The 288,358-nt window shown below is 39.0% G+C and overlaps 1 protein-coding gene across 1 annotated transcript; it reads left to right on the forward strand.

Moving 5' to 3' along the window:
- Window positions 1-51,971: 51,971 nt before the first annotated feature.
- LOC131061307 (kinetochore protein NDC80 homolog) lies at window positions 51,972-218,855 on the forward strand. Its single transcript, XM_057994920.2, has 4 exons — window positions 51,972-53,194; window positions 74,645-74,891; window positions 154,753-154,899; window positions 218,381-218,855. The coding sequence occupies exons 1-4, from the start codon at window positions 52,119-52,121 to the stop codon at window positions 218,588-218,590; spliced, it is 1,680 nt and encodes a 559-aa protein (XP_057850903.2). The 5' UTR covers window positions 51,972-52,118; the 3' UTR covers window positions 218,591-218,855.
- The last annotated feature ends 69,503 nt before the right edge of the window (window positions 218,856-288,358 follow it).

Raw genomic sequence — 288,358 nt, forward strand, 5'->3', positions numbered from 1 at the left:
GACTCAATTCTTTATAAAATTTTGATAAATGAGTTGATACAAGAACAACAATTGCAAGAGTTGGTACCGAATATTGCAGGTTTAGACTTTCCTGTAGCCACTGATGTATTGCATACCCTGTTGCCGCAAGAAGTCTATACTTCTCATTTTTTCTGATATGTCCCAGATTGATCTTACTACCAAGATAGAAGTTGATTTGAATAAATGTTTAAATATCAATAAATCTCTTTCAGATACTCAAAAGGGGGCCCTTGTAGACTTGTTGAAACGTCATAAAAACGCTTTTGCATGGGATTACAAGGATATGCATGGAATAGATCCAATAGTTTGCACCCACCGTATCTATATAAAAGAAGAATGTTGCCCACTCAGACAGCCGCAAAGAAGAATCAATCCTACATTAAAAGAAATAGTTAAAAGTTGTTAAAGGTCGGGTTTATCTATCCTATCTCTGATAGCCAATGGGTATCACCTTTGGTAATAGTCCCTAAGAAAGGAGGAAAGTGGAGGGTATGTGTTGATTATAGAGCCTTGAACTTAGCAACAAGAAAAGATCATTTTCTATTACCATTTATGGGTCAGGTATTGGATTCTTTGGCTGGTAAAAGATATTTTTCATTTCTTGATGGATTCAGTGGTTACAATCAGATTCAAATAGCCTCGGAGGATCAAGAAAAGACAACATTTACTTGTCCTTGGGGCACATATGCATATTCTATTCTTCCTTTTGGGTTGTGTAATGGTCTAGCCACTTTTCAAAGGGTAGTGATCAGTATCTTTTCTAGTATTTCTCAAGACATCATGGAAATCTATATGGATGACTTTACAACTTATGGTTTAAAATGTGAACAAGCATTGCAGAACCTGAAAAACGTTTTGCAGCGATGTGAGGACTATAGTTTGTCATTAAATAGTGAGAAATTCTTCATCATGATGCAGGAAGGAATAGTCCTTGGTCATCATATCTCTATAAAAGGAATACAGGTGGACCCAACAAATATTGAAGTCATTCAGCATATCAATGTCCCTGTGAAGCAAAAAGATGTAAGAAGTTTCCTTGGTCATGCTGGATACTATAGAAGGTTTATCAAAGATTTCAGCAAAATTGCAAGTCTCTTATATTCACTTCTTACCAAGGATATGGAATTTAAATGGACCTCTGCATGCAATGAAGCTTTCTTAAAGCTTAAGAATGTCTTGACCCAAGCACCAGTTCTCAAAGGTCCAAATTGGTCTTTACCTTTTCAAATTCATACAGATGCATCTGATTATGCAATACGAGCAGTATTGGGACAGAAGATTGACAAATTGGAAAGTGCAATATATTATATTAGGAAGAACTTACAGGGACTTGAGTTGAATTACACAGTAACTGAAAAGGAAATGTTAGTTGTTATATATGCACTCAACAAATTCAGGCACTATATCACAGGATATCCCATATTTGTGCATACAGATCATACCGCAATCAGATATCTTATGAATAAGCCTTCAATTACTGGTAGATTATCTCACTGGTTATTGTTGATGCAGGAATTTGATATCACAGTTGTTGATAAACCAGGGAAGTCTAATGTGGTTGCAGACTATCTTTCAAGACTTCAGTTACAAGAAGATTCTACAGCAATAGATGATGCTTTCCCAGATGAACATTTATTCCTTATACAAGCTCACATACCTTGGTATGCTGATATTGCCAACTATTTAGCTGTTGCTAAAATGCCAATTCATTTCTCTCCTAAAGAAAGAAGGTTGTTAGTAGAAAAAAGTTTTAACTTCTCATGGATTTCTGATTGTTTGTTTTATACTGGGCCTGACCAAGTCATGAGAAGATGTGGAAGGGAAGATCGAAACATATGATATCCTGCATGCATGTCATGATGAGCCATGTGGAGGACATTTTGCTACCAAAAGAACAACACTTAAAATATTAAATATAGGGTACTATTGGCCCACATTACACAAGGATGCAACACAATATACAAGAAAATGTGACAGATGCTAGCGTATGGGAAGACCTACTAAATTTGATGAGATGCCATTATATCCATAAATATCAGTTGCACCATTTGATAAATGCAGATTAGATTATGTTGGCCCAATTGATCCACCTTCTAATGGCAAATCCTACATTTTGGTATGTATAGATTATGTAACAAAATGGGTGGAAGCTCATGCTATGACACATGCAAGAGATAATAAGGTGGTTGAGTTTCTTTATGAAGATATATTTACAAGATATGGAGTACCAAGAGAAATTATCTCAGATCAGGGCCTACAATTTACTTCAACATTGATTGCAGCTTTGGTCAATGAATACAATATAAGGCACAGGAAATATACTCCATATCATCCACGAGCTAATGGACAGGTAGAGATTACAAATAGAGAGCTTGAGGCTATTCTTACTAAAACAGTATCTGTTCATAAAAAATATTGGTCTCATAGGCTTTCAGAAGCAATTTGGGCATACATAACAACTTGGAAAACACCAATTGGTTTTACACCTTTTGAGATGGTTTATGGAAAAGCATCAATGACGCATATTGAATTTGAGCATAAAACTTCGAGGACAACTTTGCAATTGAATATGACACTATCTGAAGGACAAAAGGAACGTATTCAATAATTGAATGCTCTAGATGAATGGAGGAAAATAGTTGTCCAACAGACAGAACTGATCCAAAATCAGAGAGCAAAGTGGCATGATAAATATATCAAAGAGAAGAAGTTCAAAGCCAGTGACTGGGCACTATTGTATGACTCCAAATATAAAGATACTATGGGAAAGCTGCAAACCGGATGGTTTGGTCCATATGAGAGAGAAGAAGTTTTCAATAATGGAGTTGTTAGTTTGACCACAATTGACCATGTTCAGTTTAAGCTTTTGGTGAATGGTCACCGATTGTGTATGTATCATAAGTCAGCCACTAAAGAGGAGTTCCTGCAGCAATTTGCCCAAAAGGATGAAACACAGGTTCCTGCAGCAACTGATAAGGTTCCTATAGCAACTGATCAGGCTCCTACTGCAATTGAGCAAAGTAATGAAGGTAAAGTTCCTACAGCCACTACAGTGAACATGCTTGTCGCTTCATCATAAATATTTCCATGTCTTATGGGAATATTCTTCTCCATAAATAAAATTTCATCCACGTCATTCCATCCCATTTTCTAATATGTCATTTCACTTCATTTCGCCATCATGTTAGTACGATTGCAGGTATGTACATATTGTATTTTATTTTAATTACGCATTTATGATTTCATTATGATTATACCTTCCTAAATCCACGTACACTCCCCTAAATCTTGTCAGCTTGTGCGGACACGTGCTAGGTTAAGTTGGGGGGGTGTTTTATGGTTCGGTTTTCAAAGTTAGTAATTATTCATCCTTTTCGGTACTTGGAATTGATCGCTTGCCATCATTGTTTTAACAAGATATTCTTTCACGCAAGGAAGTAATAAAATCCTGCCGCCAATTTGGAAATATGTATGGAATTTTCAATTTTGCAAGTCTGTCGGATATTTTGGTTCTCTGTTTCTCAGCTGCAAAGTGTTCTATACTAACATAATAAGAAATGGGTGGAGATTCAATCCGCCATGAGCCAATAGTCCATGATGTGTTGCTACAGGATGCTCTTTGTGAGCATTATTTTACACACCATGGCTGGCTTGATTACTTTTTGAATATCAAAGATTTTAATGAAGAAATTGTTGCAGAGTTTATGCATTCCTTCAATGAAGGAGAAGCTACAGTTAAAGGTTTAAGGGTAATTGCTACGGAGTAGCGGATAGCTGAAGTAACAAGGTTGCCGCAGGAAGGAGAATTGTTTCCAGAATCAAAAGACACAAGGAGTGCCAGGGCAGAGTTTACACTTCCCACAGATGGACCTCTAACGGTGGACAAACAAGGAACTAGGAGGGTTTCCCTACCAACAAAGTGGCCTTAGGTAACTTTATATGTCATGTAATACATTACTTGCGAAGGGAGATATTCAAATCTATATTCACCACATTTTAAATTAATTAGTCATTCACGACATGGTCGGAGGATGAATGTCCCTAATTTTCTATACCACCTCATTTCTACAAGTGCTAAAGAAACGCAGAAGAATGAAAATCGTTCCGTCAGCCATCATGGTTTGGTTAAATTGCTTGTAGAACATTCTCTTAGAGATGTTTCACAAATGAAATGGGGGGTATTTGAGGACATATTGCAATTTAGGGTTGAAGATGATCCTGTTGAAGATGCTCCTATTGCAGAGGATCCACCAGTTGAAGAATAAAATATTGCAGAACCCTCTTCTCCTGTAGTTGTTGCAGAGGATGATTTGCTCGTTGCCGAAGGAGCTGTGGTTATTGTGGAAGAAGAGATGGTTGAGGCAAATGTGGATCAACCCGCCGCTTCTCTTCAAAGAGATTCACCAATTGCTAAGACAAAAGGGAAGAGATTGGAAATAAATGAAACAGATGAAGAACATGTGGTTTAGTCGCATGCAACTCAAATTTCTCCTGTAGCCTAAAGGCGTAGGTCAAAAAGAAAAACTCCTGCAGCAGGACCACAGGTAGAAACCATTCCTATAGCCACTCCAAAGGTTTATGTGAGAAGAACATAGAGTAGAACCGAGAAGGCTCGTCTAGCAGGTGATCCGATAGAGGTTATTGTAGTAGAAACATCAGAAGAGGGGAGCCCTACATAAGTTGAAATCCAGGAAGAAGGTGATGAAGATAGACTGTCAAAACTTGCTTTTGTGACACAACAGCTTGAGGAAACTGTTGGAGAAAATCCACAGCAGCTTGAGGAAACTGTTGGAGAAATTCCACAGCAGCTTGAGGAAACTGTTGGAGAAATTCCACAGCAGCTTGAGGAAACTGTTGGAGAGATTCCACAGAAGCTTGAGGAACTTATTGAAGAAATTCCACGGCCTAAGGTTACACCTATTAGACCTCCATCAACCCTAAGCAGTTTATCTATTGCTTTAATATTTTATAGACAATGAGAAATAGAGAGGGCTAGATTGCAAGGGGTTATTGACAAACAACAAAGAGAAATTGAAAAGAGGGATAACAAAACTGAGGAATTAGAAGTTAAGGTTGAAACAATCGTTAGTATGGTCCCCAAATTGATGCAATGTAGGGCACCTCCAAGGGTTTATGATTTGCATTTAAAGGAGTGGTATTTAAATTTCAAATTGAACCACATTGTCGGGGACCTTAGCCCCTCTTTAGAAACCCCTAATGAATTTTATTATGCTTACTAGACTTCTCCAATAGCTGTGAAGAATTTGTTATGTGAATTTTATCTACATAACTATGTCGTACCTTCAGACAGTGAGTGGAATTCTTTGTTATATATTGGAGATATCCATATAAAAGATTTAACGTCATGGATTCAAAATGAGATCAACATGAGAGCACAAGCCAGAGCATACAAAGACTTTGAATTTGATTGTCCATTGCCATTAAGGAAAGAAGCAAAAGAACCAAAAGCTCTTTATTATGAATGGCAGAGATTACTGGTAAGAGATGATATTAGGAAACTATTGCTTCCAATGAGAGAGGAAATATACTAGACATATGAGCATTTAGTTCAGACTGACAGTGCAACTACAATAGATGGGTTAACTAGGTGCTGGAATAACTTACCAGAAGAATTGAAGTGGGGAGAACCTCATTCACTACAGAATTTTTAGGTAGTTGTGCAAAGAGCCCCCAAATATATACAACTAGGCAGAGAGAAGGCCAATAACTGGTAACCACTGATTTTTCAACCTCCTATTTTTATGTGGCCACTATTGGTATGTAAGCCTACAGATCGGCCCTATAATGCAGTTATAGAAGAATCAGCTAGATGGTCTAGGCTGGAAAAGATGAAAGGATTTTACTAGAATTTAGCTTCAGGAGGAACAGGTCAAGGAACCATTGGTGATATGAGAATTAGTGCAAGAGTCAGAAATTTTCCTTTTGCTATAGGATCAGTGAGCTCTTAAAGTTGGGGGGCATGATGAGTTGAGACATTGTCATATTTCTATCCTCATAACTCTTGAGTTTTTGTCATCTTTTGGTTTGCATAGTAGTAGTGATGTATTGGAAGTTTATATATGTATTCCATATGTTAAGCCTGAACCTATTAAATCATTTTTTATCTTTGCCAGTTTATTCCTACAGCCATGCCATTTATTCTTGCAGCCATGTGATTTATTCTTGTTGCCATGCGGATTATTTAGGGCAATATCATATGTGAAATTAATAGATGTCTTGATTAAATAAAATGCATATGTATGTTCTTGTATGTTATTTATTTTGTAGTGTAGGGAATAAATGATGTTGCGGTGGATGTTCGCCTATTGCGCCTGTTAAAGGGAAGGATACTCAAGAGATGACTGAAGATCAAACTATAAAAATGCTGAGCAAGCATAAGGGATGACATAAGAGGAGCAATCAAGCAATACTACCAATGCCTAACTTAAGTGGACATTGAAGTTGTAAATACCGCCACAATATGTTATGACTATGGTTTGGTTCAGATCCGCGTTTCCTGTAGCATAACTCTAGCTATCTCCTTTCTCGGTCAATCATCTGCGTCCTCTTTTCGGCATGATTTGTGTTGTCTATTGTAGATGATTTATTTTTAATAATAAGCTCTTCTTCTTCTCAGAGGTTAGATAAAAAGAAAGAAGAATAGAGTAGAGGATTTTTCATAAGCATTTTTGAGTTTCTTTTCATATTGAATCATGTAATGACTTTCAAAGAATGATGAATAAAATTATGTTATTCTGATCTTTTAGAGTTGTTTTCGGGAAGCTTGGTATCACTCATCCAAGGGGGCCCAGTTGGTGAGTGTTCCTGTGCATTCGTTAAAATTAGTTTTCTTCCTTAGCCGCAATAGACATTCTTGGATTAACTGTTCCTGTAGTCATTGGAAACAGATCCACTAATTGTTCCTACAGCCAAGCCAGAACAAAGTAATTTATGTTTATTAGCATTGAATTCATCCAATATTGCTTTTATTAGTTTATGTAGAAGTTTTCATGTATCCTTCCTATAGTTTCAATTCTTGATTATCTTTTCCGCATAATGTTAGTTGCTGCAGTAATGCAGAATAGTTGTTGCAGGAACTTAGTGCATATATAGTGCAGACCCATTTCAAGTATTACGTCCCTGGGTTGACAATCAAATGAACACTAGCTATGAAAATAATGACTTTACGAAATGAATGTCCAAACTTCGAGTTGAGACTTCAACTAGAGTTATTATTCTTATTGTTGGGATGAACAGATGCCTAAAGGAATGTTTAGTTGCATCTGGTCAGTTCTCCCTTCCACATTGATATGAGAACTCTGGAAGGAGAGGAACAGAAGGGTCTTCAGGGACCAGGCAATGGCTAGGGAAATTATCGTGTCAAAAATGGAAGCAACAATTGTGGAGTTGGTAAAGGAAGCAGTTAAAAGACATATAAGAATCTCTAATGTATTTACAAATTGACACAATGAGTTGATGAAGAAATATTTAGGCTTGATGGTTCCTATGGATTGTGATTTGGCTCAATCAAATGTTTCAGATAAGTGCAAATCTGTATGTAGGCAAGATCTGGAGAAGGGATGGATAAAGATAAACTTTGACGGAGCTTCCTTGGGTAATCCAAGACATGTAAGTGTTGTCTGTATAGCTAGAGATGACTAAGGTCTCATTGTCGTAAAATTGGCTTAATACATTGGGAAGACAATGAACAACGTAGCAAAATTCAGAGTAGCCTTAAAAGGGGTTGAGCTTGGTAGGAGATTGGGGGCTGGAAAAATCTACCTAGAAGAGGATTCTCTTTTGACAATAAATGCAATCAGGAATCAATGGGTGGTGAGTTGGCAGCTTGAGAGATGGCTTACTCCAATAATGAAAGCACTCAAAAGTTTTGAAGAATTTAAAATATGTCATATTTATTGAGAGGGCAATGGGCTGGCAGATGACCTAGCTAAGCAGGTGGCAGAGCATAAAACCATCATCAATTCTCTCCACTCTGAACAATGATTTGGATATGACAACAGTCGGATGTTGAAAAGATCATGAGTACGGGAGGTAGTTCGATGGGACAATTTCCAAGGAAGTTGGCATGTGTGGATGTGACAAGGGAGGACACAATATACATGTGTCATGTCTGAACCTTTAACCAAGTGACGAACTAATTAATTCAAAAAATCAACTAAATGTTTGGTTTGTATTGGAATCGGTATGACTGCTAGATTGCGACGATTTAAGCCTCCATGTCGTAACTAAGGAATTATGGCAGTAAAGGCCTCTCTTGGGATTTAATTCAAGTATGAGTTGGGGGATGATATCATTATGATAGACAATCACTCTGATTTGCAGACTTTTTTCAGAGGAGGGAGTTATATATTTGGCAATGTCATTTTATAGTTCCCAACTTTTCAGTAATTTGGAAGTCGTAGCCATGGATACCCTCGTTCTTCTGGAATCAACCAAGCAACAAATGGCCTTTCTTGGGGAGATTACAGAGAAGCGTCTCCTAATGGTTTTGGGATCAAAACACCCTCTGATTTTGAATGCAGTTAGGAAGGTTTTGGGCATGAAGTTTTTGAGGGCAACTCACAAGTACAGGGTGAACACGAGCATTCTGACTTTGTTTCTGGTAACATGCATTCAGTTGGGAGTTTGGAAACCCATAACAAAGAAGGTTTTCCAGATGATCTTCCAACATTCCTTTCTGGAGGAAATTGATGCAGTTCTAGATAAAATTGACGACCAGAATCACATTTTGTTGTCTCATCAATACTACATGGCTCGAGATGCTGGGAGGGAGGTGAGGAAGTTTTGCATTATTCAGACTATGGAGTGGGATAAATATAATCAAGGCCACGCTGAGAGGAATAGAAATGTGTCTTTCATTCTATTTGTGACAAGTAGTCGGGCAAGGCCAGAAGGGTATGATTTGGGGAAGTATGTGAGGGAGGAAGGCCTGCAGGGCAGATGAGATATCAGAGTGGACGAAAATGGTGTAGTTGTTGAAGGGAATTTATGGGGGCTTGGAAGAGGGCAACTGTGGATTTTGAATGACATGAGGCTGGTGGAGCAAATGGCGGTCGGGGAGGCTCATGTGGACTACAGGAGAGACTGCCCAATTGTAGCGCAAGACCTTACTGCTCAAATGGTTTATGGGAGTATCTCAAGCCCCTCGAAAAGAGACTAATGGTGTTTCTCTACTTAAGGTTTTTTGTTTTTCTGTCAATATCATGAGTTTTTTATAAGTTTTTGTTTGTAGTTTAGTCAATATAGTAGTAGTATAATATTGTTGGGATGACTATCTCTTTGCCTAGATTTTGTACCCCTGGCCAGAGCAGGTTTTCAGGTAGGTGTCAGTTATTGGCCTTTTTTGTTTACTCTATTTTGGTGTTGGAGCTAACCCAACCTTTTGGACGAAGGAAACAGTATATAGACACCTCTGGAGGATGTAAAAATCTCTTTTATCAATATAGGTGTTGGCCTATCTAGCTATTTACTTACTAAAAAAAATATTTCTCTAAGAAATTCGATGAATTTTACAAGCATGCTAGTATCATAAGACAAAAAATAGATCTGTAACATCATAAAAAAATAGTGTTGTAAAAAGGATGTACCAAAATATTATGATGTTGAGTGATGTGTGGTTAGGAAAAAACTTTTGGGTAGAAGCCACGAGTATCATTTGTTGCTTGAAAAATAAATCTCCTCATAAGGCTCTTGTTTCAACACCTTATGAAGTGTGAATAGGTAAAAGAATATATTGTTTAAATCACATTTAAGAGTTTTGGGCTATGGAACTTTTGTTCATGTGCCTAAAAAAAACCATTCTACTAAAAGCACAAAAATACACTTCATTGGACATGGTGAGAGTGTTAAATAATATAAGCTTTCGGAATCCTTTAACCATAAACTTTTTCTATTCTAGAGATTAATTTTCAGGAAACTTAGAATTATTTTTTATCTTGTATACTCAAAATAAGCAAAAAGAAAAAGGATAGTGCATTTTGATTTACAACATGAATATTCACACAAACATAATAGAATGATGGATTTAAGGATGGAGAAGGAAAATAGGGTTCAAGTAAAAGTTTCAAAGAAGAAGACTTAGAGATTATAGAAGAAGTTGAATACATAGAAGAATGAAAAGAAAAATCACTGCCTATGATTTTGAAATTGAACAAATGGATGCTAAGATTATATTTTTGCATGAAGATCTAAGATAGAAAATTTATATGTAACCACCTAAAGGGTTTTAGTTTAAAAATAAATAAGTTTTGGTTTGTAGGTTATTTAACAAACTCTTTATGGTTTGAAATAATCACCTCCAATGTGGTATCAAAAATTTGATTCTTTTATGTAAAAAATGGGTTTTGTGAGTGTACACATTTAAATTTGATTAATTGATTTAATCAAATTTAATTCCCCTAGTCTCCAACATTAATTAAAATAATCCATATTATTAAATTATATGTAGCATCTTGTCCCCTCTAGGTAATTTTTTTTAATTAATAAAGCCATGTCCTGTAGCCTATTAATTAATTAATCTTCAGTTGGTTAACAGATTTGTCTTTGTAGAAATGATTACATAATGACTAAATGTGCCCAGCATGAAAGACAAACGAGAAACTAATAGTTGGAGAGGTCATTAATTAAGTTGACAATCTTCCTCTGAATTTTAGAGGTACAACTCCCTCCTAAATCTACTCCTAAGTTTGCAGTATGCTTTTTACCAATACACACTTCCCATATGCAGAAAGATGAAATTTAGATTCAAATTATTGAACGAGAATGCAAGAAACACACAGTCTACTCACAACACAAATAGTTGCATGAAAAATATGGAAATGTAATGTAAATAAATTACACAGGGAACATGCAAGACCCGAAGTTGCTACATTATTCACATTTAACCATAGCAAGTAAATGAATACCAAGTGAAATTGCAATAATTCAAAGCTTACTTCCAACATGAAAGAATATAGTGAAAAAAAGTTATGATATATTAATTCACAAACATATATAAAACTCCTTAGAGATGGCTAACTATTCAAAATGTAACAATACTTTTCAAGTATTTTCCTTTCCCCCTTTTTCCATCTACTATCTATCTATTTATAACTAAAAGTTTGTTCCGTTTTCAAGAAATGGTTCTTTTAAAGTAACGGTCTTGAAAATGACCATTTCGAACAAGACTTTTATCAAACAAACAAAATTACTCCATGAACCCCATCACAAAATCTCAAACTATAAAAGATACCACATTTAATCTTCTTCATCGGGCACTAGATTTTGTCCTGTAATTTGACGGTCAATCCTATGCGCTATCATTTCTTCTTCAATCAGCACCAAAAGGACTTCTATAAATTTATCTTCATCAAGTATGGTTGCCTGGATGAGGTCGCTCATGTCGAGAAGAAGACCATCTTGCAAAAAATTGACATCTAGTTGGATCAGGGGACCTTGCCTTTGAGTACCATCTTTGTCGTTGTTGAAAAACTAACTACCATGATTTCTCTCTATAGTGAGGTCTTCTTGTAAGCATTGTTTGTAGTTCTTAACCTGTTCCACCATTTTCCATAGCAAGATGATAGTTTTTCCATATTCATTGAAGTCGGTGTGCTTTTTCCATGCAAAAGACCTTAACTGTCGGATGATATCTTCCTCCTCAATTTCTGGCCATTTCAAATGATACAAATAATAAATCTAATAGTATTTTTTATATCAATGAGCTATGACATAGTAGTTGAAAGGTATAGTATACAATAACTAACATATCTACAAATATAGGTAAATTATGTCGAGAGATATCTTATAATAGAAGGGAATCTGATGATTGCAACAATATTAGTAGTATATAAGAGTTTCAAAAATATGGATAATAATTTTATTGATTGTTCCCTTTTAAATATTATGGCACTCTTCCACTGTCATTTTAATGTAACGGTTTCATATAGTTGGAACTTGGAGACAATTGGCGAGGGTTCTATTTTATTTGGAGTAATAAAATAACACCTCCATAAAAACCAAAAGATTGCGTATTTCATGCATTTACCTGTCATTTGCATGTCAAATTGTTTCAAAATTGAATTTGTGTTTATGGACACTTTGATGTTATTGTAGATGCCTCTCGGCATAACTAGTATACCTATGTTTAAAAAATACATGTAAAATATGTTGAGAGATATCTTATAATAGAAGAGAATCGTATGTAAAATAAATGTTCTAAAATGCTAAACACCAAGAATACAAATCCATTAAAGTCCTACATGCAAAAAGTTGTGAATCTAGTTGGAGACGAGTGGCAAGGGTTCTAATTTATTTGGAGAAATAAAATAACACCTCCACAAAAGCTTAAACATGGCATAAATCATGCATTTACCTGTCATTTGAATGTCAAATTGTTTCAAAAATGGCTTTTTGTTTATGGACATTTTGATGTCATTGTAGATGCCTCTCGACATAATTAGAGTCAAATTGATTATTGAAAGATTGTATTTTTTTCTAAGTGATGTTGGCTTCAATTTTGATTTATAGTAATTACAAGTGCAACTAGTATATTAGATAAAAAAGATCTAAGAAAATTGAACCCTGTTGGTGTAAATAATTATTCATCATGGATATTATTACACTTTACTTAATTTTACTTAGGTACATGAATTTAATAGTAGTTTGGGTATGAGACACTTGGGTGTTTGTGCCACATTGGGATAGTGTGTGTAGGAGAATTTCTACCTTTTATGGTGTTGATCTTATGTTGTTGTTACATTCCACCTCACGTGGAATATTATATTGTTTCTCCTACCTACCACACCGATTTCCTACCTACCCTTTTTTCTTATTGAGCCACATGTCATGTTTGTGTGCTCACATATCCATATAGCCTTGCCTATATAAGCAAGGTCATCTACATTGTTTGTATGGGCATTCATTGAACATCTTGTAATGATCCAGTTGATCATATTTTGCATCTTGATAGAATACAGTTTATTCCTATTATCTATTTTGTTCTCTCTTATTTGTGCTTTCCATTGCCTCTAGATCTTGGCAAATTCTCACAAACCCTAATATTGTTATATCTATTATTCATATTTTAGTTATATATATATATATATATATATATATATATATTTATTTATTTATTTTTATTTATTTATTTTGATCGGTAATTGGCCAAAGCCTGAATAGCTTTTGACTGGAGCTATGAACCAATGGGGACACAGTAGGGGGCCCCATCCCCATTACATATCTTTGAATTATTATTATTATTATTATTATTATTATTATTATTATTATTATGTTTGATTAGATTGACCCCAAGACCTTCCCCATCCTATGGAAGGCCAAGAGTCACAACTTAGAATTCCACTTCAGATGTCCCTATTGGGAATTGAACTTGGGTCTCCACAGTGAGAACCCAGTGTTTTAACCAGTTAAGCTCAAGCCCTTGGACTTTTTAGTAATATTTATTAGTAATGTTTAAATTATTTATTTATTTAAATTTTTTAATAATTCTAAGTATAATCTTACTATATTCCTAATTCTTTTCATAGTTATAATTCTTTTGAGAATATAATAATTAATAATAATTAGGACTAAATTTTCCATTTAATTAATAATTATAAAATTAAAATTTTAAAAATTATTATTTTGTATTTTTTTATTTTTAAACAAGTTCTGCCTAGGGGGCAGTACCCTTTTATTAATAAATAGAGAAAACATTACATAGAAGACTGAAAGATCTCAGTTATACAGGTAAGCAATCCCATTCCCAATCTCTATCACCCTATCAACTATCTCTTATGCCATAACATCAACATTCTCCTTCATGTAATCTGCAAATTTACCCATGTTGCATTCCTTCATTATCCCAACTTTGAACAAACTCTAGGCCTTCCTCATCTTCTTCTTCTTCCCCTCTACATTCAACTAGAAATACCCCATCACACAGCTCGATTCTGGAGACACCTCTATGCAGTCTAGTGCAGTCATAATCTCCTGCATGAGGTCTTCTCTCACCATCCTCCAGACAATCTTGTTGGCAGAGATCAGGTAGCCCAAAACCTACATGATTGGTTCAAATAGTTTTTCCATTACCAGTCTGTCATGCACATAATCTCCGCTCCAAAAATCAGGGTCCCAAATGATAACCACTATCTCTTTTTCTCTGTCATTAGATCTGTTGAACAACCGATTAATATGCTCCTTCGATGACTCGGCCCACCCCTCCTCTTCCTTACATGCACACTTGATTCCAAAAAACTCTACCATTTTCTTTCTATGGAAAGATCGTCGCCAATATCTTGCTATATAGGATCTTCCCACCATCTCGATCTTCCTCCAAAAAATATGGGCCATACACCAATCCATTTCTAGAACCTAGGGATAACCTCTGCCAATTTGCTATAGATAACATCAAATCTTCTGATTAGACTTGTCACTTTTTTGAAGGACGGTTGCAAAAAATTTTAACCCTCACAACTTCAGCTTGAAATGGAGCTCATGTCATCAATCTACGATCATCTTGATCCAACGTTCATCAAATTTTATTCATTTTTCTTATTCAATGTAATTATTAAGTATTTTAAAAATGTGAAAGATTATAAAATAATATATTGATTAAGGTTACGGTTTATAATGTTTTATAAATTATAAAACATTTTCAATCATAGTCTATTTTGATAATTAATTAAAATAAATAATATACACCATTGGACCATGCCCTGGCCATGAAGGCTCTCAGCTCCTCATCTAGCCTAGGAAAAAAATCTTCAAGCCTACCCAATACCTATAGTAGGCTTGAAGAAATTCTTCTCCCAGAATCATCTTGATTGCATGTAGGACAAGATGATGGTTTGTTCTTAGAGTTGAGACTAGCCTCTTGTCTGTAATCATGCCAATGAAAGCCATTTGCCTTTCGTGGCCCTTAGAAGAATGGGCATATCCATTTTCACTTCTACTTTTCCCAACCATCGTATTTGCTAGTCATCATGTATTTCTTTTATGAAATTATTACTCTACTCAACTAACTCTTAATTATTAATCGAGTGCTTGCTACTATATTGTAATTTTATTTTGTTAACGATTCAAAAAATCACACACATACATTTGTTTGGTTCATTTTCAGATTCACAAATTATTAACTCGGTACTACATTGTAATTTTAATTCTGCCAATAAATTATTACACACAGTGACACAATTTTGGCCATTTCACTCACAAACTGGAATCTGCTAAGTGCAAAAGAATGAGATTGAAAGAATTTTTTAAATCCATAAAAGGCAAACTGAAACAAACTCGAAGTTGCAAAAATTTCATTTATATGTTCCGCAAATTTACAATAGTTGACTGTTATAGTCCCTCCAAAACTTTAAAGCCAAAATGAGGGAGGTTACGAGGAACTAGCCAAAAAAAAAAAACTACTAGGGCACTCGTAGTGGACCAGTAGTATGATGGTATCCAAAAAACAAAACAAAAAACTGAAACCCTTCATGGGTAACCCTAAGGATCTTCCCCTCCGTCTAAGTAGAATTCTCCAGAGAGGATAAGCTCTGAGAATTCATCGAGCCATCCGTAGTCTAGAAATTTATCCAAGAGAAACCATTTCTGGAGTAAATCCCTACCAATCTACGTCCATTTCTTATGTTGTGTCAACTGCTCAACATTCAGGTTCAAAATGAAAGGTTGCTTGGCCACATTTCAGCTTGTGTGGAGAAGCTTGTGTAAATCACTTGCCCAAGGTATGCCCACCCCTATTTATGCAAATACGACAACTTGAACTTCGTCCCCCAGGAATTCTTCTTTGAAGATCTTCCTTAATAGCATCAGCATATCCACCTTGTCTCCTTCGAGGTCCAGAAGAGATGTCGAAAACCATGACGTAATGTCTGTGTTAACTTGGTATCTATCAACATTTTGCAAAAACTCTTTGCCCAACACCAGCCTCGCAGCCTCGTTTGTAAAAACCCCAATCTCCTTACAAACTGATGCGAGGGTTATGTCTTTGACCAAGCCTAAAAAGGCCTTCTGGTCCTCCTCAGATGTGCTTCTCAACAGGATAAAGTGTCCATCTTCAGAAATATGAATATCAAATTATACAACATAAAGACCTAAACCAGAGGCAGAATTTCAAAGGCAAATTGAAGAAGAAAGAAGCATAGATCGTCTATAAATAGTGATTCCTTCTCTAACCCTCTTAATTCCTTTGTGTTTTAATGTTCTTTAAATCTTTCGTATCTCTCTATAAATCTTTTCCACAAATGCACGAGTGTGTGAAATTGGTAATATCATTGATGCCACTACCAAATTGGAAGTCGTGCGTGCTAAGTGGATCGCAGTTAGAGAATGTCAATGACAAGACATTAATAAATGTTGATTAGGACTGTGCAACATTATCGATCTGGTCACGCTTATCGATACCATCATGCAATTTCTTCTCTAACCCTTTTAATTCCTTTGTGCTTTAAATTTTTTTAAATCCTTCGTATCTCTCTGTAAGTCTCTCCCATAAATGCATGAGTGTGCGAAATTGGTGATACTGTCGGTGGCATTACCAAATTGGAAGTCGTGCGTGCTGAGTGGATCACAGTTAGAGAATGTCAATGACGAGACATTAATAAATGTCAATTAGGACCATGCAACATTATGGACCATCCACATAACCTACTAACCATTCCAAAGACTTTATGGAGAACTACGTTTCCTTCAAAAATTTGGACCGAAATAAAACTTCATCCATTGATCTACGATCATCTAATGGTCTTAAATAATATATTTAAAATTATAAATTGATGGATGCTACATAAATTTGGCATTGGCCCACATGACGAGTCACAACTCTTGAAAAGTGGCTATTAATAGATAACGAAAATAACAATGAAATCGCCAATGAAATGTATTTTTTAGCATAAATATTGAAAGATTAGCCAATAAAATTAAACAATTTTCAAACGATAGATAAAATTTGCTACTACAATTAAATAATTTTTCATTTGCAGTAAAAAAATTTGCCCATACACTTATATATTTTTTTACTTTAAACGCAAAACATTCACCTCATACATAATATATTTTCCCCCACAGTAATGAATTATTTGCCAAGATTTTATAGATTTTTCATACGTTAAAAAAAATCGTCAATACAAATTAATTTGTTTTCCTAATTTGAAAAAAAAATTCACCATCAATATGAAATTTTCCCCCAAAAAATAATGTTGGATTCACCAGGATTTTAAACTTTTGCACGAGGGGATTTCTTAAAGTTATCACACCTTTGAGTATCATCTTTGTAGTTGCTAAAAAACTAACCACCAGGATTCCTCTCTGCAATGAGCTCTTCTTGTAAGCATTTTTTGTGGTTCTTAGCCTGTTCCACAATCTTCCCTAACATGATGATATTTTTTCTATATTCACTGAAGTCAGTGTGCTTTTTCCATGCAAAAGATCGTAACTGTCGAATGATATCTTCCTGCTCAATTTCTAGCCAATTCAAGTCTAGGTTGTGAAATGGCAGTTCACCATCATAAGGTAAAACCATTTTGACAGGGACAACTCATGATAGCGTACACCCCTTCAACTAGTTTCAAAAGGTGGCGCATTAAATTGGTTATGCAAGAATGATAATATCAAGTGTTACAACGCATGTCGCCACCTTTACGTGTCCTTAATTGCTTAATTTTCCATTAATGACGGTACTTTATGAATATCTTCTTTGATTTGTTTCCTGAGAACTGTACGTGGCATAGCAACAAGAAAGGTTAAAGTCGATAATGACAGGAGGCAACTCTTTTTATCGACTTGACAACCTTATTTGATCCCCGACGATGATTAATTATGACTTATCCTTCATCAACACTCACGTTGCCACCTTAGCCAATCAGTTGCATCAACCTTGGGTCACATCCTCAATAACTACTCCAGCTTGAAAGTTGGAGATGTTCCTTGAAAACTTCATGAAATATTCAATCTGACGACAAAACGAGGATGTCGGGGAGTTGGGCAAGTTCATAACCTTTGCACTACAACTAAAAATATTGAAAAGTCTGATCTTGTTATGAGTCATCGACCTTTGTGAGTCTTTTGAAACCATTTCAGGTGATAAGGCCCTTTCAAAACATTAGAACCTCATGACCAAGTTAGTAAATGTGAGAAGCTGGTGAATAAGTTAGGAAATACACAAAAGTCGCTACAAGGTTTGGGTTGTTAAGGAAAATAAAGTGATTTTTTGCAAAGACTTGTGACTTAATAACGAAAATTGTTTTTTGTGGATAACATGGGCTCTGAATGGGGACAAGGATTAGCATGACACAGAGAACCTCAAAACTTCGGGCAAGAACAATGCATAAAGATTGGGCTACAGAGTCAAAGAAAAGTAGAGGAAAGAGTGATGCTTGGCAGGAGGGAGAAGGGACAACTAGGCACAAACCAAAAACAAACAGACCCAATAAAAGACAAGACACAGGGAAAATAAACTAACCACAAACCAAAACCACCTAAATATATACACAACCATGGGGCCCTATCCTAGAGATGCACAAAAATTTTCAAGCGAAACCATTAACAGGTTGAGAAAAGTATATACCTGTGTGAAACAGGGGGTTGTGACCATATGATATGATGAAAAATGACCCAACACTTGGTGACAGCTCTAGTGCCAAACCTCTGATTAATGATATACAAAAATTTCCAGTACATGCATTCATGTCCGAACATCCATCCTTCCTGATACACTTCTCGAACATAATCAATGATACCTTCACAACTTGCTCAAGCTAATCGAAAGCCATCCTCTTGGAAAAAAATGGCTGGCATGTTTTGATTTAGACAAAATTTCTCCTAACTTGATTCAAAGATGCTATCAGAACAGACATGACCAAGCATAAATCTACTACTTTCATCGAGTAATAGTTGAATGTTTGGATTTTCACCAATTGAGGAGTCGTTGATGATTCCATTAATGAATAAATAGTCATCAGCAAGTGCCTTTGGATTTTGATTCGAGAAATGAACATCACTACTTCCCATTTGCACATGATGGTGTACAAAAGCAAATTCATCATCAGAGCTATCCTCAAAAATACATCTTTCAGGTTCATTTAGATAATATGGAGAAAGAGAAAAATGTTCTTCGATCAGCCGAGGATCACATAATTCAAAAAGAGGATTATCCCTAACTCTTGAACTCTTGCAAAACCGTATGGGCCAGTATAATGGATTAAATGTGCCCTAATCAGTTTTCATTCCCAAGTCTTCTGATTGCCCCTTTTTTGTGGATACCATGGTGGGACCTTCTCCAGGTGCCATATCCCTTATAACTTCAGTCAAACATACTAGAGAGGAATCATAAGTGAAATTTTCTTTCCGCATACCCAAAGCTAGAATAGAATTTGTGCGTGTTGCCCATTGTGACATTTGGGAGTCACACTCTAGCAATATAGAATCAAACCTAGAAATAACTTCTTCCTTTCTTGCACAAAGAAAATTGTCTTGGGAAACACAAATAGATTGAGGGCACAATATATTTACATCAACAGATTCAACTAAATCATTTTCACATGTCCGAATTTAATTTTTTGATAAATCTTTCCCTTCGAAAGACTCAGATGATTGGAAATACATACCTTTTTTAGTGGTATCGGGGTTGTTGATGAATGCTTCTAATCCAAATTTTGTTATGTGACCCTTATCATCTACAATGCCACACCAAAAATCTCCATCAAAACCTTCCAGGAACCAACTTGGAATGAAAACCCTCCTACATCCATCTGATGACCTCTCTTCTTCAGGGGAGTCGAATGCTAGTTCCTTTAGCTCACTTGGCATGCATGTTGAAAAAGATCTGGATTTTTCGCTTCTGTTTGGATGCACAACTTCTCTTTGAGACTGATGATAACTCCACAACGCTGATGATTCCTTAGAATGTTGTCCTCTAAAAGTGGAGAAGTTGCATGAGGTTGGTCCTTTTAATCTTTCGACTGCAGCTTGATATGCTTCCTCTTCAAAATGGCTCAATTGACAATATCTCCTTGTTGGTGTAATTATTTATTCATGTTGGATATTATTACACCTTACTTAAGTTTACTTAGGATAATGCATTTCATAGTAGTTTGGGTATGAGACACTTGGGTGTTTGTGTCACATTAGGATAGTGTGTGTAGGAGAATTTCCACCTTTTATGATGTGATCTTGTTACTACTTTATCATATCCACTTATTGTGGAGTGATAATTTCACCTTCGATGGGTGATCCACCTCATGTGGAATATTTTATTGTTTCTCCTACCTACCCCTACTTATCCCTACCTACCCTTGTTTCTTATTGAGCCACATGTCATGTTTGTGTGGTCACATATCCATATTGCCTTGCCTATATATGCAGGATCTTATTCATTGTATGAACAACTATTGATCTATTGATCATTTATCTATTGATGAGAATACAGTTTATTTTTGTCCTATATTTTGTCTCTCTATTTTGTACTTTTCATTGAGCTCTTGATCTTGGCAAAATCTCACACTCCTATATGCATTCCTCAATTGTAATGCAAAAGTGTAATCTTTAATAGAACCTCTTTTAGTTTCACTAATGCTTCCCTCGTAAGCATTCCAAGGATAGGAAAGTATTTGATCGGCTTTAGTATTCATTTATTTAAACACCTATCAGTTGTTAAGTTAAACCTAGTCCATGATCATTTTCTAGATTTTCAGACAAACAAAGTAGCTAGCCTTCTTTCCCGAGAAGACACTTTCAAGTGTTTTCCAAAACAAGTATGCGTAGGTTGATAACCAGAATCTTTAGTTTTCACTTTCCCCTTGCAGAGTTGCCAAAAATATATTGGTTAAGATATTTATCTTTCTAGAAATGATTACATAATGACTCAATGTGCCCAACATGAGAGACAAATGAGAAACTAACAGTTGGAGAGATCACCAATTATGTTAATAATCTTCCTCTGAATTTTAGAGGTACAACACCCTCCTAAATCTACTCCTAAGTTTGCAGTATGCTTTTTATCAGATAGCAGGAAAGGAAAAGATACACACTTCCCATACGTAGAAAGATGGAATTTAGATTCAAATTATTGAACGAGAATGTAAGCAACACACAATATGCTCACAACACAATTACTTGTGTGGAAAATATGGAAATGTAATGTAAATAAATTGAACAGGGAACATGCAAGACCTAAAGTTGCTACATTATTCACATTTAACCATAGCAAGTAAATGAATACCAAGTGAAATTGCAATAATTCAAAGCTTACTTCCAACATGAAAGAATATAATGAAAACAAAGTTCTAATATATTAATTCACACACAGATATAAAACTCCTTAGAGATGGCTAACTATTCAAAATTTACAAATGCTTTTCAAGTATTTTCCTTTCCCCTTTTTCCATCTACTATCTATCTATTTATAACTAAAAGTCTATTCCATTTTCAAGAAACGGTTCTTTTAAAGTAACAGTCTTGAAAATGACTATTTCGAATAAGACTTTTATCAAACAAACAAAATTACTCCATGAACCCCATCACAAAATCTCAAACTACAAAAGATGCCACATTTAAGCTTCTTCGTCGGGCACTGGATTTTGTCCTGCAATTTGATGGTCAATCCTATGCGCTATCATTTCTTCTTCAATCAACATCAAAAGGAATTATGCAAATTAATCTTCATCTAGTATGGTTTCCTGGATGAGGTCACTCATGTCGAGAAGAAGACCATCCTGCAAAAATTCGACATCTAGTTGGATCAGGGGACCTTTGCCTTTGAGTACCATCTTTGTCATTGCTGAAAAACTAACTACTAGGATTCCTCTCTGCAATGAGCTCTTCTTGTAAGTGTTGTTCGTGGTTCTTAGCATATTCTGTGATTTTCCCTAAGAGGATGATAGTTTTTCTATATTCACTAAAGTCGGTGCGCTTTTTCCATGCAAAAGACCGTAATTGTCGGATGATATCTTCCTACTCAATTTCTGGCCAATTCAAGTTTGGTTTTTGAAATGGCAGTTTGTCATCATGAGGCAAAACCATCATGATAGGGACAACTCATGATATCATACACCCCTTCAGCTAGTTTCAAAAGGTGGTGCATTAAATTGGTTCTACAAGAATGACAATATCAAGTGTTGCAACACATGTCGCCACCTTTACGTGTCCTTAATTGCTTAATTTTCCATTGATGACGGTACTTTGTGAATATCTTCTTTGATTTGTTCCCTGGGAACTGTGCATGGAATAGCGGCAAGAAAGGTTAAAGTCGACAGGAGGCAGCTATTTTTATCGGCTTGACAACCTTATTTAATCCCCAACGACGATTAATTATGACTTATCCTTCGTCAACACTCATGTTGCCACCTCAACCAGTCTGTTACATCGACCTTGGGTCATATCCTTTATAACTTCTCCAGCTTTGAAGTTGAAGATCTTCCTTGAAAACTTCATGAAATATCCAATCCAGTGACAAAACGAGGATGTCAGGGAGTTGGGTAGGTTCATAACCTTTGCACTATAACGAAAAACATTCAAAAGTTTGATCTTGTTATGAGACATCGACCTTTGTGAGTCTTTTCAAACCATGTTGGTTGCGACCAAGTTAGTAAATGTGAGAGGTTGACAATTAAATTGGGAAATACACAAAAGTCGCGACGAGATTCGAGTTGTTAAGGCAAATAAAGGGAATTTTTACAAAGACTTGTGACTTAATAACGAAAATTAAATTTTGTGGAAGACATCTTCTAATTAACTAATATCCTCCTTTAAACGCTTCTTCTACTAAATAAAATAATATATTTATTTTATGTAGTTCATGTCACCTCTTTCCTCCTTTTATTTGAATTTAATTAATTCAAACAAGTCAACCGAGTCACGTGCCTCCTAACTTAAACTCTCTAACCCAACTCCTAGCCTAAACCATGGGTTCTAACTAACCTTATCCACCTAACCAACCTTATCCCTTCCAACCCCCCCCCCTCACATGTGTGTGCACATTCCTAATTTCCTAATATATAGGAAATTATAACCAATTTTGGGTGCCCATCTCCCAAATTGGACATGTGTCTTCGAGGACACATGTCATGCCTCTTCTTGGCATTTGTCCTCCTTGAGGACACTTTTCCTTCCTCGTTGAGCCGCTTGTCCTCTTTGAGGACAAGTGTGGAATCTCATTCCACATGGCACCTTGAGGCTTGCCACTTGTCCTCTTTGAGGATAAGTGTATCATTTTGAAATCCTCCCGTTTTCATTCCATTTCTATTTAAACCTTCTCATTTCTAAGCAAATCATCCAATTTTTCACACTCATACCATCTTAATGCTGAAATCATCACTCACCTTCGCACATCCATTTTACATTTTATCATTATCTGTATCTTGCATCGAATATCATGGAACAAAACTGAGCATCTGTAACATCATGAGCACACATCAAATGACGGGATAATCAAATCAAGGAATCTGAATGGGGTTTGCATTTTTAATGGTTATTTGATAATTTAGCTTCATTTATTTCCTTTCTAGCATCTCGACCTTGAGGTGTTTGATTTATTTGTGGTTGCTTAGTTGTTAGTACATTTTAGATCATTTTTATTTTGTACCCACATTTTCATCACACTGTGAGAAGTCGAGATCACTATGTATGCATTAGATGTATTCATGGTCAATTATTGGTTGTTACCTTGCATTTGGATGATAAATTATATTTTAGTAATGCAACAATATGATTAATGACCTTAAAGCTCATCTTTTAGGTGTATTTAAGATGAAGGATCTAGGAGCAATAAGGTACATATTAGGAATGAAAATCAAAAGGGATTGAGATAACAAAAATATTTGATTGTAACAAAGTATGTCATCACTGTTTTACACAAATTCTACATGTAATAATACAAAACACTTTTAATTCCTTTACCAACTGACACAAATCTTACTTTATATATGTGTCCCAAATCTGAGGACGATTTAAAGGATATGTCTAACATGTCATATGCTAGTGTTATAGGAAGTTTAATACATGCAATGGTGCATAATAGGTCAGATATCACCCAAGCAATGGGAGTACTGAGCAAGCTTATGTCTAACCTTGATATACAGCATTGAAATTATGCAAAGAGGAAGTTAGGATATTTGAATGGTACTTCTAATTATTGTTTGGTATATTTTAGTATTAGTGGTGTGGATAAGATATTAGACAGACAAGGTTTTGTTGATGCTGATTGGGCAGGAGACTTAGATAGTAAAAAATCCACTAGTGGGTATGTGTTTACTCTATTTTGAGGAGTTGTGAGTTGAATGAGTAAAAGTGACCCATAGTTGTTTTATCCACCATTAAAGAAAAGTATATGATTGTTACCCATTTTTCAATGAGATAATTTGGTTATAAAGATTATATGCAAGTATTCGTTTCAATTGTGAGAAAATTCAGATTGGTTGTGATAGCTAGAGTGTAATTTACTTAGCCTAGAATCTTATGTATCACACTCAAATTAAGCATGTGGATGTTTAATATAACTTTGTTCAAAAAATAGTTGCAAATGGACACATTGATTTAAAAAAGATTGACATTTAGGTTAATGTTGCAGATTATTTTACCAAACTTGTGAGCATAGAAAAGTTGATTTTTTTTATGGAGGCAACAAGTCCTTTTTCTTATGTTTAGTTGATTTTATGATGGTGCAATTTATTTTTCTCTTGTAAGGTATTCAACGGATGGGAGTATGTTAGGAATTAAGGTGTGCCAATCTTGTAATTACTAAGTTATTTATTTATTGCTATTATGCATTTTTCTCATAATCTTTTGACATTTAATTTATTAAATATTTATGCTTCATAAAAAAGGATGTGAATTTTTTATTTGACACTTTTACCACATGTCGACATCTTGAAAAATAGGCCACTAGTTATCAAAAGATCCCAAATTAGTGGTAGAATATGGAAAATCTATTTTTAATAATGTTAGGATGGATTCTATGACAATTGTAAGGGTTGAAAATAAGGGGAGATCATTTTGAATGTGAGAATCATGTTGGATGGATTATTTATCATGCTTATGACACACATGGATCTTTGTATAAGTTATTGATAGCCCACGATGCATGTAAGAGCACCTCATATTTTGTAGGGATTTTATGACATGTAAGAGGGTGTAAGAGCCATGCAAAAGATTATGTTTAGCATGTAAAGTTCATATGTATTTTTATCCTGGTATTTGGAAACCTTGTTTTGACCCACGTTAACATTTTATGGTGGTATTTTGGACCTCCATGAGTCTATATATTGAGGGTTTGAGATGAGACATTATGAGATGTTTTATAGATACACAAATGCTTTTAGATTGGATGTAAAATTGAAGGAGGTTGAATGTATTGTAATCTCTTTATAGATAATATATACTTGTATTTTCTAGTAGAGTTTTTTACGTATTTATTTTTTCTTCTTCTGATTTTTATTGCTGCTAATTCATATCTCCACTGACATGCTACAACACAATACATTTGCGAAATAACTAAAAAATCCTTCAATGGGAATATTAAATATGTCATAAATGGTATTATTTTTCTTACAATCTACCATTCAAATTATTTCAATAGATTATATAATATTATATTATTTTAATTATCAAATCAATAATAATATAAATCATATTATTATCATTGAAAAGCACACAAAAAATGTTGAGAGGGGGTGAATCAGTATTTTAAACTTTTAAATACATGAAACCACATAAAACGTAGAGAGTAAACATCAAGATGCAAACACCAAACTTCACATGGAAAACCCTTTCATGCAAATGCCAAATTTCATGCCAAAAACCATTTTAGTTAAAAAACCATGACACATCAATAGCTTTCGATTAACAAATGACCACCAACTCAGAAATACACAAGTGGACACCAACTCACTAAGATCACCAACTTTGATTACATAAGTGAGCACCAACTCTCCTTGAAGCACCAACTTTGTTCAACTTTTTATACTAGATATCATATTGAAATCAACAACAACAATTGCACAAATTAATCTTCATGCCATGCACTTAATATGTGCAGCCAGGGCTCAGTAAAGTCCATTATTTATCAAGAACAAATAACTCCACAACTTTGATGCAATAGCCATGCTCACTTTTCATCCAAAAAGACTCTTTCAAAATCTTTGACTCTATTATTACCTGCGAATCATTCCACAAACTAAAATAGAGTAGAGTCTTCGATAAAACTCATATCATACCTGCTACATAGTAGCACCTCCATACATTCTCAGCATAAACTCTCCATACATTCTTATCATAAACTCAAAGGTGTGATAAAAAGAATTGTATGTCATCATAGCAATGACAAAATAAATCGTATATTATCAACCAACCAGTTCTTCTCCAAAAAGTCTTCTATATAAAAAATGATAGAAAAAAAATAATCTTATTTTTGCCGCCATAACCTGAAATTATGAATCTCAAATACAAAAACATGTATTCTTTAAATGGAATTTTTGTTTGGTCCAAAAATGTTGAAAGACATTACAAAAATGGCAGAGTAAAGCCACTCCAAATGCAAAAGATGTTACACATCAACTATTTTTAATCTCTTGTCATTGCACAAAGAAAGGAGTAACGAAAAATAAAGAAATTATTTCCAAAAGAATCGCCTATCAATAAATTCTGACATTGTTGAATACATTTAAGTTTTGTTGCCATATGCAAAAACCATCAACCCATTAAAAGGTAAACAAACTAATTTTTATCCACTAATTTGAAGAGTCAACCTTAAAACCTGACTTGGTACAAGAAGGTAGACAGGTAAGCAGGTGAAGTGGACAAGCAACTAGCTCAAGCATACACCCAAGAAGCTCAAGAACATACCCAAGTAGCTCAATTAGGCAGCCATTTAGCTCGAGCATACAACCAAGTAGCTCAAGAACACAACCAAGTAGCTCAATTACGTAGCCAAGTAGGTCAAGCACACAACCAAGTAAATCAACTAAGTAGCCAAGTATCTCAATCACACAACCAAGTAACTGATGAATAATTAATAACTTGACTAGCTTTCATTCCAATTCTATTTACAACAAACCCCCCCTTTGTCGTTGATGGCAACTCCATTTGCAACCAACTCGAAACCAAAACTGTTTATGAAATTATGTTGCTCCCCTTGACTTACTACTCCCCCTTTGACATCAATGACTGATATCAACCTGGATAACTAAAATGGGGCATAGAATATGATAATAAAAACTCCCTCTGAGTCATAACAACAAATCAAAGATGGAGTGAATCACTCCCAACTTCTCCCTTGAGAATTCAAAGTTTCCTTTGGTAGAGGATTAAAGAATAAATCTGAAATCTTCTTTATAGTAGAAATATATTCCAACTTAACTTGCTAATTACTAACATGTTCTCTTAGAAAATGATACTTAATAGGAATATGTTTAGCCCTAGAGTACATAACTGAATTCTTAGAGATAATAATAACACTCGTGTTGTCACAAAAGATAGATATGGGATGGTCATACTCTACCGTAATTTTCTTCAACGTTTTCTTCATCCATAAAACTTGTGTACAACAAGACACTACTGCAATGTACTCCGCTTCAACTATAGATAATGAAGTAGAAGCTTGTTTTTTTCTCAACCAAGATACAAGACAACCACCTAGAAAGAATTCACACCCACTTGCACTTTTTCTATCATCAATAGGAACCACCCTAATCTACATTTGTATAAACTATAAGTATAAAATCATTACCTTTAGGATATCGTAACCCATAATCCACAGTACCATCAAGATACTAGAAGATCCTCTTAACTATGTGAACATGAGTATCCCTAAGAGTAGCTCAAAATCTAGCAACGTAACGAACTGCTTGCATAATGTCAAGTCTAGTAGCTATAACATATAATAAACTTCCTATCATAGACCTATACAAAGTTTGATGAGCATCTAGAGACTCGTCATTTTCACTTAACTTACATCCTATCACCATTTGAGTTCTCACGGGATTGCAATCATCCATTGTAAACCTTTTCAACATCTCTCTGATATACTTTGTTTGAGAAATAAAAATGCCTTTTATCTTATTGATGAATTTTCAAACCATGAAAGAAGGACAACTCACCTAACATGGACATTTCAAACTCCTTTTTCATATTAGTAGCAAAAACTTGACACATCTCTTCACAATAATAAACTACAACAATCTTCTTTAACATATAGATTGTTGTCCTCTATCCATCTTCTGAAACCTTGTTGCTACAAATAATTGTCTAGTCTAGTATACCAAGCACATGAGGCTTTCTTAGGACCATAGAGGGCCTTTTATAACTTGCATATTGTTGCAAGGTGCACCCTTGGTCTCCTTGTGTTGTGTAGTGCAACGCTCGGGTTTGTGGCATGGCTTAACCGCCTCCTACGGATTCTATAAGTCTAGTGGTTGTATCGAGCATTAACAGGTTGATTTGTTAGTGCAACAACAACCACATTTGTAACAAGTGGAAGTGGTATCAAAGCTTGATCATAGGTTCAAACCCCTCGCTTGTGTTTGTGGGGGGGGGGGGGGGGGGTTGTTGCAAGGTGTGCGTCCTTGGTCTCCTTGTACTGTGCAGCGCAACACTCAGGTTTGTGACATGGCTTAACCGTCTCTTGTGGACTCTATAAGTCTAGTGGTTGTATCAGGCATTAACAGGTCGATCTTTTGGTGCAACAACGACCACACTTGTAACATGCATAGTTTTGATTCTCTAATATAACAAATCCATCCGGACTCTCTATATAAACTTCCTCATTCATATTACCATTTAGAAACATCCATTTAAAAAAAATTAAAACCTTTAAAAGCAGCAAATGTGAAGAACATTCTAATAGCTTCTAAATGTGCAACATGAGCAAAAGTTTCTTCATAGTCAATATCGTTAACCTATGCATAACCTCGACACACAAGTCTTACCTTATTGGACTCGCCACTTTACCATCTTCATTTAAATTATTTTTGTACACTCACTTTGTACCAATTGTGTTCTTGTCCTTGGACCTCGGGACAAGTTCCCAAGTTTCACTTTTCTGAATCTAATCAGGCTCTTCTTCCATGGCTGCCACCCAATGTTTATCTTCAGTTGCTTCCTCAAAAAATTTAGTCTCAATCAAGGATAGCAAGGAGATGTCTCCATTTTTTAGAATAATTAACACTTCTTCTTGTAGCTCTTGATCTATCTTTTCGCAAAATTTGATTAGTAGGATGATTTCTTTAAACAAACTTTGACGAAGTGTTGAAAAAGGTCCTAAATGTATTCTTACCTTGGTCATTTGTAGGTGCATTTTTTGTAGTTACATCTATTGTCCTATGTTGAATGCTTCAAGATGCATTTTCAGAATTTGCATCTATTGTTCCATGTTGTACAGTTGAAGGCACGTGTTTCTAGAATTTGCATTTGTTGTCCCATGTTATACATTTCTGGGTGTTTATTGAACAACACTTTCTTCTTGAAATACTTGACAACTACCATCATCATCTTCCACCTTGTCATAAATTTTAGCATCTTCATGAACCTTCAAATTAGCACTTTCAATAATCTTGCAATCTATAAGATTTACTTTTAGAGGAATATCCTAAGAAAATTCCTTCTTCAGTCCTAGGATCAAATTTTCCAAGATTGTCTTCATCCCTCTTAATATAACAAGGACTACCAAAAAAATTAAAATATTCAACTGAAGTAGTCTCGCTTTTCCAAATTTCATATGGAATTTTGTTGTGCTTTTCTCTAATTTGCCCCTATTTTGAATGTAAACAGTAGTACAAACCACATCTCTCCAGAAAAAATCATTCACTTTAGACTCATTCATCATACTACATGCCATTTCTTGGACTGATATGTTCTTCCTCTCCACAACACCATTTTGTTGTGGTGTCATTGCAACTGAGTATTGTCTTTTTATACCATGTTTTTTGTATAAATTTACACTCATTTGATGTGAAATCTCCTCCATTGTCTAAATGTAAGAATTTGATTTTTTAGAACCTTCTCATTCTCCACTAAGGCTTTAAAGGTCTTAAAATTATCAAGTGTCTCTGATTTTTCCTTCAAAAATATAACCCATCATTCTTCAAAAATCATCAATCAAAAGCATAAAATATTTCTCACCACTGACAATCTCTAAAAACAATGTTTGAAGATTTAGTGAACTTCAACATGTCTTTAATAGCTTCCGTTTTGCTGATTTGAACAAGACTATCAAATTTCATGTGTCCCATCCTCCTATGCCACAGCCAAATTTCATTCACTCAACTCAAACAACACTTTTCACTTTTGATATCATCAAGAATGTACAAATTATTAACTGCCCTACTTGCATCAACAACATGTTTACTACCTTTACTAATTTCTCAATAATTTGAATTGAAAACTAAATTGTTTCCTTGATTACACAATTGACTCACAATTAGTACATTGTGTTTTAAACCTTCTATATATAAAACATTCTCAACTTTGGTTTCAACATCATCCAAAATAAGTGTACCTTACCTTTGATTTTTGCAGATGAGTTACCACGAAATCTTACCTTTCCTCCATTAGTTCTTTTGAGAGTGAGAAACTCGCTCTTGTCTCCAGTCACATGTCTAGATGATGCAAGAGCATCCCCGGTCGATGAGCAATCTTGTATCAACCAAAAATATTTCTTTTCAGTTTTTGTTCTTGTTTAGTTCTTTGTGCAGTTTTTTGTGTTCTTACCAGTATGTACCAGTAGTTACTTGTTCTTCATGGCAGATCTTATTTTCAGTTCCCAAATGGTTTCATGTGCTTGATTCTAGATTTTCAGTTCATTTGGGTTCTTTTCCGGTCAGTTATCACTTTCGGTTGACTGTTTATGGGTTCCAGGACAGTTCTTGTTCTTACCGGTTGGTTTCCTTCATTACCGGTGCGATTCTTGGTGTGTAGATCCATTTTGGGTCTTGTCTGATGTTCTTTGGCATGTGGCCAACCTTCCTGCTAAACCACATCACTTGGTTGTTATTTTCTGAAAATATTTCTTAAATCTTAGGGCTGACCTAATTACACGTTTCATTTTCCTGCATTGGTGAATGTAATCTTATGAGATTGACCTACATATGTTCCGGTGGGTATAAATATGATGTTATGCAATCATTTGTCGGGACAGAGAAAGGAGAACCGAGAATAAGGATTGAGATTCACATGTTGTGCTTCGGTTGATTCTTAGAGTCCAGGTTGGATTGTATTTGGCTTGAAGCCTGCATGTAACCAATTAATTACTAGATGTTCTTTGATGATAATATAATGATTGCCAAAAGTTCTATGGATTTAATACGATTTGTTTATGTGAATTTGATATGTTTTCTTGTTGCTTTTGTTGTGTCTCTCTCGCTGCATAAGTCGGTTGACTCTTTTGAGGGTTTTTACCAGTTATGGTTGCATCAAGTGGTATCAGAGGTGGTTATGGACTGGCTGGTGGAAGAATCGTTTGCGAACATTGAGGCACTCCTCGGGTGGACAGACCGTCGATTGGAGGCAGGTTGCGTGTGTGTTCAATAGATCGTCGAGCAGAACAAAACCTCAGAGGGTAGAGCAGATGATGGAAGACTTCAAGAATGAAGTAAGGAGTGAAATCCAGAATGCTTTGGCTAGTTTGCAAAGAAACCCTGATTCCAAGGATGAATACAAGGAAGTCGGTGAAGAGCTTGAGGAAGCTGAAGGACTGGAAGATGAAAGAGAGGAAAGATTCCTGAGAGAAGTGGCACAAGCCAGTAAAGTGCATAAAGTTGAGGTTTCTAACTTTTTTGGAATGCTGAACTTGGAGGATCTAATCGATTGGATCAAAGATTTAGAGGACTGCTTTGAGTTTGAGGATGTCAAGGACCCACTGAGAGTTTGGTTGGCACTGACCAAGTTGAAAGGGCATGCTGCCTTGTGGTGGAAGGAATTGAAGAAAGGCAGAGTGGAGAATGGTGAATTAAAGATCACCTGGTGGAGATAGATGGTTGCAAGATTGAAGGCCAAGTTCATACCGGGAGACTATGAATTGGAACTATTCAAGAAGTTGAAGAACCCGAAATAGAGAAACATGACTGTGAAGGAATATACTGAGAAATTCTACAAGGTGGTGATTAGATTTGGACATAGAGAGATGGACATGGAAAAGGTGGTGAGGTACATTAATGGACTTGCTTTTAACATTCAAGATGAGATGAACATGTTGAAGGTTTCCATAGTTGAAGAAGCTTACTAATATGCTTTGAAGGCTAAGGAGAAGGTGAGAAGAAGACAACTGAACAAGGGAAAGGAGAAATTCAAGATGAATGATAGTATGAAGAAACCAGTTGAAGAAGAGGAGGAAAAACCTAAGTGGACTAAAGAACCAGAACATAAGACACCGAGGAAAGGTAGGATCAGTACCAATAGATAATTTCTTGGCAAATGTTTATAGTGTGGAGAAACCTGACATAGATCCTTTGAATGTAAAAAAGGAATGGCAAGAAGTTGTGTGGCGAGTGAAGAACTGGATCTGACAGTACACCAAAGCAAGGAGAATCCCTTATGTTCAGAAGAAAGGATACAGATCTATTCAGAGGAGGAGTCTTTTCTAGACTGTATGCAAATCAGGTGGTAAGTGTTGCAAGGTCATTGTAGATAGCGCAAGCACTGATAATTTAGTATCTGAGGAGATGGTTGTGAAGCTTGGGTTGAAGAGGCTTAAGCATCCTTGTCCTTATGAGGTGAGTTGGTTACAAGATGATCAAAAGATATATATAAAGGAGCGGTGTTTGGTGTGCTTCAATATTGGGCCTTTTAGAGACGAGGTTTTATGTGATATTGTATCTATGAGTGTTTGTCATGTCTTGTTGTGAAAACCTTGGCAGTATGATAGGGGAGCTATTTATGATTGTAGAAGAAACCTAGTTACTATTGAAAAGGATGGGTAGAAGTTCACATTGATTTATTTGAAGGAGAAAGAGAAGGGGGTGAAGAATCTGAGTCTTAAGAAACTGGTGGCAGAGGTCATACCAGAGGTTTGGAAGAAAGATCTGATAAAACTAGTCGGATAGGTTATACCAGAGGGTGACATGAGCTTGCAGAAGGATCTGACAGATGAGTCTAATGGACAAATGGAACCTGTCGACAAAGAGCTCATGGTGACAAACTGGATGAAGTCTCGTGGCAGAAGAAATTATGAGTTGCAAAAAAAAGAAGGCAGTACACAAACAAAATGTGCAGATCTGAAGCAAAGAAAGAGAAACAAAGGGAGTCAAAAGTTAGAGAAGCTGGTTGAGGCACCAGAGGAGCTAAAGTAGAGGTTGTCAGATAAGGAAGATGTTTGGATTAGAAATGAGCATGAGATCTTCACTCTGAATCCTTTTAGATGCTTATGAGTTGCCTCTCATGGAACATCTTTTTCTACCTAGGTTGTCTGATGCAGGAGCATCCCCGGACGATGAGAAATCTTGAATCAACCAAAAATATTTCCTTTTAGTTTTTGTTCTTGTTTAGTTATTTGTGCAATTTTTTGTGTTCATACCGGTATGTACCAGTAGTTGCTTGTTGTTCATGGCAGATCTTATTTTTGATTCCCAGACGGTTTCATGTGCTTGATTCTAGGTTTTAAGTTCATTTGGGTTCTTTTCCGGTCAGTTATCACTTTCGGTTGATTGTTTCTGGGTTCCGAGACAGTTCTTGTGCTTACCGGTTCGTGTTCCTTCATTATCGATGCGATTCTTGGCGTGTGGATCCATTTCAAGTCTTTTTTGTTGTTCTTTGGCGTGTGGTCGACCTTCCTACTGAACCACATCTCTTGGTTGTTATTTTTAGAAAAATTTTCTTAAATCTTAGGGCCGACCTAATTACACGTTTCATTTTCCTGCATATGATATTATGCAATCATTTGTAGGGGAAGAGGAATTAGAACTGAGAATAAGGATTGATATTCGCATGTTGTGATTCGATTGATTCTCAGAGTCCCTGTTGGATTGTATCTAGCTTGAAGCCTGCACGTAACTGGTTAATTACCAGATGTTCTTTGATGATAATATAATGATTGTCTGAAGATTTCTGGAAGTTCTATGGCTTTCATATGGTTTGCTTATGTGAATTTGTTATGTTTTCTTATTGCTTTTGTTGTGTCTCTCTCGCTGCATAAGGCAGTTGAATCTTTTGAGGGTTTTTTACCGGTTATGGCTGCATCACTAGAATAACCACTGTCAATATACCATTTGTGTTTTTCATTTTGTGCAAGAAAGGTTGTTTGCACAATCAAGGATTCTACTAAAACTTATTTATCCCACTTCCTCAAAACTTTAGTAACCTCCTTTACTTTGTCCTCTTTCTCAACCTTTTCGTTTTGCTTAGAGAAATTTGCCATACCACTTTTACAAACTCTTGTAGTGTGACCAAAGTATAGGCACTTAAAAATGGTCAATGCTTGCAATGTCATACTTTAACATGTACGGTTTACCTTTGTTTAGGTTTTCTCATCATACTAACATTTCTTCTATGTTACACATTTGATCTTTATCATTTGTTAACATTGTGTCATTCTTCTACATTCTTTTCCTATTCAATCCTATTTTCTCGAATTTGAATTAGGTCTGCTTGATGTCAATCTCAATTATCAATCATTATCAATTTCTATCAATATTGATCGATTCATCGTTGATCCCTATCAATTATCAATCATCATTTCTCATTATATCAATATTTGTCAATTTCCATCAATCCTTGTTGATTTTGATCGATTTGTCATTGGTCCCTATCATTATCAATTTAGTTAATTTTCGGTCCTAATTAATCATTTTGTCAATCATGATTATCATCATTATTAATTATGTCAATCCTATCATGGTATCATTTAACCTAATTCATTTATCATTCTACTTAGGTTTAATAATTCTTTAATTATTTCTCCCTTTTATCCCTTTTCTATCTAGGGTTTAATAATTCTTCAATTATTTATCCCTTTATCCTAAACTAATTTGTTTTAGGATTTATGAATCAGTTCATTATCCCAATTCCCTTTTTCCTATTTTGCACTTAAATATTATTTATTTAGTTGCCTAATCATGAAATTTTTGGGAGAAATTAACAAATAAATATTTAATAATTTATCCCCTACTTCTCCTCCTCTTTTTTAGCTTCTCCTCCTCTTTTCTAGCCTTCCACTTTCATCATTTTTGAATAGCAAATTTCCCTCCAAAATTCACTCATTTTATCATAAAATGACATAGCAATTTGTCATATAATTCCTTGCATAGCAATTTATCACAATTTTATCATAATCATGCCAATTTCAAATTCAATTGCCTCTTTCAAATTCCTCATTCTAATTTGACGCCTTAATCAATTTCTCTATAAATTGAGTCCATTTCTTCATCATTTTGGGAACCACATTTTGAGTATCCTTACACTGTCACTTTCAAATACATCTTCCTGCAATCCAACTTTCCTTTAATCACTTGCATTTGTAGGTGACATCCACAAATTTGAAGGAGAAAGAAAAACAATGGAGGCCAATTGAAGGAGATGCTTTCGTTGGTTTGCATTTTTAATTTACATCTTGTCTTCAATTCTTCTATTGAGTGTGATAGGACTTTATTTACATTGCATTGTTAGGTTTGTGGTTCCCTAACTATTGTGCTTTGATGCCAATGCCTATTTCCCACCTCACACAAAGTAATTACATTTATAATGTATATAACATCGTAATTCCTTGGAGGAGCAAAAGAGTTCCTACTCATAAATCTGAAATCATTTCTTGAAAAAACTCTATAATTGATCACCTTGTGTCCAAAATAATTGCAAAATAAACAATAACCATAAAAGATATTTTTTAAACCTGGTCATATGTGCTTGCCCTGAGATAGGATGCTTTTTAAACTTTAGCATTCTTTTTTATTTTTAATGGTGAATCCTTTGTGTTGTCCATGTTGATATTTTGTTGTTCTTCTTTTGTAGACTTGGAACTTTGACCTTCTTCGAGACCAACACCACCTTTATGAATAGATGATTTTTACGAGCCAATGACATTTTCTAGGGAAATGAAACTTTTGCAATTTATCTTCTCATAATTCATTTTTGTCAAAGATTTATCTAACTTTCTCAGTAAAATAATTTCAACTTCAATTCTCTCCCAATTTTCTTCCTCAAGCTTAAGTTGATTTCTAATTTCTTCCTCTCCTTTCTTTGTTTCTTCAATTTGAACCTTCAAATCAACTATCAATTTTTCTGCTTCTTCAAAAGCATGAGATTTATTATTTTTCATCTAATTCCCTTCTTGTAGCAGCAACTTCAAGTTCTGATCTTTCTTTCCAAGTCTCTTGATTTCACTTAGAGCACTTATTGTCTCTTCTTGAAAATCCACCTCTCCTTTTTCTTCATCAACATGATCTTCATCTTCTTGATTTCCAACATGTATTTCTTCTACAACAATGAACAATATTTCTTCACTTAAGGACTCTTCATCACTAAATTCAAATGCACAAATTTCTTCTTTCGAATAGAGACTCTCTTTGAATTTATGAGACTTCTTCTCTTTTCCCTTATACTTCTTATTGTTGAATTTGGGCTTCTTTTCATAGTTGTTGTCCTCACTTTTGCATATAGGCATTTGGCTGCAAAATGTCCTATCTTGCCACAACTAAAGAACTTGAAAGACAATTTGCCATTATATTTACTGAACCCTTTCTTCAACTTCCTCGTGAAATGCAAACATGCTTCTTCAAAATCAAATTCTTCACCAAAACTTTCACTAGAAACATACTCCGTATCTTTTCCTTTATTCGAAGCTTTGAAGGTTGCCTCCCTTTTGGACAAAGAATTAGAGTTTTCTCTCATCTCATAGGCTATTATAATTCCACTAAGCTTATCAACAGTCAACTTATCAAGTTCCATCATCTCTTCAATCACTGAAACCTTTAATTTGCATCAATTCGCAAAGGAAGAGACCTTAAAATTTTATGAACTACAATGGACTCCTCGACTTTTTCCCTTAAACCCTTAATAGAGTTGACAACTTCATCTACTTGCCAAAAGTAAGTAGCAACATTTTTCTCTTCCCGCATCTTGAGACTTTCAAAAATTCTTCTACGAGTTTGAAGTTTTGCTTTCTTAACCTTGTCATCTCCATCGTATGCTTTTTGAAGTTTCTCCCAAATGTCATGAGTTGTAATACAATGCACGAATTTTACAAATTTTGTTTCTGACAAACCACATAAGATTTCATTCTTGGCTTTGACATTATTTTCAAACTACTTCTTCCATTAGCATCCATTGGAGGAATTGAAGGAATTATGTAGTCGGACACCAAACTCTTACAAACATCAAAACCAAGAGACATTAGATAAGTACGCTTTTAAACACTCCATAATGCATAATTGGAGCCATCAAATAAAGGTGCTTTATTCATAACAAGACCTTCAAGAGAACCCATGTGTGCAATCAAGATTAACCTCTATGTGTTTAAGCTCTATTTTCAAAGGAACCCCGCTCTGATATGAATTGAAAAACACACATAAAATACCGAGAGGGGGGGGGGGGGGGGGGTGTGGTGAATAAGTATTTTAAACTTTCAAATACACAAAACCACATAAAACATAGAGAGAGCAAACATCAAGATGTAAACAATGAATTTTACATGGGAAACCCTTTTGCGTAAAAAAACCATGACACATCAATAACTTTCAATTAGCAAATGAGCACCAACTCATGAATACATAAGTGAGCACCAAATCACTGAGAGCACCAACTTCATTTAACATTTTATAATAGATATCAAACATAAATCAATAGTAGCGATTGCACAAATTAATCTTCATGCCATACACTTCAAATCTACAACTAGGGCTCAGTAAAGTCTATTATTTATCAAGAACAAATAACTCCACAACTTCAACTCAATAGTCATGCTCACTTTTCCTTCAAAAAGACTCTTTTAGAATCTTCAACTCTTTATCAGCTCTTGCAAATCATTCCACAAACCAAAACAGAGTAGAGTTTTCGATAAAACTCATATCATACCTCCCGTGTAGTAGCACCTCCATACATTCTTAACATCATAAACTCAAAGATGGGATAAAAAGAAAATGTATGTCATCAAAACAACAACAACAAAAACAATTCGTATATTATCGACCAACTAGTTATTCTCCAAAAAAGTCTCTCTATAAAACATGATATTCAAAAAGATCCTTATATTTGTTGCCATAACCTGAAACCATAAATCTCAAATACAAAAACATGTATTCTCTAAATGGAATTTTTGTTTGGTCCATAAATGTTGAAAGGTGTTACAAAATGACAGAGTAAAGTTGCTCCACATGTAAAAGATGTTAGGAATCAACTATTTTTAACCTCTTGCCATCACACAAATAAAGGAATAAGGAAAATAAAGAAACTGTTTCCAAAAGAACTAACTATCAATAAATTTTGATGTTGTTGAATACATTTAAGTTTTGTTGTCATATGTAGACCACTGCAACCTATTAAAAGGTAAACAAACTCCTTTTAATCCACTAATTTGAAGAGTCAACCCTAAAAAATGATGCGACGGATAATCTGACTTGGCACAAAAAGGTAGACATGCAAGCAGGTGAAGTGGACAAGCAACCAACTCAAGCAGGCATCTAAGCAGCTAAAGTAGACACCCAAGTAGCTCAACTAGACAACCAAGTAGCTCAAGCACACGACTTAGTAGCTCAAGCACATGACTTAGTAGCTCAAGCACACGACTTAGTAGCTCAAGCACATGACTTAGTAGCTCAACCCGATAACCAAGTAACTCAAGCACACAAGCACATGACCACGTAGCTCAATCATGTAGCCAAGTGGCTCAAGCACACAACCAAGTAGTTTAATCAAGTAGAAAAGTAGCTCAAGCACACAACCAAGTAGCTGATGAAAATCTGATCAATAATCAACAACTTGACTAGTATTTCATTATTATTCTCTTTACAACAAACCTTTGACCTCAATGACAAAATAATCAACACTTAATATATTAGTATTTTAATTTATAGTTAACATGTAGTCTATTTATTTATTTTAATAAGTAGTCTGATTATTGTTATCACTAAAGCCTGCACCCTTTGCTAAGCTATCAACTTAGTAACCTTGTGATATATGGGAATATTCTTGGGTTGTGGGTAACCTACTGTGTGGGGGAAAAAGTGACACTAAGCAAACATGCCCTAATCTCACTTTCAATCACACACTTGTGGAATACGAAAGAGCCTAGAGGTATCACACAATTGGCTACTTCTTTTTGTGGAAGAGAGAGCCACGGGCTACCTATTAGGATTTCTATTCCTTTGTTGCAAATGATAGATAAAATGATGCAAGTTCAATTCCCAACCCCAAAGTGCAAGTATGAACTAATAACAAGATTGCAGAATTGAACTTAAACTATGGAAAGCTATAAACACAAGAATAAGACAAGAATGAAAATGCGTACCCGGAGTCAAAATCTGAGTGAAAATGTTCGGGACGGGGGCGTGGGCGCCATTGTCCTGATTCTGCCCCTGAAACTGCTCTGGAAACTGCTGTTTTGCAACCCAGAAAGCTGTCAAAAATGCTGAAAACTGCTGTCTGTCAGGAGGACTAGGGTGCCCAGCGCCCCTGTCCTGGCAGGACCAGGACACCCCACGCCCCTGTCCTGGTCTTTTGCTCTGCAATTTGGTGTGTGGTCCCGTCTCCGTCTGCTTCTTTCGGATCTGCAACTTGCGGCGTCGTCTGAATCCCAAAATCTGCACTTATATCTGAAAAGGTGTTGTGGGCGGCTATATAGGGTTTTGCCTTAGTCAAACCCCCGCTTTGGTGATTTCCACCTCCACGAATAGCCAAGTTGTATTGTAAAAGTAATGTGTGTGCAGACCTTGTGTGTGTGCAAGATCCTAAAATGAAAGTAAGCAAGCTAGAGCAACCTAGAAAGTAAACCCTAATTGCTTGTAAATGATAATGTAAATGCTCCAAATCAAGATGCAAAGTGATCTAAAGCATGAATACATATGATATAATGAGGCTTATGCAAAGACATGAAAACAACATGAAATCATACCCAACCCCAAGGGAGGGGTACAAGCCAATCTTCAGTCGGTGATCCCCTATTGCTCTTCAATGCCTTCAAAGCCCTAAATGGATGAATGAAATTGATGAATGCTTGATGGATGGATGTTGAATGTCGTTGAAGTCTTCAAAGATCTGCTCTTTCGCTGCATAGAAGGTCCTTGAAACCAAAATTCGTATCCTTTCAAATGAAGAAAGAGAGCTCTTATATATGAAACCCTAGGTCTTAATTTCAACTTTAGGCCGACCTAGAGATTGAATATCCCGCCAATTTCTTGGGGTTAAGCTTTATTTTATGATTGGATCGCGCTCCTAAAATTTCGGGAAAAATGTCCAGGACCATGTGCACGCCGGGCGCCATGGTCCTCTCCGGGCGCCATGGTCCCGACAACTTTTCACCAAATTTTCAGGGCCGTCGGATATGATGATTTTAGAGAGAATCCCGAAGTTACAGGTGATTTCGAGATGTTTTGACCCCCGAAATTAAGCCCCCAAGGTCAGAATAGGGCCTAATTAGGGTTTTTGATTAGATGATGTATTGGAGGAATAAAATGAAAAGGGGCACGCTTTAATGAAAGGGGCCCAACTTTATGATATGGGAGATGATAAAATAAGACATTAGACCTAATTAATTTGGTTAATTAAGTGCTAAAGGGGAAATGCAATGCAAAATGCAAAATGCGCCAAGGCAGGTGCTAAACTAGGTGTGAAATTGTACTGCTTTAGCAAGTGCGTACAATTTATGACACTACATTTAGCCCCCACTTTAGCGGTCATATGAGTACTACGTGCATATGCAAGCTAAAGTACAGAAAAGTAAACATTATTTGAAAAAGGATATATCCATAAGTCTGTCGAACGAAGCCCCCAGCGGTATCTGCAGTACACAGTTAGGAACTGCACCCTACAAAACACACGTTAGATCACAAAATCACCTAATGCTTACTAAGGAAGGTGATGAAAATTCGAGGGTAGCTATATGCCCCCCCCCTGTTTCGGCTTGCTAATTTTAGTGAGTTGAAACAGGGTATCATGTTTACCACTTCGAATTGTTAAAGAATATTGATGACAAATGCTCACAAGAAGATTTGATATGAGATCAGAAACTAATGGAGAATCATTTGGTAAGAAAGAGGACTAAATCTCAATTCCAACACAACAAAGAGTGTGAGGATTTGAGAGTTCTCTAACACAATATGAAGGATGTAAATGGAAACAAAATGCAAAGAGAAGAAAAGAAAGGAAAAAAGAATGAATACACACATTGGTGATCCATGAGAAGAATAGTGAGAGAGAAAACATGGACTTCTCACCCCTAGATCTTGTCTAGGTGATCCATGGGAAAAAGGACATGGAAAACTAGCCCCTAGAGTTTGTCTAGGTGATCCATGTAAGGGAGGAGAGTGAGAAAGTCTAGCCTTATGCCGCTAGTTCCACTCCACCTCGTGCATGTGTGCGTAAGTGAGGTTAGAAGCACCTCATAGGAGTCTATGCCTGAGTATGCTACAACCTATATATGTATAGTACAAAAGTGTGACATCTCACTCTAAGAGTCTGTGCTCTGGTTATGAGAATAATCACCTTGCATAAAAGAAAAATGGAGACATCTTGCTCTAAGAGTTTGTGCTCTAGTTCCGAGAATGACCCATTGCTCAAAAAGTGTAATGTTTATGTCATAAGTAAAGTAGAACAAGGATACCTACCTTCATCACAAAAGAAGATACCCCAAAAATGCAACAATGTCATAGATCCAAGCAAGGGAGTTTTTGCACTCTTTAAGCAAGGATAAGATAGTTGAAAAGGGATATCTTGTAGTATGTGTAAAGGAGATCCTTAGAGGAGAAGAGGTCTTTGTACAAAAGACACCTATCCCCGAGAGGAATTGTCTTAGACAAATATAACCCCTTCTAGAATAAGACAAAGAAGAGAATAAGAATGCAATACTTCCTTCTTTTGCGAGGTGAAAGTGATTCTTAATGAAGGATGATGCTCTTTTTAACCCAATTGGGAGAGTGAATTCATTATGGATGTATTTTACCAAGTGCAAAAGAGGTTGTAGTCCAGGACTTACACCTCTTGTAAGAGAGAATCCTTGAACAAACAACAACAAATGCATACAAGGAATAATATCAAGTAATAAAGTTCACACCATCCACGAAATAGGAAAAAGTGGATCCTTAGATAAAAATAAGGAAAGATCATTGCCTCCCAAGGATAAGGACAATGAGAAGGACTTACACAATCTTCCAGGGAGAGATTTAGACATAAGCAAATTGTACTACATACTCACATGAGTTCATGCAAGCAAGACATTAGTGTATGTAAAATACTCCTCACAAGAAGTGGGTAGGATAAGAAAGAGAATACACATCTTCTCCCATATCTAGGAAAAGAGGATTCTAAAGAAAAGATGATCAATATTTCCACATTATTACCCCATAGGAACAAGAGATAACATAGAAAAATAAGGCTATTATGTTGCTTCAAAAATATGATTGCACTTGAAATTGTACCATCATGAATGACAATGAGCCCCCAGTAAATGAGCTACCAATGTCACATAATGATGAGCAACATAATAGCCATTAATGTTATTTAAAGACATGATAGATTGAATGAGGTATTTGAATATGACATGCTGAATGCTCAACTATAAGTGAGATCAAAAACATGTATAAAGTGATAAAAATTGAAGAAGAACAGTTACAAGAAATCTTAGAAGAAAGATGAGTGTAATTTATTAGAGCCTTATCCCTAGAGGAAAGGACTTTATGATGAATAGGAGATAGAGATTCATAAGTGGATTTAGAAATTTGAGGGGAGTCATAAAGAGATTTGTTCATCGCCAAGATTTCCTTATGAGGTGAATGAGAGTTGATAGAAGTAGAAGATGATTTAGATGAAGTGAGATCATCATCACTACTAAATATAGCATTCACATTGAGAGATGGTCTTTTAGATGCTTTGGTGGGCTTAGAAAGATTATATCCAAGTCCAAATGAATATTCATGCATGTTATGTTCTAAAGGAACTTTAATTCCTTGTTCATTTGTGCCACAACCATTTCCACTATAGCCACTCTTAGCCAAAATGTGAAAAACCACGACCATAACGATTAGCCATTTCAGAAAGAAAAGGTGGTTTTTCATAAGACAAAGAATCAAATTCTTCAGAATTAGAGGTGTGAGGAGAAGAAGTTTGAGAAGCGGCCACAAAATTATTGCTCATAGGTTCAGGTAAGACTGATTGATCTCTAGTTTCTTCCTTCTCTTTAACTTTAAGCTCTCTAGGAGGAACCCTATACTCACCTACAAAGGTGGGATTAAAATCAAGAGATCCCCAATTGTCTTCTGCGAAAACCTTCTCAGGATCAAAAGCCTTTTCATGTGTAGATTCAAGTTGAGAAGAATCTTCTTTAGGAACTTTAGACTCATCCAAAGAATTTTGATTATCAGAGGGTGATGATTCATCCATAGGTATCTTGTTTAACGAGTCATCACTAGAAGAGGAAGGCTTAGAAGAACTCCCTTTGGAAGTAGATGTTTGCAAACAAGCTTGAAAATTAGTATCACCTATCAAGGTATATGTCTTATTATTATAAATAAATTTAACTTGTCTATGCAATGTAGAGGGGACAGCTTGCATACTGTGAATCCAAGGTCTCCCTAATAACAAGTTGTACGTTAGATTTCCCGACATAACATGGATAGGAGTAGGCAAAGTAACAGGTCCCACTGTGATGGGTAAGGTGATGATACCTAATGAAGACTTAGCCACATTATCAAAGCCTCGAATGGGATGAGAGTCAGGCTCAATAAGGGATGTATCCACATTCATCTTATGCAATAGATTAATGCTACACACGTTAAGGCCAGAACCATTATCTACTAGTGTTCGTCTTATAGCGGTGTCATTTATGATAACCACAATCATCAAGGGATCATATTGATGTTGAATATCACTAGTAGGCAACTCATCTTGAGTAAACACAATTTGGGCTTTAGGATTCATCACAGAGTTAACCAAAGACACTATATTACTAGATGTATTAGGTGGAGGAACATTCAAATCTTTCAAGGCATCTTGTAACATTCCATGATGAGTGGAAGAAGTTTGGATCAAATCCCAAAGGGATATCTTAGCAGGAGTAGTTTTAAGTTGTTCTATGAGATCATAGTCCTTACTAAGCATTTGTGAAATACGAGGAGCTTGAGGAAGAATAGGTTGGGAAGGAGGAAGTGAAGTTGGGATAACTGGAGGAGGATTAGGTTGCCTATTATTTCTTGTGTTATAGGTACGAGCAACCGCATTATAACTCTCTCTAGTCAATTGCTTAGCATACTCATAAGGGCTCTTAGTAGAATAACCTCCTTACACAGTAATAATAGGTTTTTTAGGAGTGCAAAAAGAATCATTAGCATAACCACCTTGAACCACTAAGATAGGCTTATTTAAAGGTTGAGAATTTTGAGAAGGACAAGCACCTTGGATAGTGAAGAGAGGTTTGTTAGGTGTTTCATTCACATGTATCAAATTGATTGAGGATGGTTTAGGGGAATAAACAAAAGTGTTGGAAGAATTATTGATAGTCTTCTCTTGCACTAAAATCTCATCATGGATTAAATCAATTTTAGGAGAGAGACAAGGGGTAGGCATTGATGTTCTAGTGGGAAGAGTAATACTAGGAAAGGTCATATCATCCTCTATCATCAAAGGATCTACTTGGGGAATAAACTCTCTAGGAGAAGGATCAACATTACTCTCTAAAGTCTCACTTTTGAGAGGGAGATCTTTGAAAGAGATGTTAACCATCTTGTTTTGAACTAGGGTATCCTTATGAGTAGAACCAAGTTGAGGAGAGGGAGATGTTTTATTTTTAGAGGGAGAATAATTGAGATTCAAGGAAGGTGAGAAAATATCAAGGGAGTTTTCAATCTTGATGTCATCCCCTTTGGCTAGGGTTCTCTCATGGGGAAGAGAATAATCTACACCTTCTTCTAATGGTTCATCCCAAATAGTGAAGTTGTTGAAAGGAATGTTTGAAGTATTGTCAATTTCGGGAGAGGAGATAACGTTGTTTATTAATTCCTCATTCTTGGGAGGGAGAGCATCAATAGATGTGTTAAACTCATCCTCTTTCCTCAAAATATATTCAATATGATCTTTAGGGGAGAGAGAATTAAGGAAATTGCTTATTATTTCATCTTCTTTCTCTAAGGGATGCTTATGGGTAAGACAAACTTTAGGAGAAGGGTAAGCATTTATCATTAATTCATCATCTCTAGTGGGAATTTTGTTGGAAAAGGAAATGCCATTACTAGGAAATGTAGGGATAATATCATCTTCCTGCACAAAAGGATCCTCATGAAGGGAGTGTTTTTTAGGAGGAACATGAACGTATTTCTCCAAAGATTCATGCTTAGGAAGAAGATCTTTGAAAGAAGTGTTCATAACCTCTTGTTGCACTAACATGCCCCCATTGGAAGGACCCACTTTAAGAGAAAATAAGTCAATGTCCATTAATATCTTTTCACTTAGAGAGGCATCATGTAGGGAAGGTGAAGTAACATTAAGAAAGGTGTTTATGATATCATTCTCTTCCTCTAGGATAGCTAAATAGGAAGGGCACATTTTAGGAGAATTGTCAAGATCACTCTTAAAGTCTTCATCCTTAGAGCATGGGTGAGTCTCAAAGGGATTGGTAGCAACTCTTTTAGGCACTAAAATGTTGTTATAGATGAGGGGAGGTTCTTTAGGAGAAGGAAAAATTGAAACAAGGGATGCTAACCCATTATCATATCTATGAAATGAATGCATCATGACAACAATTTTCCTTTTTCAAATGATAACACATGCAAAATAGAAGGAAATGTTTAATTTTAACCAATGCAAGCACTTAGAATGTAGATTTAGAAAATGAAATTTACGATTCAAATGAGTTCCTAAATCAGATTTGAAATTATTGATCCCAATTAAGCTATCCACAAGTTCAACTTTGAATTGAAAAATTAGGGTTTTAGCAAAAATTTCCTCTAAATTTTTGAATCTTGAAAGAAATTAGAACTTGTAAATGCAAATTTGAATTTTGAAATAGCATAAACACTCAAATTTAAAAACATAAATCAGAATTAGAGAAGATTGGAGTTCACGTCGGGTTCACCAAAATGTGTGGGGGAAAAAGTGACACTAAGCAAACATGCCCTAATCTCACTTTCAATCACACACTTGTGGAATACGAAAGAGCCTAGAGGTATCACACAATTGGCTACTTCTTTTTGTGGAAGAGAGATCCACGGGCTACCTATTAGGATTTCTATTCCTTTGTTGCAAATGATAGATAAAATGATGCAAGTTCAATTCCCAACCCCAAAGTGCAAGTATGAACTAATAACAAGATTGCAGAATTGAACTTAAACTATGGAAAGCTATAAACACAAGAATAAGACAAGAATGAAAATGCATACCCGGAGTCAAAATCTGAGTGAAAATGTTTGGGATGGGGGCGTGGGCGCCACTGTCCTGATTCTGCCCCTGAAACTGCTCTGGAAACTGCTGTTTTGCAACCCAGAAAGCTGTCAAAAATGCTGAAAACTGCTGTCTGTCAGGAGGACTAGGGTGCCCAGCGCCCCTGTCCTGGCAGGACCAGGACACCCCACGCCCCTGTCCTGGTCTTTTGCTCTGCAATTTGGTGTGTGGTCCCGTCTCCGTCTGCTTCTTTCGGATCTGCAACTTGCGGTGTCGTCTGAATCCCAAAATCTGCACTTATATCTGAAAAGGTGTTGTGGGCGGCTATATAGGGTTTTGCCTTAGTCAAACCCCCGCTTTGGTGATTTCCACCTGCACGAATAGCCAAGTTGTATTGTAAAAGTAATGTGTGTGCAGACCTTGTGTGTGTGCAAGATCCTAAAATGAAAGTAAGCAAGCTAGAGCAACCTAGAAAGTAAACCCTAATTGCTTGTAAATGATAATGTAAATGCTCCAAATCAAGATGCAAAGTGATCTAAAGCATGAATACATATGATATAATGAGGCTTATGCAAAGACATGAAAACAACATGAAATCATACCCAACCCCAAGGGAGGGGTACAAGCCAATCTTCAGTCGGTGATCCCCTATTGCTCTTCAATGCCTTCAAAGCCCTAAATGGATGAATGAAATTGATGAATGCTTGATGGATGGATGTTGAATGTTGTTGAAGTCTTCAAAGATCTTCTCTTTCGCTGCATAGAAGGTCCTTGAAACCAAAATTCGTATCCTTTCAAATGAAGAAAGAGAGCTCTTATATATGAAACCCTAGGTCTTAATTTCAACTTTAGGCCGACCTAGAGATTGAATATCCCGCCAATTTCTTGGGGTTAAGCTTTATTTTATGATTGGATCGCGCTCCTAAAATTTCAGGAAAAATGTCCGAGACCATGTGCACGCCGGGCGCCATGGTCCTCTCCGGGTGCCATGGTCCCGACAACTTTTCACCAAATTTTCAGGGCCGTCGGATATGGTGATTTTAGAGAGAATCCCGAAGTTACAGGTGATTTCGAGATGTTTTGACCCCCGAAATTAAGCCCCCAAGCTCAGAATAGGGCCTAATTAGGGTTTTTGATTAGATGATGTATTGGAGGAATAAAATGAAAAGGGGCACGCTTTAATGAAAGGGGCCCAACTTTATGATATGGGAGATGATAAAATAAGACCTTAGATCTAATTCACTTGGTTAATTAAGTGCTAAAGGGGAAATGCAATGCAAAATGCAAAATGCGCCAAGGCGGGTGCTAAACTAGGTGTGAAATTGTACTGCTTTAGCAAGTGCGTACAATTTACGACGCTACACCTACAATGAGAATGGACCTTCAGAGAAAGTTGGTTCTTATGAATTTTTCACCTAAATCGACTTTTATAGACGAAAAGGAAAAGAGGAAAACATGAAATGAAACTCTACTTCCTAATGTGATACACCAAATTGATAATTTGAAATTTGGACAACTGACTAACACACAAAATAACCAGTAATAAAAAGGATGTTTTCTCACAACGAGAGACTAATTATATCATTGACACAACTTATAACCTGCGAATAAGTATACATTCCTGCATAAAGGTCCTAATAGAGACACAATCACAAGGACACAAATTCATCACATGAAACTATGTCCTTCATCAAACACACAATATCAAGAAATCTGAGTAGGCAAATGCTCTATTACTGTAAAAAAAAAAAGTGTTACAATGTTGTCAAACTTTGAAACTGAGTTACAAGCTCATCAATTTCTACAAAAGAACTTTGAAAAATTACAAGTTGCAAGAAATGAACTAGCAAGAGCTCTCTCCAGTAATGAAAACTCGGAGACATTTATGCTTTCCCAAAGCAATGTATGAAAATAGGACTCTACCTCCTTTGGTCATGCATACTCAAAAAGATTATTTTTAGGTCCTTAAACAACTCTAAAAAAGCACGTGCTTGAGCAAAAAGTCAAGCCTCATCATCCTTTATCATAAAGGCTCTTAAAAACGCATTAAATGGTCCCTAAATTGATTCAAACAAGGCATGTATTCCCTCCACATGTTTGTCCACCTATACAACCACCCCTATATACTTGAGTCTCCCTCATAAATGTAATAATATCTATTGACTTATCAATAAATATAAATAAGAAAAATATTTAATAAAGTGATTTATTAATTACCACTTTAAAAAATATTCATCTTATTTCATTTACACTTACACCCATGTTATTATTTGCTCCATAAATAATACTTATTAAGTGATTTATAATTCTTCACTTAATAAATATTAGTTACATTGATAATATTCATTAATTGATGAATTATAAATCACTTAATGAGTATTAAACATTCATGAAAGAGATGCACAGTAAAAACATATCTTACACCCTAATGTCCATAGAAGTATTAGTAAGGAAAGAGAAATGTTAAAAGAAAGGCAAAAATGCCTAAGTGTAAATGATGAAATAGGGTAAAAGAAACCCTAAATTTACATCGCAGACACCTATTCATTCTTTCATTTTGTTATTTTCACCTTGTTGGGTGCTGCCATGTTCTTTTACATTCGAGGGTTTTCTTGAGGAATTTTTGGACAGAGAGTTTGATGCATCTTCAACTCATCATCTGGCCGCTTCGGGTAAACTTTTCCTTCATACATAGCAACTCAGTTTTGGGATTGCTTCACGACTGCAAAAAACATGAGCACCATTCTCTGTTTCAATGTATACTGTGCATAAAATATCATCCTTTGAACTTCATTCTTATTTTGAAATAGAGATACTATGAGTATCATTCTATGTTTTTTTCTACGTTCGACTTCTGTTTTTCATCAACAATATGAACACTTCCTGTGAATTTTCTTTGCTGCATTTTGAGGATACATTCTCAGGCCATGAGACAGGCCATGGCTTGAAACCCTTACACCTTTATCTCTAATTTTTGAAGTAACTATACAGGCTCGACAGTGGCTTCTCATTATTCTCTCTATCTGTATTGAAGGCACTGTGATAATGTAGGGGTTAAAACCACATGTTTCTTTTCTCACTAAGCATACATTGTGCAGGTTGTGGCTTGATCTAAGTTTCATTGTTGGCTTCACTTTGCATTATTCCTTTTATGCATGGTGAATATCCCTTGCAATTGTTAATTGACACCATGTGACCTCTATCTCTTATTTTCCATCACTGTCATGGATTGGTTTAGTAGGACTATGTTTGGCCCTTCCAAGATAGTCTAAACTTCATCTTCCAATACAAGCTCTATATTTTCATGGTACTGCAAACTCAATGATTTTTGATTCCATCTCTACTGTAGCACTGTTCTTTGATATGAAAATGATTGCCATTGTAATTTGCAGGATAAAATTATTACACCCTTATTTATTGATTCTGCATCTCATGAATGTTTTATGAGATTGTTCAAACATAGCTCTTTGTAAAAACTGCAACACCTTTAGTCTTCTTGTTATTTTGAAGCTTTATGACTCTCTGTAGCTGTCATTCAAACTTGGTAGTGATTGCCTCAAAGGTTATTGTGTTTGCTTTCTTCTCTGTTACCCTGTCAATCTAAAACAATGTCATTGTTTTATTACACTCTTTCTATTGATGCACTGTTCTTTACTATTGCAGTGGCACTTGGATGTCTTATTATTGTGTGTCACTATATTCTTCGAGTGTTCTTCGTATTTGAGGCTTCATGAAGGCTTTAATTTGCCATTTCATGATTTCAACATTCTATGTTTTTCATGAGTGCTCATCACAAAAGCTTTGAGACTATGTTTTGGAGTGTGGTTCTCAATCATTGTCTTCATTTTCACTGGCAACTAATTGCCATTATTTCCATAAGCTGTAACAAGATAGCATACATTAATGATTTTACTCTCCTGATTTGTGCTAAGATATATGAGCTTTTTTGAAATATAATGAGGTTATTATTATGCTTGAAGCTATTTATAAACACTAGTTCACTCATAGCTGTCATGAATTTTAAGGATCGTTTTCAGCTCTTACACTATCACTAAACTGTTACACCAATTTGGAACTGTAAAAGGATGCCTTCATGGGAACTCAATAGTTGTGGGAACTCTATGTCTTTGATCTCATAACTCATGATTTGGCCTTGGATATTCTATTTGCTCATGATCACTGCTTTATCCCTATGATAAAATATCTTTCGGTGAATGACTGTAATACTTCCTTGTTACTCAGAGTCCTTTTTTCTAAACAAGTTGTGCTCATTGTTTAACATTGTCTATATCACTGTCATCTGAGAGTATCATTGTATGGCTTTCCTTATGTTAGTATGGTTCCATTGGGCACAAACTCATTATCTATAACAATGATCTCATTGGCTTACTGTTGTGAATGATGAGTTCCTACTCGATGAAGCCATAGTGACATAAAAGCATGTTGGACTCAACCCTTGCGAGAGCCTCATTTTACTCCACATGCTATGATATCTGACATACCAATGTAGACTGTAAAGTATTCCAATAAGGAATATCATACCTGTACCTGCATAGTGAAGAAACATGTTAGATAAAACAATGAAGTTTCAATTGTAAAGGATGTTGATGATGCTTCCCTACTTTTCTTTGATAAATGAGATGACTACATAACTTATTTGGTGCTTTATGAGAATAATTATTCATTTGCCAATGTTACATATGAGCTAATTAGGTATCTTGAACTCTAACACCAATTTTTCATCTCTCGCAGACACTTCTGGAGCAGTAGAGCGTGAAGACAAGCGATAACCCAACCTCAGGGATTTGTCATTCAAGCAATGATGGATCCTTACTCCTTTTATATGCTTTCTTCTGTAAATGTATAGTTTCTTTTCATAATGCATAGAATCAGTTACTCCCACGACTTGTGTGGGACACTATGCTTTTGATATTTATGAATTAAAAAAACAATTTCTTAATGCAAGGTTGTATACTTTTATTTTCTTGAAAGAACATTTGCATTGAATCTATTGCTTCAGTTGATAGCATTTCTTATATGTATGAACACTTAGCATAATCAGATACGTACTTTCAATTTTTTTCAATGTAGATGCTATTCCAACTCTACCTGATTGAACTAGAAGCAAAATTAGATAACAATTATAATAGTTTCTACTTGTTCTATTGAAATGAGATGATATTAATATCTACTTATTTATTATAAAACATAAAATCATATGAATTAAAAATATATTATTATTTTTAAATAAAATAACATAATTAAATTAGACATTTCAATTTCAATATAATATCTCTTTGCATCTTTTATATAGATTACATTTAATATATATATACTAATATATAAAAACATCCTAATCAAAACAAACTCAAAACACAACTAATGAAAAGCATGGTATCCTATTTTGCCATTACACTCCTACAAATTTGAATTAAATAGACGATGGAGAAATATGTTCGAAAGCAGCTGCCTTTTCACCCGGGAAGTAGAAAAGCGGCGGGAAATATTTAAAACAAGTTTTACGAGAGCAAAGTGAAGAGTTCGGCCATTGATGCTGCAACACCCTTTCTTACACGACGAAGAATCCGTCTTCTAGCATGAAGAAGGCAGTAACACCCTGTTGCATCATCGACACCAATCAACTTCGGAGGGGGAGCTCTCTGGTCGCAGGCTCAACTTCCGGAAGAAGGTCTTCGCTCGCTATTTCAAAGCAGATCAGAACTGACACAAGGCCAATACACGACAGACGTTATCAGGCAGCCATGATCAGATCTGTAAACTCGTACCTTCACTCTCACGGTTCTTCTTCCTCATTGTCGCCAAAAAACCTCCCCTCAGGCAAAGACGTGAAGGACATAATAACCTTTATGGTCCATCAGATGGACCCTGCGTGGGAGCTGGACAAGCTGGAGGATGACGTGCCATTTCTGTTCAGGCAGTACTGCTACCCATTTCAGATCAACAAGAGCGCTTTACATGCCGCGGGAAGCCCGCATTCGTGGCCAGCCCTTCTAGCGGCTCTGTCATGGTTTGTGCAGCTTTTAAATTACAAGGAAAAAGTAGAAGAAGAAGGGGAAAATAATGCAGATAACGTGGCAGATTTCCTGGAAAAGAGCTACGCATACTTTTTGCGAGGGGACGACAATGCCGCAGAAATTTTGGAACAGCAGTATACTGCTCATGTGGAGGAAGAACGCTTGCTTATATCTCAACGAACTACGGCTGCGGAAACTCTAGTTCGCGAGTTGGAGGTCAAGATTAAGGGTTTGAAGACGGGGACGCTGCTAATTGAAGAACTGAACCAAAAAAAGGCTCTAATTGCTGAAGATGTGAATAAGTTTCATTTAATTATCGACAACTTGTCCTCGAAGAAGGATACTCTAGAGAAGCGTTTGGCGGAACAGAGGCAGGAATTGGAGGACAACATTGTGCAGATTGAACAATCTAGGAAAGAAAATGAGGAATTAAAGCAGCAGGTGGGTTCGCAGGATGTAAATATTAGGGATTATCAGAAAATGAAAAGAGAATATCAGATTATTGAAGCTGACATCAGAATCGCGGAGGAATCCAGGAATCATTGGGAAGAAAAGGCCTGGGAACTGGAGGTCTCAGCCAGTAAAAAGTTGAAGGAGCTAGAGTGGGCAATTGATCGGTACAATCAGGACATTGTCAGGTAGGTCACTTCCTTTAAAAAAAAATATAAAAAATTCTATTGTAGGTAACCTTAGTCTTAATATTCTTGATGTCGGTGAGCGCTGGATATTCTACTAGCTTGAGAAGTTGCTGTTGGTCTTAGTAATGACTAATGACTAATATTTAGTGGAGCTTAAAATCTTGCCAGGGTGAGAATTTTAAGGGAAAATTTGTACATCATCGATTCTGAAGCTCTGTTCCGGCATATCTGTGCCACAGATTGGATGCAATTTTACCACTAGACAGCCTAGCCTGTTCTTAATTTTTCCTGCAAAGTATCTCGCCGGTTGTTTACACTGCCTTGGGGATTTGCCTAGGCATTGTCAGGTTGATCATTCTCATTGTTGTTTTACATAAAGATGCCTTGATTGTAGATCTAGGAATGTCAGATAGCTAATTTTTTCGCAGGTTTGAACATGCTGCTATCCTTGGTAATTGATTAATAGGGGAGATTTTAAATTTGAGGTGAAGAAAATGTAGAGGGAAACATCGAACTTATCACAGATTTTGGAGCATGTCTGCAACATCCACCCTAATTTGGTGTAATGTATTTTGCAATGCCATTGATATCAGATACAGAAAACGAATTCCTCAGGCATATTCTTTATAATGCATCGAGTCAAATCCTCTGAACTACATTTCCTTTCCACATTAAGATATAACAGTTAACTTGAGAAGAGGAAGAGGAATTACATGGAGGGCGTATTTGCCATTTTCAATTGCTTCCACTAATAAAAATGTGATTATTCAAGCCATACAGCATGACCGCTGAGGGGAGATTTTTTTAAATTTGTTTTTAGTATTATATCTGATGGTGTGAAAAGGGGCAAGTGCCAGATTGTTGTTCCTCCAGACCTCTCTGCACTCTTAAATGCGCTTGCTGCGATATGATTGAAATTTAAATTACAAACTATCAAGTATGTCTCACAGTGAATGCTATTTGCTTCAAAATTTGTGTTCTTTTCAATTGTTCTCTTGAAGCTAGTCACCTAGCTAGAGATCTGCATTTGCTAAGCTACACAAACCGTGAAGACTCAGGTACCCGTTTCCTTTCATGAAGCCAGATCTACAGTTTTTGTTTCGCTCTTTTTTTTAGCATGAGTGCTTTTTAAGCTTAACGGTCTTTAATGTTTGGGAGGCCAAAGTTAGTCTCAGTTTTCACTTGTTTACTAAGTGAACAATACGTATATTTTAATCCTGTAAATTTTTAAATTGTACAGGCGTTGTGATGCAAACAAAAGGAAAAGGTTATCCTGCAGAAGAAAGAAAAGTAAAATCCTATTCATCAATGCTATGCTATAAAGAGTTAGACTTAGAAAGCCAACATTCATAGTCAGGTAATAATTGCTATATTTAGGATTTTTTTTTTTTTGATAAGTACCATCTTTATGGGGATAGCTCCTTTTATTGATCAAAACACAGATTACATAGTTTATACTTCTAATCCCTTCCACCAAACATTCTAAGGCCACTACTATGCTCTAACCTACAACAACTTTACAAATAGCACTTTATTCCGATTACATGAGGCCGACACAGACACACTACCATATATCCAGACCTGATTACATAAGACCGATACTGACACAATACCTCTCTTACTATCTACAAGTCTGTCACTACACATCATGTGTCCATATGACAGATCTACTTTCCTAGATATGATGTAGGATTGTGCCCAGCCACACACCAAAATTCACCACCCTCGTCGTTGATGCATCAGATAGCCAATTGTTTCCAGATTCTAACATCCTTTGAAATGGTTCCATGTCTCTGTTTATCACTCCAATCCTGAATACCTCCCATGCTTCATGAATGAAATTCTTCTTTCTTTCTTCCGCAGCCTTAGCCTGAACTCTATCCTCATCCTTTGAGTCCGACTCTTCTCCATATTCTGAAGAGATGAAATTTGCTGTGTTGAAATAAAGTCCCAAATTGCTCACCCATTCCTCAGAGTCCAACTCCATTATTGCATTACCCACCGCCTCCCCATCCACCAAAATGTCAACCAAAGGGCAAAGGATAGCTTCATACACCATGCCATCACACCAATGCCTTCCTCCTCCCAAGGATGATACCGCTATTCTCCTAATAGCCTCATAGCCTCCATCTGTAATGTTGAACAGTCTTCTACACTGTTCTGTAGGGTCTCATCCCTGCACATATCCCTATCCGATGCCTTCACGTGAAGCCTCACTTTTGTCTTGCCGAAGTATCTCGAGGCAATCATCATGGAGTTTAGATTCATCATTCATTACTGTATTCAACTGGGCCCAAATACCTTGGTTAGCTAACCAATCCGCCATACGATTACCTTCACGATACGTATGAACCAACTTGTAATCTGGGATTCGATATAGCAATTCTTCTATCCTTTTCAATCCGTATTGTAGTTTCCAACTCTGAAATTTTAATCTGATGACTCCATTAATGATTACTTGGGAGTCTCCTTCCACAATAATCTTTTTCATACCCCAATTCACACACTCATCTAATCCAGCTTCCAACGCTTTTAACTCAGCTTCATTGTTGGACGCTCTCCCCATGTAACTTGAGATCCCATACAACATTCTGCCCTGATCATCCCTTAATATCGCACCATATCCTGCTTTCCCTGGGTTCCCTTTGCTTGCTCCATCGAAATTTAATTTCATCCATCCTTCCGGAGGAGCCTTCCAATGAGCCCCTAGTCTATCTGCCTTCCTTGGTATGATTGTGCAGTTTCCTTTATCTTTCAACTCTCATAAGGTTTCCACTTTTCTATCCCATTTAGTATATGCCAATATCCTTTTGTTCATTGTTTTCCCTGAAACTACCTCTTCTATTGCCCTCTTCAATCCACTTATAATACCTTCTAATGTTCTCTCCTCATCCTTAAATATCCTGTGATTTCGTTCTTTCCAAATATGCCAAACTAGCATAGAGGGGCCCACCAACCATAGATCTCCCCATTTAGATAGCCTCCCAACTGTCGGCCAAGTCAATAAGAATTCCAGTAGATTGATATTTCTGACTGTACTCCACATCAGCATGCCAAACAACCAATCCTAACATTCCTTCACCACTGGACACCAATATAAGAGATGATTGGAGCTCTCCTCATCCATCTTGCACATCGGACACATACTTGCTCCTGCAATCCCGATAGATTTTAACCTATCTCCTGTCAATATCCTACCATGAAGAGCAATCCAAAGAAACACGCCTGCTTTAGGAAGGATCTTTTTGTTCCAACATAATTTCATTGGCCAAGATTTATCCACCATCTTGTGTCTCTGAATGGAATAGCCCAAACTCACTTTGTAACTACCAGATTTGGCCGCGCACCACAAGAGTTCGTCCGGTTCCCTGTGAAAATCACCCTTCTCTGATTTAGAATATCTTTGATTCTATTAGACAATTCCACATTTTCTACCTCTATTGATTTCCATTTGACTCGGCCAAAATCAGGCGCAGACCTATCCATATAGTCTGCAAAATATAATCTCATTTCTCCTTCAATCGTAGCTATATTTAGGATTCATTAAACTGGAAATGATTTCAAAATACAGCAGGCTTGACAATTGTTTTGCCTGCCAATATATTTCTTCTACAACACCTTCATGGTAATCCTTTCCTATGTCTATTTTTTTATCCCAAAGAACTATCTAGAATATCTCTTTCAAGCTTAGGCCCGTTAATGGGCTTCCGAGGGTTAATCCTCCAAGTCAACCAAACCTTAAAGATTACTGGTCCTCGCTAGAAAATGGTTGGATTAAGATTGATTTTGATGGTGCAGCAAGAGGGAATCCGGGCCCCTAGGGTGCGGGCTGCATTGCGAGAGATTGCCACGGAAAAATCATTGCTACTGCATGTCAAAGACTTGAGTAGGTTCTAACAATGAAGTGGAGGTGAAAGCGGCACTCCTAGCAGTGCAATTGGCAAAGAGCTTGAGGGCAAAGAGAATGCACCTTGAGGGAGACTCCCAAATAATCATGCACGCAATCCTTAGGGTTAAGGCAGACAACTGGAAGCTTGATAGAGATATCCTAAGCATCAAGAACGATCTAGGCACCATACGAGAATTCGAAGTCTCTCATGTCAGGAGAGAAGGCAATCAAGAGGCAGATAGGTGTGCTAAGCAAGCTTTTGATCTTGATGAAGGTGAAATCGATTTGAAATTAGTTCAATGATCTGCCATTTTGATTTTCATATTTGAACCCCCACTAGCCGTTAGCTTGGACCTTTAGTGGCAATGGTTGAGGTGACTTTCCCACATGCCAATGTGGAGTGGATGCATGAAAGTAGTGGCGTGGGAGAAGATTGAATGCATGTCAGGTGAGTTAATGTTGAAGGCAGGTGAACGACATTCGAAAGTTTCAAATCTTTCTAGAATGAGTGTAGTGCATTTTACTTCCTATGCCAAGTGTTGTTTAGATGAGGTGGCGGTGGATTTTTCAGCTCTTGTACTAATACAGGACGTACTTGAGGTGGTAAGGAATTTTTTTCCAGCTATCAAAGTGCCAGGATAATTAATGAGTTCAAATTCTTGATGGTTTGAAGCATGCTGGTTTTTGGCATGTGGAGCAAGACATACTATAATTGGAGTTATTGTCTTGGGGTTCTGAACTCACATTGTGGGCATTTATAGAAGGTGTGGTTTGGGTCTCTACGCAGTGTGTGAAGGGAGAAAATACAGTTTGAAAGGAATCTTTTCGCAGTGCACAATGGAAACAAAATTTCTCATTGCGTGCGGCGAGGCCGATGGTGGCATTTTGGGCCCTTGTGTCGAACGAATTTTTAACAAACGTTTGCAAAATTACAAAGAAGACTTTCCTAACGTGGGTAAAAATCGTCTCTGGGGAAGAGTTTTCGGTACAGAATGAATGCAGATATCGCATCCCTATTCCTGGCACGGTGTTTGGAGTTGGAAACTAAAGAGGTGGCGATGTGGATTTTCACCAATTGCGTGTATGAAGAATGGTGTGGGGGGTTGGAAATTATCCTGGGGATGTCAGGAGATGGCAAGGGCTTTGTAAGTCCGGGTGGCAAATGGCTACAGGTGAGTGAGTTCACCCCTCCCCTGCAGCCTTACTTCTTATGGAGCACAAATAGCAATAAAGAAGTAAGAAGAGCCACTACTAGAATAGGTATGGATGGGGTGAAGGCCTTTCTGAAATCCCTGGAAGTGCAGGCCATTCAAGATGAATTGTTGAAGTGGGGGCCCTATGAGAAGCAAAAAATTTCAAAATCTTCTGCCCGTTCCCTGAAGTGAAAGGAGGAAGACCAAGGGGTTTGACGAATAAGAGGCGGGAGTGTACACTGTGTATTGGCGAACCGTCGACCCAAGGTGAAGAAGTTGGTGCCTTGGTAGTTGTAGTAGAATGGGTGCCACTGTCAAATGACAAAGGAAAAGCTATTATGGTCTGAGTTGTCGTAGGTTGTCTGTTTTTTAGGTATGTTAGCAATATGGTTTAACTGTTCCATTGTTTTGGTCTGGGGTTATCTGCACAGTATGCTTTGTATGGGGTTGTCAATGGGTTTATTGGACTGCTAGATAGGAACTATGAATTTTGATGGAGAACATGTACCTGTTTTTTATAATCAATAATATAAAATACTTATAGATCAAAACAAAATTCTCTTTCAAGCTATTCTTTTAAAATTGACATTTTATTTTTAATGCGAAGTACCTGCATTGTGAAGCCAACCTCCAAAATTACTCGAACAAGCCACAATGAGAAATATACATATAATATTTACAAATCTCAATATTTTTTAATTAATAAGAAATTAATTAAGTACTCCCAAATTCCTACAGTATGGTGTACTTGGGTTCCACAAAGAGCAGGCTGCATCATCCTCCCCTGATTAAAAGGGTTCTGAACCTCTTGGTTCAATGATATTATTCTTGCTATGCTGAGTAATTCTTCTTCTATCACCCAATAATTATAAGTCTGGAAGGCCTTTCCATTTCAAAAAATGCATTGGATACTCCTCAGTCCTCTTGCAAGTGAGTTTTGTGTCTGATACTTGTTCAATTTCCTCCCTTTTTTTCTTTTTCTTGGATGGGTATTTTGTGCAATTCTCATGGATAAACAATTGCTGCACTTTCCACACCATCTTAGAATGGATGAATGTCAGCAACATTGAAAATAGAACTGGTGCCAAAGTGTTTAGGTAACTCAATTACATAGGCATCATCACCAAGCTTTTTAAGATTTAACAAGAGCAAATATTCTAGGGCTTAAGTTTTTTGTAGTTGCCTTGAAGGTATCTCTATTTCTATAAATGCACCATAATCAACTCCCTATTTTGAAAATTTCTTTCCCTTCAATATCTTATCAAATGTTGTTTATATTGCTCATTCATGGACCACAATTTTGTCCCCCATCTTTTGACATACCTCATGAATGTGATTAGTCAAAACTCTCAACATCACAACTAATGGAAGTGTTCACAGGTAAATCAAGCAAGTTCACTGCTCCTTTGGATTTTTGTCATAAGCTATATGTATAGTAGATTTACTTGTAGATCTATTACTCATGGAGTTTATGCAAATTTGGCATGTGGTGAAAATTGATCCACTTCTTTGGATTTCTGCCATCAAATTTTGCAACAGAATTCCCAAGCTTCAAGTTACTACTTTTGTTTGCTCACCTTTTTGGGGATAGTGTTGAAAATTAAATTGTAGCCTATTGTACAACTCCCTCCATAGGGTCCTTTAAAAGCGAATTAGAAATCTAGTATGCTAGTCACTGCTAATGATCTTATTGAATCCATGCAAGCACACAATTTCTTTGAAAAACAAATCAGCAATTTTACTTGCATTGCATAGTGTTTATGCAAAAATGAAAATGGGCGATTTTAGAAAATTTGTTGACAACCACAAAGATAAGAGTTATTGCTTCTCTAAGCATGTGGTGGTCCTAGCACAAAATCCATTGAAATATCCATCCATAAACAACAATATCAACCTTGGATCTGATATATCCATGACCAAAACAAACAATCTTTGAAAATCAGCAATGTAGGTGTCCATTAAACCCCATTGTTTTAACTTAGGTAACTCCTTAAAATGTAGTTCAGGATCCTTCTTATCAAATCTGTTTATAAGCCTCTCAATGAACTCTGCATAAGATGGAATCTGAGCGTTCTCCATTGTGATCATCCCATGATGCAACCATCTAAGGGTATAGCAATATATTTTATGGCTTCTTCCTCAGGCATGGGGTTAAACTGGAAGTAAGTATCTACCTCTTGAATCCATACTCTTATCATAATCTTATCGGATCCATCAGAGAAAGGAAGGCTAAGTTTTCCAATCTTCCTCCACAAGTCATTGTTATGATCTCTATTTTCCCTATTAGGAATATGCTTCATTCTGAGATCCAGATAATCTTGAAGAGATATATCATGCTGAAATTTTGGGCCTGTATCCACCCAAGTCTTGTCTGAACTGATCTTTCAAATGAGTTAATGAGGGCTCATTTCCAGCTTGTGGTTGGGTTCTAGGTGGAAAGATTGGCATCAAAGGTCTAGAATTAACTGCTCCAATATGCTGATTTGTTGTCTTGTTATTCATCGAATTGTCATTGTGATCATTATTTCCTCAATTGCTTCCACCATTGCTATTGTTATTGTTGTTGTCGATCATGTTTTGAGCCAACATTTCCAACAACTGGCCCATGCGCTGATTTCCTGTACACTGTTCCATAATGAAGCTATTTAGGTCTGCTGTAGGATCTCCTCTTGTACCTCTGTCACCCATATTCTCTTCTCTCTGTTCACTACCCACTTGTAATAGAATTTGGTCTATTTGTACCACTGCTTGAAGATGAACCTTGGTGAATTCCCAATATACCAGAAACAGTTTCACTTTTTGAAACTTGAGCAGGCTGCCACTATGGTCTCCTTAGTTCTCTGTTATAATATCTCTGTTCTCTTTCACTGATAGATTGTAATGTCCTCTATTTATAGGCTGCCAATTCCCAAAGATAAACATACATTACTACCTACCATGTTATAGTAATTATGAATTAATGACTAGGGTTGCTCATAGTACAGTTAGACATTGTCCTTATTCAGGCCTAACCTTAATCCCCTTCTAACTTCTAATCCTGGATGGGAGACTTGCTTGTCTAGGGTGCGATGATACCATCTCTCTAATGCAGCCCAGATTACCAGAACCTCAGTTCATTCACCCTTGGCCCCTGCAGCCCAGGTTTTAGGATCATGAGTTCTTTCACGCTTGGGGCTCATCTATCATGAGATGGTTTTACTCCGCTTCTCCCTAACAGCATCACACCACTCCTCAGGAAAAAGGAATTAGAACTGGTTAAGAGCTTGGGACTGTAAATATGTCAATATCTTGTTGTACTATGAATGTATATGAAATTAAGTATGACTGTCATACATATTGCAGTCTATATTAATATTACAATTAAATTCTGCATGAGAACATTATCACACTTCATATATTAAACAAAAATATTAAGCACATCCCCATGCATACCACCAAGAACAAGGATGTTACTGCCTGTAACTTAATAATAGTTATAATCTGATCTGATCAATAGTGACATCACTGGATGCTTTTGATTCCTTTGACCTTTCTTTTATATTTCTCAATGTGAGGGAGAGGTCACACCTCTTCATCATGTATGCCCTTTGGCAAGAGACACCTGCTTTCACCATTAGCACCCTTTGAAAGAGTGCAACTCTTCATTATTTCTGCCCTTTGAAAGGGACACAACCTTTCACAATCAGATTTGCACTTCTTATTTAAATCAGATCTGCACTTCTGATTCCCAAATTATCCCCCTTCAAATGAGTTCTTGTAGTAAGCTACCCTATTCACCCCTTAAATTTTTTCCTTTCCCTTTAATGTCTCAATAGTTTAATACTCCTGGACATTGTCTAACACTTGGCACCTTTACTGAATGCAATCTTCAACATGTCATTTTAACAACTACTTCTCAGGTTTTTCCTTGTGAGAAGCATCAGTTTTGCAAGATGTTAATGTTTGTTGTTGGCAAATGTTTTGCAATTAAACATGTCTATCACAATCCTTTGAAAGCTTGACACATTGCCCAAACAAGGAAAAAACTCAACACATACAACTGAAACCAAATATTTCCATAAATCTGGAGAGATTACAGAGCATAGGTAATTTTTTCTAACTTTCTCATAATGCTGAGATAAATAGTAGCATGGTTGCATCAAATCTGAAATATAACAAGGAATCAGAACAGCTGCTCAAGTTCAACTGAAAAAGTGATTCTCTACAAGCATTGAGGGACTCTTTGATGAAGACCAGCAATCACCATGAACCACTCGAGTAGTCCCAACTCTTGGCACAGGTCTGAACGCTGCACAGTCAGCAAACAGAGGTAAATGGTGGTTCAAAATTGGCTTGTATGCTGAGTTCTGCCCCAAAATATTATATTCTGAGCTCCAGCAATAATCTCCAAGTTCCCACGGCTTCTCCAAAGGGATGGTTAACACATAAGACTGAGAATTAGACTACAATTCTAATGCTCTTATTACCAGCTATATATTAACCCAGTCGTCCAGCTTAAAAAGCTTGGCTAAAGGTGGATGTTAGAATGATTCGATTATATATATATATATATATATATATTGATACTTTGTATCACATCTCAAATGCAAATCGAAAAAGATTTGATGGTTATAACTTATGACTAATATAATCTAATAAAAACTTAAACTGTTATAGGAGCTTTCCTTTTTGTACATGAGATGAGCGTGTTAAAAAATGAATAATAACTTGCTTGCAGCTCGAGTGTTATCATATATATATATATATATATATTTTTTTTTGCATATATATATATATATACATATATTTATGTGTGGATTATAACCTAAAAATTATGGTGAGCATAGCTGGTAAAGAATATTGTAGAATAATACCACTCAGAATTGAGGGTATGCATACCAGAAAAACTCTTATTATGGAGAATTTATCTTCTTATTTTAAGCTGTCTCCGAGTTAACCAAAACAGAAAAATTATTACAGCTGTGAGGTTGATTATACTGAGATTAACTACTCATTGTTTGAGATTGAAGCTAAAACTTAGCTTGGGAAAGATAATGGGCAAGAGCAGAACAATAGTACTCCATAATTCAGATAGGATATCAGTTATTAAAAAAAAATGCACTTAAAATTAGCAATGACAGCAGAGACATATCATGCATGAAACTCATATAAAACTTAAAGAGTACAAGAGAAGCTGGTGGGTCTTAAGCCAATTTATCTTTCCTAATCTAAGGGTTAGTTATATTTTCTATACTTTATGCAATGATTTATGAGAAGGATAAAACAAAAATCTCATATGAGAATTAGTGTTAACTAAAATCATGTAGCACTATTGTGTGGCAATGAGTCTCTATGTGAGTACAAATATGGTCAACTATAAGTTAAAACTTACCTGTTTTAAAACCTATGCCCAACCTTAAGTTGCAGCTGAGAAGGGTGGAACTTTGACTTCACACTTAAGTGTGATTGCATCTACTTAAAAACCTTTGGCCAAGGTGGTGCTCATACCAAGAGCGTCAGTCAGTTCAATAGTCCAGATATACACCTGGTTTTTGGCTTTTGTTTTCCTTTCTCTCCGCTCTTAGGATTTTGAGTGAGTGAGTGGTTGTCTATTTGGGCTAGGGCTAAACCTTAAGGGTTCTTTTTTTGGCATCATTCAAGCTAAGTCCAGTCAAATTTTGGAAAATTGTTAAGTGTCTGCTTGAAGGATTGAGATTGTTGGAATGAGGTAAACCTTTCAGGGGAGTCCAATAGGTCCCAGGTTAGGTCTAGATTGAATAGGGGTTTTTAGGGTAAGGTCCAGTTTGTTTCCAAGTCTGAGCCAGTTAAGCATGGTCAGTGAAGATAGGGAGTCTAGTCGGATAAGTTAAATAGGTAAAGAAATAGATCAAGAGCTTGATAATGCCAAATTCACTCCTGACCCTTGCTGAGGGTCTAGGGCGAAATTCCTTGTAGATTGGTTTTCCTTCACAATTTTGACTAAGTGTTAGCATGTTTGAGGATGAACTTGTGTTTTCTTGCCTGGAGAGGTTTTTGATCAATTTTTGGAAAGTAAGATAATGCCAAATTCGCTCCTGACCCTTGCTAAGGGTCCAGGGCGAAATTCCTTGTAGACTTGTTTTCCTTCACAATTTTGACTAAGTGTTAGCATGTTTGAGGATGAACTTGTGTTTTCTTGCCTGGAGAGGTTTTTGATCAATTTTTGGAAAGTAAGATGATGCTTGAAATAGAAAAGTCGCTCCTGACCCTTGCTGAGGGTCTAGGGCGAACTTCATCCTAAACACAATTTCTTGTTTTTTGATGGATTTGCTAAATGGTTCTTGGCCTTGAAAATGACCTGACTCTGCCTTGTGAAGTGGTTTGGGACTTAAATTTTGAACAGTTTAGCCTAAAATGAGGATTTCGCTCCTGACCCTTGCTGAGGGTCCAGGGCGAAAATGTTGTTTAAGCTTATTTGTCACTGATTTTGGCTAACTTGTTTTGTGCAGGGTCTCCCGGAAGGAGGATTGGACGTCTCTTGAGGCAATTGAAGGTTTGAAGACATGAAAAATGATGAATTTTGGGGACTAAGGGCAAATTCGCTCCTGACCCTTGTTGAGGGCCCAAGGCGAAATTTTGATTTTCCTCATTTTGTAGTGAAAAAAGACCAAGTTTTGAACATGAATGGAAAATGAACAACTCCCTCCACCCGCTTGAAAGAGTTTTAACTTGAAATGATGAAGGACTTTGTTGAAAACCTCAAAATCGCTCCTGACCCTTGCTAAGGGTCCAGGGTGAAAATTCTTATTAGAGTCATTTCTAGCCTTGTTTGGTCAAATTGAGATATCAAAGGTATGATGAATGGTGAAATGAGCACGATGCAGCCTCCAAACTTGTTTGAAGATGAAGAGATGAAGGAGTTTTGCCCAGGAAAGGTAATTTCGCTCCTGACCCTTGCTGAGGGTCCAGAGCAAAATTCTTTATAAACACATTTTTTTTGACCTTTCTGGGGCATGAAAACCTATTCATAGCACAATACAAGATGCCATCTTCCTTAGCAAAGAGGTTTTAGGATGAAAAGTGAAGCATTTTGGTCACAACTGCAAAATTCGCTCCTGACCCTCTCTGAAGGCCCAGGGTGAAATTCTCAAAAACACATTTTTCTTGCAAGGTCAAAATGATTTTTATGATTGGAATGGGTGTGAAAAGGCATGTTTTACCCATTGAAGATAATTTGGATGATTAACAAAAGAGCAATCTAGCTAAATGGGGAAAATCGCTCCTGACCTTTGGAGAGGGTCCAGAGCGAATTTCCAAGGTTCTCTCCTTTTTTTTGTAGAATTAAGACAAAATCTTGCTTGGATAGGAGAAGGATGTGATGTGTTACGCCTTAGAGGTGATTTGAAGCCTAAAGAATGAAGGAATATGCCTAAAACCAAAAAGTCGCTCCTGACCCTTGCTGAGGGTCTAGGGCGAAAATCATAAAACCAATGTATTTCCTTCAAAATTGTGCTAAGGCAAGGTTATACTAAGGTAAAAAAGGCCTTCAAAAACATGATGAATAATGATTTGCCTCTAAAACTTGATGATTCTAAGCTAGGAAAGAAAAAATCGCTCCTGACCCTTACTGAGGGCCCAGGGCGAAAATTTGAAAAACTCTTATTTCACCTTGCAGAAACAAAGCAAATTTGGATGGGGTGAAAGAAGAAGACCTTTGCCTAGCCTTGAAGGGTGGATTCAAGAAAAGTTGATGAAGGAGTAAGCACAAATTTGAAAAATCGCTCCTGACCCTTGCTGAGGGTCCAGGGCGAAAAAAGCCTAAATGCACTTTTCTTCCAAAATTCAAGTGAAATCAAACCCAAACTCCAGTAAAGGATGCCATTTAGAATGCCTAGGTGAAGTTTTGGACTTGCAAAAATGGGATATTCAAGGCCTAATTTGGAAAATCGCTCCTGACCCTTGCTGAGGGTCCAGGGCGAAATTATTGTCAATCTTCATTGAGGCCTTAATCAAACATTGATATTCCTCAAATCCCCCAAAATTGCTAACTTCGAAGCCTTTGGAAAGGATAAATTAAAATCGCATTAATTTAAAAGCATTTTGCATTTAATAAATTAATTTTAAGCCTTGAAAAAATCGAAATTTTACCTTGGAGGCATCTAAAATTAATTTTTTTATATTAAAATTTATTAATAAGCGCTCAAGGCATTATTTTGCCTTTATTTTGCAAGTCGGCCACCCTTTTTTAGAGATTTTATTTATTTTTTCACCTCTTTTTTGCCAAGTCGGCCTTGAAGGGAGTAGGGTGAGCACTCTATATATTGGAGGAGTGTTGCTTCACATTTCAAATCATTCAATCATTCCTTCTAAGTGCGAAATTGAAAAGCAAATTGGAGGAGCGAAATATAGCTTGTTTGGAGCGAATTTCTTCTAAGCGTGGATACTAAGGAGGGTGGAATTTATTCTTTTTTGAAGATTAAGGAGGCGTAATTCATCCAAGAGAGGGCTATGATTTAAACCTTGCCTAGCAAAATCCATTTTTCTTGCATCATTTTCAAAGGTCTTAGAGTTTAGTACTCAAGGAAGGTATGGCGAAATTATCCTAATATCCTTGTTTAAGACTTGATTTTTGGACATTTTTTTAGAAAAGTCTAAGTGTTGATTAGTTAATTAGGAAATGATAACTCTAGATTTATCATAAAGTTTCCTAATTAATATCTTGAATCTTCCTTTTGAGTCTTATTTTCTACCCCTTAATGCTTAAGGACTAATTTTGAAATGTTGTGTAGGTGTCAAGATGGTGACTCCAAAGGCAGGAGCATCTACTAGTCGCCCAGCTCTCATCAAGAAAGATTAGAAGAATGACGAATTGGAGACTAGGATTGTGTCCAAATGGAGTAATATCGGAGACACCAACTTGGGAAACTTCAATGTGAAGAAGTTTCGAGAGGTCCCCTACATTGGCAAGCCATCACCTGTTGCGAAGAAGATAATTGAAAGTGGCATCATCAAGGCGGCAGGTTTCCCTCCAATAGTCAAGTGTCATGAGCTGATGATCGAGTGTGCCCGCCACTATGACTCACAATCAAGGTCGATTGTATCCAAGGAAGGGAACACCTTAGCTTACCTTTTAGAGGAAGCTATAAGTAAAGCTCTTCATCTTCTAGAGCATAAAGATATGATTTACAAAAGCTTAGAAGGAGCTAGGTCAATCTATGAAGATGACCCCAATACTTGTCTAAATCTCATCAATAAGAATTGGTTGCTCAAAAGTCGGCCTCGCCTGAACAAGATTCCCAACACACCGCATAGGATTGACTTCCAGGAGGAGTACAAAGATTTGATAACTTTGCTCAATCGAGTTACAGGGGCTCCTCAAGCCTTGTACTTCGAAAAGTGGATGTTCTTCTTCATTCAAGTGATAGTCCAAGGAAAAGGAATGCTTCATTGGGCCAGAATTATTAGCAATAGTCTGGATGTACAGTTGAGAAGGCTAAGACCTACCAAATCATTCCACATGAGCTCATATGTTATAAATGCCTTGATCAGGAGTTTCGAGTATGCAGGGCTACCTCATAGAGGAGTGATCGGAAGAGGACCCGGAGAAGTGAGAGTTTGTGACTCTTATGTTCATCTGCATCATCCGCCTAGAAGTGACTACAAGTTAGTCAATGATACCTTCACAATGAACATCACTAGGATATTGCAAGGTGGGATTCATAATCGACTATCTCTGGATGCACAAGAACTTGTGAAGAAGTATGGTGCATGGTTCATTTAGTTTCAAAAGTTTACATACATCAGAGTTCATGGGTGTCCTTCACCTCCCTACTGTTGCCGAGGTATTCGACAGACAGGATAGTGCTACTTGAGGTAACTAGATAGTTGGCAGCTTATGCAAAGGTATCTAGACACAAGCATGGAAATGGGATTCCCGTGCCCATCATACTAGGGAATTCACTTGAAGTATGTCCTAACACTCAAGCTTCGGAAGATGCAGAGAAGGAATTATCTTTATATTCATTCACATCCTTTGCCTCGCAGGAGAATTTTGATCCTCACAGTTATATGGAGGAGACAGTCGGTAAGAAGTACAAACATGAGTTTCAGGTGGAGGACTTTTGAATGAATCTCTCAAGTGATTTAGAGGTTAAAAGAAAGATGCATTCTAGGCTACCTTTAGATTTCATCAGGAAATGCAAAGTTTATAGAATAGCTGAACAGGCCCAAGATAATGGCAGATACCTCCAGTCGTCCTATGACAAAGAGGATAAAAGAGTGAAGATAGATTGGAATGAGCCTGAGGTTTTAGACTTGAGAGCTTTGATGGCTCCTGTTTTATCATGTACTAGCAGATGGGTGGATGTACAACATCAGAAACTAAGGGAGCAGAGTGTGTCAATAACTTTTACTTTGGAGGCGAGACCAGATGAAGGAGAAGCAAGCGTGAGTGAGAACACTTCTCATCCTAGAGGTGCAAAGAGGAAAGAAAGACCTGAGAAAAGGGAACCTTCCAAGAGGAAGCAAGAAGCCAATTGTGATCACCCATCAAGCACATCTTCTCGACATGAAAAGAAGGCAAGCCAAGGGGAAGGTCAAGAGAAGATGGTACCTGAAGTTGATGAATCTATGGAATCTATGGTACAAAATGACAAGCCAGAGAAGGGACAAACGCCTCAACATTCATCAAGTCAATCTCCCCAAGTTGATGCTAATGAGCTACATGAAGAGAAGAATGATGATGAAGCGACATCTCCTCTCCGAGAAGATGAACCATTGCCTAAAGAAATACAAGTAAGAGAAACAAGATCTGCCATTCCGGATTGGTTGAAAGAGAGACTGACAAGGGTGATTGTGGTTGAAGAAGAAGAAGATGTATTCGATTTAGAAAGCCTTATAGGAAATTCTCAAGAGGTAATGGAAAAGAAGAAGGCCACAAAGATGTCCAAGGTGATAAGGGATGAGACAGGATCCAGGAAATTGCAAATAGCTACACCAGTAGTAGACAAGTATGAAGGTGAGATTCTTGCAGATGAGTATGACTTAGAAACATTTGAGCTTGGTCCACTCACTACCGAACAAGCGATGGAAGAGGCAACTGATTCATTTGAAGCACTTAAGGACAAACTTAAGGAAGAAATGGAAAAGAATAGGAAACTTGAGAGAGAGGTCGGTGCTTGGAGAGGCTATTTTAGTCATCTCAATCAGCCCTTGAGACGTCAGGATCCAACAATATCTCCTTTACAAGCACTTCCTCTGGAATCAGTTGGCGAAGCAAAAAGGGTCAAAAGCTTGGTTTAGCTTATGAGCTCTTGGATTGATAAATCCCACACAGTCGCTGTTGAATTTACAACAAGAATGATGAAGACAATTCACCGAGCTATCCAGGTCCTTGAGATTATCCATAATCTAATGATAACTGTAGCTGCTTTCACTCACACTAGAGATGTTATCATTCCTGTCTTGCAAATAATAAGAGAAACACCAAGACGGATCCTGGCACAAGAAAAGATAATGGATGGAGGAACTCATAACCTACTACAGTGGTCAGCTCTACTCCAGATGAAAGAGGTCCTTTTTGAAGACATCAGCACCAAATGCAGTCAAGTTGAAAGTATCATCCATCCGATTCAAGATAAGGTGTTCGAAGTATTGTGTACCATTCTTGGCAGGCGGATCGAGATTGAGACAGATGTGGACATCCAAGAGTTGGAAGAGAGAGTCAAGGTCATTTTTTGCAAAGAGGAGAATGTCATCACATATGAGCAACGAGATTTGATGTTCACTACCATGCTCCTGATTGAGAAGATCAAAGAACTTGAACCTGGATGGGAAACAACTCTCATCACTGCTTTTGATCAGGTCATTCACTTGGAAGAACGAATGAAGAATCTTCCTAAGATTCCCATTTCTGAGATTGAAGGAATTGTGTCCAGATTCGTTGGATATGCTAAGAAAGAGCATAGGAAAGGGAACAAAATTCTAGATGAAAAGTTGTTATAGGATGATGTGTCAGCTTAATTCCTATTGGTCTATGTTTCCTCGACATTTGTGCCAATTAAATATTGGCTATGCATTTAATAATGTTTATCTAAATGGGGATCTTTTTTGTAACAAACCCTAATTAGGGTTTAGGTGTCAGAATCTCAGCCATTGATCTTCTTTCGATCTGGGCCATTCATTGTATTTGAGGATGCTATATATACCCTCACTCATTTTCATTTTGATAATAGATGATAGATAATAGTTAGAAGTTAGAGAGAGAGAGCTTAGAAAAGAAAGTTATTGTGTAGCAAGATTGAGTAATGAAGAAAGAATTTTGAGCAATTGTTGTCTATTTGGCTTTGAGATCAATAAAATATTGAAGTTATGGTGTTTTGTTGCAATGCTTGTGGCTATCTTCATGATTGTTTATCTTCTTGAATCATTCTCAGTCGAAGTAGTATTTAAGTTTAAGTTCGAAGGACTAAGTGTTGTGCTTGATCTTTGGTGAGATTCACGTTCCAAACCACTAGCTTCTTACTGATTGTAAGGACGCCTTGTGTGGTCAACTGGGGATATTGAGATTGCTTAAACATTCAATCTTTGTTGAAATATTGATATGTATCTTTATGATAATATCTATAATCCTTGATGATTTGAAAATCACTAATCACCTTAGAAGATCGCATCAATTCCAGTAGAGTTGTAATTCCTTGGCAATACTGAAATTGGTAGAATTTTACCAAGTCTAGCCTACATTGAGTCATTCTTAGGATTAGATTAGCATTCATCTCTTGAAACCCTTATCTTTTGATCTTTTTTGAGAATCTGTTAGTATTAGGAAAATCCTGTTCTTGCAGTCAAACGAGAGTAACACGGACCAGCTTTCTCAGAAAGTGCGTAAGACCCCTTGAATAAACAACATTTACAACGACCACTGGTGCTTATCCACACGTAGAGATCCTACAACGAAGAACCTTGAAGTCACCCTGATTGATCCTTTTCGTGATATCTTCAGCATTCAGAGGCTTTAATCAAGAGAGGATAAGGTACCATTTGGGTATTTTATTCTGTGTTTGGTTGTGTACAAAATACACGTCAACAACACCCCAGTCAAAGATCGTACTAGTTAGGGGTATCCTCTGTGTATGACCGATTAGAGAGCTGTGTAGTATTATACACCAAGTCTCAGATGGCATGAGTTCAACTTTACGATACCTCCCTGCAAAGGGTCGAGCCAATCCAGTTTGATATGGCACGGGGGACTAGTAAGTCCGTGGTTGGGTTGAAAAGCGCCTTGATGATACTTTCCCTCCTCATTGGTCTATTGGTAAAGTTATGAAAGTTTAGAGTATTGGCATCTGGAAAAATGTATCTTCTAAACCTCTATTTCATTTAATTTGAAATGTTAAAATTTTTCATTCGTATCTACTATTTTTGCTCATAGCATAGTTCCTTGTTTAATTCAAGAATTCAGTTTAAAGTTCAAGTTTCTTTTGAGTTAATTCATTTTAAAAAATAAAAATAAAAATTGCAGTGTTCCTTTCTTTCTGCTCAAGTTGAAAAGTTGTAATTTCATTTGCTCAGTTAAAATGTTCGTTCAATTTCATGTCTTTTGACCATTCATTAACTTCAATCAAATTTTAATTATATTTAATTATATTCTTTTGTATTTTAATTTGATTTTTATTTATATTCTTTAGTGTTTTAATTTTATTATTATTCATTATTAAATTATATTTCAAAGCGGGGACATTACATAGACATAGGTTGGCAGGAAAATTAGGTCTGATACCAATCTAAAGACCCCTTCCTAGATTCTCTATTTTTCCGTAGGATATTTATTCCTGTTTGCATACAACCTTCTGTTTTAGCTGATTGAAGAGTAATGAATTGGTAGTATTTAGGAGTTTTGAATAGTGTTGTGCAGATTTGATATGAATGATGCACTATAAAGCTATTCCTACATATATATTTCTAGCAACCATTTCAATCATCAAGTATACTGAAATAAATAAACATTGTAGAACAGTAAAAATAACATCAGTCTGACCTCTTACATTGCAGCAGTATAATAATGAAGATTTCATTCAATATAAGCCAGGAGAACAAGTTAATAAGCCTATTTTTAAGGGGCTATGCTTATATGCAAAATGAAATAGACACCAGTCTCTTCGAAGAGCCTGTGACACAAGGATAGAGGTTTATGCCCAAAGAGGGGTGTCCGTACCAAGAAGGAAAGTCTAATGCCCAAGCTTGAGCTACTGTAACATTAAACGAGAAGCAATATAGCATCTGCGATATGAAAGAAGAGGCCACACTCAGTATGGTCTCAACAATACCACTACTTGAATCTCCTAGATATAAGCTCCACATCCTTTAGAAAGACTCAAATATATTGTAAATAGAAGCCACAAACTCAAGAAATGTCCATGCCCAACAATAGGAAATGGCAGCCAAACTTATTGAAAAACCCACACCAAGAATTACCTCAGGATAATGTCCTTCCAGAATCCAAAATGGCGTCCCTAGGCAGCGCGTCCATATTTGATATCTCACACTGAAGTCTGAACTTTTTTTGAATTTGTGTGTACAGAGACTTCACAAATTTGAACAACAAAACTGCAAGTGCATTGTAAAATACCTGAATGAAATCTCCAACTCTGGCTAGGGCAGATTGTCTCACTACCAAAACCAATGAAGCCCTTAGGGTTTTCATCCTAGGGTTTCAAGCTTCAAGAAGGTCTGAAATTCGATAAGAGAAAAATAACCAAGCACATTTCAAATGAGGCCCAAGCTGCTCTTCTATAACTACTGGAGAAGCTTGAATCGAGGCTAATGATTGGAGCGATTGGGATGGTGGGGCTTATCCCTTCTGGCAGTATCACTGCATATTGGATGGCATGAGAGTTTAATTCTTGCTGGGTACATCTCTTGGCTCCTCCTTCAACAACGAACACACCTTATGGTTGTGCAAGTTTACACAGTAAGAAATCGTGGAACTTGTTGCTAGGAAATAGGGTTTGTGACTAGTTGACCTGACTATTTGCTGGCTACCATCCTCTTTACAAAGTCATTCTGAAGTATTGGAGGTTGTCTGGGAGAATTGACTCATTTTATTGAAGAATAGCTGCTGGAGACTATTGTGAGCTGGGGGCTTGGGTTAAGGATTGGACGTGGACATTCTACAGGGAGCAGAACCAATATTCTGTGCTGCTATTTGCCTCACCATTAATAATTGCTGGAAGGAGCACTCAGACCTTTGTGGATTTACTTAGCTTAATTTCTGTGCATTTGGAGCTTGTGCGTGGAGTCTTTTTGTTCTTGGACATGGTTAATTGCTAGGCCAAGTGCCATTGTATTTGCAGTTTATTAATGTCAGTCTGAGGTCAGAAAAAAAACTCATCCGCTATGTATTTCGTGATAATGGATAATATGCAAATCACAGTTGTATTCTGATGTTATCTCAGAAATTAGTTTAAGTTCAGTTTGCATCTCATTGGTATATTGAATGCATGGAAATGAATGTTCCTTTAACTTGGCATTAATTAAATCATGGCATTACTTAAACCTGCAATGAATTGGAATACAAACTTGCAAATAAGAAAGATCAGACCTTGCATACACACATTGAAAACATCATACAGATCAGACAAGCAAACTGTTTGACTCAATTACTCTGGAAAAATCAGTAGGGGATCTTACACTCTTTTTTTTGATGCCATGGATGTTATAATCCTTCAGTTTTTAATAATTAAAACACTTGCCAATATTTATGTTTACAAATTTTGTTTCCTTCAGCCGAAATCTGTTTTTGAAATTCATTTGATTGATGTATACTTGAGTATGAGATTAAGTATATTCTCTTTGATTGGTTTATTAGGTCTTTAAAGTTGATTTAGTGAGAGGTGCATAATGAAAGCTTTAAATCCTCAACAAATCTCTATATTTCTTGGTTTTCTTAATTTGCCAGGTCTGAGTCTTGTAACCATGTGTTTTTGCCCCAAAAGAACTCTCTATAATAGCTTCTTTAAGTTAATCTTTTTAAACTAACATCCTATTTCAGTACAAAGTACCTATATTAGGGAACCATGCCTCCAATATACCAATATGAGAAATGCACTTAATACACATCTCATTATATTTATTTGTAAGAAAATAATTAAGACCTGAATTCTTACGATTTCATCTATGTGGGTCCCACAAAGAGTGGGTTGCATCACTTATTTATTACTACAGTTGCTATTTTCTTTTGTTCTGGAAACTAAACCTAGCACCTTTACCTTTAAGGCTTTAACTTAAAAGACCAATTTAGAAGGTTTAATTTTTGACATTTTGTAAACAAATCTCTAACACTTAATTATATTAGATTGCCTGGCTTTTCTATACTTGTCTTTTGTTTGCTGCTGATTGTTTGTTTGGTCTCAGATTGAAGCTTGGGAGTCAATTTGAGTACAAGCTAAATAAAAGAGGAATGACAGATATGGATATTTTGGGCGTGGATTTTAAAGCTACAATAAGGCCTCAAATTATTTCATCTACTGAGGATTATGAACACAATTATAGGAAGATATGGGAGGAGTCAGTAGCGGTTCAACAAAAGGTACATGACAAATGGTCAGAACAGGAAAGAAAAAGAGAAGTTAATAGTAGTCTTTCAGCACAAATTAAAAAGGTATGGCCATCAATTGAAATTGCCATTATGTAGACTAAAATAAAGTGGTTCTTGAGTTAGTTAGGGAAGAATTGAAGAGCATTATAGAAGCATGATTTTAGACGTACGATTAGATATCAATGTATTCTTGTTATTTTCTTGATTGGCAAACCATGAAAAGAGGATCAACAGTGCTCCAGCTATAAACATAAAAAATTGAAGCATCATCTTTGGGAAAGGAATCCAGTAGCTGAATATTAAAAAAATCATTAGCTGTGCGATTCATAAATGAACCTTTTTCATATGGAAAATTCATAGTACAACATGGAAACTCTTTGAAATTGAGCTACTGCATCCAATTGATTGTCATGTCCCCTCCCTGATCGCTATATGTATCTTAAAAGAAGCAATTATTATTAATAATTAATATAATAATTAAACAACAAATGATTATTTGAGATTTATTTATTTATTAAAAATTATTATTTAATTAATATTTTTCTAATAATATTCTTAAAGTTTTATATTATTATTTGAATCTTGATTAATATTTAATGGTTCTGGAGAATTTCCTCTGTTATCTTTTGGTATTACCGACTATGGGAATTCTACAATAAATGATTCCTCACTGCCGGCAAAGTATCGAGCTATGCTAAATACCAAAACTCCTTCCGTATACCACCACCAAAGATTCATCCGATGAAGACCCGTCACATACATGGCTGGAGAAAACCGGCTAAGCATCGATCGTCATACATATGTGAAGGTCCCGGTACTGAATTAGTATCGATAGGGAACAGTGATTATGGATAAATACATTGTAATCACCAGAAGATCAATTAACGTGGCACGGAGGAAGGTTACTAATAATCCTAGCAACTCGTATAAGCTATCTAATCGATAAATAAACTCATCAATATAATGCAACGTTAGTATTACCAAACATAATATTGTTATGAAGAAACACAATGTTAATGAAGGAAGTGCAATTACGGAAGGAAAATGCCCATTCCAACCAATGGTTGCAACTGTCCGATAACCACAAGTTATATAATGAGAATCGATTGGGGGAGAAATGACTATTTTATTTTATTCTAGCAGATCGCTCAAAAGGAGAATATGGCAGTAACAGGCAGTAACATCCTAATTCTCGGGGATATGCATAGGAGAGGTGTTTAGTATGTATGCTTAATATAAAACTTGATAATATTCTTATGTAGAATTTAGTAGTAATATTAATAATATTAGTATAGACTGCAATATGTATGACAGTCATTCTTAATTCTGTATACAGTGGCAGACCAGATCCGACACGATCTGTCTGCTCTTACAACCACTAAATATAGTTAGTGCTTTTAGGCAATGGTAGAATTAATAATTTATATAATAGGTTATTAGATAACACATAAATTATTGGTAATATTGTTTAACTCGTCTATTTATTTATGTATATATCTACTCAAATCTAAATAAGGAATAATATAAAGATTGTAAATATAGATATTGATAATAATAAATATTAATATAATAATAATTAATACAATATTTTTAGAAATTAGTGATAATCCATATAACTAGTAATTAATTTAAAAATGCTACAGGTTCCTATTCAGTTAGAGAGGGGTACAATTCTTTGGTTCAGGCCCCCTTGCCATCTTGTTGGCCTACTAAGCTTTTTTGGCATCCTGCTTGTCTTCCAAAGGCAGGGGCTTTTGCTTGGATGGCAGTCCAAGATAAAGTCCTTACTGGAATGCGGTTGGATAGACGTGGGATTACAACAGTTTTTCCTTGTGTTTTCTGTGGTTATTGTATGGAATCGATGCATCACCTTTTCTTGCTATGTCCTTTTGCCTTTGAGTGTTGGTATTGGTTGTTTGATATGTTAGGATGGTCTTCTGCTCTCTGTCCAAATCTACTTTCACAATTTATGTCATGGCCCTTGTTGTTTCCCTCTTCGTTCTATTCATCTCTTTGGGTTGTCGCTCCATCTCTGCTGATTTGGAATCTTTGGCTTGAAAGGAATTCAAGAATCTTCAAACATAAATCCTCATCTTTGACAGTCATAATTGGTAAAATTCAAGCTTCCATTAGTGAAGTGGTGCTTGCTTTCATTCATAGAAATTTAGATCATCTCAAGTCCTTTTCTCATTGGGATAATTGGGTCACTTGGCGATGGTCTTTACTTCATTTGATGCCTTCTCATGGGGTTATAACAGATGGAGTTTCTTCGACTCTTAAGTGCAAGATGGCTAAATGGAGTCCTCCTCCTTTTCCTTCATTCAAACTTCAGTTTGATGCGGCCTCTAAGGGTAATCTGGGGAGGTTTGGGGTTGGGGTAATTATTTTTGATCACTCCTCAAAGATCATCAAAGCAGTGGGTAAATATATTGGTCATGGCACTAATAATGTGGCTGAATTTCAGGCCTTATCCTTTGGACTTGATCTTGCTCGTTCTTTAAACATTAAGGACATTGTTATTGAAGGTGATTCAATGCTGGTATTTCAGGCGGTTGCTAGAAAAAAGTCTCTCTCTTGGCACTTGCAGTATTTTTTAGAGCACATTCTCCTTCAACTAAATGGCTTTTCCACTTTCTCTATTTCTCACTGTTTTAGAGAAATTAATGCTTTCGCAGATTTTCTTGCAAACAAGGCTGTTGTTGAGGGTGCTAATCATATAGAACTTGACCCTTTGGATTTTCCCATCTCTTGCATGAAACTTCTCTCTTAACAGACCTTTCATTCAGAAACTTCCTTCATTCCCTATTCTTGGTGTGGTTGTTCTTTCGTAAGTGCCTATAATGAGGGTGTTGGCTTTCGGGGCAATATCCTTGCTATTGACATTTATTGGGAGAATCTCCTCATTAAGGAGAGAGTTTTGTTGTGGTTTCTTTTTCTGGATTTGCCATTTTGTCACTTATAAGAGTGAGATTGTATGGGTTCTTGTGTAATTATTTTCCTTTATGGTCAGATGTGGGATATCTTATGTTCGGTTGGCAGTTTTGGTATTTTTGGGCTTCTTGCTTGGCATTGACCTGTCCCATGAAGCTGTTGGCGGCATTATTGTACACGGGAATAACATTAGTTAATTATGTGTAATTGTTTTGGTTAATTGGCAGCCGAGGGGTGGAAGTTGCAGTGCGACGGTTGGCGCTCGCACCCCCTCGGTACCCTTTTATACTTCATAATGTAACTTGTAAAAGACACTTATTTATGAATAGAACATCTGATATACCTTGTCTGATGTTTACGGCATTATTCTGTGTTATGTTTTTTATGTCTTAAGTTATTCACTCGAGAGGGCAAACATTTGGCGCCATGGCCTAGACGAACTCGAGAACGAAAGACACGGATGGCGCACAGACATAATGGGCCTACCCGTTGGTGAAGTAAACCCGGAGGCCGACAACGCGCGGATAGAACTTTACACAGGAGAAGACACGACAACGCGAGAATTTTCAATTTTGCTCCAGGTAGCCATTCAGACATACGTTCGACGAGAAGCGGCGGAGGCAAAAATCCCACCAAGTGCCGTGTGGACAGCGCTGGAGGTTAGCCCGATAGTAAACCGGTTAATGAACCACCTCCCTTGGCTGCTTGCACAGGCATCGCTGGCACAACAGGCCCACTTGGAGGAGATTGCCCAGGAAGAGCGACGACAACAAATCCTGCAACGCTACGAAGAGAACAGCCGACGGGAAACGGAAAGAGATGGCGCTAGGCCAGGAGGGAATTGAATCGTGAACTTCTTATTTTCAAATAAAAGTGTCATTGACACGAGTTGTACTTGAGTAGATGAATTAATAAACACATGTTTTGATTTAAGAATTGAGAGTTATGGTAATGTGCGACAATTAATGCCAAACCTATTGAATAAAGATAGAAATAAAAAACCAGAAATGAACGAGTGGGAGGCCGTGCAGAGGGCTTTGATTCTGGAGCAGCAAGTAGAACGTAGACGGAGGCTGAGGCAACTTGCCGAAGGACGACCTGCCGAAGGGGGGCCCAAGGGGAACCAAGGAGGTGTCACGGAAGGTGCAGAGGCTGACGGAAATTTCTACGCGTCGCCAGATCATCGTAGGATGCGGAGCCATGAAGAATTTTTGGAAGAAACAAGGTTACGGCGAAATCTAGTCGAGGAGACTCGAGATCAGTTTAGGAACTTATCCCTTACGCCACGGAGTGAAGATCACCAACGGGAAGCAGGAGTAGGAGCGTGTTAGAGCGAAGGGGAGGGCAACAGTACGGGTGTAGGTGCCACTCGCGACAGGCAAAACACCGTACCTCCAGTCGTCCACGCAGGACACACCACCAACGCCACCAGAGGAAGCAGCGTAGGGCCACAGACACAGACACAACCGCCCCTAGGAAGACGACCAGGGATGGCGATTAAACAAAAATTGCCAAAGTTCATAGGGGACGACAAGGAAGACCCCTTACGGCACTGCCGTACATGTGAAACCATTTGGTCTGCCAATGGAGTGACAGACCAGAATGACTGGGTACAACAGTTCCCAACCACGTTACGTGGAGTCGCCATAGATTGGTACTCCGATGTAGATAAGCAAAAAGTGGCCACATGGGCTAACCTACAAAAGGAATTCACAGAGGAGTTTCGGTTGCTCCGTGATGACAACGAAATTGTAACAGAGATATACAGTACCAAGCAAGGTACTAAGGAGACAGTATGGGCATACAACAAGAGACTAAAGGAATTGTTGGGTAAAATGGAGAGCCAGCTGGCTGAGGGCTTAAAAAAATGATGGTTTGTGGAAGGATTGAAATCCTCCCTACGGAAAAAAATGAAGATTGTACCCCCGACGTCATATGACGATGCCTATAACAGGGCGATGAATCTAGAAAGCGAATAAAAAACATCAAGGAAGAAGAAAAGTAATAAATATTCATCTGACGATGATGAAGATTCTGACGGGGAGAGCAGTAGTGGTGGCAAATCGAGTAAAAAGGTACACGCGCTCCAGAAGGACATGGAACGAATGCTGAAAGAATTCAAAGCCATGAAAGGGAGTACAAGTAAGACGGAAGAAAATGAAGTGTGGTGTACAGACTGTAGGAGTGACGGACACACAAAGGGTACTTGCCCGAAGAAGGCATTCTGTGAGATTTGCCAAGTGATGGGACACTCCACCAAGGAGTGCCCATACAACATGAAAACCCGAAGCACGAACCAGGTGTTGTTCACGGAGCAGGCCACAACATCCGCACCAGCGGGTACGGGCCAGCAGAATAACACAACGGCATCATCTGGAGGATACCGGGATAATAGACGCGGCGGCGGAAGAAATAATAACAATAACAACAATAGAAACCGGATCCAGTATGATGCCAAGGGTTGGCCAATGATTCAATGTAGGGCCTGCAATCAGTGGGGACACTTAGCCTGCGATTGCACGAAGGAAGCCAACCCTCAGCACCTCTGCCGATGGTGCAGGCCAGGCGATCATGAGGACGCAAATTGCCCGAAGCCTGGTGTAAACCTTCTAAACATAGAACCTACGAAGGCAGAAGTGTTGGCAATCACAAGGGCGTAGGCTAAAAAGATTGCCTACCCAAATCCCCACACGGAGACCGAGAGAGTGCGAGAGGCCAGAGACAAGATCACAAAGGAAATGGCCGCACAAGGACAAAATAGTCACCAGACAGCAAGTCCACCACGGACGAAGGGAGAAGAGGAAATCTTATGGCAAATATTGCAGGTAGAGGTACCCGTGAAAATTCAAGACCTCCTAGAGACTATGCCGCAGCTAAAAACGGCTATTTTAAACTCTGTACCCCCACAAGTAAAAACGAGGGAGGTCGTGAGCCCCACAACCAACCCCGGGTTTAGGGAGGTCGTGAGCCCCGCGGTTGACCCCATGTTGTTGGTAGTCAACAACGGACGCCACCCGACGGTGGTAGAAATGGGTATACTAGGGACTACCTTAACAGACACTATTGTGGACGGAGGGTCAGGAGTAAATGTACTCCCAGAAGTGGCATGGAAAAAATTGATAAAGCCTACGTTGTGGCCCCCTACGTTCAACCTGCTAGGGGCAGACCAACATGGGATTAAACCCCTTGGTACCCTCATGGGCCAGCAGGTGATGGTTGGCACGCAACCATTCGTGCTAGATTTTGTGGTAATCCCTCTGAAGCAGAAAGGATATAACGCCATCCTGGGGCGGGGGTGGCTCATTGCAGCAAAAGCGAACCATAATTGGAAGCGGAATACCCTTTCTTTGGAAAACGTCGGGAGGAAGTACGTAATCGATCTCCGTACGCAGATGGTGAGCGAGGAGTTAGCCTCTTCCTCCGACTCGGAATCTGAGGGAGACCAGTTAGCGGAGGGTGGAAATGGATGCTGCATAGAGCTTAGTGACGAAGGGGTGTTAGAACTGGAGGCATGCTCAGGGGACGATGGGGACTCCTTGAATGGCCTCTTCCATTGGCAAATGGGAGATTATGAACTATTTACACCCTCGTGCAACGTATTGAGCATCGAAGAAGAACCAGATATATTTCCCCCAGAATATGGCGAGTATAAGGAAGGGGAGGCAGCAGTGAATGAGACGCCGACACACCAATTCTTGAAGGGGAATCCCATTAAGTATTAGGAAGCCAAGTTAAAGGAAATGAATCTCGGGGAGACAAGTGACCCCAAGATCATCCTTGTCGGAGATGATTGGAATCCAGTGTTGAAGGCCGCAGCCTTCAAAATTTTCCTTGAATACAAGGATGTCTTTGCATGGACATACAAGGACTTGAAGGGCGTGCCCCCAGAGCTATGTGTGCACCGAATAACATTGGTACCGGGAGCCCAGCCAGTGAGGAAGCGGCCGTATCGAATGAACAAAAATTATGCTGTACGGGTGAACGACGAAATTGAGCGGATGTTGGAAGCGGGCATAATCTTCAGAGTGCAGACAAGCGAATGGGTGTCCCCCATTGTGATTTCCATCAAGAAAGAGGCCAATCAGATCCGGATCTGTGTAGACTTCCGGTGCCTAAACGCTGTCACTATTAAAGACCCGTTTCCCATACCCTTCACAGGCAGCATCTTGGAGGAAGTAGCTGGACATGAAATCTATTCCTTCATGGATGAGTTCTCTGGTTACAACCAGATATCCATCGCGGAGGAAGATAAGCTGAAAACAACCTTCGTGGTGGAGGACGGTGTGTACGCATACAACCGAATGCCCTTCGGTCTATGCAACGCGCCTGCCACCTTTAAGCGCATCATCTTGCACATCTTCGACAAGATGTCGGTGGGGAACTTCAAAGCATTCCTGGATGATTGGTCTATTTACAGCGAACAGGACATCCACTTAAAAACTCTCGGAGAGTGCCAAGAGAGGTGTCGGAGGGCACGATTGGCCCTCAACCCGAAGAAATGTAGATTCATGGTACCACAGGGAAGATTACTGTGACACATTGTGTGTAAAGAAGGATTGAAAACGGACCCGGACAAGATTCGGGTAATAGTAGAAATGGAACCTCCTACGGACGTCACGGGGGTAAAGTCCTTCCTTGGTCATGTGGGGTACTACAGGAGGTTCATCAAGAACTTCGCTGAGGTGTCCCACCCGTTGGATAAGTTGACAAGGAAAGGGGAACCATACATTTGGGCAGAGCCACAGAGCAAGGCCTTCGAAGAGCTGAAGACAAGGTTGATGGGAGCGCCCATACTGGCATACCCGAATTGTGATAAGGAATTCCACATTCACGTGGATGCCTCAAACTATGCCATCAGGGCTACATTAGCCCAAGTAGGAGGACATGAGCTGGACCACCTCGTTTATTTTGCCAGCAGGTTGCTCTCGAAGGCGGAAAAAAACTATAGTACCACAGAACGTGAAGCACTCGGTATGGTCTATGTCGTACAGAAATTCGGTCATTACCTCCTGTTGTGACCATTTCACACATCGCTCCATTAAAATGGGGACCCCCTCTTTTTGCTTTTGTTTTGCCTGTTCTTCTCTCTGCTTCTAGTATTTTGAGTGAGTGAGAGTTGTCTGGGCTAGGGCTAAGCCTTAGGGGTTTCTTTTGGATATTTTCAAGCCGAGTCCAGTCAAATTTTGAAAGTTATTACGCATCCTCCCGAAGATTGAGATTTTTGAAGTAGGGTGAGTCTGTCACGAAGTCGGATATGTCTCAGGTTAGGTCTAGTCAGGGTTCTTTTGGGAAAATTCAAATTTTGTCTAAGTGTTAGCATTTTGAAGATAAAATTGTACATTTTTGCCTAGGTAAATTTTGATCAAATTTTGGAGGCAAGATGATGCCTGAAATAGAGAAAGTGCTCCTGTCCCTCCCTGAAGGACCATGCCACTTTTTCAAGATAACTGATTCTTGGCCTTGAAGATGACCTAATTATGCCTTGTGAAATGATTGAAGACCTAAATTGTGGATATTTTAGCTTAGAAAGGTGAAATCGCTCCTGTCCCTCTCCCAGGGACCAAGGCGAAAATGTTATTTAGTGCATGTTTGTCTCTGACTTTTTAAAAATTGTTTTGTGCAGGGTCTCCAGGGGAGATAATTGGACGTGACTTGATGATTTTAAGGGTTTTGAAGGTTTGTAAATGATGAAATTTGAAGGATTAAGATAAATTCGCTCCTGTCCCTCCCTGAAGGACCAAGGCGAAAAGGCTTATTTGAGTCATTCTTGGCCTTGATTGGTCAAATTGAAACGTCAAGGGCATGGTGAAAGATGAATTACACATGTTAGAGCATCCAGGCTTAATTAAAGGCAATGAAATGATGGAGCTTTTGTCTAAAAAAGATAAATTCGCTCCTGTCCCTCCCTGAAGGACCAGAGCGATTTTCTTTATAGACACCTTTTAAGACCTTTCTCGGACTTGAACTCTTGTTCATAGCTTGTAACAGGATGATATCTTCCCTAGCAAAGGAATTACGAGATGAAAAGTGAAAAGATTTGGCCTAGAGGGCAAAATTCGCTCCTGTCCCTCACTGAAGGACCAGAGCTTGAATTTCAAAATTTGCATTATCCTTGCAAGATTAAAGTAATTTTACGATTTGTAGAGGTCAAGGGAGGCGTGTTTTATCCGTTGAATATAACTTGAGTGGACCACAAAGGAGGGAATCAACCCAAAAGACAATAATCGCTCCTGTCCCTCTCCAGGGGACCAGGGCGAAAAACCTAAAAGACTATCTCTTTTCTCCAAATTGGGACGAATCCAGGCTAAGGTACAAGTTTGGAATGATACTTAAAGTGCTTCAGGGTGGAATGGAGTTGCAAGGACCACAAATTTCGATGACAATTGGCTAAAGCGCTCCTGTCCCTCACCAAGGGACCAGGGCGAAATCCCCACATATGCCTATTTGCCTAACATTTTGAAATGCTATTTTTTGTTTCCAAGACTCAAGAAGGAGTGGGGAATGATGTTTTATGCTTTGAAGGTAATTGGAGGTTGATGTGATCAAGAGTTTGTACAATGAATTAAAGAACGCTCCTGTCCTTCACCAAAGGACTAGGGCGATTTTTATAAAATCAACAATTTCCCTCCAAAATCACGTCAAGGCAAGGTGGTGCAAGATGAGAAATGCCTTTTAAAAAAATGGTGAACAAGGAATTGCTTCCAAAAATTGACAATCCTAGGCTCAAATGCAAAAATCGCTCCTGTCCTTCACTGGAGGACCAGGGCGAAAATCTTGGGAGAGCCTATTTTGCCTTGAGGAAACGAGTTAAGCATGCATAGAATGAACAATGGGGATCATTGCTTACCCCACAACATGAATTGGCAATTTAAAAGATAAAGATCAAGGACAAAAGTAGAAAATCGCTCCTGTCCCTCACCAAGGGACCAGGGCGAAAATGTCCTAAGGCACACTCCTTCTAAAGATCAAGTGAATTAAACTCAAAGTTCCAAATAACAAGGCCATTTTGGACGCCAAGGATGAGGTTTTGAACGTGAAAGCAAGGAATACAAGGTTTAAAATGCAAGAGCGCTCCTGTCCCTCTCCAAGGGACTAGAGCGAGGTTATTGACATTCGTTATTTTTTACCATGCTTGGGCGTTAATATCCTCCAAATCGCATTAGATGCCAAGTTCGCTAAAAACTTCAAAATATTTTAAACATTTTAGTTAAATTGGCATTTAATAAAGGTGCATGGGTATTTAATAATTAATTTGAGCCTTAGAAAATCGATTTTTTTTATTAATTGAGGCATTTGAAATTAATTATTATTAAATTAAAATTAAAAGATAGAGCGCTTGAGGTATCATTTTAATATTTTGTCAAGTCAGCCTTCTTCTTTTATTAAATTTTGTTTATTTTGGGTTCTATTTTACCAAGTCGGCCTATGGAAAATGAAGTGGTAAGCGCCTATATAGTAGGGGTGTTTTGAGCAATTTTAATCAATCATTCATTCATTACTTCAAGTGCGATTTGGAAGAGCAAGAAAGAAGTGCAAAAATTGGTCTAGTTGGAGCGAATTTTGTTGGAGGCTAGAGGTGGTGGAATTGATGCTTGTGAAGACTAGAGGAAGTACATTTTGCTAAAGGGAGGACTTCGATCTATCTTTCGCCTAGCAAATTCTCCTATTTTTGCATCATTTCTTAGAATTAATTCTCAAGTGGAGGTATGGCGTGATCATCCTTGTCCCAATGTTGAAATTTTGAATTTTGAACTTCAAGTTTTTTTGGAATTGCATAGTTAATTAGGAAATGATAATTCAAAGATTTATCATGAAGTTTCCTAATTAAAAGCTTAAATCTTCCTTTCTACTCTATATTTCTACGCTGGAAAATATATTGCTCATTATGAAATGTTGTGTAGGTGTCAAGATGGCGACCCCAAAGGCAGGAACATCCACTAGTCGTCCAACTCTCATGAAGGAAGATCAGAGGAATGAAGAATTGGAGACCAAGATCGTGTCAGAGTGGAGCAACATTGGAGATACCAACTTGGGAAACTTCAGTGTGAAGAAGTTTTGAGAGGTCCCTTACATTGGAAAACCATCACCTGTCGCAAAAAGAATAATTGAAAGTGGCATCATCAAGGCGGCCGGTTTCCCTCCAGCGGTCCAGTGCCATGAGCTGATGATCGAGTGTGCTCGCCATTATGACCCACAATCAAGATCGATCGTGTCCAAGGAAGGGAACACTTTGGCTTACCTTTCAGAGGAGGCTATAAGTGAGGCTCTCCATCTTCCAGAGCATAAAGATATGATTTACAAGAGCCTAGAAGGAGCCAGGTCCATGTATGAAGATGATCTAGACTCTTGCTTAAACATCATCAATAAGAGTTGGTTACTCAAAAGTCGTCCTCGCCTGAGCAAGATTCCCAACACACCACATAGGATCGACTTTCAGGGGGAGTACAGAGATTTGATAACTTTGCTCAATCGAGTTACAGGGGCTCCTCAGGCCTTCTATTTTGAGAAGTGGATGTTCTACTTCATCCAAGTGATAGTTCAAGGAAAAGGAACGATTCATTGGGCTAGAATTATTAGCCATTGCTTGGACGTGCAGTTAAGGAGACTGAAGGCTACCAAGTCCTTCCACATGAGTTCATATATCATATATGCCTTGATCAGGAGTTTCAAATATGCAGGACTACCTCTCAGAGGAGTGATTGGGAGAGGACCTGGGGAAGTCAGAGTTTGTGAGTCTTATGTTCATTTGCATCATCCACCAGGAAGTGACTACAAGTTAGTCAATGATACCTTCACGATGAACATCACCAGGATATTGCAAGGTGGGATTCACAATCGGCTATCTCAAGATGCACAAGAGCTTGTAAAGAGGTATGGTGCTTGGTTCATCCAATTCCAAAAGTTTACATATATTAGAGTTCATGGGTGTCCTTCACCTCCCTATATGTTGCCGAGATATCCGACAGACAGGATAGCGCTACTTGAGGTGACTAGGCAGTTGGCGGCTTATGCGAAGGCATTCAGACACAGGCATGGAAATGGAATTCCTGTGCCTATCATACTAGGGAATTCAGTTGAGGTATGTCCTAATGCTCTAGCCTTGGATGATGCAGAAAGGGAGTTGGCCTTATATTCATTTTCATTCTTTGCCTTGAGGGAGAATTTTGATCCTTATGGGTATATAGAAGAGACAGTTGGTAGAAAGTACAGGCATGGATGTCAGGTAGAGGACTTTTGGATGAATCTCTCAAGTGATGTAGAAGTAAAAAGAAAGATGCATTCTAGATTGGCTTTAGATTTCATCAGGAGATGCAAAGTTTACAGAGTGGCCGATCAAGCTCAGGACAGTGGTAGACATCTCCAATCATCTTATGATCGAGAAGACAAAGCAGTGAGGATAGATTGGAACGAACCTGAGGTTTTGGACTTAAAAGCTTTGATGGCTCCAGTTTTGTCATGTACTCGCAGATGGGTAGATGTACAACATCAAAAGTTGAGAGAATAGAACATACCAATGACTTTTACTTTGGAGGAAAGGCCAGGAGAAGGAGGAGCAAGCGCAAGTGAAGGCAATCCTCATCCTAGAAGCGCAAGTGAAGGCAATCCTCATCCCAGAAGCGCAAGTGAAGGCAATCCTCATCCCAGAAGCGCAAGTGAAGGCAATCCTCATCCTAGAGGCGCGAAGAGGAAAGAAAGACCTGAGAAAAGGGAACCCTCCAAGAAGAAGCAAGAGGCCAATCGAGATCGCTCATCCGGTACATCTTCTCGACATGAAAAAAGGACGAGTCAAGTTGTAGGACAAGAGAAGAGGGTACCTGAAGTCGAGGAATCTATGGAATCAATGGTACAAAATGATAAACACGAAGAAGGGCAGGCATCTCAACGTTCATCAAGTCAATCTCCCCAAGTCAATGAGCTACATGAAGACAAGAATGATGATGTAGTGACATCTCCTCTCCGAGAAGAAGAACCATTGCCTAAAGAGATACAAGTTAGAGAGACAAGATCTGCCATTCCAGATTGGTTGAAGGAGAGACTAACAAGGGTGATTGTGATCGAGGATGAAGATAATGTGATTGACTTAGAAAGCCTTGTACGAAATTCTCAGGAAGGAACGGAGAAAAAGAAGGCCACTAAGATGACCAAGATGATCAGAGATGAGACAGGATCCAGGAAGTTGCAGATAGCTACACCAGCAGGGGACAAGTATGAAGTTGAGATCCTTGCAGAAGAATATGATGTAGAAACATTTGAGCTTGGTCCACTCACCGTAGAGCAGGCACTGGATGAGGCAACCGATTCATTTGAAGTACTTAAAGACAAGCTTAAGGAAGAAATGGAAAAGAATAGAAAGCTTGAGAGAGAGGTCGGTGCTTGGAGAGGCTACTTTAGCCATCTCAATTAGCCTTTGGGACGTCAGGATCCAGCAGTGTCTCTTGTACAAGCACTTCCCCTTGAATCAGTTGGCGAGGCAGAAAGAGTCAAGAGCTTGGTTCAACTTATGAGCTCTTGGATTGACAAATCCCACACAGTTGCCGTTGAATTTGCAACAAGAATGATGCAGACAATCCATCGAGCTATCCAGGTCCTTAAGATCATCCACAACCTAATGATAACAGTAGCCGCCTTTGCCCACACTAGAGATGTTATCATTCCTGTTCTACAAGTAATCAGGCAAACACCAAGGAAGATCCTAGCACAAGAAAAGATAATGGATGGAGGAGCTCATAATTTACTCCAGTGGTCAACTCTACTCTAGATGAAGGAAGTTCTTTTCGAAGACATCAGCACCAAATGCAATCAAGTTGAAGAAGTCATCCATCCAATTCAGGACAAGGTGTTTGAGGTGTTATGTACTATTCTTGGCAGGAGGATTGAAGTTGAGACAGATGTGGATGTTCAAGAGTTGGAAGAAAAGGTCAAGGTCATCTTTTGCAAAGATTAGAATGTTATCACAGATGAGCAAAGGGATCAAATGTTTGCTACTATGCTCCTGATTGAGAAAATCAAAGAACTCGAACCTGGATGGGATGCGGCTCTTCTCAAGGCCTTTGATCAGGTTATCCACTTAGAGGAACGAATGAGGAATCTTCCTGAGATTCCTATTGCTGAGATTGGAGGAATTGTGTCTAGATTCATTGCATATGCTAAGAAAGAGCATTGGAAAGGGAATAAGGTTCTAGAAGAGAGGTTGTTGTAGATGATGTGGCACCTTAATTATCATTGGTCTATGTTTCCTAGATTTTTGTGCCAATTAAATATTTGGCTATGCATTTAATATTGTTCAATAAAAAGGGGACTTTTTGTAACAAACCCTAATTAGGGTTTAGGTGTCAAAATCTCAGCCGTTGATCTTCTTTTGATCTGGGCCGTTCATTGTAATTGAGGATGCTATATATACCCTCACTCCTTTTTATTTTGATATAGTCGGATAGTTAGAAGTTAGAAGATTAGAGGTTTTGGATATTCAGAAAGTTATTTTGTAGCAAGATTGAGCATTGAAGAGAGAATTTCAAGCAATTGTTGTCTATTTTGGCTTTGAGATCAATAAAATATTGAAGTTATGGTGTTTTATTGGAATTCTTGTGGCTATCTTCATGGTTGTTTACTTTCTTGAATCATTCTCAGTCGAAGTAGTATTTAAGTTTGAAGGACTAAGTGTTGGGCTTGATCTTTGGTGAGATTCACGTTCCAAACCACTAGCTTCTTACTGATTGTAAGGACGCCTTGTGTGGTGAACTGGAGACATTTGGATTGCTTAAACCTTCAATCATTATTGAACTATTGATATGTACCTTCATGGTAGTGTCTATGATTCTTGATGAATTGAAGAAATCATTAGTCACCGTAGAAGATCGCATCAATTTCAGTAGAGTTGTTATTCCTTGGCAATACTGAAATTGGTAGAATCTTACCAAGTCTAGCCTACATTGAGTCATCCTTAGGATGAGATTAGAATCCATCTCTTGCAAACCCCACCTTTTGATCTTTTTGAGAACTTGTTAGTTTTAGGAAATTCTGTTCCTACAATTCGGAAACGTAAGGCCCCCTTGATGAAACAACATTCACAGCGACCACTGGTGCTTATCCACACGTAGAGACCCTACATCGAAGAACCTTGGAGTCATCCTGATTGATCCTTTTTCGCGATATCTTCAGCAATCAGAGGCTTTATTCAAGAGAGGATAAGGTACCCTTGGGTATTTTATTCTGTGTTTGATTGTGTACAAAATACACATCAACAGAATTGGCGCTAGAAGGAGGGCCTGAACCGCCATTAAGGGAACAGTACTATCCGGAAAATTTACCAAAAAAAAAAAGAGAATACATTTCAAGTATAATTATGACTCACGATGGTGTTGCCACATGAAGGATTGAATCAAGTAGTGCAACCTAATTTGAAGATAGGCAACATTCAAGAAGATATCGTTTCAGGATTGAATCACCTAGCGTGGGACATAAGGAGAAGTGAAGCTGAGTATAACAGAGTGAGAATCATCTTGGAACAAGAAGAAGATAGGGCTGAAGAACACCGAAGAGTCGCCGCTAGAGAGCTCCGCAATCAACGGAACCTACAGTAATCTCCGCAAGACAAAACTTCACGCTGGATCGCATTGGTTCTTTCTCGCCCAAGAAACATCAAAGAATATTGAGGTCGACACCAGGCATCAAAAATCTGGGTGAACTTCAGTTTACTTCAAGGTCAAAGCGAGTCAAAAGAGAAGATACTCCCAAGGAATTTGAACTAAGATTAGAGGAATCTCCTGAGTCATCACAAGCTTCGTCTCTTCAAGAACAGGTACAAGCAGCAATTCAAGCGAGTATCCAGGCGACTTCCCAACCAACAAGCCGGGCTAGTTCATCAAGTCTCTTGTCAAGCTTTCAAACTTCGAGAAGCATGATGGCTCACAATGCTCCTCCTCCTCCTGCTCATGTGCTTAACGGCGCTACTTGGCTAATCAACAACCCATCACCATTGGAATTTGCAATCTATCACGATATGCCAAAGAATCTAGAGCACTTTTGTTCCAAATTCAATGTCAGTGATTTCAATCGTACAGCGGAAGATCATATCAAGATGTTCGAAGACCTTCTTCGTAACAGACGAGTTGAATATGGAGATGTAGCATGTAGGCTTTTCCCCTACTCATTAGGAGAAGAGGCATACTTCTGGTTCATTCACTTGCCTACAGGGTCAATCAGAACCTGGGATGCAATGAAAGATGCATTTATTGCAAAATTTGGTATACCAACCATGCCAGCCGAGCTGTATAGACAATTTGTTGAAATCCGAAGGAGAGAACATGAGCCAATCACCTCTTTCAACAACAGGTTCCACTGCGCGTACACGATGTTATGACATCCCTACCTCATTGTTGACCCAAGGGAAATCTATTATGGAGCCCTAGATCATCTCACCGCCATGTTCGTGAGGACACATCCTATTCCGAACGATCTAAATGTAGCATATGCAAAAGCTATTGAAGTAAGCACATGGGACAAAATATTACTGGGCCGCTACTACATATGGGACTTGTTGCAGCACCAAATCAAATGCAAGCAGTTAGTATTGCACTGGCCAACCAAACTCCAGTTATGAATCGCATTCCACAGGCAACATATCCTAGTGTACAGCCGACAAACCAGTTGGTGCTTCATCTCGGAGTTCCACTTTCACAAGCCCCACCAGCACAACCCGTGTACCTGCAAAACGCAACAAACTCCTCAAGAACACAGGAAGAAAAGGATGAAATGAAAGAGTTGATTGAACAAGTCAAGAAGCTGTCGATCGAAGTAAAGAATCAAAATAATCAACTCCAAAGCATGCAAAGGGTCAACCAGGGCCAACATACAAGCAATCAAAATTTCCAAGGAAATAATAATCAAGGTTTCAGGAACAATTATCAGGGAAATAACAACCAAGGCTTTTAGAGGAAACCATGGAATACTGCTCCTAATAATGGAAACGTGGTGACACCGCTGGATAACCCATCAAGTTCTCAGAATCAAGAAAATCATCCTACCAGTAAAGTGTTTCTAGCAGAAGCGGCCTTGTCCAGTTGGTGTAGACTCCACAATACAAACCAGCATTCCGAGTTGCAGTGTCCTGAATTCAAAATTGCAGCTGACATATTCCAGCAGGAGATGCACAACAATGATCCACCTGAAAATCCGCCTACGACAGGATACGAAATGGTCCCAACTACACGGTATGATCAAGCCATGATCGTGGAAAGTTACAAGTACTCACAAGAAGAAGATAATCAGACTCAAAATGGGAGATTCCCACCAGAATCTGCTAATGGACCGATAGTATCTCCAGGTTCTCAGTTCCCACTTGCATCAGCAAATGAACCTGTTGAAGACTCAGAGTATTATTTTCCACCCTTGAATAATAGTGTCCTAGTTGAAGGGATAAAGGAGGTATTCCACCAGTCCTCAGGAGGCGTGAATCAAAGAGAATATCATAGAAATCAGAGAAATCAGGAACCCCTGACTACTTCGATTCCTCCAAACAATTTCTCCACTCCTCCAGATCCACAAGCTAGCAATAATCCAGATTATCCTCAGCATACGCGAGAATATGGGCAGAAGAATAGTACACCTCCCATGGGCGATGAAATGAAAAGATTGGCCACATTGGTGTTGGAAGAACTCAAGAAAGTCAAAGTTAGCCTACCACTCTATGAGCTACTCAAGGTCTCAGAAATTAAAGATGCAGTGATTAAAAGTCTAAATGATTCAAACTCAGTAAGGTCGAATGTTCAGAACTTGTCCAAAGATGCGGTTAACAATGTCCAAGCTACCATCAATGTGACCCAAGAGGAAGCCGATAACAAAGAGCAATCTGAACAAGACGAATGCATGGTCCAGACCATAGCCTTCCCAGCCAAAAAAGAAGATATGTTGGAAGGCAAAGTATTACTCAAAAGAGGCGAGACTAAGAAAGCTCAACCCGCCATCAAAGAAAGCCTCACCACTAGTCAGATTCTTCCAGAAAAGGAGGTTGCCGTTAAGAAAGATGTGGTCAAGAAAGGGAAATCTCCAAACAAGACCGATCACTCAAAAGAAGAGGGCCTAGCAAAGAATGACAATCCGAAGGTCAATGAAGTAAAACATCAAGAACACAGTGGGGATTCCTCAGTCCTTTCCCAAGGAAAAGATGAACCGGCCCCATTCCTGCTATCAGTCAGAATTTTTGGGAAATTACTACACAATTGCCTCTATGATTCAGGAGCTTCTAGTAACGTGATGCCCTTGGCTATCTGTTAGAGACTAGGAATAACTCCTGCTCCTACCAAAAGAAGTGTCACTTAGCTAGACAAGACAGAAGTTCCAGTCATGGGAGAGTTGAACAATATCCACATGCAATTGGCTGCGGACCCAAGGGTTCAAAATTTCATAGACATATCAGTCGTGGATATTCCTGATTCATATGGGATGCTTCTGAGTAGAGATTGGTCACGAAAGTTGAATGGGTATGTGTCAACTGACTTTGCACATATGTGGTTACCATGGAGAGGAGTCCCAAACCAAATCAAAATAGACAGTACTCCAAGATTGAGACTCATGATAACCGAGTATGGGGAAGATAATGAAGTCCTATTCTTAGAATCAGATTTAGGGACATACAAGCCTAAAGTGGGAGATGTCCTGATGATACAAAACCTGCAAGACAATGACGGTCAACAAAAGGTGATGGAATCTACAGAAATTGTCGTGGAAAGTGACCAAGGATTCGACCAAGAAGATGACGGAATGTTTGAAAATTTCAGAAAGTTCGTACATAGAAACGTACAACAAAGTATGCAACTTGGTAACTTGGCATCCGTTCGAGATCTACTCCTCCCCAACTGGTGTAGGATACATAATGCTGTCCATTCAGAACTATCCTGTGCTTTGTGCCAAACTGCATTAGAACAAGTATATAAAAGAGTCCCGCAGACATTTGTTATAGAAGAAATGGAACATTTAGAAGTTAGAAGCTTTTTATAAGATGAAACTCTATCTGATACGTCAAAGGAAAGCCAGGAGGACCAAGGGACGGAAGATTCAGGAAATGCAATATGGACATTAAGGTTCGATGGATCTAAGTCCAAACAAGGATCTGGAGCAGGCTACGAATTAATTAGCTCGACAGGAGAAACTTACCTTGCCGCTCACGGATTACAATTTCCTTGCACCAACAATGTAGCTGAATATGAATCCTTGATTCATGGATTATTGATGGCTATCAAAAAGAAAGCCAAAATACTGCAAGTGTATGGAGATTCAGAAATAGCTATAAGGCAAATCAGGAGATAGTATGTCTGCCATGACAAAAGGTTGACCAGATACCGAAATCGAGTTTGGGACCTCATCGAGAGTTTCGAGGCCTTCAACATCAAATCTATATACAGGCATCAAAATCAAGTGGCTAATTCCCTTGCACAAGCCGCCAGCTCTTTGATACCATTAGCGATGGAAGGATTAAAGAAGTTCACAGTAGAATTAACATCAGTACCTTCAGTCTCGGATAACATTACCAATTTTCAAGTTTTCGAAGATGACAAGCACATACTGGATTTCTTGACCAACACAGATGTTTTCCTAGCTCAAATCATTGATGAAGAAGAAGCCGAGGGAGCAAAATTAGATGCTGAAGGAGTTTTGAATTTGAAGACAAACACTATTCCAAAAGGTATGGTGGAGTTAGAAAGAATCTTTGATCCCGACAAATTGAAGGAGATGAAAAGCCACAGTATGGAAGGAAACATGTGCGACACAATCAACATAGGTGATGATATACAAGTTAAGAATGTGTTCATTGGAAAGTCTTGCACTGCAGCTGAAAGAAATGGAATTTTGAAAAATATGAGAGATTTCCCAGACGTCATCGCATGGAGTTATGAAGACCTCAAGACTTATGACACTGCAATTATCACTCACACAATCCCTTTGTAGCCAGGAAGCAAACCATTTAGGCAGAGATAGAGGCCGGTTAATCCTTTATTGGAACCCCTAATATATCAAGAAGTTAAGAAGCTGCTCTCAGCCAAAATCATCTTCCCAGTGAGACATTCGACGTGGGTCGCCAATTTGGTTCCTGTCAGGAAAAAAAGTGGAGAGATCAGATTGTGTGTTGATTTCAGAAATCTCAACCGAGCTTCAGAAAAGGACAATTATCCTCTGCCATCGCTGGATGAAGTATTGCAGATTGTCAATGGGTCGCAGATGATGTCTTTTCTGGATGGATATTCAGGTTATAATCAAGTTTTGGTTGAGCCTGAAGATCGACTAAAGACCGCTTTCACTACCAAGTGGGGTACATTTGCATATAAAAGAATGCCTTTTGGACTTATCAATGCCAGGGCCACATTCCAGAGAGCCATGGATATCGCTTTCAGAGACTTAATTGGAAAATGCATTATTATATACATGGACGACATCACAGTTTTCTCCAGAAAAAGAGAAGATCATGTGGATGACTTAAGAAGAGTCTTCCAAAGGTGCAAAAGATATGGTGTGTCTCTTAACCCAAAGAAATGCATATTTGGAGTAACAGAAGGAAAGCTATTAGGACTTGTCATTTCAGAAAGAGGAATCTCCATCGATCCTGAAAGAGTAAAAGCTATATCTACTATCAATTTGCCAGCCAGTAAGAAAGAACTCAAATCATTCTTCGGTAGGATCAACTTTGTCAGAAAATTCATCACCGGATTTGCTGAGATAGTTAGACCTTTGAACGAGATGCTGAAGAAGGACGCAAAGATTGAATGGTCGCCCCAAGCCAAGAGGGCATTCGAGGAGATAAAGACGGCAATCGCAGAAGCGCCAGTATTGATCAGTCCTGATTACCTCAAACCCTTCTACCTATATTCCTTCGCTTTTGACTACACTTGTGTCGCTATTTTCACCCAGAGAAGTGAAGAGAGGGACGAGAATCCAATTGCATTCATGAGCACCCCACTGAAAGATGCAGAACTCAGATATCCCAACATTGAAAAATAGGCATACGCATTGGTCAAGGCCATTAAAAAATTCAGACATTACCTCTTAAGGCCAGCCGCACACGACGGTGCCGGTACATTATAGTTGCGACAGAATACTTGACCAAGTGGGTGGAGGCAAGGGCTCTCCAGGATAATTCGGCAGTAAGCGCAGCGAAATTTATTTATGAACAAATCATTACGCGATATGGTATACCTATTCAGTTGACCAGTGATCGGGGAGGCCACTTCGTGAACCATGTCATACGGCGGTTGACATCATACTTCAAGATTCTTCACTCATTATCAAGCCCGTACTACCTATTGACGTGTATTTTGTACACAATCATACACAGAATAAAATACCAAAGGGTACCTTATCCTCTCTTGAATAAAGCCTCTGATTGCTGAAGATGTCGCAAAAAAGGATCAATCAGGGTGACTCCAATGTTCTTTTATGTAGGGTCTCTACGTGTGGATAAGCACCAGTGGTTGTTGTGAATGCTGTTTCATCAAGGGGCCTTACGTCCTCCGATTTGCAGGAACAAGATTTCCTAAAACTAACAAGTTCTTCAAAAAGATCAAAAGGTAGGGTTTGCAAGGGATAAATTCTAATCTAATCCTAAGAATGACCCAATGTAGGCTAGACTTGGCAAGATTCTACCAATTTCAATATTGCCATGAAATAACAACCCAACTGAAATTGATGCGATCTTCTAAGGTAACAAATGATTTTTCAATTCATCAAGGATCATGGACACTACCACAAAGGCACATATCCAAAGCTCAATGACGATTGAAGGTTTAAGTAATTCAAGTCTCTCCAGTTGACCACACAAGGCGTTCCCACAATCAGTAAGAAGCTAGTGGTTTGGAACGTGAATCTCACCAAAATCAAGCCCAACACTTAGTCCTTCAAACTTAAATACTACTTCGACTGAGAATGACTCAAGAAAGTAAACAACCATGAAGATAGCCACAAGAATTGCAATAAAACATCATAACTTCAATATTTTATTGATCTCAAAGCCAAAATAGACAACAATTGCTTGAAATTCCTTCTTCAAAACTCAATCTTGCTACAAAATAACTTTCTTCTCTCCAAAAACTCTAAACTTCTAACTATTTCTTATTGCTCTCTATTTCTAATTATCAAAATGAAAATGAATGAGGGTATATATAGCATCCTCAATTACAATGAACGGCCCAGATCAAAAGAAGATCAACGGCTGAGATTCTGACATGTAAACCCTAATTAGGGTTTTATTACAAAAGTTCCCTTTTTATTGCACAATATTAAATGTATAGCCAAAATATTTAATTTGGCACAAAAATCTAGGAAACATAGACCAATGATAATTAAGGTGCCATGTCATCTATAACAACCTCTCTTCTAGAACCTTATTCCCTTTCCAATGCTCCTTTTTAGCATATGCAATGAATCTAGACACGATTCCCTCAATCTCAGCAATAGGAATCTTGGGAAGATTCCTCATTCGTTCCTCCAAGTGAATAATCTGATCAAAGGCCTTGAGAAGAGCTGCGTCCCATTCAGGTTCGAGTTCCTTGATTTTCTCAATCAGGAGCATAGTAGCAAACATTTGATCTCTTTGCTCATCTGTAATAACATTCTCATCTTTGCAAAAGATGACTTTGACCCTTTCTTCCAACTCTTGGAGATCCACATTTGTCTCAACTTCGATCCTTCTGCCAAGAATAGTACATAAAACCCCAAACACTTTGTCCTGGATTGGATGGATGACCTCCTCCACTTGATTGCATTTGGCGCTGGTATCCTCGAAAAGAACTTCCTTCATCTGGAGTAAAGTAGACCATTGGAGTAAATTATGAGCTCCTCCATCCATTATCTTTTCTTGTGCTAAGATCCTCCTGGGTGTTTGCCTGATTACTTGCAGAATAGGGATGATAACATCCTTAGTATGAGCAAAGGCGGCTACTGTTATCATTAGGTTGTGGATGATCTCAAGGACCTGGATAGCTTGATGGATGGTCTGCATCATTCTTGTTGCAAACTCAACAGCAACGGTATGGGATTTGTCAATCCAAGAGCTCATAAGCTGGACCAAGCTCTTAACTTTCTCTGCCTCACCAACTGATTCAAGGGGAAGTGCTTGCACAGGAGATACTGCTGGATCCTGACGTCCCAAAGGCTGACTGAGGTGGCTAAAGTAGCCTCTCCAAGCACCGACCTCTTTCTCAAGTTTTCTATTCTTTTCCATTTCTCCTCTAAGCTTGTCTTTAAGTGCCTCAAATGAATCAGTTGCCTCATCCAATGCCTGCTCGGTGGTGAGTGGACCAAGCTCAACGGTTTCTACATCATATTCTTCTGCAAGGATTTCACCCTCGTACTTGTCCACTGCCGGTGTAGCTATCTGCAACTTCCTGGACCCTGTCTCATCTCTGATCACCTTGGACATTTTGATGGCCTTCTTCTTTTCTGTTACTTCCTGAGAATTTCCAACAAGGCTATCTAAATCAATCACATTATCTTCTTCGTCTTCGATCACAATCACCCTTGTTAGTCTCTCCTTCAACCAATCTGGAATGGCGGACCTTGTCTCTCTAACTTGTATCTCTTTAGGTAGTGGCTCTTCTTTCTGGAGAGGAGATGTTGCTTCATCATCATTCTTGTCTTCATGTAGCTCATTGACCTGGGGAGATTGACTTGATGAACGTTGAGATGCCTGTCCTTCTTCATGTTTATCATTCTGAACCATTGATTCCATAGATTCCTCCACTTCAAGTGTCCTCTTCTCCTGTCGAGAAGATGTGCCGGATGAGCGATCTCGATTGGCCTTTTGCTTCTTCTTGGAAGATTCTCTTTTCTTAGGTCTTTCTTTCCTCTTCGCACCTCTAGGATGAGGATTGCCTTCACTTACGCTTCTGGGGTGAGGATTGCCTTCGCTTGTGCTTCTAGGATGAGGATGGCCTTCACTTGCGCTTGCTCCTTCTGCCGGCCTTTCCTCCAAAGTAAAAGTCATTGATATATTCTGCTCTCTCAACTTTTGATGTTGCACATCAACCCATCTGCGAGTACAAGACAAAACTGGGGCCATCAAATTTTTTAAGTCCAGAACCTCAGGCTCGTTCCAATCTATCTTCACTGCCTTGTCCTCTCTATCATAAGAGGATTGGAGGTGCCTGCCACTGTCCTGAGCTTGATCGGCCACCCTGTAAAGTTTGCATTTCCTGATGAAATCCAAAGGCAATCTGGAATGCATCTTTCTTTTCACTTCTAAATCATCTGAGAGATTCATCCAAAAGTCCTCTACCTGACATTCATGCTTGTATTTTCTACCAATTGTCTCTTCTATATACCCATAAGGATCAAAATTCTCCCTCAATGAAAAGAATGAAAATGAATATAAGGCCAACTCTCTTTCCGCATCATCTAAAGTTGGAGCATTAGGACATACCTCAACTGAATTCCCTAGTATGATAGGTACAGGAATCCCATTTCCATGCCTGTGTCTGAATGCCTTCGCATAAGCTGCCAACTGCCTAGTCACCTCAAGTAGTACTATCCTGTCTGTTGGATAACTTGGCAACATATATGGAGGTGAAGGACACCCATGAACTCTAATATATGTAAACTTCTGGAATTGGACAAACCAAGCACCATACCTCTTTACAAGTTCTTGTGCCTCCTGAGATAGCCGATTATGAATCCCGCCTTGCAGTGTCCTGGTGATGTTCATTGTGAAAGTATCATTGACTAACTTGTAATTACTCCCAGGTGGATGATTCAAATGAACATAAGAGTCACAAACTCTGACTTCTCCAGGTCCTCTTCCAATCGCTCCTCTGTGAGGTAGTCCTGCATATTCAAAACTCCTGATCAAGGCATACATGATGTACGAGCTCATGTGGAAGGATTTAGTAGCCTTCAGTCTTCTCAACTGTACGTCCAAGCAATGGCTAATAATTCTAGCCCAATGAATTGTTCCTTTTCCTTGAACTATCACTTGGATGAAGAAGAACATCCACTTCTCAAAATAGAAGGCTTGAGGAGCCCCTGTAACTTGATTGAGTAAGGTTATCAAATCTCTGTACTCCTCCTGGAAGTCGATCCTATGTGGTGTGTTGGGAATCTTGCTCAGGCGAGGACGACTTTTAAGTAACCAATTCTTGTTGATGATGCTCAAGCAAGTGTCTGGATTATCTTCATACATGGATCTAGCTCCTTCCAAGCTTTTGTAAATCATATCTTTATGTTCTGGTAGATGAAGAGCTTCACTGATAGCCTCATCTGAAAGATAAGCCAAAGTGTTTCCTTCCTTGGACACGATCGATCTTGACTGTGGGTCATAATGGCGAGCACACTCGATCATCAGCTCATGGCACTGGATTGCTGGAGGGAAGCCGGCCGCCTTGATAATGCCACTTTCAATTATTCTCCTTGCGACAGGTGATGGCTTTCCAATGTAAGCGACCTCTCGAAACTTCTTCACACTGAAGTTTCCCAAGTTGGTATCTCCAATGTTGCTCCATTTTGACACGATCTTGGTCTCCATTTCTTCATTCCTTTGATCTTCCTTCATGAGGGCTGGACGACTGGTGGATGCTCCTGCCTTTGGGGTCGCCATCTTGACACCTACACAACATTTCATAATGAGCAATATACCCTGGAGCGTAGGAATATAGATTAAGTTTAAGTTTTAAATTTAGGAAACTTCATGATAAATCCTTGAATTATCATTTCCTAAATATGACGATTATGCAATTAGAAATTCAAAATTTCAAGATTTAAACAAGGGAGATCTTGCCATACCTCTCTTTGAGAACTAGCTCTAAAAAGCGATGCAAAAATTAAGGAATTTGCTAGGCAAAATGAAGATCGAAGTCTTCTAGCAAAGGCGCCTCCTTCATCAATTTGACCACCTTAGGTCTTCAACGCCTTGAGGGAAACTCGCTCCACCTCTAACCTCTAACAAAGTTCGCACTGCTTCTTGGATTGAAATTCGCACTTCTTCTTGGATCAAAATTCGCACCTCTCCTTGGATGAGATTTCGCTCCTTCTATTGCTTCTCCAAATTGCATTTAAACAATGATTGAATGATGGATCAAAATGTTTCAAAATACCTTTCTTATATAGGCGCTCATGCATTGCAATCCCCATAGGCCGACTTGGAAAATAAGCCTAAAAATAAATAAAAATTAAATAAAGAGGAGGCCGACCTTTATAAAAATATTAAAATAAAACCCCAAGTGCACTCCCTTCATTTAATTTAATAATAATTAATTTAAATGCCTTTGCAATTAAAATTTCGATTTTTTAAAAGGCTAAATTAATTATTAAATGCCTTATGCGAACTCATTAAATGCCCATTTTAATTAAAAATATTTCAAAGTTTTAGCGGACTTAGCATTTAATGCAATTCAAAAAATTTGGCATCTAAGCATGGGAGGAATAAGGGACATCTATCAACATCGCTCTGGTCCCTGGGAGAGGGATAGGAGCGCCCATGCATTTTGGTCCTCCATCTTTCATTTTTTACGTTTGAAACTTCATCCTTGATGTTCGAAATGGCGTTTTCGCTTGGAATCTTGAGTTTGATTCCTGTGATCTTTGGAAGGGGTGTACCTTGGAACATTTTCGGCCTGGTCCCTTGGAGAGGGACAGGAGCGATTTTCTACTTTTGCCCTTGATCTTTATCTTCTAAGTCGCCAATTCATGATGTAGGGCAATCAATGATCTTCCTCGTTTGTTCTATGCATGCTTAATTCGTTTCTGCAATACCAAATGAGCTCTTCCAAGGATATTTGCCTTGGTCCTTCAGTGAAGGACAGGAGTGATTTTTTGCTTTTGAGCTTAAAATTGTTGATTTTGAGGTTAACTCCTTATTCATTGTCTTCCTAAAGACATTTTTGACTTTGCATGACCTCGCCTTGACGTGGCTTTGGAAGGGAATGATTGTTTCTATAGAAATCGCCCTGGTCCTCCAGTGAAGGACAGGAGCGATTTTTGCATTATTGCACATATTCATGATCATATCAATTTCCAACTATCTTCAAGGCGTAAAACGTTGTTCCTTAATCCATCTCGAGTCCTGTAAACGAAAGTAGCACTCCAAAATGTTAGGTAATCAGGCAAATTTGAAGATTTCGCTCTGGTCCCTTGGTGAGGGACAGGAGTGCCTTAGCTCTTATCTTTGGACTTCATTTTCCAAATCGCCAATTCATGATGTGAGGTAGGCAATGATCATCATCTCTCGTTGTATGCACGTTTTGCTTGTTTTCTCAAGGCAAAATTGACCTTCTTAGGATTTTCGCCCTGGTCCTCCAGTGAAGGACAGGAGCGATTTTGCATTTGTGCTTAAGTTAGTCAATTTTTTAGGGTTGGTTCCTTGTTCATTGCCCTTCGAAAGACATTTTTGACTCTGTACAACCTTGCTTTGGCGTGGCTTTGGAAGGGAATGATTGTTTTTATGAAAATCGCCTTGGTCCTTGGGTGAAGGACAAGAGCGCCATTTAGTTCTTGGTACAAACCTTTGATCGTGTCAACTTCCAATTGCCTTCAAGGCGAAAAAACGTCATTGCTTACTCCATCTTGAATGTTGGAAACGAAATTGGCATTTTAAAATCAGGCATACTTGAATATTTCGCTCTAGTCCCTTGGTGAGGGACAGGAGCGCCTTGGCCATTACTCGTCCAGTTTTGCGGTCTTTGCAACTTTGTTTTCCCTTGAAGCTTTTCGAATGTCATCTTCATCTTGTGCCTTGGCTTGGATTCGACCAAATTTGGAAGGGAAGACTTGCTAATGCATTTTTCGCCCTGGTCCGTGGGTGAGGGACATGAGCGCCTTGGCCAAAATAGGCTCCACTTGTGTTTTGCAATCTTTCAAAATTATCTTCAATGGATCGATGATACCTTCCTTTACTCCTCCCAAACGTAAAACTTGCTTCACCTTTGCCAAAAACTTGTCTTTTGAGAAAATCGCTCTGGTCCCTGGGAGAGGGACAGGAGCTACCTTTGAAATTCGCCTTGGTCCCTGAGAGAGGGACAGGAGCGCCTTAGCCAATTTGGATCGATTTTCTCCATTGTGGTCCATTCAAGTTATATTCAATGAGCAAAACGTACTTTCCTTGTCCTTCTCAAATCGCGAAATCATTTAAATCTTGCAAGGATAAGGCAAACTTGGAATTCAAGCTCCGGTCCTTCAATGAGGGACAGGATCGATTTTGTCATTTCAGCATATTTCCTTGCTTGCCAATTACTCAAATTATATTCAATGGACAAAACATGCCCTCCTTGATCTCTTCCAATCAAAAAATTGTCTTCGCCCTGTAAGGACAGTGCAACTTTGAAAAACAAGCTCCGGTCCTTCAGTGAGGGACAGGAGCGATTTTGTTCCTTAGGGTCAAATCTTCATAATTATCATCTCAAATTTCCTTTGCTGGGGAAGATACCATCATTTCGCAAGTTATGAACAAAAGTCCAAATCCAAAAAATGTCCAAGAAGGTGTGTTTGAGGAAAATCACTCTGGTTCCTAGGTGAGGGACAGAAGCGAACTTGTCTTGTTAGGCCCAAAACTCAATCTTTCGTTGCCAACGACGAAGTCTGGATACTCCTTTATGCTCATTTCATCTTTCATTGCGTCCTTGATGCTCCATTTCGATCAAGCAAGGCCCAAAATGACCTAAGAAAACCATTTCGCCCTGGTCCTTTAGTGAAGGACAGGAGCGATTTGGTCTTAAACTTTAAAAACTTGTCATTTTGAGTCTTCAAAATCTTCAAAATCTTCAATTCATGTTCGATCATATCCCCTGGCGATCCTGCACAAAACAATTAAAACAAGTCAATAATCAAAATGCATAAAATATCACTTTCGCTCTGGTGCCTGAGAGAGGGACAAGAGCTATTTTGCCCTTATAAGCCAAAATATCAAAAATTAGGTCTTCAAATCACTTCATCATGCAGGGCTAGGTCGTTTTTAAGTCCAGGAATCGGTTACTTTGCTTCCAAAATTTTGGTTAGAGTTTGCCCAGACAAAATGTATAATTTCATTAAAATGCTAAACCCTGGACCTAACTTGAATTTGCCTTCAAAATCTTGATTGGACCCATCCTGAGACATACTTGACTACCTGGCAGGCTCATCCTATTTCAAAATTGCAATCTCCGTGAGGATAGTTAATAATCTTTCAAAATAGACTGGACTCGGCTTGAAAATGTCAAAAGGCAACTCCTAAGACTTAACCCTAGTCCAGACGACTCACTCACTTACTCAAAATCCTAAAAGCAGAGAGAAGAACAGGCAAAACAAAAGCAAAAAAAAGAGGGGGTCCCCATTTTAATGGGGCGATGTGTGAAATGGTCACAACACTACCCACGTGCCAATGGCCAGGCAGAGGCCACAAATAAAATAATAATGTCGGTGATATATAAGTCTTGCGGAGTGGAGAAGGATGACTGGGAGGAGTGCCTACCGTCAGTACTTTGGGCATACCGAACAACTTACAAGGTAACTACTGGACAGACTCCCTTCCAGCTAATGTATGGACAAGAAGCCGTGGTGCCAGTTGAATTCATGGTGCCGAGTCTACAGATTGCCATCGATAATCGCCTTGGCGGCATGGAAAGCTTGAGGGAGAGGCTGTACGCTTTGAACAAATTGGACGAACGAAGGATGATGGCTCAGTGGGTGACATAAACAACCCAGCAAAGACAGAAGGTGTGGCATGACAAGCATCTCCGGCGAATGAAGTTTACTCCCGGACAGCTGGTGTTAAAATTCAACGGGAAGAACGAAATTAAACCTAGGAAATTCAAAGTCCGCTGGTTAGGGCCCTTCCGGATACGTGAGGTCAATACGAACGGGGCGATAAAGTTGTGGACGCTGGACGGGAAGAAGATACCAGACGCAGTCAACGGGTCGAAATTAAAGATCTATCACGAACAGAGGGAACCAGGACCCTCCAGTCAATCAGTCCGCTAAAAAAAATTAAAAAAATCGTACAAGATGAAAAAAAGAAAAAGAAAAAAAAAGAGGAAAATGGCCACCGTACGGTGGGACCACCAAGGTGACACCACCGTGCGGTGAAACCACCGACGGTGACACCACCGTGCGGTGGGAGCCACCGAAGGTTGTTGCCGCGACATGAACCCACCGCACATCGCATCGAACAAACCCTTTCGCGCCTTGGCAATAAAACCCCTCGCGGAGGAAGAAGACGCCGCACACCGCACAGCCCGACCACCACGCCACCATGCGACGCGAAGGATAAAGGAAGAGGAAGACGCACCGCACAACCCGACCACCGCACAACGCACAACCCGACCACCGCGGAACGCACAACAAGGGAAACACGCCGTAAAAAGACACCACAAAGGCCACGCATAGGAAAAAAAAGAAAAAAAGAAGCAGCCGCACAACAGCAGCCAAAAAAGAGGGCCGTTACGAAGGTGTAGATTTTTTTAAAAACAGGCAATCAGTTACATGGAGATTGATGGATTCAGCAGGGAAAAGGAGTTGGAAGAAACAGCTGCACGCTTCTTTCAGTAGCAGCCAGAGGGATAGGGATAGCAATATCAGGATTTTAGCTTCAGGAGTACGTGTTGCAGGCGGCACCATGGATGCCAGCGCCCGGCAAAAACAAAAACAGAAAGCACCACAGGCTGCCATAAGTGCAAAAAACATAGTGATGCCATAGAATGTTACTTTTGAAGGCCTGAATGGATTGGAATGCCGAAAATGGTGGCAGGACACCCCCGATGATGACTTGGTAAAGCAAAACCTCCGGAAGACACAAGTAGAGTGGGCTATTCGGATGCCCGTGTTCCCTATCCGGGAGTACGAGGGTGCCCTACGCTTCATGGTGGACACCTTCGACAGGCATACATGCACTAGCACGTTTGAATACCTCCGGAGGGATGTGTTGACGTGTATTTTATACACAATCATACACAGAATAAAATACCAATAGGCATCTTATCCTCTCTTGAGAAAATAGTCTCTAACTGCTGAAGATTCGCATAAAGGATCAGTTAGGTAGACTCCAAGGTTCTTTTAGTAGGGTCTCTACGTGTGGACAAGCTTTTTTAGTGGTATGATGTGATTTGCTGTTTCCTCCAAGGGGTCTTACGCATTCTAAAGATCGAAGATTTTACTAAACTAAAAGGAACTTTCAAGAAATAGCAAAAGATAGGGTTTAAAGAGATCTAATCTAGCCTAACCCTATGAACGACTTAGTATGGACGAGATTTGGCAAGACTCAACCAACTTCAATTTTGCCATAAGATAACAACTCAATTGAAATTAGTGCGATCTTCTAAGGTAATATAATGGTATTCAATACATCAAAGATCAAGGATACTACTACGAAGGTACATATCCAAGACACAATGATAATTGAAGATTAAGGACTCAAAGTGTTCTCCAGTCGACCACACAAGGCGTTCCTACAATCAGCAAGAAGCCAGTGGTTTGGATTACGAATCCTACCAAATATCAAATCTCACACTTAGTCTTTCAAATTAACAAACTACTTCGATTGAGCACGATTCAAGTGTATCAAACAACCATGAAGATAACTCAAGAAATTTGCAACAAAACACCATAACTTCAATATTTTATTGATTTCCAAGTCATCATGTACAACAATTGCTTGAATTTCTCTCTTCAAGACTCAATCTTGCTACAACATAAAATTGCTTCTAACTATTGACTATTGCTCTATTCCTCTATTACACTATTATCTATTACTATATTTTCCAATGAAATGGAAAATGAGGGTATAAATAGCATCCCCAGTTACAATGAAAGGTCCAGATTGAAAGTAAATCAACGGACAAGATCATGACACCTAAACCCTAATTAGGGTTTGTTACAAATGACCTCCTTTTTACTGAACAATATTAAATACATAGCCAAATATTAAATTCGGCACAAAAACCTAGGAGGTATCAACCAATGAGAAATAAGATGTCATGTCATCTGTAACAACCTTTCATCTAGAATCTTATTCCCTTTCCAATTCTCTTTCTTAGCATATGCAATGAATTTTGTCACGATTCCTTCGATTTCTGTGATTGGAATCTCGGGAAGATTCTTGATACTCTCTTCTAAGTGGATGACCTGATCGAATGCATCTAGAAGAGCTGCATCCCATGTAGACTCAAGTTCCTTCGTTCTATCAATCAAGAGCATGGTGGCATACATCTGATCATACTGCTCATCTGTAACATCTGCGTCCTTGCAAAAGATGATCTTGATTCTATCCTCAAATTCCTGCATATCCACATCTGTCTCGACCTCGATCCTTCTGCCAAGAATGGTACGAAGTACCTCAAATACTCTGTCCTGGATCGGATTGATCACGTCCTCAACTTGACCACATCTAACACTGATGTCCTCGAAGAGAACACTCTTTATATGGAGTAAGGTTGACCACTGAAATAAACTGTGAGAATCACCTTCCAAGATCCTCTCTTGCGCTAAAATTCTTCTGGATGTATGTCTTATTACTTTCAAGACAGGGATGACAACGTCCTTGGTATGTGCAAATGCAGCTACTGTTGCCATCAATCTGTGGATTATCTCAAGAACTTGGATAGCCTGATGAATAATCTTCGTCATCCTTGTAACAAATTCTATGGCCATTGTATGAGATCTATCCATCCAACTACATGTACGCTGGACCAGGTTCCTGAATCTTTCTGCTTCATTGATCGATTGAAGGGGCAATGCCTGCACTGGTGATCTAACTGGATCCTGACGTCCCAAAGGTTCATTGATGTGACTGAAATATGTCCTCCATGCACCGACCTCTCTCTCAAGCTTTCTATTCTTTTCCACTTCTTCTCTAAGCTTGTCCTTCAATGCTTCAAATGTGTCGGTAGCATCATCCATTGTCTGCTCTGCTGTGGATGGTCCTAACTCAATAGTCTGTATATCATAATCCTTTGCTAGGATCTCACCCTCATATTTATCTGTTGCCGGTGTAGCTATTTGCAATTTCCTAGATCCAGTCTCATCTCGAATCATCTTGGACATCTTTGTAGCCTTCTTATTCTCTGTTATCACATGTGAACGTCCAACAAGGCTCTCTAAATCAATTGCATTGTCCTCGTCCTCAACTACGATCACCCTAGTTAATCTTTCCTTCAACCAATCTGGGATATTCGATCTTGTCTCTTGAACTTGAATTTCTTTATGTACTATTTCTTCTTGTCTGGGAGGGGATGTTATTTCATTATCTTCTTCTAAATCATAGTCTTGGAGAGATCCATCTGAAGAAACATGCTGTGCCTGTCCTTCCTCCTGCCTGTCATTCTGTACCATCGACTCCATGGACTCTTCCACTCGAATTGTTCTATCCTCTGGTCTGGAAGAAGTACCTGATGTTTGATCTTTGTTGGCACCTTGCTTTTTCTTGGAAGGCTCTTTCTTTTCTGATCTTTCCTTTCTCTTCGAACCTCTTGGATGGAGATTACCCTCACTAGCACATTGAAGGTTACCTTCACCTGAATTTCTAGGATTAGGATTGCCTTCACTCACACTAGCTCCACCTTCGGCTGGTTTCTCTTCCAAAGTAAAAGACATAGCTATGCCTTGTTCTCTCAACTTCTGATGCTGAACGTCTACCCATCTGCGAGTACAAGACAAGACTGGTGCCATCAAATCATCTTAATCCACGACCTCGGGCTCATTCCAATCCAACCTTATTGTTTTGCTTTCTCTATCATAGGAAGACTGGATGTGCCTGCCATTGTCCTGAGCTTGGTCGGCCACTCTGTAAATCCTGCATTTCCTGATGAAATCCAAAGGCAATCTAGAATGTATCTTTCGTTTCACTTCAAGATCATCTAGGAGGTTCATCATAAAATCTTCAATTTGGTGCTCATGTTTAAATCTTCTACCGACCGTCTCCTCTAAATGTCCATGTGGATCAAAACTATTTCTCCAAGCAAAAGATGAAAAAGAATACAAGGCTAACTCCTTCTCTGCATCATCCATGGCTAAGACATTAGGACATACCTCAACTGAATTACCCAAAATAATAGGTACCTGAACTCCATTCTGATGTCTGTGTCTGAATGCCTTCACATATGCTGCCAACTGCCTTATTACCTCAAGTAACACAATTCTGTCTGTCGGATACCTCGGCAACATGTATGGAGGTAAAGGACATCCATGCACTCTAATGTAAGTGAACTTGGGAAACTGAATGAACCAAGCACCGTACCTCTTTATGAATTCCTGGGCATCCTGAGATAATCTATTGTGAATCCCTCCTTGCAACGTCCTTGTGATGTTCATCGTGAAAGTATCATTAACTAACTTGTAGTTTTTCCTTGGCGGATGATGCAAGTAGGCATAGGATTCACAAGCTCTGACCTCACCGGGTCCTCTTCCAATCATTCCTCTGTGAGGTAGTCCTGCGTACTCAACACTCCTGATCAAAGCATAGATGACGTATGAACTCATGTGGAAGGACTTAGTAGCCCTGAGTCTCCTCAACTGTACGTCCAAGCAATGGCTAATCATCCTAGCCCAATGTATCGTACCCTTACCCTGATCAATCACCTGGATGAAGTAAAACATCCACTTCTCAAAATAGAAGGCATGAGGTGCTCCTGTAACTCGGTTGAGCATAGTAATCAAATCTCTGTACTCCTCCTGGAAATCAATCCGGTGCGGTGTGTTCGGTTCCTTGCTTAGACGGGGACGACTCTTGAGTAGCCAGTTCTTGTTGATTATGCTTAGGCAAGCATCTGGATCATCATCGTACACTGATCTGGCTCCTTCAATGCTCTTGTACATCATGTCCCTGTGCTCTGGAAGATGGAAAGCTTCACTTATAGCTTCTTCTGAAAGGTACGCCAAAGTGTTTCCCTCATTGGACACAATTGTCCTGGACTGTGGATTGTAGTGACGGGCACACTCGATCATCAACTCGTGGCACTGAATAGCTGGAGGAAAACCGGCCGCCTTGATGATGCCACTCTCTATTATTCTCCGGGCGACAGGTGATGGCTTGCCAATGTAAGGGACCTCTCGAAACTTCTTCGTGCTAAAGTTCCCCAAGTTTGTATCTCCAATGTTGCTCCACTTCGACACGATCTTGGTCTCCACTTCTTCGGTCTTCTGATCTTCTTTCATGAGAGCTGAGCGACTGGTGGATGCTCCCGCCTTTGGGGTCGCCATACCTACACAACATTTCATTATAAGGACTAGATTTTGCAATGAATAACGTTGATTAGAGAGATAAAGTTTTTAGGAAACCTCATGATAAGTCCTTAGAGTTATCATTTCCTAAAAACGAAAGATTGAGCAATGAAATTCAAAATTCAAAATTTCAAAATTTAAAATATGACGAAGAATAAATAAAGCAATAAAAATCAAATCGCCATACCTCAATAGAGAGCTAACTCTAGAATGCAAAAAGACAAAATTTGCCTAGGCAAAATTGGGGTATAAATGATCTTCAACGTTATCTCCTCAAAAATCAACTTTGCCACCTTTGTCTTCAACGTGATCTTCAAGTATCGCGTTTGGCGTGGTCTTCAACTCTTAGGAAATTCGCTCAAATGAAGGTCTTCAAATATCGCACCACCTTTGATTTATTAGCGCCACCTTTGGTTTAAATGGAATTCGCACTCCACACTTCGCACTTCCTTCGTTCTCCTTAATTCGCATGTAGGATAAGCAAAAATGATTATGTGAAAATGATCATTTTCACCCTCCATATATAGCGCTTGCACCCTTTCATGCACTAAGGCCGACTTGGGGATAAAACAATTTTTTTTTAAAATGATTTTTAAATTAAATAGCAAGGCCGACCTCCATATATGAGCGCTCAAATTCGATTTTTTATTAATTAATTGATGATTAATTAAATGCCTTTCGTTTTAATTTATAAATTTCGATTTTCTAATAAAGGCAAAATAATTAATAAATGATCAACGCCATATTAAATGCTAATTTAAATAGGATTTTCAATTTTATCGAACTTAACATTTAAGGGAAATTTGAAATGTTTATTTTGGCGCCAAAATTATGAAAATGAAAGGGACGTACCTCATCGCCCTGGTCCCTTGGGGAGGGACAGGAGCGATCCATGATTTTGTCATGTTTCTTGCAATTTTAACGTTCGTCTCCTTCCTTTCCACGTTCAATATCGATCATTTTGATGGGTCCTTCGAGTTTGATTGCCTTGCATGTGCGCATAAGTGTCTTTGGGTGTTCATCGCCCTAGTCGTTGTCCAAAGGACAGGAGCGATCTCCATATTTTCACGTTCCATATGCATCTTTGACCTTCGATCTTTCATTGTGAAGCGAATAACATCTTTGCTCGTTTCTTCTACGCTCGTTTCATTTGTTTGCATGTGATGTTTGGACATTTAGAGGGATCATCGCCCTTGTCCCTTGGAGAGGGACAGGAGCGATCCATGTCTTTCTCTTTAATCTTAGCAACTTTAAACTTCGATCTTCGTTGTGGTGTCTTCCAAATGCCGTCCTTCACCTTGCCCATCCTCGCCTTGCCTCAACTTTGAAGGAATATGAGTGTTTTTGATGGGATCGCCTTGGTCCTTGTCCAAAGGACAGGAGCGATGTGAGCCTTTTAGCATGTTTGACAATGTTTGGACGTTCAAAACACTTGCATGTCCTCTTCAAACGATGTCTCGAACCTTGTATGACCTTATGAAGTCTTGACTTGGCACGCATTTGAAACAAAATGGAGAGCCCAAGGCAAATCGCCCTGGTCCCTTGGAGAGGGACAGGAGCGATGTAGTCTCTATGTTCATCTTGGTGATTATTTTACGTTTGAAATCTTCGTGTATCACCTTCTTATCATACCATGGACCTTCTGAAATCTTGCAAACCCTTGACCTTACGTAAATCTTGCATGAAATGGCCAATATATCCAACATCGCCCTGGTCCCTTCCTGAGGGACAGGAGCGAACTTCATCATTATGTGCTTGTTCTTATTTTTGCCAACTTGCAATTATCTTCATTACGTGAAATGATGTCCTTTCGACCCTCTTGGTTGCTCAAAACTTGTTTGTCTTTTGAAATTTATGCCATTATAGAGATATCGCTCTGGTCCCTTCCTGAGGGACAGGAGCGATCTGGGTCTTAGAGTGCAAATCTCTTCATTGTGATGACCTTTAAGTGCTTGTGCTCGATGAAGATGCCTAAAGATGCTCTTACCACCCTTCGTCTTGTCTTGGATCGGCTCTAAACTTGAATAAGACGTAACATAACCACTGTATCGCCCTGGTCCCTTGGAGAGGGACAGGAGCGATCCATCCTTTGTGGCCTTCATTTCACCTTGTCAGGCTCCAAATTTATATTCAACGGATTCGTCATGCTCTACTCCATTCATCCATGCCTTGATATCGTCTGCAACTTGGCAAGAAAATTAATTATAACAAAAATCGCTCTGGTCCCTGGGAGAGGGACAGGAGCGAACTGGACATTTTGAGACCCTTGTGGACGTTTCAAAATATTCAACTTGTATTCAATGAGTTCATCTCACGCTCTTCCTTGCCTTTGGACGTAAACTTGTCTTGATTTTTTGCTTGGATTTTGCCCAATGAAGGACATCGCTCTGGTCCCTGGGAGAGGGACAGGAGCGAACTTTGCATTCTGGACCATTCTCCTTTGTGTTAACACTTCAAATTATATTCATTTGGTAAAGCATCTTCCTTTGGACCTCTTCAAATCATCAAGTCAACGAAATCTCGCAAGGATAAGGCAAAATTTGATTTGTAGCTCCGGTCCTTCACTGAGGAACAGGAGCGATTTTCCTCCTGGAGGCGTTTTGGTGCTCATGAAAATCTTCAATTTATATTCAATGGAAAGATCTCGCCGTTCTCCATCACTTCCAATTTGAAATTCGTCTTGACTCTGCAGGAATAGTGAGATATTTGAGAATGAGCTCCCGTCCTTCACTGAGGGACAGGAGCGATTTTGCTCCTACAGGCCAAAATAACATGATTTTTCACATTTTAACACTTCACAAGGCAAAAACAAATCATTTCCAATGCCCAGGATCAAAAATCAAAAAGGTCAAAATTTAGTCAAAATATTCAATCGGACAAAAATTCACACTTCACTCCAACACTTAGACAAATTTAAGCTTTGCATCAACATTCCAATTGAACATTAGACCATTCTGGCGAACTCATTGCATTCAAAATTTGCATCCTAGAAAAGGAAGCTCAAAAAGCTCTCAAAAACGACTGGATTTTGGCCTGAAAAGACAAAAATAAAAACCCTAAGGCTTGACCCTAAATCCAGACAACTAACTGACTAACAAAATCCTAAAGACGAAAGCGAAAACGAACAAAAGACAAGCAAAAAGAGGGGGTCCCCATTTGCGATGGGGCGATGTGTGAAATGGTCACAACAGGATGTCACTATATCCTTCAAAGCAGGGGATTTCACGAGGGTATTCGGCATTCCGGGCAGCTAGGGCAAGAAAATAGACTTGAAGGCCAAAAAGATGACACGAGAGGAGAAGGAGCGGTAGATTAAATTAGTTTCCTGGAACTTGACGACAGCGGAGTTGGACAGCGTGGCTAGAGCCACGAAGAGTCACGGGATCCGTAAGACTTTTGTTGCGGAGGGCCACTGGAGATGCATTATGGATGTCATCAAGAGCAGATTGACAGGGTCGGGTAGGGCGTCGGACATTGCCCTCCCTCAGATTATGCTGATGAATGGGCTGATGAATGGCATCGTATATGACTGGGCCGCGTTATTGGCAGAGCGTATGTATGAGTTTTTGGCACTCCAGCATCGCACATTCTATATGCCCCATTACGCTATAGGGTTATTCTTGGAGGCCATGCGGGAAGCAGTGTCGAAGGACGAGTTGGAGGTACGGCCGTAGGGACCGTTGACAACAGGAGAGCCTCCAATAATGTATTGGAGGCACTTAGACATTGGGCACTCTTCCGCGAAGCAGAAACGGGCAGTAGATAGGGACTCGGCCTCAGGGGAGCCTGACAGCGGGAGGGATTCCAGCAGCACGGAGGATTCGGAGGCCGAAGATGACGAGGACGATAGCAATCAGGCAACAGAGGAGCCTGTGCGAGTCCTGTTTGCCCCACCTTTGTTACCGATGGGCATGCCTGTGCCAGCATCTGGAGTAGGCGGCACCTGTATTCCGGCCTTCGGGCAGAGCCATACGCCTGTTACACTTGGTCCCCCCCAGCATGAGCACCAGGGAGCACCGTCCAGCCCAACGACAGCGACACTTACCGAGGACATGGTAGAGTCAGGGACGGAGGAGTCACCGCATCGGGTAGTGGTCGTTGAGGAGTAGGGGCAGACGGAGGTGGAGGATACCGAGCCTCACGTGCGGTTGGATGTCGTGGGTAGTGACGTTGTGGTGATTGTTTCTGCTTCGTTGTTGGAGGAGTTGACGACAGCGACCCATCCCTCGGTCACGGAGATGCGTGTTGACCTCGAGGCTATGCAGAGCTGGCTCACACAACGGTTTCAGATGACACTGGCACAGCCGGAGGGAGCTGTTGTATTCTCACCGTGTCGAGAGACTAGAGCGGAGGTAGTCGACTTGGATGATTTTTCAGGGGAGGCACATGGACTCACAGTTGGGAACGAGGTGGGGGAGGTCGCCTCTACTGGGCAGGCACCAGGAGATGGTGCACCTTCGGTGGCGGAGGTGGTACCTTCATAGCAGGATACAGCAGTGACCGTTCCACCAGGGACTTCACAGCCTTCGGCACAGATGGGGGAGGATGTTGAGACCTATCTCGCTGACATGGCTGATATGGTGACGAGGGGTAGGCGGGTGGTGGCCGCCGCCCAGACGCAAGCATTGCAGCAGGTGGTGGTGGAGCTAGAGCAGTGTTGACGTGTATTTTGTACACAATCATACACAGAATAAAATACCGACAGGCATCTTATCCTCTCTTGAGAAAATAGTCTCTAACTGCTGAAGATCTGCAAAAAGGATCAGTTAGATGGACTCCAAGGTTCTTTTAGTGGGGTCTCCACGTGTGGACAAGCTTTTTAGTGGTATGATGTGATTTGCTGTTTCCTCCAAGGCGTCTTACGGATTCCAAAGGCTCGAAGATTTTACTAATCTAAAAGGAACTTTCAAAAAATGGAAAAAGGACAGGGTTTAAGGAAGTCTAATCTAGCCTAACCCTATGAACGACTTAGCATGAATGAGATTTGGCAAGATTCAACCAACTTCAATTTTGCCATAAGATAACAACTCAATTGAAATTAGTGCGATCTTCTAAGGTAATAATGGTATTCAATGCATCAAAGACCAAGGACACTACTACGAAGGTACATATCCTAGATACGAAAATGCTTGAAGGTTAAGGACTCAAAATGTTTTCCAGTCGACCACACAAGGCGTTCCTACAATCAGCAAGAAGCTAGTGGTTTGGATTGCGAATCCTACCAAATATCAAATCTCACACTTAGTCTTTCAAATTAACAAACTACTTTGATTGAGCGTGATTCAAGTACATCCAACAACCATGAAGATAACTCAAGAAACTTGCAACAAAACACCATAACTTCAATATTTTATTGATTTCCAAGTCATCATATACAACAATTGCTTGAATTTCTCTCTTCAAGACTCAATCTTGCTACAAAATAAAAATTGCTTCTAACTCTAATCTCTCTATTACATCAACTATTATCTCTCACACTATTCACTATTTTTCTATTATCAAATGAAATGAAAAATGGGGGTATAAATAGCATCCCCAGTTACAATGAAAGGTCTAGATTGAAAGTAAATCAATGGACAAGATCATGACACCTAAACCCTAATTAGGGTTTGTTACAAATGACCTCCTTTTTACTGAACAATATTAAATACATAGCCAAATATTAAATTTGGCACAAAAATCTAGGAGGTATCAACCAATGAGAAATAAGATGTCATGTCATCTGTAACAACCTTTCATCTAGAATCTTATTCCCTTTCCAATTCTCTTTCTTAGCATATGCAATGAATTTTGTCACGATTCCTTCGATTTCTGTGCTTGGAATCTCGGGAAGATTCTTGATACTCTCTTCTAAGTGGATAACCTGATCAAATGCATCTAGAAGAGCTGTGTCCCAAGTAGGTTCAAGTTCCTTTGTTCTATCAATCAGGAGCATGGTGGCATACATCTGATCATACTGCTCATCTGTAACATCTGCGTCCTTGCGAAAGATGATCTTGATTCTATCCTCAAATTCTTGTAAATCCACATCTGTCTCGACCTCGATCCTTCTGCCAAGAATGGTACGAAGTACCTCAAATACTCTGTCCTGGATCGGATTGATCACCTCCTCAACTTGACCACATCTAACACTGATGTCCTCAAAGAGAACACTCTTTATATGGAGTAAGGTTGACCACTGAAACAAACTGTGAGAATCACCTTCTAAGATCTTCTCTTGTGCTAAAATTCTTCTGGATGTGTGTCTTATAACTTTCAAGACAGGGATGACAACGTCCTTGGTATGGGCAAATGCAGCTACTGTTGCCATCAATCTGTGAATAATCTCAAGAACTTGGATAGCCTGGTGGGTGATCTTCGACATCCTTGTAACAAACTCAATGGCCACCGTGTGAGATCTATCCATCCAACCACATGTACGCTGGACCAGGTTCCTGAATCTTTCTGCTTCATTGATTGATTGAAGGGGTAATGCCCGCAATGGTGATCTAACTGGATCCTGACGTCCCAAAGGTTCATTGATGTGACTGAAATATGTCCTCCATGCACCGACCTCTCTCTCAAGCTTTCTATTCTTTTCCACTTCTTCTCTAAGCTTGTCCTTCAATGCCTCAAATGTGTCGGTGGCATCATCTAAAGTCTGCTCTGCTGTGGAAGGTCCTAACTCAATAGTCTGTATATGATAGTCCTCTGCTAGGATCTCACCCTCATATTTGTCTGCTGCCGGTGTAGCTATCTGCAATTTTCTAGATCCAGTCTCATCTCGAATCATCTTGGACATCTTTGTAGCCTTCTTCTTCTCTGTTGTCATATGTGAACGTCCTACGAGGCTCTCTAAATCAATTGCACTGTCCTCGTCCTCAATTACGATCACCTTAGTCAATCTTTCCTTCAACCAATCTGGGATATTTGATCTTGTCTCTTGAACTTGAATCTCTTTATGTACTATTTCTTCTTGTCTGGGAGGAGATGTTACTTCATTATCATTATCTAAATCATAGTCTTGGAGAGATCCATCGGATGAAGCATGCTGTGCCTGTTCTTCCTCCTGTCTGTCATTCTGTACCATCGATTCCATGGACTCTTCTACTCGAACTGTTCTATCCTCTGGCCTGGAAGAAGTACCTGGTGTTTGATCTTTGTTGGCACCTTGCTTTTTCTTGGAAGGCTCTTTCTTTTCTGATCTTTCCTTTCTCTTCGAACCTCTCGAATGGAGATTGCCCTCACTGGCACATCGAAGGTTACCTTCACTTGAATTCCTAGGATTAGGATTGCCTTCACTAACACTGGCTCCACCTTCGGCTGGCTTTTCTTCCAAAGTAAAAGACATGGCTATGCCTTGTTCTCTCAACTTCTGATGCTGAACGTCTACCCATCTGCGAGTACAAGACAAGACTGGTGCCATCAAATCATCTAAATCCACGGCCTCGGGCTCATTCCAATTCAAACTTATTGTCTTGCTTTCTCTATCATATGAAGATTGGATGTGCCTGCCGTTGTCCTGAGCTTGGTCGGCTACTCTGTAAATCTTACATTTCCTGATGAAATCCAAAGGCAATCTAGAATGTATCTTTCGTTTCACTTCGAGATCATCTAGGAGATTCATCATAAAATCTTCAATTTGGTACTCATGTCTAAATCTTCTACCGACCGTCTCCTCTAAATGTCCATGTGGATCAAAACTATTCCTCCAAGCAAAAGATGAAAAAGGATACAAGGCTAACTCCTTCTCTGCGTCATCCATGGCTAAGACATTAGGACATACCTCAACTGAATTACCCAAAATAATAGGTACCTGAACTCCATTCTGATGTCTGTGTCTGAATGCCTTCACATATGCTGCCAATTGCCTTGTTACTTCAAGTAACACAATTCTATCTGTCGGGTACCTCGGCAACATGTATGGAGGTAAAGGACATCCATGCACTCTAATGTAAGTGAACTTGGGAAACTGAATGAACCAAGCACCGTACCTCTTGATGAATTCCTGGGCATCCTGAGATAATCTGTTGTGAATCCCTCCTTGCAACGTCCTTGTGATGTTCATCGTGAAAGTATCATTGACTAACTTGTAGTTCTTCCCTGGTGGATGATGCAAGTAGGTATAGGATTCACAAACTCTGACCTCGCCGGGTCCTCTTCCAATCACTCCTCTGTGAGGTAGTCCTGCGTACTCAACGCTCCTGATTAAGGCATAGATGACGTATGAACTCATGTGGAAGGACTTAGTAGCCCTGAGTCTTCTCAACTGTACGTCCAAGCAATGGCTAATTATCCTAGCCCAATGTATTGTACCCTTTCCTTTAACAATCACCTGGATGAAGTAAAACATCCATTTCTCAAAATAGAAGGCATGAGGTGCTCCTGTAACTCTGTTGAGCATGGTAATCAAATCTCTGTACTCCTCTTGGAAATCAATCCTGTGTGGTGTGTTCGGTACTTTGCTCAGACGGGGACGACTCTTGAGTAGCCAGTTCTTGTTGATTATGCTTAGGCAAGCATCTGGATCATCATCATACACTGATCTGGCTCCTTCAATGCTCTTGTATATCATGTCCCTGTGCTCTGGAAGATGGAAGGCTTCACTTATAGCTTCCTCTGAAAGGTACGCCAAAGTGTTTCCTTCGTTGGACACAATTGTCCTGGACTGTGGATTGTAATGACGGGCACACTCGATCATCAACTCGTGGCACTGAATGGCTGGAGGAAAACCGGCCGCCTTAATGATGCCACTCTCTATTATTCTCCGGGCGACAGGTGATGGCTTGCCGATGTAAGGGACCTCTCGGAACTTCTTCGTGCTAAAGTTCCCCAAGTTTGTATCTCCAATGTTGCTCCATTTGGACACGATCTTGGTCTCCACTTCTTCGGTCTTCTGATCTTCTTTCATGAGAGCCGAGCGACTGGTGGATGCTCCCGCCTTTGGGGTCGCCATACCTACACAACATTTCATTATAAGAAATAGATTTTGCAATAAATAATGTAAATAAGAGAGATAAATTTTAGGAAACCTCATGATAAGTCTCTAGAGTTATCATTTCCTAAAATACAACGATTGAGCTAAGAGATTTCAAAACTCAAAATTTCAAAATTTGAAATATGACGATGAATGAATAAAGCAATAACAATTAAATCGCCATACCTCGATAGAGAGCTAACTCTAGAATGCAAAAACAAAATTTGCCTAGGCAAAATTGAGGTATAAGATAATCTTCAATATGATCTCCTCAAAATTGACTTCGCCACCTCTGGAGAGAATGTGATCTTCAATTATCGCCTTGGACGTGGTTTCAAATGGATCTTCAAATTCGCCTTGGTGTGGTCTTCAAATTCGCACCACCCTTGGTCTTCAACGTAATTCGCACTCTATATTAGCGCCACCTTTGGTTTGAAATCGCACCACCTTTAGATAACTTAGCGCGCCACCCTTGGTTGAATGAAACTCGCACCACCTTTGAAGTGTCTACGCCACCTTGGATAATATTCGCACTATATTCGCCTCTTTCAATTCGCATGAAGGAAGGTAAAATAATGATGTAGAAAATGATAATTCCACTCCCCTTATATAGCGCGTTGATCCTTCACCCCTTAGGCCGACTTGGAGATAAAAAACACTTTTAAAAAATAATTTTAAATGATTTACAATAAAATAAGAAGGCCGACCTCCTTAAATGAGCGCTTGAAATCGATTTTTTTATTAATTAAATAATTAATTATTAATGCCTTGCGTTTTTTTAATTGAGAATTTCGATTTTAAATAAAGGCAAAAAATAATTAATAAGAGATAACGCCATATTAAATGCCAAATAAAAATGGATTTTCAATTTTTAAATCGATTTAGCATTTAAGGAAATTTGAATTGTTTAATTTGGCGCCAAAAATATGAAAATAAAGGGACGTACCTCATCGCTTTGGTCCCTTGGAGAGGGACAGGAGCGATTCATGATTTTGGTCTTGATTCTTGCGTTCTCAACGTTCAACTCCTTCATTTCCACGTTCCAAATCGATCATCTGGAGGTCCTTTGAATTTGAATTTCTTTCTTGTGCGAGCAAGTGCATCTCATGACCATTATCGCCCTGGTCCCTTGGAGAGGGACAGGAGCGATCCTAAGGTTTTTGCTTGAAATTCTCCATTTTGGTACGATCCTTTCCTTGTATCATCTTCCAAATGCCATTTAAAACCCTGTGCGTCCTTGTCTTAACGTGATTTTCAAAGAATATCATGTGTTTTGCCTAACATCGCCCTTGTCCCTTGGAGAGGGACAGGAGCGATCTCCATGTCTTCACGTTCATCTTGTACCTTTGACCTTCGAACTTGCATTGTAGGGCGAACAACACCTATGCTCATTCCTTTCGCGCTTATTCCATTTGTCTTCATTACGTATTTGGACGTATTAAAGGGACCATCGCCCTTGTCCCTTGGAGAGGGACAGGAGCGATCCACGTTTTCTCCTTGATCTTGGCGACTTTAAACTTCGATCTCCTTTGCAATGTCCTTCATTCGTCGTCCTTCGCACTTCCTAACCTCGCTTCGCTTTGATCTTGAAGGAACGTGAGTGTTTTTGATAGTATCGCCTTGGTCCTTGTCCAAAGGACAGGAGCGATATGGGGCTTTTACACTATTTGGCGATGTTTAGACGTTCAAACCCTTGCAAATTATCTTCAAACGATGCCATGGACCTTGCATAACCTTGTGAATCTTTAACTTAGCACGCACTTGGAACAAAACGAGGAATCCAAAGCGAATCGCCCTGGTCCCTTGGAGAGGGACAGGAGCGATCTAGTCTCCATGCTCAAAATGATGATCATTTCATGTTCAAAACTCTTGTTTATCATCTTGTTGTCATACCATGGACCCTCCAAGACGTTGCGAACCCTTGATCTTACGTAAATCTTGCATAAAATGGCCAATATATCCAACATCGCCCTGGTCCCTTCCTGAGGGACAGGAGCGAAGTTCATCATTGCGAGCTTGTTCTTGTTTTTACTAACTTGCAATTATCTTCATTACGTGAAATGACGTCCTTTAAGTCCTCTTGGTAACTTAATATTTGCTTGTCCTTTGAAATCGATGCCTTAATGGAAATATCGCTCTGGTCCCTTGGAGAGGGACAGGAGCGATCTGGGTCTTAGAGTGCACATTCCTTCCATGTGATGACCTTTACAACCTTGCGCTTGATGGAAATGCTCTAAAATGTCTTCGCCACCCTTCGTCTTGACTTGGATCGGCCTTGAACCTTGGAGGAACGACCTTGAACTTGCGTAGAGAGTATTATCATCATCATCGCCCTGGTCCCTTGGAGAGGGACAGGAGCGATCCTTCCCTTGTGGCCACTATCTCACTTTGCCAGGTTCCAAGTTTATATTCAACGGACTCGTCCTTCTTCACTCTATTCGTCCATGCCTTGACATCATTTGTAACTTTGCAAGAAAAGCAATTATATCAAAAATCGCTCTGGTCCCTTCCTGAGGGACAGGAGCGAACTAGGCATTTAACACTGGTATGGACGTCCCAAAAAATCTTCAATTTATATTCAACGCATTTATCTCATGTTCTCCTTTGTTTTTGAACGTAAACTTGCCTTGACCTTTGTCTGGATTTTGCAAAATGAAGGAAATCGCTCTGGTCCCTGGGAGAGGGACGAGAGCTACAAGGTACTTCGCCCTGGTCCCTTGGAGAGGGACAGGAGCGATTTTGTCAATATAGGTCATTTTCCTTCGTTTTTGCATATCAAATTATATTCATTTAGCAAAGCATCCTCCCTTGGACGTCCTCAAATCATTAAGCTCTCGAAATCCTGCAAGGACAAGACGAAATTTGAAATTGAGCTCCCGTCCTTCACTGAGGGACAGGAGCGATTTTCCTCCTGGAGGCATGTCTGTGCTCATGAAAATCTTCAATTTATATTCAATGGAAAGATCTCGTCGTTCTCCATCACTTCAAACGTAAAATTTGTCTGGACTCTGCAAGAATGATGAGATATTTGAAAATGAGCTCCCGTCCTTCACTGAGGGACAGGAGCGATTTTGCTCCTACAGGCCAAAATAACAAGATTTTTCACATTTTAACACTTCACGAGGCGAAAACAAATCAATTCCAATGCCCAGGATCAAAATTCAAAAAAGTCAAAATTTGGTCAAAATATTCAATCAGACAGAAATTCACATTTCACTTTCAACACTTAGACAAATTTAAGCTCTGCATGAACATTCCAATTGAAAATTAGACCATTTTGGCGAAATCATTGCATTCAAAATTTGCATTCTAGAAAAGAAGCTCAAAAGCTCCCAAAAAACAACTGGATTTTGGCTTGAAAAGGCAAAATTTAAAACCCTAAGGCTTGGCCCTAAATCCAGACGACCAACTAACTAACAAAACCCTAAAAACAAAAGCGAAAACGAGCGAAAAACAAGCAAAAAGAGGGGGTCCCCATTTGCGATGGGGCGATGTGTGAAATGGTCACAACAAGCAGGTCTTACAGTTTATGCGGGTGGGCTGCCTGGCAGCCTTTGCTACCTGCTTTGAGTCTTAGGGGTGGCCGACTGCGGAGACAGAGGAGATGCTCCAGGCTTGGAGGCTGCGTCAGCCCGTTGTGGAGAGTCAGGTGACGACAGTTGTTCGCGAGATTGAGCAGGTCTACCGGGATGCCTATTATACATTGAGGCGTACACAACAGGAGTCTGCAGTCAGGGAGGCTGCTCGAGTAGCGTTGGAGAGGGAGGTGGCCAGTCAGCAGGCCTCATGGGCAGCCGAGAGGGCACAGTTGTTGACACAGCTAGAGATGGCCCGCACAGAGATGGCTGAGACTCGGGCAGCGAAGGCCGAGGTAGAGACTTGTCTGGCAGCCGAGCAGACTCAGTTGGTCTGCACGACGGAGGCAGTGGATACAAAAGAGGAGTTGTTGGAAGCCGCAAACATGGTGAAGATAGCTTTAGAGAAGGTACTGGTGGCGGAACGGGATGTGGCTGCACGCACTCAGCAGGTGAATGAGCTCCGCGCCCGCTTGGCGGACCAGACACCGACATCTCACACTTCTGCTTCAGGGATGCTTTCTCAGCCCCCTCCCTAGCCTTTCTGATATGTATATTGTATAGGTTGCATTATCTCCATTTTTGTAAGTCGCCTGGAGAAGACTTTTCTTTTTGGGGGGGATGATGTTGGCGGCATTATTGTACATGGGAATAACGTTAGTTAATTATGTGTAATTTTTTTGGTTAGTTGGCAACCGAGGGGTGGAAGTTGCGGTGCGACGGTTGGCGCTCGCACCCCCTCGGTACCCTTTTATACTTCGGAATGTAACTTGTAAAAGACACTTATTTATGAATAGAACATCTGATATACCTTGTCTAATATTTACGGCATTATTCTGCGTTATGTTCTTTATGTCTTAAGTTATTCACTCGAGAGGGCAAACAGAAGCTTCATGCTGGGCTTACGGGTTTATTATCACGGTAGATGGATACCTTGGTTTCCTTTGGATATTTTGAGGATTGCTTTGGTATCGGATCTTCTATGTCAATCATTTAATTTCGTGGTTGGACTCTATTAAAATACATTGAGTCAATTTTCTGCTTTTTTGGTAATCATTTCTCTTTATGGTTAGATATGGGTGACTTTGCCATTAGCTTTCCTTTCACATTATGTAGAGTTGGTCCTTCTGTGGAATCATTTTCTTCTGCGGGTACCCTATTGGTTAGGCAGTTGCTTTAATGATTGGGTGTGTTGTAAAGATATGAGGGAATTATTTTCATCTTTTTGTATGAGTTCTCTTGCTTGGCAGTTTTTCTCATGACGTTGAGATAATCATACATCGGTTATCCTTTTCTCTGTTATATTCCGGATGAGGGACAGGTTATTTGGTGGTGCAGATGGCTCCTTATCTTGTTGTTGGTGTTGTTGTTATGGCTTTTGCTTTGGATTCTTTTATGGATAGGCCTCTCCCTGATTCCTGAGGGTTTTCTCCATCCTTCTCTGCTTATTATATGGATGGGCATATGTTTGCTAACTATTCTTGTGGTGTCAGGACTACTTTTACTTGGTTCCCTTCTGGTTGTGGATTTGTTCTCTGCAGGGCCTTGGAGTCATGCGGTGCATAGACAGTTTGGTCCCTTTTGGGTGATGACATTGTTTTTGTGGACATGGTGGTCTCATTTTGGGGTGCCATCTTCTTCACTGATTCCTATAAGCTTTTTCCAAGCTTCCTTTATATCTAATGCGATTGATATTGTAATCAGGGGTTGTATTTGGGTTGCCTATGGGCTTTTGTAATGGGTAAATAGGCTTTTGTTTTTTGAGCAATACTGAAGGGTTTTCTTACTGGTTCTTTCCCTTCAGTGTTTGTTGAACCAGACACCATGTAAAAAATATAAAGATTTAATATAATTTCAGTGGTTCATCCACATTTATCAAAAAAAAATAAAAAATACGAAATCATTTATAAATGAATCAGAATAGGATTAATTATTTAGTATGGTAAGTTAGCAAGTACTTGATAGACTAAAGAAAGATAGAACATCACAGATTGGATTCATGTTAAGATAGACTTGACCATTAATCAAGTTAGTATAAGTCATAAGTACTTTGAAAATAGATTAATTATGGTTAAAATCGATCAAACCCTAATAGGGGACATTACATTAATTGCAACAGTTTTGAGTACATAGTGGATGGCATATAAATTTTAAATTTATCTATCTAATGATGCTAATACTAATAGAAAACAAGATTTAGAGAGTGGATCAGATCAACTGCAGCCATGATCCATCCAGCGAATTGCCAATTCAAGGTATCTGATGTCATCAATATTTGCTACAGAGATGTTTGTCCTCTGATTTTTCCTTTTGGTCACGATCTTTGCTGTTTCTGAGCCAAAAACAGAGGCATATAAAACTATCTTGTAGTATTATGCGTTTTGGATCATTCACTCTTGATATGTGTAACATGCAACAACTAGCAGCTAAAAATGTGCAACAATATGTAACACTGAACTGAAAATTAGAAACATGAAAATATAGATAACTCTTTTTTTGAAACAGAAAGAAGGAAATTAAACTAGAAAAGATGTAAAACATTTGCACAAGATTAATTGCATAAACATAATATAGTACAAGATAAGTAAATATTTAAGAGATTCTTAGTGTTTACAGCTTTCTGGAATTCATCCTGAACTTACATGTGTGGACTCGAGTTAAACTTGTTGGTCAAACAAACTCGTGGTGATCCTTCCATTTTACAAATTACTAAGATTATGTAGGATTCATGCCTGTACTTATGAGCTGGTATCTTGCTCACTCATGCCACTCATGCTCACAGGTAGGAAACCCTTCGGTTAATGGTAATGCCGTATTATTTGATACCATATGCCACATATTCCTTATCGGATTTAAACAATCTTTAATCGCAATAGTAAGGTTTTTATAACTCTGCACCAATCTCAATGCTGTTTGTAAATTATATGTAGCCAATAATTGGCCACTATTAACTGATATTTGCAGTTGAATTGCATATAGCTGATTTAACCTTCATTACTGTTCAATCTTCTACCATGAGCCTAAGAATCCAACAGTATTATTTCCGTTTTCTGAGTTTTTCATTTTACAGTGGTACATTTGTCTCTGTTGATGGCTTTCTCTAAAAGCTGTAATGTTCTTTTAGCCTTGGATGATCAAGGCTCTCATCATATTTCACCATTATATCATTCATATTAAGCTAGTGAGATAAATCATGCTCCTAAACTTCTTATAAGTTTCCAGAAGTGTATAAATACGTTTCACTAGTCAAACAGTGACTTATTGTTTATGCTGTAATGGCTAAATTCATGTATCATTTCTTTATTTCAGTCTATCTCATTAAGCTTTCATCTAAGAAAAGATAAAAGCATTTCAATTTAAAGGAAGGTAGACATCTTTCTCTTTTATTCTTCATTGCAATGCTTGACAATAAAATTCCTTTTCCACAGCACAAAAAAATATGTATGTGACCTGGAGAAGTTGTTGGCTGAACAGAATGCAAGAGTTCTTCTTCTCGGTATGATGAGCTACGTCCAACTTCTTTATCAGTTGACTACGGCTATGGCAAAGCTCGCTTAATATGAATGCCTTTGAAGCATAAGCTCCAAGTTATTGTGAAAATTGATATTCTTATCGAAAGTTTGTTTGCCCTCTCGGGTGAATAACTTAAGGCATAAAGAACATAATGCAGAATAATGCCGTAGATATCAGACAAAGTATATCAGATGTTCTATTCATAATCAGTGTATGTTACAAGTTACATTCCGAAGTATAAAGGGTACCAAGGGGGTGCGAGCGCCAACCGTCGCATCGCAACTACCACCCCTTGGTTGCCAACTAACCAAAATAATTACACATAATTAACTAATGTTATTCCTGTGTACAATAATGCCGCCAATATCATCCCCCCCAAAAAGAAAAGTCGTCTCTAGGCGACTTACAAAAATGGAGTTAATGCAACCTATACAATATACATATCAGAAAACCTAGGGAGGGGGCTGAGGAAGCGTCCCTGAAGCAGAAGGGTGAGATGTCGGTGTCTGGGCTGCCAAGCGGGCGCGGAGCTCATACACCTGCTGAGTGCGTGCAGTCACATCCCGCTCCGCCATCAATACTTTCTCCAAAGCTGTCTTCACCATGTGTGCGGCTTCCAGCAACTCCTTCTCTTTTGTATCCACTGCCTCCGTTGCACAGACCAACCGAGTCTGCTCGGCTACCAGACGAGTCTCTACCTCAGCCTTCGTTGCCCGGGTCTCAGCCGTCTCTGTGCGGGCCATCTCTAGCTGTGCCAACAACTGTGCCCTCTCGGCTGCCCATGAGGCCTGCTGGCTAGCCACATCTCTCTCCAACGCGACGTGTGCAGCCTCGTGGGCCGCAGACTCCTGCTGTGTATGCCTCAATGTATAATAGGCATCCCGGTAGACCTGCTCGATCTCGTGGACAACTGTCGTCACCCGACTCTCTACAACGGGCTGACGCAACCTCCAAGCCTGAAACATCCCCTCTGTCTCAGCAGTCGGCCACCCCTGAGACTCAAAGCAGGTAGCAAAGGCTGCCAGGCAGCCCACTCGCATAAACTGTAAGACCCGCTCTAGCTCCACCACCACCTGCTGCAATGCTTGCGTCTGGGCAGCGGCCACCACCCGCCTACCCCTCGTCACCATATCAACCATGTCAGCTAGATAGGTCTCAATATCCTCCCCCGTTTGCGCCGAAGGCTGTGAAGTCCTTGGTAGAATGGGCACAACTGTATCCTGCTGTGAAGGTACCTCCTCCGCCATCGAAGGTGTACCATCTCCTGGTGCTTGCCTAGCAGAGGCAACCTCCCTCGCCTCGTTCCCAACTGTGAGTCCATGTGCCTCCCCTGATGAGTCATCCAAGTCGACTACCTCTGCTCTAGTCTCTCGACACGGTGAGAATACAACAGCTCTCTCCGGTTGTGCCAGTGTCATCTGAAACCGCTGTGTGAGCCAGCTCTGCATAGCCTCGAGGTCGGCACGCATCTCCGTGACCGGGGGATGGTTTGCTGTCGTCGGCTCCTCCAACAAGGAAGCAGAAACAGTCACCACTGCATCACTACCCACGACGTCCAATCGCACGTGAGGCTCGGTGTCCACCACCTCCACCTTCGTCAGCCCCTGCTCCTCAGCGATCACTACTCGATGCGGTGACTCCTCTGTCCCTGACTCTACCATGTCCTCCGTAAGTGCCGCCGTGGTTGGGCTCGGTGATGCTCCTTGGTGCTCGTGCTGGAGGGGACCAAGTGTAACAGGCGTATGGCTCTACCCGAAGGCCGGAATACAGGTGTCACCCATGCCAGATGATGGCACAGGCGTGCCCATGGGCAACAGGGGTGGGGCAAACAGGACTCGTACAGGCTCCTTCGTCGCCTGGCTGCTATCGTCCTCCTCATCTTCTGCCTCTGAATCCTCCGCGTTGCTAGAATCCCTCTCGCTGTCAGGCTCCCCTGAGGCCGAGGCCATATCTATCGCCCGTTCCCGCTTCGCGCAAGAGTGCCCAATGTTTAAGTGCCTCCAATACATTATTGGAGGCTCGCCTGCTCTCAACGGTCCCTGCGGCCATACCTCCAACTCGTCCTCCGGCATTGCTTCCCGCTTGGCCTCCAGGAATAACCCTATAGCGTAGTGAGGCATATAGAATGTGCGATGCTGGAGCGTCAAAAACTCATACATGCGCTTTGCCAGTAACGCGGCCCAATCATACACGATGCCATTCATCAACCTGTTCATCAGCATAATCTGAGGGAGGGCGATGTCTGACGCCCTACTCGACACTGTCAATCTGCTCTTGATGACACCATAATGCATCTCCAGTGGCCCTCCGCGACAAAAGTCTTACGGATTCCGCGACCCTTCGTGGCACTAGCCACGCTGTCCAACTCTGCCGTCGTCAAGTTCTGGGAGATTAATTTAATCCACCGCTCCTTCTCCTCCCGCGTCATCTTTTTGGCCTTCAAGTCTATTTTCTTGCCCTGGCTGCCTGGAATGCCGAATACCCTCGTGAAATCCCTTTCTTTGAAGGATATAGTAACATCCCTCTGGAGGTATTTAAACGTGTTGGTGCATGTGTGCCTGTCGAAGGTGTCCATCATGAAGCGTAGGGCACCCTCGTACTCCCGGATAGGGAACACGAGCATCCGAACAGCCTACTCTACTTGTGCCTTACGGAGGTTTTGCTTCACCAGGTCATTGTCGGGGGTGTCTTGCCACCATTTCTGGCATTCCGATCCATTCAGGCCTTCAAAAGTGATATTCTGTAGCGTCACTGTGTTTTTTGTACTTATGGCAGCTTGTGGTGCCTTGTGTTTTTTGCTTTTGTCGAGTACTGGCATCCATGGTGCCGCCTGCAACACGTACTCCTGACGCTAAAATCCTGATATTGCTATCCCTATCCCTTTGGCTGCTACTGGAAGAAGCGTGTAGCTGTTTTTTCCAACTTCTTTTCCCTGTTGAATCCATTAATTGCTGTATAACTGTTTGCCTCTTAAAAAAAATCGTACACCTTCGTAACGGCCCTCTTCTTTTGTGTATGGCTGCCGCTGTGCGGGCTGCTTTTTCTTTTTCTCCCCTGTGCGTGGCCTGCGTGGTGTCCTTTTACGGCGTGTTTCTCTTTCCTTGCTGTGTGGCGTGCTTTTTTTTCCTTGCTGTGCGTTGCGTGCTTCCTTTTCCTTGCCGTGCGTTGCGCGCTTCTTTTTCCCTGCTGTGCGTTGCGCGAGGGTTTATGTTCCCTTGTTTGCCTCGCGCGGGTGTTTTAAGTGCGGTGCGTGTGCGGACTGAGCTTCCTCTTCCCTTGCGTGTCGCGTGGTGGTCGGGTTGTGCGGCGTGTTCTCTTTTTTTTTTTTTTTTTTCGTTTTAATGTTGTGCGAAGGGGTTTTAATGTCGTGCGGGCGGTGTTTTAATGTTGCGCGGGTGGTGTTTTAATGTTGCACGGGTTGTGTGTGGTGACCACCTTCGGTCCCGGTTCCCTCCGTTCGTGATAGACCTTTAATTTCGACCCTTTGACTGCGTTTGGTATCTCCTTCCCGTCCAACGTCCACAACTTAATCGCCCTGTTCGTATTGACCTCGCGAATCCGGAAGGGCCCCAACCATCGGACTCTGAATTTCCTAGGTTTAATTTCGTTCTTCCCGTTGAATTTCAAAACTAGCTGTCCGGGAGTAAACTTCATTCGCCGGAGGTGCTTGTCGTGCCAAACCTTCCGTCTTTGCTGGGCTGTCTCTTTCGGCCATTGAGCCATCATCCTTCGTTCGTCCAATTTGTTCAAAGCTTACAGTCTCTCCCTCAGGCTTTCCATGTCTCCAAGTTGATTATTTTTGGCGATCCGGAGACTCGGCACCATGAATTCAACTGGCACCACGGCTTCTTGTCCAGACATTAGCTGGAAGGGAGTCTGTCCAGTAGTTACCTTGTAAGTTGTTTGGTATGCCCAAAGTACTGATGGTAGGCGTTCTTCCCAGTCATCCTTCTCCACTCTGCAAGACTTATATATCACCGACATTATTATTTTATTGGTCGCCTTGGCCTGCCCGTTCGCCCGTGGATAGTAGGGGCTTGATAAGGGGTGGAAGATTTTAAACTCCGTTGTCAGCAATCAGATTATGTGATTTACAAAATGGCCTCCTTTGTCACTTGTCAGTTGGATTGGAATCCCATACCGCGTAATGATGTGTTCATAGATGAATTTTGCTGTATTGACCGCCGAATTGTCAGGTAAGGCCCGTGCCTCCACCCACTTGGTCAAGTATTCTGTTGCCACCACAATGTATCTGCATCGTCGGGCTCTACTTGGTTTTAATGGTCCGACGAAATCCAATCCCCATCTCTCAAACAGTTCTTGGGCATTCGATGGGTTGAGGGGCATAAAATCCCTTTTTAATGGCCGTCCGGCCCGTTGGCATGTATCAGAGCTTGTTACCCACTCCCTGGCGTCATTATGTAGTGTCGGCCACCACAGTCCTGCCAACAGAACTTTCCTCGCTGTGGTGTTGGGCCCCATGTGTCCACCTGTGGGCCCTTCATGTGCTTCCTTTAAGACGCCCGAAATTTCCTCTTCTAGGACGCATCGTCGTAGGATCTGATCGGGCCCCATTTTATACAATAGGGCATTAATGAGTTGGAATGTCTTGCTCCTGAGTAGCAGTTTCCTTCTTTCTCCTGGTGGCATCTCCCTCGAGAACTGTGATGTCGACAAATATTCCCCCACGCTTACGTACTAGGCGGAGAGAATCGCGGTGCGAAATAAGTGAGCGTCTGGAAAATCTTCGTTCACTCCTTCGGCTGGTTCTCCTGACTGGATTCTCGACAGCTGGTCAGCTATCACATGGCTCTTCCCAGGTCTTACTATAATGTTGAATGTAAATTCCTGCAGCAATAGTAGCCATCGGCTGATTCGTCCTTGGATAAATTGCTTGTTTACCAGATACATTAAAGCCTGGTGGTCCACGTAAAATGTGAACGGGGTGGCGAGCAAGTATTTCTGGACGGAGTACACCATCCCGATAGCTTCCCTTTCTGTGGTGCTATAATTTTTCTCTGCCTTCGACAGGAGTTTGCTTGCAAAGTAGACTGGGTGATCTAACCCGTGGTCGCCAACCTGTGCCAGGGTGGCCCCTATGGCAAAGTTGGATGCGTCAACGTGTACGTGGAACTCTTTGTCCCAGTCAGGATATGTTAGGATTGGCGCACCCACCAACGGTGACTTCAGTTCTTGGAAGGCCTCCTCCTGAGCCGTCCCCCATATATACCGTTTACCTTTCCTTGTCAGCTTGTCCAAAGGGATCAGTCTTGAGTCCAGCCTTACACACTATGTGTCCTAACAGCTTCCCTTGAGGCACCATGAATCTGCATTTTTTGGGGTTGAGTGCTAGGCGAGCTCGCCTACATCTCTCCATGCATTCGCCAAGTGCGGCCAAATGTGTAACTTGGTTACTGTAGATGGACCAATCGTCCAGGAATGCCCTGAAGTTCCCTACTGACATCTTTTCAAATATGTGAAGGATTATCCGTTGAAAGGTCGTTGGTGCGTTGCATAATCCGAACGACATTCGATTATACACGTACACGCCATCCTCCACTATGAAGGTGGTTTTTAATTTGTCTTCTTCGGCGATGGATATCTGGTTATACCCAGAAAATCCATCCATGAATGAATAAATTACATGACCGGCCACTTCTTCCAAGATGCTATCCGTGAATGGTATTGGAAACGGGTCTTTTATGGTGACCGCCTTAAGACATCTGAAATCCACGCAGATTCGTATCTGGTTTGCCTCTTTTTTAAGGGATATCACTATGGGCGATACCCACTCGCTTGTCTGCACTTTAAAAATAATCTCGGCTTCGAGCATGCGTTCAATTTCATCATTCACTCTTGTCGCATAGTTTTTATTCATTCTGTATGGCCTCTTCTGTACAGGTACAGCCCCAGGTACGAGTGAAATTTTGTGTACGCACAGTTCTGGTGGCACCCCTTTGAGGTCCTTATACGTCCAAGCGAATACATCCTTGTATTCCATGAATATTTTAAACGCAGCGGCTTTCAGGACTGGGTTCCAATCGTCGCCAACCAGGATGTTTCTTGGCTCTGCTTCCATGCCGAGGTTTGTAGGTTTTACGAATTCTTCGTACCAGATTGGTTTTGTCATGTCAAACCTGTGTGCTGGTACTTCGTTGACTGGGGCATCCCCTTCGGTGTATTCCCCTTACGCTGGCGGAAATTCATTCTTGTCTCGATCCTCGTCTACTTGCAACATGTTACACCCATACAGCAACTTGTAGTCCTCCATTTGCCAGTGGAAAAGCCCATTAAGGGAATCGGTCTCGTCCTTAGAACATCCTTGAATTCCGAGAACGCCTTCCTCGTTCGGTTCCCTTCCGTATTTTCCTCCGTCAACTCCGCCTTCGCCGTCTAATTCCGACTCTGACGCAAGTTCTTCGCTCACAAGTTGTGTTTTCAGGTCGATAATAAATTTTCTCCCGGCTTTCTCCATTGACGTGTTACGCTTCCAATTGTGATTCACCCTGGCTGCCACCAACCACCCTCTGCCCAGAATGGTGTCGTATCCTTTCTTGGCTAGCGGAATCACCACGAAGTCGTGGACAAATGGTTGTGTCGCGATGGTCACTTGTTGCGCCATGAACGTTCCAAGGGGTTTGATACCATGTTGATCCGCTCCCAGTAAGTTAAAGGTTGATGGCCATAGTGTTGGTTTGCCAAGCTGCTTCCAGGTTTCTTCTGGAAGCACATTCACTTCGGACTCGACGTCGACAATAGTGTCAGTCAGAATGGTTCCCAGTATTCCCATTTCTACCACTGCTGGGTGCCGGCCACTGTATAGTGTCAGGACCAATGGGTCTGTAGGTGTTCTGCCGGTACCATCCGTATCCCGGGTTGCTTGACTGTGCGGGGTTACTTGGACTGTACGTAGGAGTGCCGTACGTAATTGCGGCATCGTTTCCAGGAGGTCCTTCATTTTTACTGGCACTTCAATCTGCAGCATTTGCTTCAGGATATTCTCCTCCACCTTAGACTGGGAGGTACTTACCGCTTCCTGGGTGCTCCTTTGTGCCAACATTTCCTTCGCCACTTCCGCCTTGGCCTCCAGCACCGGCTGCTTCTCTGTGTGAGGGTCCAGGTATGTGGCCTTCTTTGCCTGCGACCGTGTGATTGCCAATACCCGTTCCTCCGTCCTGTCGATGTTGAGCAGGTTTACTCCAGACTTTGGGCACGTTCCATCATCGTGGTCTCTAGGCCCACACCATTTGCATAATTTTTGTGGAGTTTCTTATGAGGTGCATTCTCTAGCAAAGTGGCCCCATTGATTGTAGGCTCGACACTGGATCATTGGCCGTCCCTTTGCATCATATTGGATTCGGCTCCTATTATTATTATTGGTTCTCCCCCCTCGCCGGTTGTTCCGATATCCGCCAGATGATGCATTATTGTTGGTGGTTTGCGAAGTTCTGGCGGCCGGCTGCTCTTGCATGAAGAGAACTTGTTGGTTCTTGGTTTTCATATTGTAGGGACATTCCTTTGTCAAATGTCCCGCAATCTGGCAAATGTCGCAGAAAGCCTTCTTGGGATAGGACCCCTTGGTGTGTCTGTCACTCCTACAGTCGGTACACCACACTTCATTTTCTTTCGTCTTACTTGTACTCCCTTTCATGGCTTTGAATTCTTTCAGCATTCGTTCCATGTCCTTTTGGAGCACGTGTACCTTTTTACTCGATTCGCCACCGCTACTGCTTTCCTCGTCAGAATCTTCATCATCGTCAGATGAATATTTATTACTTTTCTTCTTCCTTGATGTTTTGTATTCGCTCTCTAGGTCCATCGCCCTGTTATAGGCGTCGTCATATGATGTCAGGGGTACAATCTTCATTTTTTTCCGTAGGGAGGATTTCAATCCTTCCACGAACCATCGTTTTTTCAAGCCCTCAGCTGGTTGGCTCTCCATTTTGCCCAACAATTCCTTCAATCTCCTACTGTATGCCCGTACTGTCTCCTTGGTACCTTGTTTGGTACTGTATATCTTTGTTACAATTTCGTTGTCATCACGGAGCAACCGAAACTCCTCTGTGAATTCCTTCTGTAGGTTGGCCCACGTGGCCACTTTTTGCTTATCTACATCGGAGTACCAATCTATGGCAACTCCACGTAACGTGATTGGGAACTGCTGTACCCAATCATTCTGGTCTGTCACTCCGTTGGCAGACCAAATGGTTTCACATGTACGGCAGTGCCGTAAGGGGTCTTCCTTGCCGTCCCTTGTGAACTTTGGCAATTTTTGTTCTCGCCATCCCTGGTCGTCTTCCTGAGGGCGGTTGTGTCTGTGTCTGTGGCCCTGTGCTGCTTCCTCCGATGGCGTTGGTGGTGTGTCCTGCGTGGATGACTGGAGGTACGGTGTTTTGCCTGTCGTGTGTGGCACCTACACCTGTACGGTTGCCCTCCCCTTTGCCCTCACACGCGCCCACTCCTGCTTCTCGTTGGTGATCTTCACTCCGTGGCGTAAGGGATAAGTTTCTAAACTGATCCCGAGTCTCCTCAACTAGATTTCGCCGTAACCTTGTTTCTTCCAGAAACTCTTCGTGGCTCCGCGTCCCACGATGATCTTGCGATGCGTAGAAATTTCCGTTGGCCTCTGCAACCTCCGTGACACCTCCTTGGTTCCCCTCGGGCCCCCCTTCGGCAGGTCGTCCTTCGGCAAGTTGCCTCAGCCTCCGTCCACGTTCTACTTGCTGCTCCAGAATCAAGGCCCTTTGCGCGGCCTCCCACTCGTTCGTTTCTGGTTTTTTATTTCTGTCTTTATTCAATAGGTTTGGCATTAATTGTCCAACATTCCCATAACTCACAATTCATAAATCAAAATATGTCTTTTATTAATTCATCTGCTCAAATACAACTCGTGTCAATGACACTTTTATTTGAAAATAAGAAGTTCAAGGTTCAATTCCCTCCTGGCCTGGCGCCATCTCGTTCCGTTTCCCGTCAGCTGTTCTCTTCGTAGCGTTGCAGGATTTGTTGTCGTCGCTCTGCTTGGGCAATCTCCTCTAGGCGGGCCTGTTGTGCCAGCGATGCCTATGCAAGCAACCGGGGGAGGTGGTTCATCAACCGGTTTAGTGTCGGGCTAACCTCCAGTGCTGTCCACACGACACTTGGTGGGATTTCTGCCTCCGCCGCCTCTCGTCGGACGTAGGTCTGAATGGCTACCTGTAGCAAAATTGAAAATTCTCGCGTTGCTGTGTCTTCTCCTGTGTAAAGTTCTATTCGCGCGTCGTCAGCCTCTGGGTTTATTTCACCAATGGGTAGGCCCATTGTGTCTGTGCGCCATGTGTGTCTTCCGTTCCTGAGTACGTCTAGGCAACGGCGCCAAATGTTTGCCCTCTTGGGTGAATAACTTAAGGCATACAGAACATAATGCAGAATAATGTCGTAAATATCAGACAAAGTATATCAGATGTTCTATTCATAATTAGTGTATGTTACAAGTTACATTCCGAAGTATAAAAGGGTACCGAGGGGGTGCGAGCGCCAACCGTCGCACCGCAACTACCACCCCTCGGTTGCTAACTAACCAAAATAATTACACATAATTAACTAATGTTATTCCCGTGTACAATAATGCCGCCAACAAAGTTCTTTAAAAAGAAAACCCGTGGTCTTCAAAATAATTCTCTTCTCCGTATATAACTTACGGATTCCTAACTTCTTCCTTATTGATTAAATGAAAACAGAGATATGCATTTCCAAATTGTTTCAAGGTAATTTAGGTTTCATTTCATGGAATTCTAACCATGCCGCTATATTCCCGTTCCTTTATTGGTGAAGGCGGTGATCATAAGCTCAGTAAAAATTTAAGTGTGCAATTAAAATCATCTTCATTGGCTATATGAGCTGATGGCTCCTGTTATTTTTCTCTTATAAAGTTATTCCAAGAGTGGTAAGCCTCGATATTATTCGAACTTAGTTCGTGGAACAAATTCCACTCAATCGTGGCAAGGTTTATAAGGCATGCATGTTGTTTATGTGTGAAAAGATTTAAAGCTTTTACTTACATATATAAGTATATATATATTTTTATATATATATATATATATATATATATATACATACATTTATTTATATATATATATGTATATATATATATACATACATTTATTTATATATATATATGTAAAATAATATTTTAATAATATTCACATGTGTTTATGAAGGTATTTATTTTGTCCTAAGAAACATATAAGGATAAAATAAAAAGGTCTTAATTATTTGTTTGATTGTTTTAAATTAATAATTTTCTTAAAAGGAAAAGTGTAACCTATGACAAAGATAAAACAATCCTATCCACTTAGACTCACCAATAGGGTTTACCTAGATGGACATTGAGTGAAGGTACCAAACCCTACTCATCTCAGCAAGTCTTAAACTTACAATTAAGGTTTCTAGATGGCATTATATTCTTCTTCTATTACCTCTTTTTTTTTATGATACTTTCCCTCTCTTCTTAGAGGTTTCTAGATGGCATTATATCCTTCTTCTATTACCTCTTGATTCTAATGATACTTTCCCCCCCTTTTCAGAGGATGACGACTTCCTGTATTTGCTAAGTCAAAATAATGTAGTTAGTCCAAAATCTTTGCATAACATTGATAAAAAAATAACTCATATGTCATAATGATTAAAACCAAATAATTAACATGTGCATTGTGAATCACCATTCAACAATAGTATAAGATATAAATATTGATTAATTCAACTAACAAGATGTCTATCTAAAGAAATTAATTTTACTCTAAAATTAATTCATTTCATCTATCTTCAACAAAAGAGTTAATTCAGACTCATAATGTTGACATTGGTGTTATATTGAAGTATATCAAATTAGCCACAACACAAATAGTATACTTGACTTTTGGTGTTTTACATCCTTAAGAGTAACAATGAGTCTAAGAATTATATCATCACATATTGCTCTTTAAGCAACTGTAGAAAGCAGTATATCGTAGAGACGCTCCCAGCGATCTAGCTGATGTCCCAAATATTCAATGAACTTTGGGACTTGGATAAGACATCCCTCTTTTTTGGGCTGGACAGCCTGCAACATTTGATGTATTAAAATAAAAAAGGCAACTTTTAAAGAAAAAAATACTGAAAGCAACTAGAAAGAGAAAAGGGAGAGAATTGCCATTGCAGATTTAACACATTGTATCTAGTTTAAATTTTTTTTAAGCTTCTTTTAGTTAAGTTATTTTAATAGCCAATCCCCACCGTACTCAAAATTTTAGAAACCTTTTGAGGTTCCAGAGTTTGTGTTCCTCTTGAAGTATACAGGTCGAAGCAAGAGATAGATGATTATCTGATTTATAATCTTACTTAGAGGAGAGCACACAATAGAGACCTCCTTTCGTACTTGTTGATAGGTGTTTTGTGATCACACTAATACAGAATAAAGTTTCCAAACGACACTCTATCTTCATGAGCAAAATCCTGTGTATGCTAAGATTGTGAAAGATCATACAAGTGACTCCCAGGGTCCTACTGCGAATGTCATATTCCCTCGTGATTGCTCTATCTATCTATCTATGATATTATTAATTAATATAATAATTGTCAACGAATGATTACTTAAAATTATTAAATATTTATTTATCATTATTTAATTGATATTTATTAATTAAGATATATTATTAATAATAATATTCAAATAAAATAAATTAATATTATAACATTTGAAATTATTTTAAATGAATATTACATATTAATAAAATAGTAAATTGTCTTCGGACATGTATATGTATTGTCGCGGTTAAAACACTTCGTTGGTGAAGACACCACCAAACCCTTGCTGGGCCATTGTGCTCGCAGGCCTTGTGTCTTCGTTGGGCCATTGTGCTCACAGGTTTGAACAAGTGAAGTGTGGGGATGAAGTCCCTCGATTGTGGCCTCAATGGTTCATAATCTGGGTCAAAAGCATTTCACGTGGAACCGAAGGGTGTGTCATACCAGCATCGCCGGTCACGTTAAAAAGTTTACCACGCATTAAAAAAATAAAAATAAAAATAAATATAAACAGTAATTATTTAATTAATAATATATTTTTTTTTTTTGATAAAAGTGGATGAGACCACTAAAATTATATTGATTATATATATTTTTACATGTGTCTGGTTCAAAGAGCACTGAAGGGAAAGAACCAGTAAGAAAAGCCTTCGGTATTGCTCAAGAAAACATAAGCCTATCTACCCATTACAAAAAGCCCATAGGCATACCAAAACCCCCCAGATACATTGGAATGCATTGCCATCCACATTAGATATAAAGGAAGCTGTAAGAATCAGTCTAACAGGGAGCATTTGAAGATGGAGTCAAGAATGTCCACCAAAGATCAGAGCCATCACCCCAAATCCAGCCTGTCTAAACACCACAAGAATCCAAAGCTCTGAAGAAAACAAAACTCAGAGCCATGAGAGAACCAAGAATAAGAGGTCCTGCCATCACAAATATGGTGAGAAAACATAGACAGATCCAAATAAGAAGCAGGGAAGGATATTGAAGACCCTCAGGGAGGAGGATGAGACCGAACCAAAGAATAATCCAATGTAGTAACCTAAAGGAATAATATCAAAATAAGAAATCCTCTGCAATACCACATTAACCGCTCTTTCCAATTCCTCAGAAAAAGCCACCATCCGCCGAATTTGGCAAGAATTCTCCATAGAAAACAGAACATGATGTTAGAGTGAAAAGCAAGACAAAGATCGAATGATAGCCATAAGTGCCCACCAAAAATCAATATAACTGAGAACAGGATCACCATGTCATAATTATCACATCATGAAAGAAACCTGCTAATATGAGGATGATCACACAATGATAAAGCTAGCGAATAGCATAATATCCCCAATCATTAGAACAACTACCTGAATCACCAATAGATCATGATACCAAATGAAGCGAAGAGGAAAAAACAAGTGCTTAAGGTACCCCTTCTACCTCCGGACTTTGTTCGAAGAAACTACCAAATATGACTACAACAAGAATGCTGCCATAAGGCCCTATAGCCATATAGGGAAGTAACCATCACATAAAGCAAGGAGACATGAGAAGGTACAAATACATTAGGCATCTCATACCAGTAGAAGAAACCCAACCAATTTCCTACCCCATGAATGAAATCTAACAAAAGGTATCAATAGCACAAAATTGTCACGAAGGCCAACATCTTTACTATATATACTAACGAAGCATAGATAGTGAAGTAGGATTTCAAGAAGGAGGACCACCTATAAAGAAAGCATCTTCATGCAAGATGCAGGAATGTCCGAGGGAGAGACCTCCAGGAAATCGACACCCTCCACAACAGCCTTATTAGCTAAAAAATCCGCAATGATGTTGATCTCCCTAAAACAATGCGAAATAGAAAAAGTGGAAAAGCATTTTAACTGCTGAAGAATGTGATCTAAGAAATATTGAAGATGCCAAGATAGACGTTTCTTGGCTACAACCGCTTGAAACACGATCGTGGAATCGCCTTCAATAACAATGTCTTTAATGTTTAATGAAAGAGTGATATCAAGCCCAAAGGATAAAGCCTAAAACTCAGTTGTGTTGTTGGTACCATGTCCAATTTGTTTACCCACAGCTTTGATGACTTTTGAAGAATGATAAAAAATAACTACTCCAATACCAGACTTTCCCGGATTTCCCTTTGAGGCTCCATCAAACTGAAGTTTGAATGAAGGGAATGGAGGGGGAGTCCATCTAGCCAATTTTCGTTTAACCAAAGAAGATGGACCTCCTGATACAGCCCGATGGGAAGGCATCAGACGAAGTGCGGACCATTTCCAAGTAACCTGATTATCCCAATGAGAGAAAGAACTGAGATGATTTAAGTTTTTATGAATGAACGAAAGAACCACCTCACTAATGGAGGTTTGAATTTTACCAATTACTTCAGAGAAAGTGGCATTTTTATGATTAAAAATTCTAGAATTTCTTTCAAGCCAAATATTCCAAATTACCAGTGATGGGGCCACAACCCAAAGGGATGAATAGTATGATGAGGAAAACAACAAGGGCCAGGCCATGAAATGCGAAAGAAGATTGGGACCTATCGCAGAAGACTAGCCAAGCATGCCAAATAACCAATACCAGCACTTAGAAGCAAATGGACAAAACAAGAAAAGATGATCCATGGATTCCATACAATGACCACAAAAAACACAAGGAAATACAGCCGTAATCCCAAGTCTGTCCAAGCGCATTCCGGTGAGAACCTTATCTTGGACTGCAAACCAAGCAAATGACCCTGCTTTAGGAAGACAAGCCGGGTGCCAAAAAAGCTTAGTAGGCCAACAAGGGGATGGAGAAGTCTGAACTAAAGAATTATAACCTTCTTTAACTGAATAAGAACCAGCAGCACTGTTAATCCAAACCAAGGAGTCCTCTTTATTTTGGAAAACAAGGGGCCTTTTGTGAAGTTCTTCCACAAAAGCTAGAATAAGATTAATATCAACCGACAAGGGAGGGATAATCTTCCAATTCGCAATCACACAAGGACCAGAGGAGACAATGTCAAAATAATCGGCAACAAAAGGCCCCCAAAATTCTAATAGAATACCAGACAAAGGGGACCAGTCTTGGATGACTGAAAGGGTAGAGTGCCCATTCCAGACTTCATCCCAAAACCGAACTTTCTTCCCATTATTGACAACCTAGGAAAGATGTGGTAAAATAACCATCCTACATGAAACCAAAAAATTCCAAAAAGCCGAACCTTTTGGAAGACATGAAGCAGTAAAAATCCTTTCTCTGGAAGCACCCCTTAAATACTTAGCAAACATGATGGTAGCCCATTTACTATGAGGGTCAACATATAACTTCCAAACCAATTTTGCCCCCAAAGCCTTATTCTGAGTAGCTAAATTACAAATGCCCGCACCCCCCAGCTCTTTGGGACGACAAATTTTGTCCCAAGCCAAGAGAGGAATCCTCGGCTTATCACCCAAGTTATCATTCCAAAGAAAGGTCCTAAGGGAGACCCTAATGTTCTTAATAACTTGGCGGGGAGCCTGCAAAACAGACATCAAATATGTGGGGATGGCATTCAAAACTGACTTAATTAAAAGAATTTTACCAGCCATCGTCAGCCACTTATGACTCCAGGTAGAGATTCGAGAGGATATTGAATGAACAATTTTGTTCCAAAAGGAAGCCTTATCTGACCCTAGAAAAAAAGGAATGCCCAGGTATACACATGGAAGGGTCCCAACTTGAAAACTCCAAAAGCGGACGAGTCTTTTTTTAACTAGAGGGGAGACATTCACAAAAAAGATTTTGGATTTATGATTATTAACATTTTGTCCAAAAAAGGCTGCATGATCATAAATAATTTTCTTAATAACACGAGCCTCCCTTAGAGAGGCTGCCCCAAACAGAAGTGTATCATCTGCAAACAAGCAATGAGATTGCGGAGAAGGGAGGCCATCTATTCTAATACTTGACCATAAACCAGAAGCTGTAGCACTAAAGATGGCCCTACTTAATGCTTCTGCCAAAAGGATAAATAGAAAAGGAGACAAAGGATCCCCTTGCCTAAGTCCCCGAGAGGAAGCAGAAAACCCTGATGGGGAACCATTAACCAAAACTGAAAAGCGAGCAGAAGATATACAAGAAAACACCCACTTAACCCAGCAACGCGAAAATCCCAGATGATATAAAACAACCCTAAGAGCCTGCCAATTGACCTGATCATAAGCCTTTAGCATGTCTAGCTTAAGTATCATAGCCGAAACCTTTTGTTGAGAAATGGAGTGTAGAACTTCGTGAGCTACAATCGCACCTTCAGATGTTTCTCGACCAGGAACAAATCCTCCCTGTTCTAGGGAGACAATCCGAGGGAGGAGCCTAGATAGCCTAACCGAAATTGCCTTAGTAAAGATTTTATATAAAGTAGTACACAAGGCAATCGGACGAAAATCCGAGAACGAAGTAGGATTATCCACCTTCAAGAATGATAGCAATAAGAGTAGTATTAAGCTCTCTAAGAATAGACCTATTTCTTCTAGATTCCTCCAAGGCTAGCAATATGTCATTCCCTATAAACTCCCAACACTTTTGAAAGAATAGTGCCGTAAACCCATCCCGACCCGGGGCCTTCTCCGGATGCATGGAGAAGACTATCTCTTTCAGTTCAGCTAGAGTAAAGGGAGCCATAAGCTTCTTATTATCTTCTTGAGAAACTAAAGAGGGGATCGATTGCACAATCTCATTATCTAACGCAATTGGATCCACTGTAAGAAGTGACTTAAAGAACCTAACAGCTTCGGAAGCAATCTCTTCCTCATCTACCAAATTGTTTCCATTAGAGTCAGTAGTGCAGGAAATTCGATTACGCTGCCTCTTGAGCTTGGTCGAGGAATGGAAAAACTTAATATTTCTATCCCCATCGGAAAGCCAAAGATCTCTAGACTTCTGCCTATTAATTTGTTCAATTTCTTCCTGAATCCGAGCCTTTTCCCCGAAAATGTTCTTGAAATTTGATACATTCCACACCTTAATCTTATGTTTTAAGAAACCCATCTTCTTAACAAGCTGAAACATTCGGGATCCAAGAAAGAATGGAGCAGAACACCACCATTGCTTTAATGAAGGTAGGAAAGATTGATCCCGAAACCACATTGGCTCAAACTTAAAAGGTAACTTCCAAGGAGCCTTGTCCTCAAAAATAGTAAACTGAATAGGAAGATGATCAGAGCCAGTAAAGGGGAGAAATGAGGAAACAAAGTCTTGTCCCGAACTGAACCAGTTTTCTGAAACAGTCCAATCTCTCAGCAATTTGGCAAAAGTCCCTACGCATGTTGGTCCATGTAAATGTCCCATTAAGCGGTTTACAATCAACCAAATTTAAAGACTGAATGAAGAAGCAAAAATCTGACATAGAATGCTTGTTAGGGATGATTCCCCCAGCCTTTTCATTCAAACTAGTAATTGCATTAAAATCCCCCCCAAAAATTAGAAAAACGTTACGCAACTGGGCAGCAAGGGAAGCCAAAAATTCCCAAAGGTTTCTTTTTTCTAAAACCCCAGACGGCCCATAAACATTAAAGAGCCAAAATTTTAAGTTAGATATCCTACTTTTGACCAGACCAAGCATCCAGTTGGATGAAGAAGCAATTAATGAGAAATGAACACTAGAATCTTTCCAAAGAAACGCAAGACCCCGAGAAGCACCTGAAGAGGGAGAAGCACAAAAATTCCATACTTTCTAGGAAGAGAATAACCTATCAGCCGAAGAGAGATTTAACTTACTTTCTTGAATCATGAACACATCACACTTCATTAAGTCCAATTGTGACTTAATCAAGCATCGCTTGTTAGGGGCATTTAAGCCCCTAACATTCCAGGATAAAATCCTCATTGGCCTTGAGGGGAGGCATCTGCTCCCCTCGAGATTTCCAAAGAAACCGAAGAAACCTTACTTGCCAAAAAGGTCTTGTGAAGACTACGCTTAGTCGCCAAGCCTCTTGTGATTGGTGGACTAAAGGGTTTTTTGGATCTCTTCTTTCTGGAAGTTTCCAAAGAGGAAAGAAGAGTTGACTGAATTCCCGCATCAATTTCAAGATTAGTTTTAATAGATTTGGGTTTACGACCTCTTTTCCCAGGAGTTGACAATGTGGGAGAAAGAGGGGTTTGTACTACAGGAAGACCAGAATTGCCCAAAGAAGTGTCTGGAGGAAATCTATCCTCTAGAGCCGAAGCCACTCGACCCTCTACCTTCTCCAGAAGAATGTGAGCCGAAGATGGCCTAGGATTTGATGTCACTACGACTTTATCCAAATTAAGAACATCAAAGGAATTTGTAGTGGGAAAAGCAACCAAGTCATTTTTGAGAGTACCCAAATCAACTGAGATTGACGAAATCACTTTATTGGCAAGATCAGAATTGAGAGAGACCTTATTTGTATTAGCAATATCTTGCACCTGAGCAATAAGCTGCTCATCTGGGACAACATCAACATCCCCAAGATGTACTGAGGTATTCAGCCCTTCAGGAAATTGTATCTCAGACCCTAATACTTTCCCAAGCTCAGCAGAAGACTTTCTCGTAAGTAAAGCATCATTAGCAACATTAGAATTATTCAAAAAAGAACCCTTCACACATCCAATCCTCGGGGGAGGAATAGAACGCAGAGAAGCCTCTGCCGAAGCTTTAGGCATGAACGTAGCCTTTTTAGGGGGAGGTAAATTAGCAGCAGATATATCTAAACGGTTCTTACTCCAAACAAACAACTCCGCATTCCTATCAAAAGAGGATTCAATAACACCTGAGCCAAATTGTATGGTTTCCATGTGAAAAAACAAAGGAGAGTCCATAGTCACCGAAGAGCAGCCAAAATTCCCAGAATCTTTTAACAAATTTTGACGCCAATAACCAAAAGGAGACCGAATATTACAAAACTTCGGCGGAGAAAGTTTAGGTGAAATTAAAACACAAATTTTTACCACCACTACCCCATCCTCAAATGCCGAATGAGACAACAGAAATTTGCCAAAAGAATCCCCGATCTTAGTTAAAATATCAGATTCAACAAATTCTGATGGCAACAAAGGAAATTTAAACCAAGTGGGGACCTGTTTTGGACCAACCCTAGAGGAAGCGAGAAAGGGCTTCCAAGTTTCTACAAAGATCAGATTTTTTCCAAGCCAGAAAAATGGAACACACAATGCCTTATCTCTAGCAGATGTAGAATCAAAAATAATAATGAACGAACTTGCAGAGAGAACATGGAAATATAAAGTGCCATACCAATGTGCATGTATTTTATAATGGAGTTGAGACAGAGGAAGAGAGTCACCCCAAACCTGGATAACAACTGCCAAAGCTCGAAGATCATGCGCCTTCTTTCCTAAAGTAACATCCGAGGCATCAATTAACGGAACCGGGGACGAAGCAGGCTGTGAGGGCAAAACAACATTCGGATCTTGACCTTCCAAGCTCTTTTTTAATGGCTGTGAATTAGCAGAGTCTCTTGGTAGACCAAGCCGAGCCTTATTATCAAAAACCCTAGCATGATGAAACTGCTTTTGGCCATTCTTCTGCCAATTTCTCAAATTTTTACCCCGATTTCCATTTTGCCGAAAAAATCCTTTGAAATACACAAAGGAAGGAAAGTCAGATGTGATTCCCCCGCCATCGCAAGTAGGCGAAACTAGGGCATCAACCTATTTTCCTCCGCGAAAAACCCACTGCGGAATGTGTCCTGCGTGCATGCCAAACGGATCTTTGGGAGGAGGCGGATCTGCCACCGCCTCATCTCCCCAACACCTCCGCGACTGCATGGCAAGCGCTCCTCTCAAAAACCCACACCTCCTCTGCAACTTCTATTTGGTTGCTGCTGCCTAGTTGTTGATCTCGAGGATTTAAAGCTCTTGGCTGATTTTTAAAAACCTTAATCGCGCGATTTTGATGTTATTCGCGGACAAGAAATATGGCACAATTGCTATGCGTTTAGCTGTCGTTTTGGTCTCCGATCACGCGACTATGCTAACCTTGCCGCCAGCTACCTTCAATCGTGTGATCCCCTTTTTTTCTACTACTGTCGCCCGAGGCATTTCAAACCCTAGTTATCTCTATCTTTCCGCATGATGCCACTTTACTCGACTATTTCCGATTTGAATCCCAGCTGGCATATAATATTAAGGATGCTGCAAATCGTGCCTAGTAACCACCACGATCTTTGAGCAGCCCTGTGCAAACTGCCCACAACTCCAATCCGCAGGCGTCAAAAAAAAAAATTCGCATTACCAAGCTCCGAAAGATCAGATCTGGATGTGCAGGCTCAGTTTTAGCGCTTCTTACCTACACCTGTCATTTCTATAACATTTAATTAATAATTTTATATTAATTAATTAAAAATAATTATAACTAATATACTTATGATTATAGAATGATCAAGCATTCAATCTGATAACAGTTTGCAGAACTCAGAAAACATATATTACCCAGCAGCTGTCATGACCCGATCCAAATACTAAGCGAAACACCTAAATCGAAATATAAAATTGTCTTACGGGAGTAAGACTTCACAATTCATATAGAGTGAGGACCTGCCACAACTGCGTGTCGACAGCAATCGGATGCCACAGAACAATGGTAATGATTCATAGAAACTAAGGAACCATTACTTGATCGACCCTCTTGAATAATGAATATTTCCCCTAAACATTAGCGATTTCATTTAATAAATAATTAATTAGAAAACATTGTTAAGAGGGGCAAGTTAGCGTGAAGAGGCACCGATTCGTGAAGAGGCACTCTCCCTTCAACCGGTCATTACTTTAAAAGAGAATCACAACTCTCCAGCCAATGGAAGGATTTAAGAAGATCACACCCCGCGGGCAAAAGGGGGGAATATCCATCAGAGAGATATAAGTTTAAAATGGTGGAAAACAGATATAAATTATCACCACCGATCAGATCAGATCAGAACTATGGTTTAGTTACGGGCAGTAACATCCTTGATCAGGGTGGTATGTATGGGAATGTGCTTAATATGTATGATATCAGTATAAACTGAATACGTATGACAGTCATCCTTAATTCCATATACAGTGGCAGACCAGATCTGACACATGTCTGCCCTTACAGCCATAAATATAATTAATGCTTTTTAGGTAGTGTTGGTACTAATAATTTTAGGTTATTAGAAAATACATAAATATTTGATAATATAATTTAATTCATTTATTTATATTTAAATCAGAAAAGAATAATAGATTTATATATGATAATGATGTTAGCAAGATTTACATTGGCTTGATATACACACACACATATATATATATATACTTGACATGATATCAATAAGATATATATAAAGAGAGAAAAATTATAAGAATATATATACACAATATATATACAAGAGAGAATAATTAGTAATCTCTTTCTGAAAATTATAAGTAGAGAGTACTTAACCAGATTTACAGTGATACTAAATGCATCAAACATAAATAAATAAATTGATAATTACTGAAACGTAAACAAAATGTCTTAGAACTATCGTAAACTATAATCAGTTCCGTATTTTTTTATTCCTCAAGGGAGATGGGTGTTGCTAGGGAGAGACAAAGTAAAACCATTCGATAGGAAGCCCGAAGGGTGAAAGACTCCTCCTGAAATCTGGGCTGCAGGCCCCAAGGGTGAATGGATTGAGTTCGGTAATCTGGGCTACCTTAAGAGTTGGTGTCAAGTGCCCTAGATAGCCGAGCCCCCTTCTGGAAAAAGGGTCAAAACAGTTTGAGATTAGGCATAGTTTTAAGAAGTTATGTTACAGGGCATTAGTTAGTTATGTTTAATTAAGGTAGTCATATAGATGTTGCTCTTCGGAATTGATAGTGTATAAATAGGGGACATTATAGCGAACGTGCGACTTTATATTGGATATGAGCTTGTTTGGCTTAATGTAACATGTTGGTAACACCAAGGGACTTACGTTTGGATCGTTCTTTTACTTCTCAATGCTCTGACTAGCTGGAACTTCTTCATCGGATATAGCAATTTTGTGATGCTTCTGCTTCGAACAAATTGAACTGGAATGAACTGAAATTAAAAGGGGAAAGAGTTAGAGAAATCTAATTTTAATTCTAAGGACAATGATATCAATGAATAGTGCTCCAGTGGACGAATTCTACATAAACGAAGTTCTGCTTCGTCAAGCTCAACAACTCCACAGGACTAGTGCAATCTTCCAAGGGTTATGCAAAGAATTTTCATATCATAATGAACACCATCATAACAAACAATGTACATTCAATGATCGAAGTTAGGCATCCATATAGAAATGCTGAGGCTAACTTTACATTGCAAATAGAAATCATCTATGCAAAAATTATGAACCATTGAAATTTATCAAACATTTGTCACATTCTCCATTAACATCAATGCACTTCTAACAATTGAGAAATTGGAAGAACAACATGCAACAAGTTGAAATAAACATGAATCCACCATATCTTCAATGAAATCAAATTTTATTTCTCGAAGTCTTACAACAATGTTTTCTCCTTCTCCTACTCTGCTTCTACTCTAAGGAGCAAGAGCTCTCTGCTTCTAATGAGCTAACTATCTAATGAATTATAAATGAGAAGGCAAGGCCTTTTATAGAGCTCCTCCCACAAATGAATGGGCAAGATTGATTTGAAATCAAGAGTCAAGTTTACACCATGCAAACCCTAATTAGGGTTTGACCAAGAATAACCCTTGAGGTGCAAGGTAGTTGGTTTGGCAATTAATGAGGCATCACGCTCACTAAGCATTTAATAGCTCATTGCCTAAAATAGCACGCTCACTATGCCTCTCTTTGGTGGCAAATGCAATGAATTTTGCCATGATGGTTTGGAAACACATTATTGGTCGATGAAGGTGATGGGTTGCCACCTCAGCCTGTTGGATGCCATGTGGACCTAGTAACTCATCACGAAGAATATTCCATTTTAACTAATTGTGATGGAGATATTCAAAATTGCATCATCTGGACCAAGGTTCTAACTTTGATCAACTCTTTTGAAATTATCCTTCCTTGATCATTTCCTTCTTTCCACCTACTTGGGTTCGAGAATTCACCTTCTTGGAATATCTTTCCTTGTCGATGACTATCATTCCATGAGTCTTTTCCTTCTAACTTTTGATCTTGTATTTCAAGAGGAAATTCAAGATGTTGTAAATTCTTCTTCTCACTTGCAATTGAACTTTGGATCCTTGGGGTCTAGGACTAAATTGCCTTGAAGCCTGAATGTTTGGAGTTTGAATGTCTTCCTCGACATTTGGAATTGGATTTCTTCCTCTATGAACTTCCTGAGATTGGATTTCTTCTTGAACTTGGATGTCATAAACTGGATCTGCTCATCTTGGACCTCCATGCCTCTTGACGTCTTGATGTTGTCTTTAAGTTGGATAGATGAATCCTTGATGTTTTATCATTTTCCAACATTTTGGAGATGGGCGGATTTGGAGCTCGGACAAGGAATTTCTCCATCCGCAGTCGAATTTCCATGCCTTGAGAATGTTTGGGCACATTTGGGATGGCACGGAGGAATTTTCAAACATAGCCAAATTTTCAATTTCCGTGACTTCATGAATGCTTGGGCGCACTTGGAGGGGGAAGGAGGAATTTTTAAACAATTAACCAATTTTTATCATTTCCTCCCTTCATGAGGTTGGGCGCATTCTAGAGGGATAGGAAAAATTTTCAATGCCTTAGTCAAATTTTGAAGTTTTTATGACTGTAGCATCCTAAAATTGCACCCCTGTACAATTTTGATCACATTTGGGTCCCTACCTTAGCGTTTGTGCCCCTAGGCTTGACTGGGACGTGATTCTGCTTGCATCATGCAAATTTGGCCTTATTTTGACTTCACACATCAACTAGGCACCTTGTCCTAGTCCTAAAATGGGGTAGGACCAGGGCGCCACGCCTTGGTCCTTCCTATTTGGGCCCCTCTTTAAACCCCTTTTGCCTTTTCAAATTTGAGGGAAAACCAGCCCTGGGTCACCTCATGTCGGAAAATGAGTAAGTTTTTCGACGGGCAAGTGTAAAAGGAGGCATTCCCCTTTGTTTTGGCTAATCCACACACGAAATACACAAGCATCATACACATATCAAGCGACTACATTCAAGCATTCAAGCAATTGAGAAAGTAATTAGTCTTCCTTCAAGCCTTGGAGCAACAACAAAGTCAAGATCCAAGCATTGAAGTGGACATTCACATCCTATTTTGTTAGACTTCATGAAACCCTAGTATCGTGTGGAGACAAGCAAAACTTCACAAAGAGGTATATCATTTGGTTTTCAGTCATTATTCAGCATCTCCCTCTAAAGGAGAATCTACAATTACAACAATTCAATTATCTTTTATCTCTATTTCATGGTTAATTCCAAATCCAGGGTTTGACTTAGGCAAGCCCTTATTACCAACCTATTTCCCTTTCTTTTTGTGTGTAGAAAACAGGTACAGAGGTGTGATCTTCAGAATCGACATTATTTACAGAGACAAACCAATCCCCCTTTAGTGTGCGAAAATTTCAGAGGAACAAGGTGAATTTCACCATGGTCCCGACATTTTAGGAGCTTCTTGAGGGATCAGATCCGAATCTGCTTATATTTCTGAGATCCAGGTGCATGCTTCAATCCGATGACTGTAGCTTGCTGTTTTTGTGTTTATAGTTTTACCTTCATTTTCAGCACTTTACCCTAATTTCAACAATTCAACTTACAAAAGAGGGCAAATAAATTCATCCCTTGAATCCTATTAGTATTTTCAGTCCTTATTTTTGCTGGTTTGTGACTAAATCTATTGGATACAACTTGTTGACGTGGTTGAAGTCGTGCTTCGACTCTCTACGGTCAACACAAAATAGAATGCTGAGTATCCTATTCTCTCTTGAATAAGGAAATCCCTAATGCTGTTTTAGATGATCAAAGGGGACAACCTCAAGGTTCCAAATGTCAGGTCTTGATTGCGGGATAACTCAACGGTTGGATGTGTTTTGCTGGTAACACAAGGGGGCTTCCGTTTACAATAAACTGGCTTGCATCTGATGATGTTGTGGATCTCAAGATGGAAATAAAAGCAAAAGAGAAGGGTCTAGGGATACTAAGTACAACGGTCGCAATGGGTGGTGCTGTGGGTAGACAGATTTCCATAAACTAACTCATGCTTCGCCAGAGATATACTCATAACTTCACAGGGATAGTGCTGAAGGATTTTCAAACTGGAGGTACTCATTTAGGCACCCAATTCTGGCATAGCCTAAGGTGAATACCTACAGTTGAACTAAGCACACTAGTAAGGTTCAGACTAACCATAGACGGTGACCGACAATTAGCCGACCTCCAATGGTATGAACTTGAAATCATATCAAATACCCCCCCACATTTCACCATTAAAATCACCGAACTTTACTTAACTAGCTGAAAGAAAATCACGAAAATAGGAGAAAACAAAAAATTACAAACACCATACTTCAATGTTCATATATTGATTTCAATTGCCATTACAGCAACTTCTTCCAACAATCCTATTTTACTTCTAACCTGCAAACTGTCTAGCTTCTAAATCTAACTATCTAGAAACTCTAGAATCTAACTACCAAAGTCTAACCTTCAAATTTCTAACCCTTTACAAAAGAGAGGCACTGACCTTTGATAGATTTTTATATTTTGAATCAGTGGCTAGGATTTAAACCATCTAATGGTTGCAATCTGCCTTCTAGAAGTCTGGCAGCTTTAACCCATGCCTAGTAACTTCCATAACTTCCCAACTGCTAGCTTCAACTGCTAGCTTCAACTACTTCCTCAGCTACTGACAATTATTTGTCATCAATTTTGGTCAATCAAGTAGCTGAAGAATAATTGACTTGTGTACCTCTGTTGTTTTAAATGCATTAAACGGGGCCCATAGGTAGCTGTTTTACAATAAGGCAATTCAATTTTATACACAAATTGATTTTCTGGAATTTCCAACTATGCATCTTCTGAGTGTTGTGTTGATGCCTTTCAGAGATTCACAACAGCATCACCTTGGTACCAACTTTATGGTGGCTCTTTAATGCTTTGTGATCACCATTTTGATCTTGCGCGCTGCATCTTCACCTTCCGGCTTGATCGCAATCGCATCTTTAATTTGCACTTTAAGTTCCCCCTTGGTTCTTTGCAGCGACATCGATTTGCACAAGCGAGTTCAACCTGAATTAATCACCTCGAAAAATTTAAGTAAATTTAACAAATATTAAGTGTCGTCAAGGCAACATCGAGCTTTGTTTCGGCGAATAAGAGGGGAAAATAAAAGATATTTACTTTTTAAAACAATTTGTATCCCCTTTACTTTGCTTCATTTTTAACTTAAAATCGTGCCACTTTAAAGGGAAAACTTAGGCATTTTGAAGGCAAAGTGCCAAAAGTTCCCCTTCATTTTAATTTTACACTTTGCCTAATTAAAGGGAAAATTTCGATGATTTTAGGCAAATGTGCAAAATGAACACAACATTTTTTAACGAAACCCCCTTATATTCTTTTGTCTTTTAAACTTGACTCACTGCATTTGAAAGGGGAATCTTCGGCTTTGTGAGCCAAAAGTGCAAACTTTTACCTTTTTGCCTTTTCACTTAAAGTTTCCCTTATTTTCTTTTAACTTAACATTTCACCATTTAGGGGAATAGTTAGGCATTTAGAGGCAAATGTGCCCAAAAAAGTCCCTGAATGCGTATAACCATATCGAAACCCCCTTCCTCCTATTTCATATTTAACTTAACACTTGACACTTAAAAGGATAAAATTCGGCGATTTTAGGATCACTTGCAAAAAGGGCGATAACAATAGCTTCAAAAAATATCAAAATTTGGCCTATTTTTTCTTTTGATTTGGCACCACAAGTTATATTGGGCTTTAGAGGGCGATATGAAAGGCACACGAACTTTATTTTAATTCAACTCGCTAGAATCCCCCTTCGTTTTTACAACATTTGGCATTTCATTGGGTCTTTTTCGACTTTAACAGGCGAAGGAGGGCATGGAGAAAACACGACTTCACCTAAAAAGAAAATCAAATCCTATCTCCGCAATTCACCAATATCACTTAGCAATTCTGGGATTTTGCTGGCGATTTTAGAGTCGGGGAGAACAAAAATTATTGATGCCTCAAGGAAAAATGCTCAAACTTTCATTATCGCACCTTCATCGGTAATTTTATGGACAACTTTTGGGTTATGCATAGAGATAGGAGATGAAAAAGTTCAAACTTCATATTGCACCTGCCCTAGATTTGACTTTCGCACTTGTTCTGACATTTTTCATGGGGATAGCAGATCAATTTGAGAAAAACGACCTTTCCAGGTTGCCGGTAAGGATCAAAAAGGAAGGATTTTGTTTTGAATGCTTTTAGGAAGACTTTCGGTTAATAGAAGGGCACTAGCAGATAAAGAAATGACTTTACCGAACTTCATGCCTTGACCTCGAACTGGTTAGCTTTAGTTCTGTTACTTGTATATTTAACTCTTTACTTGGCTATTGTCTGTTAAGTGCTGCAAGTTTATTTTGTTTATAAGTAGTGTTGCGCTTACATGTTCAATGTATCTATAGCTTGTGAACACTGCCTATTGGAATCCAACATTGGTATTTTGAGTACATGTGATCATAGATGAAAAAATCTTTTAAATCGTGATTTCTCTCGATTCAAAAGTCGGGCTGATTAAATCGCCAAAAATATCGTGGCCGATTTTTTGAAAAAACTCGGCATGATTTTGACATAAAAAATCGTAATAAATTGCGATTAAATTGTTTATAAATCGGCATTAAAAAAGATGAAAATGTTTTATGTGAAAGTATAAAAAAAACACTAAATTTTATTTCGCGATTACGTTGTTTCGACCTGCGAAGACGACCCGGACATTCACGCGGGAGAGAAGCGATGGTGACTGCAGCATTTCAATCCATGCATTTTTCAGTCTAAAATATATTCAGTCAAAATCGTGCCGAATTTGATATTATCGTAAATTCGTAGTATATTCGCAGTCTAATATCTAGGGTCTCTTCCAAAATATTCACAAACTCTCTGCTTCCAAAATATCTAGGGTCTCTTCGACCCTAGAGAGAACGCTTAGACACATCAGTTGCAAGTTTCTTAGCTCGTCTCAGTGAACATAACACTTGGCACAGAAAAAAATTCATGTGTGAAAAAAATTCAATTAAAAAAATGAAGAGTCTATTAAAATTTAAAACCTTCAAGTTTCAAATTGAGAGCTGATGAGTTCTATAAATTTAGTGTATTTGTGTGTTTTTTTAGAATATTTTAAGAAATTATATATTTTCAAATGTTCCATAAATTTGCTGATTTATTGTCGATTTTTTCCCAATTTTTTGCCAAGTCCCAATTTTTTAATAATTTTGGGCCAAAAGATTTATTGCCGAGTAAGAGTTTTTCATCTTTGCTTGTGATATTTTGAAGTTTGAATATCTGGGGTTGATGGGTGAACAGTTCTTACAGCATATAGGTGTTTATATTGTTTTTGAATTTTATAGTTCAAGGCTTAATTGGCGACCAATATTAAGGGCACTCATGGATGGGTTTGCCCATTAGTGTAAATCCTTTAAAATAGTACATTTTTTAATTTTTCATATTCATGTTCGGAAGATCAAATCTCAGATTCTCCTGTTTGGTTGGTTTAAAAAACTTCTTATGCACTTCCTTAAGTAGATTCAATAATTCAATATTAGATTTGATATTCTTTCTGAAGTATAATCCATGCAGATTAGTACACTTACACATAGATCTACCTCCTTAGTGCAGGCTTAATTTACTTGCTTTGTTGAAGGGAATTTGGACATGTGCATGTTTAGATGACATTGGATTGGGGTATTAACATTAGGTTCTTGCTAAGTGCATATACCCTATTGGTCCTGTAAAACGTTCTCAAAATTCAGATAAGTTTGTATTAAGGAACCTTGATAATGAATGATAAAGAAACTTGGAAACTAAAATTACAGGCTAAAAGAAAGAATTTGAAGTTGTCCAAGTTTGCAATACAAGAGAAATGCTAAAGCATATGCTTATGATTTTGCTTAAGCATACTATATTGTTTTTTGAAATTTTGATTGTTGCAACTATTAACTTGACGGCTTGCCATATTTTAAGTATGGTGGATTCATGTTTTACTATTTTTTATTGAAACATCTAAGATTTGAAGCCACCTCTCTTTTTTCCAATTAAAACATCCATTTTAATCCTACTAGTCATTGTGTTTGTGACAGATTGAAGCACGCTACAATACTGTAAAAAATGGTATGGAAGAATATGTAATGTCAAAAGCAATGGAATGTGAAAGGTTGTTAACACATGTAGAAAATAATGAAAATGAGATGAAGAAAAAAGAAGCTGAAGCTGACAACATTTTAAAGGTAATTGCTTGGTTTTGTCAATTCATAAATGGGTGACTATATTTTTGTCCCGATCATAACTTTAAATTTGGTTTAATGGGCAGATATGTTTTTTTTCTAATGTGAGTACTAATATAATAGCCTTGACCCTTGCATTTTTTTTATTGAATCAAAACAAGAGTACAATGAATAATAGCTACAACCAGTAGCTGAAGAGAATTACATTACACTAGACAATACAAGTAGCAGAAGGAGAAATACCTCACAAACTAGTATAGATTACGATGGGCCAGCAAATAGCATCATACAAAAGAAACATGAAGTTGATAGTTATGCTGAAACACTTTTCATAGATCCATATTGCAGGTGCTCTAAAGGTGATTCACTTGGTCTTGAATTTGCTGAAGCTGTTCCATGGCTGAAACGTTTCTCTTGGATAAATTTGGAAGCTTTGACAACAAAAAAGCAACCGGAAAAAATATCTCAGATTGAAGCATTAGAATACTAGTTTTCTGAAAATAGTTGCTTGAGAACACAATAGTACACCTAGCCTTCCAAGTATGTCTTAAACTAACTTGTTTGATAGAATCAAGAACGACATCATTATGCAAACCGGAGCCAAAGAGAGCTTCTTCCTGTTGCAAGGTATTCACACATCGCCCCATTGCAAATGGGGACCCCCACTTTTTGCTTTCTAGGGTTAGCTCTTTTAGTTTTGTTGTTGGTCGTTTTAGTGTATTAGCCTTTGCATTGAAGGGATTGAGTTTCTCAAAGGTCATTAAGTCAGGTGGATCTCCTCAAGGTGGAGCGAAGGAGGTCAGGTCAGTTGAGTGATTAGGGGTTATTTAGATCATTCCTAGGGTTTTTGTGTACTATCCGGTCACGCTTCAAGTTGCTAAATCAAACCTTGGTTGAATGCATAGTGTCCTCCTAGGTCCCGTACCTTGCCTAGGGTCAAGAGCGAACTTTGTCTTTGAGCGAACTTTGTCTTTGAGTCCCATCCTCTCGAAGGTCATTGAGCGAATTCACCTATCTTATCCTTGTCCTTCCAAAGGACGGTGAGCTAAATTCTCACATCTTAACTTCGTCCTTACCTTGGTCCAAGAGCGAACTGCACTTTGGGTCTTGTCCTTACTAAGGACATAGAGAGAAATCCTCCTTAAGGACATGGAGCGATCTGCATGCCTCGACTTTACTGCTGGTAAAACGAACCTAAGTATGAGTCTAAGAGAGAACTTGGTTTACAATCATGCCTGTCTTTGCCATGGTCAAAGAGTGAATTTGGAGCTGTCCTTAGAAAGGTCAGCCAGCAAAGCAACTATAAGTCCTGTCCTCATCAAGGACAGAGAGCGAATTTTCCATATAAATCTTGTCCTTGGAAAGGACGATGAGCGAGTTATGTTTTGAAGACTGTCCTTCCAAAGGACACTGGGCGAAATTGCTTGCAGTCTTCTCCTTGCTGAGGGTTGACCGAACTTAAGTATGTCTCTTGGTTCGCGTTTTGTCATGTCTTTAGAAGAGTCCAAGAGAGAATTGCACTTTGGGTCTTGTCCTTACTAAGGACATTAAGCGAAATTTGTTTTAGGTCCTGTCCCTAGAAGGGACATTGAGCGAATCGTCTTTTGAAGACTGTCCTTCCAAAAAACATTGGGCAAAGATGTTTATAGTCTTGACCTTGTCCTTAGGTTGGCCATTGAGCAAACTTGGAAAGAACATAGACTGAATGCACATTTTGAACCTATCCTTTGGCCGATCACCAAGCGAATTTGACTTTAGGTCCTGTCCTCATGAAGGTCTAAGAATGAATTCATACTTTGAGCCTGTCCTTAGGCTGGTCCAAGAGCAAAAATTTCATTTAGGGCCTGTCCTTTGGCAGGACATAGAGCGAAAATGTGATACAGGGCCTGTCCTTAGGCCGGTCATAGAGCGAACTACTTGTTTCAGACCTTGATCAATCAAATCAAATGATGCAATTTAATTTTGGTCTTAGAGAGGAGCCAGAGGACACAAAGTGAAATTCCTTTTGGGGCCTGTCCTTTGACCGGTCTTAGAGCGAACCATCTTTTGAAGGCTGTCCTTCCAAAGGACATTGAGCGAGCAGTTTTATAGTCTTAACCTTGTCCTTAGGCTGGCTATTGAGCGAACTTTGAAAGAACATAGAACGAGTCCACATTTTGAACATTTGGTAAGAACATTTTGAATTTATCCTAGGCCGATCACCAAGGTGAGTTTGATTTTAGGTCTTGTCCCTAGCAAGGACAGTGAGCGAATTTCCAAATTCATGTACCTTGCAAGAGTTTTAGAACGAATTTCGTATTTCAAATTCCAAGAAGAGAAGTTCAAGGTGAGAAGTCAGCTATCATAAAGAAGCTATTTGTTATTTATTTTACCAAGTCGACCTATTACTCCCAAGGACATGTCTCTTACCCTAAATCGCATATAAAGGGAAGGTCAAATCAATAATTCTAAGCATCAATTCAAACATTTTTCTCTCCATCAGTGGCAGGTCAGCGAATTACTCCAGCAGGACAAAGAATTTAATTAGTATATTTTTTATATTTTAATAGTTCAAAACATATACATCATACTATCAGGTGCCCTGTTTTTTACATATATTTTGCTTTGTTCTTCTTCTATTTCCTGCTTTGTACAATATCTTTTTCACATGTATATCAAGACAGGCCGTAGCCCTATGTCAGATGACTATGTATTACAATATGAACAACATATAAAGAGGATTAATACAAAATGCCTCATAGGCCAGTCTATAGGTAACAAAAAAGAAGCCACCCTGTTCACTGTTCTCCTGTGCCTTTCTCCCTAGTCCTAGGAGAAAGCACATTTGAGTCTTCAAGTTTGAGCTTCTGCATGTACTGAACCAAGGCCTTGATCTCCTTCGCATGCAACATATCCATATGTTTCTTGAAGTACTAGACAAACTGGATATCTTCCTTGTAAATCTGCAGAACAACTTCACGAACCAGAGTCATGAATCTGTCTTTAGAGATCTCCAAGACAACAGAAACTTGTGACATAATATAAAAATGTGTGAGTTTATTATTAAACCCAGTAAGCCTCCTCTTGTTCTGAAAAACCTCTCCATTTCTTTCTTTCCAAAGAAACCATAACACTTCACAAGAAAAGACAGACCAGAACCGGTTCATCTTAAGGTCAAAAGATTCTACAAAACCAGCAAGGACCTCACTCTAGGAAGGACTAGGCCAGTGGTTCCAGACAATAGAGGGGCCAAGGAAAATGGACCACACACCATGGGCAAACTCACACTCAAAAAACAAGTGCTCAAAGGATTCTTAGAAATTGCACACAACACACTTAATAGACATGAGACCCTTAGCAGATAAGAAGGAACCAATAGCTAGCTTTTTTAAAAGAAGGAGCCATCTAAAACAAGACTTCTTAGGGTCAATGGGGGAATGCCAAAAGAAATAAAAAACAAATTGCCACTTGGACTTAGGCGAGTCTAGACCCCAAACTTGATTAACTCTAGAGAAGATTGAGTAATCTGTTGTCGGGTAATTAAGCATTAAGGTAAATTGTGTTAGCATCGGCATTTAACCCGTCGGTTGTCGACAGTTGGCATTGGGTAACTGACCAAACTCCTTTATATTGCATTTGTTTCCAGTCTTTGGACATGCTATTGTGGTCGAACATATTACTATCATTGTATGTACTGACTTATTATGAATCAATAAAGCACTTGTGAGTTCCATATATTCTGTGTACTTCTGTCATTTATGCAATGTCTTAACCTGACACCCTACGGGGGAAACATTTGGCACCGTTGCCTAAGTAAAAACCTGGGAGCAACGGGAAAGGGACGTACTACATGGCACATGGATAATGGGACAACCATTACCAGAAGGAATGAGTGACCCTAACAGAGAACCCGACGAATTGTTCGAGGGGGAAAAGACATTCACGAAGGATTTCTCCTGCATCCTACAAGCGGCAATCTAAACACACGTACGAAGGGAAGCCACCGCCGAAGATGCTGTGTGGAGTTCACTCGGAGTAAGCCCCGCTGTGAATCGGTTGATGAGCCAACTGCCTAACCTTTTGGCACAAGGATTTTTGTCTCTCCAAAACCGAAGGGAAGACATCTACTGAGAGAACCGACGGCAGCAAATTCTATGAGAATTTAGGGAGCGCCAAGAAGAGGAGCGCAATACATGAACTCTTATGGTCAGCGAGAATAAATAAGAACACCCCCATTGTAATGAGTATGTCAGTGACATACATTATGTACGAGGGATGAAGTAATAAAAGTTTTTTTTGTTGGTTGTGTACATGGTATGTGCTTGCTGTGTACGGAAGTGATTTATGTCCAATATACTAAATAAAGACAAAAATAAAAAGATACAAAGTGACGAATGGGAAGTGGCACAAAGAGTGCTGAATCTTAGACAACAGATAGAACGAAGGCGTAGGCTAAGGCAGCTTGTCGACAGACGACCGACCGAGGGGTTGCTCGAAGGGAACCCAGGAGGTGTCACGAAGGTTGCAGCGGCAGAGATAGAGGGAGAGAATTACACTCTCTACACTGTTGTAGGGTTACCCTAAGGGAACCTAGAAGAAGTCACGGAGGGTGCCGAAGGAGAATTCTACAGTTCGCCAGAATACCACCATAGGATAAGAAGTCGCGAAGAGTTGGTGGAACAAATAAGGCGAAATCTAAACCTGATCGACACTACCAGAGACCTACTAAAGAACTTGTCCATTTCGGAGCACAACCAGAGGGAGACAACCAACCGTAGGGAGATGACCGAAGGTGTTGAGGGAACACAAGGGTACCGTACGGGAGGCAATTTGTTCGGTTTGGGGTCACCAACCTTCTCCGGAGGACCCACGAGTGGAGGGTCAGGTGCAGGAGGCGGAGGCGGAGGATCACTAGGTACAAGCACGCAAGGCATCTGAGGAGTGAGACCTATCGGTGGGATGGCAAGTAAACAGAAATTGCCAAAGTTCACAGGGGATGACAAGGAAGACCTCGTACGGCACTGCCGTACATGTGAAACTATTTGGTCCGCCAACAGAGTGACGGACCAGGATGAGTGGGTACAACAGTTCCCAGCCATGTTACGCGGAGTTGCGATAGATTGGTACTCCGATGTTGACAAGCAAAAATTGGCCACATGAGCCAATCTACAAAAGGAATTCAAGGAGTTTCGGTTGCTCCGTGATGACAATGAAATCGTAGTCGAGATATATAGTACCAAACAAGGTCCCAAGGAGACAGTACGGGCATACAACCGGAGGCTAAAAGAATTGCTGGGTAAAATGGAAAGCCAACCCGTAGATGGGTTGAAGAAACGATGGTTCGTGGAAGGGTTGAAATCCTCTCTACGAAAGAAGATGAAAATTTTACCCTCGACGTCATATGACGACGCCTATAATAGGGCAATGGACCTCGAGAGCGAACACAAAACGTCAAAGAAGAAGAAAAGTAATAAATACTCATCCGACGATGATGAAGACTCTGACGGGGAAAGCAGCACTGGTGGCGAATCAAGTAAAAAGGTGCATGCGCTCCAAAAGGATATGGAACGAATGCTGAAAGAATTCAAAGCCATGAAGGGGAGTACGAGTAAGACTGAAGAAAACGACGTGTGGTGTATGGACTATAGGAGTGATAGACACACCAAGGGGTCCTGCCCCAAGAAGGCTTTCTGCGACATTTGTCAAATTGCCGGACATTTGACAAAGGAATGTCCCTACAATATGAAAACCAGGAGCAAACAAGTTCTTTTCACGCAAGAGTAGCCGGTTGCCGGAACTTTGCAAACTGCCAACAATAATGCATCATCTGGCGGATACTAGAACAATCGGCGAGGGGGGAAGACCAATGATAACAATAATAATAGGGGCCGGATCCAATATGATGCGAAGGGACGACAAATGATCCAGTGCCGAGCCTGCAATCAATGGGGCCACTTTGCTAGGGAATGCACCTCAGAAGAAACTCCACAAAAACTATGCAAATGGTGTGGGCCTCAAGACCACGATGATGGAACTTGCCCAAAGTCTGTAGTGAACCTGCTCAACATTGACAGGACAGACGAACGGGTATTGGCAATCACTCGGTTACAGGCAAAGAAGGCCACATCCTCGGACCCTCGCACGGAGAAGCAGCAGGCGTTGGAGGTGAAGGCTGAAGTGGCGAAGGAAATGTTGGCACAAGGGAACACTCAGGGAGCGGCAAGTACTTCCCGCTCTGAGGTTGAGGAAAATATCTTGAATGAAATGTTGCAGATTGAAGTACTTGTGAAGATGAAGGACCTCCTGGAAACGATGCCGCAACTACGTACGACACTCCTACGTACAGTGCAAGTAACTCCATAGAGTCGGATGACCCGGAATATGGATGTTCCTGGTGCAACACCAATAGACCCATTGGTCCTGACACTATACAATGGTCGGCACCTGACAGTGGTAGAAATGGGAATACTTGGCACCATTTTGACTTATACCATTGTCGACGGCGGGTCGGGAGTGAATGTGCTTCTGGAAGAAACCTCGAAGAAGCTTGGCAAGCCGACACTGTGGCCTTCAACCTTCAACTTACTGGGAGCGTATCAACATGGTATCAAACCTCTTGGAATGCTCATGGCGCAACAAGTGACCATCAGGACACAACCATTTGTCCTTGACTTCGTGGTGATTCTGCTCGCCAAGAAAGGATACGACGCCATTCTTGGCAAAGGGTAGTTGGTGGCGGCCAGAGCTAATCACAACTGGAAGCGTAGTACGCTGTCCATGGAGAAAGCCGAGCGAAAATTTATTATCGACCTGAAAACACAACTCGTGAGTGAAGAACTTGTGTTAGAATCGGAATCGGACGGTGAGGGCGGAGTTGACGAAGGAAAGTACGGAAGGGAACCGGATGAGGAAGGCATCCTGGGAATCCAAGGATGTTTGGAAGATGAGACCAATTCCCTTAATGGGCTCTTCTACTGGCAAATGGAAGACTACGAGCTGCTGTATGGGTGCAACATGTTGCAAGTTGACGACGAGCCGGACGAAAATGAATTTTCGCCAGCATACGGGAAATACATGGAAGGGGATGCTGCTGTCAACGAGACACCAACACATAGGTTTGACATGATGAAACCAATTCGGTACGAAGAGTCCGTAAAACCTACAAACCTTGGCACGGAAGCAAAGTCAAGGAACATCCTGGTTGGCGACGATTGGAATCCAGTCTTGAAAGCCGTCGCGTTTAAAATATTCATGGAATACAAGGATGTATTCGCCTGGACGTACAAGGACCTCAAACGGGTGTCGCCAGAATTGTGCGTACACCAAATTTCACTCATACCTAGGGCCGTACATGTACGGAAGAGGCCGTACAGAATGAATAAAAACTATGCTGCGAGAGTGAATGATGAAATCGAACGTATGCTCGAAGTTGGGATTATTTTTAAAGTACAGACCAGCGAGTGGGTGTCGCCCATAGTGATATCCCTTAAAAAGGAGTCAAACTAGATCCGAATCTGTGTGGATTTCAGATGCCTTAACGCGGTCACCATAAAGGATCCGTTTCCAATACCATTTACGGATAGCATCTTGGAGGAAGTGGCCGGTCATGAAATTTATTCATTTATGGATGGATTTTTTGGGTATAACCAGATATCCATTGCCGAAGAGGACAAATTAAAAAACGACCTTCGTAGTGGAAGATGGCGTGTACGCGTATAACCGAATGCCGTTCGGGTTATGCAACGTGCCAACGACATTCCAATGGATAATCCTTCACATATTTGACAAGATGTCGGTAGGGAACTTCAGGGCGTTCCTTGACGATTGGTCCATCTACAGTAACTAGGATGCACATCTGGTCGCACTTGGCGAATGCGTGGAGAGATGCAGGTGAGCTCGCCTAGCACTCAATCCCCAAAAATGCAGATTCATGGTGCCTCAAGGGAAGCTGTTAGGACACATAGTGTGTAAGGCTGGACTCAAAACTGACCCGGACAAGATTCGGGTGATAGTGGAAATTGAGGCACCGACATATGTCACGAGAGTCAAATCCTTCCTAGGACACATAGGGTATTACAGGCGGTTTATCAAAAATTTTGCTCAAGTATCCTGCCCTCTCGACAAGCTGATGAGGAGAGGTGAACGGTATGCATGGGGGACGGCTCAGGAAGAAGCCTTCCAAGAACTAAAGTCACAGTTGGTAGGTGCGCCAATCCTGACATATCTGAATTGGGACAAAGAGTTCCATGTACACGTCGACGCATCAAATTTTGCCATAGGGGCCACACTGGCGCAGGTTGGCGATCACGGGCTAGATCACTTGGTGTACTTCCTCGAGCAGACTCCTGTCAAAGGCGCAAAAAAACTATAGTACGACAGAGAGGGAAGCCTTGGGGATGGTGTACTCCGTCCAGAAGTTTAGACATTACTTACTGGCCATGTTGTTCACATTCTATGTGGACCGCCAGGCGTTAATGTATCTAGTGAATAAGCCATCATTCAGGGGCGAATCAACCGATAGCTGCTGCTGCTGCAGGAGTTTACATTCAACATTATTGTACGACCTGGGAAAAGCCATGTGATAGCCGACCAACTATCTAGAATCAAGTCAAGGGAACCGGTGGAAGGAGTAAATGAAGACTTCCCGGATGCCCACTTATTCCGCATTGCCGTTCTTCTTGCCTGGTACACAAGTATTGGGGAATATCTGTCGACATCACAATTCCCGAGAGAGATGCCACCAGGGGAGCGAAGGAAGCTCGTACTAAGGAGTAAGACGTTTCAACTCATTAATGGCCTTTTGTATAAAATGGGGCCTGACCAGGTCCTATGACGACTTGTCCTGGAGGAAGAAATTCAAGGTGTTTTACGGTAAGCACATGAAGGGCCGGCAGGAGGGCACATGGGGCTTGACACCACAGCCAGGAAATTTCTATTGGCAGGGCTATGGTGGCCGACACTGCACAATGACGCTCAGGAGTGGGTGACTAGTTGTGACACGTGCCAACGGGCGGGGAGCTGAAGAGGGATTTTATGCCCCTCAACCCGTCCAATGCCCAGGAATTGTTTGAATGATAGGGGCTGGATTTCATCTGACCTTTGAAGGCAAGTCGAGCTCGACGGTGCAGATACATCGTGGTGGCCACATAATACTTGACCAAGTGGGTCGAGGCATGGGCTCTGCCAGACAATTCGGCCGTCAGTACGACAAGGTTTATCTACAAGAAAATCATTACACGGTATGGGATTCCAATCCAATTGATGAGTGACCGGGGAGGACATTTTGTCAATCATATAATCCGGTTGCTCACGATGGAGTTTAAGATATTCCACTCCTTATCAAGCCCCTACTATCCTCGGGCGAACGAGCAAGTCGAGGACACAAACAAAATAATCGTCTCTGTGATTTATAAGTCTTGTGGAGTGGAGAAGGAAGATTGGGAGGAACGCTTACCGTTGGTACTGTGGGTGTACTAAACGACGTATAAGGTCACCACAGGACAAACCCCCTTCCAATTAATGTTTGGGCAGGAAGCGGTGGTGTTAGTGGAATTCATGGTGCCGAGTCTTCGGATCGCCATTAACAATAGACTAGGCGACATGGAGAGTTTGCGAGAGCGGTTGTTTGGCTTGAGCAAGCTTGACGAAAAAAGAATGATGGCACAATGGGCCATAGAGGCAGCACAACAAAGACGGAAGGTCTGGCACGACAAGAATCTTCGGCGAATGAAGTTTACTCTGGGGCAATTAGTGTTGAAATTCAATGGGAGGAACGAAATCAAACCCGGAAAATTTAAAGTATGATGGCTAGGCCCCTTCAAGATACGCGAGGTTAATGCCAATGGGGCGATTAAGTTGTGGACGCTCAGCGGGAAGGAGATACTAGACGTCGTCAATGGGTCGAAATTAAAACACTACCACGAACAGAGACGAGCGACTGATCTTGAACCCTTTCGAAGAAATAAAAATTAAAAAAATAAAAATAAAAATTTCCGTACGGTCTTACAAGTTCGTATGGCAGTTGATCGTATGACTCGAAATTTAACAAAAAAAAAAGGTGCACCGTACGGTGGCACTCGCCGTACGGTGGGGGCCACACATCTACCGTGCGGTGGAGCCTGCACGGTGGCACCACGGGGTCACCGTGCATGGCACCGCGTGACACCGTGCGGTGGCACCGCGTGTCTACCATGCGTTGGCACCTCGCACGTTATATATACTTGAAACACCAAAAGCAAAAAAAAGAACAAAAAAATTTGCAAACCCCGCAAACCGTATAGCTTGCAGACCGAGGAAAGAAAGGAATTGGGGAAGGAGGGCAGAACACCGCACGCCACAGCCATACACCTTACGTTGACATTTGGAAGGAAGGGCGCATCAAGTGCAAGAAGGTTAAAAACTCTATAAAAGCAGATTAAGGGAATTAATCGGGAATCAATGTACACAAACAAGAACAAGGCGGATTGGAGAAAACGGTTACAGCCGTTAGAAGACATGTAAGAACCCAACTTGGCTCTCCTCTGCTGACTGTTTCTTTTGAATGCAGTAGATTTGAATTTGTTTTGGTTTTTGAATGTTTATGGATTTTTTTGTGTTTTTTTGGTCATAATGAGCAATGATACAATACTGAAATAAACTCCTATGCTTAAAATAATACTGAAACAATAATATTACTGCTGGAAATAATTTATGAAACTATCAAGGAAATGTTTGTTCTGTTCTATGGCCAATATGCCTGAAAAAACAAATTCATTACAATGTAAGATAAAAACCTGATTTTTGCTGTCCTAGTAGATGAAAAATCTGCAAAACCGCAAATTTTAATTTTTAAAATTTTTTACTGTTCACGCGGTACTGTAGCAGTCCATACGGCGGCATTGTCCACGCGGCATTGTAGCAGTCCGTACGGCGGTACTGTAGCAATCCGTACCGTACTTGTTAATCACCAAAATTTCTTCAATAAATCTGCAATAATTTCTCGTGAATTCATTCTTCAATTTTGCGCAATTAGATGTAAATAAGACCTCTGAATGAAGTCTTCCTGAAACCAAATATCACTGAATATTTCATCAGCTCAGATGGTGAACATTGAAGCAACTACGTCCTCCAATGGTGGCTGAAAACCCTAGTCTCCAAAGCAAAACCCTTTCAATTCCACAATGTCAAAATAAAAATAGCCATCCTCTTCTTTCCAAACTCAACGTTATATATCCTTTTTTTGCAAATCGTACCCTAATCCTCTTAATTACAATTTTGCTTGTAGTTTCATTTAATTTCAGTTTGGGTGTCAAAACGATTTTAATCATTAAATGGGCATTTAATTTTAATATTTCAATAGTCTGGCTCAGATAATTTAATTAAAAACATGGCCCCGTCTAATGATGAGTTGACCCTCAAGTTAAGTGATCATAATATAAAGTCACTTTATAACTTTATTATTAAATCACTTAATAATAAATGCTAAGTTATTCAAACTTGTCTAACTCCATGAATATTTTGAATTTAGCTATGCCATCTGAAACTGGAGCTCACCAATTGACCACCCATCTGACTGTGATGTCTGCTAAAAATAGCAGGGGTCCATCTCCAACTGCTAAAAATAGCCTGGCCAAGCCAAACTCAAAGCAAAACTCATCATAAACAAACTCTGGCAACCCAGAAGTGTACTCTGCTCTGTCCTCGGAAGATCTCCACGCCAAGGTGACCCTCTATCCAATCCTACTAGCCTACGAGGGTCTTTGATAGGCTAATCACAAGCTAGAGTGATGTCTCTAGCTAGAAGGGGACATCACAAGACAAGTTACAGGGAGGGCGAAAAACTTCAGAATCAAGTGCAGACACAGGCAAGCGAGTTTTGCCATCTGGTGTGCATATTGCAGGCAGCTTAGGGATGAGCAGCAGTCAGAAAAGCCGGAAGCATCGTCCAAAAACCCAGTCGACAAAGGACAAGGAAGAGCCAACAACAAACAATATTGTGTTCGAGGGTCCTAATGGAATAGACTGCAGGAATTGGTGGGCGAAGACACCTCACGATGACTTGATAAAGAAATCTTCGCCAGGCTCAGGTACATTGGGCAGTCCAAATGCCAGTTTTTTGCATAAAAGATTTTGGATGGTTTTGCGTGCCATGATTGGCAGCTATGATAGACACCGCCACCAGTTTGTGTTTGACTATCAGCACCAGCGGATAACTATTTCTTTCATGATAGGCGAGTTCAACAAGGTATTTGGCATATCGGGTTGAAAGGAAAAAAAATCGATACTTCACAGAAAATCACTCCAGAAAACCGTGCACCTTGCTACTGTTGATGTTGCGAGATAACCTCATGCAGGGAGAAAAAGATAGCCTCAAAAGTGCAGGCAAGAGTAGGGGGGTCAAGAAAACATTTTTGGCTAAGGGAGTATGGCGATGCCTGTTGTCCGTAGTGAAGAGTCGTCTTACAGGGGCCAGCCGTGCGTCTGACATGGCTATCGCACAAATAGTCTTGATGAATGGGCTGCACAATGGGGTGGTGTATGATTGGGCATCACTGCTGGCAGGTAGGATGGACGAGTTCATGACTCTACAGTATAAGAAATTTTACATGCCGCATCATGCCATCGGGTTATTTCTCGATGCAGTCCGCACACAGATCACCCCAAGCTCACAGCCATTGTGGACACAAGGTCGTGTTGCACCGGATCAACCGCCTATATTCTACTGGTCGCACTTGGACGTCTTCGCACATGGCGCAGAGGCATGTCTAGGCACAAAAAGGAAGAAGCCCGCCATGTCAGAAACGGAGTCCGATACAAAAGAGTCTGACGCAGAGGAGGATGCTGATAGTGGCAGGGAGGAATCCGCAGACACCTCCCAGGTAAGTGGACGGAGCTTTCGGTTGGTAGGTAGAGGGGGTGACTAGTTGCTTGAAGAAGAGGTAGTGGAATCAGCAGGTACAGAAGGGTCCGTTCTAGCATCGCACCAAGCTCGGGTCCACTTTACACCAGCACGCTTATGGGAGACTTGTTAGTTGGCGGTGCCACAGTCATTCGGGACAGTCAGCGTAGTCACCACGGTGCCAGTACCTAGCTTTGGGCAGCCTCGGGTAACGATAGCTATGACTCTGCTGAGGGTCGAGACCACAGCAGGGACTGACTCTGGAGCGGCCTTCGTTCAGCAGGATGGGTCGGGTATCTTGGCGAGTGCAGGGGCTTCCATGGAGCAAGAGGTGCCGGGTGTGCCAGGTTATATGCAGGAGGTAATGATGGAAGCAGGCGTTCTCCATGATGACCTCAACGCTTGGTTGAGCCATTACCAACTCACACTCATGGCACCTATAGGGGAGGGCACTCTATCTCCAGGTAGGGAGATGCATTCCTTGGATATCATTGATCTGGAGGAAGGGAGTTCTCCGAGCAATAGGGCACTTCAAAGGGCTGCGTCACCCCTGACGGATGTAGTAACCAGTCCTTACAGAGAGGAGGGGGTGCTTGTGGGAGTACAATAGGGTACGGGAGAATTTGAGCAGTTCATTGCCGAGATGACTGTAGGAGCCCAGCGGCTTGTGTCATCTGCCAGACTCTAGGAGGATGCCGCCATGGTCGAGGGGATGGAGAGGTTGTTGACCTTTGCCCGCATCGGATGCAAAGAGGTGTTGAGAAGTGTTTTGAGTCTGCCAGGTGGCTTGAGACAAAGAACCTGGGGATGTTGGAGGCTTGGTGCCTCATTGAGGGGGTTGGCGAGACCCAGATGCAGTCCTTGTTGAGAGAGGTAGAGCATGCCTTACACGAAGGCTATCTTGAGCTCCGGAGGACACAGCACATGGCATCCACAGCTGATGCCTTGCGCGTAGCAACAGTGACGGCTTGGGAGGAGCTGACTGCCAGGTTTCGGGAGGTTGAGGCTACCATGGCACAAACTTTGACAACAATGGACATTCTGGTGTCAGATAAGTCTGCCTTGGTTATGTAGCTGGAAGAGGAAAGGGCATCCAGAGAGCAGTTGGAAACTCGATTGGTCAGTGCATTGGTGAGCGTGGACAAGAAGGACAAGGAGGTGTTGGAGGCCGCCTATATGGTAAAGACTGCAATGGAGCGGCAAATGGTGGCAGAACGGGATCTGAAGAGGAGGACGGAGAAAGTGTATGAGCTGCGTGGGCAATTGGTGTCCATCGCTACCTCGCCACCGACGCCTTCTTCATCATGGACGCCCTCTGCACCCCCTTAGTTGTTGTTTTGGGTTTCAGTTTTGCTTGTACATCATTCCCATTTTGGTTGTCTGTCATCCGGAGACGACATTTCTTTTTGGGGGGGATGATATTGTCGGGTAATTAAGCATTAAGGTAAATTGTGTTAGCATCGGCAGTTAACCCGTCGGTTGTTGACAGTTGGCACCGAATAACTGTCCAGACTCCTTTATATTGTATCTGTTTCCAGTCTTTGAACATGCTATTGTGGTCAAACATATTACTATCATTGTATGTACTGACTTATTATGAATCAATAAAGCACTTGTGAGTTCCATATATTCTGTGTACTTCTGTCATTTATGCAATGTCTTAACCTGACACCCTATGGGGGAAACATAATCCTCCTTCAACATCAAATAAATTTGTTTAGTAGAAATTTCCAAGAAGGGAGAACCATCCAGCCATTTAAGTTGTTTCAAGAAGGAGACAGCATCGAAGATCTTACCAGAGAAAAAACAACTAGTAGCCTTACCAATGAGAGAGTATGTTTTCTTTTGTGAAGCAGGGATCTCATAGTTAGATTTAATCTCAACCCAAGAGCCAAGTAGGTTGTCAATCAGTACATTGCTAATTAGAGAGATACCCTTATCATTCCAAATCTTAGCAAAGCATCTTTGCGTCAAAGCAAGGGGTTTATTGTTCAGGTTCACCCCACACCAAATAGATCTATCCACAACAACATATGCTGGAGAAATGCCTATTACATCCTTAGAGGGGAGTAGCCTCCTTACCTGTGGCCATGCCTTCCATAATGAAGCAAATACACTGGAGCCAAACACCTTCATGCTATAGTCATGTTGATGTGTTTTTCATGCACATGCGAACACAGAATAAATACCAAGGTATCTTATGATTCTTATCCTCTCTTGAACTAAGTTTCCCCGATTGTTGAAGATCTCACAGAAGGATCAATCGGAGTAGCTCCAAGGTTCTGATTGTAGGTTCTCTAGGTGTGGATAAGCTCTTGCGGTATGATGTGATTTTGTTGGAATCACAAGGGGACTTACATTCGATGACCCGAGCATCTGATTTGCTTTGGATATCATTGGAACGTGGAATTTCACTGGTCCTTGGTTTTGAAAAAAGGAAAAAAGGATAAGGGTTGGAGAAGGATCTAATTCTAAAACTAAGAATGTAGGAGCAATGGATGACCTTTGATGAAACTTTAACTAAGTCTTGCTTTGACATGCTAGGATCATCTCCACAAGGTTAGTGCGATCTTCTAAGGATGACTTTATGATTTTCAGATCACCGCTACAAGCATAGACACCGTCAGGTTGATGCATATCAATGAAGAAGCAATAATTGAAGTTAAGCTTAAGCTGAATGATTCCAGTTGACTATGCAAGGCAAGTCTGCAATCAACAAGCTGCTAGTAGTATGGATATGCAAATTTCACCATTGATCATACAGATTTCTTCCATTCATCTAGTAAAATGAAATTAAATTTGAGAAGTATAGAGACCATGCAAATTGTAGAATCGATACATAGAATTCACCATTCCTTCAATAAAGTTTACGTGTCTTTTGCAACAAGATCTTGACAACAATCTTTGCCTTCTCTTTCTACTCTACTCTAAAATGCTATCTACTATTGAGCTACTAATTATTGACTATTTCTCTTTTGCTAACTCCTAACTATTCTCTGACTATTATCCTTTAGAAATGAGGAGCCATTGCTTTATATAGAGACCCCTTCACAAATTGATGGCTCTCATTGACTTAGAATCAATGGCTAGGATTAAAGGATAGAAACCCTAATTAGGGTTTGTTATAACAAACTTCCTTAGCCAGTGAGAAAATTACATTCCAAGAGTGAGGACCAATAGGAAGCAGGGGTAGGTACATCGAAGTTTGTGATGTCAACGATGAGTCAGGTACATTGAATCTGGACATGCTGAGGTGGACCAATCCAACTGGAGGAAAAACGATTGGGATGCCACCTTGTCTGACGTTTGTTTCTTGGTTGATCTCTTTTCTGTCTTTTGAGGCGATGAATGATGTACCTCCTTGACTCCCATATGCTTGATGAGGCTTCCTCATTGTCAAGTGTTCTTTCTTTGGTAGCATACCTTGCCTTGAAGTGTCATTCTTCTCTATCATCATGTGGTTTCTTCATGTGGTAGAATGAGGTCTTGAGGCTAGCTTGCAACTCCTCGAACACTTGAAGTCTTCCAATGCTTCAAAACACCTTGAGTCCTCCTTTATGCATCTGGAACGTCCTTGATGGTGATGGGCTTAGAATAGGTTGTCCTTGTCCTGGCTTGATTTTCTTGCACCTGCAAAACAAACCAAAAGATGTTAAGTACACATGATATATTTATCTCACATAGCATTTTCTACCTTAAATCATCAACAAAAAGGCATTAGAATGAAATTCGCTCAAGATCCTCCCAGGGACAGGCCCTATAAGAATTTCGCTCTGGACCCTTTGGAAGGGTCAGGAGCGAAATTTGCATTTTAGCTCAAATTTCATCATCTCCTTGCCTTGAACTTCTCTTGACCTTTGAATCGCTTTCTCCTGAAGACATCATTGATTTGACCTCCAAAAAGACCAAAAAAGAGGATTTCGCTTTGGACCTTGGCCAAGGACAGGACCTATAAGGAATTTCGCTCTGGACCTTTTGGAAGGGTCAAGAGCGAAATTTGCATTTTAGGACAAAATCTTCACATTTTGTGACCACAACTTGCTCAAATGCATGTCTAAGGATGCCTTTAATCTCAATCAACACTAGGTTTGATGCAAAATTGGAGCAAAATAGAGGTTTTAAGAATTTCGCTCTAGACCCTTTGGAAGGGTCAGGAGCGAAATTCACATTCTAGGACAAATTCTATCATTTCTCTACTCCAAAATGCCTTCCAAGACAAGCATACACTAGTCTTCTTTCCATCAAGGCTTGGGAATCCATCTCTTAATCTCAATCATGGGCAAATTAGGTGATTTTGGGAATTTCGCTTTGGACCCTTTGGAAGGGTCAGGAGCGAAATTTGCATTTTGGGTTGATTTCTGACTCCATTTCCCACATTTCTTCATTCAAACAAGTGTCTTCAATAATACCTGGGACATGGATTAGTTCGTAGTTTTGATCAATGTAGAGTGTCCTATAGAGGAATTCGCTCTGGACCCTTTGGAAGGGTCGGAAGCGAACTTCCTATTCTAGACTCAATTCACCTTGGATTCGACTTGACTTTGCCTTAGACTCAACCCTTTGATGCATTTCCTTTCATAACTTTGCATTTTCTCTCAACCACTCACTGACTTAGGTAAAATCTTAGGTCCTTTGTGAAATTTCGCTCTAGACCCTTTGGAAGGGTCAGGAGCGAAATTGAAATTCGCTCGGGACCCTTTGGAAGGGTCAGGAGCGAAATTCTTGATTTTCTTGTTTTCCTTCACCTAGATTCATTCTTCATACCTTGCTTTCCTTTGACTCTCAACTTTGGATCCCCCTCTCACGAAGACAACACTTGTTTGACCTCAAAGTGGCTTGAAAGGAGAATTTCGCTAAAAATCATGGCGAGGGACAGGACCTATTTAGGATTTCGCTCTGGACCCTTCGGAAGTGTCAGGAGCGAAATTCAAGTTCTAGCTTGGAATCTTCATCATTGGTGGCCACAAGTCATTCAAAGGCATGCCTAGGGGCATCTTCAATCTTAATTCACCCTGATCCACACTTGGCTTGACACAAAATCGAGAGGAAAAGGAGAGAATGAGAATTTCGCTCTGGACCCTTTGGAAGGGTCAGGAGCGAAATTCACATTTTGTGCTCATTTCTCATTTTTTTTTAACTCCAATTCACCTCAAAAGGCAAGGACACATCACTCCACTCCCATCCATGCCATAAAAACCAAGGATTTGACCTCCAAGGGGAAAATAGGTGTTTTTCAAGAATTTCGCTCTGGACCCTTTGGAAGGGTCAGGATCAAAATTCATGATTTAGGACAAAATCCTTCATTCCTTCACTTCTAATCACTTCCTAAGGCAAAAACATGTCAATCCACTCCTAAATATGCCCAAGGAACTAAGATGTTGGTCTAGCCAAGGAAGAAAATGAGGTTTATGGAGAATTTCGCTCTGGACCCTTTGGAAGGGTTTGGAGCGAAGTTCTTGATTAGGCTGAAATTCTATCATTTTTCTACTCCAAAATGCTCCCTATGACAATCACATGCTAGCCTTCTCTCCACCAAGGCTTAGGAATTCATACCTTGACCTTCATCATGAGCAAATTAGGTGAAATTGAGAATTTCGCTCTGGATGCTTTGGAAGGGTTAGGAGCGAAATTTGACATTTTAGCCTCTCCCGTCAGGATTCATATAGGGAATATAACATTTAAGTATAAGAAAGAAGAAAGACTTATACTTTAAGTTATATTCCATATATATTGTCAAGATGTTTGAGAGTGGTTTCGGACCTCCAAGAGTTATAATGCAAAATCTAGTTTTTGGAGGATTCTTCAATTTTCCAGACTTAGTCAAATTTCAGGATTAGGATGACATTCTAGACTTAGCCAAATTTCTTGACCTATTCTGTTCATCTCACCAAGTCTGGCCTTGTCCAAGGCGTTCCCAGATCATCTTCACATCAAATCATGCCTAGGACTTCATCTTTCACCTATTGGATCAATCTTAAACCCTCACAGATGATATTGACTCACAAAACTTCACTGACTTCCTCGAACTCAGACTAGTCATCACCTAGCAACACGAATAAAATTTGACCTAAGGAAGACTTTCAAAGAAACCCTAACCCGAAGCATCCATTGACTCACCCTAGCTCAAGCAGAGCCTGCTATCTTAGTGATCCCTTTGACGATACTCAAAATGCAAAGGCTAATAGACAGGACCCTAGAAGACCAAGAAAACTAACCCTAGAAAGAAAAAGGTAGGGGTCCTCATTTGCAATGGGGCGATGTGAGAATACGTCACAACAAGTCCCCTAATACAATATCACATAAAGGGATGTTCCTCCATTTTTTACCTTTCTTAACAAGCGACCTTTCAATATTGTTTCTTATCAGCACCTTCCAAGGTTCATTGCCATATAGGGCTTTTACAATCCATTTGGAATCTAAAGCAATGCCATGAGCCCTGATATCCTTGATACCCAATCCACCCATACATCTAGGTCTGCAATACCAATTCCAGTTCACACAGTGTCTCTTCTTGTGCCCCATCCCATCAGACTATAAAAAGTCCCTCATAATCCTCTCAAGCTTATTGGTTTGATAATTGGCAAACACCCATGCAGAGGCACAATAGATATGATGGGAGGAAAGAACCTTTTGAACAATCTGCACTCTGCCAGCCAAGGAGAGCAGGTGTGTCTGCCATTTAAGATGTTTCTTTTCAATTTTAGAGTATATCCACTGCCACATATCTTGAGTATACGGATTAATAGCAAAGGGGATAACAAGATATCTTACAATAGAGTTCGGTCCTGCCCATTGCCAGCCTTTGCATGGAATCCAATTTGGAGGAGTCTCAGACCATCCAAGCACTGTAGATTTGTGAGGAGCTATCTTAGCACCAGAGGCCAAACAAAAAAACTGAAGTCTCTCCATGGCATTATCAAAGTTATCTGCATTTAGGGCTAAAAATAAAGCAGTAACATCAACAAATTGAGCATTAATCAGATCATCAACATTAGGGAGAGTAAGACCTTTGATAGAGGGCCCAAGTTCGGGGGCCCTTAGAATGTAATAAAGAGCATCAACATCAATGACAAACAGGGTCGGGGCAATGGGGCACCCTTGCCTTATAGACCTCCTTAGGGGGATAGGCTTAGACATATCACCATTAACCTCAACGACTGTGGAGGATTCTTTAAAAAGAATGTCTATCCATTTACAAAAATATGAAGGAAAACCAAAAGCTTGTAACATTCCTCTAACAAACGGCCACTCAATTCTGTCATGTGCTTTCTCAAAGTCCAAAAGGACCATTGCAACATTCTGATTATCAGCTTTAGCCCAGTGCATTGCTTCCCAACTCGTAACGAAGTTTTCCAGAATATATCTACCTTTTATGAATCCAGTCTGTGTGGTAGAGATGAACTTATCTAACAATCCAACAATTCTCCTTGCCAGTACTTTTGCAATAATTTTGTATGAGATATTCAATAAGGTGATAGGTCTCCAATTTTTAACCAGAGTCTTATCCCCACCTTTAGGTAACAACTTGATAACACCTCTATTGATATCTTCTCCAAGGGAACCTTGTGTAAAAACATCTTCATATAATGCAAATAGTTCCAAGCTTATCCAATCCAAGTGCTTCTTATAGAATTCAGTAGGTAAACCATCCATCCCCGGAGACTTGCCATTGGCTAATGAAGTGATTTTCATCAGTATATTTGCGAATTTCATCCAGCATATAGGAAAAATTCATCATTGAGGATGCGGGTCTGATGTCTTGAGAAGGCGAATTTATCATTTAAGTATTGGGGAAAAGCGAATTTGCTCAGCTAGGAGGCCTATCAGCCAGCAAATTCGTCTTTAGACAGCCCAAATTTTCTTTAGGGTATTCAAATTACCCAATGAACTTACTAATTGCAATCATTCAAAATCAAAGATTGCGTCAAAATTAAGAGATTATATAAGCTACATATCATATAAGTTTGATACTATACTTGCTTTGTTTTGCAGGTATAAAAGGGAAGATCATGCAACCACCATAAGGCAAGAGACACAAGCAAGGATGGATGGATGACTCGATCATGACAAACACTTCCTATCATCACTATGCAAGACCAAGGACAAGATACAAGGGGACTACTTCAAGAAGCTTCATCAGCATCAAGAACACCTCAAGTGCATGAAGAAGACTTAGAGTACTAAGCACCTACAAGTAGTAGAGCGGAATATCTTCAAGGTTCTCATTCTATCACAATGACACGGGGAGATCATAAGATGGCAAAAGGGAGATCATATAACCATTCTAAGGCAAGATAGACAAGCAAGGATTGGAGGTTGACCAGGATGAATACTTCCTATCACCACTGCTTTGAGCAGGCTTGTAATGTTGAGTATCAAATCTTCCAAACCTACAAGTGCAAGTTGAGGTGGAATCCTAGTCATCGTCCCAGTCACCACTCACCAATCAGGGAAGGTCTACATCAACATGTCTAGATACAATGTATTTGATTCCTCCATGATGGCACAAACTCCGATGTACCTACCCCTGATATCTATTGGTCCACACTCATGAAATGTAATTTTCTCATTGGCTAAGGAGAGTTTGTTGTATCAAACCCTAATTAGGGTTTTCATTGTAAAATTCTGCACATTGATCTCAAATTGATCTGAGCCATTGAATTGTATTGAGAGCACTATAAAAGGCTCAAGCTCTTCATTTGTAAAGGCTAATAGTTGGAGAATAGCTAATAGCAGTAGTTAATAGTCAATAGATAGTCTAAAGAGAATAGAATAGAAGTTAGAGTAAAGTAGGAGGAGAAGGCATAAATTGTTGCCTAAGTTGTAAATGGACTCTATTTTCATTGAAGTTTTGGTGAAGTGAGTTGTTTCTTTACAATATGCATGGTTTCTTGTTGGATCCTAATGTTAGATGATAAATAAATTAGATTGAATGGAAGAAGTTCTTGAATGTATTCATGTGGAATCCGCTTAGTCCATACCACTAGCCTCTTATTGATTGTGAGCGTGCCTTGTGTGGTCAACTGGAATACCAGGAGCTTAACATCGAATCGTCCTACACTCATTGTTTATGCATTAACTTGAATGGTGATCAATGTTTGATGGTATTGATTCGAACATCTTTGAAACGTCCTTAGAAGATTGCATTGAGCTTGTGTCGAATTGTTCAAGTTGATGATGAGACCTAGCTTGGTAGGATTCCACCTATTCATTTATCTATCTTCTTACATTCTAGGTCTTAGAACAGACTCTCTCAAACCCTACCTCTTTTGCTATTTTTTATCTTCCAATTGAGTAGATAGGACTTAAGTTCCAGCAAATCAAGCATTCAGGCATTCAAATGTAAATCCCCTTGTGATTCTAGCATAATCACATCAAACCAACTAAGCTTATCCACACGTAGTGACCCTACATTCATGAACCTTGGAGTCGTCTCAAATGATCCTTAAGCAAATCTTCAGCTTCCGAGAGATTTTGTTCAAGAGAGGATAAGATACTTATGGTATTTTATTCTGTGTTCGCATGTGCGTAAAAAACACATCAACACTTCCCAATTCCACTAATGATGAAAAATAGCAGACTTTGAAGAAAAATATCATTCCATTGATTTTAACGAAGGAGCAATCCCAAAATATATGAATCTTATTTTCAATACAAATATAGAAGGGGCACTTAACTGGCTGAATCTTAATGCATTTTAGTCTATTTCCAACATGCAGCTTATCATGTAAAACCTTTTAGGCCAGCAATTCAGTCTCATCAATTTTCATTTTTCATATTTATGCACTCATTTTGGTCCAGCTTTTGGCACTAAATCTGCATTTCCATTTATGCGTGAGATGAAAAAGGATCTTCTGATGAGGTTGGGATGAAGATAGATCTTCTTAAGTGGGAGATAATTGAAATGACAAGCAGCAAGCAAGTTCTAGTCTTTGAAAATTCGAATTCCATTGGAGTACATATTTTCATGGATAGCTCAAGTGGAACTAATATTTGCACAAATATTAGAAATACTTTATACCTGATTTTCATTTCATATTGCTCTTTGATTGTCAGACTTGAAGCTCATTCAAAAGGGTTAAATTCGCAGTTGTCTTTAAAATTTCGAACACGTTACTTATAGAAATAATAAGGATGTTTAGGAAAACAAATACCAAACAATTGATTATGGTAATTAACAAGTTTTTTCCTTGATGATGACACAAAGTTGAGACCATGTTGCAAGGAGCAGTCACTCCATTGGAGGAATCGATAAAACATGTTGCCAAGCCTTCATTATGGATTGTAAGTGAAAAGATGCCTTGATTTTAAAAAAGGGAGTCATAATTGTTTTATGAAGCCAGTTGACAAAGTGCCATTTTTTATTTGTTGCAGCTTGAAAAACTCATTTATGAACAAATATTTTACATGGTTAGTCCTGTTGATGTGTTTTTTAGGGTACTTTGAACGTAGAATAAAATACCAAGTATTCTATCCTCTCTTGAACACAAAAACCTCATATGCTAAATAATATGATCAAATGAGACAACCTTAAGGTTTACAATGTGAACAATTGACTTTAAGTTTTGGATAGACTCAGTGTATTGATGTGATATGTTGGTAACCACAAAGGGACTTACACTTATGAACATGACAGGATTGTGGAATCTGATTGACTTAACTCACTTGGAAAATAAAGGACAAAAGAGAAGGATTTAGGAGACCTAATCTAATCCTGAGGACAATGATCACTTTGGATGATGCGTTGATAGATAGATTCCATAATCAAGCCTTGTTTCGCCATGCAAAAACAATTACACAAAACTGATGCAATCTCTAAAGGATAACAAAGGATTTTTCGTATTATGAACATTCATTTAAACACCCAATACTAGCGCAGTTCAAGTGAATATCCACAATAGAACTAGTTTTTAATGAGGTTCAGACTAACTATGCACTACAACTTATAATCAACAAATTACAAATGGAATGAACCGGAGTTCCATCACATATCATTACAGTTTTCCATTATAATCAATAAATTTCATTTATATTTGAGAAGTGACAAGAAACCATGCAACATGTAGAAACAACACACAAAAATCCACCATGCTTCAATGAAAATCATGTATTCATTTCAACAAATCTTGGCAACAACTTCGAGCTTCCTCCTGCTACTTTACTGCTACTTTTATTCACTAACTATTAACCTTACAAATGAGAGGTTTGAGCCTTATATAGAGGTCTTTGTAATAATTTGTCAAATATAGTTAAGATCAAGAGCTCAATGAATAGCACAATAAGAGAGACAAAATATTGATAAGAATAAACTGTATTCTAATCAAGATGCAAAATAAGATCAACTGGATCATTACATACAATGTAAGATGAGCTTGCTTATAAAGGCAAGGCCATATGGATATGTGAGCACACAATCATGACATGTGGCTCAATGAGAAATAGGGTAGGTGAGGGTAGGTAGGAGAAATAATAAATTTTTCCACAAGAGGTGGATCACCCACCTATTGATGTGTTTTTTATGACAGCATCGAACACAGAATAAAGTCACCGACGGTCACCTTACTCTCTCTTGATCAAAATTAGTTCGTATGCTAAGATTGCACAAAAAGTTCAAACGGCTAACTCTAAGGTTCCTTCAATGCGTGGACGTGACTCAGTTGATTGATGGGTTTGCTGTTAACCCAAGGGGCCTTACGTATTCACTTGAAGAGGATAACAAACTTATGCGAGTTCAAGGATTTTTATGTGAATGATTTGCAATGAAAGCCCTATTTTTTGGATTTTTGCATTTAAGATATGCGGAAAAGTAAATGAGGAAAGGCTTAGAGGACTAAGCTAAGGCTGATCTAATCCTATGAACACGAAGAGGAGATTACTAATGCAAAATCCAACCACACTTTGCTTCGCTAGCAATGCACAACTACACGAAGGCGGTGCAATCTTCAAAGGGTGTGTTAAAGATTTTCAAATCATTAGTAGAAGCCATCAAATCGAACAATCTGTACTGATAATCAAAGTTAAACATACACAAATAACGGAGGCTCAGGCTAACTTTGCACAGTAAGCAACAATCAACTGCACACCAAAAGTATGAGCACGAATCTTGCAACAAGCAATCCTATCAAATCCAGTCCATCTAATAACATGAAAACAAATCTAATCTATGAAGAGAGCAAGACCATGCAGATTGCTAAAATAGAACAAGAATACACCATCAAAGTCGAACAATGTATTAAGTTGGCTACTTCAACAATCCTTAGCAACAATCTCAGACAATAATCTCTCCTCCTCTACAAATGAGGGGGTCACCCCTTTATATAGGCTCCTGGTATTGACTATATACAAAAACCCTAATTAGGGTTTCACCCTAGAAGATTCCCCACTCAAGATGCAACAAGGTGGTAATCAGCAATAAATACCCCATAAAGCCCATATACAATTATTGTAAAAGCCCAAAAATGGTGCCCATTAGTGCATTAAATGCACCCCATTACATCAAATGTGCCCAAAATACAATAAACATTCCCATGCAAGAAATAACTGCCCATCATTCCCTATGCGATGGCAACATGCGTAGAGAATCTGTCATAGAATCATTAATAAGGCGGCTCCATGCAAGAAGATTCCTTATGCATTCAACATGCATTGACCAGACCACCACTAAGTCAAAAATATTCCAACAGTAAATATGCAGCCACTATTCAGCCAAAAGATTCTTGTCCAAGAATGGATGACCATTATCACATTCATTTATGGCATATGCATCGAATTTGCTGATGACGGCTTCCAGCTCTCCAATGGAGAAGGTTGACACATTTTCAATATCGAATTCCATCATAGCAATTTCTTCCTCGTTGTTGGAAAAGAAGCTTTCCCATTCCATCATGATTTCTTGTGTCTTTTTCATTATACTGGAAAAGGAAGAAACATTTGCAAAATGTTCCTTAGGAAATGAGCCTACGAAGAAAAACTCGTGTAATTGAGATTTTAGGGAGTTCATTGTTATTCCACTATCATTGAGCTTCCTTGTGAACGGTGCCTCAATTGCATTTATGATTTCTTCTTGCACCCTTCTGATCGAGTCCTTCAAAGTTAAAAACTCCATGTTGAATTTATCAAAGGTGTTCTTTCTTGAGCAAATGACGCAGAACCACCGGGGAAAGTCATAAACCTCGTTCTCCTGAATTACTTTCCCATCAATTAGAATTTGCCTTGGAATATTTGTCAGGGCCTTGAGCTATAGAATGGTTAAGTCCCGGTACACGTGAACATCTTCTTACAATCCTTCCACTGTCTCCAATCTGTCCAGGAGGGCTACGAACTTTGAATGAAGCTGAGCCAAGTCGTCAATGAATTTTCCTGCTTCAGTGTAAACATCTTCTATCCATTTCCTGGAATTTTGTGCCATTGCTCTAATTACTTCCGCATCATCAACAACTTCCTTAGGAAGGGAAGGAGGAATGAATGAAGGACTTGCCTCCCTGAGTGGCCTTTTAAAACTTTTGATCTACTCGCATAGAGCTCTATTTTCTTCCCTCAGCCTCTTACACTTCGCCTTTGACTTCAGCATCTTTTCCTTCATGGCTAAGGAAGTTTCTTCGAAGTCTCCAATTACTTGTCCCGTGGAAGCAGGACCAAGATCAACCTGTCTGATAACATAATCTTCTTGCCTGATTTCGTTCCTGTCCTTATCCACTGCAGGCTTAGCAATGTGTAGGGTTCGGGATCCAGACTCATCCCTTACAACCTTAGAAAATTTTTTGGGGAGCCTTCCTTTCTGTTGGCTGATCCATCTTTTTCAACAATTCTTCTAATTCTTGAGCTGGATCAATTTCCTTTTATGGTTGCTTCCTCAGCCTTCCTATCAACCAATTTGGAGCGGGAATGGAGTGACCATGGACTTCCATGTGGTCCTGCTCCTGTGATTCTTCTTCCATTTCGCTAAGGATGACTTCCACGAAGCTATCCTGACGAGTCTCTTCCTGGTGTGGAGAACTTTCTTGTGTTTGACTTCTTGGCTGATTGGGTCCGTGTGAAGCATTAACGTTGAGTATACCTGGTGCTGGAGTATTTTTTGGAGGTGGACCTGTTGGATGTGCAAACACCTCTACCTCATGTACACTGGAAGAACTTGTCGGAGACTGCACCCTTTCTACCCTTGCTCTCTTTTGCGGAAGTTCTTCCTGTTGCACCTCTTGTTGAACTTCCTGCTGGATATATTTCTTCCTTGCCATTCTTGGTCTCTTTGGGGCACTTGTCCCTTTATCAATCTGGATTTCTCCTTCTGCTTGGGCCGGTGAAGATCCTTCTGTTTCTTCACTATAGGAATCTAGACTTCCCATTAGTTGATATGTCAAATGAACATTTCCTTCCGCCAACTTCCTTGTCTGCCTATCAACCCAGTGCTTAGTGAATTTCAACACCGGTCTAGCCAAGACATTCAAATCATCAATTTCAGGCTCCAACCAGTCTGACAATTGAATGGACTGATCTTTCACTTTCTCAAATTTAGGTTGCATGTAATCTGAATCCTCTTTCACTTGATCGAACACCTGGTAAATTTCACTTATCCTGATGGTGTCATGGGGCAGTTTGGAATACATTTTCCTCCGGACTTCAAGGTCATCCTTGACACCTGCCCAATAATCTTCTAAGTGAAATTTGTGTATGAATTTCACGCCAGCAACCTTCCTGATGTGGCGGTAAGGATCATACTGGGCCCTGGATGTATAAAATGGCAGGCGATAGAATGCCAACTCCTTTGCTACACTCTTAGCTGTTTCCAAACCTGGGTACATTTCCACGAAGTCACCTAGGACAACTGGGAACTCAATAGACTACTTTTTCTTCTTCCGTAATTGATCATAGGTTGTTAACTGCCTCATGAGTTCTAGGAGTATGAGCTTGCTTGATGGATACCTCGGCAACTTGTATGTCTGGAATGAAAATCCCGGCATCCTGATATAGGTAAATTTAGGAAACTGTAGAAACGTGGCTCCATACTTCTGGACTAGGGCCCTTGCTTGCGGCAATACTCTTACGTGCAATTGTTTTTGCATAAGCTGCGTCAAGTACATAGTGAAGGTATCATTTGCCAGCCTATAAGAACTAACATTGTGAAGATGCAACTGGGGATAACACATGCACTTTCAGTTGTGCTGGTTTGCAACCCATGATTCCGCTTGCTGGCAGACCATCAAATCCTCCCCTTCGTGCAAGCATATAGATTACTTAGGAGCTCATGGAGAAGGACTAGGACTTTCTTTCTTTTAAGCTCTTCAACTGTTCGTGCAAGTAATGACTAATCAATTTGGCCCAGTCAACTAGCCCGTTTGCATTCATGATCTCACCTATCTAGAAGAACATCCATGTTTCAAAGTTCATAGTATGTGGACATCCCATTACTTTGCTGTTGGTGATGGACTATGTCCTGCTGTCCCGAAAATTCTGATCGTGAAGGCATCCAGATTGAATGTGCCCAAATTTGTATTGCTGATTTCCTTCCATTTAGAATTCATCTGGGAACTAGGAAGGAAGCCTTTCATCTCCGCCTTGATTAATGCTTGTCTGGTGAGGGTAGCTGTCTTGCTTGATTCCGCCATCTTGAAAAACACCCTGGAAATGATGAAAAATCGACTAAGTATGACCTCTCTTCACTCCAATTCTTCTTTCTCAAATCCTACACGTGAGAAATGAAATGTCTCTCAATGCTTATATAGAACTCTTCAAATTGTACTACTAAGTTAGGAGGCATTAATTTGGCAACTGAATTTATTATGCGTCATACTTTCCCAATCATTGCGCCATGCAAAAGAAACTTGCCTTGTAAGTGAGTTCAAATTTAGAAGTTTCACTTAATGCATTAAGTTACGCGTCATACTTAGAATATTCCCTTTGCCAACTCATTAACTTTCCATTCTTTCAAATTTCGGAGGGAAATTGAAAGATTCTTCAAGATTCGCTTGATTCTGCATCCTAGCTTGACTTTTCCTGCCTCAGAAGGAATTCTCTATGCTTCTTCAACATCACCTATGTTTTAGGGATCCTCCTAAAATTTAAGACCCGGGTCCATTAGATAAAGAAATTTCTCACGATCTCGAATCCATAAAATTTATAGGTTCTGATAAGATTCGATGCCTAAAAATGGAAAATTCAAAAATTTTCCCGAGGGGATTTTTTGCTTTTCATTTCTCCTTGACCCTTGGACTTTCATGCCTTAGACAAATTTCTTCAGTCGTCTGGCTTGGACATGGAATTCATGGCAGAATCCATCACTTCCTTGATTCTCCTTGAAGACTCCATTTTAGCACCCTCACTTGGCATTGGGCGGATTTTGGCCATGAGGGAGGAATTTAGCATTTTCCTTCCCTCCATGAACATGTCATTCTGGCGCCCCTCTCTGGCTTTGGGCGGATTTTCACCATGGAGGAGGAATTCAATATTTTTCCTTCCTTCCTTGCCTCCTTCATTTTGGTGCCCTTCTTTGGCTTTGGGCAGATTTTCACCATGGAGGAGGAATTCAACATTTTTTCCTTCCTTCCTTGCCTCCTTCATTCTGGCGCCCTTCTCTGGCTTTGGGCGGTATTCTTCACTGAGGAAGGAATTCATCATTTTTCCTTCCTTCCTTCTCCACCCGAGTTTGGTGCCTTGGATTCTCCATTGGCGTGATTTGGCATGGGGGAAGGAATTTTACTTGTCCTGGATTCCTCATGGACTTAGATGAATTTTTTGGCTTTCCCTTTCAAGAATGGGCTTTCAACACTTAGTCATTTTTGACTCTCTCTATCTGCTTTCTGACTTTCCGGAATTAGAAGTAGTCGCAGATGCTTGATCTTTATCACCTTGCCTGAATGGTCCTATCAGAACAAACTTTCCAAGAATAGAAAATTTTCAAAATGTCAGTGTTAGACCCTAAAACAAGACACAAAATGACTTACTATAAATAGAAACTTACTCAAAATAGAAATTACTAAAAATAGTAAATTTGATTTTTGGCAAAATGACGACATTTCGGGACTCAGTAAGATCCCTAAAAAATAGGAACTTTCTAAAAATAGAAAGTTGCTCCGTTTTGGCTCAAATTTTATTGGGAGGTTCCTTGAAGGGTCCTGATTCCAGTTGTATGTTTAGTTTTTCAAAAACCCTAATAGAAACCCCTCAAATCTAGGACTAAAGGCAGAAACCCTAAAATTGACGAAACAGGTCGTAGAATCTACCAAAATCACTCAAACGAAAAGTAGACTTACTCAATTTGACCCCCAAACAGTTGCAAAGCAGAGAGACTGGCGATACTGCCTCCAAAAGACCCCAAAAAAGAAAAAACAAACGACCAAAAGGGCCTAGAAGGTAGGGGGTCCCTATCTGGGATGAGGTGATGTGTGATTAGGTCACAACACCACCGAAGGTGGAATGTAACAACAAGATAAGACCACAAAAGGTGGAATTTCTCCTACAAGCAACTTCCCTATGTGCACACTTCCCTAAGTGTCTCATATGCAAACTGCTATGAAACGCATTACCCTAAGTCAACTTAAGTAAAATGTAATTATGAGACATAATTTACACCAACAGTCTCAATATAATTTAAAGGCTCAGATTGATATAGAATCAACAACCATGATTACAAGATAAAGCCCTAATTAGGGCTAGTTACAACTAACTTCCTTTCGAGCTATGAAAAAATTACATTTTTAGGACAAATGTCCATCTTTGAATTTGGACGAATAGAATGTGAGGTTAGGTATGTGGAACAATCTTCGATGCTGCACCATGTGTCACTTGCTCCTTTGTTGGATGTGTTAAGTTCATTGCATCTGGACATGTTGATGTGGCATTCCTTGATAGTTTGAAGGCCACTAGGCGCGAACTCATCATGCTTGTCTTGTAGATCATCACAAAGAAGTGTTTGTGTTGGGGCAATATCTCTTGATTCTCAACATTATCCAAGCTCGGTGTGATGATAGTGGGGGCATATTCCAAAACTGTATCATATAGGTTATTAAGCATCTAATTTTGATCAACTCTTTTGAAACTATCTGCTTGATCATGCTTGGATTTCATCTTCTTGTTCGGGAATTCACCTTGTTATAATGCATTTCCAATCTCAACCTTGGAATCTTGAAATATTTCCTTCCTTGATGCCCTTTGATGTTGCAATCCTATGTCTTGGACTTTAATTCCCTAGTGGAGTTCTTTTCATGTTGTAATGTCCTTTTCATCCTTGGAATTCCTCTTCTTGTATATCATCTTGCCTTGAGTATATGAATCTTGGCCTTGGGTATATGAATCTTGACGTCATTTTCAAAGGTGGAATGTCCTTGATAGTTCTTGAATTATGGAATGTGTCTTTGATATCCTCATCCCTCACCCTGATCATAATAATATCCTTGATTTGCTTGACATTGTTTTATCTCAATGACACCTCGAATGTCTCCGACCTTGACTTAAGATCTTGGATTTCTGAAGGAAATTCAAGATAGTTATAAAATTGCTTCCATATGTTGATCTTCACAGTTGCTATGTTGAGATTTACTTGTTGAGTTGAAACAAACATTTTTCACCATCATCCATCTCTATCATTACTTGCACATATAGACTCCAACTTCTTCATGTTGAAAAATGCTTGTCATAGTAGAGTTCTCAATTGACTCGCCTTGAAGGTATGGATCTTCTCTTTGTGCTGGTGATTGAATCTTGATGTTGTCCTTCTTTGTGATTGTCAATGCCTCATTCATCTCAAACCTGAAAAACATACAAAGCAAAATATCTCGAGTCATAGCCAAAGGCAAATGAAATGTAAGAGGGTTATGATAATGAAATAAAAGTCAAACTCTTGCATTCATGATCCAAATTCATTGTTCAACACTAATCCTCATACTGGGTGGATTTTAGATGTCCGTAAGGACATGAACTAATGTAGGTGCATTTCCATCTATGGGAAGGCCAAACAAGAATTGTAGGCGGGATTCCATGCATTCGAACGATGAAACTTTGAGTGCATCCACAAGGTGATTAGGGACAAAAGTGTTGGACGCATATGAGATGGTGAAAGGGACAAAAAACCTTAGGTGCAAATGAGATGCATGGAGGGGCAAAATCCAAAGGTAGGCGCATTTCCATGTGCACAGGGCCAAAAGTACCTAAGTGGGTTTGAGATACGTACAAGGACAAAATCACCCGAGTGCATTTGAATGACGTATAGAGACTAATCAAGGTGCATTTGTAGGGTAGTCAGGGACAAGGACAAAATCCAAGGTGGGTTTCCATGGTAGCTAGTGACAAGGACAAATTCCAAGGTGAGAGTTAGGGGGGTCCAAGGACTAGGGACAAACAAGGGTGTGTTTCAGATGTCTCGAAGGACAAGGACAAATGGTGAGTATGTTTGAGGTATCCCCAGGGACAAGGACAAATAAGGGCACGGATTCATAGTGTTGAAGGACAAAGTTGGGCACATTTTAGAGGTGTTCAGGAACTACATTGAGTGCAAAGGAGATATATTCTTGGACTTTGTAAGGTGCAAATCCATGTTGTAGAAGGACAATGAAGGGTGGGATTTCACCTTATGCAAGGACAAATCTTGAGCAGGTTCTAGCTTTGTTCAAGGACTCTTGGATGGAAATTTCTTGGATTCATCATTATTTCCTTGGAATTACTTCCTCATGGTTTCATCTTATGCTAAGTTGGTCATGTTACCTCATTCTCTTCCTAGGCGGGTTTGAGAGGTACTTAGTGACAAGGATGAATGTGCAAGGTAGGTTTGAGGGGTACTTAGGGACAAGGACAAATATGCAAGGCTGGTTTGAGAGGCACTCTGGGACAAGGACAAAAATGTAAGGCAGGTTTGAGAGGTATTCAAAGACAAGGACAAATATGCAAGGCGGGTTTGAGAGGTACTCAGGGACAAGGCCAAATGTGCAAGGCACAACTAAGGGGTTTCCAAGGACTAAGGACTGAGTTTTTCTAACTTCCCAATTGGACATGGACAAAAATGTTGAGCACAACTCCTTGTGTTGCTTAGGATTGAATGAAAGATTTTTTAGCATTTTTATTATTGATCCTTAGGCCTTGAATTCTTAATGAATTTCCTTTATGGGACAAGGACTTATTAAAAATCTATTCCATTCACAAGGAATTCCTCTTGTCCAGGCACCACTTCCTCGAACCTTGCCAACCTTGTCATGGCCTTCTTGTTGGCCAAAGAAACAAGCATTAGGTTTTTTCAAGTAAACTATTGGCTGATCCAATTCAAAACCGTGGCTAAAGAGTAATATTCTTAGGCAACGGTCTATTCAAATCCGTTTTCACTCAGTCTTGGATGGACTCATAGGCTGGAAATTTGTCCGAAGGTTGTTTACACCATATCACTTTACCAAGTTGGCACACAATATTCTTGAGGAAGGGTTTGAAGGCTAAATTTAAATATGGAAGTTGTAGCCACATTGGGTAGTGTGAACGGGAGGGGCCTTCAGGATGAAAATCAAAGGATTAGGCTTGACCACAAATTACCTATGTACCATATTGTAACTTTGCTTGGGCATGCACAACAGTTTTAAACATGCAAGAAACATAATCTATACCAAGAACTTTTATTTTTTCAATATCCCATCCCCTTTTTTCCCAATTCTCTTTTGCCCATTTGTAAAAACTCCAATTCTGTTGGTATTCCTCTTAAAAAGAACAAAATGCTAGTTATAGTTTAGTATTCTTGCAATTTAATTCACATCATTAGGGAGCCGATATTTTTATGTTTTATCTTGTTCTTGTTGTGACGTTATCACACATCACCCCATTGCAAATGGGAACCCTTACTTTTTTGCTTCCTAGTTTAGGTGTTTGAGATTAGTTGTCTTCCATCTTGGCAGTTTTGTAGTCTTTAACCTTTGGCTGTGATAAGGTTTGTTTTGATAGTTTGTGATAGGTAGGGTCTTGAGTTAGGAAATAATTGTTTCAAGTCTGAAATCCTTGATTGTGTGTCAAGATTGAGATTTAGGGGTGAATTGAAGAAAAAGTTGTCAAAAAGTGTTAGGGTTTGTAAAATGTTGTCAAGGTGTACGATGTTGTTGAGAATGGATGATTGAGCATGAATGGTAAGTTGCTTGCAATTCCGTTAAGGTCATGAGTTACAACTCCATGTGCAAGATCTAGAGGCGAAAATCATGAAAATTTGACTAAGGATCAACCCCTTGTTCCACATACAAATTTGTGCAGGTTGGGGTATCAATCCCACTCCATCATCATTTTGTACTAGGCAATCTCAAAAGTCTGCCTTAGCATCATTCTTGTGCATGCACTTGTGTCAAATGCTCTCTCTTCTTTGAATTTTGCAAGGGTGCATGTCAAACCCACTCTATTCAGTTTGTGCAAGAGTATGCCTCTTATGCGCTGAACCTTGTGCCTTAGCCTACTCCAAGCCCATACACTTTTGTGCACACATGCACCTTAATCCCACCCTACACCTTAGATTGTGCAAGGTGATCCTTCATTTGTGCTCACTCTTGTTTGTGCAGATTAACCCTTTATAAGTGCCCTCCATCATTTTGTGCATTGACCTATCTCATGAGCGCTCTAGATTGTGCAAAGGAACTTGTTAAATCCGCTCAAGGCAAAATTTTTGTGTAGCTAGCCTTTCAAATCCTGCCCAAGGGTAAACTTGTACCTGCGCAAGGGTAAGATCTGCTCTAGCATTAAGCTTGTGCATAGACACACTTCAAGTCCACCCTAATTGCTTTGTCGAAGACAACTCTTGGATGCACTCAGTATTTTGTGCCAGGAAGGGGCTTATATGCGCCCAAAGGAGGAGATGAAAGAAGTGTTTAAGTGAAAGTCAGACCCTAAGAAGTGAATAAATCAGTTAGAATCAAGTTCGTAGCCCAGACCTAAGTGCAAACAAAGCTCCCAGATGCGCTCTTCAACATCAACTTTGTGCAAACCCATACTTGAATCCTGCTCAGCTTCTATGCAAGGCAATACCTTATATGCAGCCAACATCCTTGTGTACTTAGACCCCTAATTTCTGCCCTAGTTGTGCAGATCTAGGTCTAAATTAGCAAGTCTATTTCTGATGCAAGGGTTTTAGCTTACATTTTATTGTAATCTTGCATTTCATTGAGGGTTTTATGCACTTTTATTATTCAATGTACTTCTTTCTTTTATAGGTATGAAGGGCATGAGGAGCTCACTAGTGCAAGGGAGGCTAGCACCAAGATCATCAACATGATAGGGGGAAAGAGTCAACACCATCACTATCATCAATATGCAATCACATTAAGGAGGCAAAGCAACATTCAAGTTTCGCATTCATGGTTTAGAACATCACAACATTGTTGTGACCTTTCCACACATCGCCCAATTGCAAATGGGGAGCACCTCTTTTTGCTAGTAGTCTTAGGTCTTAAACAATCTAGCAGAAGTCAAATCTCTCTTTGGGTTAGATTGTAGTTGTTATAGCTCGCTATTTTGAAGTGATAGAAGTAAAGATGATAATTGAATGATGCTTCACAGTGCAACCTTCAAGTCAAGTCCAGGTATGAGTCTTAGGTGTGATGAACAGTCAAGAAAACAAGTGGACACCCTTAGGTTAGAATGTAGAAGTGAGAACTAATCAAGTCTAGGTGGATGAAGTTGAGGGACATACGAAAGAGTACAAGTTAATTTTCCTTGGGTTTTCCGGAGAAAATTCAAGGATGAAACCCTCATAGTGATAGAATCAACCTTAGGAAAGGGTGAAGTCCAAATGCAGTAGTTTGTCCTTGAGTCACCAAAATCCATGACTTGGTGGAATCCACGACCTGGATGTTCACTGGGTGATGTTAAGTGAAGGAGGCAAAATGAATTGTTTGCCCTCCGAATCCACAATTAGGAAGTGATGATCAATCAACTCAGATGAAGTGCTTGATGAAGATTGTTCAATACTTAGAATGATTATGAGAAGTAATGCAACACCAAGTCAACCTTACGACGATGCTATTTCTCACTTGGTGAAAACAATGAACTTATGAAGTGAGAGTGAGTTTGTCCACCACCTCAAGGAATCCACACCCAGGCAAAATCCATGCCTAGGCAGAATCCATGGGCTAGCGACCTTGAGGGTGATGTTGAGTAAAGGTGGCATTAAATGAATTCATCCTTAGAATCTTCCGAGTTTGCAAGCATAAGTCTTAGATGATCAACTTGAGCAAATAAGAGCAAGGGCAACTTGAGGTGGAAGTTATTGAGCTTGTCCATGAGCTGCTAAAATCCACGACCTTGCTAAATCTAGGACCTAAGAAGGTAAGTGAGGAAGTTTGTCCTCGAGTCACTTCAATCCACGACCTAAGGAGTCCATGACTTGAAGATCTTTGAAGGCAATAATGATGAGTAGGAGTTGTGCCATCCCTAAGTTTTGATGAATGATGATAAGCTTGTCTTGAGGTAGGTTGAATGAAGAAACTTTGATGATGAGGGTGAATGATGATGATCAATCCATGACTTGAGCACATCCTTGAGGTGCTAAAATCCACTGCTCAAGCATGAAAATGACAAGATTGATCCATGAAGTGAAGGAGAAGCAATGAACTCACTTAATCTTTGACTTGGAGAGTGATAATCAACAAGATGATGAAGCTGAATTAATTGACTAAGTTTTGGAGTTTGTAAGCTTGAGTGATGATGAGTATCCCAAACCCTCGAAAGCAAAAATCCACACCCTCCAAAAATCCACGACCATAAGGGGGAAGTTGAATGCACGCATAACAAGGTGGATAATTAATTAAATTCTTGCAAAAATCGCCTCTTATTTAAATGAAACGGTCCAATTTCCAAGGTTTAAATTTGAAAAGGTATAAATGAGAAGTCGGCCTCATAGGAAGATGAAAAATCAAGAGTCATGAGCTGATTATAAAGAGGGGTGATGATCATTTCATTTGATCATCGAGCAACTCAATCAATGCGATTTTTTCAAGCAGCGATTTTCCTCCATCAAACAGCGAATTTGATCAGTATTGCCTGAAGTGCATCCATGACATTGATGTGAAGGTGAATTTTGTGTTGTCACAGCGATCTTTGATCAGCATCGAAAGAGGACCCAGCAAATTTCATCTCAGCATTCAACATCCAAGTGAATTCTACCAGCATTTAAGGCAGTTTTCTGAGCGTCAACATCATTTGAGTATCAATTAGGGCTCATATCAGGTCTGATTTCTGTGATTTTTTGAAGCATTTTATAAGGATCAGGCCTGATTGTAGGTAGCCGTAGGCTCAGATCAGAATTATAAAGGGTTTTAGATTTTAGAATTCTTTCAATATCATTCATTTCTTATCTTTTAAATGACGAGTTCTGTTCTTAATTGGCTGATGTTGCATTTACATGTAAAATCTTAGTCTAATAGAGGGTTAGGGTTTGAGTTTGAAATTGAAATTAAAGCAATTCATGAGATTTTATGTTGATTTTTTCAATTTTCCAAGACTGAATTGCTCTCTTTGCTAATAAGTTTTCATGTCTTTACACCTTAATATCCATTTCATTACCCTAACTTAGACAACTCTTACAGGTGAAAGATGGCAGCCCCAAAGACCGAAGGAGTTTCAAGACGAGCACTGATCAAGGAAGACTCGAAAGTAGTACTATCGGAGTCAAGGATTGTGTCACTTTGGGCTAACATTGGAGATACCAACCTGGGCAAGTTTGACATGAAGAAATTCCAAGTACCTCTCTATAAAAGCAAATCCTTTGGAGTATCAAAGAAAATGATAATGAATGGGATTGTGCAAGCAGCTGGCTTTGCTTGAGCTATCCAATGCAATGAGCTGATAGTGGAATGTGCCAAGCACTACAATGCTGATACAAGACAGATTGTAGCACCTGATGGCAAGGTCCTAGCATACCTATTGGAGGCCACCATCAGTTAGGCATTCAACATACCTAATCACAACAACATGATATAAAAGAATAAAGGAGCATAGTGTTGGTATTATGGATATATTGCATTGGTTTTGTCATTGATGTCAACACCTGTCAACACTTGTCAACACTTATCAGCACTGGAGATCTTTGGTTATGTTCACCGGCATGTTCAGTGACTTATGCACAGTCACCGGTATTTGGTTCACCGGTAGGTTATATTGTTCACCGGCATTGAGGATGATCTGTTATCATCTGGAGATTACTTGGTTATGTCGAAGACATGGTTTGGACACTTGGTTTTGGTGATTTGGTTATTGGTCTAATCGAGTTTGCATATTTGCTGTTACCGGCAAATAGGTCTAGGTTATGGATTGGCAAGCGTTATCTATTCCATATCAGCACGACACGTTATGGAGATGATTTATTGATTGGTTATTATTGTAAATGCATTGAGCTGACATGATGCATCGCATATTGATTCATTTGTAATTGATTTAATTGTAATATTCTTAGTGAGCCGACCTACACATTTGGTCTCAGGTTTTGGTATATATGTAAGATCTCATTTGTGAGATTATGTATGTAGTAGGTGTGGAAAAGGATTGTAATAAGGTATTGTAACGTCATAAATTGTACGCACTTGCTAAAGCAGTACAATTTCACACCTAGTTTAGCACCCGCCTTGGTGCAGTTTGCATTTTGCATTGCGTTTCCCCTTTAGCACTTAATTAATCAAATTAATTAGGTCTAAAGGTTCTATTTCATCATCTTCCACATCATAAAGTCGGGCCCTTTCATTAAAGTGTGCCCCTTTCATTTTATTCCTCCAATACATCACTTAATCAAAAACCCTAATTAGGCCTTATTCTGAGCTTGGGGGCTTGATTTCGGGGGTCAAAACATCTCGAAATCACCTGTAACTTCGGGATTCGCTCTAAAATCATCATATCCGACGGCCCTGAAAATTTGGTGAAAAGTTGTCGGGACCGTGGCGCCCGGAGTGCACACGGTCTCGGACATTTTTCTCGAAATTTTAGGAGCGCGATCCAATCATAAAATAAAGCTTAACCCCAAGAAATTGGCGGGAGATTCAATCTCTAGGTCGGCCAAAAGTTGGAATTAAGACCTAGGGTTTCATACATAAGAGCTCTCTTTTTTCATTTGAAAGGATCCGAATTTTGTTTTTAGGAACCTCATATGCAGCGAATGAGCAGATCTTTGAAGACTTCAGCAACACTCAACATTCATCCTCCAAGCATTCATCAAATTCATTCATCCACTTAGGGCTTTTAAGGCATTGAAGAGCAATAAGGGATCACCGACTGAAGATTGGCTTGTACCCCTCCCTTGGGGTTGGGTATGATTTCATGTCTTTGCATAAGCCTCATTATGTCACTTGCATTCATGCTTTAGATCACTTTGCATCTTGATTTGGAGCATTTACATTGTCATCTACAAGCAATTAGGGTTTACTTTCTAGGTTGCTCTAGTTTGCTTACTTGCATTTTAGGATCTTGCACACACACAAGGTCTGCACACTCATTACTGTTACAATACAACTTGGCTATTCGTGGAAGTGGAAATCACCAAAGCGGGGGTTTGACTAAGGCAAAACCCTATATAGCCGCCCAAAACACCTTTTCAGATATAAATGCAGATTTCGGGATTCAAATGACGCCGTAAGTTGCAGATCCGAAAGAAGCAGACGGAGACCGAACCCTATATCAAGTTTCAGCACAAAAGACCAGGACAGGGGCGCTGGGCGCCCTGGTCCCCATGTCAGACAACAAGTTTTGGCAGTTCAGACAGTTTTCCAGGTTGCAAAACAGCAGTTTCAGGAATAGAATCAGGACAGTGGCGCCCGCGCCCCGGTCCCGAACATTTCCACTCAGATTTTGACTTCGGGTACGCATTTGCATTCTTGTCTTATCTTTGTGTTTACAGTTTAAGTTCAATTCTGCAATCTTGTTATTAGTTCATACTTGCACTTTGGGGTTAGGGATTGAACTTGTATCATTTTATCTTACAACAAAGGAATAGAAACCCTAATAGGTAGCCCGTGGCTCTCTCTTTCACAAAAAGAAGTAGCCAATTGTGTGATACCTCTAGGCTCTTTCGTATTCCGCAATGTGTATCAAAAGGTAGGATTAGGACATGTTAACCTAGTCTCGCTTTTTCCCCTACACAGGTATATGCAAATATAAGCAGAGCTATACACACAGACATCATTTGAAGATTCAAGGAAGGTATGAAGAAGACAATCAGAGCTTAACCGGTACTGAATCCAGCATATGAAGATGCTATTTTGAGCAGTACATTATCATTGGATTTAACCATCCAATTGTAGTTAGTGTGACTCTCACTTTGTGATTGAGCAGTGAGCATTAGGCAGTTGGCCTTTCTGCATGTGCATACCCCATTTTTACATACATACTATATGCAGTAGTATCATCTGATTGTGGGTAAGGTTTCCCACCGTGGTTTTTCCTCTTATAGGGTTTCCATGTACAAATATTTTTGTTATGTGTTGTGGATGTGTTGGTGTCTGTTTTATCATCTACCAAACATTAGGATAGGATACTCGAAGGTATTCTATCCTCTTCTGAAAAATCACTATTGATTCCAAGGTCTATATGTGTGAACAAGTGACTTTAGTGGAATAGCTTCTTGGGTAGTGTATGTTGAAAATCTCAAGGGGGACTTACGTTTTACAAGTATCTTGAACTGCTGAACTTAGATGGATTTGGCAATTTTAGGTTCTTTTTTTTGGATTTTGGGGTTTAGACTTTCAAAAGAAAGGAGAAAAGAGATAGGGTTAGGAAGGCTAATCTAATCCTATGAATTCCGGAGACGGTGTCAACTGTGTGCTCTCAAGAAACCAAACTTCGCTTCGCCACACTAGGGACAACTACACAAAGCCGATGCAATCTTCAGTGGGTTGTGCTTATGATCGAGATATCGGGATGCACATGGGATAGCCTCAGACTAACTTTGCACAGTAGAATGGAAATCATCCATTTACCAAAAGTATGAGCGGAGATACACAATTAGTTGATACTTATCAAATCCTTCACTCAAATTAACAACAATGAAAGTAAATCTATATTAAGTTTAACTAGGTGTTGAGGAATTTGAAACCATGCAAATCATTCAAACAATAGTGATTACAAAGCAGCGCACATGCAATATATTATCTGGAAATGACCTTAAGCAACAATATATCAAAAACCTCACACTCTCCAAATGAGATGAAGTAACCTTATATAGTTTTCGAAAATCAATGAATGGCCGAGATCGAACAATGATCAAGGGCCAAGATTGATAGCTACAAACCCTAACTAGGGTTTCCCCAAATACTAATAGTTCAAATGAATAGGAAGGCGACAAGCGGCGTAGTTGCTAATCTGACTGTGGTGAGTGTCCACTTTCCTTTTTTAGAGAGTCGACGTATCTGGACACAATGAGCTTGACTTCCTCCATGGTGACACTTGGCGAGCTGCTAATTTGGAAGTCGATGATATCCACATCATCGGTACAGGTGGTGAGGATGCTCTCCCACTCAACGGCTTGGGCAAGGAAATTTTCATTGATGAAGAGAAAATTTGCAATTCTCGAGAAATCGCCTTTGTCAATCATCCCTGAATCCTTGAAGAAGCTAGACTGGATTCTAGCTCTTAGGTTTTTTGCTTGCAGATGCTTCTCCCTTAGGCTTTCCTTCTTCCAGATCTCTGACGTCACATGGAATACCTTGCCTAGGATCTCTCTAACACTTCCCTCTGTCTCTAAGCACTTGGTTTCGGATTTCTTTAGAACTTCAATCCGAGTGACCAAGGCATAGTACCATGTGCTAAAGTCGTACCTGTCTTCGGTCTGTATGATACTTGCTTCCACTAGGCTTCTCTTGAACAAGCCTCGGATAACCTTCAGGTGTGTAAGTACTTCATCTTGAATTTCAGTCAGATCCTCCCAATTGATGGGTAGATCCTGGATACGATTGATCAGGGAAAAGGCCGAGTCATGTGCTGATACCAAGTTCTCTACTAATGTGTCAGCACATGCCGAAGCGTCTGAAATCCATACCTTTGCTTGAGTGTATGAGCCCTTCATATCATCATAATCTTTCATTGGTCCCTGTTGAAGAGGCTGTGGCGGAGTAACTAGGATCTCGTGGTCAAGTGGTCTGGTAAGATGGAGAACATACCTTCTCCACTGCTGGTTCTCCTCTTCGACCTTCTTCCTCTTTTCCTTTTCATGGGCTAGACTTGCCTTTAGAACATTGCAAGAGTCGTCAAAATACTGGACCTCTTGGTCCTGGGTGGGCTTACCCAGCTCTATGGTAGTGACCTTGTAATCATCTGCGGCGACATTGTCCCTAGTCTTTCCTTCTTTGGGCATCGCTATTTGGACTGTCCTGAACCCTGCACTGTCTCTTTGAATTAAGGAAAACTTTCTGGTGAGCTTGGGTGGCTTGGTTATAGTGGGCTCATTCACCCTCTCCAGAAATGCTACAGTGACCTCTTCGGAACAGGTCTCCTTGGGGACCTTTGTCTTTATTCTTTCCCTTAGCCAATCCAGGACAGTTGATTCCTCGACAGTATTATGGTCAAACTCATCATTTGCCTCTCTTGGGTTTGCTGCTATGCTATCCAAGAAGACTGTAGTTGTTTCCATTCGCTCTCTATCTGGGCTTTGGACAGCTTCCTTCATTACTTCTTCAACTGAAGGAGAAGGCATTTTCCCTTAATCATCAACTACGCAGATATTCAACTCCCGTTCTTTAGCTGCATTCTGATCAGGCATGATAGAAGTGGCACTTATAATAGATTGGCCTTTGCTGGACTCCCTTCTTTCTCCTATGATCTTCTTCCCTGTGATTTTCATTGAGCTCGCCGCTAACTCCTTCCTCTTTCGAGATCCAACACTTTCTGGATTTCGGGCGTCACCAGTAGAGGTACAAGGATCTATGGATAGCGTATCATCTACTCCCATTGATTCGTAGGTCAGGGTCACACCTTTGGCTTTCAACTGCTTTGTCTTTTCAGACGTCCACCACCTTGAGTACTCAACCACCGACCTCATGAGGTCTGCTAGATCTGATTTCTCCCCCTCTGTCCAATCTATCAAAACTAGGGGTTCGCTTTTCATCTTTTCGAAGCCCGACTGATGAAGCTCTAAGCTTTCTTCCATTTGATCGGCAACTTTGAATACTTCTGTTGCTCTCACCATGCTCAAAGGAATCCTTGACCAGAATCTCTTCCTGATCTCGAAGCTATCGGTTGCGTTAGCCCAGTAGTCTTCTAGGTCTGGTCTGTGCTCAATTGTCGCTCCTTTGATCTTCTTTATCCTGTGGAATGGATCAAAATTCCTTCTTGTCTTGTATTGATAGAGGGGATACCAAGCTAGCTCCTTCTCAGCGGTCGCAGAAGCTTGGGATGACGGACATGTTTCCAACCCATTGCCTATTGTAAGTGAAGACGTCCCTGCCTTCTTTTGCCTATCCCTTTGAATCACTATATACTCCTCCAATTGTCTCACAACCTCGAGCAACACCACTCGGTTGGTAGGGTAAGTTGGAAGCTTGTATGGAGGTCCGGAGAATCCCTGGATTCGGAGGTAAGTGAACTTCGGGTATTGGATGTACCAACATCCAAACCGACTGATGAAGTCCATAGACTCTTGAGAGAGTCTCTGGTGCAGCCCGCTTTGCAATGTCTGAGTGATGTGCATAAGGAAAGTATCATTCACTCTTTTGTAATGGAATTTCGCTTCCATGTGGAGTTGAGGATAGCAATCATATATTGGAAACTGGTTTTCCTTGCTCCCTACTTCTCCTCTACAAGTGAGACCTCTGTACCTGTAGATCCTGGCCAAGGAATAGAACAAGTAAGAACTCATGAAGAAAGTTCTATTCGCCTCTAGGTTCCTCATTTGGCTGTCTAGGTTCTCGCTAATCATCCTGGCCCAGTCTATCTATCGTCTTTACTCCATTGATTATTTCATTAATGAAATAATACATCTAGGGTTCGAATGGATCTCTCTGAGGGCTTCCCATTATTCTGTTGAGCAAGACTATCATGTCTCCGATGTCTTCCTTGAAGTATGCTCGCACTAGGCTCTTCCTTTGAAGTTTGGAGGCGCCCTTCCTTGGCTTGTCTAGCCAGGAATGGTTAACTATGGCGTCAAATTCTTCCAGGTGGTCTTGATACAGACTGTCTGCTTCATCCTTTGCCATATACACTGTGTTGTGATACTCCGGGATCCTGAAGGCCTCTCTGATGGCCTCATCACTGATGTTCGTCGGTATCCTTCCATCAGGTGCAACAATGTCCTTGCTGATGGGGTTGTAATGTTTGGCACACTCGACCACTAGTTCATTACACTGCATGGTGGGAAAGAAGTCAGCAGCATGTACAATACCGCTCGTCATCATCTTTCGCACAATGGTGGTAGGCATGAGGTTGTCTAGACCAAACATTCGCTTCTTGAATTCCCTCAGATTGATGTGTTCGAGGTTGGTGTCGCTGACGTTCTTCCATTTTGAAGCCATCCTCGACTTTGGAGGAGCATCTTTATCCACCTGGAATTTCATAGTATCTAGGACCTGCGGATAACAACGAAAATTTTAAGTTAGAAAATATTTCGCAAAATTTCGAAAAAAATAACGGGGCCGCGAAATGGCTAAGTGTTGGAAAATTTTCCATTTTTCACTCTCATACTTAGCCATAAAAATAGAATTTTCACCTCAAAACCCTCAGTCTTGAGGCTGGTTGTTGTCGCCACCAAGTGTTAAAACTTTCAAAAAAAATTCACACTTAACCAAAAAAAAGATTTTTTTTTCCAAAAATTTTGAAAAAAATATTTCTCAAGTTCTTGAAAATATTCAGAAAAAATCCATAAATCTGCATCATGAATTTGGTTTCACCTTCGAATGGGCAGAAGTAGGGCTGGAAATTCTCTTAAGAACACTCAGAAAATTCAGTAAAGTTTAAATAATCTTTCCTCGTATTGGCTGTCTTTCTCCAAAAATCTGCGAAACTTTTAATCCAAAAAGTTATCCAACTTCCAAAAATGTCAAAATCTTTGTCCAGATGATCTTTGAACTGAACTAATTTACTAAGCTTTCCTTAGTAATTTTGAAATTGTTGGTGTAATAATGAAGTTAATAATGAAGTATTTGTAGGCAAGGTTAAATCCTCAAGTAGAAACCCTTAAGATCTTCCAAATCATACTTCTAATTCCATCTTCAATCCTTTTGTAAAGCGTTTGTCATGTTTCCAAGTTTGAAAAATATCTTCCAAAATTTTCTAATTTGGTTTATAAGTTCGATAGATCTTTGCTGTTAACCTGCTGTAATTTTTTATTTTTAATTTTGTTTTCCTGTTTATTTAAGTTTTTCTTACAGAACTAGATAGAAGTGCAGAAAGGGTTGTTTGTTTTTGTGTTTTGATTGTTTTATAGCATAAGAAGGAATAGATAACAGCAAATATGAAGCAATACTGAAATAAATGAGGTATACAACAAAAGTCAGAATTATTGCAAATCGTACCAGGCAGATTTGTCTGAATTACAAAGCCAAACAATGAATCCAATGTATTTCCCAAGCTCTCATACAAATTCGAAGTCAAACTGGAAGATGAAGAATGTTCTCCAACCCCACATACACTGGAAGTGAATACAAGCAATACCCTATACACCACATGGTGTATTTGCTGCAAATGGCATTCCTCCAGCTGCAATGAACCACGTCTCCACTGGAAAGATGGTAGGCTACGCTGAAACCCTACTGAGAATTGATGCCTCTGTCCTTAATCACCACGCACAATGCCTTATAAGTCCGGTGCCAAAGATTGCTGAGGGCTACGTCCCAGCCAATCCTAATCCTGGGGTTTGCGTCCCAGTCTAGAAATCGCTCTCCAGAGCAAATTCATACAAGTTGTCAAATATGCAAAAGATCCTCATAGAATGAAGCTCCTATCCCCTTATAACCCCTCTCAATTGCAAATCGAACCCTAATTGTCTCCAAGTGGCGTGGTCTAGTGGAAATGTTATAATTTCTTATTTTAAAGTGGTCATGTTACTAGAAAATGACCTTTTTCCCCATAGACAGAAATCCGCTCACTGAATTGCCCTGAGACCAAAGAGAAAGATTTAAAGAATTTCAAGATCTTTCCAACGAGCTATCACACAATAGGATGCGCATCCAGATGAGGCCAAAAATCCCCTTATTACTCCAAAATGGCTAACAACTTAGCCTTATTTAATTATTAAACGCTAACTTAGGAAATATTAAAAATATAACCCAAATAGCCACAAAATGCCCAACTGACATTACAAACCCTAAAATCATCCTGTCACCTGTCTGTGACTGAAGTCGGAAATCAAGGATTCACTGGTAGTCTCATCCCTAAAATCTAGGGATGCTCCTAAAATTTAGGAAACAAGCCCAATCTCTTTGAAACTGAACCCAAAGAGGCATCTCATGGAGACCCAACCTTGGGCATGATCAAACCTCCTAAAAAGTAGGAACTGCCTCCTAAAAACAAGGAATGTCTCCCAACTGATCAATAACTGCTAGAACACCAAGTCTCCAACACTGAATAACCAAACCGGGTCTCTGTCCAACCCTGTCAGCCTACAAGACCCCATAATAAGCTGACTCACATGTCTCTGCTAGACTGAGCTAGAGTGGGGACATGACACAGACTTAGAAGAATTTTCAGAGAAATTTCAAAATTTCACAGTTTAATCTAATTTAACCAGATTAACTTGAAATTTGAAATCCATGCTTAGGTGGATCATCTGAGGCATCACGCCCCCTAAAATGTAGGGATTTGGCTTTTTTAGGTCGGAACTTGGAAATTTCGGATCCCGGTCGAGGCAGGTCAATGGTGGTGGTGCAGACCTTGAGTACCCATTCCGAAAAAGCCAAAAAGAGGACTTTCTAAAAATAGACATATCGGGGATTGGGCTAGAAATGCCAAAAGCGAAACTTCCTAAAAAATAGGAAAAAGCAAAAAAGCAAACTTTCTAAAAATAGAAAGTTGTTCAAATTCGTCCAAATCGATTGCGATCTTTCTCCTTTGGCGTCCCTAAGCGCTTTGAAGGTGTTTGTACTCTGGAATCACATGATTTGCAAAAACGAACTTTCAACCGTCAGGGCTTGAACTGTTCGAAACTGAGCAAGGCTTGGTAAAATTGAAGCAAAAGGTCACGGGCGCTAGCAAAAACCCTAGAAAGCAGGAAAAGAGAGGGTCCCTATTTGCAATGGGGCGATGTGTGAAAAAGGTCACAACAGGATGTTATTTGTCTTTTTGTTTCATGCATTAAACTTTACCAGTACTGTTATTAACTGTTAAACTGTCAACTGGCATTAAGTTTGGTTTACCGGTATTATGCATTAAGTTTGGTTAAGTTATATTTGGGTTGAAATTAATAGACAACTCATTCACCCCCCCTCTCAGTTGCCTCTGGGTCCTAACACATAGATGATTTATGACGACGATCTGGATAAATGCTTGGGCATCATCAACAAATATTGAATATCAAAGGCTAGATCCCTCTCTATGATGCCTAATAAGCTCGACCGAGTGGACTTCAAGGAGGAGTATGGCAACTTGATCACATTGCTTAACTGAATCATGGGAAGTGTTCAAGCATCTTATTTTGAGACTTGGATGTTTTACTATGTAGAACCAGTGACATCAGATGAAGAGATAGTCAATTGGGCAAGGATCATAAGAAATAATTTTGATCAATAGTTGAGGAGGCTAGAGTGCACCAAGCAATTCTATATGAGTTCCGACATAGTCTACTCACTTGCAAGGGCTTATGGATATAAAGGAGTAACATACATAGGTCTAGTTGGAAGCGAAAGAGAGATAAGGGTGTGTGAGTGCTATCCAAAACTGCACTTCCACAACAAGCCATACTTTAGGAGAGTGAATGATGCCTTCTCCATGCACATAGTCAGGACATTGCAAGCTGGCTTGCATCAAAGACTATCTCAGCAAGCTAAGGAATTAGTAAAGTATGGATCCTGGTTCATCCAATATCCCAAGTTCACATACATAAGAGTTCAAGGATGCTCATCACCACCATATTGTTAAGGAATTTAGATCAGAGATGGAGAAAACAATAGTCTAACAATATATAGTAAGAACAAACTTTTGATGAGATCATTGATATGAATATATTGACCACCAATGTATATATATATAACTCTGTCAATTAATCTTTTATGAAAATCACTGACTGCTTGCTGGATCGTGATATTGCCATTGTTATTGATATCGTATCCAACAAGTGTCGATGTCACTGTATAAGTAGAGGGGTGAAGGGTCATGTCCACATAGGGGCATGACTTCTACGTGGCTTATGCCACGTAGAGTCATGACCCTACGTGAACATGGCTCTTCGTATGCCTTTAGTCATTGTTCACCGTTATGTTTATTAGTTATGCATTAACTTATTTACGGTGTTCAATTATTATCGGGTTTACTAATACTTCGATTGTCATCGGATAATGCAATGATGACAGTCACTATATATGTATTTCGACTTCAACAGTCATTGTGATTAATCTGCTGTAGGCAATCGGTAACATGTTTGTGTTACTATTAATCAATATATAATGTGATAAATATTGATATATATATTGCTTGCTTCAATCCGAATGAGGCTACATCCTTAACACTCCCTCTTAGCAAAAGAGGATTGAATTTCATAATTAAGTTTAAGGAACAGCATTCTAGATATACATATTCATCTGACATGATCATATACATTCACTCAGTAATGCTTACCAGTGAAATACTTCATATCTCAGAGAGATATGGATTATCTAATATCCAACACTCTGGGACAACAACTACATGAAGTCTTATTAGATAACAACCTTGATCCTAGTGACAACTATAACATTGTCATTATCACAGGTGCAATAATTTTAGTATCATGACATCCGGCACATTTCGGGACAGCAATTTAATGTAGTCAATCATGATATGATTGTTATCATAATTTCCGACACATTTCAGAACAACACTTAATGACACAAATCGATAACTCAACATAACAAATTTAGTATCAAGATTTCCGGCACATTCCGGGACAACAACTTAATGTAGTCAATCTTGATAACAGATCAAGCTATTGTGAAGTTCGTCACCTTACAATAGTGATCTTACACTTACATCACATGAAAGATCGTCACCTCTCATGACATAACACATACATGCAATATTGCATCCAAGATATTCATGAATATATCAAATTACATATGATTAAGATTAATATTAGAAATTTCAATTATAATTTAGTCATACCAAGTTTACCTCTAAAGTACTCCACTTTCAACTTTGCAAGAGGTTTGGTGAATATGTTGGCACTTTGCTCTTCAGTGTTGATGTAGGTCAATTTGATAATATCTCTGTCTACCATATCTCTTATGTAATGGCAAGGGATTTCTATATGCTTGGATCTATTATGAAAAACTAGATTTATAGAAAGTTTGATGCAACTTTGATTATCACAGTGAATCACAGTGGGGTTCAGGGGCTTCCCAAATAGTCCAACTAGCAATTTCCTTAACCATACTGCTTCATGAGCTCCCATGGAGGCAGCCATATATTTGGCTTCAGTGGAACTTTGAGAAACTGCTGATTGTTTTCTGCTAAACCAGGATATCATAGACGATCCAAGACTAAAACAACACACCATTGTACTTTTACGATCAATGGAACTGCCTGCCTAGTCGGAATCAGAATACCCTTGGAGTTGTATCTCAACATTTTTATACTTTAGGCCAAGTCCAATAGTACCACGCAAGTATCTTAGAATATGGTTAGCAGCCATTAGGTGAATCTTCTTAGGTTCGCACATGAAATGATCTAACACATTAGTAGCCTAACAAATATCAGGGCGAGTGTTTACCAGGTACATAAGAGATCCAATAATTTGTCTATAGTATGTAGGATCTGTAGGTTCTGAATATACTGTTTCACTTTTGAGCTTATGAAGATTTGTTTCCATTGGAATGGATAGAGGTTTACAATCTATCATACCAAATTTGGTCAGGATATCAGTGGTGTATTTTCCTTGATTTAGGAAAATATAATTCTCTTTTTGCCATACTTCTAGACCTAGAAAATGGTGTAGTAGACCTAGATCCTTCATATCGAATTCATCCACAAGATCTTGTTTGCATTTTGCAATGAGGTGATCTTCTCCTGTTATCAACAAGTCATCAACATAGAGAACAAGTAGTAACATGTCACCATCCGATATTTTGAAGTATATGTTAGAATCTACTTCATTTTTGGAATATCCTAGTTTGGGCAGATAACTATCTATCCTTTCGTACCATGCCTTGGTAGCTTGCTTAAGGCCGTAGAGAGCTTTTTTCAGTCTACATACATAGAGATTTCTATCATGTGTAGCAAAGCCTTCAGGTTGTTCTATATATACTTCTTCCTTAATAACACCATTCAAAAATGCGGTCTTTACGTCCATTTGATGTATCTTCCACCTTTTGGATGTTGCAATGGTATTGATGGTTCTTACAAAAGTATATTGGGCAACAGGAGCAAATGTCTCTTCGTAATCAATTCCAACCTTTTGAGAAAACCCCCTGGCAACGAATCTGGCTTTGTGTTTTTCAATACTACCATCTGGTGCATATTTGATTTTGAATAACCACTTTGATGAGACAACTGATTTGTCTTTTCGTCTAGGTACAATGTCCCAGACATCATTTTTTAAGATCGATTGGTATTCCTCAATCATTGCATCTTTCCAAGCTTGACATGTTAAACCCTCTTCAACATTTGATGGTCCAGATTTTGTAAGCTCGATCATGAGTGCAACATAGCATGATTGACTTCTTGTTTTTTTATTCTCTTTGAAGATTTCATCAGGTTCCACATTATTTTCTTCAATCATCTTTCTTGCCCATAGTGGTCTTTTCTTGTTCATAGGATTTTCAGCATTCTCAAAATTAGATGATTGAAGTTCATGATTTTCTATGCTATTCTCCCTCTGATTCTCAATTGTAAGATTTTCATCTGATTCTGTGGTTAGATCATCTTCTGCACTTACAGAGAGTTTATAAGCAGCATCTTCTTCAAATTTGACATCTCTACTGATTTCAATAGATCTTCGTCCTGGAATATAGACTCTGTATCCTTTAGTGGTTTCACTGTAGCCAACAAATATGCCTTTCTTCCCGGAGGGTTCTAGTTTGGTTCTCTTTTCTTTAGGAACGTGAATATACACGTGGCAACCAAAGATTCTTAGATGGCTTAAATCTGTTTTATTCCTTGTAAAGGCTTCTTCAGGTGTTATTTGTTGGTTGAAAATTTTGTACACTTGGGGAAATATACAAAATTGTGGTTTCAACCACAACATATGAGTAAAAACTCTCCTAATTAAGGGAGGGCTCCCCCTATCTAACTACAACTTTGAAAATAAAACAGGATGGGACAGCAATCTTTCTTCTTTCAAGAAAGACAATATCCTTTTCTCTTCACAGAAAAGGATAGCAATTGAATATAAACAACAGTAACCACTTTCAAATGAAATGAGAGAAAGGAAATGAAGTTTCTTGAAAGCGCAAAGAATTCCGTCACTTCCTTTGGGACGGGACGACAATATCAAGCTCAAAGACTTGATTATATGAAGTCCTATCTACCCTTTTCTATACTAATGCTATAAAGAACAAGTTATGACAGCTCAAAGACAGAAAAAACGCTATTCTTTTCTTCTTTAAAACAATAAGAAGTAGTGTAAGTTCAAAGACTCACACCTATTTCCCACAAAATCTATTCCTAAATTCTCCTAAGAACAAGTGAAAGCACAAAGACTTGCAGCTTCTCTTAACAAAATATTTATTTTAATCTATATTAAACTCAACTACTTGCAGCACAAAGACTGCAAATCAGATGTGATTAAGCTCTTTAGGAACACTTGCAAGAAAGATAATATAGAACACTAACTCAAGAATGTAGCACAAAGACTCAAAGCTTGAGCAATTTCCTTCTATTCTTTTCAATTCTTGAATTTACACATGAAAGCTCAAAGACTTCTTTGCTGTAAATTTGGTAGAGTTTTTGCTTGCTTTCCAAAAGATAAAGATTACAATAGACCCCTCAAGTATTTATAGAAGAGGAGCCTTGAGAAAAAGGTGGGAGGATCCTAACTAACTTGAGAGATTCTCTCAACCACCAAGACTTATTCAATAACTAACTAAGACTTCAATAACTAACTAAGACTTATTCCAACTACAGTCCTAATTGGACACAACTTGTAGTTGCCTTACATGTAATTACAAAAGTGCAAGTAATGTGTAACTTGCATTTTACAAAGATAGTTTTACATGTAACTTGTCAAAACAAAATTACAACTAAAGATTACAAAAGCGGGAAAATACAACTAAGTGTTGAAAAACACTTAAGTTGCATTACGTGAAGACACAAATTCTTTAAACTTCTGGATGTTCATTTGTAGTTCCTCGGAATTCGGTTCATGGGTGTTCTTGGCAACAACCATGGTCTTCACAATAGTGTCATGACATCGGAGGAGCGCAAAGTTGTTTTTATCCAGGATAGATTGGATTTCATGCAAAAAGGCTTGGTGTTTCATCAATATCTGAATTGAAGCAGTCGAGAATTGTTCGCTCCTCCATTCATTATGAATCCTCATCTGTAAATCAACAAGAACTTCTTCTGGAATCAACTCTCCATCCTGACTTACTGTGTTGCAAGAGGCCCTTTCACAATGTGAGATAATATCTCAGAAAACTTCTCCCCGGAATCTCTTTGCATCACCGATCTCCTCAATGAGGGATTTAAGAACAAGGGCCTTGTTTTCCAGGAGCTCTTTAGATTCCAAGTACATTACCCTTGAAGAGATGATGGCATGCCGCTGCAAAACACTCAGCTGTTGTTGGGGCATGGTACGCCAGATTGTCAAACTTTCTTCAACACTTTCCAGATTCTTTTTGAAAGTATCAGAAGTCTTACCCAGTTTCTCCTCAATGGTTTCCAACTTAGACATCATCTGAAAAATGTCTTTCATTACCTGTGCACATAGATCATGAAGCTGATCAACCCAGGAATCCAATGCTTGTACCTTCTAAGCAGCCCTTTCCACTCCACGAATTGATTCTTGGGAACCAGAAGAACCTATGGAGTTACTCCCTTTAGCAGCAGGTTTTGTGATTTTATGAACGGCTGCCATAAGTTGTCGGTTTTCCTCTTCTAGCTTGTCTTTCTTTGCTAGAAGTTCATCACACCTTTATACCAACAAAGCAATAGAAAACTGAGCATCATGTTTAATGACCTCATGCGTTTGTTTGCCCAACTCTATCCTTGTAACCTTATAATCAGCAATTGACATTTCTTCAAGTGGCTTATTTGCAATAGGTTCCACAATTTCAGCTACCTTCATCTTGTTGCTGTCAACAGTTACTCTAGAGATAGTCTTGACCTTCTTAGCAACTTTGGATCTGGACTGTTTCAGTTGCTGATAGTCGAAGGCATTAGGTGAGATTTCTTGCTTCTTCCTTTTCGGGGTAAAAGAACTAAGCCATGGAGGCAAAGTCATCAACTCCCCTCCAGTAGCAGCCGTAGGCAAAGGAGAAGTAGTTTCTGTTTGAATCACCGTGGTCATCCTGGGAGGAATATCTGTTTGGACAGTGACCACGGTTTGCTCAGTTACCAATGGGCAAGAAGATTGCCTCATGAATTCTTCAAAACCAGAAGTGGAAGTATCAATTTCTGACAATTGGATGCAAGTAGGAATATCCTCAGAAACTTCCAACACACTTTCTTGTTGATGATCAAGAGATGGCTCGTATGCTGAAATGGGAATAGCATTCTGAGGAGACTCATCCACAAGCAAATCAGGAGGAGAAAGAGGCGTCTCAATGGAAACTGGAGGAATGATCTCATGAGGCGAGTCTGAAACTGGAGACTTGGGAGCATCATCAGATTGCTGCCCCTCTTCTGGATTATCCAAATTGATCACCTGAACATGGAATCGTGATTTTTCCTTCCCACGAACTGTCGTCTCCTCAGAAGGAAGCACTACTGCACGACTGACTCGCAACTTGATCCTTGTGCTCGAAGATGATGCACCCTCCTTGTTGTCAACTTGAATCTCAGACTTACGTCCAAGAGGTCCTGTAGAATCATCTTCTTTTCCAACCTTGATTTTTTTTAAGTCTAACAGCATTACTTTTCAGCCATGCGTTGGTGTTGGCTAAGATAGGTTGAAATCTCTCTAGGATGGATATGCACTCTTTGTGCGACCATTGGATCGAAGGAAGTGGAGCTTCCTCAACCCTCCGAGAAATGTATTTAGGATCAAGTATGTGCCCATCATCAATCATCCCTTGTGGGATATCCACAAAGTTCAAATCAACAATTTGCTGAACAGTGAGCCTACAGTAATCCATCTTCAGAACTTTGGCTTCTATGCGGAGATCTACCCAGATGTCCTCAATGCGATGCACATGCACAAAGGATTTCTTGATCTTCTCCTTCATACCCCTGTAATCAAAATCAGCTCTAGGTTTAAACCTTTTGAGCTTGATTTCGTGCAGTTCAGTCTCCATGGCCTTAGCTTTCACAGATGTGACAAGGGAATACCGGCCTATTTTCAATGGGTTTGTGGTAGAGATCCCCATTCCAACCTTGTGTCTAGCAGACTGAAAAGTGTGGACAACCATGATCTGTCTTCCCAACTCCATAAGAATGATCTTATCAGTTGGGCATCTGGGAAACATATATGGCTGATCGCCATAGCATCCAATTCTCATATAGGTGAAGGTGGGAAACTGCAGAAACAAACATCCATACTCACACACCTTTTCCCATGCCTCATCTGATACTCTCTTGTTTCTAAGAGTTCTGTCAAATTGAGACTTGAAATATCCAAAGAATGCATCTTGGACTCTTCTGAAATGCAGTCTGCTGGGTCTCAACGACAACTGGTCATAATACTCCCAAACTTGTATAAGTGAGCGATCACCCTTGGTAGAAAGACCTGGAAAATGTCTAAGTGATGTTGCCAAATATACCAAATATGAATTCATGAAGAAGGTCATGGTGGTAGGAACTGCTGCAAGTTGTTCGCACAAGGCATCGTTGATGACTTCTCCCCATGAAATATGATGAGATTGACTTATGAACATGATGAACTGGTACATCCATGGCTCAAAGACATTGGAATGCTCAAGGTCCATCATCCTGCTGAGAAGAGTTATGGTGTCTCCTATCTCCCATTTCAAATCACAGCGGTACAACTTCGCCCACCTTGAGAAGGAGGCTCGTGGCTCTTGGATCCACCTATTGATGTGTCGTTTGCAATCTTTTTCCCTCTTCACGTAATACTCTGTTGCACTTTCTTTGGAGATTTCCATATAAACAGGTGCAGGAGGTATTCTAAAAACCTTCTCGATTGTATTTGCATCGAGACGAATTATAGCTTCGCCATCATCATTTTTGATAACTCTTGTCTCTTTATCAAAATGATGGGCACAGGCAAGAATAAATTCAGGTTCTAGGGCAGCCACCGGGAAAGATGATGCATGGTGGATATGGCTGTCCAACAGCCGCTGCATGTTATTATCTTGTGGATCTTCCACCCTATTAATAAATTCCGACATATCCACGTGCCCTATTTCCGTATCTCTGATACGATCCAAAGGGGAAGAAACTTGGGAAGGTGCAACCTCGTTTTGATATTTGTCATATTTGTATTTCATCTTCTTTGAAGTTGGAGATGCCGACAAATCTGACATTGATTGTGAACTTGAATACTGTGATGAAGACTTAAAAGAGTTAAGGCAACATCATAGTCAACTGCAAATATCATTCTTCCTTCTTCAAATGGGAAAAACTTCGATTCTTGAACTTCACGATTTTGTGAGAGGAAGAGGGGAAATATATGGAAATGGGAAAATCTTGACTTTGACCAATTTCGGATCTTAGGGAAATTTTCGCAAGTATACAAGTTGGAAAGAACATACATGCAATCAGGGTTTTAAAACCCGAATGCAAGTACACTTGTAAAATTGCAAATGGAGAAATGGATGGAAAATAAGATTTTGACTTGCGGAAAATAATGGAAATGGAAAATACGGATATGGGAAACATGAATGGATAGAAATGGGAAAATCCGGGAATGTCATTTTCATGAAAATGGGAAGAACTCTTCAACATGTAATCCGGTTTTTAAAACCTGAATTTGAAAGGGAGGGGTATTTCACATCTTTTCAACTTGGCATTTTAACCTAAAATGGTTAAATTCCTTAACTGTAAGGGAAGAACAAGAATTTCCAGCGAACTTGTAATCGGGATTAAAAATCCCGAATACAAATAAAGAGGGAATTTAGGGAAGAACAATGCAATTAAAAAATAGCATACCAAGGGGAAGATTTCTCTCACAAAAACCGATTTTTGGGGGAGAACAACATATTTCCAAAAATGCAACTAAGAAAACAAGAAAATAATAAAATGAAGGAAAGAAAGGAAAGAGAACATACCTTTCTTCAAACTGAAAACACTTCTCCAAAAATGCAATCAAACTTGGAATGAAGAAGAATATCCAATAAATAGAAGCAAACCGCAATCCCCAAACCCTTGCCACGTTTTTGAAAAAAAGTTTTTAGTTGCAAAAACGTGGTTATAGATGCAAGAAAATATGGCCAAATCCTCAGGGAAACACCATGTATGAAAATATCAAAGCCAAACGCCCAAGGAGGAGATGAAGAAATTGCATTAAATCCTTCCAATACGCAGCCAAAGGAGGGTCATGTGGAAAAAAACGTGGCAACAAATGCTTCTTGAATGGCTGAAAACTTATGACAAACTCCACGCCTCGGTGAGAGAGGTAAAAACGAACTAGGAGATTGCAGCTTCATGAAGTTTTAATCCCCCAAAATGTGGCATTTTGGAAACACGTGGTTGCTGATTTGGAGCAAAAAACCAGTAAATGCAAACCCCAAATGGCATGATAAGTGGTTTCAAATGCATAAGAATAGGGTGGAAACCAAAACGCCTCTCCTTCCTAGAAGATCTCCACAAAAATCGATTGAAAATTTCCACAAATTTGCTTCCAACTGAAAATTGGGTTTTTTGGAAGATATGACAAGTTCGAATTTGCATAGGTAAGTGAAAATCGGGTTTCTTAGAGACAGAGACAAGTTTAATTTCACTTTTTCCTCATGTTTAGGCAAAATCAGGTTTTTTTAGCCAAATAGCAAGTTTTATTTTTCACTTTTTCACTTACAAAGCCAAAATCGGGTTTTTTGGAACAAGCTGCAAGTTTAAAATTGTCACTTTATTTCATTTCTAGGCAAAATCGGGTTTTGGAGAGAGATGTGTAAGTACGAATTACTTGTAAAGGTGAAATAAAATCTCTACAACAAGTTAGAATTTGCTTGCACACATGTAATGGGGATCTAAAATTCCTATTACATGTAAAAACCATTAAATTAGGGGTTTTTGGAGAGAACTACAAGTTTACTTGTAATTTAGCCAAAAAATCTCTATTTTAACTAAACAAAGCCAAAAAACAATAAAAATAATAAAAACAACAAAGAGAAATTTAAAACAAATTACAAGTATTCATCTTTTAATAAAAGTGCACATGTAATAAGCCAAAAATTCCCCTACAAAGACCAAAACAATGGATATCATTAAAACTTGCAGTTTGAAGAAAATTCTCCACCTGCAGTCGGGATTTTAAAACCCGAAATTGAAGGAAAGACGTAGCAAATGAACCCAGAATTCAACGAAATTCGAAACGTAGTTGGAGGATGGACTGAGGATTAAGCCAGTCCAAGGACTAGTTGAAATTTTGCCTCGATAAATGTGTCATAGAGTAATTTTTTTCATTTTTTCATAAAATTTTTATGTAATGGTCCTTCATTTTTGTAAACAAAAATGAGGACAACAGTTATAATCTCTAGGATTGAATGAGGGCATTTGTTTTGAATGTACACAACTGTATTTGAGGCTTCAGCCCAGAGTGAGATAATGTAGATTTTGATCATGCATCATGGCTTTAGTGGCTTCGATGATGGTTTTGTTTTTCCTTTCTGCAACTCCATTTTGTTGAGGATTATAAGGTACTGTACACTCTCTCTTAATCCCAACAGGACTGCACCTCCATTATTTGATCTTAGAGTCTTTATTTTCTTCCCAGTTTGATTTTCCTTTAAGGCTTTAAATTCTTTGAATTTCAATAACACTTCATTTGATTCTTTGAGTTTTATGAATTAGATCCAAGTTTTCCTAGAGTAATCATCAACAAATATCACGTAATACAAAAATCCCCCTAGTGATGGTAATGACATTGGACCAGACAAATCAGTGTGGACAAGTTCTAGTACAACTTTTGATTTGTGTTCACTTGAGGGAAAGGACCCTTTTGAGTTCTTCCCTAGAGCACATCCTTTACAAGTTCCAACATGATCAGATTTTAGATTGGGTAATCCTGTGGTAATCTTTCCTATAGAAGGTAGGGCATTAAAATGAAGATGTCCTAATCTTCTATGCCAAATTTCATTAGAGTTTGATACTTCATGATTTAGTGCTTGTTTTTGAGTATTACATAGTTTGTATAAACTACCATCTCTAGATCCTATAGGAATAGCATTCTTTATGTTAGAATTTTTTAGGCCAAAGTTGAACTTTATCTTCATGGAAGGTGACACGATATCCTTAATCAGCTAGTCTTGAAATAGAGACCAAATTCCTTTTGATACCTGGTACAAAAAGAACATCTTTCAATTGTAATGTAACTCCTGTTCTTAATTGAATTGAGTAGGTCCCAATTCCTTTCACTGGACAGGTAGTAACTTCTTCAGTTGAGTGCCCTTCAAAGGTTTCGAATTGATCTCTAAATCCGGTTATGTGTCGTGATGCTCCACTATCGATTATCCACATATGTTTGTTTGAGTTTAGTAGTTCGCTTGATAAGGCTAAGAAAAATAGAGGATTCTCTACTTTTTTGAATTCAGCTATGGTTGCTTGAGCTTTCTTTCTTTCTGGGCAGAATCTGTGAGTGTGTCCAAATTTATCACACCTATAGCATTGAATCTTGGAGAAGTCTCTGCTTTTGTGATTATTTCCTCTCTTCCGTTTGAACTTCCTTTTCTTCCCTTTGTTGCTTGTATTAGCATGTAGTGCTTGAATTTCTCCCTCTTTGTGTGGACCCATCCCTCTTGTAATTAGTCAAGATTCTTCTTTAGTGCAATCATTCTTGAGTGATCGAATTTCGGTAGTGTCGGTTGAGCAGTAATGCCTTGAATAAAGGATTCCCAACTGGATGGTAATCCCTTAAGTGCTATTAGAGATAGCTCCATATCATCTACATTATTTCCAATAGTTGACAATTTGTCTTTCAACTCTGAAATCCTCATGAAATAGGATGTGATTGTTTCTCCTTTGTTCATGTAGATATGCATTAATTGCTGTTTTAAAGTGAGCAATCTGCTTGCATTATTTATTTCATATGAATTTTGAATGGTCTTGAACATATCATAAGCTGTAGTTAGTTTTGAAATGGTTGGAAGAATGTGATCTTTAACAACATCAATTATTATTTTCTTAGCCTTGTTGTTGTGTCTTTTCCAGGTTGTTTTCTTTGGTTCGTCTTCGGGCATCTTAGTATCTTCTTCTATGTATGCATCTAGTTTGAGTTCTTGAAGAATTGCTATTATTCAAATTCTCCATGAGACAAAGTTGGATGCGCCTTCGAGTCTATCCTCCACTCTAACACTGTTCACCATGATTGTTCTTCCTTTGATTCTGAATGCAAGTCTGAATCTTTTAAAAAAGATATCACTATTTTTTTATTTATTTCTCTACCAACTTGGCTCTGATACCATGTTAAGGAATTTAGATTAGAGATAGAGAAAACAATAGTCTAACAATATATAGTAAGAACAAACTTTTGATGAGATCACTGATATGAATATATTGACCACCGATGTATATACATATATAACTCTGTCAATTAATCTTTTATGAAAATCACCGACTGCTTGCTGGATCGTGATATTGCCACTGTATTTGATATAATATCTAGCAAGTGTCGATGTCATTGTATAAGTAGAGGGGTGAAGGGTCATGTCTACGTAGGGGCATGACTTCTACGTGGCTTATACGTGAACATGGCTCTTCGTATGCCTTCAGTCATCGTTCACCGTTATGTTTATTAGTTATGCATTAGCTTATTTACGGTGTTCACTTATTATCAGGTTTACTAATACTTCGACTGTCATCGGATAATGCAACGATGACAGTCACTATATATGTATTTTGACTTCGACAGTCATCGGGATTAATTTGCCGTAGGCAATCGGTAACATGTTAGTGTTACTATTAATCAATATATAATGTGATAAATATGTATATATATATATATATATATATATATATATATATATATATATATATATATATATATATATATATATATATATATATATATATATATATATATATATATATATATATATATATTGCTTGCTTCAATCCGAATGAGGCTACATCCTTAACACACACTTCTCTGTGATGGTCTACAAGATAGGGATGTTGAGTTGGCGCCAATCATCATCAAACTAATCAGGTTATGCCATGATAGCAAGTCCAAGTTCAGTGAACCTGATTCATTCAGTGAAGGAACAAGTGACACATGGCATTGTATCGGAAATTGTTCAACATACCTGACCTATTGTCTTATTGGTTGGCATTCAAAGAGGTACATGCGTCCCATGTATTGTAATTTTCTCATTGGCCAGAATGGAGTTAGTTGTAACTAACCCTAATCAGGGTTTCAACTTGCATGGTTAAATTTTGTCCATTGATCTTGAGTTAATTTGGGCCATTGAATTGTAATGAGACCTCTATGTAAGGCTCAAATCTCCCATTTGTAAAGGTTAATAGATAATAGTGCAGTAGTAGACAGTTGATAGCCAAAGTAGGAGGAAAGGAGATTGTTGCCAAGGCTTGATGGAATAAGCATACTACTTTCATTGGAGATATGGTGTTATTTCAACATTGTGCATGGTCTTTACTTGTCAAGTTTTAGATGTTGATTAGTTGAATGGAGGATCTTATTGTTGATGAATGGTGAAGCCTAATGTTCATACCGCTTGGAATTTGTTGATTGCAAATTGTAGTACATGATTAGACTGAACTTTTCTAAAAGCTTAACTTCAATTGCTTTATGCTCATTGTTCATGATGTTGGTGTGCATACGTGATATGAAAATCATTCGCTTATCCTTAGGAGATTGCACCATCTTTGTGTAGTTCTTTCCTCATGGCGAAGCAGAGCTTGGTTTGGTGACATCAAGTCAATAATCATTTCTTATATTTGTAGGGTTAGCATAGACTCTCTAAACCCTTTATCCTTTTGTCTTTTATTTTCAAAGTTTAGATTCCACGTTCCAGCTGTGTTCAGAGCACAAGTCCCTTTTTGATTACCAGCACTATCACTTTATAGACCGAGTCTATCCACAATTTAAAGTCGATTGTTCACATTGTAAACCTTGGAGTTGTCTCATTTGATCACATCATTTAGCATATGAGGTTTCTTTGTTCAGGAGAGGATAGAATACTTGTATTTTATTCTTTTTTTGAGGTGTCCTAAAAAATGAATCAACAGTCCTTTTGTTGAAGATTCTTGCATCATTTCTTCTTTTCCAAACACTTCTATTTGCCGTTGTGTTCTCCATGGAATTTTCATTCATTGCTGTTGTTTTGAGGTTTTCTTTCCTGTTAAATCATCATTTTCTTCGGTCACCTCCATGTCTATGAAATAATCTATTTGCTCACTGTTTTTTATACCACCCATTTGCTTGGACTTCGATTTAATTCTCATGAAGGTTTGAGTCATGTTTTGTCCTTTTCTGCCACTATTTTCTTGCTCATAATGTTCTGTGCAAAGAACAGAGAAAGAATGTTGGAGACTCATTTGCAGCACCATAATTTAGTGCCACTGTAGAAATTAGGGATGAAAAGCCTGCTAGGGTTTCTGTTTGCTTTTCATGCTTCGCTTCTTCTGCTTAGCTTTAACTGTCTTTTTCTCCAGCTCTATAGCTTTTAATTTTGTTCTGCTTGACCTTTGCATTTTTTAAAATGGTTTGAAATATGCCCCGAGTTCTTCATTTTATGTCCACTTTTCAGAATTGAAGGTAGTAACTGAGGACCCATAGCCTATTGTTTATGTAGGCTAAGGTATTAAATAAGGGAAGTAATAATATTTTAAGTGGTGCCCAAGTACTATATTTTCAAAAGGGCAACTTAAATATTATTATGCTATGTGATACATAAAAAGTTTTCTTAAGATTTTGTTCAAAATGTAATACAAAAGTTTGCGTTTTGATGTAAATTTAGAAGTACTTTTTAATATATGGAGAGAAATGGTAAATAAAAATAAAATAAAATGAAATAGAGGGTGTCCTATGGCTTAAAACAAGTCATTTGAGTTTTTCATCACTTTTGCTTCCAAATTGTAGTTTGAAGCATTTAAAGACAAAAATCCTTGGTGTGGGAGACTTGGCAGACAAAAATTCTCTTGATTCCCACATTTGGATTCGAGGAGTGAACCCGATTACCCATTGGAGGTGATTTCATCTGGGAATCACAATTGTGTTGATTCATTATTTGCAAGCAAATCATTTGGCCATATTGAACCACTGATTTTTCATTATTTATTACTGTTGTTTAACATTTTAGAGCTGCACCTCTATTGGATCATCTCCTTTGATGTTTCCAGCTGTTTATTCCTTGTTTCCAGCCCTCATAATAGCTGTGCCCGGCTGCTAATCATTGTTTCCAGCTATAATTAATGTTGCAACTTGCACCTATGGTTTGGGGTTACTTATTGCTCTTCTGAGATATTTTAAACTTTGGATCTGCTGTTTTTTGGTGTTTCCAGCCAACATTTTGCATCCTAGGGCTGCCATACAGTTGGAGCCTTGCTGATTTTCAGGGTTTTAATCGCTGATTTTTAGAGCTTTCACAATTTGCAATAATTTCCAGCCGCTGTCCCTCATGAGTTGTTCTGTACTTTTATAAGTCGGAATTGTGAGTAGATTGTGTTCAAATTTATTTTCAAATCACATGGTTAGCAGATCTGTTGTTATCATAAATATTGCCTTCCTATATTGTTGTCAAGTGGATATTGCTGTCGAATGTTTGCCAGGGGAATACGTTAGCAGTTTGGTGCCTGAGTTCTGATTTGTTTGCTGTTGTAGATATTGTTAAGTGTTATTAGTTTCATAAGGCTTTGTTCTGCCTTCATAAATATTTTATAGTTTATGTTGAAGTATTCATATACTTTCCAGCTGTCATAATCAGTAAATTTTCACTTTTACATTATTTGAGAGTTTCCAAAACTCATATTAGCTTGTAGGGAGTAGTAAGTTTGGTTGTGTATTTCGTTTGATAAGGGTTTAACAGTTTTGGCATATTGCTGATCAGCATTGATTTGAGTAGGGTTTGGCACCTACATATGACATTGGTTCATCATTTCAGCTTGCAAATGGTTGAAAAATCATCTATTTTCTAATGTTGTCTGATTGGGGAAATTAGATTTCAGGATTTTAAATTATTTGATTTTGAATTCTTTGTTTTGTTAGTAGGACCAGGCATGAAACCCCATTTTCTCTCCATTCTTACATAATTTTGAGTTTTTTGACACAGTTTAATCACGTGTCTTTCTTTGCTGCAGAAAGCTACATCAGAATTAGAAGAAGTCACTAAGCACTATGATGAAGAAATTCAGGTTCGTCATAAGGAATTGTTTCAACTTATTGATATTGTTTCAAAACACAAAGAATATGTAGTAATGAAAAGTTCTTCTGTCAAGACTGTTGTAACTGAAACCGATCAGGAGGTCAAAAGGATTTATAATTGGAAAAACTATCATTGCTCACAATAAACTAGTGCTCTATGTAATGGTGTATATGCTTTTGCTATTTTCATAGCACGATAATGTTTGCTATATGATTTTCCTAATTGCCCAAAAATGTGATTGGATAGTTACATGTATGGTGAAAAATTGGCCTGAAATTATTACTTCTCAACAAGTTTGGATACTTCACCCTCCCTATGACATTTCACCTGTTGCACCTTTCAGTCAAGGAGAAAAAATTCTAATTTGTTAATATTGATAGAATCTTGTCGATTATGAGGAACAAAACTAATTGCATTAAGTCTGATTTAATATTAGCAATGAAACTCCTAAGTATATCTATATTTTTGTTGATGGAACTGGTTTTAATATCGATTTCTAGATATGTCTGAAAATTGTTTGTTCTCGAGGTCTTGGATTCATATCAGTGTTAATTATCTTTTGAGATTTCGTTTTCACTGTCAATGTTGGTCACAAACTTAGATAGTTAATTGTATTCCTATTATAACTACCAAGGGTGCTTTTGTTTGTATTTTGTTTAATGATTATTGGGATTGAGGTTCTTGATTGATATTCATGTTAGATGTAATATTAATTTTTGTTTGGAGATTCACTTTTATTTTTTAATAGTTGATTAGTATGGGAAATATAAAGGAGTCCTTGTCTGAGAAATTTTGAAGTAGAACATACAAATATACGATATAAAGCCATAACAAGCAGTACACAGTCCAAAGCCTAGCCAAAAACCCCATCAACCTGTTGTGTTGCACACACACGCCCCATCTCCGACAGGGAACCCCCTTTGTTTTTGCTTGCTTTGCTGGTATTTTGCCACAACTTTGCCTTGTAGGGATTGCTAGAGTGAGAGAGAGGTTAGGTCAAAATGCATCATTCAATCACAAGAGTATGATAGGGAGCATAAGAGGCTTGTAGTGTTGTGATAAGTGAGTTTGAGAGCCAAGGTGAATGCTTTCATTGCATTCAGAATTTAAAGCCATGTATTTTTGCTTGCTTTGCTGGTTTTTTGCCACAACTTTGGCTTGTAGGGATTGCTAGAGTGAGAGAGAGGTTAGGTCAAAATGCATCATGCAATCACAAGAGTATGATAGGGAGCATAAGAGGTCTGTAGTGTTGTGATAAGTGAGCTTAAGAACCAAGGTGAATGCTTTCATTGGATATAGAATTTAAAGCCATTTGTTTTTTGCTTGCTTTGCTGGGATTTTGACACAACTTTGTCTTGTAGGGATTGCTAGAGTGTGAGAGAGGTTAGGTCAAAATGCATCATGCAATTCAAGAGTATGGTAGGGAGCATAAGAGGCTTGTAGTTTTGTGATAAGTGAGTTTGAGAGCCAATGTGAATGCTTTCATTGCATCTAGAATTTAAAGCCATTTGTCTTAGGAGTGTCTATATTGAACAAATTTGATCAAAAGTCTTCTAGGAACATAACGGGCAAATGGGGAATCACAAAAGCAAAGTGGGATGCAGAGACTGAGAGTTCAAGCACCAAATTTGGCTTAAGAAAGGATTTAGGAAGACAAAGAGCATAAGCAAGTGTTGCTTAAGAAAGTCTATTTTACAATGTGTTAGAATGTTGTCATTGATGTCAAAGGACAATTGGAACTTGCTGTCATTGATGCCTAAGAGTTTGATCAGAGTAACAATAAGAGTGCAAATATCACAAGGAGAAGAAAGAATACATTAAGTTATCACGATATATGTCAAAGGTATAAAGAAGTTTGCCATCATTAATGTTAGAGGAAGAACAAGGAGATTTTCATTAAGTTGTCATCATTATCACTAATGACAAATGAGAGTAACAGTTAAGAGAAAGTTATGAATAATAAAAGAAATCAATAGCTATGGGAAACCACAGACAAAGTATGTGAGATAGAAGTGTAATGTCCCCATTTTGCGAGCATCAGAGTTTGTAAGAATTAGCCTATCATTTGACCCTCATAGGCTAATAATTATTGATAGAGGGCCTCGTGTGGCAGTTACTTGGTGATTAGAGACATTACTCTTCAGCTGGATTCAGGTTTTGGCCTTTGCACAGGTTTTTTTGACTCAGATTGGCACACTTACTATTTATAGTAAGTTACTATTTTGGGAGAGTCAGGGTTCCTATTAATAGAAAGACACCTTAGCAGAGCTTATTGGCAGTGTCGACCTTGATTGGGCCTTTGCAGCTATTTCTAGACTCAGTTCCACATACTTACTATTTATAGTAAGTCACTATTCAGGGTTTCTATTTTTAGACAGGCATCCAATCACATGGAGAACAGGGAGAGTCGACTCCTGGCTCAGACGGTTTAACAATCAGACAAGTACATCAAGAGATATTAAAGTTTAAGTGACTTAAGTGATTTATTTAATATTTTAATATTATTATAAAGTTCTAAAGTAACTTTATAATAATAAAGTCACTTTAATATAATAAAGTGCGTTAAGTGAATAATTTAATGTGGGAATAAATCTGAATAGTATTTTGATTAATTTTTATTGTGGAGCTTAGGGCTTTCGCAATTTTCTTCTTTGATCATAGGAAACGAAAACTTCCTATTGATAGCAATTTTGAAGGTGTGAAATAACATTTGAATTATTGCAGTTGTGGGAAAGAATACTTCAGTTCTTTCATTTGTGCAAATTGGTGAAGTTTTCTACAAGGGTTTGAAGTTTATTGTTGAAGAACATTTATAGTTGGTTGTGAATCATCCTTCTTTGGCACATGGAGTTATATCATTTTTGTTGGGAGAGATTATCAAGAAGTTATTCAAGGTTTTAAGAGCAGATTGCAAGTTATTTCATCCACCGCTACAGTGCCGTGAACAGTGCGCTACAGTGTCGTGAACAGTGCGCATGAACAGTAACTCGTGAATAGTGAAACGCTACAATGATACGTGAATAGTAAAATTGCTACAGTATATTGCATCTTAGTTGAGTCTACTCAAGGGTTCTTCAAGGGTTTTTAATTGCTGCTCATTTCCAGATTAGTTGCTGCTGTCATGACATTGGAATTTGGGCAGAATTTATAATTGTTGGAGGCCGTACTATAGCAGCAGCAGCCACACATGTTGCTTCACAATTTACATGGTATTTGAGTTGCTACATTACCCACAACGTAGGTGCTTCATTGGATCAGGTTCTCTTGCATTTAATTTCAGTATTTAATAGACATTCGAAGTTGGTTGTATGCTGCCATTGTACTCAGACCTGGGTATTTTGTTTCATATCATATTCAGCTGTCAGCCAAGAGTCTTGGCCCTTTCATATCTGTGGTAATTGGGACATCAATAAAAAGGAGTTGCATATGATATATTTGTAGTATTTATTTCAGTTTGCAAGATAACTGTTTGTCTTAATGTCCCTAGCTGAAAGTCAACATTTCATAATAGGAATTGCATGACAAATGTTCGATAAAATGCTTATGGCTGTAGCTCTCATTTCCATACTCTAGTTTGCAGCATATGTTATTTGCAATTTCTTTATTCCTTGGTGAAACATCATTGAAAACTCAAGCAAAACCCAAACATTGAAAACATTGAAAAATCAAACAAAGGCAGAAAATTGTGGTTGGTTAGAGTCCACCAGGTGTGGGTTCTTACAAAAAGACTTTCAAATGCTAGTGTTAAGATAACAATCAAACATTTAAAGACATACAAATGAAGGTTCAAGCGCTCAAGTCCAAGACATATATTCAACTATTATAATTTCCCAAGTATGGATAAAGCAAAGCAGCAATTAATATCAAAGAGTGACTTCATGAACAACCGACTTCACAAGGAATGTGCAGTGATAGGGTCAAAGAACAAACAAAGGAGAATTTGTCTATGAAAGGCAACGCCCACTTTTAAGAAAGTTGACTATGATTAATATGCAGCAATAATGAGAGATTAAGTTGACAGCGAGCTTCATCCATCTCTTCATTATCGAGTAAGTTGACAAGAGGTCTGTTTTGGAGGAGCGATTATCATTATTATTAAAGACAGACACAACCATACGAATAAAATGCACATTGTGGGATGAGCCTCTTTCATCCATTTATTCAATGGTGCAAGGCAAAAATTTCAAGTTGAGAGAATGATGAATGATGCATAAGGGAAGTTGATATTGTGACCATGACATAGGCTATCTGAAACAAAGAGCAGCGACTTTGAAAAGGAACTTGATGCAGAACAAGTCCTTCGTCAAAGACTTTATTACGTTGTGTAGAGATTATAATATGCCGTGAAAAGCAAATCAATCATAACCTTAATTTGTCTTCAATGAAAGCAACGATAATGATTAAAAAGGGGTGATTGATATTGCCGTCAAAGTTGTTTGAATCTGTCTACACGTAATCAGTATTGGTGCATGTGATTAGTATTGAATTTGCATATGTAGAACTTGAAAAGTCGACATACCAGGCTACGTTTCTGGTGCAGTCACCGGTTAGGAGGGACCTCAAAGAGATCAGTCCGGACCGGTCAGCAAGAGTAAACACAAGGACATGATGGAGGCAATACAAAACAGATTTAATTATATCATGAAAATTGATTACAACCAATTGATAACAACCGGGTTACAGTAATCGACTCACAGGTCTGCTAAAACATGCTCAAAATATAGAACAGGTCACAACCGAGACCTCAAACTTAAGATTTTGCTTCTATGTTCTGTCTAACTCCTTTGATACATTCTAATGCTCTATTACAATGATTTATACGATCCAAGGGGATTTGGCCGGCCCAGAAAGGGATCAAAAGCCAAAGAACAAGACCTAACGTGTAAAAGCAACAAGGTCGGCCTCCGTCAAAGAAATTCCTCTGGAAAATTCAAAGGATGAAGTGTAGATCACGGGGAAAGGTCGGCCACACGCCAAGGAACATCAAAATCAATGCTCAGGGCTTCACAAGCTACAGAAGGGATCCGGTAGATGACCAATGCAAATAGGTCCAGGCAATCGGTAACAAAAAACTGTCTCGAAAACTGACATTGATAACTTGTCGGAAAATGATCCAAATGCTCCACGGTTTGGGAATCAAGTAGATGATGAAGTCCTCAAACAAAATCCAACTTCACAGGTTCCAGTGAGCCAAATCCGGGAAACACAAAAAGAAATGCTGAAACTGCAAACATAAAGCAAAACAAAAAGGAAATATTTTTGGTTGATGCAAGATTGCCATGAACCGGGGATGCTCCTGCATCAAACATCTGGGGTTGTTGAAAAAGTGAATCTCTCACTTTGCTCGGGTTAGAGGAAAACCAAGGCGGTCTACCTCTGCCTGAGAAATCCAAGATGAATCTTCAACTGGTCTGTACTTCCACTTCACAAGATACTCCTTATACTTGAAATACTTTATTGAAATCTGGTAAAGCTAACACAGGTTGCTCAGTCACTTTATGCTTCAACAGTTCAAAACTTTTGTTTGCTCTGGTGGTCTACTTGAACTCCTTCCTATCTCCCTTCATTGTCTCAGTCATAGGGTTACAAACTGAACTTAAATTTCTGATGAATTTTCGGTAGAAACTAGCTAATCCATGAATTATCTTACCTCTCGAATGCTTTCCGGTGTAGGCCATTCAACAATCACTGTTACTTTCTCAGGGTCCATCTTCAAACCATCCTCAGATATCACAAATCTGAAATGGATTAACTCCTCCTTCATGAAAGGACACTTTTTAAGATTTATCAGCAACTTTTCTTCTCTCAAACTTTGCAAAACTTGTCTTAAATGCAACAAATGCTCCTCTTTTATCTTACTGAAAATCATAATGTCATCCAGATATACAATAAGAAACTTGCCCAAGAATTTCTTCAATACCTCATTCATCAGCCTCATGAAAGTACTCGGTGCATTAATTAACCCAAAAGGCATCACCAACAATTCATACAGTCCTTCATTTGTCTTGAATGCTGTCTTCCACTCATCTCCTTCTCTGATCTTGATCTGATGATATCCACTCTTCAAGTCTATCTTTGTAAAGTATTTGGCTCCGCTCAAACAGTCCATTATGTCATCCATCCTAGGCAAAGGAAACCAACATTTCATTGTGATCTTGTTTATTGCTCTTGAATAAGTACACATTCTCCATTCTTCTTGGGTGCTAATACTACTGGTATTGCACAAGGGCTCAAACTTTCTCTAATCAAACTTTTCTTCATCAACTCCTGCACTTGTCTATTTAACTCTTTATTCTCTGTCGGTGTCATCTGGTTTGTAACTTTGTTAGGCAAACTAGCTTCGGGACCCAGGTCCATGCAATGACTAATACTTCTCACAGGTGGTAATCCATTAGGCACATTATCTGAAATGACGTCTTCATATTTTGTCAGCAAATATTTTCTCTTTCGGTTGTTCTTCTTCATGCTCGGGATTCTCAGTCTTCTTATGAACTAAGGCAAAACAAACATTCTCATGTCTCATTCCATTTAGGAATTTCCTTCCATCCACCAAACAGATTCTAGCATTTGTACAAACTCCACTCTTCAAAGGTTCCTCCAAGGGCAACAAGGTTTGCTTCAACCCATTGGCCACAATAGTGTATGTATTCTTCCTCCCATCATGTATTGCTTGTCTATCGAACTGCCAAGGTCTAGCCAACAAAAGGTGACAAATATCCATAGGCATAATATCACACAAGACTTCATCATGATAACTCCCAATTTTCAATTTCACCAAACATTGCTCAGTTACTAACAACTTATGATCATCTTGAATCCATGCTATCTGATAAGGCTTAGGGTGTTTCAATCTTTCCAAATTCAACTTATTCACCATCTCTTCTGAAACAAGATTATCTGAACTACCACTATCAATGACAACTTTATAGCACTTACTAGATACCTTACATCTGGTCTTGAACAAATTCCTCCTCTGCAAGGGCCCTTCATCTCTCCTGGAATGACACAAAGCTCTCCTCATCATCAACAGTTCTCCATCTTCCCGTTTATTAGCTGATCTGGTGGGGTTTTCTTCCACCATTGTTGTTCTTTAGGTATTCTTGGTCTTCTTACACTCGAAAGCATGATGTCCTTCTCCACATTTATAGCAAGTTCCTCTAAACACTCTCTTGTCTTGTCTTCTGTCATCTTTTCCAAAATTCTCATTCCGGTAGCCATCCGGTAGAAATTTCTATCATCTTTTCAGTATGAATTACCTTCTTTGCTCACTTCCTTGTCCTTGTTATGATCCGTACAGGTTTCTCTATTTTTGGTATATCCTCTCCCTCCTTGAAATCTTCCTTCGGAAAACCTTCCACCTCTGCCTCTCTGCCTCTGCTCATGTCTTTTGTTTAACTTCTCTTATGCTTTTAGGGCATACTGGTAAGCTTCTTCAACACTCTGCAGTTTGATCAAACTGAGTTCATCTTGTACAAACATCCGCAATCCATTCAAATATCTTGCAACTTGTTCAACTTCATCATCAACATGTTCGGATCTGATATTCAACTTGTAAAATGCCTCAGTGTACTCCTTCACTTTAGATTCCTTCTGTCTCAAATTCCGCAACTTCTAGAACAGATTTACTTGATAATCAACTGACATAAAATTTGATTTCGACTTAGCAACCATCTGATCCCATGTCTTGATCTTCTCTTTACCTCTTCTCTGTCTATCAACTTGCGAATGCTCCCACCAAAGAGGTGCATGACCTTTCAACCGGGTATAGGCATATTTCACCTTCCTTTCTTCTGTAGTGTTTTCAAAATCAAAATATTTCTCCATCTCCGAGATCCAATCCATCAATTCATCTGAATCCAACTTTCCATCATATTCTGGTGGGGTAAAATGAGGTTTAGTATTCTCCCTACTCAAAACCCTCAAAAACCTTTCCTCATCCGGATAAACCACCGATGGGTTTACTTGTGCTGCCGGGGCTTCTTCTCCTTCATCTTCACTTACATCTTCAATATGTCGGCCTCTTCTCTGTGTTGTCTCAATGGCTTCCAACCGGGTTGCAATTCTTTGCAACATTTCCATCACAAGAGGGTCTGCATTCCCACGTGCTCCACCATTCCTATTTCCTCTTCGCACTAGTCCTCTGCAGCTGCAGGTTGGATCCACAGTCCGCCACCCTACAACACAATTCTCAGGACAACACAATCTCCAAAACGAAAGCTCGCTCTGATACCACTTGGTGCAGTCACCAGTTAGGAGGGACCTCAAAGAGATCAGTCCAGACTGGTCAGCAAGAGTGAACACAACGGAAACACAAGGACATGATGGAGGCAATGCAAAACAAATTGAATTATATCATGAAAACTGATTACAACCAACTGGTAACAACCGGGTTACAGTAACCGGCTCACAGGCATGCTAAAACATGCTCAAAATACATAACAGGTCACAACCGGGACCTCAAACTTAATATTTCGCTTTTATGTTCTGTTGAATTCCTTCGATACATTCTAATGCTCTATTACAATAATTTATACGATCCAAGGGGATCCGGTCGGCCTAGAAAGAGATCAAAACCCGAAGAACAAGACCTAACGTGTAAAACCAACAAGGCCGGCCTCCGCAAAAGAAATTCCTTCGGAAAATCCAAAGGATGAAGTGTAGATCACGAGGAAAGGTCGACCACATGCCAAGGAACATTGGAATCAACGCTCAGGGCTTCACAAGCTAGGAAAGGGATCCTGTAGATCACCAAGGCATTAAATAAAGAGGAGACTTATGAAGAGTAGAATGGATAGATTTATGAGGAGTATATAGAAGAATTTTGCAGATTTATCAAGCATAATGAAGAAAGTATTGTGAAGGTTGTATGACAATTTTGTAAGGAGATTTGTAATCAGTTTTGTGGTGTATTTAAGGAAGACTTTACAATAGATTTGTGAAGGAGAATTGAGATAGTTGTATATGCAGATTCGTGAAGAAGAGAATATACATTTTAGAAAGGAAAATATGCAGATTTGAAAAGATGAAATTTCCCATCATCCGTTGTCATAGCAACATTGTCAAGGTGAAAATCAGACTTATGTGAAGTGGGTTGGTACTCACGAATTCAGATTTGGGAGTTGGTGCTTCCAGTGGGTTGGTGCTCACAAAATCGGATTTGGGAGTTCGTTTTTCCAGTGGTTTGGTTCTCACAAACAATGTTAGGAGCTCGTGCCTCTAGTAGGTTGGTGCCAACAAACATGTAAAAGAAAAAAAGTATAAAAGCATTGAGTTGTCGTGGTTTTCTCTCGTAAGGGTTTCCATGTATATATCTTGTGTTCATATTAGTTAAATCACATATGAATGTTGGTATGCAATGAACATGTTGATGAGATAAATTATATACTTATGATTAAAGTTGAAAAAGTTTAAATTGGTTGTTATATTGATTCACCCCACCCACCCCTCTTAGTATAACCGTATGCTCTTCACAATGGAGCTTGTGAGTAAGGGATTGCAAGAAAATTGTGGTATAAGGCCGAGAAACCCAAGTTTTGAACCAAATCTGGCGAATGGAGTGCATAGGGAGGCAATTAGAGAACTCAAAGTCATGATCTTCCAAATTTGGACTTGGGAATGGTTTCCAGGCTATTCCCAAAGTCCTTTCACCCCCCTAAGTTTTGTCAAAAAGCACCACAATTTCAAAATTCAGAATTATGAAGGGAAGTTGGATTACTCCTAAAAGCTCCCCAACATTTGAGTTTTCATTAAAATTGCACTGCCTTCTCAAAGTTTGGATTAGGGACTAGTTTTTGGATTATTCCCAAAATGTTTCCTAACTCTAAAATTCACAAAATGTTTCCGAACTCTGAATTTCCAATTTATCTTCCTAAGTTTGAGTTTCAGATCGAGTTTCCTAAATTCCTTCTAAAGTCTGAGTTTTGAGCACAAATTCGGAAAGGTGTTCCCAATTCCGAGTTTCCCAAAAGTTCTTCTACCTCTGAGTTTTGGATTAAGATTCATAAAAGTCATCCAAGAATCAAGTTTTAGGGAGACTTTCATATCATCCAAATCAAATTCCTAACTCAAAGTTTGTCATTGCATCTTCTAAGTGTCGAGTATATATCATAGCCTTCCATTGGCCAAGTTTTAAAGGAAGAATTTCCTCAATGAACAACAAAGTTTGAATTCCCAAATGCCTTTTACCATGTTTGAGGGCAATGTTTCCAAGATGTAGTTTGTATTCCGGGTCTGATTCCCAACTTTGAGTTTGAGAGCTTTCCACATTGTCTTCAAGGTCCGAATTTCACGTCAAAATCCTAGCATCAGTCCTAGACCCTCGTTTAAGACAATGCTTCTAAAACTGATTTCTAATTTTGAATTTGAGCAAAATTCCATATCTACTTTAGAGTCCGAGTTCTGATAGTAAAATCCTAAAGTCTGAATTCTAAAACAGAGAAGTTCCTAGCAACATTTCAAGAATTCATTTTCTAAGCAAGGTATTCTAAAGAATCCCAAGTATGTTTCTAAAATCGAGTTCATGGAAGTATAAAGTGCAAGGTTTGAAATCATATCTAATGGTCAAGGATTCAAGTCCCTTTGCTAGATCAAAATTTGCAAGGCCGATGGCAGGATCCTAAATTACAAGTGATCGAAGCATGCTTCCAAATAGCAGTTCTAAACTCCAAATGCCATGTGTCCAAAGGTTTCCAAAGTCAAAAGTTTCCTTAGAGTCTTTATATGTAGGCCAAGGTTCTTGAAAGGGGCATATCCACCAAATTCGAATGAAGAGAGACAATAGTATGAGAAGATGAATCCTTTAACGAATAAGAAGACCAATTGAAAAATATGCGAGGAGATGGATATGTATGTGGGTGCAATTTTGTATATCACAAGACTTACATAAATGAGAAAGGTGTTTGAATTTGATTTTGTTCTCTGGATTGGACCGTGTAAATTTTTGCATTGCCATAGTTGAATCCAAAAGAACAAAATCAAATCATTATGGACTGTGGAAGCTTCATGAATTCAGGTGTTTGAAATACTAGAAATACTTAAGGTACTTAATGAGTTAGTTGTCCTTGTAGATTAAAAGGAGCTAGAAGATGGAGGATCCAATGCGCGGATTAAAGATATGATCACAGTGAAGAATAGTTTCTAGAAAAGTGCGAAAGGAGAAGAATCATCCAAAGGGGCTAGCAATTTGAGGAGTTTTAGATATTATTTCAAAGTGTCAGATGATTAATTAAGATGAAATGGGGAAACACAAGTTCACAATTTTGAAGATAATGTGTTTCTAAAGAAGATTGAGAATAACATGCTCACAAAAATGGCTTTATGAGGTATTTTGTAAAATATGGGAATGAAGAACATGCTATAAAGCGGGAGATGAAGTATTTAGGATCACTCTCATAGTCTAAAGGTTGTCATTTCCAAAATTATAGAAAATAGTGAGTAATATTAAAGAAATGCTATAAGAAATGTATAGAAATAGAGAGATGACAACTAAAAATGAAATGGATCATAATATATTGTGAAAAAAGTTATTTTATTGTAAAAATAACAACTTTCTGGCTAAATTTAATGTAATATAATATAATAAAAGCCAAAAGTTAGTTATTTATCTAGTGACAATTTTGTCCTTTTGTTACAAAAAGTTGTTATTTCATCTTGGGAAATGTGTAAATTTCGTCTTGTAGTGGAAATAGTTAGGAATTGGTTAGAAAGCTGTTGTAATCATTAAATAAAAGTTGTTAGGGTTTCTTGAAGTTAGATTTGGGCTATTCATAAGATTTAATCTTGGCTGTGGATGTAAAATGTAACATCTGTAAAAGGTCAATGCCTCTCTCATTGTAATTATTAGTAGTTAGTGGTAGTGTAGGAGTTGCTAAAAAGGAATTGTTGTACCAACAATTGAAGCAAATGAATAAACCATTGAAGTATGGTATTTTACCAATTTTTTCTGTTTGCATGGTTTCTTTCATCAAATAGTTAAACTTCTAATGGTGAGGTGTGATGATATTCGATGGATTTTTGGTTCATACCATTTATGGTTTGTCGATTGTAAGCTACAACGTATGGTTAGTTTGAAGCTATTGTTGCTACTATTTCAATTGTGAATGTTTATTTGAGTTGCGCTAGAATTGGGTACTTAGATGTATGTTCATGATTTGAAAATATTTCATTTTCTTTTGGAGACTGCACTATTCTTGAAGCATTGTGAGTTTATCTGTGATTAAATAGGAATCAGTTTGTGAGGAACCTGTCTATCTGTAACATTATCCATTACTGTCATTGTCCATAGATTTGGGTTAGATTCTTTGAACCCTATCCTTTTGACTTTATTTTAATCAGTTTAAGAAGTGAAGCATAAATCATATTGCCATACCAGGTACAAACCAGCTTGTGAAATGCGTAAGACCCCTTGTGATTACTAGCAAAATCACATCATCATTGATTTTATCCAAGTGTTGTCAAGACCCAACGTTTAAAACTTTGGGGTCATCTCATTTAAACATGTCCTAAAACATATGAGATTTCCTTATTCAAGAGGATAAGATATATTCAATATATTTTATTTTGCATTGTTAGTGTAGACACATAAATCTGTCCACTTAATTAAATGAATATTTAGTATTTATTTGATTATTTAACCATCAATCAATAATTAATTAAATTAATATTTAATTAATTCATCTTAACCCTCTTCTCTTATTAATTAAATAAGTTATTCAATTTATTTGATTTAATTCACTTAACCAAATTCAAACCATTAATTAAATAAATAAATCATATTTGTTTAATTAAATCTTCTCTCACATTTAAATATTTATTTAAATCCCCCAAAATCCGATCACTCACATTTAAATAAATTAAAATGTATTTAAATCACCTTTATCCTCCACCTACTTGCATTTTCCTACAAATGCAAGTTGCACAACTATTTTAAATAAATACATTATTTATTTAAAATCCTATTTATCCTCACCCACTTGAAACCTTTAATGGTTTCCATTAAAGTCTTCAAACTCAATGACTTCCCTCTAGAGTCTTCTTAAGCATTTAATGGTTTCCCTTAAAGTCTTCAAACTTAATGGCTTCCTTCTAGAGTCTTGTTAAGCCTTTAATGGTTTCCCTCAAAGTCTTTAAGCATTTAATGCTTTATCTTCATTTTTTCTCATATAAATAAATTAAGATTTATTTAAATAAAATCCAAAATTCACATTCACATTTAAATAAATTAATATTTATTTAAATATCTATCCAAATGCAAATTACACCATTTAATTGAAATAAATAATTTTATTTTAATTGAAAATCCCAAGATTCCTCCCACTTGCATTCTCCTACAAAATCCATTTGCATGCCTAAATCTCTTCTAGATTTTTCTATCTCTTTCTAATTAGCCTAATCCTATCCTAATCGTTGTCACATTCCTAAATAAAAAGAAGTCACTTCTCAAAAACGTTTAGTCTTCAATAACCATTAAAGGCTTTATGTCTTCAAATGGTTAACCTCTAAAGTCTTCCCAATCATTAAAGGCTCTTACATAACCATTTATGGTTAACTCACCTTTTACCTTTGGTTAGAGACTTTCCTCTAAATTAACCATCCTTTTGACTCATGGGTCTCTTCAAAGCATTTATTTCTTTGACTAAGGTAACCATTTAACCCTTGCACATTCATTTATCTGTGGATAAAATGAATATCTATTAACCTAAACCTAACCCAACCCCCTAGGGTAACCATCATGTCCCCTCAAGCATTTAATGCTCCTTATCTCTCCTCTCAAGCCTCCTCATGGTACACTTGTCAACATGGGATTGGGTTGAAAGTCTCACATGGATCGAATATCTTTCAATCCTAACCCTTATTAAGATTGCTCAATCTTAACCCTTCATTTCTCCATTTCTTCTATAGATAGAATCCTTTTCCTCAAGCAAAGAAGGAAGCATTAGAGTATTGTTGCTATACTGGTATTAGCATAGAGCTTTTTCATAGCATCACTATCTACAATTGCATAGCATTTGTTTATCATATTCAACCATCTTGAATCTCCATATGCCATCCAGGGCTAGTGCTAAAATCTGAGAGCTGCACTCATTTGGGACTTGGAGAGGGGAGAAACAGAGGAGAAACATCAAATGACATCATGGAAACATCTTAGGGAGGTTCTTCTCCTTTCTTTTGTTTTGTTAAACTTCTTTCATGCTTTTTGAAATCTCTTTTGATATGTTTGGAATGGTTTTTAGTTCTTTGTTTTGGTTTTATGGTTGAAACTAATTTATTAACATTGAACTTTGTTGTTGCCTTGTCTCTATTTCCATGACATCAGTGAGAAAGTGTAAACTTTCTCATCAACACAACCTAGGGGTAAATTCCAAAAATCCAAAAAATTAGAAACCAAACAGCACAGACGATCTATAAATAATAAAAATTCAATGGACATTAGAGTACTTGTAAGCTAGAAGACATAGCAAAAAGACCATGTGAACACCAAATATCTAACAACACAACAATAGCTATATGAGATCAAACAAAAACTAGTAGCTAGACAACTACTTAGCGCACACCACAACATATCCAAAAGGCTTCGACACATCGCTACAATTTGTTCTTTCCTATATCACATTGCCAATACACCTTAGTTATAGGGTCTAGTGTGTTGAGGTGGACTCCATGAATAACCTTAGCCCGATGAATGAATTTACTACACAATATTTAGATGGTGTTGGCAACAGTTTTGTAGATAAGAATAAATAATGTTTTGTTTAAGAAATGACAATGTAATGGTTTGTAGTTCTTGGGTAATTGTTATTTGTCGACGGTTGGCACTCTTAACCAACCGTCGAGTGCTATATAGTTCAGGCTTGCATCAGAAACCGAGACTCTCTATTATTGTAAACATTACATGTTGATATTAAAGTTATATCTTTTAGCCACATTGATGTGTTGTTTTTGAATTATTGTGTTGAATATGATCATTGTTATATTTCTATTTACTTTGTAAGTTAAAGCATTCACTAAAGGGAGTAAAGATTTGGGCACCGTTGCTGATTTGAACCTGGAGATTTGAGAGTATCTGAGAGTGGCGACAAGCGTTGGCGGAGTAATGGGCACATCGTTTGAACAAGTACTAGTAACGAAAAGTGACAATGAGGAAGAAACATTGGAAGATCGATTGACACAACACATGGTAAACTTGTGGGAAGTCTTGGTCGATTAGTACGAGTAGAGGGAAGCTTTGGAGAGAGCGGTCCTTGAGAGCATGGTATGCGACAAACTCTCAGTAAACCATGCAGTCTTTGATCTTCTCGGGGGAATTTCAAGGTTGTTGGCATGGAATCTAATTGAATTGCAAGACTAATAGGAGGAAAAGAACCAAGAACAACGTCAACAACAAATACTGCAACGACACGAAGAAATGACCCGCAGGGAGGAAGAATAGCGGGATACTGTTAGACGTCGTACCCCCGACAATTATGCCCCTACAACCAAATAAGGACCGACGTGCTAGCGACACTCAAGAGGACATGGACGAATTGGTAAGGGGGTCTCTCTACTTGATAAAGCAAAGTGAAAGAAGATGACAATTATGGGGAATTGTCGAAGGTTTTGAGTGTTCAACAAGAATTAGGAGTCGGAGTGCCAGCTGGAGTCATATTGGGAGAGAAAGATCACGTACTTGGAGTGAGTTGGAAGAGGTTGTCAGAAACTTGCCTCTCCCGGATGATGAAGTAGGTGAAGATCTCGTTGACCAGGCAAATAAGAAAACCATATACTTTGCTTCAAGCAAAGACTCTGAATCAACACACAGTACCAGTATTGGCAGCTTGTCTGTACAATCATTATGTGACGAAGGGGAAGAGGGGGACCTCTAGATTGAAGTTCCTGAACTTCTTGAAACAAACTTACACTGTATCAGGAACTCGTCGCTCATAGAGGTGCCAAGAATAGGGGAGCTTGAGCCAAAGACTTCGACGAGAAGAGAGTATAGAAACTAAGAAGGTGACCAAGGTGTAGAAGATGAAGAAGGTAAACGTGTAGAGAGCTCGCGCTTGGCCGAGAGTGCAAGAGAGGCACATGAACAGGAACAAGAGAAAGATCATCCAATTTGGTCAAATACACGGTACCTTCCGAGTGAATACAATGTTGGACAACCAAGAGAAGCAAAATCTCTCAAAATTCATAGGGGAAGAATCAGAGGATCCCATACACCATTGCAAGTCTTGTATAATAGGATGACCGTGATTGCTAGCTGAAGGTATTTCTCATCACCCTACGAGGAATCGCCATCGACTGGTATATAGATCTAGTGGTTGAGCACTAGGCGGGATGAATTGAACTAAAGAAGACATTTCAAGAGGGATTGAAACTGCAGAGAGATGGCAATGAAATTGTTGTCGAAATTTACATCACCAGATAAGAGAAGAACGAGAACATACCAACATACAATCGTAGGCTGAAAGAGCCTCTTAATAAATATGGAAAATACATTGACTAATGTGTTGAAAAATGATGGTTTGTCGAAGGGTTGATCTCTTCCATTAGGAGGAAGATGAAGGTGGTACCCCTTCCTTGTACGCTGATGCCTACAATCGAGCCATGGACATCAAGAGCGAGAGTAAGATATCGCAGGGGAAGAAGAAGGTTATTGATGATGATAGTACGAGAGAGAAATGACAGAGAATGAAAAACTATAGAGGCTCTATGGAGGGATATGTTGTGGATGATGGAGAAGCTAAAGGCAAAGAAAGGTGAGAGGAGGGATGATAAAGAATTATGGTGCACCGAATGCAAATTAGAAGGTTATACAAAGGCTACTTGCTCGAAGAAGTCATTCCGTGACATCTGTTAGGCATTGGGACATAATTCCATCAAGGAATGCTTGTACAATTTGAAAACAAGAAGCACAGAAGTGCTTTTGGCCCAAGGGGAACAAACAACCCCTCCGACCACACCTCCAAAACTACCTGCCAAGTCTAATGCATCTCTTGGAACGTATCAAAATAACAAGCGAGGGAATAATAATAATAGCAATAACAACACCCCATGAAGGAGAATATAGTATGACACAAAGGGTAGACCCATGATCTAGAGTCGAAGTTGCAATGAATGGTATCACTTTGAGTGGGATTGCCAGAGTGGCCAAAGTAACAATGTAGGGTTGCTATGCAAATGGTGTGGACCTGGAAACCACAAAGACACCGACTACTCAGAATAGAAAGGGGTGAACATGCTGGACGTAAATGAGCCAGAGGAGGAAGTATTGGCGATCACTAAACTCCAGATTAAGAAGGTAGTATATCTTGACCCTAGTACAAAGAAGGAAAGAATTTGTGAAGCTAAGGTTGATGTTGAACAAGTGATGGCAGAGAGAGAAGGGTTTCAAATGAGGCCTCCAGTACGCCACTACGGTTGGAGTAGAAGAGAATTATCATAAGATAGATGTTGTAGCCACCCTACTCGTATAGGTATCCGATCTTTTGTAAACCATGCCACAATTGAATATCACCATTACCAATGTAGTCGGTGACAATGTAGTTGTCTAGGAGCATGACAAGAAAATAGACAAGTCAACAGGTAGCCTAGCCACAGATCCAATGTTGTTGATGGTGGGCATTGGAAAGAAGCTGATCATCGTCGAGATGGAGATAATTGGATGTAAGTTGACAAACAATATCGTTGATGCAGGCGCTTCAGTGAACATATTACTGGAGGAGTCATGAAAGGGGCTTGGCAAGCCAACACTCTAGCCACCAACCGTCCATATGGTAGGGGCCGACTAACACGACATCAAACCATTTGGGACGCTCATAGCACAAAAGGTCACCATTGGCACTCAACATTTCTTTTTGGACTTTTTCGTCATCCCATTGGAGAAGAATGTGTACAACACCCTCCTTAGAAGGGTTTGGATGATCATCGCCAAGGCAAATGACAATTGGAAGGAAAATACGCTATCCATCGAGAATGATGGAAAGAAATCTGTCATTGACCTCCAAAAACTAGGCGGTGAGCTAGGAGTTGGCATTGAATTTAGAGTCTGAAGGCGAAGATTTCAAGATGAAGGGAAATGGAGCCCAATGACGAAGGGGTGCTAGAACTCAAAAGCTGCTCAAGGGACAAGACAAGTTCTCTCAACGAGCTGTTTCATTGGCAGATGCAGGACTATGAAGTTATCCACCCCAAGTGCAGGAGGCAAGGTCTACTAGGAGGGAGGAGATAACAATTGTAGCCATAGAGGTGATTGAGGATGAGGAAGAGAGTTCACATTAGGGAGATTCCTTCCAAGCGATACTCATAGATAAGACAATCAGGAGAGAGGTACATGACGACCACATTCAGGTCTCAAAACTCAACCTACAAGATGTTCTCAGATCCATATATAGATACTTGGTACAACTAGAGGGCATGGTTGCAGTCGCAGTAGGGGTGGCCGATCTCGCTATCCAGGTGAATGTTGGATTTGCCTCAATAGAGGCAGAGAGACTTGTTGTCTTAATGAGGGATGGTGTGAGCAGGAGTTCTCCCAACACTTTACAGCCTAGTGGTAGCCAGTCACAGAGACACCGGAGATGATGGAGGCATGGCACGAGCCACATTCACAGGATAGGCATGGTGGTATGATAGATACCCTCCACAATATGGAGAACGTGTTTCAAGACACCATTTCCAATTACAAAAGGCAACCCATTTCATTGGTAAAGTTGAGGTAGATAGAGTGGTTCTAGTAGAGCATGTAACATGCACTCAAGAAGAGTTGGTGTAGCCGCTGAGATTGACCACTGCCAAGAAGGAGTGGAGAGTGGCCTTGGAGGCACAACTGGAACATGAGAAGGCAATCAAAGCAGGGAAGGAGGTACAACTCAAAAATATGGAGGAATCTTTGGTAGTAGTGATGTGAGAGCTCAGGAGTACCAAGAAGGACTTGATGGAGACTGTATAGATGGTAAGAGTAAAAAAGGAAAGGCAAAAGGTCGCATAGAAAGATCGAAAGCTCCTTCAAGGTGCACCCGGGCCAACGTTCTCAACCAATCCAGGGATGTCCTCTCACTAAAACTCAATAGAAGATGTAGGTCCTCAACTCCATTTTTGTTTCATCATCTGGAATACGACTTCTTTTTTTGGTGGACTGATGTTGGAAGCAATTTTGCCAATAAGAGTAAATGGTGTTTTGTTTAATAAATTGCAATGTAATTGTTTTTAGTTCTCAGGTAGTTGTTAATTGTCAGCGGTTGGAACTCTTAACCAAATGTCGACTACTATATAGTTCTAGTTTGTATCGGGAGCTGGAACTCTCTATTATTGTACACATTGCATGTTGATAATAAAGTTATATATCTTTTGGCCATATTGATGTGTTGTTTCTAAATTATTGTGTTGAATATGATCATTGTTATATTTCTATTTACTTTGTAAGTTAAAGCATTCACTGAAGGGAGTAAATAGATGTAATGGTTGGTGGTAACTTCCAATCAACATTTGTTATTTGTCACCATTATACCTAGCAAGACTTTCTCAATATTGTAGTAGCCCCAAAGTACATGAACCTCTTGTTGAAATTGCAACCTTTGTGAGTCAAAATGTATTGCACCTTTTCTATAAAGCACTCAATGCCTCAATGGATTTTACACCCTTTCTAGTCTTCGCTATCATAAAAATGGAACACCTATAAAGCCTTAAAGTGTTTCGGAAGCAATATCTGCAAAATCCAAACCTCAAGTGTGATACTGGAAATTCCTTTGTGCGAATCTAGCTGCAAAGTCCTACCATATGTTGGCTTTGGACCAAATAGAGCTATGCACACCCATATTCACCTTATCCATAATTGCCGTAGAGAACTTAATGCCATAGATGATTGATAGTAGAAAATTGAAGACTAACAACTATCCTTAAGTAGAAATTTAAAGTGAATATCTTTTCTTTCACATTATTACTACGAGCCATGAAAATTGCACTATGAAAATAGAGAAGTCGTACATAGTAGCTGCCTCACAACGAGTGAACTACAAAACACCATTACACCAATACCATCATAGTTGGCTTCTTTTGTTTTAAATAAAAGTTCCACACATATTGAGTAATTACAAATATAACTCCACATACGTATACCAAATCATCAATTATGTAAAAATAGTCCAAAATCCATTAACACTCTCTATTACTGAATCTAAAGGAGAGCATAAGATTTGAGAGAAGAAAAAGTTAAATCTATTTAAAGGGGTTTATGAATGCCATTATCCATGGATGCAGAATTAATATGTTAGACACCTACTTATGAACAAGAAGTTCGACAATAGATGTAGAACTCAAGATAATTGTGTCATTAGTGATTTGACTTTAACTAGATGACAACATTTAAGGTGAAACTTCAATACTAGACAACATCCCCATTTACTAGAAGGATTTGATACGTTTCCTTAAAAATTGAATGATTAGCATAAATATATTAGGTGACAAGTCTTCTCCTTGTCTAATACCTTAGGAATGTTGGAAAAGATCAATTGGGCTACATTGAAAACGAAGCACTTTTGACCATCTACAACACTTAAGTAATCCACCTCTTGGAAAAGCTAGAGGTTAAAAGAGTTCAAGTGTTTGCAATATTCTATTTGATAATTGAGCACCTATATTTGCTTTTAATAAGATAAGTGATTAAGAATCCATATAAAATTTGCCTACCACCCACAAACCTCCCTACTCATGCACAATTGATTTGGGAAGTAAACACTTGATGCGCTTTTCTATATAGTTGGAGATAATTTTATTGATTGTTGCAAAAAGAAATCGGCAATAAGCGAAAAGTTGCAAAGTTCTCTTTCTTGACACTGATATAAGGTAGGTGCATTTAAAATCTTTAAGAAATTTCCTAGGTTTCAATGAATCATTCATTGTTGCTGCTAGATTCTCAAGAATGTCCCAACAAGTTGAAAAAAAGGTAGCATGGAAACCATGTAGACTTGGAGCTCTATTGCCTTTAAGCCCAAACATTGTAACTTTGATTCCCCACTCATGGAAGTTTTGAGAACTTCATTATTTCGAAGGAGAGAGAAGGGGAGCTCAGTTGGAAGGAGATTCTTACCATAAATATCCTTGTTACAACCCTCCAAAGTAGAAAAAATATGAGACTGCTTCATTTGTTATCACTTTAAGGGCTTGTTGAAGAATCCTTGTAGCATCCACTATCCCTAAATTTTTTATTGCTTGTCTCTTAACAATTGTTACAACATAAAAGTTTTTCGAATGATAATCTCCTTTAGAAACAATCATGTTATTTTTGACATCAAAAAATTTCCTATTTTACTAGGCACTAACCTTTTAGGTCCATCAATCTAGATTCTTCTTCTAGAAGATCATTATATAAAACATAATATTGAATGGTTTTTGTAAGAAGGTCTCGTGATGCTTCTATAACAAGATTTTAACATAGACAAGTGAAACATGCTTTAAATTTGCTAGAAAAGTGAAACATAGACTAACTGCTATAAGAGGGGCAAGACACTCACTATAATAGCTTAATTTTTAGGTTTTGCAATCATGAGTGCAAATTTGATGAAGACCATGAAGGTGTCAAGTTAGGAAAAACTTTGAAGCAAACATGGTAGTGGTTTGACGTAACCACCAACATAATGGTGTTTATTGGGTACTGATCAATTTTGAAGTCTTTTCGGATAGACTTGAAACCTATCCAACCTTTCCACTACACAATAAAAGCATTTCTTTCTATTAAATCAATTGAAGGATCCTTCTTCAAGTGTTATTCCTTGATAGGATACCTTTTAGGATATACTATAAACTTGTTGAACCTTTCTGCTATGTAACAAAAGCTTCTCCTTCTATTATATCAAGTGAATAATCCTTTTTTTGATTGTTATTCCTTGATAGGATATCTCCCCAAATTTTACTTCACAAGCAATCAAACGATAATTATTGTTTAAGTAGTATCAAATAATTAAAGGCAACCAAATAGAGAAAATCAAGCGACCATACTATGAAGAATTTAAGCTTTATTATGTGGTGGATTAGTTGTAGTGGACCACACTTACTCTTCCGGTTTAGTTCATGAAGAGCTATAATAAATTTATAAAACTAAACATTTTTTTTTGGTAAATAAATAAATGCTGATGGGGTAGTATTGTGTATATTATATCAAAAAAGCTTTACATTGTTGGATATGACTAAATATGCCCTGTCGACTAGTTTAGCAGAAATAGACAAAGACCTAACCCTAACAATGCTTTGCCATTGTAGACAAAATGTGGCATTCCCATCCCCAAAATGGTGTCCGTAGGAGACCAAAGCAGGCTATATATTTCGACTAGAGACTGCTAATAGTATATAAATACAATTTGCCTAAATTATTATGGCAATACTTATAACATTGTGATACTAACATTATTTTGTGTTCGTATTTTTCTTGGTCTATTTCATAGCTTGAACTAGACACTTGGCTCCATAGTGCTTATGACCTGTAGCATCGTCCTCTAGACCTATTCCCCTGCCCACATCCCCTTCAGGTAGCTCCTCTTTGATGACCGCGCCTCCACCATCCTGCTCATCTTGACTGTCCAGATCTTCAACCCTACTATACTCCTTCATCTAGTCCCCTCCTTCATTCATGGTGATTCTTAACAACTTTTTCAAAAATACCATGTTTCTAGTGACAATTGGCCTATGATTTTCAAAGGCCTCTAGCTCAAAGGTGGAAAGGATTGGCAACTTTGGACCTCTTTCCCTTGGTGTGGTACTAAACAAAAGTCTTGCGAGAGAGGAACCTTGAAATTTTCATCCACATTGGCTAGAACTATCTCTAATTGCCCAAGGAAAGAGTCATGAAATAGTTTTTGACATAACATCTATGCCCCATCCTTCGACTCCCTCCTACTTAGCACCGTTGCCAAAAACATTGCAGAGACATTGTATGCGGGAAAAGTGGGCGAATAAAACTTAATATGTGAAAATTTAGTTAAATACTAGTCCACACACACACACATGACTTCTTGATGCAAGCTATGGAGTAACGTAGTGTTACTCAGCTTCCCAAGGAGGGTCCCATGGTTCTCTATCTCACAATGTCCCTCAAACCAATGTTTTTGCTCTCAGATCACTGAGCAAAATGGTTTAGGGATGGCAAATGTAAGAACGAGGGATGCTCTGATAGATTTTTAGAATGAAATGTGTTATAAGCTATGTATGATAATAAACTAAATGATAAGATGACAAGATTAGTATGAATACTATCCTAGCATACTATATTTAGTCTATGATTGAACTAAAATGATAAAGAAAGTAATCTAAACATGCATATTTAATCTACTTCCTGATTTAAAGAGAGGCTAAATGATGAGCATATGTGAAATGAAAGCTTGAATATATTTGAGCATAAGTGTGATGCTTCAAATTTGAAAGATGATTGTTGAGAATGGAGGAATGAGAGCTCTATTTATAGCATAAACAGGGCAATGGATGGTCAAGATTGAAAGGTTTAATCAAGGGCCAGGTTTGAAAGTTGGGGATCCATGTGCACAATTGGCACCAATGAAATGGTGACAAATGTCAACATAGGGTTGGGTTGAGAGAAGAGGTTGGAGGTATTAAAGGCCTGAGAAGACCTCATGGTTATCTAAAGGCTAAGGGTCAAGTCTAATTTAAGATTACCCACTGGATTAAGAGTTAATCCAAGGAGAAACCTTTGTGCAAATGATTAAGAGATAATCATGGTCAAAGCATTAATGGCCTGATGAGACCCTTGGGTTGGATAGAGGTTGAGTCAAAACAAATGTTTTAACCATGTGGGAGGGTTTGAATTAACCATTAATGGTTATTGGAGACTTTAGGGATTAAGTGGTTGAAGGTTGGAAGCCTTCAATGGTTTTCAAAGACTTTAAGGGTTTTGGTGGTTGAAGGTTGAAAACCTTTAATGGTTATCAAAGACTTTAAGCCATTTGAGAAGTGACTTCCCTTTGCTTAGGGATGTGACAAAGTTTAGAGGAGGGTTAGGTTAATTAGAAGTGTTTAGAAGATTCTAGAAGGGATTAGAAAGGGGTTTGGGATTTTGCAAGTGGATGGAGGGATAATAGGATTTAATTGAATTAAATGATTTAATTCAATTTGGTTGAAATTTGGGGAAATTGAATAAATTAGATTTATTCAATTTGGGATAACTATTTAATTAAATTTGAATTTAATTAAAAGTGGATAGGGGGATTTAATTGAATAAAATGATTTATTCATTAAATGGTATAGTGAATTTTATTTAAATAAATTGAGTAATTTACTTAATAAAATAGAGGAATGTGGATAATTTAATTAAATTGGATTTAATTAAATAGAGAAATGAACATAAAATATTCATTTAGGAATATGGTCATTTTTATACGTCTACATTTTGCCCCTCTTTGAAGTGACGTGTGTGCACATGTTATTTCAAAGAAAATGATGCTTTATCATGATTTATGATCAAATGCAATTTTTGTGTCGCTTTTTTGATTTGCTAGTCCTGCCCCAGATTTGATTTGATGTGTGATGTCCCAGATTCGATATTTTGATGGTGATGCCCCCTCGGGAGATGAATCAATTTTGAAATTTTTTGATTTAATTTGATGAAGTTCGTATGATGTGTATGATTTCGTGCATGTAAAAAGTGTGCAGATTGATTCATCTCCCGATAAGTTACAACTGTTTTGGTATAGGGGAGACCGCGACCATATTACAAGGCCAGTCGGCTAACCCTAATTTCATTTTCCTCCTATAAAAGGGGAAAAGGGCTTGATTTAGGTTCATTTGTGCTTTGTTGACTTTGAAGAAAGAGAATTGACTCTGGAGAGAAAATGTCTATTCCCTATCACAGACACCGTTTCGAGCACGTTCGGAGGTACCGGAGACCTGTAGCGCGTGGACCACCAGTAAGTCAACGTTTTTGACCCCTTTTTGATTTTTTGTTTTGTCGTTTTTAGTCACTTTTCGAATTTCAAAGTTCGGGTGTTTCGTTTTAGCACGTCTAGGGTCCACAGTAGCGCATACGAAGTGTGAAGTAGCGCATCAAGTTCAAATGTAGGGGTTGCGTCCGAAAACTGTAGGCTAGCACATAAAACATTTAGGTTAGCGCGTGCATGGATAATAGTGCATGTAAAGTATTGGGTAGCGCGTCGCGTCAACAGGGTAGCACGTAGGTGTGACCTAGCGCATAGGGGCCACAAAGGGTCGCATAGGGAAGGGGGTTTAGCGCGTAGGGCTAACCTAGTGCTTAGGGCTAAACGGGTAGCGCCTAGGAGGGATAGATTAGCGCGTAGACAGAGTCTAGCGCATAGGATGGGTTAGGTAGCGCAACGGGGGAAAAAAGTAGCGCGTAGACAGAGTCTAGCGGATAGAACAGATAGATTAGCGCGCAGGAGAGGCAGTCTAGCGCGTGGGGATGTTTTAGCGCATTGAAGATCTGTTTTAGCACATCTGAATTTTTTTTGCAGTTTTGGCCGATTTGAAAATTTGTTTTATCTGCCTGTCGTGTTTTGATGAATTTATCCAATATGAGTGTTTGTATAACTTGTTTTGATTTGCGATTTTCCAAGTTATGTATAGATATCAACATGTTTTGTTAATCAGTGTATGATGTATTTGCGTGGTCTATTTCAAATTCAATGTGTGGGAAGCCTGAGTTGTATTACAAGCCGATATGAGTTGGAAACTTGAGGTGTTTTACGAGCTGATATAGGTGGGAAACTTGAGTTGTTTTACAAGTTTATGTGATTGTGGAGACTTGAGTTGTTTTACAAGTTTTGATATGATTTTTGAGAACTTGAGTTGTTTTACAAGTTGATATGAAATGATAGGATTTTGAACTTTGATATAGATGAGCAAATTGTTTCATGTTGTTGATGTAAATTGTATTTTGATATCTTTGTGTTGATGTGGAAACTGATATTGGATATGTTGTGTTTGTTGACAGGAGCGATTGGGTGTTGTACAGTCGAGGGAGAGATTTCCGAGACCGTGGACGTTGATACCGTGATTGTCATAGGCAGATTTGGACATTATAGAGAGATGTGGATTGACCTCACTTCTGGATATGCCTCAGTTCACTGTGAACCGGGGGCTTTTGACAGCGTTGGCAGAGAGGTGGCATAGCGACACGAACACCTTTCATTTTGCCACTGGAGAGATAACAGTGACACCGGAGGATTGCTACCGGATTTTGCGGATTCCTGTAGTAAGGGCACTACTTCCCTATGAGCAGTCAGAGGAGGGTGGCATAAAGGCACTGCGCCGCATTTTTCAGGATGACACAGTTTGTGGCTACGAGATCCCCTGGCAGGAGTTTTTGGATTTGGGTTATGCATCGCTGCCATCTGTATTGGCAGGATTTATTGGGGGATTCCTTTAACCTGATCGCAGGTCAAAGGGATTCTCGGTGGGATGGGGGTTAGTGTTGGAGGAGATGGTCACACAGGGCCGGAGGTTTGCATGGGGGTCAGCGATGCTGGCTCACTTATATAGGAGTTTACATGAGGTAGTATACCTCGGTTACGGTAGCTTGTTAGCGGGAGTGACCCTATTACAGGTATGGTGCTGGGAGCACATTCTAGCAGCGAGGCCACTGGCAGATAGAGACAGGCCCGTAGGTGCAGCATATGCCTACGGATATAGAGGCCTAGTTGTCCAGTGTAAGCTGGGCAAACTAGAGCATTGGAGGAGGGTTTTTGACGATATAGATACGGTTACCTGGAGACCGTATACAAGTTGCGAGGTATGGGCAGAGGATGGGCTGGATATGCCCTTTGTATTTATGACGAGGTATTTGATTGGGAGGACCCCATTCGTCATTGAGCGTTTTGTGGTGACCCGAGTTTTGAGGCAGTTTGGGTGCCAGCAGGGTGTTCCACAAGGAGCATGTTTGTATGCACGGAGGCAGCAGGATGTGGCCGATTAGGGGCCGACTATTGATAGTGCGGTGGCGATTGAGGAGTTTGTGGGGTTGGCTGGGCAGATCTGGGATTATGCCCCTGAGATCCAGGATGCGGGCATGACAGATGAGTTCGCCCGTTTGTTTGCTGCGCGGGCGGTGGCCAGGATCTCGGATCCAGAGGAGATGAGGCCAGCTTTTGACTCAGATGAGGAGGGGGATGGGGGAGATGATGGCGATGATGGAGATTATGGAGGAGGAGGAGGTAGAGGAGCCAGAGGGAGGCAGGGAGGGAGAGGTGTGGAGAGAGCAGTGCGGCAGGGGAGGATAGAGAGAGGGAGAGGTGGATTGGCTATCAGAATCGGGAGAGAGGGGAGAGTGGGGGAGGTGCTAGCTGCAGTGGGGGGGGAGGAGGAGCTGAGGAGACCAGCACAGAGGAGGAGAGTAGATGTACTCCCACCTCCAGCACCGAGGACAGGGCGAGTGGGAGGGGTTCCTCCAACATAGGTACCGCTGCGGGTTCGAGTGCTAGGTCATGTGGAGGATGTGCAGATCCGGACCTTGCAGATTACCGTTTAGCAGCTGCAGGCGCAGATTTCGACCTATCAGCGACAGATTTCTCAGTTGACCACTGAGAGAGATACTGAGATAGAGCGGCGAGGACGAGCGGAGGAGGCATTGGCGAGTGTGCAGAGAGCAGCGGCAGGTGGTCCGATGAGAGACACCCTTAGAGAGCTGACGCGGAGAGTGCAGGAGGTAGAGTATTATAGGTAGCATTATGAGGATGCAGTACCCAGGGATCGGCGAGTGGAGAGTTTTGCACAGTCGAGATCTAGTCGATCTCGAGCCACTGGGACACGATCTGAGAGCCGAGGTGTGACGGGGCCACCGAGACAGGACCTTCCTGGAGATCCAGGGGTGGGTGCATCGGGAGCGAGACCATCTCCGTCAGGAGATAGTCATACTTGAGAGACAGGTTCTCTATTGTTTTTTTTGAGTAGTTGTTATTTGTTGGACACATTTTGTACATTTTGATCAGTTTTGAGATATATATATATATACATATACATATATATATACATATATATATATATATACATATATATATACATATATATACATATATATATATATACATATATATACATATATATATATATATATATGTACATATATATATATATATATACATATATATATATATATATGTATATATATATATATACGGCACCATTTTTGATCATGTGATGTGTTGATATGGATGCATTGATTTTATGTGATGATGTAATGCTTAAATATATGATGTAATGTATGATGCAGGATGTATGCTTTTTATATGCTGTGAGATGTATCTTGAAAATGAGATGTATGTTTTATTTATGCTGCTAAATGTATCGTGATATGTAAATGATGTTAAATGATATGGAATGATGTGTATGCAACTAATTGTAAAATGATGTGCAACTAATTGTAAAATGATGTGCAACTAATTGTAAAATGATATGCAACTAATTGTTTTTGGAGCATCCCTCGTTCTGTATTTGCCATCCGATATAACCATATTTTTGCTTTCTTTGTAAATATCATCATTGAGCATTTATTGATATTAGGATATGTTGAAAATTTATACAAGCATAATGGTATAATTGAACCATAATGACTTGAGTAAAATTTACATGATATTTGATTTTGCAAGATAGCACAAGCGTCAAGGTATAATTGAACCAGGACGACCTGAGTGCGTATTGCGTAAATAGACAAGATTTGATCATTTGTATGCGTGAAGTGGAATCAAGCCTTCAGTGATATTCGATGTATCACGTCTCGAGGCATGTATTCACACAGGACAAGTGATCGCCTCCCAAACAGAAGACTAAGAAAATATTGGAAGTTCCCCTTGACCTCTAGCTGTGAAGCATTTAGTGAGACAAGGAAGAGAATCCAATAATGCAAAAAGTTCAAAATGCAAAACTAGTTAAGATTTTATGCTATAGTGCAACATTCAGTACTTCAGAAAATCATCCATCCTTGATATTTGTGTGAATTGTTGAGTTTTGGTTTTTGCGATGAAGCATAGTGTGTTTGGTTTTTGTGGTTTGTTGGATGTCATGTTTTTGAGTTTTGCATCTAGTCTTGATGTTTTGAATGTTTGCAATATTGATACGATTTATATGCCCCTAACTGAGTGTGCCTCTTGATGTGAATATATACAGTGATTCCAAGCCACGGTGGATTAGTGGTAAGAGGATATATATAGACAAATCAGGATAGTGACTATGCTAAGTATGTCCTGAATGGATATTTGCTAAGTGTCGGGCGATGGCCGATAGTGTTTGTATGGATAACATGGTATGGAAATAGATAGAGGAGCCGTTCTTTCGCAAGGGCGCCTGTTTACCAGGTTTTCACCATTTGTTTTTATTGTACGTTGTTTTTGCTTTTTCTGGATTTTTTTTTTTTTTGATTTTTTTGTTTGTTTTGGGCTTTTTTCGTGCACTAGGCTACTTTAAGTATAGTACCTTTTCAGATGGATGCTGTTAGTTGGTTCGTCGAGCACATCTCCTTCAGAATTTGTTAGCTGATAAGCACCTGATCCATAAACGGATATGATAACATAGGGACCCAACCAGTTAGGTTCAAATTTCCCTTTCTTTTCTCGATCTTGCTGATTTCTTGGATTTTCTTTGAGGACTAGGTCACCAACCTTGAAGTTGCGGGGAATGACCTTGTGATTGTAGCTCCTGCACATGTGTTGCTGATATGCTTTGAGATGAGTATAAGCATGTTGGCGTCTTTCATCTAATAGCTCAAGTTCTTGTAGACGATTAACTCGATACTCTTCATCTGGGATTAAGCCTTTCAAAGAGACTCGGAGAGATGGGATCTCTACCTCCAGGGGTAAAATAGCCTTTGATCCATAAACCAATGAGTATGGTGTTGCTCCTGTAGGTGTGCGGATGCTGGTTCTGTATGCCCAAAGTGCTGGATTGAGTTGTATATGCCAATCTTTGCCTGCATCATTCACCATTTTCTTGAGGATTTTCAGGATTGTCTTGTTAGATGCTTCCGCTTGACCATTTCCCTGTGGGTAATATGGTGTAGAGAACCTATGTTGGATTTTGAATTTTTCACATAGCTCTTGGACATCTTGATTTTTGAAGGGCCGTCCATTATTTGTAATGATTGAACTTGGAATACCATATCTGCAGATTAGATAATTTAGGATAAAAGAGGCAATTTGTTTCCCGGTCACCGTGGTCATGGGAACTGCTTCTATCCATTTGGTAAAGTATTCTGTTGCTGTTATAATGAACTTGTGTCCATTTGAAGATGACGGATGAATTTTGCCAACTAGGTCCAGTCCCCACTGGCAAAAGGGCCATGATGTTGTAAAGGGCTGCAGTTCCTGTGCTGGTGCATGTATTAGATTACCATGAATTTGGCATTTAGGACATTTCTTGGTGAAATGATATGAGTCTTTCTCCATTGTAGGCCAGTAGTATCCCATCCTTAGAAGCTTTTTAGCAAGAGTAGTGCCACTTGAATGTGTGCCACAAATACCTTCATGAAGTTCGTGTAAAGCCAAATCAGAATCATTATGATCAAGACAACGAAGAAGAGTACCATCGAGACCTCGACAATATAAAGTATCAGCGGTAAGGGTGTAACGAGCAGCTTGTCGGATAAAGTTACGTTTTTGGTTACGGGATTGGTCAATGGGTAAGATATTGTGCTTGAGGTAGTCGTATATTTGTCCATATAACAGAGAATCTGAACCAGTCAAGGCATAGATAACATGGGATTCAGAGTGGTCATAGGCGGGGGAGAACAGTTGCTCTACCAGGAACTCATAACGACTCTGTTGCTCTGGAATTTGTAGTAGTGAAGCGATAGTAGCCATTGCATTGGCTGCTTTGTTGTTCAACCTTGGTATTTGCTCGAAGGTGATGTGCACAAAATACTATTTGAAGTCATCCACCATTCATTTGTAGGGTAGTAGCTTGTCATCCTTTGTCTGATAGTTGTTATTGATTTGATTAATGACCAGTTGTGAGTCGCCGTAGACTTTTAACTCTGTGATTTTCCATTCTATGACCATTTTGATGCCTATGACCAGTGCCTCATATTCAGCGACATTATTGGTGCATGGAAACATAAGTCTGTATGATCTGGGTATAGTGTGTCCTTCAGGAGTGATGAATAGAATGCCGGCCCCTGAACCATGTTGAGTATAGGATCCGTCAAAGTATAGGGTCCAGTGTTTGGTAGAAAGAGCAAGAACGTCCCTGTCAGGAAATTCGATCTCCATGGTGTGTTTGCCTGGGAGTGGTGCTTCAGCCAACTGATCTGCAATTGCCTGTCCTTTGATGGCTCGTCTTTCTGTGTATTGGATGTCAAATTCACTGAGAATCATGACCCATTTAGCTAATCGGCCTGTAAGAGCTGCCTTGCTGAGTAGATATTTGAGAGGATCAATTTTTGCTACTAGCTTTATAGTGTGTGCTAGCATATAATGTCGGAACTTCTGAGATGCGAAAACCATTGTTAGGCAAGCCTTTTCAATGAATGTATAGTTGAGTTCATAGCCATTCAATGTTCTACTAATGTAGTATATGTCGCGTTCCTTTCCTTGTTGATCTTCTTGTGCCAATAATGCCCCCAGTGAAATATCTGTTGTTGAGATATATAGAATAAGTGGCTTTCCGGCGACTGGTGGTACTAGAACTGGTGGATTCATTAGGTACTGTTTGATTTGATAAAAAGATTCTGCACACTTAGCCTCCCATTTGAATGGTAAATTTTTGTGTAGCAAATGGTTAAATGGTAGACTTTTATCTGCTAGCTGAGCGATGAATCGCCTGATTGATTGAAGTCGTCCCTGTAGAGATCTGAGTTGACTGATATTCTGTGGTGATGGCATTTCCATAATGGCTTGTACCTTTGCTGGATCAACTTCAATACCCTTAGCTGAGACTATGTAGCCTAGTAACTTGCCTGATGTAACCCCGAAGACACACTTCTTAGGGTTAAGCCTGACTTGGAATTTCTCCAATCGATCAAAAATCTTTGTTAGGATGCCAAGATGTTCTGCTCTGGTGAAGGATTTAGCTAGTAAGTCATCCACATAGTCTTCCATAAATGTGTGCATCATGTCATGGAATATTGTGGTCATTGCTCTTTGATAAGTGGCCCCTGCATTCTTTAAGCCGGAAGGCATAACATTCCAACAGTACGTTCCCCAAGGACAGGTGAACGCGGTTTTATCTTGATCTTCTGGGGCTATTTTGATTTGATTATAGCCTGAGAAACCATCCATTAGTGAGAGCATTGCATGGCCTGCTGTGAGATCTACAATTATGTCGATACTTGGCAGAGGAAAGTCATCCTTTGGACAAGCTTTGTTGACATCTCTAAAGTCAGTGCATATTCTGATACTACCATCTGGTTTTGATATTGGAACGATATTGGAAATCCACTCTGCATAGTCAATGGGTCGGATGAATCCGACGTCTAATAATTTCTTTAGTTCAGTTTTGACCATGAGTGCCACCTGTGGATTCATCTTTCGTAGCTTTTGCTTGACTGGCTTAACTCCTGTAGAGATGGACAGATGATGCATGATTAAGTGTGGATCCACTCCGGGCATATCAGCATATGACCAAGAAAAGTTGATTTGCTATTTTTTAAAGAAGATGATGAATGCCGATCTTTCTTCCTCGGTCAGAGATTCTGCAAGGTGTATATTTCTGGCTGCTTTTGTGGTACCAATGTTGATTGATTGAGTGGGCTCAATCAATATGGGCGATCACTCATGAAAGTGCTTAGGAAGAGTGTCAAGTCTCCCATCGTTAGGTGCCTTAAAAAGGTTTTCACCCTTCGATGCGTCCTTTATTTTTACTTTTTTATGATCTAGAGCTGCCATTGACTGGTTTTCAGCATTAGATTCTTTATTTGATTCATTTTTGCGACTGAGAAACTTGGCACTCCCTGATTGATAGATATCGTTATTTTGTTAACTGGTAGAGCCTGTTTCCGGATTTACAGTACATAGGTAATGGACAATAGATGCATCATCTGGGAAAATTGGCATATCATTTGTTTCAGGTTCGTTCCAGTCGATGAGGTCAGGAAAGACAAGTGGTAAGGAATCGTTGGGTGGATCAAGTTCGGCTACCGTAAGTGTTAGGATAGAGTTTTCATCGTGATGGGTCTTGGGTTTAAAGAAATTTAAGATTTCGTCGAGGTCCTTGATGGTATCATCTTCCACATAGACTTGTTCATAATGTTTTTGTTCACTTTCCTGGGTGTCGTAGATATTTTGCAGTCCAAATTCAAGAGGTCTATCTTCTGCGTTATGTTCTTCTTGAGAAAGGGATATAGAATCAGTATCATCCAGGATATCAGTAGTAGCATTGGAGCAGGTACCCCATTCATATTCATTGGAATCTGTCTCATAGGCATCATCCCAGATTTTATCTGTGCTGTAAACAGGTGTGTTGTATGGTGAAAACAAATCTTTAATGATGGATACCATTTTGATGGTTTTTGTAGATTCTGTATCAGATCCGTCTTCTACTTGCTGGATTTGTTCATAGACTGTACTTTTTCGGGGAGAAATAATGGTATCTGGAGATGACCTGATTTGTTCTTGAGATATTGGTGTTTGAATATGAGCTACAGCTGCAGATAGGACCTTCTTGTGACTTAGAAGCTTTTCCTGATGTAACTTCTGATCTTGACGTTCCCGTGCCTTGCGGATTGTTTCTGCTGATTCAAAAAGTGCTTCCTGCCAGGATTCTTCTTTGTACTTCTTTTCCTTCCATTGAGGTTTTGTAGTTGTGTGTAGCAGCCGTTTTAATAGGAATGTGAGTTTAGAACCCAATCCTGCTTTGTTCCTACTAGGTTGTGAAGGAAGATCTATAGGTTCAGTGACTCCTTCTTTGCGTTTTCCAATAGGTCTGTTACCTCCATATCCCATTTGTTTCATGATTAAGTAGCCTTTTCCATACAGGTGTGTTGGTAGAACAATGTCCAGAGCGGCTGCTCTATGATTTTCTTCCTCATCTTTGTATAACCAGCTAAGAATGTCCTTGTCCTCTGATTCATGTGCTAGAGTACCCAATTGGATGAAGGTACCATCAAATTTAGTGATGGGCTGAGTAGCTAGTTGTGTTGATGTAGTAGGCAAACCATGTGATCTAGGCGAGGTTGGCAATTTTGCCAAACATAAAGGCTCCAAAGAGTATTCTCCCATGCCTTGGTCTTTGATTTGGATTTTCTGCTTGAAGTCTACCCATAAGGAGTTGGGTTTTGCTGTGTGTGGATCTGATGTCGAAGATTGCTACTTTTCTCTATTATGAGGAACCAAACTGTCTTGGGCTTCCCCCATTGCATTACAATGTTGAAATGGATTGTGATCAGCTGATATGGAGATTTCTTGTCCATCATAAGGAAACTTGACACACTGGTGATATGTAGAAGGTACTGCTTGCATTTCATGTATCCAGGGTCGTCCTAATAAGATATTGTAGGTGAGATCAATATCTAAGACCTGACATATAGTATCCTTTTGTACTGGGCCTACTTGTATAGGTAATATCATTGTGCCTTTAGAGGACCGCTCTTCATCATCATATGCTTTTATGGTAATCTTTTTGCAAGGATCAATAGATTCTTCTGAGAAGCCTAATGCACGGATAAGCTTTAAAGTACATATATTAAGGCCGGCTCCTCCATCGATTAGGACTCTCTTGACTCGGTGTTTGCAAACAATGACTTCAATATGGAGAGGAGTATTATGCGGATGACTCAATGAGGTATTGTAATGCTCTGAGAAGGTGAGGTTATGAGGTCCTGTCATATGGGCGACCATGGCTTGAAATCTGTCTGTATCCAGATTTTGAGGTACATTTGTTTCCAATAGTGCTTGCTCCAATATGTCTTTGTGCTTGGGTGATAGTTTCAATAATTCCAGGATAGATATCTGAGCTGGAGTCTTGCGTAGTTGGCTAACCAAGTCATATTGGATTTTTGGTGTGGCAGTTGTAGGTGCAGTATGTCCTTTTAAGACATATTTCTGAGTGCGGATTGTTACATTGACAGATTCATGATCACGCTGATCTCGGATGGTGATGACATTTACTTGATGATCTTCAGCTGATATGTGGTTGATGGTGTTGTTGTAGATGTGATTAATACGAGCACCGCGTGTATCATCTGAAGTAGATGCTCCATCCTTGTTGTAATTTGGGAGAGGATTTTTAAAGGCTCCGTGATCACCATTTGTTTTGAGACCATCAATCGTTAAGTCACCTCGATCAATCATGTCCTGGACTATGTGTTTCAATCTCATGCATTCGTTTGTTCTATGACCCTTGTTGCGATGGAAATCACAATAGTGTGAATCATTCTACCAAGGTGGTTTGATTGGGGGTTCATAATTGTTGATTGGAGGCAAAGAAAGAATTTTGTTTGCCAAAAGTTCTCTGAATGCTGATTCTAATGATTGTCCCAGTGGTGTAAAAATATGCTTTTGGAAATTGTTTGTGTTGCGTGAATTGTTGTTAGGTCCTGGATTCATGTTCTTGCTTTGAGTATCATTGGTGTTATTTGTGTTGAGCTGTCCTTGATCAGTGTTTGGTTCATATGTGTTAGCATTTGGTGCAGCATTTTTAAGATTTTTCGTGTTCTGAGGATTTCCAGATAAAGCAAGCACTGGTTGTTTAGATTTGGGATCATGTGATTCGTTGTTGCCTTCGTTCTTGTTTCGAGTCCAAAATCGAGATTTGTCAAAGTTGGTGTTGTTTTGGTTATTGTAGTTTGATGAGTTTGTTCCTTCCTTGTAGAATTTGAGTGTTCCCTTTTTGACACATGCTTCCTCTACTTGAATGCCATTTTCAATCAATTTAGCGAAAGATGGTATGCATTGAAGTTTTAGTCTGTAACTCATTTCGCCATTCAAGTTATCAATGAAGATTTCCATTTTCTCTTTTTCAGGAATATCTCGAGGATATCTGGAGACCATGCGTCACCAACGTTGAAGGAACGCCATGAATGTTTCATTGTTCTTTTGTTTGATGTTGCAAACATCTAGCATGGTTATGGCATGTTGGATGTTTTAGGAATAGTGGGTTATGAATTTGTTAACCAATTCATTAAATGATCTAACAGGTGGCAAAATTTTGGATAACCATTCCATGGTTTGCCCACCCAAGCTTTTGGGGAATAACCTCATCAAATAGGTGTCATCATGAGCAAATTCAAGGCTTAGTGTGCAAAATTCCCATACATGATCTCTGGGATCACTTTTCCCATCATATTTATCAAATTTGGGAACGTCCGAGTTTGGAGGAAAAGGCACCATGTTCAAGCTTCTGTCAAATGGATAAGGACAGATTTCATTTAAAGAGTACCGCACTGTTGTCCCTTGTTGCATATCCTGTATTTGCCTTTGCAACATTTGCATTTGTTTAGTAAGGGCTGCCAAGGGTATATTGTCTTGCCGAGGAAAAAGTTCTTGCCTTGTATTGGTTCTTAGATGAAAAGGTGTGGTAAATGGTATATGTTGTTCTGGTGTTTCTAGTTCAGGTATACGCATTTCTGGTATGCGTTGTTCGGGAATGTGTTGTTCAAAGTTATGTTGTTCAGGTATGTGAGTTTCTTCTTCTCTGTGTTGTTCTTGATATGCATATTGCCGAGATCCGGTTTGAAAAATGTTTGGGTCGAAATCTTCAGGAAGTTTAATGCCCTTGCTTGTGAGCATCAACATATATTTTTCCTTGTCATTTTCCATGAGCTTTTCGACAAGTTTTTGGAAGGAGGGATTTACTTGACATTCCCGAAGAAGGGCTTCAGTAATTTCAGGTTCTTCTACGGGTGGAACTTCAAAAGGATTTGATAATCTTCGATTCATACTGGACTCAGCGGGTGTCTCGCTTTGTTTGTTACTTTGAGAGCGAGTAACAGACATTTTAGTAGAAGCTTTCAGTGATGAAAGGGACAAAAGCCTCCTCGATGTGTTGCTCGGGCGTTGGTGGTTCTGGTCGAGATGTGTTATATGTGATGCACTCGTCGGGCAAGAATGCTGGATTGATTTTTCCGCCGCGGTTTATGGTTTGATTAAAACCAGACTTTTGACAGTATGCTCTTGTCTTCAAGGGTTCCTTGTCAAATTCGCTAGATTTGTTTTGGATATAACGTTTGACGTGATGAAGGAATACCTGATGAGATTTGAAGAGTTGACGATTGATGTATAAAAACTTATTTCTCTTGATGAATTTGGAAAGACTAGGTTGTCGTTTCTTCAACGTGATGTTACGATAGAGGTTCTTTCTTCTCAGAATAAGGGGATTAGTCATGCAAGAGTGATCAATGATTTCCTTTGATTTGTTTGGATTCAGTTGGTTTTTGTTTTTGAAAATTTCAAATCTTACTTTATCAGAATGAAAGTTTAGATGCCCCTTCACGACAAAGCGTGTCAAATGATATGGATAAAAGCTTCCCGATCTGGAAACTGGATTTGACGATTTGAGAATTTTAAACAAGTGTTTTGAGATAGAAATCCGTAAGATGGTAAAGGATTTTGATGACACTGATGATGAAAATTTTCCGAATTATGATAGGAGAGACATCCTCTGTTGTGCGATTTGTTTAGGATTCAGACAACTTTGTTTAACACAAATTTAGCTTGAGAAAAGTTTTTAATAGTTTGTTTTTGTCACTTTGGTTTGATAAAAGATGATTTTTGATGAAAAAGTCTTCTAAAATGTTTTTGAAATTTTCAAAATTTTGCAGTTTTGGACTCTCTGTTTTTCGGCCTTGGATCACGTGCTAAAACAGAGTTTACATGCGCTACTGAATTTACCTGATGCGCTAAAAGAATGAGCACACGCGCTAATCTACCCCTAGAAACGCGCTAAAGTTTGGATTTTGGAAAATTTTTGTTTAACTGGTGAAAAATCTATGCGCTATACTGGGCTTTACACGCGCTAACTGTTGGAGTATATGCGCTAAAATATGGTTTCTACGCGCTAAGCTGTTTCTTCCACGCGCTAAAGTTAGGACTGTTGAAATTTCTTGTTGAATTTTTTGAAAAAGTTACGCGCTACACTGGGTCTGTGAAGCGCTAACTGTTTTGTTTTATGCGCTAATTCTTGGTTCCCACGCGCTAAAGGATTATTACTGTTTTTGCCCGAGGATAAAATGCTACTGTTTTAATTTCACGCGCTAATGTGAGGTTTGGATGCGCTAACAAAAGTCTTCCACGCGCTAAGATGTTGTTCTTATGTGCTAGACTGCCCTGATTTTTCCGTTTGGGTGATTTCTTGAGGTTTTTGATTTTTGTTGAGAAATTTTCAAGTGCGATAGATGATTTTCTAAAGTAATAACTGCAAGCACGGCACAAAAAGTACAACCATTTTGCCTAATCTAACAAAAAGTGTATGTTCTGCGAGGATGTGTTCAAATCCCCAATGTTTTAACAGGTTTGGATATAAGTAATACACTTCAGAAAGACTCTTTATTCAAGGGTCATAAATAACATCATAGCCCACTAGTCTCGATACTTCGTCAGCTCAAACAGCCGTGTCACCCCCTAGGGGGCGCCCTTTTTTTGCCTTTTGCCAGAAGTTAACCCAAAGTGAATTGCTTCACAGTTGAGTAGTTATCTTGGGAGATATATGGTGAGTAATCTTGGGGGCGGATTCTTCCCCACCCTTGCACTATGATGTTACAAATGTTTGGTTACTGACTCGGTTCAAAGTTTCTAATTCTATTGTTCTTAATCAGGCTTCCTGTTCGACCGTTAGTGATAAACTCCCTCAGGAGGCTTCCCAACCTTTAGAACAAAGGCTTTACGTATCTCGAGGATACTGGGGGAAGGCTAATCACTGCGCGCAACCGTTGAAAAGGACTTTCGTCATTTTCCACATTTGATTATAGTGGGTTGGAATTCTTGGTGTCAAAGTCGTTCCCCACTTAGGTCATTCCCTTCACACCGGCCATAAACGACTTTAAGAGTTGATTGCAACTCCTTGGGAAGGCAGGCCTGCTAAAGGATTTAAGTGCTTTGAAATAATGAAAGCTGTAAGAGTGGGCTGGATTTTTGATCACCCAGTTAAGGGGAGAGCATATTCCTACCACTTTCGAGACAAAGCAATCAATTTTATTTTAGCCTTTCAAATCAGTGATTTTGCTAAAATCTATGTGGAGATGTTGCTCCACAAAAACATGATGTTCATTTTTATCCTGTCAAAGCAATGATTTGCTGATCTATGAAAGGAATTTTGTCAATAAAGCAAAATTTTTTGATGTGTTGGTCAACAAAAGAAATCGTTAAAAGGGGAAGATCTTCCCTCTTTAGTTGTAATTGACTCTAGACTTGTGTGATTCTTTTACTTGACAGAAATTTGAAGTGAATCTTTTTATGCACCAAAGGATGGTGAGGTTCCTTTTAAAATTTTTGCCAAAATAAAATTTTGTTGGTTCTTTTTAGAGCTTCCAAAATGAAGTGTTTTTCTCCTAAAAAAAGCAAGAAGATGTTGGATAGTAGTTCGTTTTATAGCCCAAAAGAAACTAGTGAGTTCAATTTTAAGACTAAAAGATGTTGTAAAATTTTAAACTAACTTAACTAAGTTAGAGAAAATTTTAAAGTATCTAAAAATTCTAGAATCACGCTCGCTTCTGCAACAAATGTGGTTAGCAGCCTGCAAGCAAACCAAAGAGAATTGTTAGCTGATTTGGTGGACTTCCACAAGTCTTAAATTTCTTTTTCGGTTACAGTTTTAAAATTTTCCTCTGCCTGTTATGCGCTACAAAAAGGCTTTTACGCGCTACAATAGAGACTGGATGCGCTACAACTATTTTCCGCTGCGCTACATTGTTCAATGAATGCGCTATTTTGCAAGTTAGAAGCGCTGTTCTGTGGTTTTGCTGAGACCTGCAGGAAAATTTTGAATTTGATGCACTAATGTTTGAACCGCACGTGCTAGATGATGGACTATAAGCGCTGAACTGTGGATTGTATGCGCTATTCTGGTTATTGCCTGTGCTACTCTGTGTTTTACCCGCATCGAGATCTACAGGAAAGATGTTAGAGGGAGTTTATGCGCTACAAAAATGTTTCCACGTGCTAGTTTGTAGACTGTACGCGCTAAACAGGGAGCTGGATGCGCTAGTCTGTTTCCTTGATGCGCTAAACAGTGAGTTGAAAGCGCTAATTCATTTTCCCCGCGTGCCTACAAAAGAGGTTAGTTTCAAAAACCGATGTGATATTTGGGGTCGAGCCCCACGGTGGAACGCCCCACGGTGGGCGCCAGAAATGTATGCGGGAAAAGTGGGCGAATAAAACTTAATATGTGAAAATTTAGTTAAATACTAGTCCACACACACACACAGGACTTCTTGATGCAAGCTATGGAGTAACGTAGTGTTACTCATCTTCCCAAGGAGGGTCCCATGGTTCTCTATCTCACAATGTCCCTCAAACCAATGTTTTTGCTCTCAGATCACTGAGCAAAATGGTTTAGGGATGGCAAATGTAAGAACGAGGGATGCTCTGATAGATTTTTAGAATGAAATGTGTTATAAGCTATGTATGATAATAAACTAAATGATAAGATGACAAGATTAGTATGAATACTATCCTAGCATACTATATTTAGTCTATGATTGAACTAAAATGATAAAGAAAGTAATCTAAACATGCATATTTAATCTACTTCCTGATTTAAAGAGAGGCTAAATGATGAGCATATGTGAAATGAAAGCTTGAATATATTTGAGCATAAGTGTGATGCTTCAAATTTGAAAGATGATTGTTGAGAATGGAGGAATGAGAGCTCTATTTATAGCATAAACAGGGCAATGGATGGTCAAGATTGAAAGGTTTAATCAAGGGCCAGGTTTGAAAGTTGGGGATCCATGTGCACAATTGGCACCAATGAAATGGTGACAAATGTCAACATAGGGTTGGGTTGAGAGAAGAGGTTGGAGGTATTAAAGGCCTGAGAAGACCTCATGGTTATCTAAAGGCTAAGGGTCAAGTCTAATTTAAGATTACCCACTGGATTAAGAGTTAATCCAAGGATAAACCTTTGTGCAAATGATTAAGAGATAATCATGGTCAAAGCATTAATGGCCTGATGAGACCCTTGGGTTGGATAGAGGTTGAGTCAAAACAAATGTTTTAACCATGTGGGAGGGTTTGAATTAACCATTAATGGTTATTGGAGACTTTAGGGATTAAGTGGTTGAAGGTTGGAAGCCTTCAATGGTTTTCAAAGACTTTAAGGGTTTTGGTGGTTGAAGGTTGAAAACCTTTAATGGTTATCAAAGACTTTAAGCCATTTGAGAAGTGACTTCCCTTTGCTTAGGGATGTGACAAAGTTTAGAGGAGGGTTAGGTTAATTAGAAGTGTTTAGAAGATTCTAGAAGGGATTAGAAAGGGGTTTGGGATTTTGCAAGTGGATGGAGGGATAATAGGATTTAATTGAATTAAATGATTTAATTCAATTTGGTTGAAATTTGGGGAAATTGAATAAATTAGATTTATTCAATTTGGGATAACTATTTAATTAAATTTGAATTTAATTAAAAGTGGATAGGGGGATTTAATTGAATAAAATGATTTATTCATTAAATGGTATAGTGAATTTTATTTAAATAAATTGAGTAATTTACTTAATAAAATAGAGGAATGTGGATAATTTAATTAAATTGGATTTAATTAAATAGAGAAATGAACATAAAATATTCATTTAGGAATATGGTCATTTTTATACGTCTACAGACATCAATGTTACCTCTATGTCTATGGCAAGAGTTGATAAAATCTTCCCCTAGAATTGCCTTCACTGCATCTATGATCAACCCATGCGAGTAGTTTAAAATGACCTTAAGCCTTTTGTCCGTCCCCTCCCCCAAAAATGACATTTGTATTTTGTCTAAGATAAGTTTGATGGGTATGTCCATTCTTAGGTTGCAACACTTAGCAAATTAAAGTTGGAAGGGTGAGTTATGACATGTTGTTGTGGAGGATAAATAGTTGGGATCAATCTGTCCATCGTATATTGCACCACCTACCACTACTTGATGACATCATGTCATCTATGCCAAAAATCAATTGATATCTACAAAAATCTGTTCTAGATCATGTGAATAGTATTTCCAAGGTGAGAGAATTCGTTTGGCCTACATTTTCGTGCGTTTTCTAGTTGGTCCATCATCCTATGCCTTCGTCAGAGACAAAAATGTTTCCACAAACTCACAATTAACGACCAGATATGAGCTGTCATTAGATCGATTTTTTATTTTCAGTCAGGATTAGTGCATCGTACTATTAGTTCTCATTAAAAGTTGTACTCGCTTCGCTTTCTCCTTTCAAGGTTTTTTATATGTGCTCTTCGGCCACATTATAGGTTTGGTTGCATTTATATGATCGTTATCCTAGTTTGTGTGATACAACCCCATACCACCTCAACATGGACCTCATCTCTAATTCCTTCCATTCGTAGCCAACTTTGCCAACCGATCAACCATGTCATTGTCTTCGCTATATACGTGTCACCTTGAAATCCTCGAACCTTCCTATTAATTATTTTATGGGTCTTAGCCAATGAGGAAGCTTCCAATTGGGAGTTTGGTTTTGCTTGATGACATTAATTACTATAAGAGAGTCACCTTCTAGGTGAATATGATTGAGCATCAACTCCAATCCCATCTGTAGCCCTAGCAAAGCCACCTTGAACTCTACGATATTATTAGTGGACTCTCCTACATATACTGATCTTTTGGCCATGATTTTCCTAGTTTGATCTCGTGCCAAACAACCTACCCCACTCAGTCTTGGATTTCCTTTTGAAGCACTCTCAAAGTTGCTTTTGATCCATTTATTTTTTGGTGTTGTATATGTATTCTCAATCTTGAATTGTCATGAAGATTAACCTTCCCAACCCCATTAATAGTGGTTATAAAAGTAAACATTATTTATCTAAATTAATTATAGTAAAAATGTATTATATTAATTCTTTTGTGAATCAATTAAAATATTTATGTGAAAGGTTATAAATGCACTTTTAAATGTTATATATAAGTGTAGTATTGAGTTGCTTTGGTCAACTTAATAAATGCATGTCTTAAGTAGTGGTATAAGTTAAATTAATTGTTTTTGACAAAGTAGCTTGATTTTGTAAAGGAAAATGTTGGTAATATAATATAAAATAAAGAAATGTGTGTCTGTAAATGTAATAGGTAATGTAGACACTTAAATTCGTCCATACTTGAGCATACTTGACCTTATCATATTCTAGCCAATTAAATAAATATTTATTATTCATTTAACTCCTTTATCTTTGCCCTTCATCTTTAATCAAATAAATTTCCATTTATTTAATTAATTCTAAACCTTATTTGACATATCCTCCAACTAAATCAATCAATTAATACATAATTAATTGATTTAGGCTAATTAACCTCCATTACCATTTTCCTTGTGATTTATTCCACATCACCCTCAATTGTTGTCCACTCAATTATTAGCCGTTAATTCTATTTACATGGATCAAGATGTAAACTTGCCATCATGTGACAAGTGTTCCTACCATATTCTTGCTCACATGTGTGAGCATGAAAGATCATGTCATTGCCACCCTACCTCTTAGACATGTCATGGACTATTACCAAAGGAGCACAAACCCTCACTAAACAAATTTGTGCAATCTTCACACGTTATTAATCTACCTCCATCTCCTCCAAATCAAGAATAGCCTCAATCCTGTAAGCTTCATGAATCTCTCATCTCTCCATCCATCCAAGTTGAAGAGTTCATCTCTTGCACCAACACAACGTCTTAACAACTCCAAACATGCATATAGCATTTTCTAAAGCACTCTACCATAAATACCCATTTAAATCGAGATCAAAACATCGCTTCATTTCGTAATTCTATTCAATTTCAAGAACAAAATATTCCTCTACTCCATTGCATAATCCCCTTCTATCTTAAAACCTAGTCATCCCTTCCTATCCACCAAATGATTCTCCTCCATGTTAGGAAGAAACCACTCCATCCACTCCACCACATAATCCTCTCCAAAGTTAAGATACAATTATTCCTTCATGTCCATGTCACAATTCTAAAGCTCTCAAATAACATTTTCTAAAGCACTCTACCATAAATACCCATTTAAATCGAGATCAAAACATCCCTTCATTTCATAATTCTATTCAATTTCAAGAACAAAACATTCCTCTACTCCATTGCATAATCCCCTTCTATCTCAAAATCCACTCATCCCTTCTTGTCCACCAAATGATTCCCCTCCATGTTAGGATGAAACCACTCCATCCACTCCACCACATAATCCTATCCAAAGTTAAGATAAAATTATTCCTTCACCTCCATGTCACAATCCTAATCCATCTAAATATCCCAATATTCCACCCAATCCCTTGTAAGGAAGTTAAGTAGCGAAACAAATTCCTACACTAACCTTGAGAGGAAGGAAATGCAAAAAATTGTTTAGATTGTTACAATAGTTACGGAAACTTAACAGAAATAAACATAATATCATGCATACCAAAACACAATGATTTATGTGGGGAAAACCCTTTCGGGAGAAAAACTCCACACTCCAAAAGCAGCTCAATATATTATTCAGCAATCAATAATAGATTACAATATAATTGTAGAGAAAACTCTTCATAGTAGTACCACTAATCAAAGACTCAGAGGTAACTCAATAGCCATAAGACTCTTACACACAACCTCTATCTCACGCACCTCATATATAGGAGATACAATACAAGAAACCGTTAAACGATATTACAAAACAATGGGCTAAAACCACCCAATAAAGTAGAGCCGACCTTATCTCCATTCTAGATTCCCTATGATGTGTCAAAACACACATCAACATGTGTTCCTCTTACAACTCATTTATGTGTCTGATGCATTTTATATTTCCTATTTCAGGAGTTTAAACTTCCAAAGGCCATAAGTTGTGAACCATGTGCTCGATTGACGAACCGTTTGAAGTGCTGAAAAGTTCATGAAGTGATCTATCATCTCATGACCTATTATGCTAGTTACACCCACTTTTCAGGGTGTTTTTGAGGGTCTAAAGCACTCAAAATTAAATTTAAATCTTTCATCCCACCCTCCAAAAAGTGAAAACTTAAATATCTTCAAAACTAGCTACGATCTTGCGACAAAAACTTACCGACATGTTTATCTAGCCTATCTGAAGCTTTGGGGGAATTTTATAGCATTTCATGCTCAAACAAAAACTTACTATAAATAGTAATATCATGTAAATGCAAGGGCGAGACACCATTTTCCCAACATTCTCCCACTTGTCGAACACCTTGCAAGAGCAAAGGGAGTATTAACACAATATATTAATTGCCTGGGGTCATGAGGCCCATAGATTTCGTATACCATCTGAACTTCTCTGTGCTCACAACCTTAGTTAAAGAATCTGCAACATTCATCAAAGTTTCTAGTTTAACCAACTTTACCCTGCCATCTTCGACCGCATCTTTAACAAAATGATACTGAACATTAATGTGTTTGGTTTGGGCACGAAAAGCTAGATTCTTAGCTAGGAAAATTGCACTTTGACTGTCACAATAAACTGCCACCGCACCTTGTTTTATTTCAATACCCGAACACAGTTTTTTAAGCCAAATGACTTCTTTACAAATATGAGTAGCTGCCATAAATTCTACTTCTATAATGGACAAAGCAACCACAACCCGTCGCTTACTCATCCAACAATTGCACCAGCAAATAAAGTAAACACATAAGAACTGGTGGATCTTCTACTATCAATATCACCTACCTAGTCCGAATCCACATAACCATGAATATCAAGGGAAATCATGTTTCCAACCAAATTACCATGATTATACAAAGAATAATCCGAGGTACCCTTCAAATATTTGAAGACTCTTTTGACTGCCTCTCAATAAACTCTACCAGGATTAGACATCTATCTGGAAAGAACTCCCATTGCTTGGGAAATGTTTGGTCTAGTAGAACCATAACATACATCAAACTTCCAACTGCACTTTGGTAAGGCACTTTGGTCATGTCCTCCATCTTTGATGGAGATGTAGAACAATCTGAAACGATAATTTCGTTCCAATTGTAAAGAGAACATATAATGGTCTACAATATTGTATGTTGAACCTCTGTAATATTGATTTCACATACTTACTCTAGCCTAACCATAAATTTTTGTTCACACTATGTCTTCTAATTTCTGTCCCAAGAATGTGTTTCATTGCACCAAGATCTTTCATTTCAAATTTAGCAGCAAGTTGATACTTTAGTTCTGAAATCATACCTTTCCTTTTCCTAGTGAATAACATATCATCAACATATAGTGCAATGTACATGAAATGATCACCATCAAATTTATAATAAACACAATGATCTGATTTAGAACGTTCAAATCCCAAATTCAACATATATTTATTAAATTTCTGGTACCACATCACTCTATTTGAGTCCATACAAATATTTCTTCAATTTACATACCAAATTACTTTTACCTTTTACCACACAATGCTCTGGTTGTGTCATATAAATATCCTCCTCCAAATCACCATGAAGGAAAGTAGTTTTCATATCGATTTGCTCAACCTCTAAATCATAAGCAACAATAATAGAAAGGAAAAATCTAATGGATGTCATTTTTGCAATAAGAGAATATATCTCACCATAATCAGCACCCTCAATCTAAGAGTATCCTTTTGCAACCAACCTTGCGTTATACTTCTCAATGCTACCATATGAACCAATCTTTTTCTTGAACACACATTTACAACCAACATGCTTCCGTCCTTCAGGCAATGGTACAAGATCTCATGTATCATTATTTTTCAAAGCTGCCATTTCTTCTTCTATAACAATCTTCTAGGATTCTGCATCATTCATACCTAATGCATCTTCTACAGATCTAGTTTCATTCAAATTAGTATTCAAAGCAAAAATACATCTCCAATCATCGGGTGAATACCTTTCAGGTGGTTGTCTATGTCTTGTAGACCTTCGAACAAGATGAGTCGAAGGTTCTTGTGCCTCTTCTGAAGATTCATAACTAGATGAGGTCTTCATAATTTATTGCCTATCAAGTGGTCTCAATTCAACTCTTTCAGGTGTAGAAGAGAATTGAATCATATCTTCTTGTTTAGTCTGTTCTGGCTGCAATGTAACAAAAGGAGACTTAATTTCTCTAAAAGAACACTTCTACTATGAATTACCTTATGTGCAACATGGTCCCAAAGCTTTTATCCTTTCACACTATAATTGTAACTAATAAAGATACATTTCACAACCTTGTTCTCGAAATTTGTTCACTTCTCCTTTGGGACATGTGCATATGCCTTGCAACCAAGAACTCTAAGAGGTCTCAATGAAGGCTTGTGACCTAACCATGCTTCCATAGGCGTTTTATCAATAAGAGCTAATGTAGGAGAACTGTTAATCTGGTAGCAACCAACGACAATAGCTTCAGTTCAAATATTTTGTTCTAGACCAACACCACTTAGCATACTCCTAGCCTTCTTCATTAGTGTCCCGTTCATTCTTTCTGCAACTCCATTTTGTTGTGGAGAATACAGAGTTGTCGTCTGTCTGTTAATGCCACAGTCTTTATAGAATCTATCAAAATCATTAGAGAAAAATTCACCACCATTATCAGTCCTCAAAAATTTAATTTTCTTTCCAATATGCAACTCAACCATTGTTTTAAATTCTTTAAAATGGTTGAAAACTTTAGATTTACTATTTAGAAAGTATACCCATGTCCTACTAAAATCATCAATAAATGAAACATAATATGTGGATTTTTGAATGGAAGAAACATCTATAGGACCAAACACATTAGAATTAATAAGATCCAAAACACCACAAGATTTATAATAACTTAAATAAAAGCGAATGTGGTTTTGTTTGCCATAAATGCAATGCTCACATAAATTAAAGTCAAGATTACAATCAAGGTCCTTAGACCCTTTTCTCCAATGTGGCCAAGTCTCTGGTGCCATAACATAGTCTTCTCTGTAGGTAACTTTGTTTTAGAAGAAAGAGCACCCTTAGGTACACAAAAATCATGTCCATCTGCTGAAGGTGAAACCCACAAATCTTTCGATGAAGTATCCACAGATTTACTTTTTACAGAATTGCTATTACACTTAACAATGTATGCCTCTAGATTATACAAAGTGTCAAACCTAACACCTCTAGAAATCACCATAACACCCTTAATCATCTTACATCTTGCATCGGAAAAGACTACATGCACACTCGCATCTATTAGTTTGCTCAAAGATAATAAATTTTGTTTTAATCGAGGGATATGCAACACACTGGTAATCCTTTTTATTCTACCATTAGAAAACCTGATTCTAAGTTTACCATGATCAACAATATATAAATGTGAATCATCACCCAAGTATACCTTACCTCCATTAAATTCTTCATATTCAGAAACACAATCTTTATTGGAAGTCATATGAAAAGATGAATCGGAGTCAATTAACCATGAATCATTACCTGCATGAGTATCCAAAGTTGCAATGAATGCATCACCATCTTCCTTTTTAGACTTAGAATTAGAATCAAACTTCTTATTTTTCTTCTTCTTTTCTTCTTTGTAGTCCTTACGGATGTGACCTGAATTACTGAGATTCCAACAAATGACTTTGGACTTTCTAGGAGATTTCGACCTCCCTCTAGATTTTTACTTATTGCACTTCTCATTCTTCTTTCCTTTTTCCTTAAGTCTTCTACGAATAGTTAGGGCTTCATTTGAACTGCTGAACACCTTCCTCCACATCTGTTCACCAAGTAGGACACCCACCACATCTTCAAACTTCAAAACAATAGAAGTATTACCGATAGGCATAACAAGAGAATCCCGCAAATCAGAGAAAGAACAAAGCAAGATCTAACATTTCTCCTCTTCATCCATCTTAACACCAACAAATGCCAATTGAGCTACCGACATATTAAATGCTTCTAGGTGGTCTATGATCTGTCCACCCTCTTCCATTCTCAAGGTTCATATAATTTCTTCCTCAAGAAAATCTGATTGAATAAATATTTCTCTTGATACATTTCACTAAGCTTCGTTTATAACTTCTTTGCAGTGTTATCTTCGTGGACATTGATCATAACAGAGTTTGCTAGGCACAATCTAATTAGACGCTTGGCTTTATGGTCCATAACATCATATTGAGCAGCTGTAATGGGATTTAAGGGTCTTGAGACATTCACATCAACAACATCCCACTGTAATACCCTAAAAATGGTTATCTAAACCATGGGCCCCTAATCTCGACAACATCACCAAGGTCCTAACCCAAGGCAATTAAATCAATCTTGAGCACATAATTAATTCTTTAATCACCAAATATCACATGGCAAATCAATTACTCAATATTAATTAAATATTTATTTAATTAATTGAATCATTCTAAGAAAATCATTTTGATCAAATTATCCTATTTTAATTTATTAAATATCCTAGCATATTTAATTAATTAATAAATTTTCCATTTAATCATGCAAAAAAAGGAATTAATCTATCACAGAAGAAGAATTAATCACAAAGCAAGAGTTGAATTGAAAATTAAACAAAAGGAATTGAATTGAGAGAGAAATCAAACTTGAGATATTATTCCTTTTTCTAAATTTAGAACTTGAAATCAGAAAAGCAATTAATTGAATTATTCTCTAAAATTGGAACTCAAAGCTTTTTAGAAAAATAAGTTCAGTTGCATTGAAAAGACCTTTTTCTTGAATAAATCAAAGAATTATCTATTTTTATCACAAATGCATGGAATTAATTTAATATTATTTTCAATGCAACTTGAACTTCTTATCTAAATGCATTTCAATTAAACTATAATTGGAATCTATCTCAAGGTTAACTGAACCCGATTTCTCAATTATTTTCAATTAATTCTAAATTGAGCTTTTTTTATCATCTCTCTTGTAATTCTCTATAAATTCAGCCTTCAACTCTCATTCCAATTTACCCCAGAGATTTTTGAGAACACACTTGGAGATTATTATCACGCTAATTTCTCTCTGGAGTCATTGAAGATCATTGTGCTTTTTTAGATTATTTGCATCCATATTGCTTGGATCCATATTCCTTGCATCCATATTGCTTGCATCCATATTGCTTGAATTCGTTATTTCTTGAATCCATATTGCTTGCATCCATATTGTTTGAATTCGTTATTGCTTGAATTATTCATCCATCTTGCATCCATATAGTTAAATATCATATAGTTTAAATCCTTCGTCTTGGTGTAGTCTAGTCACTGGTATTGCTTATAAAAATCTGAGAGCAATCTTATACTCCTATCTTTTAGAAGGCAATTAGTCGCTTTGTTATGGTTTATTACTTATTGATTATTGATTTACTAACCATACATGTAATGACTTAATTGAAGTGTTGTGCTTGCAGCTACAAACCCTTTTTCACACACACATCTCTGGCGCCCACCGTGGGGCAGAAGACTACATTTTTCGGCCTCCAAAACTGACTTTTCATTTTTGTTATTTTCCAGATTTCAGATTTTTCGGATTTTCGTCCGTACATCTCATACGACATTTCCCATAGGCTGAAACAAAAAACTGCAGGTGTCGTACGAACTAGAATCTTGTCTCGTACGAGCCGGAATCCTATCTCGTACGAGCTTAAATACTTTCGTACAATTCTGTAAATTTCTGGTTAAAAAGGGGAGAAAAACAAATTTCATGATTTAGGTTTTCTGTTCAAATTGATTATTCTGACAACTGACCTTGGTTGTTTATCTGTCTATCTTAGAATTTTTCATAGCCTAATTAGTTTTTATAGAACGCTTGCCAAAGAATATGCTTGTCGCACAAAGACAATATGACTACTGATTCGTTGTCTTTGCAGGTTGCCTAAGGAAAATCGACCAAACATCGTGTATTCTTTCAATTCATTTTTAGGCACCTAAATTGCTATCTGGTTAAAGAACAAATCTATTTTTCGTGTTTTTAGAAGATTCTGATAGGTAGGAGAGTATGCTCTTGTCTTTTTCTAGACAATTAGAAATCCAGACCCTTAAGGATTTTTCTTTGTTTGAGATTTGTACATCTTTAGCAGGCCTGTCCTCCCGAGGGGTTGAAAAACTCTTAAAGCCATTACGGCCGGTGTGAGGGGAACGACCTAAGTGGGAACGACTAAATACCAAGTACTTCAACCCACTATAAAATAAATGTGATTTGATGAAAATCAAGTCAACGACAGTGCTCGAGAATAACTCTCCTCCCTACCTTCGGGTATATTAAACCTTGGTTTTCAAGGCTGGGAGACCTCTTAATTGAGTTTATACCTCGACGTGCCGAACGGATCCCTTACTAGTTCCAATTAAAATTAGAAGCTACTCGATTTACCTCTGAAAGGGGGGATAATCTTTGTGCAAGAGAGATAGTAACTCTCCCAAGATACTTGTCATTTCGTGCCCCCATTAGCGTTTGGAGTTGAATAATACAACATTGAGAATCCATTGCATGAGACTCAACGGTCGTATTCTGATTAGCTATTGGGTGTGTACCTGAGTCTACAAGAAAATGTTTTCTTCTCTCACCAAATTCCTTAGGGCTTGCATGATATGATTGGAGTTACTATTTATACGACATGTTTTCTGTGTTTTCATCCCTAAAACAAAAATTGAAATACCAAAATTGGAGAAAACAAGAAACAAGCTCAGTGATCAAAAACTCTGTCCGTGTCAGAACTTGTTTATCCTAAGTCGAAACTTTGTCAGTGTCAGAACTTGTCTATCCTAAAGTCGAAACTCTGTCCATGTCAGAACTTGTCCATCCTAAGTTGAAATTCTGTTCAAAACTAGTCTATCTTAGTAAAAAATCAGTCCATCTCAGAATTGGTCATACTCAGTTGTCGAAAAACTCAGAATTTTAGTCTCTGCTTTGTGAACAATTGTACGAAACAAAACTGCACCACATTATGTGTCTACGAGTCTTGTGATTTCTCGTCTTGCACTGTATCTTGTGTCGTACGAAACCCAAAAGTCTGTCGTTTGAAGCTAAATCCCGTGTCGTACGAGTCTTGTGATTTCTCATCCTGCATCGTATCCTATGTTGTATGAAACCCAGAAGTCTGTCGTCTGAAGCTAAATCCTGTGTCGTACGAAACAAAACTGCACTATAATCTTTTGTCATCCTGCACATACCCATCTGTCGTATGAAACATAACTGCACTAGAATATTTTGTCGTCTTGCACATACCCATATGTCGTACGATATGAGGCAGCAACTCGTACGAAACAAAACTGTTGTCATCCTGAAGCTACTAAATTATCGTTCAGTTTAGTAAATCCTGTTGTATGAATCTTTGGTTTTATCAGTACAGAACAATCAAGCTTTCCTAAAAATAGTCTACAATGAACATAATATTGGTTATCATCATCCTAAGCATAAACAAATCAAGACAATGTACCTCTACCATTTGCATTGCATGATTTGGTCGATCATCTTTTAGCCGGTTCAATCAACCACCTATCAAACCTAAGTCACTTAGATAACGTCTTATACAGGATAGATCTTTCCTGAAACCGGACTGAATCTTACACTACTCTTAGAATCAACTTAGATAGATGTCTTATACAGGATAGATCTTTCCTGAAACCAGACTAAAATCTCAGTTGTTTCTCTCAAACAATATGTTAACCGAACAACTAGCTTTGAAATTGATCTCGACCTCTGCATCACAAACAACTTTAGGTAACACTAATACATAAAAATGCCTACTCAAACCAAGAGTTCTCGTAAGAAAGAGGCCAAAGGCAAAGGAATACCCTTTTCATACAACGATAATCCATTTTACGAAGAGGACCCTTTGACTGATAAACCTTCATCATCAGGAGTACCAGTTTTTGATGAACCTGAATCTCCCACTATACATGAGACAGAATACAATGACAAAGACAACCTTAATGTTCATGAAATCGATAATTATTCCTCATCAAGTGAGGCTGAAAAAGACACTAAACCTCCAGAAAAAGATATTCTTGACTACCAAAAGGACAAAGACTTTAGGAAAATGATGAAAGCTATCCTGGTTCGAGAGAAGGAAGACTATTTCTTAGAACTAGAAAAACAAGGTGCCAAACTTCCTACTGGATATGATGTTCACACACTCATTACTAAAAAGGAAGAATCACCTATACTCATGGTACACAAACAATTACAAGCCTTACAGATGGAGATCATAGAACTGAAGAATAAGGATAAGTCCCTAAAACAATATTCTTTGGAAACAATATGTGCCTTTCCATTTGACAAAAATCTATACATGCCTCCATTTCCTTCACGAGTTGAAATCCCAAAATTTGACAAATATGATGGTACCTCGGATCCTCAAGATCATGTCAGGGAATTTTGTGCGTCCTGTATGGAGTTCATGCATGATCAAACGTACCTCATGCACCTTTTCCCAAGGAGTTTAGGGGGTCAAGCAATGGAATGGTTCTTAAGTCTACCCAAAGGAATAAAAACGTTTGAAGAACTAATCCAACTATTTTTACAACAATACTCATACAACATTCAACATCCTGTGACTATGATCGAGCTTTGCAATACTAAACAGAAAACAGGGGAGCCTCTTCTTACTTTCCTCCAATGCTGGAGAAAGATGTTCTCTAGGTATTCTCGACCTATCCAAGACTCTGAGAAAATGGATATATTTGTCAATAACTTGGTCCCTGAACTGAAGTATAGTATACAAATGCAAGTACACCCATCATTTAACAAAATGGTAGATAATGCCATTCGAATGGAAGATGTGCTCATAAAGAAGGGAGATATCTCACCTTGGAAAGAAACACAACTAGGATCTAGCTCTAAAGAGAAGAACAAGTATTGGAAATTTGGCAAAGACAACAACAAGAATGTTGTTAACAATGGAGTAGTAGACACTCTTAAAGCTAACTCAAAGCCCACGATATTCAACTTGGCTAGTGGCACACAAGCACTTAAAGTTGCAACAAAAAATCCTCCAAAGAAAACAAAAGAATGGTTCAAAGAGAATCCTTGGCTTTCTAAACCTAAGTGTGATTTCACTCCTCTTGAAGAATCATATGAATCCACTTTCAAAACTCTATTGGCAAACAACCTGATAACACTACCAGATAACTCCAGACCATATGATCTAGAAATCAAACCAAAATGGTGGAGAGAAAATGAGTACTGCGAATTCCATCAGAATAAATGTCATAACAAAAAAAATTGCATGAAGCTCAAACATGAGATTCAAGGTCTCATAGATGCTGGTAAAATTGTTGTCGGGAATCACCTAACCAATGCTGATCACTAAGCATTTAAAGACCCTTTACCTGTTTACGAACAAGATGATTCTTAAAAGACCAAAGGAGGTGCCAAAGTAAATTATATTTATACCAGCAATGACAACATCATCAACATGATTGAGCCTTTCCAATCAGAATATTGCAATGTGATTATAGTCCAAGATAAACCAAATGAATCATGATATGCAAGAGCTCTGACCCGTTCTCAGAAGGAAGTCACTCTCCAAGGAGCTAGTTCTTCCAACCCGGCTCAAACAACATCAAACCCACCAGCCTTGTCAAACAAACAAAAATAATCAACCTTGGACAAATGTAAAAGGTTAACTTCATCATCATCTTCTGGATATAGCGTTCTTGAATAGTTGAAAAGGACAAATGCTCAAATCTCAAACTTTGAATTGCTAAAGCTCTCGTCTGCTCACAAAGAGATCCTAGACAAAGCATTGCTCACCACTAATGTTCCAAAAGATTTAGACATTGATCGGTTTCAATCCATGGTGGGTCATCTAACCTAACCTCACTATCTGACCTTCTCTGAGGAAGATGACAACTCGCTAAATCATCCACATAACTAGCCATTGCATATTGAAGCCATGATCCATAAACATAGAGTCAAACGTGTTTTGATAGATGGAGGCACGGGGTTGAATATCTGTACTTACAGTCTGCTTACATAACTAGGATTCTCTAAAAATGTCATTGATCCCGACAAGAAAATAACAATAAAAACCTATGATGAAGAAGAAAGGACCTCTAAAGGTCTGGTATCATTACCTATTAGAGTGCGACCTTTAGAAAGAGATATCCTTTTTCAGGTACTTGATATTCCTTTGTCATACAATATCTTACTGGGCAGGCCGTGGATTCATGAGATGAAGGCAGTTCCATCAACATACCATCAATGCTTAAAATTTCCTTATAATGGAACAAAAGTCAGTATTTCGGCTGATACAAATGTCACCTGTAATGCATTAATAAAAGGTGTTAATACTTTTGTGCCTCATAATAGGGCAGCCTCTACAAGTGAAAATCCAGAAGCTCTGATGAAAGAATTGGAAAAGAAATGGAAGATTACAAATACCGTTATGGATGGCTACAAGATAGAACCAGTACTTTCATTAGTCTCTCTCCCTTCATCACCAAAACAGTTGGGCAAACCATCAGAGGCTATGAGAACACAAACTTCAGCTCCGAATACCATATATGATGGTCTCTTTGTACAGTCTTCTACCTCCTTGGCGGATGAAATAGAAGAGGATGCTATTCTTAACTAGCTCTTTAAGGAAGATAGTCAAAACGAGGAGGTACGACATTGTGAGATTTCCTCAAACCAATGTGGTCCTGGCTACAAGATGATTCAACACATGGGATATTCAGGTACTGGTCCCCTGGGTAAACATCAAGAGGGTATTACTGAACGAATTTAGCTGCAAACAAAATCCACAAATGATAAGGCTGAACTGGGGTACAATCCGAAAATGACATCAGATCACAAACATGTTTCTAAGTCTAAGTGGCAGAAAAGGATATCGCCTTCAACATTACAGGAAGCAGACACTCAACAAACAAAAGCAGAGTGTAGAAAAGAGAAAGAGGAATCAACAGTCAAGAAAGAAGAAATAGTCAGTGCTCAAGCTTCGATGGTGTTAGCTACAATAATACAAGAAGTTGAGGTACCAGAGGATATAAGAGATAAAGTAGTAAGAATTAGAGAATTGTTTGCACCACTTAAAGTTCCAGTCACATACACTGGTAGACAACAAGTAGACGATTCAGAGACTGACTCAAATAAGTATGAATGGGGTCCGGATCACCTCTCAGACACATCTACTACAGAAACTCCAGAAGAGTCTAGCGGTATCATAGATGATACTCAAGAGCTGATGTACATAAAACTAGAGAAGGAAATACAAGAAATTAGACAAAAGAGACAAGCAAACTATGAACAAGGACTGAAAGAAGGAAGAATACTAGAAAATTTCTTATCTATGTGACCCTATGCTAAAACAAAACAAATCAGGTATAGCACTACACAAGAAGAGTTAGAAGCTACTGAACAAGAACCAATTATCAGTCCAGAAGAAGCTGAATGGAGTAGACAACAACGAATCACAGAAACATCAAGATCATGTCAACAGGTATGTCAGATACTAATGACAAATGAACCACAACATGAAGGAACTTGCAGCATTAAAGATGTTGGTGTTGATACCATACATACACTTACTAAACCACTTGAAGAAGACTCATAAACTTAATCCGATGACTCTAATGACTCTGATGACAGTCTTATTCAAGACAATATCTACTCAGCCTCAAATTCTGTATCATCTGATACAAACAATGAAAATCTGTCTACTGATCTTATCGCTGTCAAACCACGATATGACGTCTAGTCTGGTGTAGGGAACGACGCTACAAGTATGTATATTGGATTAGGTCAACTAAATATTAACGTGAACTTTAATAATCATGTTCTGACTCTTCCTGTTCTCGAGACACTTACGTAAGGTATCCTTCTAGAACTCGACTTTTTGATCCGCAGTTGTGATGACAATACCGTGAACACTCTCGAACTTGTCCAATATTTATCTTTACTACATCCAGAACTAATTGACTGTACTTTACAGAACCAGCCCATGAATATACCTACTTTTGCCAATGACTATACATTAGCCTATTATCTCAATGCAGTTGAACCCATGTACTCTTCCACCAGCAAACAGAGTGAAAACACGACAGAAGCGGATATCAAGTATCTTAGTCGCAAAAACAAGAAAAATAAAAACAAAAGATCTGATGGCGAAAACCACATTGTGGCGGTGTCAGAATCTAAAAAAGAGAAAATAAAGGATGTACCTAAAGGTGAAAACCTCTCTGAGGCACCTGAAGGTGAGATACTTGATGTACTGCCAAGCCATTTCCAGGAAAGGTCCTCCATATTGACCGAGCCAACTCAGCCAGTGAATATTGGGAGTCAAGAGACACCACACATCATTCATGTAGCTCAATCACTATTCACAAAAAATTGAAAGATTTTACTCATCTGTTCTCAGAAAATAAAATAAACTTTGCATGGACGTACTCTAATATGCCAAGCCTAGATCCTGATCTCATCATGCACCATCTTTCTATCACATCAGGAGTTAAACTAGTCAAACAAAAAATTCATAAGATGCACCCACATGTGGCACTACTGGTCAAGGCTGAGCTTGAAAAACTATTAAAATATAGATTCATTAGAGCTATAGATTATACTGAATGGATTTCAAACAAAGTACCAGTATCAAAGGCAGATAAATCTATCAGAGTTTGCACAGACTTCGGAGATCTCAACAAAGCTTGTCCAAAGGATGACTTTCCATTACCAAACATTGATATGATAGTCGACATGACTACTGGATATGAGATGTACTCACTAATGGACGAATTCTCTGCATATAATCAGATCAAAATAGCTCCTCGAGATCAAGAAAAGACAACTTTCACCTGTGCATGAGAAACCTTTTGCTGGAACGTCATGCCATTTGGGCTGAAGAATGCAGGAGCAATTTATCAAAGAGGAGTAACTACTATATTTCATGATATGATGCATAAGAATATGGAAGATTATGTTGATGACACCATAGTGAAGACTATGAAGAGATCCACACATATTCAAGAGCTAGGTCCTATACTAGATAGAATGAAAAAGTTTAAACTCCGGTTAAATCCAAAGAAGTGTGCATTAAGAGTAACGTCTAGTAAACTACTTGGCTACATCATTTCAAAGAAGGGAATTGAGGTTGATCCTAAGAAGGTCCAAGCCATAATGGAAATGCCGCCTCCAAAGAACATCAGTCAAATGAGAACTCTACAAGGACGTTTCCAATCCATCAGACACTTCATTTCTCAACTACCAGACAAAGCTCAACCTTTCACAAAAGTATTGAGGAAAGGAATAATATACAATTGGAATCAGGAATGTGAACAACAGCTTCAGCAGATAAAAGAGTACCTGTCTAATCCACCAATATTGATGCCACCGATTCAGGGTAAACCACTAATCTTATACATATCAGAAACTGATTCATCATTAAGGGCACTTCAAGCACAACAGGATGACAATAAAAAGAAGCGAGCCATCTATTACATCAGCAGAACATTGGCGTCTTATGAAATGAACTGCACTATAATAGAAAAAGCATGCTTGGCATTAGTCTTTGCATCACAAAAACTGAGATACTACATGTTAGCACATTTAGTCAAGCTGGTGGCTAAAATCGATCCGCTCAAGTATCTACTCAACAAAGCAACACTAACAGGAAGATTGGCAAAATGGGTCATGATCCTTACAGAGTTTGACATTGAATATGTAGAACACAAAGCCATAAAGGGATGGGTAATTGTTGATCAACTTGCTGAAGCTTTGCTTGAGGACACTCAACCGCTGCATATAGAGTTTCCAGATGAATCAATAATGCATCTTACTCAACAACCCTGGAAGATGTTCTTCGATGGGTCTTTTACTCAAAATGGTTCTGGTGCTGGAATACTATTTATCACTCCTCAGAAATATTCAATCCCAAAGTCTTATAAGATTCTATTCCCTTGCACAAACAACATTGCAGAATATGAAGCTTTGGTAAACGGGATAAAGCTAGCTATTGAATGGAAGGTTGCAGAATTACATATCTATGGAGATTCTCAGCTAATCATAAATCAAATCAATGATACATATCAAACTCAAGATGAGAAACTGAGGCGTTATAAGAGAATGGTTGATGATATTAAGAAGTATTTTTCTTTTGTATCATTCCAACAGATTCCTAGATCCGCAAACAGAGCAGCAGATGCTATGGCCACCTTGGCGTCTATACCTGAGTTACAAGAGTCCAATTTTCGCTTTGAATTCCTCATGGAAGAGTTACATTACCTGGCCTATGATTCTCCTGAGACCCAAATAGTCTGTGCTATTATTGGACATGACTAATCCCGATACAACAACATCTACTCTTATCTACGAGACCAAATTATCCCTGAAAATCTTACCTGTAATGAGAAAAGAAACCTAACTCGAAACGCTTCACGGTATGTTATCATTGCTAATGATTTGTTTAGACGAGGTTTGGACAGTACATTGCTTAGGTGTCTAGAAACTAAAGAATCTAAATGTGCATTATTGGAAGTTCATGAAGTTATTTGTGGATCTCATTCAAATGGTCATACTTTAGCTCAGAAACTACTATAGACTACTACTGGACAAACATGGAGAAAGATGCTATTAAATTTGCTAAGACATGTGAAAAATGTCAGCTACACGGAAATCTCATACATGCTCCAGCAAGGGATCTTATACCCTTCACTACACATTGGCCTTTTCAGCAATGGGCCTTTGATCTCATTGGTTAGGTAGATAGCAACTAGTAGAGAGCCGATCGAGTTTACCCGGTTCCAGGCGCAGCTCCAGAAGCGGATGGGTTCGTCGTTCCAAGTCTCTCGCAGGAGAGAAGGACAGAGACCAGGCAATCGAGCGCACGACCCTAAAGTAGAGATCAATTTGAGAACTGCCGTACTCGCCACAAGCTGATAAAGCAATGGACCATCATTAGCGAGCATGCCATCGGACCGTGCATAAAGAGAAAACGCTTATATCCTGCTTCATCTAACGAACATAAATTCATCATAATTGCCATTGAGTATTTCACTAAGTGGGTAGAAGTGGTCTCGCTCATCAAAGCAACCGATAAACAAGTAGCTCTCTTCATCCTAAACTATATCATCTGCAGGTATGGGATACCTTCATCCATCGTGACTGATAATGGAAGACAGTTTAAGAATAAAGATTTGGACAAGCTCTGTGAGAAATTCAAAATAAAACAACACTGGTCATCAGTATATTACCCTCAAGGTAATGGACAAGCCGAGGCATATAACAAAAACCTACTGACTATCTTGCACATAACAATGAACAAATCTGGGAAGGATTGACATCTGCAGCTCAATCCTGCACTATGGGCTTACAGAGCAAGTATCAGAACACCTACTGGGGCTACACCTTTTTCTCTAGTGTATGGGTCCGAAGCAGTACTACCTATTGAAGTGGAAATACCATCTCTAAGAGTTTCTTTGCAAGGTCTTGTTACTGATGAAGATCATAGAATATCTAGATTGCAAGAACTCGAATTGCTGGATGAGCGTCGACAAGTGGCATTTGATCATCGCAGAGTGTATCAAAAGAGAATGTCCAGAGGATATAACAAGAAGTTTAGACAAAGAGAATTTTAGGTTGGTGACCTAGTTCTGAGAGAAAATCCTAAAAAATCAACAGTTTCTAGACAACAAAGGGAAGTTTGAACCCAACTAGCTGGGTCCTTATATCGTTACTGTAGTATTCGGCTCTGGTGCATATCAACTCTGAAATTCGGAAGGAGAACAACTCCATGAGCTTATTAACACCATCTACTTGAAGAAATTCTTCGCTTAGCATTCTCTGCTCCAACAACATGTACAACGGAAAAAGTCTTGAAAAAATAACAAAAATCAGAAAAATCACAAAATAAAAAAAAAAGAAAAAAAGAAAAAGAGAAAAAAAAATATAAAGAGAGAAAATGCCCTGATGAAAACTTGGTAAACAGACACCTTGGTAAAAAAAAAAGAATCTCTGCCAAGGAGGTGAAAACCTGGTAAACAGGTGCCTCTTGTGCTCGAGCGCTCCATCTATCAATGCAATGTTGGCATTCTCGCTTTCCTGCATCTTTGCTTTTGCTTGTGCATATATTTTAGTCACTTTTGTGACATCTTGGTTCATTGGAACCCTCATGACTTGAAACTGATCAACATCCTAGTCTTAGGTTAATTGATAGAGCACATTACATGTCCTAAGCAGTATCAACCAAGTCATCTTTCCGTCAGTGAAACCTGGTCGTCCACTCCGAGTCAGTCACCTTTTTCCTTACTACTGAAGAGTTTTATCACCGAGTAAACACACAAAACAACATAATGAAAAACAATCACTAAACAGTTTGAGCTATGAATGGAATTTTTCTTTGCATGCTATCTTTTATATTGGTTTTTGATTATTATCCCTCTGAGCAACTCAAGGAAGTCTATCTTGACTAAGATGAGCAAGGATTGGGGGCATAATATTTTCTTTGATTTCTGCTTGTAGGAATGATCCCAATGATCTGGAAACATCTAAATTAGCTGGGTGTCTGTGATAAGAGCCTTCACATCAAGGTGAAATCGCCTTACATACCTCGACTCCACTTATTTGTATGCTACAGGGAGGTCCACATCATTTCTTTGTTTGTTTTGAGGGAATTTCTTTATGATGCAATTCGGGTCCCTACAAAATCTGTCCAAGGATATGAACGAAAAAAAGGGTCATTGCGGACAAGATAATTAATATTGCACATTGAAAAAGAAAGGAACTCTAACCTGCCTGTTGTGTTTGTTATGCTCGGTGATGAATCTTAAGCATTTTAAATCCAGTGGCTAGGTTTAGGTTGCATTTTGCATATCATTCTGCATTTTTTGTGAATTTAGAGTGATTTCGGTATTGGTAATAATCTCTTTATCTTCTGAATGAGAGCTGAAAGCATCATCATTTCTTACGCTAAGTGGTCTCTTTATCATCATTTTTTTCGATTGGGTACTTGTGTTTTTGAGATGTTTAGCTACATACATAAACATTTTATATAGATTCACACATTTCATTATTCACTCATCTGCATTCATCTTATTGGATAGAAAATAAAAATTTGCATTTCATATTACTCATTACACATTCATCTATTTACATATGAAAAGAAACAAAAATAGACATCCATAATCATTTGCATTACATACTGAAAAGAAATTCATACACATAGAATAAAGCATATAAAAGACATCTCATAAACGAATCAACACAAGTACGATGAAATCAAATCAAGAACTCATAAATCAGCTGTCCTGAGTCCATTTTCGGGATTGAAATCGAAATCTGACGTCAATTCTCTCATCAAAATTTCATGACGTTGACCACTTAGCACTTTTTCATCAAAAGATCATTCTTTCTTCAAATTGTGCTCAATTTCTTATCAATCAACGCCAAATTTTCAACAATTCCTTCGAATTATCAATTTGTGCTCAAATCGAAATCATCGCCAAAAATTGCCTATCATCAAGTACCCTCGCTATCTTTCGATTTCACTCCTGAGGGGGCATACTCACGACCTTATGACCTCATATCTTCAAAGTCGAGCAAAATCTTATCAGCTAAAGACAATCAATCAATTCTTATTGCTAAAGGGCATCTCAGCTTTATCGTTTCACATCAAGTTGAGATCTCTCAATCATCTGAATCAAATCAATCACTAGGGGCATATTAGTTTCATCGCTTCAAATCAAGCTAATATTTGTCTTCATCTGAATCAGTCTCTTAACGTTAATCAATTTCATCACTTTTCATCAAGTTGATTATTCGTTTAAACTCAATCAAAAGTTTAAAGAGTATCTTCGATCACACGCTAAATCTAAGCAGGTGTTTAGTTTCATCGCATCAAATCAAGATAGACAGTTTATTCTTCACTCATCGTATCTTGATCAATCAAGTTCAAGATCAATTTTTATCTTCGCTCGCTGTATCTAGATCAATCAAGTTTTAGATCAGTAAGATCCGCTTCTTGATCAATCAAGTTCAAGTTCGATATCTTTTGTTTTCTATCTTTCCTAAGTTCAATCAATTTCAGGATCAATATCACTTTAATTAGACTTCATTCAGCTTCATCGCTTCAAATCAAGCTAAACACCTTGCTCTTCATCTGGTTCATGATCAATCAAGTTCAGAACTGGTATCTCCTAGACATCACACATTCTTTGAACCAATGTGCTGCTCGCACATTAATTCAAAGAGGGGCAAATGTAATACCCTAAAAATGGTCATCTAAACCATGGGCCCCTAATCTCGACAACATCACCAAGGTCCTAACCAAAGGCAATTAAATCAATCTTGAGCACATAATTAATTCTTTAATCACCAAATATCACATGGCAAATCAATTACTCAATATTAATTAAATATTTATTTAATTAATTGAATCATTCTAAGAAAATCATTTTGATCAAATTATCCTATTTTAATTTATTAAATATCCTAGCATATTTAATTAATTAATAAAATTTCCATTTAATCATGCAAAAAAAAGAATTAATCTATCACAAAAGAAGAATTAATCACAAAGCAAGAGTTGAATTGAAAATTAAACAAAAAGAATTGAATTGAGAGAGAAATCAAACTTGAGATATTATATCTTTTTCTAAATTTAGAACTTGAAATTAGAAAAGCAATTAATTGAATTATTCTCTAAAATTGGAACTCAAAGCTTTTTAGAAAAAGAAGTTCAGTTGCATTGAAAAGACCTTTTTCTTGAATAAATCAAAGAATTATATATTTTTATCACAAATGCATGGAATTAATTTAATATTATTTCCAATGCAACTTGAACTTCTTATCTAAATGCATTTCAATTAAACTATAATTGGAATCTATCTCAAGGTTAACTGTACCTGATTTCTCAATTATTTTCAATTAATCCTAAATTGAGCTTTTTTTTTATCATCTCTCTTGTAATTCTCTATAAATTCAGCCTTCAGCTCTCATTCCAATTTACCCCAGAGATTTTTGAGAACACGGTTGGAGAATATTATCACGCTAATTTCGCTCTGGAGTCATTGAAGATCATTGTGCTTTTTTAGATTATTTGCATTCATATTGCTTGAATCCATATTGCTTGCATCCATATTGCTTGAATCCATATTGCTTGCATCCATATTGCTTGAATTTGTTATTGCTTGAATTCGTTATTGCTTGAATTATTCATCCATCTTGCATCCATATAGTTAAATATCATATAGATTAAATCCTTCGTCTTGGTGAAGTCTAGTCACTGGTATTGCTTATAAAATCTGAGAGCAATCTTATACTCGCATCTTTTAGAAGGCAATTAGTCGCTTTGTTATGGTTTATTACTTATTGATTATTGATTTACTATACATGTAATGACTTAATTGAAGTTTTGTGCTTGCAGCTACAGACCCTTTTTCACACACACACCCACATATCTCGATCTATTAGCAGATCTTCCATCTTCAGCTTCCACATCTCAAAATTACTTCCATTAAATTACTCTACCTCTATTCTCCCTGATGAACTTGCCATCTGAAAATTCCTGCAACAAGATCTAAAAGTGTCTTATGCACAAGCTCCCACTCAAATATGGATTAATTCAAAAAACCCAACAACCCACAACTGAAACCAAAGGTGATCAAAATTTTATACCACTTGTAAGGAAGTTAAGTAGCAGAACAACTTCCTACACTAACCTTGAGAGGAAGTTAATGCAATTTGTTTTTTAGATCGTTACAATTATATAAACTTAACATAAATAAAGATAATATCATGCATATCATAATACGATGATTTACGTGGGGAAATCCTTTCGGGAGAAAAACCCCACACTCCAAAAGTAACTCAATATATTATTCAACAATCAATAACAGATTGCAATATACTTGTAGAGAAATCTCTTCATAGTAGTACCACTAATCAAAGATTCAGAGGTAACTCAATAGCCATAAGACTCCTACACACAACCTTTATCTGATCCACCTCATATATAGGAAATATAATACAAGAAACCGTTAAATGGTATTACAAAACCATGGGTTAAAACTGACCAATAAAGTAGAGCTGACATTATCTCCATTCTAGATGCCCTATGATGTGTCAAAACACACATCAACACGTGTTCCTCCCTTTTATAGCTCATTTATGTGTCTGATGCATTTTATATTTCCTATTTCAAGCGTCCAAACTTTCGGAGGCCATAACTTGTGAATCATGTGTCCGATTGACAAATTGTTTGAAGCATCAGAAAGCTCACAAAATTATCTATCACCTCATAACCCGCTATGACGGTTACACCCACTTTTCAGGACATTTTCAAGGGTCTAAAGTCCTCAAAATTAAATTTAAACCTTTGATCCCACCCTCCAAAAAACAAAAACTTTAATATCTTGAAAACTAGCTATGATCTTGCGACAAAAATTTACTGACATGCTTACCTAGCCAATCCGAAGCTTTGGTAGAATTTCACATCATTTTGTGCTGAAACGAAAACTTACTATAAATAGTAGCCTCATGTAAATGTAAGGTTTGGTGGCATTTTGTTGTCATTGATGTCAACTGGTATGGGAATATAGTTGATGTGCAGTCATTGATGTCAACTAGTCTAGCAGGTTACTGGTATAGGCTATCATCGGTAAGGACATGATGTCAATTGATAAGTGATGTGTTGAGAGTGTGTGGTTGCCATCTGGAAAGCTTATGACCAATGTACACGCATGGTGAGCAAGATGATTGGATGTTGATTGTGATGAAGAGGCAGAATGTTATCAAGAATCACATCAACACTGGAGGAGAAGTATGTATAGGCAACTAATATGCTGTGTGGATGTCAGATAGCAGGACTCCCACCGGATAAAGATGCAGTCACCATTTGAAGGGATCACGTGTGCCTATTTAAAGATATGATACTAAAAGATGGAAGCCACATTGGTACATTCCAGAATGCAGATGGCAAGGATCCACTCCAACCGGTAAGTGGAGCTTATCTCCTACTATGCAAAGTGTGCATCATAGTTCTGTGAGATAAGACATAAGAGTTAAAGGCAGGTGATTGAAGGCTCACTGAAACAAAAGAATGCCTCAGGTGCATGAATCAAAGATGTGCACCGGATTGACATGTGAAGACATGATGAGTTATCGAGACAAAGGAAGAGTAAAGAAGTGATGGGTTTGTCACCTTGACAAACCGGTTGAGATGATGTCTAAGCTGATGATGAAGAAGGCAAAGATGGTGCAGCTGCAGACATAGGACATTGCCGGATTGAAGATGGAGTCTGTTGAAGGTTGATGACATTGTGTCATCAAGATGTTTACTGGTAAGTATGTCCACCGATAATACTAACAAAGTGCAAATGCAGATTACTCCCATCTAATGAGGATGTGCATAAGGTAGGTTAGCAAGAGTGATGACGGATTGAGTGTTCCACTAGAAGATGAGCAATAAAGTGCAGACATGTTAGTTAATCGACAAAGTGAGATACCGACAGGGTTAGAGAATCAACATAAAAGATGCACCTGGTCATGGAGTTGGTTGGTGATCCCATCCATACCGACACAAATGATCTAGCAAAGGTGGATGCTGACACAGGGGCCACATGGAGGTGAAGTGGCATGCATGCATAGGTCGGCTTGTTGAGTTGGTTAAGTGTCAGGCGACGAGTAGAAGGTGACAGGTCGATATTTATGTCGATTGCATGATTCATGAGACATGCAACAGAGGTTTGTAGCTCGAGGTCAAACAGACAATAGGGATCTAGAATAGACTAGTTGAGAAGATCGAGGTAGGTGAAGGAGAACACAATACCATTCTTGGTGATCGACCAAGAGATTCGTCGATAGGTTGCTAAAAATAGAAGGCGTGATTAGGAAGGAAAGACAATAGTGGGATTGATTGATGAGTTACAATTCATCAATCAAGATGATCAGATTAGATGAGATCTGATTGGATTTGGTTTGCCTCAAGGTTGATGAGGAAACCCTAACCGTCTGAATTTTGAATTGGTTTTTGGCGGGAAAACCAGTTTATAAATATGCAAGCCAAAATCATTGATGGCTTCCGCTGAATGAGAGAGTGTTGGTGCGTGTGAGAAGAAATTAGTCAAGTGCTCAATGAGTATGAGAGGAGAGACTGAGTGTGAGAGAGAATCGGGTTGAAGGTTTCAACCGACATCAGTGTGACAACCAACATTCAACTATTGAATTTGACAGAGGAGTAAACCGGTAGTGAACAAACCGACAAAGAAGAATCATAGAAGTTTGTAGAGAAGGCAAGCAAAAAACTGATAGAGTGTAGTACCGGTGGAGAGAAATAGTGTAGAAGAGAGAACTGACAGAGAGAGAGAACCAACAAATAAGAAGAAGAGACTGAACTGGTGTAGGTGCAATAGAGAGTAAGGTTGTAGTAGGAGATAAGGTTGCAATAGTGAGAGGGTGAGCAGAGAACCGACAGTGAATTGGATAGAAGATCCGATAGAGAGATTTGCAGAAGAGTTATAAAGTTCATTTGTAACATGGCTACTACTTTTTATAATAGAATATGTTTATTGAAGATCATTGAGTTGGAGCTTGGTGCAGGGGTTGGTGCCTTAAACATTATAATCAGAGTTTCATTGTGAGGCTGGATTGGAGTAGTAGACTCCAACAACATCTCACCGAGGTTTTTCCCATCTTGGGTTTTCATCGTATATGCTGGTGTTATGTGATGCCCCTTTCATGTGTGAGTGCATTTGTGATAGTCTCCTATCTAACCGGTAAGTCTTCTTTCTTTTAGATCAGTTATCCGGTATACACACATAAGATAGTTAAAGAGAAAAGTTTGAAAACCATTGATTCACCCCCCTCTCAGTGGTACATTGTTTCTAAAATGGTTGAGACACCATTTTACCACACCCCCCCAATAATCCTAACCGTCAACATGTTCTTAATCCCTCACAAGATCCTTTCATCCCTATCCAAGCTATCCATGAATCCCACATCTATCAACTTCGTTCCTCCATGTTCATCCAACATGGTTTCCTCCAAGAACTTACTATTCCTTCCACCTCATATCCCACTCAAAATAGACTCACATCTTGTTAAATAATAAATTTCCCAGTAGCAAGAGTATTTGTGAAAACATGGATGATCAAGGTAAAGGGTTAGGCCTTCATGAACGAGGCATATTGGAAACCCTCCAAATATAACCAAATCCAAGTTCATATGGCCTTTTCTACCAAGCTCATACTCAAGATGTTAGCACTCCTTTGATCCCTTCTAAATCCAACATCCCTCCATCTAAATCCATATCCCACCATTACTCATCTTCTAAATTCATTTTAGGCCCTTATGTCCTAAAACCTATACCTTTCTCACCCACATTCATTTGAGGTCCTTATATCCGAAAACTAAATGCTTCGTCCCTTCCATCCATCGAATCCATTAAATTTATCTAAAAATCCGTCACCCCATCACTTCAAATCCCCAAGAAATATAAAGAAAGACGCACATGCTTGAATTTCTTCCAACATCCTCCTTCCATCAAGCCATCCATAAATTCCAAATCATCCATCCCCATGCACTGCTACCATTGCTGTTGGAAGTAATTAGATACTAAATTTAAAATCCATAAAACCAAAAATCGGGCCTAAAGTGCAAGGATAAACATGTCCCATAAAAAGACATACTAAGAAAAGAGAAACATAATCCCAAAGAATGAGGACACCATAAGCCACAAAGGTCAAAAAATAAAAAACAAAAACCCATGTGGATTCTCTAGCAACTCATAGAAGCAATGCATCTCAAAGTGAAATCCAAATTGGTATGAAAAATTGATAATCCAAGAGATTCCACTCTTCATAACTCCTCCAAGTCTTCATCTAAATATCACTCATCTTCCAAATCCATTTTGGGCCCTTATCTACAAAAATCTACTATCGTAAGTTCGTCATCCCCTTTATCTATTTTGGGTTCCTATGTCCCAAAATCAACATTTGATCCTCCTAATGAAAACCCACTTCTACAAAAGTCCACTAACCTTCAAGGTGTGTGCCAATGTTGATCTTCCCAACGATACCATTCATTGACTCACAAGTCTTTCAAAACTCTATCCATTATCCACCATCCATTCTCTGTAATCCCATCCCTTTCATCAATTTTTTTTGCACAAATCCTTATCCTCCTGCATCTTTCAACTGTTTCACCCCCCTTACCACCACCCTACCAATGTCTATCAGGATACCTCAATATATTCTTGGTAAAATTGTAGAATATCTTCAAGGTATACTATCGATGGAACTACATGCTTGAAGTTTTCCACCATCTCCCCATCACATATCCACTATCCTCCAAATACAAATATCCTTTCTATTAAGCTCTTCAACATCTTCTTGAATATCATTGTTGTTTGAAGCATGATTTTTCACTTATTGCTTGCTTAATGATTATAGTTACTATTGGCCAATGGAAGAATTGGGAATTTTCATGTTTGTATGGTCCATCACTTACACCTAATTTGAGAGGAAAAAATGGACCACATCACTTTTTGCTTTTTGCTTAGACAATTTCCTAGCTGCAAAATGAAAAATTTGTTGTTGTTATGGTCTTTTGGCTTTTTGTCCTTCCGTTTAACTTCTTATTGTCAGCAAAACAGAAACCGCTTGGAAAGTTTTTTGGTGAGGTTGGAAGTCAATTAGCCTTTCAGTTTACTAACCTTTAAGTTCACTGATTTGAGATTTTGTTGAAAGGAGAGCTACCAAAGGAGTGAGAAAAATGAAGGTTTTTGATGACCAGTGAATACTTGAAAAGGACTTTTTTGTGAATGTTTCAGTATGTGAACCGTAAGATGCACCCAAATGAGGTTTCAGTGAAATAAAATCAAGTGTTGAGTGTTTCAGTAAGAATTTAAAGTGGGGAATGTTTTTCGTGATTTTTTGAGTTTGTTAACCTTTTGGCTAGGCAAAGTAAGGTTTTGTTTATGGAGTTTTTACCAAACAACCATGTTGCCAAAGGAATAGAGTCATTCAAGAAAA

The sequence above is a fragment of the Cryptomeria japonica genome, chromosome 11 (assembly GCF_030272615.1).
Source record: "Cryptomeria japonica chromosome 11, Sugi_1.0, whole genome shotgun sequence".
Taxonomy (NCBI): Eukaryota; Viridiplantae; Streptophyta; class Pinopsida; order Cupressales; family Cupressaceae; genus Cryptomeria; species Cryptomeria japonica.

Bases quoted from the DNA above. Each gene is read 5' to 3' on its own strand.
- LOC131061307 (XM_057994920.2), top strand. From the start codon at position 52,119: ATGAAGAAGGCAGTAACACCCTGTTGCATCATCGACACCAATCAACTT. The intron at 74,892-154,752 runs GTATGGCCATCA...TGTTTGTGACAG, and splicing joins TTTCAGCACAAATTAAAAAG to ATTGAAGCACGCTACAATAC. The intron at 154,900-218,380 runs GTAATTGCTTGG...TCTTTGCTGCAG, and splicing joins AAGCTGACAACATTTTAAAG to AAAGCTACATCAGAATTAGA.